This window comes from Brassica napus, chromosome A10 (assembly GCF_020379485.1).
Source record: "Brassica napus cultivar Da-Ae chromosome A10, Da-Ae, whole genome shotgun sequence".
In the NCBI taxonomy this organism is placed as follows: Eukaryota; Viridiplantae; Streptophyta; class Magnoliopsida; order Brassicales; family Brassicaceae; genus Brassica; species Brassica napus.
In genome coordinates this window covers 14,572,089-14,814,873 of record NC_063443.1, presented here as the reverse complement: position 1 = coordinate 14,814,873, position 242,785 = coordinate 14,572,089, and the positions used below count along the sequence as shown (strand labels likewise).

Here is a 242,785-nt window from a genome sequence, read left to right as displayed (position 1 = left end):
TGAATCCGAAAGACTTCCAAAACTAGATCTTTCTCTTAATTTTTTTTTGTTGGAAAGATCTAGTTTCAATCATTTTCTCTATCTCTCAAATATTTGTTCTTAAAATAGTTTGTTTTAATAATTCTTTAAAAATCCGAAATTATTAATGATCAATAAGCTGTTAAAACACACACATAAATATATAGCAAGCATCCATGTAAGTCTAGATAAATGAACAAGGTCAAATTGTGGTTCAACTAATCTTTTGTCATGTTCAACTTTTTAATTCTATTTTTATATAAATTTTTTTAACAAATATCTAATTTTAATAGGGACCCAACGCTAAGATATGTTATCATCACATGATAATTTCATTTATATTCAAACTTTAGGGGCCATGTGAGTGAAAATTATATATGTACATCTACACCTTAGTCAACAACTAAACAACATATCAGTCGATTAACATAACTAATTCAATTCAAAGTTTGTGTACCACCCTTTTCCTTTTGTTTTATTTCTAGTAGTCCTATGCATCTGATTATCCTGGCACATTATAGAATCATCATCAAATATCACAATGCATATAGCCAGGTAAACCATCGAGTCATTTATAAAACTAAAACTAGTGGCAGGTTGGAGAGATAATGTTCTCTTTTGCCCAACTTTTTTATATACTCTTTTGGTTTTGGAATTTTTATCTTTCCACGTTGTTATTTCCTAGGTTGGCAGCAAACTCAAAAGCATCGAGTGCTCTCTACAAATCGTAATCACATTTCATTTATGGTTCTTATATATATATATATACCTTAAGCCAAACCAAGAAACATTTTACCCACTAAACAAAAGTGGATAAGTATTAACGTGACCAATCTTAATCACACTTAACTCCAAAAGAAAAGGAAAGAAGAAGAAAATGAGTGGTTTATTGAAGATTCTCCATCAGTATTAGAAGATCGTTTTCAAACAAGTGGATTTTAGTATCCGACTACCAAATGAAACAAACTTTATACATGACAATGTAAAACAAAGAAAAAGCTTGATAATACCAAACCAAGAAAGAATGATTATGACATTCTAGCCTCTTATAAGGCTCACAATAAGTATGTAACATTTTCAGAGACTTAATTATTTATTGTTGTTGCATAATGATAATGTATGGTCTCTGAATTGGATTATATCTTTTTCAGGAAACAAATCACTTCCATTTCTTGAAGAATTTTCCCTTGTGCTTCCCAAACATGCCATGCTTCCAGCGTTTCCCGAATTTTCCGTGCTTGAACTTACCGTGTTTGTAATACCCGTACCCATAGCCGTGACCGTGATGGTGACCATAGTGTCCATGGTGGTGAGAACCAACTGCTGCAGCTGCCACACCCGCTATCATCCCTCCTATACCTCCGTGGTGGTGGTGTCCTGTAACATTTAGTTGGTTTTCCTCATCAACATCATGCCTAAAGGTCTCTATAATTCCAAACGTATCTGCGTTTGCGTTTACAATAAAAAACTACTAATATTTTCCAAATATAAAGATGTTCACTATTCTGCGTTATGATCTTTGGCAGAAACAATACATACTGTAAACAAAAAAGCAAACACAAAATAACTTGAAAACCTAGCTAAATGTGGTGACATTTGTAAGAGGAAGAATGTAAATGAGATTGAAAATACTAGAGTGAGACTGACCGGGATAACCGTGAGGTGGATAACCGGGTGGAGGATAACCGGGTGGAGGATAACCACCATGTGGAGGATAAGCAACAGGTGGATAACCATACGGAGGAGGAGGAGCAGGATATGCATAAGGAACTCCATAGCCATGATGACCGTGATTATTATAACCATGATGACCGTGAGGTCGGTAGCGTCCACTTGCATATCCTGCTAAGTGGTGGAAGAATCCTTTGTCGCTGTGATTACGCTGATCCTCCCCCATTTTCTTCTTCAAACTTAGACCTCAGACTAGTCGACCACTGTAAACAAAATATGAACACACCTTGACGTTAGATAGTGAAGACAAATCGATAGACATGCATGCATGTTCATAAGATAAAGAAAATGATAAGAGAATAAGAGCAATAAACATGGACATAAGAAACTTTAAAACAGCTTAAGGATTCCCATATTCACAAGACTGAAAAGATACTTAACACACAAACCCTGTAGTATAGTAAGAAACCAGAAACAAAAGACAAAGATTGAAGATTGAAGATTTGCGTACCAAAGAAGCAGAGGAAACGCTTGAGATGCTGCTGATCAAGAACGAGCCGTAGTTTCCACGCAACGCGTTTCCTTTTACTTATTTTTTCACAAAATTCTTCAAGATAATGTATATTAATTACACTGACCTAAGTATATGCCATTTTGTTGTTGTTTTGTCTGAAGACTGAACCAATTATGAATATTTAAAATCTTACTCATGAAGAAAGAAATAAAAATCCAAGAATTATATATTATGAAAGGATCTGATTCTAGACTGTCTAGTCAAACTTCACTCGCATAATCCACTACATATTTCTTATATTGTACTTAAATTGTGATAAAACTGAATATTTATGGGTCTTTCTGCAAATAAATCATTAACTAATCTAGAACATGGAAAAATTTAAGCTCCAGCTTTCTCAATTACACGTTGACTGTTTATTGAAGACTATCAATCAATATCTTCTTCTGGTATAGTCTTCTGTAGATCCTTGCACCTTCGAGTTCAGCGTGAATCTCTCGTTCAGTTCGTATACCCATTGGGTTTTCTCTTAACCAACCTTCCTCTGTATCAACTGTGTCCACATGTTCAAGAACCTTTGCTTCCTCGTCTAACTGATCTCTCATGTCCTGAGCTACGTCGAGCACATCTGACTGCACAAAGATCTGTTGCAATGTTTCATTAATTAGTAGTCTAACTCTAACCTATGAAACAAACCGGCAGCCATTGGAAGGTAAAAGAAGCTTTTGAAAATCCGGAAACTTCTTTAGGACTAAGCAAAGACTTTTACCTTTCCGCCAGGTTTCAGGTTTTGTAGAATGGAATCTACCAAAGGCTTTTGCACAACACGTCTCTTGTGATGGCGTTTCTTGAAATGTGGATCCGGACACTGCGTTTAATTAAAACATCAAAACAAGAACTTGGATCAGCATATATATAGGATTTTAGATGCTCACAGCTTTACACACTTACCAAGATTGAGACAAACTCCAACGGTCCAGGATAGCTTGATATAAGCTGATCAAATGAAACCATGGCATTTGCAAAAATGAAGTGTCTGAAACACATCCACAAGAGATATATATCAAAGAAGTTAAATCAACACAGTATTCAAAATGCTAAAGATGTTTACTAAGGTTGTGTGGAATGCAAGAGATTACGCGTTAGAAAGTCCCAGCTCGTTAACCCAAAAGTTAGCACGCTTGACCAGCTGCAAAGAAACCGAAAATACATTAAGCTAAAAAAAAAAGCAGATGAATGGTCAAGTGAATTGGAAACAGTCAAAAGGAGGTCAAAGAATCATACTTTCTGGCGTATCTCCAACCCCAAGTAGTTGCCTGACTCAGCATTCTTCTTGGCTAGCCACAGGAGGAATCTGCCACTACCTGTAATACAAATCATTAAACCATTTCACAAGGCAGAGGGAAGAACGGAAAGTTTTGGTTTTTACACATTTCAAGTATGAAAGAGGCGTTACGACCCATAAACAATATAGATGAGATATATTTGAATCTCAAAAGCCATGGAAACATATGAAAGATTCCAACTTTGCTACCAAAAGTCTCCCAGTGTGAAACAAAGTTAAAGAACATAATCTATCAAAAGTCCCACAAGTCTAAAGTAAGCTCACAGTTTACCACTTCCAATATCAACCATAAGAGGTAGCGATGGATCCTTATACACTTCCTCCCAAGCCGGAACTGGAGCTGGAGTCTATATCAGATATACAAACACTGTAACTCAGTCATACCGTTCCACACATCAAGACAGAAAAAATGCTGTCATAAAACTTACGGAGAAAGAGGAACTGAGAGGGTTAACATGCTGTCTGATTCTTACATGACCCACTTCCTGCAAAACAAAAATGTAAGCAGAAGAAAAGAACAAAGAGACAATGAAGATAAAGAGAGATGAAAGGAGGATACTTCAGATATCTTGTACTTGAGGTTAAGCTCTGCATACTCCAAGTCCACCAAATCAGTGCTTCTCACTTCCTTTGAATCGACACAAACTGACGCCAACGGTGAGGTGGATGCTCTGAAGAAGCTGCTGCTATAGTGGCGAGTGATTTTGGTGTGCCCGCTCGTGAAGAAAAACGGCGATGAAGAAGCCAATGAAAACACACTCTTCGCCAGAGAAGAAGAAGAAGAGCACGCTTGAGTTAAAGAACCCATCTTTTTATTTTGTTTCAATTGGATTTTGACGATAACATAAAAATGTTTTCTTTCTCACTGTTCTTAAACCCCCTGAGAAAGCTGCCTTCTCAATCTAGAAACCTTTCAATAGTTTTGTACTTAAATTGATAAATATCAAAATTATCGGGACGTTTCTGTAAATATATCAAAATGCTTAAGCCTTTGGACTTTGTAGGTTGTGTATGCCACTATCTCCCTGCTCCAAAGTCTGGTTGAACCCGGTCCGACCACTGGCTTGGCCAGGTTTAAAGAAAATGGTTCTGTATCTCTCTGCTCCAGTCTGGTTTTGTTGTGGTGTTGCATCCAGAAACATGTCTTAATGATTCACAATCCTGATTTGGAGTTATTGGCTTGTAAGTTACACCAGAGTGAAAGTTGTTGTAACTTTGTATATATATAGATTGATCCATATATTTTTGATAGCATCAAAGCAGTCATGAACTTTGATCCTTGAACAAGGAAAGCTTTAACATAATAAATCTCCACCAAATTAAAAAGCAAATACAATCTGAAACCTCCCAGGGAATACAACTTTGCCACTACATCAACTCTACACTAGGCAAAACTTAAAATCTTTCTCTCTCTACCTACAAGTCCTGTATACAAACAAATTCTTATCTTTCCGGATTGTACTTGAGATGCTGCTCGTAGAATTCAATCAGCTGTCGTCAAAAAAAAAAAAACACAAAACAACAAAGCTTTTAGAATCTTCCTAATGAGTAAAAAAATGCACAAGAAAAGCTATGAAAGTAAATTATCTTACCAGAAGAGGATTGTGAGCCTTGAGAAACCTGTTGTCTACCATCACTTCCTCCCCATCAGACCTAATGAGTAGTAGCAGCCAAGTAAGTAAAATTCAAATGTGAAGATTGACCTTAAGAGTGAAGAGACAAACCTCAGAGCCAAGAATGTCACCAACACGTCTTGTACATTGTTTGTCACAGATGAAGAGAACTTCACTGGCTTGAGGATCTTCGCAATGTCCAGCTCCTCCACCTTGCTTTTCTGAGAGAGATTGTTATTCTCCAACACACCAGGATACTCGTTCCCTATCCTCGCGACTCCACCAAAAGAGTCTAACGTAGCCAACTCTTGTGTCACATTCTGATCAGTAGCTGCTGTTGTGTGGTTGTTGCTGTTGTTGTTGTTACTTGTGGATGCGTCTTGTTTGAATCTTTTCACAGAACCAGACTTCCTCCTCTTAGCACCTATGACCCCACAACTGTTCTTAGGATAAACCTTGAGAAGCCCATTTGGTCTTACATTATCAATGCCTCCTCCTCCTCCTTGGGAACACCCTGCTGCACCGTTACTGTTAACGACTGGTCCCCTCAGCTCGCTAAGCGTCGGATCATAATCTTTCTCCTCTCCAACCATCCCAACACTCCTCCTGCTGCTGTTGGCTTCAACTTGGTTGGCTGCTGCATAAGCAGCTTCCCCATCTCCTGAACCGCAGAGGTCGTCGTTGAGTGGACCACGAATGTTAGGAAGGCTAGAGTTGTTAAGAGATGTGAAAGAGTCTGATCTCTCAGAGGCATCATGTGATGTAGTAGATGTTAAACGTTGCTGCTTCTTCTTCAACTGAGTATTAGAATTAGAACCTCCATGATGTTTACGCTTTCTTCCTGGCTTCCTTCCAGGCTTCCCTGGCTTCAAACTTTGAAAACAAAGAAAGCAATTTTCATATAACTTTGAAACAAACTAATCGAAAAAGATAGATAACATTAAGATGCAATTTACCTTCCTTCGAATGCATCTATAACATCAGCAATAGACTGGAGATTCTCTTTAGGCTCCCATGTGTTGGCAGTTTCTGGCCATCCACGCCTTACACAGCAACCAGAGTTTATAAAAACTTATGTCAATGGAAAAAAAAAGCATACGTTTTGATCAAGAAACTGAGTGTAGGTTTGAAAGAACTCACCATTTAATTAGATACTGAACCTTTCCCTACAATCAAACCCAAAAACAGATAAGAACATATTAAACATTAAAGCAAGCATTGAATCAGATTCTGCTTAATTATAAAGGAGATTTCTTTCTCTAATAGAATTCAATGTTCTGCTAAGTTAGTTAGGTTTCTTACAAATGAATAAAGCAGACAACTTTTCAGACCAACGTGTAAGAAAACGAACAATGTAAAGGAGCTTACTTTACGAACTCTCTTGCGACGAATAGCTTCGATTTCGAAAAACCCTTCGTCAAGCTTTGGCCTTTCCTCTTTCCCTCCTCCTCCTTCTCCTCCTCCGTCTTCTTCATCCTCTTCGTCTTCGTCGTCTTCTTCTTCTTCCTCGTCCTCCGTACGTCTATCATCACCCATCTCGCGGAGAATCGAATCTCCTCCTCCGCCGTCGTCACTGCCAAACCCACCGTCTCCACTTCTTTTCCCGCTTCCTCCGGCTGTTTCCACCGCCGTCTCCGCCTCACCAGCGTCGTTCACCACCTGGGTTTTCTTCTTCACACCTGCCCCTTTCATTATCTGAGTATTCGAGCTCAATCTGTTAATCGTGTTCTCCTCCTCTTCTTCTGCGAGATCAAAGAAGGAGAAGGAAAGATTGAAACTTTCCCAAATTTTTGAGGTTTTATTTTGGAAGAGGAGGAAGAAGACCAGACCTGTGTGACCTGAACGAAGACCAGCTTTCTCCCTTTTTATTGTCCTTTTTTTTTTGGTTATATCTCAATGGGAAAGCAACAAACTTATACAAAAATAATAAATACTGTTCAGTTGAAATTTTGTTTTATTAATGACATAGATGATGTTAATCCAGACAGTATTTGAAAGAGAAAAGGCTTAATTAGAAGATATAAACAAAAACATACAAGGGATTAAATGATCTTCTCACAGATACAAATGTAATTTCTTTAAGAAATATATAGAAACTTAGACCAGTAAAATAAATACATTTGAATAGAAAATAAAAAGAAATCTAGTAAAGATGGAAACAAATATAAGTTGTGGAATTATCCATCTTTCATCTATTTTGCTAAGATATACTTACACTGTATAATTATTATGGGCATTCTATCCAGACCCAAAAACCCAAACTGTCACGAAAATATTATAGCTGAAACCAACCTAAAAATTTACAAGTATCTATTGGTCTAAAAAAAATTTATCCGAAAGAACCGAAAAAAGTGATCCGAATAGATTTGGATTCGAAAAAAAAACGATTTGAATAGATCCAACCCGATAAAAATCAATTTATATCGACTTAAAAACATGAATATCCAAAACTATGATTTTTGTGTTATATTTTCTATATTTTATTTTTTTAATTTACTTTAAATATTTTTTAACAATTTTTGTTATTATTTTTGTAGCATTTTCAAGTAATATGAAGCTTTAAAATGTATAATTAAATATATATTTTAGAGTTTAAAAATGTTTTATTTAACAGTTAACATTTTATTTTAAGTTATTTTATAAGATTTTAGATATATATTATATATTTTGACTAAATATGATGGGGTTCGGATATTTTGTGTCTTTTCAGATCCTAAATACTGGGCCCGAACCCAAAAATCATAGATATTTTTAAAATATAGTTTAATTATAAAATCGAACCGATCCAGACTCGAGAAAATTAATGCAATTCGCGTTTACAAGTACCTATTATATCTAAATGTCAAAGATCCAAAAGACTCGGACCTGAGAGTAACCGGCCCGACATTCTCATTCTCAAGATTCAAGGCCATTCCTTTCACACCGTTGGCAAAAAGAACCAAAACCTAGTTAAGAATGTCGAAATGAATCAAAATTTATAAACTAATCCAGCTAGTACGAGTGATGTTTTCTTCTTTCTTTTTTTTTTGTAACTGGTACGAGTGATGTTTTCTAAAATAAATTTAACGATCGAACCTGATTTAACTTGTGAATTATATTAGTTTATGAATTTGATCTTTTTAGAGTTACATTTATATAATAGAGTCTGTAGATATACGTATACGCTAGTTTTTTTTTTGAACCAAATAATTTTTGTAGAGTAAGGATTAACGGACGCTAATACCAATGACATAGCGTAAAGCATCCTTCCCAACGGAAATCGAACTAGGAGTGCAATAGAACTATTCCAAGCACTAAACCATTAGCTCCAACTTACCGTTGGTATGCTAGGTTTTTCCAATGTTGGTTTTATATTTTTGTATAAGCATGTGTAGCGTCTACTCACGAGATCACATGGTTCATTCATTACGATGCTATGTTTTTCTTATCTTCCTAGTTGTTTCATTACTATATTTCTGTTCACTGATTACCACCATTTTGCACATAAACATCTTTGTTAAACTGCGCGAACACGAGAGAGTATGTTCTTCAGTACCATAATGCGAGAAAGATTATGGATTTGCTTGATAAAGGGGAAAAGGTAATTAAAAAAGGAATGGAACAATATTTTTTTTTACCATATAAAGATATATTTGTAATTCTCATGCATATGTTTTTGAAAACATTGAAGTTGATTGGTAACATCTATTACTACAACACTTTCCTCACGCCTGCAACCATCTTCAAGCTCGACAGGGACATCCGCAAGACCGCAACATCATCACCTCCTGTCGACATAAACAAAGCTTCCACAACTTAATGACGGTATGGAATTATGGATTAGATGATCCCAATCTTCTTCTTCCACCTATCTACATACTGCTTCTCTTCTTTTTTTCTTAGTTCTACCTCTTTGCTTTTGGAAAATTAAACTTTTCATTTTTTAAATGATATTTACATTTAGCAGCCAAAAAAATTATTACTGCATCGATAAGAAAATTTATAATGAAACGTTGAGGTCATATTAGTCTGAGAGCTGTGTAGCCATCATGTTTCAGAGTTGGACTAATCATTGTAAATCTTGAGATTTTCGACGCTTAGAAACTAAGGTGGATACATTGTCTTATAAATTTTGATATAGAACAAATAATTATGAAACTTTGTTTTAATATTGTATATTACACGGGAAAAGACAACAAATAAAACATACTGCAATTAAAATCTGTGGGTGGTATTGGAGGATGCTGCATGCCATTGATTTCATTATCTTTATTTTCATGATTTATAGCTTTGTATCTCTCTTATACAAAGAAAATTAATAACCACATGTGATAAGGATTGGATTCTTGTCAGTGTATTCGACGATCAAGATAGCTAGCGATTTGCTGTTTCTCATTGAGACTGATCAGTTCAGTTGACATTTGTGTCCGAACGATGGAGATTCTTGATGATTAGCTCGAGATTTTCCCTCAACATAATTAATTTGAGCTAATAATCATATGTTTTGTCTTTGTGATTTGCAAAAGCATACGAATGTCTTGAAAGTGCTTCCTCGTGATTTTGGATATACAATTTCATTAGGTTAATTGTTATTATAGGATTCACACTCGTGTTTTAATTTAACAATGGCGCTTCTTTTAAAGTTGTTTGTACAATTTCAAATGGGGATGAAAGAAGAAAACATGTAAGCTTACTAAAAATTTAGTTTTGATTTGACATAAACAAATGAGTTTCTTATCAAATGGTACTGAACATTTTGTAAACTTTGAAGAGTTCTTTTCAAAACCCATGATTACAAGTACTCAAACAATTCAAATTTTCCACAATCAAAATACATATATATCCAATCAAAACTCAAAGTATATTAAAAGAAAACAACTAAAAAGATAGCTTTTGCTCAAGAAATAAGAAAAAGATAGCTAAAAAATCTGAACAACAACCTTTTTTGAAAAATCAAGAAAAAAGAAGGAAGATAAACCTTATTAACCTCTTTTTCAAAGTTATGAGAGTTGCACTAACCTAATAATGCAATCTCAACAAAGGTATTTTGTTTTCTTAAGCGAATGCAAGAAATTAAAGAACACCGTAAATATTATATTTCAAACGATAAAAATAATATTGTAAAACTTCTTAAATGATTTAAATATATATGTATAATCACTTTCTCTCTTCATCTCTCGTCGTGATAGTACTCGGTTCTACAGAAGGTGACTTTAGAGTCCAGGTTTTCATACGCTCGTTCGTCTTCTTAACCTGTAATTAGGTCAAATTCAACTTTTAATACTGAGTTTGTGCTCAATCGAATTAATTAAGGAGTAAAAGACAAAGTAAATTACCTCCATTTCCCAATCAGTTTTGTAAATAACATAAGACAATATCAACGTTTGCATACCAACTCCAACCAACATTCCTAGTCCCTGCAATTAAACGAATACAATATTGGTTAATTAGAATATAAATAGTTTTATAATGATTATAAACTAATAATAATTGACATATAAATTCATTTAAAAATTAGTTTCCCTTTCCAACTACACTTTGATACAAAAAAAAAATTCATCGTAAAAAAATCTTTTAGTTGAATAAATTTAACATTCATTAAAAAAAACTAATAACTAGTGAACCATGTAATTAAAAGTTTAGAGTTACGGACCTTAACACCAAAACGGAAAATGTTGATAAGGATGAACCCAAAGGGAATACCAACTCCATAATAAGTTCCTAAGTTCACAAATGCTACCACACTCTGCATCCCTGCTCCAATAGCTACTCCTGTTTATATTCAAAAGTATTTTTTGTTGTTAGAATAAAACTTTAAGTTATACTTATACCTTATATTAATATATATATATATATATAGTTTTCATTTACAAAAAAAATTATAATAAAAGGGTTTTGAGTATTTACTAACCAGAGAGAATGGGTTGGACGATGTTTAAGAGTATGGATAGGCTGAGGACGATGGAGAGATCAGCGACAGCGTCTGAAACTTGGTGGCTATCGGAGAACAAATACGAAATCTGGCCGCCAAACGCTAAGCAAAGAACAGAACATAACACACCAATCACCGCTGATACCACAAGCACCACTTTTATGGAGAATCTCACTGCGTCAGCATCTCCTTTTCCTAATTCGTTTGCTACTCGTACGCTACATTGATTATTAGATTGCAACATATAGAATAGTGTTAACAAAGAAATCTAATACAAACTATCTTAAAACTAGTGTAGAGATAGTTTACATACCATGCTGCACCCAACAAGCCTAAGCTTATGTTCATCTCCCAAGTGTATATATATTGGCTGTAAAATGGATTGAGTATGTAGTTTTTAAATGGTATAATAACATTAGATATTTATTTGCGTGAGGATTGTAAGTAATACCATATGGAAAATGCAGAAATTGCAATATTGGCATCCTCTGTATATCCAGACATTAAGACAATGATGCTCATATACCAATACTCTAAGCTGTCCAAAGCAAAAAAATAAAAATAAATAAATATAACACAAGAAGAGTCATTACTCATCATGTTTTACCCTGAAAAAAGAACTTACCAAAGCATGAATCCAGAGGAAATGGATAACTTGAGCATTGGGAAAAGATCAACAAAAGCAGCAGTGCTGAAGCCTGTCCAAGTATGCGGGCACCACCCTCCAAACACGTACACAAACTCGGCTATTACCACTGTCCACGAGCTTATATTAAGTCCTAGAAGCGCACCATGGATTCCCATCCCCATCACGCTCACGCACCACCACGTGGCCACAATGTCCACAACCAAGGCTACGGTCGAGAGAACGCCTATGATGGCGTTCTTCATCTGTGCTTGGAGATACATTTGCATTGTCATGGTAAAAACGATGCTGTATAGATAAGGAATGACCCAAGGGTAGATCTCGTCTACGGTCTTGGTGATCTCAAGGTTTTGGCCAAGTAACCGAAGAATAGGACCCGCGAAGATGATGAAAGGGACAAAGAGAGTGGCTGTAAAGGTGTCTACTATCCAAGAACGTTGTAGATATATCCCCATCATGTGGTATTGTTGTGCTCCGTATGCTTGTCCACATAGCGTCTCCGTCGCACTTGACATACCGGCCTTTACCAAAAAAAAACCATTATATATACACACATGAGGTTCAATCATACAATATTGTTTCCATCATAACGATACTCATTCGTTGTTTATTTTTTTTATTTTTGGTTTTGCAATAAACGATGTGAAATAGATGTTTAATCTTTTTCCCGTTTACTATATATTAGGACATTAATTCCTACCTTCAAATCAACCACCACGTTTTAGTTTAGTGTTTTCACAAAAGTATTTTTTTTTCTTACTTTTCTTTGTGTTTTGCATGTTTCCGTTTACAATTATTTTTTTTTATGAGAAATGTTTGAACTATTCTAACATATGATGATATATATATACTAGAGATGTCGATATGTCGTCACCCGGATTTAAACCGATCATGGACTGTAAGGTGCTTACCATAACACCATAGATGAAACGAATGAAAGTGCTCTGAATGAGAGCATAAGCAGCAAGACCCGTTTCACTGGAGTGGCCAATGAAGGCTTGAGCTACCACTATGCAACCAAACGACATCACTCTGAACAAAGTTGATGGTAAAGCTATTCTCCACATCTTTCTTACTTCACTCCAAATCTTCTTTCTCAAGTAGAGACTCTCTCTCCTCTGTTCTGTCTCTGACGCATTTAGCAGTCTCTCTTCCATTTCTCCGCCACCTCTACTCATTTTCCCCCTCTTTAATTTCTAGAACAAAAATTAAACGTTATACTAATTACTTATAGACATGTCACAAAGATAAATTAACCTCCAATCAAAACTTCATATTGGTTTTAGAAAAAATTGTTTAACACAGCTATGCAAATGCGACAGCGATTTGAGAACTAAGAGCATGCACAATGGGAGAGTAGTTCCATAAGTTTCTTAGAAACAATATAATAAAAAAAAAAGAAGATAAATTGACGAAAAAGAAAAGAGAAGAATATGATCGATTTTTCTATGAGAGACTTTCAGCAAACATGTCATTTTCTTGATGGTCAATATTTTTTAGTGCTAAACTATATTTTGAGAAACTCCATTAAAAACTAATCGACTATGCCGGCCTAAATATATCTAATTCTCAAAAACTTCTTTTTTTCATTTCTTGATATAGGGTTTTCTTCCCCATATTCATCATTAGATATCTATATATATATGTAAATGTGTATGTATATACATCTTTGTAGTATACTCTACAAGATTTTAAAAGGTATGGAGTGATTTACTTACCTGTCGAACTTGGTTCAACTGGAAAGAGTCGGAGAAACCAAGAATAACAACAGCAACACAATTATTTTCTGAGAACGGAGAGCGAAATTATGTATTACCGAGAAAAAATCAAAGAAGAAGAAGAAGAGAGGCAAGAGGAAATTAAGTGTGATCTTCTTCTCTCCCTCTCCCTCTCTCTCTCTCACTCTGGAAAACTGTTGTGAGACTATACTAAAATGCTTAGCTATATATAGTGAGAGACCGAGAAAAGAGAGAGTAGATTTATACGACGTGTATATACAGACACTAGGAATGCATATGTCTTCTGATGTGAAAACGTTAAGGAAAGGCTGTCGTCTTGTGCCAGGACAATAATAATGTGAAGTTTTAGAAACCAAGTCTTGATTCTAATTCATGTTGATTTTTTTTTCTGTGGTCTGTTACTGTTAAACCACTAAATTGTTTTTTTTTTGTTTATTACGAATGGATCAAATCTCATATTATACTTACATTTCATTTATGACAATATAACATACATTGTTATCTCAACTACAAAGATTCAAAATAAATGGTTAGATTGCGCTATGTTTCTGATGAACAAATTTACTCTTAACATACATACAAACTAAAAACTCTGCTGCATATAGATTTTCATTAATCTACAATAATTCATGTTCTTTGACATTGGAAAATCTATTAATATAAAGAATAGTTATGTGAATGGATTTTTGTTTTGCTGTTGATTTCCAAATAACAAACGTCGTTAAAAAATAACACACACATATATATATATATATATATATATATATATAACCTTTTAAAAGATCAAAAGTATATGACATAGACTCCAGGAGAGCCAATCAAGCTTGTAGGTGTTATCCACGTGCTGAAAATAAACATCAAATCCATGCATCCCCAATATCAAAAGTTTGGACTTTTGGAGTAAAATGAGCATATATCTCTCTCGTCAAAAAACAATGGCCAATAGTGAAACAAATAGATGCTTTTGCTTTAGGTTAGGTTAATCATGTCATACATAAACGACAATAGTTGGCCTGGCTTTCTGTAAAGGTTCCTTTAAATGCTTAAACAATTAAAAATATTGTTAATTTCTTAAACAATTTCCTTGATTGTTCTTTTGGTAATTACTCTTAAACCCTTAATTTGTCCTCAAAACTTAAAAAACTTCGTCAACAAAAAAAAAGAAGAAGCTGAAACCCAAAGAGATACGTCCCGTTTCATAGAAGCGCAGCTAGTATTCCGAAAATAGTTAAACAAACTACGCACCGTTTAGCACACAGTACGCGATGTTTTAGAGACACCTTCGATGACTCGAGAGTAAACGGGGGACCCGTGTTAGCTACACGTTATGAATATAAGTTTGTGACAATTCATTCCTAGCAATGTGTCCACGTTTCAATTGGATACGTTCCATCTGTTTTGTTTTTATTCTTGTCCTACTAATCCTTGCATTAACTTCTTAAGAACAATAAAGACGACTTTTAATTATGATATGTATTTTTCAGCTATTTAGTACGATTAATTTCTCTTTATTTTACGTGCATTCTTATACTTATGACTCATCCATCCAACTTCTGGCCAGAAGTCTATAACTTGAATATCTTGGTTGTCAAGTATTACATTGTAGATGCAGCGACATGTGGGTAGTTTTTGTTGTTGAAAATGTTATTTTCTAGTTCTAGCAAACTTTATTAATTGCTATTCCAATGTATTGTTTTTCATGTTTCAGATGCACCAAACATCTATGAATATGAGTGTTTTTCAGTCAAAATTAAATCAAATTGATGATGACGATAAAACAGAGATGATAAAAAAAAAAAAAAAAAAAAAAAAAAAAGAGATGATGTTTTTCTAATAGAGAACCTGGGTTAAAGTCCTATAGAGAAACCTCAGTATGTGTGTCCTCGATGTGAATTTAAGGAGCAATCGTTGATAGGAAGTAGTCCTTTTATCGATTCGCGACATCACGCTCTTATACGAATTTCCTATCCTGGATATCCTCGTAGTACTTCTGTTGAGGTGTTGTTGTTCTTTCACCTTCTTATAAAACAATCTCCTGCTCCAGATCTCATAAGCCCAAAAAACAGCGACTTTGAGAGCAAGTATGAATGTGGGCCATCCCAATACCGTGGATTTCACCGTGGACGCTGAGTATGCAATGATGAGCCGACCGACTTTATAGACTAATATCCGACAGAGATTTGTATACGACTTGTTTCATATCTATCGTGTTGTTATTTCTTTTTTTTCTTATATATGTTGCATATTTTGTTTTTAATTCTTTACTACATTTTCAAAGTAGTTACCTCTAGCGGCGATCATTGTTAGCATTGCTTCATGTACGCACAAACAAATTACTAAAATTCATTAACAAAATAATGTTCTAGATTGTATCATTTTGGATTCGCGACCTGTTATATAACATGATGCTGTAACACATTGCTCTACCAAAATTATAATCTCCAAGCGTTTAGAAGTTTCCTAGTTCGGAACTTGCGTCTGAGAATATGTTTTAACTGCTTGTGACTTGTTATTATGATGTTACAAATCAACATACTTGTTTGGTTTGAATGTCTAACCAACACAGCGATAATCTTATTAGAATGTACATTCTAATTAGTCATTGGCAACATTATCTATTTTTTCAAATTTTTTAATATCGAAAATTTGGTAACTCACAGGACTTTACACTAAATATTTGGCATATTTGAATAGGTTTTTTGAAGAGAAGCAGTAATCATTTTGAGCCAGTACACTTTTTAAAGATTGCTAAAATTGCATTACTGAAAAATTATGTTCGGGATAGTGTTTCTTTTATAGGGTGGTATATTTCTCCCAACCCGGAAGAGCAGCTATGACTGTGTATTGCTATATAGTAGATATAATAAGGGACCTATTTATATGTTTTATATCTTAAGATAATGATTCCTCGGTATTGACAGGGGTAAGTCATATTGAAAGACCACCACTTAAGCAAAAAATCAACAGATGCCATAATATAACCAGAAATTCCATATGGATTCTGTTTTTTTCCTGGATATTTAGTTAATCATTGTAAAACATATGAAAAAAGGTTTTTTTTATCAGCATAACTCTTTTGATCCAACAATTAAAGTATTTCCAATCTTTATTTTTTATTATATTACTCTTACGTTTTTTATTACTTGTCGATTTTCACTATATAGAAATATTTTTTATATGTTACATTTTGTAAGCAAACCTGATTAATAGAACTATGACCCAAGTATAAGATATATGGTTTAGATGTAAAGCAAGTAGAGTATTTTTGTATAAACATTACAGTGAAGGCAATGTAACATACATTACATTGTTGATACACTTACGAAGTTCTGACTTATTTTTCACTAACAATTGGACAAGATAATTCTGGATAAACAGTCAGTTCGAATAATAAAGTAATATGATTGGACCTTGTTTCATGATCAACCATTTCTTAAGTATAATTGTGACCAAAAGTGACGTTCTGGAAACATTTATATTATCGGATGTGTATTTTGTACATTTAGAGCACAACTATTTAGTTTTGTGGTTTTGTTTGATCACGAGATGATTAACTTAATCTCAAAAAAACGATAGAGTGATGTTGTCTTTGAATATAAATTAGATTGAGTGGGAGGTTTGCTTGGTTCCTATTCGCTTCATTTTACTTTATGTGCACCTGACTTATTCATGAACATCGTTATGTTTGATTCTTTCCCTTCGTTCTCGGCTTTAATCGAAAAAGTATTCTTTTGATTAGGTGGTATACGGGGAGACGTAGATGTTTTTTCATTTTTGCATAGTATACTAGCCAACATCCCATGACAAAACAATTTACTGTTTCTTGTATTTTTATTAATTCAGTGTTGTGTAATTTATAACTTGATTACTAATTAATGTAGGGTATCTGACCATCCGTTCTTTGAATATATATTTTTCGTGGTGTGATTATTTTTAATGTAGATGTTTTCAAGTCACTAAGTAAAATAGGCTGTTTGAGGTAGATTGTTATGTCCTCCTTTAAGACAGATTGTTATCTTCCGACTTTTTTCAATTTATGTTTCCATTTATTCAATGTCCACGGTTATTTTTAGCAGATAGTTTTGAAATAACTGTTCTTATACAATTTTGACCCGCAATTTTAATAACAGCGAAGGATCAAGTATTTAGGAACAGCATATTAACAAAAACCCATTTCTACCTTAGTCCATACCCATATTGTCGCTCCATAAATAAACTTATTTGGAATACAATAATTGGTTAATGATTCTTGATTCAAGGATTCACATGTTTAAATTGATAACTAGATCATGTAAGAATTTTGTTATTCATTTCTAATGGTTTAAGAAGTAAATTTAAACGCTCAGGAGCAGTTTAAGTCGAAGATCAAATACACACATATTTTCTGAGAAAAAGACCTAATGAAGCGAGTATATTTTCAAAAATTTTTACTCCAAATAGAGAGATAGAACAGAAGGTTGACTGAGAGAGAGAGAAAGAGATAGGAGAGAGAGAGAGAGAGAGAGAGAGATGAGAGAGAGGAGAGAGAAGAGAGAGAGAGAGAGAGAGAGAGAGAGAGAGAGAGATCAATTTGTCATTGGTGTGGACGGTGGAAGATGGAAGAGCGTCGAGACCGGTATGGATGGTGTCTACTGCCTGGTATTATTGGTATTTATTAGTTTCATTTATTGTTATTTATAATGATAATGGTATATTTCTGCTCGTGTCAATAAAAATGGCCGGACCGAGTAGGTGGTTCCATTGAAGAAATGAAGAAGAAATTGGAGACCATATTAGCTACGTAGACAACCTCTTGAGCACATCTTCATATATCCGTGTCACCTCGTTTTTGTTTGGTATTTGCCAATAAATATTTGCATCTTTAAATTTGATTGCGATCAAAATCTTATTTTTGTCTTTGTATAATATGATATTAAATTAACAATTGGGTTTCTTATTTTTTCAGCGTATATAGTGATCAAATTTAACCTAAATAAACAAAAACTCAAAATTAAATCACCCAACACTGTAACCAGATATGTGATAACCGATTTGTCACAATCAAGACAATAATCGTCAACCCGAAACGTTAAGTTTACAATCTATGGTTGATCACTAATTCAGTACAAAATTAATATATCAAATGAATAATCACTTTAGATTTTTCCAATTCCCTATATATTAATCCAGAAACATTACAACTTCCTTTTGTAATCACGTGTCATCAATAGAATGATATTTAAAATCATTAATATGTTGGTACATTTAATTATATAATAATTTTTTTATTAAACTCGCCATAAATTTATTATTAATGTGTTTTATTATTTTTTTAAATAAAAGTTACGAAACTGCCTAATGTGGCTAAACTATATATGACAATAAATGATTTTGAATAATAAAGATTTAATAAAAATTAGTGTATTTTTATCATATTTGTTTAATTTTAAATTATTAAAATAAATTAAACAACCACATTAACCATATAATAAAATTTAAATTTTTCTATATATGTTATACTTTACCAAAACTGTTAAAAGACTCACATTAAAATTTTGTGATTCAAGGTATAAAATTTATGTTATGAAAAAATATAAATGATTATAAAATCATATAAATAAAAGTCTAATTTAATTAATTAAGATTAATATATATATATATATATATATATTATTTTTAATTAAACTATATACCATATAAAATACATAAATATTTTAATTTTAAAATTTACTTTGAACATTTTTTTAATAAAAGATTTGAACAAACATTGACAACTTAATTTTTAAAAATTATAAATTACTAAAAAAATTAATCCCACAATATCAATTTTGTTATTAGTAATTTAAAGTTTTTGCTATAAATGATACAAATGAGAAAAAAACCATATGAGTAAAAAACATCATTTAATAGACATTAAAATTAAAAATATATTATGTCTGTTAATATTATTTAAATTTAATTATATATCCTATCAAAAAGAAAAATAACATTGTTTGGATTAATAAAATTGATTTATATGTTTGCACCAATTTAATTATATACTGAGTTTGATTTGCGCGTCCGTGCGGATACTGGTTCTTACGTTTCTATACATTAATAAAAAAATTCATAATCAGTGTTATATATTTTAGATGTGCTGCCATATAGATAATTGTATTCAAACGACCCAGAACAAATCAGGTAATATGATTATTTTTGATACAAATATCCGAACTCGTTTCAGATACATTGGTTATTTGGATATTATTAGGTTTTTATACATGAGAACCGAATTCATGCAGGCCCAAAAGGAACTAAATCACTGCAATAACTAAATAAACTCATTTTGTTTTCAATATATCTTGAAATATAGAATTGAAGGTACTTTCGAGTAATTAAATTGTTAAGATTTGATTTTACAAACTTTTGTAAATTCAACAATATGGTATATTTTATTAGAGTAGAAAATCTATAAATTAATATTAGATAAATTAATAAACACTATAAATTAATAAATTGCTTATCCCGTGTTGAACCGGTTCAAAATATGACACAAAATCGATAAAATAATAATATAATAAATTTCTAGAAAGTTGATCTATTTTAAATATATGGTCTCATTAAAATCATAAATTAATACTCTATATTTTTTTTTTTTATAAAATCAATCTACACATTATATTGTTGGTTTTATATTCATAATGAAATTATCTCTATTTTTCTTAAAATTTCAATATATTTTGATAATATTTAGTACAATTATATCTAAAATCACATTTTGCATTTTGTGAAGCATAAAAAATATACACCAAAAATATAATAAAACAATATGAAAGTCTATTTTTTAAAATTTAATTAATGTATATATGGTAAAATCAACTATTTTTTATTTTATCAATAAAAATATAAAAGTTCTAAGAATTTTTTTTGTAAATTAATAACTCTCTAAATTAATAAAATATCAAAGTTGCAATATTATTAATTTATAGAGTTTTTACTGTATTACGTAACTATTTTATTTATATAATGGAATTTACATTATAAAAAGTTTTTCGTAGTCTGAAAATAGAAAGATGGAAGTCAGGAAAGTAATATAATAGAAAGATCTAGTCCGCTATTATCATTGAAACCAAAATAATAAAAATGATTTGATTGATGGTATTCTAACTTCCAGGAAAAAGTGCATTATTGAAAGTTTCCTTTAGTTTTATACTGGAAAGTATATTAGCCACACAACTCACAAGCAATATGTTGGTCATGAACATTATCATAGAGAAAGCCTTGTTACAAAAAAAAAGCATCATCAAAGATTTTTTTTCTCTGAAAATTAATATGTTTCTTTTTCTCCTTAACTGTTGTGGTGCAATTGGGTATTTATGAATGAATATGAAACTTAGGTTCAGGACCATTTTGCGTAGCGACTAATTAACAACAGTCCTTCATGCATATGTTAATGCTTAAGTTGGGTGTATATAAGACATATATAATTAATCATATAGAGTATAGGTGTAGTAGGACCAATAAGCAGTAAAAAGATAATATGCATGAATCATGATATGAAAGCAATGTATTTTGCATGAATCATGATTAATAAATTAAATGGTATTAATATAAATAATTAGCATAACTAGGGTAAGTATCATACCAAATTTTTTTTACCAAAATAAAAAATGACGTTAAAAATCAAAAGCTACTTAACTGTACGTCTGTTTTCGTTTCTATTTCTCTTATCAGGCGTAGTTTGGATTTGTTTTTTTTGTTTGGATTTGTTTCGTTATTGTTATCTAGTCTTTTTGCCTTCGATGTGTTTAGAGTTGCCTTTCTATATTTAAAAAAAAAAATGTTTATCTGCAATTGCAAGTTCATGCATCCCATAAGTTTAAACCACTAAAACCCTAAACCTTTTCTCATATGACGAGAGAGGGTTGGTTAATTATTGATAAAAAGTACAGACAAATTTATCTCTGTAAATCATTTAACTGATCCAAAGTATATTGGGAGCTAGTCTGTTTTCGTGTTGAATTAACTTTTTACATGAAACATGTTTACCACTTCTGTGAACCATATGCCAGTTGCCACGCCAAATATAAAAATCCATCAAATTCATATTTTTAACTGAAAAACAAAACTGTAATCAATTTAATACAAACTACTGTCAATTATCAACGAACTATTTATCCCTTGCATTATTAAAGTTTCTTTCCATGTTATTCTATTTTAGCTCTCCACTACTCATTCAGCAAGACATAAAAAGCACGATAGATAAAGTATACAAAGCTGCGAAAGATTTAAGCCCAAACAAAATGAACGTGATCCAAATTTTGATTATCAGAGGGAGATATCACGAATTCAAATATGCACCTTAAAACTCTGTTTCTTGCCGTTGATAAGATCCAAAACCAGTTTTTGTAATTAGTAAATGTAAGTAACTAGCGTTTTTCCTCTACGGGTAACCGCGTGGCATATGGCGGTTTGCTTATTTTGATGCAGCATTTAGGTTTAAGCATCTTTTCTTGGTTCATCACAAATAATTCCCACCGTCAAAGTCATAACTCTACTCCTTTTTTCACAATGGATGATTTAAATGTAATACAAGGAAGCAGATTTAAAACCATTACAGGATATAGAATAAAACAGAAAACTCAGGTGAGGAAAAGACTTTGGATGATGCTAGAACCAATTAATCCTAGATTCTATCAAACCATATTGAGAGATAAGTTGTTGATGCCATTCGATTGGTAACACTTGAAGAACCGGTTTCTATTAAACCATAACTCTACTCCTTGACAAACCAATACTTTATATAACACCTTTTAACAAATAACCGGACACCAATATTTTTCGCTTCCTTTCTGGTTAACACGTTTCTAAAAATGGAAACGATAGCCTAACCGAGACAGAACTGAAAATCATTTTGGTTAATTGTACATGTATACAGTCAATACAATGCATGCATGGTCCTAAAATACAAAAGATGGTCTCCACACGTCATCCAGATTTTAAATGTTTTTTTAACTAATCTGGGGTATCCAGTCATGAAGGAATTTAAACTAATTTCAATATGAGATGCAGTTTACGGACATACTTTTTCTCCGAGTATCACAATGGACCATAAGCAGATACTCATATCCATAGATGTCCAGAAACATGTAATTTAGTTTCGCCGCAGCAGATGTATCATATCTGAAACGTATTGGCGTACTAAACACGTCTCTTTACCACTCAACTACAAGAACCATGATAATTTAAATGTTTTGGTGGAATAATCTTACAGATTGTATATTATAAAAATTTAGGCTTTTATATATTAACTAAATTTGGTTTTCTAGTCTTCTAGGTTTTCAAAATTGATGTTAAGACATTTAAATATTAATATATTTTCATTATAAAAAGATGTACAGTTCAAAAAAAGATGTGATTATTTTTGACAAAATAATAAAAAAAATATTATATCCGCTACCCTTTCAAAAAACTTTGTGGGATCACACCTAGAGGTGGGCGTTCGGGTACCCGTTCGGGTTCGGGTCGAATATTTCGGATTTTCGGGTATTTCGGTATAGAGGTGTAGAACCCGTTCGGGTATTTCTGTACTTCGGGTCGGGTTCGGGTATTTTTAGTTCGGTTTCGGTTATTTCGGATCGGGTTCGGATATTTAGATTTAAAAAAAAATTAAAATTTTCATTTTTCAAATTTCTTGTATTTAAATATATAACTTTCACTTAACTATTTTTTTGTATTTTTAATAGATTGAATGGTTAATAGATTTGGACATAACATTTTCAAACTAAAAAGACATTAATTTGGTTATTGTTTTTAAATTTTGGATGTAACTTTTTGTTAATTATTGAAATAAAAAGTTTGACATGTATTTTAAGTGCATATCAAATCATCTTCTACGTAATTGTATGTATATCATATGAATTTAAATTATGTGTAATATCAATATAAATATTTTATATAAAATGAAAGATGTAAATTAAAAATATAAGGTTAATTATACATATGTTCGGTTATCTTCGGATATCCATTAGGGTTCGGATATTACCCGTTCGGGTTCGGATATCCAATCTCTCCTAATTTAATACCCGTTCGGATATTTTGCTACTTCGGTTCGGATTTCGGTTCGGGTTTTTCGGATCGGGTTCGGGTGCCACTTCGGATTTCGGGTAAAGTGCCCACCCCTAATCACACCCGTCAATCTCCGATGAATCATACAGAAATAACATGGGTGTTTTGTATTGTATGGATCAACCCTCCCCCCCCCCCCCACATATGAGTCAATGTGCACGTTGTAGTGTATGAGCAAGTGATCGAGTAAAAATCTAACTACAAAAATTATGATTTATAACTATGAAATCATTTAAACTCTTTTGGTAAATCATAATTGATTGGATGTATAACTACCATATTCAATATTTTGAGATATATCATTAATCTTTATTATTTTAATAAATAATGAAAATTTATTAAAATAGCTTTAAATTCTAATAGCTTTCCTTATATTAATAATAAACACATGAATAAAACATTAGTTTTAAAAATAACTAGAGCTTGACCCGCATGCTCATGATGGTATTGATTTTTACGTTTTTATACATTGATATTCGTTTTTCATGATTAGTATTATATATTGTAGATGTGTTGTCGTATAACTAATTGTATTCAAAAGATCCAGGCTGAATTGGATAATAAAATTATTTTTGGTACAAATATCCAAACTCGTTTCAGATATATATGGTTATTTAGATATTTTTATGTTTCTACACATTAGAATCAAAATCATTGAGACCCATGAATAAACTCGAACCCCATGCAAAAATTATAATATCCAAGCGGGACCTAATTTCAAAACCTCCCAAAAAATTGATCCCGAAAGAAATAATTTATACCTGAATGAGTACCCGAATGTTCATACCTAACTGATTCTGTAAATAAATTAAACAAAAAAAACTTTTTTTATATGTTTGACTAAAAGAAGGGAAATAGAAATAAATTTTTATTTACTAAAATACTTATATGGAGTGAAACATTAAGTGACAATAAAATGTAATACATTTTAATTATTTCTATTTAAGTTATTATTTTGTTCACATGATAAACTATGCCTTTGAATTATGTATTTGACTACGTAATTTTTCACCAATTGGAACTAAAATAAAAGAAAGTTTTAGTAAAACAGATTAACCGAACTATTAACCATATGCAAAACCTGACTATTTTACATTTTTGATTTTTATAATTTACACAAAGTTAATATTGATTAACAAATAAATAAAACTTTGCACTATTACTTTTATGGTAATATACTTAGCCGGCCATGATTTCATGTCCCCACCTAAAACCGAATTGTAAACTCATATATCGCATATTACTGGGTACTGTTCTCACAGATTGTGGTAGATAGATGGATTCACTGGACTTGTTGACCAAATCGGTTTTAAATCGGGAAGATTGTCCAGTTTTTGCTTTAAAATTGTGTCACGGTAAGTTTTTTTCTAGAGTTCGAGATTGCCCAACATCCTAAGAAGAATCAATAAATGAAAAAGTGTATTCGTGACTCAACATCTATTTAAACACGTTCCCAAATAACCCTGACAACCAGAACAACAAACGTTACCCATAGTACGTATAATACAGTAACCGGCCCCATAGTACTTTCTAAGCATAACTACTTTTAGTAATGAGCCTGTGATACACACTGTTCCGTACCTGACCACTATACCCACTGATTGATATTAAACACTTTCTCTGCTTGCACCTAATTTTCATGCTGAATATAGATAAACAAAATCCATTATCTTCCAGTATTAAATTAAAAAAAAAAATCAATCTCAATAGAAAATCTCGTTCTATTTTTCTAAACTCTGTAGAAATGATATTAATGTAACAACAACAACAATGCCAATAATTAATCTTAACAAGACGCTTCTCTCTCTCTCTCTCTCTCTCTCTCTCTCTTACGCACACCACAAAACTGCTTAGTCTTTGATTGTCTTTAATTCAAGATAAAGACCTGCTTTGTCTTGTTTTGTCTTTCATTCAAGATGAAGTCGCTTCTGCTCCTTCTGCGCTTCCTTGCGCAATGGCTTCTTCTCCTTCACCTTCACCGGCCTTTTCTGGTCCAGGTCCAGCAGATACCTTCACCATTGAAGGACGTAATAGCCTTTCCCCTAGCAAGAAACCTTTCCTGTATTCTTCAAGTACTATACCTTCTTCGTATTCCGCAGAATCCTCCCTCATTATTGCCTCATGAAGCTTTTTCACACATCAAAGAGAAAAAAAAAAGCAAAAGTATAAAAAAGATGTCAGTTGTTAGGATTCTAGAAAGATCAACAAACAAAAGGCTTTTTGTAAAGTTCAACTACCAGCTCACTGAAACCCATCACCACTCAATAAAGTTCTGAAACTTTCCCAAGATGTATCTTAGTACTAAACACATGAGCGCTTTAACTTTCTAATAACTAAAAAGGCATCTCAATAGGATTAAGTCATTATTAGCTAAGAGCAACTTACCATTGGATCAAACTGCTTGCCGACTGTCTCCACAGTGACAACACCAAGCGAACCTAGAATCTCAACAAACTGTTTGTATATGCTCTGGTAGCTGTTAGTGACTCTCTCTTCTCCCTCAGTCTCCACCTTGATCTGGGACTTAGCCCTCTCGAAATTATCCAAAACCGCCAAAAGATTCTCCACAACCTCTCCTTGAGCATTTGAAACAAGGTTTAGCCTCTCCCTCTCGTTCCTCTTCCTGAAGTTGTCGAAATCTGCGCTGATCCTTATCAGCCGATCCCTCTCCACAGATAACTCGTTAGATAAAGTGGCGACTTTCTCCTCGAGCTGAAATTTTTGATCTTCAATGGACTTTAACGATGCTTCTATCTCAGCAATCTTCTCCTCGTTGTTCTCTGCTAGAGCTTCTTTATACGAACTCAGCAATGCTATGGTCACAGCCGCTTCTTCTTCCTCAGCGCCAGCGTTTTCACCCTCAGCACCATCAGTCTCCTGCTCCATGGTTTCAGAAGAAAGAAAGCAATCAACTTTACACAGACATTTCAGTTTCTGATAAGCAGAGACAAAACAGAGTCTCGACACACCATCAGAATCTATTCACATGAAGAATCACATTAATAGGCTGAATACGAATCCTTCAGGGAGTAATGTAATCAACAAAGATTAAAACTTTAAGCAAAGAAGCTGAGACAAAACAGAGTATCAACACACAAAGCTTAAAACTTTAAGCAAAGAGCTGAGACAAGACAGAGTTTCAAACACACAGACAATACCAACATAATCAATTGACTGTGAACAATCACATATTCACATTAATAGAGTGAATACGAATCCTTCAGGGAGTAATATAATCAACAAAGCTTAGACCTTTAAGCAAAGAAGCTGAGACAAAACAGAGTTTCAACACACATACAATACCAACACAATCAATTCGAATCCTTCAGAGGCTAATGTAATCAACAAAGCTTAAGACTTTAAACAAGTAGACGAGAATCCCAATTTCGAAACCCTAAACCCTAATCACCCAATTAACATTTCTAAAAGCTACCTAAGACAGAGATGAGGCTTAATCGAAAAAACCTGGACTTCGGGTTCGCTCGATTCCAGCTCCGTCTCGGTCGTCTCTGCTTCTCCAGAAGCAAAGGGTACGAAGTTAAGTAACCGGAGAGAATTTCCACCGGAGACGGAGCGGAGAGAAGCTCGGCGAGAGAGTGAGACGCTGGTGTTCCTTCCTCCGGCGAAGGAGACGCAGAAGGGCTTGAAGGGCACAGAGGGTGCATGAAGTAGAGACGGTGTGAGGTGTAACGACGGCGTTTTGAGTAGACCGGCCATTGGTGAGAGTGGCGGAGAGGGATAAGGGAGATAGAGAGAGAGGGCCAACAGTTCGTTCAATCTTCCCCGTCGAGTGTAGTTTATCTATTTGTATCGTTTGGTTTTTTTCAGCCGTTGGATGTAGTCTTTATATATTGATCGGACGGTCAATGTTTAACTGAAGTACTAGATTTTCTAGGAGACAGAAAATTCTAGAAGTTTGTAAGAAACAATTTTATGCTCTAATGAAAAAAAAAAAAAAATAACCATTTTTACAAGTTAGACAACCTTTCTTGCCAACATTTTCATAATATAGCCAAGGTGGTGTGGTTCAATAGTGTTGTTTCCGAATGGTAACAGCAGATTGAGCGGTGCGGGACAAACGGTTTAACTGCGGTGCAGTTTTAACAGTTATAAAAATGTATAGATATATGGTATATGCAGAGATTTTTGTTACTGTTAATTGCGGTACGGTGCGGGATGGATGTTACCATTCAGAGCCCAGGTCAGCAGTCTCAGCAAGGTCTTTGCTTTCCAAGGCATTGCCAATTTTTAGAAGCAATCTTGTGTTACTATTAACTAGTTTTACAATTTGGACTTGTGCTATATGTTCAAAACGGCCTTCGTGGAAGCAAAGCCCAAAGAAACGTACTAAGACAGTTTGTTTCGTCGAAGCAAAGCCTAAAGTCTGTGAGTGTATGGTATTTTTAGATCGATGGTGTGATGAGGGCTGTGAGTGTATAGTATTTTTAGCCATAATAACGTGGAGTACAAAAATTACATGCTGAGTTATTTTACTTTCATCCACTAAAAAAAAGAAGAAGAAGAAGATTTAGTCCATTTAAGCCCTTTTTCAAACAAACAAAAAAGATTTAGTCCATTTAAATATATATATATAGTCCATTTATTCCAAAATAGAGTAATACTACCTACTTTAATCAAGTAAAATTTCACTTTCAATCCCATTTTTCTCTTTTCTCCTTTTTCAACTTTGTTTTTCTAACATTTTACTCTATTAAGTTTTTTTTACTCTATTAATTACCAATCAAACCCAAGAAGAATATAAAATACAATCAAGCATAATTTGATGGGTGATGTATATATACAGTGTTAGGAAAATAGTATCATATATATCACATATGATTGCTCTCAAATCTCAGATATCACTTTCTATATTAGTTCCATAATTCTTTGTAATTCATTTTGATTATGCTCTTTGATTTGTTTAGTTAATATATATGTATATTCTCTTAATCAATAATACACACCCCAATCCATAAAACGTTAATTATGTCAATATACGGTGAGCGTGACCAAATTGTAACGAAAGCCACTTTAATATTAAATATTCAACAAAAATGTGTTGTTTTACACAAAATACATAGTATAAAATTAAAAATGTTTTAATACTATAATGTCTGTTGAAGTTAATAGATAAACAATAACGTCTAGTTTTAGCATTTTTCATGCCGTTGACCACAAATCATGTTATTTTCTTATTAGTTATGAATCATTAATTCATGGTCTTAAAAAATTACGTGTTTTATATTATTGTAAAATTTTACACGTTTTCTTATTCAAATTTTCGAGAAAGCTTCTTTCTAATAATGTAGGATATAGAAGAATTTCTAAACCCTAAAACATGATGAACTCTTTAAAAGAAAACATTTTATACACTTATTCATTTTCTGTACTTGTTTCTTATTCAAATTTTCGAGAAAGCTTCTTTCTAACAATGTAGGATATAGAAAAATTCTAAACCATAAAACATGATGAACTCTTTAAAAGAAAACATGATTAGTTTTATACACTTATTCATTCTATAAATAGTTTCAACTTTCTATTGTATAGTCGCAGTTAACAACAACACTATTTCTTGCAACGTCAGTTACTAATTACAAAATTTTGAATAGACACTAAAAAGTTACATATATAGTCTTTTTTAATTTCATTAAAATTGAAAATATACAAACAAGAACAACATCAAACCAGAGAGAACAACCACAAACTACAACAATTACGTGAAAGCACAAATGAATGTGTAGGCCAAGACCAATGCAGGAAGCCAGATCTCAAACCCAAGAGGATAGTTAGGAGCACAAGAACACATCCAAGACCAGCAGCAATAGGCAGACTCCCCAGGGCAACGCAAGAGCAGACATGGAGGCTAGACATTGGTGAATCCAGCACTCAAGACCAGCAGCAATAGTCTTCTTTTCAATATATAAATAGTATATAAAAAAAGAGTTATAAAAATAGGCAATACTTCACGTCGCCAAATATTCAACACTTTCTGATAATTTTACTTCAAAATTCTATAATGAGCAACGATAACTTTGTTGAAGTAATTTAATTTATTGAAATTGGACATATTACTATTCTAATTATTTTAAATACAACCATGATATATAGTTTTTATCAATAATGGGAAAACTATACTTCTATTGAGACGACTTAGACTTTTTTCTTTGAAATTTGATAAAATACACATCGCATTAGTTTTTTAGCACCATGAGAATTCCACCTCACCAACAAGGGATCGAGATCTAAGATAATTCAAAGGATTTTAGATTAATCAAATAATCCAGTCTCCATGTGATCCACTCATACACTATTTTTTTGTCACCTGAGTAGACTTATAACAAAATGTCTAAGTTGGGTCTTAACTTTGTCATTTGTGACCACAAAATTTAATTTTGTTAAATTTAATCATTCACTAAAAAAGTCTAGTTTTACTTCCATAACTTTATACTTTTGTCATAACATGAATAACCAAATACTAGAAAACCATTGTACAAAATTTGTTAATTAGGTACAACAAAATTTCAGGCATCAATTAAAAATAAACATTGATCAAGGTTTTTTTTGCTTGTAGTACATTTCGAGTTATATACTAAGAAAAAACTTGATCAAAGTTTATCTATATTGTTATTGCCTGAAATTTTATTTTCCACCTAATTAACCATTAGTTTTTTTTATTCTTTTAAACAGAAGGGCATATTAATAGAAATATAGAATTATACTTTTTGAGTGTATGATCATTAATTAAAATTAAATATTGATCAAGTTTTTCTTAGTAAATATAAGCTAACTAAAATGCTTATTGTAGAAAAAACATGAAAAGAAGTAAAATGGTACAGGCTCTTCTCTTGTTGCTTACTTGCATGAGTTTATGACGACTATAGTATAAACCCGATCTTTGGAGGAGCAACATTTTTTTGGACTAATTTGGAGGAGGAACTTACGTGAAATAAAATTTAAAAAAATTCTCAAATACACTCAACCAACTAATAATAACATACCTCCAAAAAAAATTTATCAAACAAAATTTTTACTCACTAATTGAAGTCTATAAAAAGCTGTGTTAAGAGATGTTTTTCATCACAACTCACCAGTCTCTCTTTTCCTCTTTCTCGATCTAAAAGGTCGCTACGATGATGGCTTCGACTTTTCAAGAAAACTGTATTTCAGTAATCAACGGAGCTCCAAGTTGGGCTGTTTTCTTTCTTTTTGATCTTCTCGACAATTTTCTCTGCATCGTTTTCAGATTCCTCGACCAAGTTATGGAAGAAAAACTAGAGTCATGCCAGTGTAATAATCCTCAAGAGACATCCGGATACGAGTTTCTTTCAGACCATCAACACTTGTCCGAGACTCTTTACCGTAGGAGAAACATTTTCCGACAAGCCGGTTTTCTCCGGTTTGCTAGAAAACTCCCAGAGATCACCAAGAAAATCGGTATAGCTACTTTCTTGAGAAATTTCCTTTTTCCCGATAAAATGAAGAAAGTCCCTCGTGAGGTTGCAAACAGATGGTCTGATTGTGGTTGCAAGAATTGTGTTTCTTGGACTAGCACCGATCAACTTAACGTGATCGTCAAGCAACCTTCAGTATCTTCAGGTAATTGGTAATTAAACTTGGTCATATAGGCTAAAGCTTTATTATTAACATTTCATAATAATTTTCATTTTATCAGATTTATCAATGAGCAACAAACTGGTAGAGAACGTTATTTTCATACACGGATTCTTAGCATCTTCATCGTATTGGACCAACACGGTGTTCAAATATCTACCAGATACCACGGAGAAAACTAACTACAGATTCTTCGCGGTCGATCTTCTAGGGTTTGGAGACAGTCCAAAACCTAGAGACTGTCGATATTCGTTGCAAGAACATGTTGAAATGATCGAGAAATCGGTTATTTTACCAAACAATCTGACTTCATTCCATGTTGTAGCACACTCCATGGGATGCATCGTTGCAGTAGCCTTAGCTGCCAAATTCTCCGGTAGTGTCAAGTCCGTCGCTTTAGTAGCTCCGGTGAGTTTTTCAGTTGAAAATCCGTTTCAACTTTAAAACACTTTACAAGACAATGTTTTGTTATTTTTGGATTTAGCCGTACTTTGGTGATAAAGAAGGAGCAAGTTGTGATGCTCTTGATGTGATAGCCGAGAAGAAACTTTGGCCTCCAACTTCGTTTTTCTCAGCGATGATGGCTTGGTACGAACACATTGCACGTGGGGTTTGCTTTGTTGTGTGTAGGCACCACCGTACATGGGAGAAGATCATCAAAATTATAACTTGGAGAAGGTATAAATAATAACCAAAGACTATTGATTGATTCTTACGTATACAGGTTTTGAAACGTTATGTTTTTTTTTTTGCGATGTTTAGTAAACTACCAATGGCGATAACCGAACTGACCAAGCACACGCATCAGTCGTCATGGCATAGCATGCACAATGTGTTATGCGGAGGAGCAAAATTCACGGATAAACACCTTGAAAGTTTGATAAATTCCGGTGTTAAAATCAGTGTGGTGCAAGGGAATAAAGATGCTGTGGTTCCTATTGATTGTCTATGGAACATGAAAGCTAAGTTCCCGGCGATTCAAGTTGAAGTTATTGCCGGAACCGATCATAGTTCGGTGATAATGAGTAGAATAGAGGTCTTTGTTACAAACCTTGTTAAGTTGTGGGCTTCTTCCGGAAAGAAACAAAACTAGTGGAAAATGCCTATAAGATTTAAACTTTATAATAAAGTCTTCAAACGTCAAAATTTAAACTTTATAATATATTTTCGTTTTTTATCTTCTAATTAATTAGGTATATTGTTCTTTTTGTTACAAAAACAAACATTTTCCTTGAATAAATCCAATTGTCATTGTTGAAGGAGAAAGTGAAAGTGATACATATAATACGTTTTGTAAAAAACAGAACATAATAATCTCAAACTTTATATTTTCTAAAGTTTTGATTTAAGAGAGTAGTAAATTAAATAGGATATCTCAAGCAGTCACATGATCTTCCGTTTTAATGATCACACGCAAGCGAATCACACTTTATTAGAAAACCAACTGTTGTATAAATTCTTTGTGGGGTAGTCTCTGTCTCTCCACACCTTACTTATCATTCAAAAATTCTTTTCATATAACTAAATTAATAATGTGCACTGTATAACACTCTTGGTAATGTGTACCTCCAAAGACTATATCAGCAATTTCTATGGAGAAAAATAAAGTTCCAGATTTCTTAGTGGGTCTATAACGATTCACAACCCTATATATATAGAAAATATATAAGAAACTTTTAAAAACACTTAATTTATATCATCAGAGATTTCCAAACTTTCTTGTTAACTCTTACAATAGCAAGGCTCTTCGGTCTATTTATGTCTTCCTCATAATCTTTCTTATTTGAGCTAATACTGGATCACATAAGTTTCTAACACACTGTCTTTAGGTCCAAAACAGAACAAGTTTCTTAATCCTTTTACCATTCTTCCTCGGAGAACCCTCAGCATCACGCTTTAATGCCATCTCATCCATCTCCAATCTGCCCTCCTTCTTCATAATCACCTGACTCGATTCATCAGCTTTAAACCTCATCTTCTCTAAAACACTCACCAAACCCTCAAGCGCCATGTCAGCATCCTCACTTTTCATCAGCTCCTCTGCCACTTGTGCCGGCGTGATTACATCCCCTTCCATCAGTCGCTCTATCTCCGGGTAAAGACGGTGTGGCATAGTGGTGTCGTTCAAGCACAAATAGTTAGAGGCTAGAGTCTTGAATCCTTGGAAAGTGCAATGTCCCATGTATATGTGCATATCCATACGACCCGGACGTAGTAATGCCGGGTCTAGCCTATCTTTATGGTTAGTCGTGAATATTATAATCCGCTCGTCTCCACAGCTTGACCATAACCCGTCTATGAAATTTAGCAGCCCTGATAACGTCAAAGGTCCCTAAACACAAGAAAAATGCAAATTAAATACACTAATAAAAAGTATAGTAATAATTAGTATTGATTTAACCGTAACAGATCCATAGAAGACAGAACCAAACGGACCTGAGACTCGCCGCGGTTCTTGCCTTCACCAGGCTGTTGTTGCTCCACTCTATTGGGCAAATCCACCGCACAGTCGATATCTTCAATGACAAGAATCGAACGGTTACGTGTCGCTAGCAAGAGCCTCCTTAGGTCAGAGTCACGCATCACACTCGCGAGCTGAAGATCATAGACATCAAACTTGAGGTAATTCGCCATGGCCGCAACCAAACTAGACTTCCCGGTTCCGGGTGGCCCGTACAGCAAGTAACCCCTCTTCCAAGCTTTCCCAACCCTCTTGTAAAAATCTTTCCTCCTAATGAACCGATCAAGATCGGCTATGACGTCACGCTTGAGCTCGTCTTCCATGGCCATCGTCTCGAAGGTGGAAGGATGCTCGAGGATAACCGATTCCCACCGGAGAGAGTTGAGAGAATGCAGCATCAGGATCCTCCTCTCGTCTCTGATCTCTTTAGCTTTGGTCTCGACGTAAGGGATGTAAGAGTTTAGGATCAAGTCTTTATGCTTCTTGTCGAAACTCAGCTCGAAGTACTCGCTTTTACCGTCGTCGTCGACAGGGCTTCTCCTCCCTCCGCCGCCGCCTCTTCCTCCGCCTCTTCCGCCACCTCCTCCTCCGCCGCTTTTCTTGTCTCCTCCGCCGTCAGTGACGAATATCCACTTCAGCTCCACGTCTTGGTACACGTCGTTGACGATTTCTCCGTCGCTGAGGTACAAGTTGACGTGTTTGTCTTTATGGCCTTTGCTGATTCTGAGCCTGATGGCGTCTGGACTGATCTTGGTGGAGAGGTAAGTCTGAGCGGCTCGGTAGATCTCGTTGCTCATGCCCATGTTGTCGTCGTCGATGGTTAGAGTCAGAGTCGTGGAGGAAGAGCGGTGGAACAGAGAGCGGAGAGAAGAGTAGATGAAGTCTTGGATTGGTGCTGGGATGAGCTCGTGAGCCATTGATCGTATCATCATCATGTAACCAGCCATTGATGCGTACGCTGTGAAGAACGATGTAGGTGAGGGAAGATCCTTTGAGAAAAACATCGTGTCTCTCTGTTTCTACTGTTGTGTTTGTTGAAGATGGAGAGAGTGAAAGAGAGAGGTTAAAAGAGATATATAAAGAAGGAGATACGCTTAAGGAAGAAGGTTTCACTTTGGGTTAAAAGACATTATTAGTCCCCTTAACACTTAAGATCTCATTGTCTTAATTCAATGGATGTGTATATGATAATGACCCTTAAAATGGAAAAAGTAAAATAAATAAAAAGTAGAAAGAGGACAAAATAAACTCTTGGAAATTTTCCACGTCTCTTTCCACGAAGAGTATGTCCATTTATTTTCCAATTTTAACTCATATGAAAGGTCTTTTTTTTTTAATATTTATTGCGTGACCAATGAAGATTGAAGACTCTAATGTATATGAATGTAATTGGGTGGCAAGCTTGTGGTTTGGTTCTCAGATTTGATACCTTAACTATTTTTCGTGTAACGGTTCAAAACCTTTTCAATTGATTAGTTTGGATTTGTTTCGTCATTATTTACTGATAATGTGATATAACTTCTTTCGTAATATGTCACAAAACTACGTTTACTGTCAACAACAAAGCTATATACACATACGCAAGTGAATAATCTAATCGGCATGCATCATAATACATGCATGGTGTATAAATATTCCCATTTAAATATTTAATAAATGTTTTCACATAGATTCAAGTTCTAATAATCACGAAAAAAGAAAGTTTTCTTTTCTTTTTCTTTTTCTTGTTTTGTGAGAGTGATATATAGATAACCTTGTTTAGTTATGTTGGAAACGTCATGTGGCTTCACAGAAAACTTTTATAAGTTGTAATTATGATAACCAACTTACGGTAATTAATATTATATGGTTATACATGTTGGATTTTGCTTAGTTTGTTCAGGTGGTGATGACTGATAACTTGATTTTCTGTAACTCGATTACCAATACAACCAAAAACTTTTTATTATCTTTTAAAAGTCATTCCTACCAATAGCAAAACCTATTACGCTGGTACTTTTGGCCTTGGATATAACAGTTTTGGAGATTTTTGTATGTTAATAAGTTTGGATATTACAGTAACTATTTATGGTCGGAATTTAACTTTTTAACATTGGTATTTATGACATTTGATGATTGACCCATAAAAGACCAAAAAGCAAAAAGATGCACTATATTGTCGCGATGTAGCATGTGGGACTTCTTATTGCGTGTTGTAATTCCATCAGTAAAGAAATGTAAGAGGAAGAGGTACGTGTCAGAGTAACAATGGATAATGTGATTCATAGCCAAGAAGAGAAAAGTAAGTGTACTACTGAGTCATGAGTTCATCTTTCTTTGGACCGTGGCGTACCTACTTTAATATATCAAAATATGCTTTTTAACAATATCGAGACCACGCAAAATTCTCTATCGCTAGCCTATACTTCAAAAGTAAATTTATATTAAAATATTTTTTTTCTCTCAATAACCAAGCATTATTCATCGTTCACCAACATTTCATTTAATAATGTCACTAGTAGTATGACTATGATGTCAAGAGAAAAGTTTGGTAAGATGATAGTTGATGAGAGAAGGAAATACTTTATTAAACTTATTGTAACACACTTTCACTTCACTTCGATTTTTTAGAAGGATATTTACATTTCACTAGTAGTATGACTATGATGTCAAGAGAAAAGTTTGGTTAGATGATAGTTGATGAGAGAATAGAATACTTTAGTTAACTTATTGGAACACACTTTCACTTCACTTCAATTTTTTAGAAGGATATTTACATTCTTAACAAAGAGATGATATTTTTTCATGGTTTTGCAATTTATTAGCTACTTAGTGAAACATCTTTCACTTCATTTTTTGAATGATATTTACATTTTTAACCAAAAAACAGACTAGTAACTTCATAAAAGTATTCTGCAATTCAAAAAAGTTATTGAAAAGAACAAAATAAAGGTTTTCTATAATAATAATCTTTTCACCAAAAATCAATTTCAGTCATCCTTTTTATAGCAAATGCTATTAAAGTGACTCATGATTCATGCCTAGTAGGGCCAGTCGCCCAAATTGATTGCAACAGACCAAAACAAACATATAGGGCAGGTCATGTTGATGTCGATGTCCATGTCACTATCAAGTCTTTATATGAATACCAAACCAAACCAAACCGGTACAACTAAACCAAATGCCTAACCAAATCTTTAACCAATAAATCAGAACTTCCAACGAGATAACAAACGGTCAAACAAAACAATGGTTTATAAAACTTGGAACAGAAACACAACTCTCACTCAATTAAGACAGCAACTCTCAGTTGGGAAGGTAACTAAAATTATTGATCAGAGATAATAAGTTTTTTTCTTAAATAGCTCATTTGTGGAGAAGCAATCAAAAGCAGAGATTTTAGATCAGAACTGGAATTGCATCTCTGGAGAGTAACCAAGAGCTTCAAGGTTTGCAGCCATGGCCTTGTTCATAGGCGGTGGTCCACATCTTAGGATCTGCAATTCAAACATATACACCAATCTTATGTTCATCACTCAAATTACTTCTTGTCAAGTGTTTCATTCACTTGCAGTGTTCTTGGTTTTGTTTCACATAAAGATTTAGAGTTGGAAACAGTGATGACTGTGGTATGTTCAAGATCAAGTAACAAAGTAAAGGTATTCTACCTGAATATCGGATGCTGGTGCAGGACAATGGGACTGAATCATTTCCTTAGATACAAATCCAACACCACCATCCCATGTCTCCGGAGGCTAATCATATTTGCCACACAAGATTGAACCAAAAAAGCATCAAGAAAGAGTTACTCTATAGGAACGCCAAAACATTTGGATTTAGTGACTAACCTGGTTCAGAACATAGTAGATTTTGAATTGATCTGGGTAATTGGCTGTAAGACTCTCCAACTCTTCCTGAAAGAAGTATTGAGTCACATAATATTTGGAGTTTGAAAACAATCTATTTGTTCTCGACTAGTACAAGGTGATAGACTCTTTTTTTTACCTTTAAGAGAATGTCTTCGGATGTAACATTGGCGTAAATGAGGTGCACCTTTGTCTTGTCTGTTGGGTTTTCTAGAATCGTTCGTGCCACCTTCAAAAGAGAGAAACAAAACACGGTTTACGCATATAAATTGGCTGCAAAACATGATATTGACACACAAAAATGTATGAGACATACTTGGAACATGGGAGTGATGCCTGAACCTCCAGCAAGCATTCCAAATGCCCTAAACTGACCTGGCTGATACTTGAACCTTCCCTGGCAAGCACAAAGTAACAAAACAACAAAAAGTTTGAGATTTTGAACAATTTTGAGATAACATCTGAGTTAATAAAGTAGTGAGTACCTTTGGTCCCTTAACAGCAAGATGGTCTCCAACACGCATCTCCCTGAAATGATGAGACATTCTTCCTTGCGGATACATCTATAGTTCGCAACGGGAAACTTAATAACAAGTTTCAGTTGAACTAGTGTAAAAACCGAGTCAAGCTGAGTGAGAGAGTAAAAGCATATATATACATACCTTAATAACAAGTTCAAAACGTCCAAGGTCAGAATCTAAGGTTGTAGGAGTGTAAGGCTTGATAACATCCTCTCCTTGAGCATCCTTTCCCCTTTGTATAAAATAAATCCATTATATATCATCACAACACCAATTAAAGCCTCTCCAAACACAGAACCTAAACTAAGGTTTACATATGAATATGTTCATAGCAAAACACCTGCAGCTGATGTGTTGACCAATGGGAAGACCCAAGACGGAGGTAGAAGATGGAAGCTCAAATACAAATTTAGCCACATTGTGACTAAGTTGTTCCTTTGTAACAAGCTTGAACTCCTTGAAGTTCTCTGGATCCAAACACCCTATATACAATCCAACAAAAGCCATAAGATTTTTAGCTGAAACAAGTAGACAATTACAAAAAGACCACAAAAGGCTCGATTTTTAACATTGATGTAGGTTAATTCAACCTTCCAAACACGGACGAACTCTATACAAATCTTTGCCTAAACTTATACAAAAAAAGTTTCATGCTTTTTTCAGGGGAATAAGATAGGCATTGTGAAAACTGAAAAGGTTTTGAATTTGGGGATAGAACCAACCTCTGCGTTTTTTGGAGGAAGAGAGATAGTAAGCAGCACCGGCACCAACTGCGACGAAAGCGACGAAGACGCCCAATAGAATCTGCCGATCTAGAGTTCGGAGGAACTCTGTATCCATGGCGAGAAATGAAAGGAAGAAAGAGAGAGAGTGGGGGCAAGATCAGTTCTTTTGGGAGGAGTCTCTTTAGCTTGTTATCTCCGCCATTAAAACGAAGGGATGGGAGCTGGTAGACCAAACCCCATGACGTTATTGTTACCGTGTTTGCAATATTATTTCTAATTACATTTTATTTTGACCGGAGTTAAAAAAAAATAATGGAAAAATATATTCTTTGCTTTCACTGAAACTATATGAGATCACTGTTTGAATCCAGTGCTCGAGTGCAAGATCTTGAGAGTTGTTTAGGTCTTCCAAATTCATTGTACATAATTATGGTTTAGGTCCGGTTAGAGTTCATTTCTATTAGGGTATAATTAACCCCGGTCTCTTAGCCGGGGTTTTTAAGTTATGATTTGATATTTTTTTTGTTTTTTTTTCTTTTTATATTTTTTGGTAAGATACGATTCTTATCAATACCATTAAAAGAGGATCATTCACTTAATGAAAATTACAATTTTTCAAAAATACCCTTATTTTTACAAAGAATGAATAAAATTCATTAATGACATTTAAGTCTTTTGGTTTTGGGCCTACATGTACACCTAAATAGATCTATAAATAATGGGCCTATATATATTTAAAAGATATACTAACTTTAAATATAATATATGTATAAATATATTACGAACTATAAATAAATTAGCAAACATGAAAATATCATTTTCTTAAATATACATATCAATATTCAAAACAGATCATTTGAATATTATACATTTTTTCAATATAAACCAAAATCCTATATCCTACACCATATATCATATACATATTTGAATATCATTTTTCCATTTATAATGTCATTTTATACATAATATTGATATGGCAATTACGAGTGTTCAAGAAAATTTTAAAAACTATATTAAAATTAATTTTTAAATCTAAAATAAAAGCACAAACTTATAATAGGTTATTAATGACGAAAATAAACTAATATTGTCATATCAATAAGTTTTTTGTATTATCATTTTTTATTTGGATAACATAATAAAATTTTATCAAATTCTAAGGAATCACTAATTTATGTAATATTAATAAATATATGAGTAATTTAATCAATTTAAAAAAAATTACTATTAGATATTTTGTAATCGGATCAATGGTATCAGATTGCAGGTTAATAGTGAGTTTTTGGATTTTTACCTGGTTATATCAGATTTTTAATTAACGAATTTTTCATTAAATCCGAACCGGATTATATACAATGTATCGGGTCTATAGGTCCAACCATAAATCTAGGTCAGATATAAAAACAAATCTTAAAACTCAAATATTATCATAGAACAACTACCATATTTCAAAAAAAATACCATATTTTGAAGAGAAAAAAAATGATAAAACCTTAAAAACTCAATTGTTATGGTTCGAAACAAAAATAATGGTAATTTACAAATTAGTTTTCGATTAATAAATGAAAAACAAACAAACCCGTGCTTTCTAAGCGCGGGTCAAAATCTAGTATCTCTTATTTAAGAGACGGTTTTTAGCTGGCGAATTAAGAGACTCGAGTTAATGATGATCTTAACGAGTTTGCAGCTAATCAATGGAAAGATCGCGTGTCATTGAATGGACATACAACAAAGAAGATTGGACATTTACGTGATTAAGCACAAGACTATTGGAGCATGTTAATGACGGTTTCTATACCTAAATTCCCTGGATTACAAGACAATGTATCCTGTGGCTCAGCCAATTAACTTCGTCCACTAAAAGGGGCTTATTGTGTGTACTTGTGATGAAATTGGGAAAGCTTGCATCTACATTGTGAGGGGAGATACGTTCAAGAAGACTCCGGTTGATACTTTGCTTGCTCTGTGCCCTTATCACCTTGCTCATGTTCCCAGTTTGGTATCCATCCTTCAGATCAAAGAGAAGAACAAGAATCAGCTATTAGAATTTTGGTTTCTTGTATTGTTTTGTGGCAAACTGACTTGATTCAGAGTTTTTAGTAACTAGAACCTTATCTACATGAACCCCAAATGCTCTCCAGTTTCTCAACAAACTCTTCTCTTCTTCCGCCTATAACACTCTCATGATCAGCACCAACAACAATCTCAACTTCCACCGCCTGAAAATTCCTCTTCATGTCACCAGAGAAATGCAAAGGAACGATTTCATCACGGTCGCCTTGCATCAAGTGAATCTTAACACTGGAGTTTACAAGGGTTTCAAGATGTTTATCCGCGAATTTGGACCCACCGCAAATCACATTGTGCATACTATGCCATGCAGAGTGATGTGTGTGTCTTGTTATGTCCTTTATCTTCCAAGGAATCTCCCTAACAAAGACCAAATCTTTACTAAACAATAAACATGCTGATCATTAAACCGAACCAAAATAACAAAACCGGTTGAAATGTTTTTACCTTTTACCAGTACATAGCTTGATGAGCGATTCCCATATCTTATGATGCTTGCAGACTATGAAACAAACGCATCGACCAACATGTTCGTACCACGACATGACCGCAGTACCAAACGCTAGTGGTGGCCAGAGCCGCTTTCCAGCGATGCGGGTCAAAACCGATCCTTCAAGTGATGAAGGAAGATAAGGCTGAAATGTCAAAACACATTAGCTCACGAATTAAACTGAAACATAAGATAATAAGACAACAAACTAATTTCTCACCGGCGCGACAAGAGTAACAGATTTAACGATAGTTGAGTGCTTAGCAGCCAAAGAAAGAGCAATCAAGCACCCCATTGAATGTGCAACCACATGAAACGAATCTACTTGATAAGGCTTGATGACTGATCTCTCTATCGCTTCTACATGATCTCTCAACCTATAGAGACTGTCTCTTGGCTTAGGACTCTCCCCGAACCCCAAAAGATCGACCGCAAAGAGCCTGTAACGTTCTTCATTAACGTGTTCGAACACAGTCTCTGTCCAGAAATACGATGAACCCATGAAACCGTGTATGAATATTACATTCTCCAACGGTTCTTGAGCAGAGTCCTCTGTTTTTTCTAATCCAACATGAAATAAAAAAACATTAAAATTCAATCGTAAGCAAAAACATACAAAAAGTAAAAACGTATTATTTTATAATAATATTTGACACCTTGAGGAGTTGAATCTTTGACTACAACGTGAAGATTCCCATCTTCGTTCTTCGTCCACGAGTTGCAAGATTGACATCCACAATCTGACCATCTATGAGTCTTCTCAGACTTCACCATTCTCCCGGAAAGCTTGAACTTTCTGACGAACCCGAGAAAACCCATTTCCCGGAAAACGTTTCTCCTCTTGAACAAAGTCTCTGAAACCTCATTTTCACCGGTGGTATGAGGAGACGCGTTGCAGTAGCAGCTTTGGGAGTTTCCCTCCAGAAGCTCGTCGAGGAGCTCGTACACGACGCAGAGTGCCGCGTCGGCGAGGTCGAGGAAGAAGAAGATGATTAAAGATAGGGCGGCGTGAATGGCTGTCCCGGATTTTCTCGTCCATTTCTTCGTGGAGATTGCGAGGAGAGACATGGAAGCGGGGGGAGAGAGAGAAGCTAGAGCGCCAGAGAAGTTTGAGATAAATGGTTAAGCCACGTCGAAAGAGAGAAGCTTTGACTTTTATTTTATCAGATCAAAACGACGTCATCTTGGTTAAATGCTTGTAAACAAATGCAAATGAAAATGCTATTGGCTTCAAGAGTTGGTTAGGATGCTCTTTGCATTATACCTTAATTGTTTATTACATGAAGGTATTGGTTGATGAAGTTAGTTATATGGAAGAAAGATGCTTTCTTCTAGTCTCAGGCTTACTCTTTTTTCTTTTTTTTTTGTAAATGTCCAAATAATTTTGTTTATTACTTTATAGATGTAATAAATCTCATAATTTGTAATAAATAATAAAATAGTGGTACAAAAATTGTTATGTTACAAGTTCATGCATCTCTGTTACTGGCTGGATCAGAATCGGTGAATGGAGGAGGATCTCTCTGCTGGCGTTGAGAAGCTAAACGCCGTTCTAGTGGAGTTTTTCTTTTGCTGACGACAAACCTATTCACTCCTTTCCTCATTGGCATAATCGACGGGAAATCTTCGTCAGGGATCTGACTTAGCTCTGATATGTTCTTAATCTCAGCCACTCGCTTAAACCATCTCTCTGCTTTAGCTTCCTCCGACATGTCCAACAAGTCAGGCTCCTTCACTAACGAACCCTCCAAGCTCTTTCCATTTCTGATATTCCCTGCCATTGGTTCTGGAATGCTACTTGAAGGTTCTTTTTGTACTACCTGAGAAGGGTTTTTAGTAACGGGAGCTGAAATAGTATCTGTTGTTGTTGTTGTTGTTTCCTCCGGCTGTTTGTGTTCGGCGAAATAGTCAGGTGGGAAAGGGACAAAAGGGACAAAGTCTGAGTCTTTTGTCTCAATGGACATTCGTCTCTTGTTTGCTGGAGAAGTCAGTGAACGGTCTTTCTTCCTGCTAACCACATACTGATTCTCTCCTTTACGCATTGGTATTTTCTCAGGAGAATTCTCTTCCGCTATTAAGCTTTCAGGATCAGAAACCTTGTGCAGTTCTGTGATCTTCTTCAACCAATCTGATCCTTTCTCATCTTTTTCAGGTTGATCTGTTTCTTTGCCACTTGACTTGTCCTCTTTATAGAGGATTCCATTGTCGTCTGAGACATCGTCCATTTGACCTTTCTGTGTGCCCTCCTTGTCAGGCTTCTTGGCAAACATATCGGAAGGTAGTGGCACGAAGGGGACAAAATCAGAGTTAACTACCTGAGAAGATTCAAACCTCCTGGAAGAAGCCAAAGAGGATGTAGAGCCAAGAATCTCATTCAGGCTCCTATTCGTTTGAGTTCCCAACGCCTTATCATCACTCCCTTTCGAGTTTCCATCTGTCTCAGCATTGGCCAGCCTTCTCTCAAGAGGTGTTTTTCTCGTGTTAACAACATATCTATTCACTCCTTTCCTCAAAGGCATAATCTCCGGGAAATCTTCATCTGTATCAACACTGTTTGCATCAGAACCACCGTGCTCTAGTTTACTAAACCACCTCTGTGCTTTCTCTTCATTTTCCACCAGTCTTCTCTCAAGTTCAGGATCTTTCGAATAAGCAGAGTTGGCTGAATTGAGTGAGAAGTCTCTCGGTCGCTTGCAGTCGCATCTTAAGCAGGCTATGTTCCTACCGTAATTGTAGAAATCGCATCTGATGGGTGAAACCAAACAAGAAAAAGTTGAAGTCACCATTTGTCGAAGCATTAACCATAAAGAACCAGAGAAAAAAAAATTGCTTACTGGGGACACTCCCATTCGCTACCAGTTAGCTGTCTCTTTGGTCTTGCTTCATGACACTGGAAGCATTTGACATTTCTCGCAAAGTTCATGCCACTGCACCTGTTTCAACAAGTTCCCACACCATATGAAAGACAGTGTATAGTCAGTGATATACCATTTCAACACGTACTCTGAGATTTACATCAAAAGGCTACTCTAAGAATCCAACTAACTCATTCATACCTCGAGCAAATCCAATCACCTCGTTTCATCTCAACGTTCTTCTGAAATGAACCTCCATTTCTCTCCGAGAACTTATTTTGCATTGCGTTCGACTCAGGAGTACGTAAGCTCATCTTTGCTATCTCGCTCAAAAGGTTTCGAACCGCCGACTCCATGATCTCTCGGTCATGGTGTTTGCTTCCTTCAGAATAAGCAAAATCCACAACATAACTCAAAAGAAGCCTCATCAAATCCACTGAACTCGCCTTATCCATATCCACTACCTAATCCAAACCACAAAGGATCAAAACATCAGGACACAATCTCAAAACTGAAACGAGATTGTCTGTAAGCTACCAACTCTAAAAGAGTAAGTTTTTTTTTACCTTACCAATGCCCTGACGACCACTTGTTAGGTAAAGCCTCATCCTTTTGAGAGAATCAGGACCTGTCCTAAACAAGAACGGCTTCACATTCTCCACCACCACTTGAACATCTCTCCTCGAAACCATTCTAATCACATCAACAAAACAAACTCAACCGATATCCGACGAAATGAGAGTTTAAACTAGATGGAAACGTCAGCTAACTTACTCAAGCAACTCGGGTCGATCACGAGCTAAAGCCAAGCAAGCAATACCCGGACGGAGAAGCTCTTCTGGTAAACCGGGAAAGAACTCGTTTTCAAAACCGGAATCTGTAAAGTAACCAGCTTTGGAGAGAGACTTGATCAGCTCCGCCCATTCAGGCAGCTGGTGGTGATGAGAAGGAACAGAATCGGAGGCGGAGGTACGAGCTCGGTGAGTATGGAACCGCCCGGGAGGTATCGTGGGGATAAGCGGCGGAAAAGACAGCGGAGAACGTCGATGGGATGAGTTAACGAAGGAAGGAGCAGAGGCGAGACGGTGGAGACGGCGGAGATTGGTTAAGCGGCTGATGAAGAGGCCACGTAAGATAGGAGGAGGAGGAGAGAAGAGAGAGAGGATTCTGGTGGAGTTGTTCATCGTCTCTCCTCTTCGACGGCGACACCGTTCGGCGGAGGATTAGATTTTTTCAGTGAACCGTGAAATAATTATTTCTACTCTTTTTTTCTATAAAGTATGGGCCTGATGGGCTTACATGGGCTCCATTGTGAAGCAAGTCCATGGCTGTTTGTACCATATGGGCTTAACATCATGGATGTACTTAACGGTTGCGTTGTCAACATTTTATTAAGCCATTTGATTTGTGACTTATCAAAAACATTTTTGTGGTTTTACGAGATTTTTTTTTTGTCGTCAACGTAAAGCTCTATAGTCTATATTGAGAGCATACCTATTTTTCTAACTGTTCGTTTATTCAAGAAGCTTGGAGCTTCATACAGCTGACAAAAGCAATTCTCCTAGCTGCTTCCATTAATTTCGCTGACGGCTTGGTCAAATCTCGCCAGATGATATGTCTACCACCACCTGTGGGAGTTTCCTGTTACATCTTTCCGTCGATGTGCTGGAGTTTTGTGGACCTCCCATAACAAATTACTCTTCAAGAACTCCAGCTCTACACTTACAGAGATCGCTCATAAAAGAATCACCTTATACTCGTGAATGATAAAATCCACACATCAAGCAACAACACAATTTACAAAATTGCTGTTGAAAATACAATGTAAATAATCTAAAATCGTTTCGAATAAGTTGTTAGTTAGAAAACGTGTACCATAAAAACTTAAAATTAATAATAGCAATAAAAATACATTAGACTTAAAATAGCAGTTAAGGTAAAAGAATAAAAGATATAAAACATCAATGATTCAAAGGTAGTAAAGCGGAGATAATAATTGTTGTGTTATTTTCGACTTGGAAATCATTGCGAGTTAAGAATTGGGTGTGGTTAGTTGCCGATCACTGCCGTCAACTTTTGACTAATGCTTATTTTGATTAATACTTTTGCTTACATCAAACTATTTTCATTGGATTAACTAAACTTGTTATTTGGATCCATGTGGACTAACATATTAGTGGGTGCGTGGACAATTAACTGCCTCGATAATGACTTCCAATTTAGTCCGTAAGGTATAAAACCACAATAATTCCCTCAAAATGTATTAAATCAAATAAATTACAGTGTACACTGATGTGATATGTTCGTTATATACATGATACAAATGCAATGAACCCGCTAACAACTTTTACATGATGTATAATTAAATTCTATACATATAAAGAGACTTTATGTCATTACATCATGCATGAGATAAAGCCCTAAATTCCTCAAATTAGTTAAAGTGTCCACTTGTAAACTAATCAAGAAACTTTCTTTAAGTGACTGAAAGTAGTGTGGCTTATCTCATGATTACCGAAATTTTATTATTTTAGTATTTGGAGTAACGATTTTTCCTCCTCTCTCCACCTTTTGTTTTGTGATTCCATAATTGCTAAAGATCTTATCCAAAAAAGGACAAGAAAAATATAAGTCCCTTGACCAAACTGCACATGTGAGAATGATAGAAAAACAATATGATCATACATATTTCTGACCGACAATAATATCGACGATGAACAAAGCTGAATCTGAGAATAACCGTATGAAATATTTGTTTTGGTTCCCAAAAATTTTAGAGGGCTTATACATAGGTACAGGAATTCAAAATTATAGAAAAATTAATAAATTTCTTAAGAAATGCTTATAGCCTTAAAAATCTCAAATTTGATCCAAACGATCAAAACCACTGACCATTTTGAACTTTTTGGTTGATGTGCAAGATCACATACATAAAGTTTAAACTTAGTATGCAAAGAGAACACTGATTAATTGCAAACAAATATATCGACCACTTTATCAAATAACAAACTTAGTCCGAGATTCTGACGGATCCACAAACTAACTAGAGAACCAATCAATCATATTCCACGTCCAGAAAAATAAGCTATACTCCTAAATCTAACCCCTAAAAGAAAGTTGATAACATCTGATAAAACAAAATCCCATACTAAACATGTTTTTCATATTATCTATAAATATCCAAGATTAAGCAAGAATCGATTACGCCCCTTTTTGTAAACTGTTCATAAAAAAATTTACATTTCAACAAGTAAAAAGAGATAAAACAAGAATTACAGTTCCATACATTTCATGGTCGTTGGAAAAAGTTATCCCATGGTCGAAAGGTTCAGTTTGTAAAATGTCAATAAAGAACTATTATGCAAGATATTTCCAGAAAAAAAAAGAATTATTATGCAAGACAACAAATAAAAAAATAAGAGGAAATGGTCCATAACGGTTCGAGCATATTTTCTTTAAAACCCGGAAACGGAAATACGAGATGACGGGACATGTGTTAGGTAGCAAAACGATCCGCTCGTGTTCATCATATCGTCATTCCACGCCGGTACACGACTTTTTTTCTTTGTCGTCAGCAGAAGATTTCAAAATTATAATGAAACCGTTTCATAAACAAAACTCACATAAAACAAGACACTATTAAATAATCTTTTGGGTATTTTTCTTTGTTTTCTAACGTTTCTTTTCGTTGTATTATATTTTACGTTGTCTGCGTTTTCTGTTGAAATTAATTCCAAGTTCGACTTCAGTTACATTTTGTTAACCCCTCCATTTTGTAAAAGACAAAAGCACTTTTGCATTCTAATGTGTGACCATTCAATTAATCTAATACATAAGGATATCATGTTTTACTTCTTCTTTTTTTGTGCACACATGTTTTACTTCAATTAAACTTCAATATTTAAGAAGAACAACATAGTCCATATCATTGAACAATAACAGTCTTAAACAGAGTTGGTATTTCTTTTAGGTTTTCCAGTAATTGTCGCACAACATAGTTTGAGCTCACTGGATAAGTAGAGAAGTGTGTTTGAGTGCAATGAATTATGAATATATAAGGAAAATGTATCCATCTAAAACGGCTTCGCGCCCTTTGTTCAATAGATTCTCGAAGTACTTAAAACTAGTTGGTGAGCTACTCACGAAGTTGATAAAAAAAAGCTATTCACGATTAATTTATACCCTCCTCGTTTCATAATACTTAATGTTTTGTCTTAGTGCACAAAAATTAAGAAAATTAGATTTAAGAAAAAACACTTTTAAAAATATACTTTTAAAATTATTTAACCAATTATAAAAAAGACCGTAAAATCTAATTGATTGAACAGTTTCAAATAAAGTTAAAGTTAACCTTAAAAGTTTAAAATTTCATGTAAATTGAAACAAAATACTTCTTTTAAAACATCATCTATATTGAAACGAAGAAAGTAGTAAACACTTATATGCTCGTAAATATATGTCTATACACACACACATTCGCATACGTTAAACTGAGAAAAGCAATTACTTTATCTCCCTTTAAGATCTTTTCTTGCTTTGTGTCCGAAACAGACAAAAGTTGATTCTGTTGTTTTTATCCCATAATTAACTCCCACCCACACGTTCGTACGTGCACACGTGCAATATATCAATGTGTGTATAGTAGTGCCATACGAGCGTTTCAAAACTGTTTTTTGGAGTTTCCAAGACTGTCGAGTCTGTGGGGGCTACAGGCATCGAACCCTCCAAACGCACGAGCGGGTCTCATTTTGCATGCAACATCACCACACGTACCCACCGACTTTCCAAACCCTTGCTTTTGCACGTGTGGAGAGAGAGAATGAACTCAAACCAAAAGTATCATATTATTCGAAATTTTCTCCAAGTAGAAAATGCAACCTGAAGAAGAACGTTAGCATAAATCTTCTAATACATGTAAAGAAGAAGAAAAAAAAAATTCGAGCAGCTCGTATAAAACAGTGATGAGAAATTATCATACTCTTAAACAAACAAAAAAAAAATTATCATACTTTGATCCTTTCTACAACCGATTTTTTTTCTTTTTTTTCTACAACCGATTTTTCAAGACCATTAACGACTAAAAGTATTAGTTCAAATGATAAAGCATACATAACAATATAAAACGATTGGAATGAAATTATAAACATCAGTTCTTCAAAAAAAAAATTATAAACATCTGTAAATAAAAAGATGATAGTTAAAAATATATTTGATACTGATATGTGATAGAAAAAAAATCCATACAACTTTTTGATATGTAAATATACCAGCTAACAATAAAAAAATTCAAGTAAATTGAATAACAAGTCATCGTCAGATTCTTATAATATTATATATATGAATATATGGTGTGAAACTAATCCTATATATATAGTAGCTTGCGAATACATGTCAGTCAAATTCATACATAAATCCATAAAAAAATTAGAGAATCTCATTTTCCTCTTCCACCATATAAACAGTGGAAAGCCATTAATTCAAGTGCTCTCCCCTCTCTTTTCCTGGTTTCTTTCTCTAATCTCTAGCCTCAGAAAGAAAGAACAAAATGAATCCAAATCTCCTTAAGAACAATCTTACAGGTAATTATACCATCAATTACTCTAGAAGATTCGAAGTAAGAAACAACTTCAGATCTCCACCACACTCGCACCCCAACTTCTCTCTCGCAAGAAAACATCCTCACGACAAATCAGTCTCAGTCTTGGAGTCAGGAGATGAACATGAGAAAGAGAGGGGTGGAAATGGTTTGAAAAGAAGGGGCAAAAATGGAATATATTCCAAACTATGCTCAAGAGGACACTGGAGACCAACAGAAGATGCTAAACTCAAGGAGCTTGTTGCCCAGTTTGGCCCCCAAAACTGGAACGTGATTGCTCACCACCTTCTTGGTAGATCAGGTACTTTTATTTATCTTTTTATTAAAATTTCGTTTATGTTTTATCCTTTTAACTAAGAGAAAATAATTAAGTTTTTAAAAATCCGATTTTCATTTTTTTCAGAAATAAGTATTTTCTCCATTTGACCAAAAAGAGGAGATTTTCTCCAAAATTAATGCCTACTAGTAAAACGTATACATCTTTATATATATAGTGGAAAAGATATGTATTCAATCATACACATCAGTGACATATTTGACAGTAACTAATTAATATTTTTAAATGGTAATTAATGTTGCGTCTTTGATTTTAGGAAAGAGTTGTAGATTGAGATGGTTTAACCAACTTGATCCAAGAATTAACAAGAGAGCATTCACCGAGGAAGAAGAGTCTAGGCTTTTAGCTGTTCACCAAGCCTATGGCAACAAGTGGGCTTTGATCTCACGTCTCTTCCCGGGTCGGACAGATAACGCCGTCAAGAACCATTGGCACGTCATCATGTCTCGACGGACTAGAGAGAGTCAACGACAACGTCAAATGCAGACTCCTCAGGCACCGTCAGGAAACGCTGAAATAGTCTCTTCCTCGTCCCGCTATAATCACGGTGAGTTATTCGGTACGGTCGCGAATGGTACTGTCTTCAACGAGAAAGATGATGACGGAGACGATGAAGATGCTTCAGCTGTCTCTACTTGTACGACGGAGCTATCTCTCACTCCACCCTCTTCAACTCACCAGGCTCGCTTCTTGAATTACGATAGTACCCTTGTCCCAGGTAAGAATTTATGCATTTGTTTGCTTGTTTTATTATTTTTATTATTTTATTATGTAGTACTTTGTCTCTTTTTAGAAAGAAATGATATTCGTGACATTCTTAAGATATGATTAGTATAGAAACTTGAAATGTTTTTCCCTTTCTTCCCTGGTTTTCCTTGAAAAGCGTTTTCGTGAATCTAGTTAATTATAGTGATTTAGGTCAGTGCTTGGTCGAGATCATATTTAAAATTTACTGGAGTTTACCGTTGATCATGATCGGCATATACATAATACATTACTTGTTGAAACCACCTACGTACTTATTTTCGCTAGAATTATGTTAGAATCAAGCCTTGCTAAGATGTTTTTAAAATGTTCAAAGCACATTAAACGATGATTTTGGCATACATGTTATATAACCGACGAGGAGTGACCACTTCTGATAATGTCATCCCTTTTCATATATATGGCAATAATTACAAATTTGAATGACAAGAGAGAAAGAAACAGTGTTTTACATCGTAATAGTACATACAGGTATTATTTATATAAGGAGTTGTAGTACAATGTCACGTTGCTATTTCAATACAACAAAATTTCACGTGGGGCTAAAATAATTATATTGATAATCTTTGCAGGTAAAGATGGTCAGTGTGTGCAGAGAGCAGAAGTAAATGGCAAATATAGTAAAAAGATGGACCATCAAAATCACCACACAATCACAGTCAGTGAAGAAAGGAAAGTGGAGATGCAGAGTGGCTTTTACTTCTTTGATTTTCTTGGAGTTGGAGCTTCTTGATTAATTAATTATATTGAGAGTTATTCAATGTCCATAAGAAACTTTCTAGAGTTCCCCAACAAAAATATTTATCATTTAATATAATTTAGTTATGTGATTAAAATTTAGTTTTATAGTAAGAATTGAACTAATAAGAAGAGATGAGTGTTAGTAGAGCACCTGCAGTGGTGAGTTTCTCATCCAATTTTCTCAGCATTTAAAAAAAAAATATAAATAGAGAAAAGAGAAAAGCGAGAAACGAATCGTCTCATTATCTAGAGACGTTGCAAAAACTACGAAGGATGTTTCTGGTGTGTTGCCATGCAGTGACTGGTTGAGCTATCTTTTTATTTAAAGTTTATTTGTTTTATCAACTGATATTTTGTTATTATAGTATGAGAGATTATGAGGAAGAGCTTCTCTGATGCTCTTTTAAAATCTCAAAAATTTAGTTTCAATAAGAAGAGATGAGTGTTTTAAAAAATCTCAGTTACTCGGCTTGGGTCGGGTCGGGCCCATAGTGTCCGTTCAACTACTTATATGAGCCATATACTTTAGTTGGGACCAAAGAATTCAAAAGAGACCAATATACAGTCGTAAAACAAAGGTTACAGTCGTAAAACAAAGGGCCTAATAAAGCCCACACTGAAGTGGCCTTGATAAAAAATTTCCCCCAAATAGAAAAACTACCTAGCGGTCAATGACGCTTAATTAGGGGACGACTGGTTTTCCCGCTACCACCTGCAAACGCAGTTTTTGCGGTTGGTAGCGGTTATCGGCGGTTTGCAACAATCACTCAAATCGCTTTAAATCGCTTCAAACCGCTTCAAACCGCTCTGAATCTCATAAATTCAAAAGTTGGCTCCAGCTAGCGTTTGCGGTTGCGGGCGGTTGCGGGAGGGTAAATTTTTTTTCTTTTTTTTAAACAATATATATACAAAAGTAAAAATATTTAATAAAAAATTTAAAATTGAAATTATAAAAATATTAAAATACATCTATAATATTTTAATAAATATTATAAAATTTTATACTAAAACAATTTCAATAAATTTTTAAAAATTAAAATTATAAATTTCTAAATATAAATTTTATATTTATTATAATTTTATGATTTTTGATATTTTTATAATTATATTAAATGTAAATATTGTTAATTTATTATTTGACTCCTACTGCATTAAGTAGTTAACCAGTCATAAGTCACCCGCAAACGCACCAATTTTTAACCGCAGTACCAGTCGTACAAATCTCTTAAAACCGCTAGAAACTGCAACCACCCGCATCCACAAACTCCCGCAACTGCAACTGCAACCGCTGCGTTTGAACCAGTCAAAACCTTAGTGTATTTTGGTATTACTAAGAGCTTGACTCGATTCTCCGCTACCATCCGCAAACGCAGCTTTTGCGCTTGGTAGCGGTTGACAGCGTTTCGAAACAATCATACAAACCACTACAAATCGCTTCAAACCGCTCCGAACCTTTTAAAATCAAAAGCTGGTTCCAGCTACCGTTTGCGGTTGCGGGAGGATAATTTTTTTTCTTTTTTTAAAAAAAAACCATATAAATACAAAAATAAAAATATTTAATTAATTTTTTAAAATGAAATTATAAAAATACTAAAATATATCTATTATATTTTAATTAATATTAAAAAATTTTAAAATAAAAATATTTTCTATAATTTTAAAATTTTAAAACTATAACTTTGAAAATATAATTTACATATTTATTATAATATTATGATTTTTGATATTTTTATAATTATATAAAATATAAATATTGTTAATTTATTATTTAATCGCAGCTGTATTTGGTAGTTAATCAGTCATAAGTATCCCGCAAACACACCAATTTCTAACCGCAGAACCAGTCGTACAAATTTTTAAAAACCGCAATCACCCGCAATCGCAAACGTCCGCAGCCGCAACCGCAACCGCTGCGTTTGAACCAGTCAGACCCTAAGTGTTATTCATCTATACCTTGACACTCTTTTTTCTTATAATACCTTGACACTCTTATTCGTAGAGATTTATTTAAAGAGAAATTCTCTATGATAGTTATTTTTAGTTTATTTTCACAAAAATAGCTTTCAAAATAAATTTTATTAAAAAGTAAACAGTGTATTTTTATCATTGGATTAACTAATCTATACTTATGATTTAGAATTAAAAGTTAAAATTTTAAAGATAAGATTTCAAATTAAAAAAAAATATTAAAATTTTTAAAAGAAAAATGAACTATTTTGATTTTTTTAGATTTTTTTTATGACAGAAACTTAAAAATAGTTATTTGAGAAAATTGTCCTTATTTAAATGTTCACTTGGATATATTATTTTTGACATATCTTACCAAACCAAAGAGATTTTATTTTGTATACACTTAGGAAACGTTTTAAAATTCATCCTCCTGATGAGTATAAGAAAATAAGCATTGATCCAGAAAGATATATCCAAGTTCGAAATTCCTAAACACCCTTCACCCAATGGTTAAATAAGTTAATACCAGCTTGTATATACTAAGATTCATTTTATAGATTTGACGTTAGTTAAAAGCTAATTAATCTTTAGTTTAACTTGGACATTTTACAAAGTAGATCTCCAATTAAGATTTTTTGCTTGTTTTGTTAGTCAAGGTTTGCGTTCGGGCGAGCAAGAATCGACAAGAAAACAAAATATCTGACGAGTCCAACATATATATTAATCTACATTTATACACGGTGGACGCAAAATCAATACAAGTAAAAACAAAATAATCGACTGTATATGTTGCAACTTGCAAGTTGCACACAAGCTTAGCCAGTTCATGTCTGTCTTGGTACCTGTCGATGATAAAACGAAATCAAATAAACAAATATTTAAAATTAATTTTTGTTAAATAAAATATCTATAATTATAATTGTGTTAGTTAAATTAATTGATGACAAATATCGAAAAACCCTAACAAGGAATGATTAAAACATTTTGTATTTCTAGAAAGTGTTCACATCGTCTATTTATTTGACCAAGAGAGAATATAATTTCCCGAGGTCTCTTTTGGCAATGAACTCACTAAAACAATTAAATCTTCTACCAAAATACTCACAAGCTATGTTACACAGAAACGGAAGCGGGTACATGAAAGCGGAAACATAAAAAAGCGCAGAAGTGAATTTTTTTAAAATATTAGGAAGCGGGTACGTGTTGGAAGCGTATATCTATATATAAATAAATAAATATATATATATATATATATATATTAATTTTTTAAAAAAAATTAGGACTAAAAATTATATGATTTAAATTTGAAATAACGCATTTATTCATTTATAATAATTTTGAAATGATTTTATATTAAAACTGTAAAAATACACATAAATGAAGTTTACAAAAAATATTATATTAATTATTTTTAATACTTCATAAATAATTGACACAATATATTTCAATATGTGCTATATCTTTAATAAAAAATCTCAATGCATAAAGATAATTTATAGTATTATTTTTAATATTTGTATATTTATAACTCAATATTCATTACTATTATTTTTTTTATTTTATATAGATTAAAACTATGGTTTTATATTTCATTGATATACATTGCATTTTTTTAAAAAACGGAAGCGTGATTCCAAAACGGAATCGTAAGCTTCCAACAAGTTTTTAAAGAGAATATTTTAAAAACGTTTTGGAAGCGAGATTCCGCAAGCTTCCACAAGGTTCTGATTCTGATTCCAGTTCCGAAGCGGGAAGCGGACGTCCGATGAAGCTTCCGTGCAACGTAGCTCACAAGTCACATTCAGTGGTCTTTAGCTATATTTTTTTTTCGAACAACAGGCTATATTCTTTATCTATAAAAAATAAATACATACTTGTTTTGAAACCATGTACTTTTACAATTTTATAATATATATATATTATTTTCTATGTTAACCTACGATTGTATATATACTTATATAAGTGTGTACATGAGCTGACATCAATCTTAACTTAGTTAAATAAAAGAACTTCAGTTACAGATATTAATTTCTACAACAATATGATATTCAGTTAACCGACAATCATCAAATTGAGATATATTTAACTATATTTTATGCAGAAACTTTTATGCTCCAGCCAGTTACAGAGTGAAATGGTTTCTTGAGATTAATTTAGCAGACATTTAATTAGGACTTGACCAAAATTAGGTTTCAGCGAATCTTCTACATATTGTGTATTACTCTATCTGTTTCATAATACGTGATGTTTTATCTTAGTATATAAAAATTAAAAATATTAAATTTAAGAAAAAAAACATTTTCAAAAATATAGTTTAAAAAAAACTATAAAATATAATTGGTTGAATATTTTGTTATAAAGTTAAAATTAACCTTGAAACCTCAAAATTTTATGTAAACTGAAACAAAATATTTCTTCTAAAACATCATCTATATTGAAACATTGAAACAGAGGGAACGGTAGTTTATAGAAAAAATCAGATTATCTCGTAACTAACACAAAATGGTCTGAAAATCATTAATCAATATATTTATATTATTAATACTTTTGTTAATAGTTTATGTATAAAATATATAGATAAGAACAAACTAAATTTAGTTACCAGGAAATAAGATTGGCCATGTTGTAAAGAAATCAAGAAGCCAAACTCATCAGTAGGAAGAGGAAGACCGGAGGAATGAAGTAACACCAAATCTTCACCGAACATTGCTTTCATGTCTATTGCTCCATTTGTTACTTCCGTAGGAACTCCGTTTATGAACACCGTCATTAACCCTTTTATTCATTTTTAACAAAATTAAAACAGATAAGAACAACAAAAAAGAGCCATGCAAATGAATAATTCACCTTGTTGGTAGTGGATGTTGGAGTTCTGATCAGATGGGCTTGAAATTGATGCATCATTTGAGCTGTGCTGGGGATGATGAAAATGATGATGATCAGATTCATGGCCATACATTGTGAAGAGATCACCCATGCCATTGTTGCTTTCACATCCACCATTTGTTGAGGAAGAAGAGAGGCCGAGTAGAAATGAAGAGACTTGAGATGAAGACTCGTTAAAAAGGTAATTAGCTGACGAGTTGCTACAACTTCCAAATCCCAAATCAATCTCGTTGTTGCGATAAGGATGATGCATGCTCATGGTAGTCATGTGCTGGGGGTCTTCAACTCCTCTGGTGGCGATGGCTGCAGCATTGGCGGCTTGAAGTTGCCGCTGTCTCCGGCGAGATCGTGACCGCCGGTTTTGAAACCAGTAGAAGACGTTTGCGTCTCCCACTGCACCAAATTTTTCTAGCATCTTTCTTATCCTTACCGTTTCATCTTTTGGTGGGTTAACAATACCACTGTTGAAGATGGATTCGAGTATCAAGATTTGCTCCGGTTTAGGTGACCAACGCGTCCGGACCGGTTCCGTAGAGTTCGATGTGGCGGAGGGAGAACGACCTTGCCTACTTTGTGGTGATCCTTCTTGATCCATATTTACTTCAAACTTTTTTTTCTTTCTCGTGTTTCTTTGGATTATGGTATTAAGAAAAAAAGGAGATTCTGTGGTGACTTGTGGGAGTTCTTTGTAATGAATTTATAGGAGAAACATTCTGGTTTCTCAATAAACTTTTTTTTTTGTTTTAACTTAGATATTAAGTTACACTACTGTAGTGTTCAGTGTTCTCAATTAAATATAATAATTTTGTATATAAGTACGGTCGATTTGTTAACACGTGTTCCAAGAGGCAGTCTAATTTATATAAACTGGGCTTGCATATATTTGATGATATACCAAGCAATAGCTAGGAATGATATCACCGTTGCATTATTGAACCAACTCACAATCAAAACTGCGTTTTCCGGAATTTTGAATTTCTAAAGATTATTTTACTTGTGTTCTTGATTCACAATAATCACCAAAGCAAATGATATGCAACCCAGTTTATAAAATTCTTTTACTTGTGTTCTTGATTATATTCTACGTCATAATTTTTACCAAAACTACGTCATGTTTTTTTTACCAAAATTACGTCATGGATGTTATAATCTACTAACTGGTTTGCCCATCGTTGATGTGAAATCTAATGAGAAAATTATATCAATCGTGATTAGAATCTAATACATAACCTTTTTAAAAAAAGGGAACGCCGGTGTTACTGTAACGGTTCCGAGAGAAAGTGTACACTATTTGTAACGTAACAAAAAGGTATTGTGAAAGTGAAACACTCGTAGGCCCAAACCGGGAAATAGTTAAGTGGAAAAATACAGGTTATGATTGTCCTGCTTTCTGCTGTAAATATGATAAAAGGTGATAAGTATTTTATCGGCTATTCATAAATTTATTAAATAGCAAATATGTTATCGAAACATCGGCGAACCTGGTTGCTTTTAGATAATTGTAAGTTTATCATGACGTCATGCAATAGAGGCCAAACATATTTTGTTTGTCCGAGTCGAGAGTAGAATTCGTCTTTGATTTGAGATTTCGAATGATGAGACAAAACACATCAAACAGTATATAATGTATTCAACTATAAAATCTAAAATTCAAAATGACGAGTAAACAAAAAAAAACATACGTAAGTTTGTGTAAACACAAACCAACTGTAGTATGATAATCAAAATCATCCATTTAGTTATCAATTAGACATTTAGACCCCATCAAAAATATCATTTTTAAAGAAAGTTATATATCATAAATTTTGGTAGATTTTTTTTTTGTGAACACCTAAATTTTGGTAGATTATGTTAAGGGAATACTTCCTTTTGATCGTTAAAAAGTTGTTCGTGTATCGTATGCAGTGTGTGTATGTATTGGTAAGTGTGCATACATTTTTTTTTTTTGGGCAAACTGGATACTTTCATTTAAAATAAACAAGAGTTTATCATAAACTATATACATATCGTATGCAGTGTATGTATTGGTAAGTGTGCATACATATGAATATAATATACGTTAAAAGCTAGAGTGTTTAAAGATACAATAGGCGACAATCTGTTTCTTTCAGATGCATTCGGGTTTTTGACGATCGATGTTACGTTCTTAGCTGTTTCATTATATCTTTTTGTATTGTTACCATCTCAAAATACTATTTAAAATCCCAGTTTTCTCTGTACTTCGTCTTGCTTTTCACATGGCCACCCGTTGAAGTTATTACCGACTTATATTGTTTTTCTTTGCCTTATTCCTAGTCCTAAATTTGTAGTTATTTGACCAAGAAAACAAATTTAACTGACACTTGATTTTAGGGAATTTGTATATATGATAAATGTGAATAGCGATGAAATATGATAGATGTTTGCTTACATATGCTTTATAGGATTATGATAACACCAGCATACATATGCCTATAGTGTGAAAATGGATTACTGATAAAATTAGGAAGAGATTCACCTTTATCCCTATTATTTACAGTATTACTGATGAAATTAGGAAGAGATTCACCTTTATCCCTATTATCTACAGTTTTAGATGGATTTTTCTTCGTATTTATTTGTTTTATTTATTGTATTTCCTTTCAGAATTCATGGACGTCAGTCTTTACCAAAAGAAAAATTCATGCACGTCAGGAAACACAGAGAAACTACTACTAGGAGTTGTGAAAGAATCCTCCCGTGACTTGTTAAGTAAAAGGAATCCTAACAGGCTAACACCTAGTTTGCGTCCACTGTATAGCTTTATTTCTTTATTTTTCTTACATCATATTTTTGTATTTGTAAGAGGTAACGATTGTCAGTGTTCCAAAAAAAAAAAAAAAAAAGGTAACGATTGTCCAAATGAATTTATCTATTTTATTATATTTTTTTTGAATGAATATCTATTTTATTATAACCGACTGTGACTGAGTTGATACAACTGGGTATTACTTGTCTCTTATAACTTGCCCAGCTGTTTGCCCCTTTTCCGTGAAAAATAAATAAATTGATATAAAAATAAATACATAAAAGATATTTTATACAATTACTCTGAGATATTCTACACTTATAGATTACACTTTTACCAATGTAACTAGTATACGCGTTCACGAGTTATCCATTCTACAAACATATACTGTCATAGATTTTATTACTTGGTTGGTGAGATGTTCTCATGACAGCCGAACAGCTGTACAATGTTGGCCAAACTATCCATTAAAGTACCACAAGCCTACGCAGATACAGATCCGAAATCTATCTTACAGAAGTATCTAATATAAACAGGAGATTACAAAATATCTAATATAAACAAGCCTAAAGTTTTTTCAAAAAAAAAAAGCCTAAAGTTGGGACGTTATATATACCTTAATGATACATGCACCTTTTTTGTTTAGGATGTATTTCAAAACCTAAAAAAAAAAGTATTTCAAAACCTAATTATTAAATAATTAGTCATTAGATGTCTTATTGTAAGATATAGAGCTCCACGTATATATAGTTAATATATCCGAGCAATACGTCATGAAACTTTAGCGAACAAATAAAACATTGACATTGGTAAAAAGAAGTCTTATAGTAGGCATAAAATATACCTCTAGGGATCCGGCAGAGGCGGTACGAGGATTCACAAAAAGTGATTATCAAGCCACTCTCTCTGTGGTCCTGAAGACCAAAATTTTGTAAGAGATTGAGACTTCTTTCTCTGTTATCTTCTTTTATGTGGTCCTCCTGCTCTGTAACAACGTACGGCTTCTCTCTTTAGTCTTTTATATAAGCACACAGATTGACCTACATGATATTAATATAATACCTGCATATATACGCAACGTTTATATCAACTTGGCAATTGTGTAAAATGTAATTATTTTATTAAAATGATTCTTACTATGCATTTTAAATTCGTTATTTAGTACATTATTTAACTGGCATTTATCCTCTCTCTTCGTATGGCGGTATAGATAATACAGTTCTTTCAGAATATTTTTTTTTTTTTTGCCATCTAGTGATATTTAAAGGGACTAAAGCCCAAAATACAAGAACATAAAACCCAAACATGGGATCCAAAAAACATACATTCAACCATAGACTAAACCCTAAAGGCCCAACAATGGCCTATAAAACAGGCAGACCCAAGACTGACCCAGGACAAAACCCTTCCGGATAAAAAAACGCAGCACTAAAACACGTGATGAACACGCGTCGATTCTGAAATGAGTACAGAACACGTGTTGAAACCTCACCAAGCGAGTTACACGCGTCGCACATTCACCGGTCTTCACCGCTAAGAGTCACCACCGGAGACCGCCGAACGGCGCTTCACCGGGACACCGAAACACACGCCGGTCAACAACCGACGTCTCACCGGAAACACCAAATCCACCACCACCACCTACGGCCGAGCTCCTTTCACGGAGAGCTTCCATCGAACTACATCGAGATCTCATCCTGAGCCTCCAAGCCGCTAATCACGGGATTAAAGAAATCCCACATCTCCTCTTGTTTGTCGTCAACACCATCGAAGAGAATCACTCGATCTATTCGAGATCTCTTCAGAGGGGACCAAACCAGAACACATGAATCATGAGTCACACCCTTGAGGAAAGGGGTGACAATCAAACCCGACGGCGCAAGGCGCAGAGCCTCCACACCTCAGAGTCGTAAGCCGGCGAGAAACGGAGCCAGAGAAGCCTGCTTTTCCCGAAAACAGAGTCGGCGAAGCCTGCATAAGGAGCATCGGCTTCCCAGATTCGAAATCCAAGAAACGGGAACCGTCGATAGAGCACCGCGAAAGCTTCATCTCGTCTTACAGAAGAGAGAGAAGTCTCGGTCTCCGTCCTACGCAATACACTCCTCTCTCTGTACAGTTCTTTCAGAATATATCTTCGCATTCTGAGATTTGTTATTTGCTATAAAATTATATCTAGGAGTCCCTCGTTGTGTTTTTTTTTTTGTTTCGATTGAATATGATAATTGATAAACATGTATGAATTAAATTTCTATGAATATATGAAACATTTTTTTATCTCAAATTAATCTTAATCAAATGTAAAACTTTTTGGGTAATATACACCGGGTCATATATGCATTATTTATTATTTTAATATTTAAATGCAGTATTATTTTTGTACAAAGGAACTAGACCAGTATGTTAAGAAAAAGATTTGTATGAGCATCTGTTAAGTTAATTATTAGATAATAATATATCTGACGCATATATGAAGTAGTAAGTTTTGACCAAAAAAAAAATATGAAGTAGTAATTGAGCTTTGTTGATTTGGCCGGTGAATCTGAAGATCACCCATAGGGACCATAAATACAACTAGAAAGAAGACAACAGTGACTATAGGGGAAAAGAGAGAACACATATTTTTTAGTGATATGCATGCATCCTGACAAAACGGATAGTGATATTATTTTTGTCTATTTAAAATAGGGATAAATATAAATATTTTACGCGTCATGTACAATTTAGTCAAACAAACAATTTTTCTACGCCTCAGTCCATTTGTTTTCACCGCATCCATAATCCATTTTATTTGTATGAACGATTTGGAGAGATGTGTATGAAATAATACTACGTGTTAAGCAAAAAAAAAAAAATACTACGTTCGGTTTTCAAAGAAAAACTAAAAATAATACTACGTTCTTTCTTCATTGAAGGCTGTTTTCTTTATTTTTTACTTTGTTTATATTGTACTCACTTGAATTATTGAAATTCGAGTTAAGCACGAGACTATTGTTCCTATGTAATATTATTACAGATTTACAGGTTTCAGGTATCTGCACCAAAATGAAGACGATTATTCTACAACTACACCAACGAACAAATGTTTATTTCAGCGGTAAAATGTTTCAAATCCGAATGTCATCTTTGCGTATCTTAGTTAGAAAACGTCAACATACTTTTCTTTAACAATAGATTGAGACTATTGCTTCTATGTAATATTACAGGTTTTAGATATCTGCACCAAAATGAAGACGATTAATCTATAACTAACCAACGAACAAATGTTTATTTCAGCGGTTAAAAGTTTCAAATCCGACTGTCATAGTGTCATCTTTGCATATTAGTTAAGAAAACGTCAACATACTTTCTTTAACAATAGATTGTAACTCTTGCTTTGGTCCAAACACACACCAAACAAACGGCGCAGGTGTTTTTAAATTATTTTTTAAACTGGTGTAAGTGCATCTGATGTGTCGCGCACTTGAATGATTAGCAATCACAAGAAGTGCCAAAAGGATACATTCTTATGAACTTTTTCATTTATTTGTATTATAAAAAACCCTATAAAGTCTACACGATCAATTAATAGACAGATTCATGCATTTACATATATATTATCTTTATAAAAATGTACTATTAAATTTAATATTCATTTTCGACTCTTTGAAATTTCCTCTAAGCCCGCTGACTGTAATTAATTCATTTCATATTTGACGAAAAAGGTTTCATCTAAAAGGTGTTCAACAGTATAGAGGCCCATTAAAAACTTTGCTACTTAATTAGTGAATCACGTTACCCCATTCGAAAGCCCATATTTACTACCCACCGAAAATAAATAAACACTGATATCCTTTGATTGCATATGAACACCTTTTTTTTTTGTGTTAAACCAGGAGGTGATCCAGGCCACTGGCACTAACTCTTCTAAAGCCGGAGACAAAGACCGGTTGCTTAATTCTTTTCTCTGGATATCAAATTTCTTCGAACCAGAGATCTCTTTCCCAAATACATCAGATCCTTTCCAGCTAAGCCAACTCGTTCCGGGTAGTATGAACACATTTTTATGAAGTAATCGTATGAAACATATTTATTTACACTTTTATAAACTTAATGAACACATATTTTATGAAGTAATCTTATGAGACTCAAGTTTGAGAAGTTCAATTTATAAAAGAGTAAATAAATGTCAGCTTTGGCCAAATGCAACTGGAACATCGTTATGGCTTCTTTTAGAGTTAAACAATATAATTCTCTTTGAATCTTATGCTATTGGCTATAGAGTTCCTATTTCAATGAAGTATGGAAACAGTTTTTCTCTAACAGAAATTCCTTACATATTAGTTGAAAAATATTACAACATTTTTTGGTAGATACGTGTTATCACTAAAATGATTCTTAGAATCTTAAAAAAAATATGTTGGTATATCTAAACATATGTTATACTCTTATTAAACTAACTATAAAATTTATTATTAGTGTACAAAATAATATTTTTCATTAACCATATAATAAAAATTTAGATTTTTTCTTATATGTTATATTTTGAATTTTTTTAAACGACTATAAATTACTAAAAATGTTACAAATCCCACATTTAAAATTTTGTGATCAATGGTTTAACCTTTTTTTTGTTATAACAAGATGCATAAATCGTATGAATAAGAAGTCTCATTTAATAGATATTCATATTATATATATATATATATATAATATCTTTTAAATTAAACTATATACCATATAAAAATACAGAAATATGTTAATTTTGAAATTTGCATTGAAAAATTATTGAGACCTTTATTTTAATTTTGAAATTGCATTGAAAAAATCTCACATTAAAAATTTTGTGATTAATGATTTAATTTTTATTACAAAAATATACAAATGTTAACAAGATCATATTAGTAAGAAGTCTCGATAATAAATATTTATATTAAAATATACTATATATCTATGTTAATATCATTAAAATTTAATTATATACCATATAAAATAAATCAAAATAATTGTTTTGATATATTTACCAAAAAAATTATTGTAAATAAACAAGAGATTTTGTTTTGATTTACGTGCCTACTCTAATTTAACTATATACATAATACTTAAATTGAACACAAAATAAATAATAATTTAACTATTATCGAGATGTTGCTCAAAAAAAAATTTGAACACAAAATAAATAATAATATATAAAAATCATTTGGACACATAATCTCATCCCTAGTCATTATTAAATTGGAATTGAATATACTTTTTACTTTATGGTAATTTATTAATACATTTACCTAGAATGTAAAACAAATGATCTACTAGTCAACTAAACTTAAAAGCGTAAAAACTAGACTACTAATATAAAAAGAAACATGTTTTCACGCCGCGAAACACACAAGTGATGAAATGTGGCGGATCAGATCTCGGTCACGATTGACTCTCTCCGAGATTAGGAGTACTTGGGTGGGTAGGCGGTCGCGGTTAAGAAGGTGTGGAGTCGAAGAGCTCCGGTGTGGTTCGGTGAACCGGTGGGTGGTTCTCCGGTGATAGTCGAGGCAGATGTGATGCGGCGGTTCGCGAAGGAATTCGGCCGACATCAATTGCACTCTTGGGCCTAGGGCCGTTCTTGGGCTTGCGCTTTGTTAGTGGTTTTTTAGTGGGCCGTAATAGAGTTGGGCCTTGTTGGGCTTTGGGCCTTTATTAAATAAACTTTGACGGGAAAAAAAAAAAGTGATGAAAAGTGAAGTGGGCTATAAACTTGCTTTCCAAGGAAGACAATACGACGAAAAAAACTCAAAGAAACTTTGAGAGAGACAGAGTTAATCAGCTCTAACTCGAAGTTAGAGAGACGTTGACTTCTCATAATAACAAACAACTGCCTTGCGACTCACGTGAGGGCTTCAAGAACAAAAGATCAAGATCTCACTCTCTCTATATAAATCTCCATCTCTCTTTCTGTGATTCTTTAGCTGTCATCACTTCTCGCTTCACCTCTCTCGTCTCTTTGACCCCTTCGTCACCGTTCCCGCCGCAAGAAAAGCGAGACACACACCGTCGTCTTTCTCAATGGTTTATTACTTTCTTTCACATTCTTTAACCACAAGTCACCCTCTCTCTCTCTCTCTCTCTCCAAGTACTACTGATTCTTCTCCCTCTTATCTTTTCGCATTTTTGCAGGAAATCGAACAAACCGTTACAACTCCCGCCGCCACCCAACAACCACAACAAGACGTCGTAACATCTCCCGCCGCCGCACAACAACAACCACAAACCCTAACCGGAAGATTCTTCAGATGCCTCTTCACGTCTATTTTCTACTCGCAACTCATCCTAATCTCAGCCCTAGTCATCTTCCTCACCCTCAGAGGCCTACTCTTCACAAAATCACCTAACTTCCACCCCAAGAAATGGTACACCCCTCTCCTTTCCTCCGTCGCTCTCTCCGGACTCCTCTCTTTATCCTGGCAATGCCTCTTCCTCTGCAACATAGCAGCAACATCCAAAGCCACGATCATTCTCGCACCTCTACTCACATTCTCCGTCGGGATCTTCCTTGTACTCTACGGCAAAACGTTTGTTCCAGGGATCGGCGGGCTACTCATCCTCTTCAGCTTCGCTCAGGCAATACATTCCTGGCTCTTCGTCACTCGTAGGAGGCGCGAGTTCACCTTCACGATAACGGCACTCTCCACATCCGTTCTACCTCCAAGAACCAGACTAATAGCTGTCGTGTCATCGATCTTAAGCGTCCTTTACTCTGCCTTCTTGGCGGCGGGAGTCGGTGGAGCTACCGCTACAAGAAGAGGTCTAATAGACATTCTTTTCATCTCTTTGATCGTGAAAAGCCTTGCCTGGACCATGCAGGTTCTCAAGAACGTGCAAGTAGTCGCCGTTTCGAAAGCTGCGTACGTACACTTTGCTAATTATGACGTCGTAAACGCATGTGATGCTCTTTGTGGTACTCTGAGAAGCCAGCTCGGGAGCGTTTGTATTGGCTCTACGCTCGTTCCGGTTTTTGTAGTCATCAGGGGAATGATCCGAACTGTTAATAGGGGAGGCAACGGCAGTGACAGGACCATGTACGCAGGTCATGGGGACTGCGCTTGGGTTGCTAATCATATGGTCTTAGTCGGAAACAGATACGGGTTTGTTCATGTGGGAGTTCACAACAAAGGCTTTGTGCAAGCGTCGAGAGATGCGTGGCAAGAGTTTAGGAGAACGGTTGGGTTGGAGGAGCTCGTGGATGCTGACCTCACTAGCTCCATCTGCTTCCTCAGCGCCTTTGGAATAGGAGCGATATCTGCGTTGACTGCTGGTATATGGGAGCTTAATATCCATGAGGACTACTTCTTTCAGATGACTCTCTATGCATTCATCATCGGATACTTTGTGGTAAGCTTTCATTATCAAAACAAAAAGGAATTGAAACGGCTTAGCTCATGTAACTTTGTGTTATGGTGTGTGTTTCAGGGGAGAGTTTCGTCTGCTTGGTTGCAAGCATGTGTTATGGCTTACTTTGTAGCTTATGCTGCCAATCCAGAAGGAGCTAACTTTGACAACACGATTCCAGAACGTATTGCGCGGCAAAATGTAGAAGAGAATAAAAGTTTAGCTGATAATGAAGTGAGACAGACGGAGGAGGAACAGGAGATAACATACATGTAGAGATGCGGAAGAATATATCCACTTAGTATAGAAACATACCACTTTTGTTTACTTTTCGATTTCTTGAAGCTCTTTCAACCTTATAGACTTTGTAGATTGGATATTGTTTAGCCTCACACAGCTAGAGAAGGAATGTACATACAAAAAGTAAGACAAAAATTGATTCAGTTCTCATCATTTTCCTATTAATTTTTTTTTTTCGGTTTCCATTGTCTTTATAATGTTGTGTCTGTATCTAAATGCGTAACCTATGTATAAATGTTGCCTGAAAAATCACACGCTCAAAAAAAACTTGAGTTATGCATCATCATCATCATCATCATCACGACAAAAAAATCTGTGAACAAATACATTTTACCATTTCAAAAACGCTTACGTTCTGATATGCAGTTCCATGATTTTGTAGGTGTGAAAGTAAATCATATAAATGCTAATGGTACTACTCGAAATCATCATCAAAAGTGTCCTGAGAATCTGAGAATTCAAAGTGCTTGGCCCGCTTCCATTCAAGGCCAGGTGTATCAACTTTACACTCTTCATTTTGTAATTCCTTCTTGAATTCAGTAACTAATAAGCCCAATATCTTTTCTCTTCTGGCCCATAGCTTGTGAGGTCCGGCTCTGCATTCTAAGTTGATCTTCTCTCCATGTAAGATTTCATTATCTGCAATATCTAACTTTATTTACAAAAATTAAGAAAATAGTATATGGGTCTTTCCATCGAATGGGACGTACGTGTTGGTTCTTGTGTTAATGCAATCGCATTTACTCACTTAGACAACTTATAGCTCTCAAGCAATGAATAAATCACACAATTAAAGAATCAATGTAAAGCAAAAATAAGAGACGCGTTTGAAGACCGCGTTGCTCTCAAGACTTGAATACTTTCACCGGTCACGGTTCACACTGACAAGTCCCATCGACTTGCTAGTTGATATGTATATATTTATCTTCGATTTTAATTGGAAACAAACATTATCTTATTTAAAGTAGAAAAAAAAATCTTTTACTAAATTGGAAATCCTCATCTCTCCACCCCGGCTTGCGTTCTCATTTTGTAAAGTAAAAGTCAACTTCATGACACAATTATCTTCATTTGACTATTAATTCATTTGTTTACTTTATCTCAGTAATAAGATTGTATTAATTCCTTTTTAACTTTATTCTCAAGTTTTCTGTTTGGGCTTATTTGTCAAATAACCACAAAAAAGAGTAATTAGATTTTTAGTAAGAAGTTAGAGAGAGAGATATAAAGAAAAATAAAGAGAGAAGGTGTTTTTGGTTAGATAGTGGATTTGTGTTTTTTTTTATGGTTATACGGTACAAATTCCTTTTTTGTTTTCTGCGTTCATTCTGTTTTTTTTTTTGCATGCTTTGCCTTTTTATTTTATTTTAAGTTACTGGTTTATGATTTCAAAAGAGTTGATAATATTTTTATTTAAACAGTTTAATATTAAATTTTAAAATATTTTCTATTTTAAAATATGTTTTGTCAAAACGATTTATAGATTATTATAGATTATCTAATAAGATAATTGTAACTTTTTGTAGCATTTAACTTTAAATATTGCATAATATTAAGTTCTTGTGTTTATTATTTTCCATTTTCATTTTGTAATTCCAGCAAATTCAACGAGCAATTCCGGTTTAAATTTTAAACCGGTTTGATTTAGATCGGTTATTGATAACAACAAACAAAACCAGAATGTCTTCATAGTCAAAAAGCACAAAAAGATATGCTGGTCGGCTTCTTAAAATACTAGTTTAACTGTGGAAAAGCTAATAAAGCCTCGTCTTCCTATCCCTTTCCTTGAAAACGTAATGGAATGGGACAGTGACGCAAGGTCGATCGTGAAGGCGACACATATGCTCATTTCCATATACACCGATGCCCCCAAAAGGGTAATGACAATTTTTATATTTAAAAAAAGCTAAAAATACAATTCGGATTCTCTGTTTCCTGACGTTTGTCTTCAACAGGTCCTCTTCAAGTGTGTGTGTGTTTGTGGGTGTGCGTGTCTTCTTCCCCGCGAGAACTCTTCCGTAGTCCAGTAGATTCCTTCCTTCTTTGCTTTATCCAAATCTTATTAAAGGTCAGTGCTTTATCCTCCTCTCTCCCTCTCTCTCCGCGTTAAGTTCGTTTCATGATCTGTTGAGACAAACCCATTAAATATATTTTAATTTCCTTCGTAAAAATCTCACCTTTGCTGTTTGCTCTGTTTTTAATCCGGTTTGCTCTGTTTTTTTCTCGAGTTTCAGGTTTCACTTGATTGATGGGATATCCATTTTCTCCAACCCGTTCTGGTTACTCATTCCTCATCCTCCTCCTCTCCTGTCTCCTCTTCACAAGCCCCGTTGATTCAAGCGCCCTGAGACCTAAATCAGACAACAATTGCAGTGCTCTGAATCACTTCCATGACTACAAATCAAAGTGTGCTTACCTCAAGTCCATCGACCCTTGCGCGAGCCAAGGCTTCATCGACTACCTCTCCTTCCTCTACTGCAACTTCGATGGCTTCCCATTACTGGGTCAGTCCCTCCTCTTCCTCTGGCTTCTCGTCCTCTTCTACGTCTTGGGTCACACAGCTTCAGAGTACTTCTGTTCGTCTCTCGAGTCTCTCTCAAAGCTCTTAACTTTGTCTCCAACTGTTGCGGGTGTGACTCTCCTCTCGCTCGGTAACGGCGCTCCTGATCTGTTCGCGAGTTTGGTCTCTTTCATGGGGGAGTCAAAGGGGACTTACGATGTTGGTCTCAACACTGTTGTTGGAGGTTCCTCTTTTGTTACCTGCGTAGTGGTTGGGATCATAAGCGTTTCGTTGCATAGGAGAAGGGTTAGGGTCGAGAGGTCTGCTTTTATAAGAGACGTTTGCTTCTTCTGCGCTGCGGTTGGCTCCTTGGCTTTGATCTTGGTCTATGGGAAGATCAATCTCTGGGGCGCTCTTGGGTTCTGTTCGTTGTACGCTGTTTATGTCGTCTTTGTGTATTTATCTTGGAGGTTTGGTGGAGAGAGCTGTGAGTTTGATGTTGAGTCGGTTCATAAAAGGGGTGGTAGTCTTGGTGAACCGATATTGGAGCAGAGAGATGATCTTGATGAAGATGTTGTTGTTGTTGTTGTTGATGATGGGAGATGTTACTGGAAGTTAATGGTTTGGGTTATCACTTTGCCTCTCTACTTGCCGAGGAGATTGACTATACCGGTAGTGAGTGAAGAGAGATGGTCTAAACCGATAGCTGTTGCTTCGGTTACGTCTGCTCCGGTTCTGTTGTCGTTTCTATGGAACTGGAAGCGGAATCCGACAAGTTTCGAGGCAGGGGTTGTGTATATAACCGGGTGTTCGGTCGGTATAGTTCTCGGTGTTGTAGCAGGAGCCACGACGAAGAAGTCACACCCACCGAAGAAGTGGCTACTACCTTGGTTAGTAGGAGGGTTTGTAATGAGCATGACGTGGAGTTACATATCAGCACAAGAGCTAGTCGCGCTTTTGACTTCACTAGGTTACATCTTCGGTGTAAGCCCTTCGATCTTGGGCCTTACGGTTCTCGCGTGGGGGAACTCTATAGGAGATCTTATAACCAACGTGACGATGGCGCTGCACGATGGGGACGAAGGAGCTCAAGTGGCTGTGTCGGGATGTTACGCGGGTCCTATCTTTAATACGTTGTTCGCTCTAGGGGTGTCGCTTGTGGGATGCGCGTGGGAGATTTATCCGTCGAGCATTGTGATTAAGACGGATCCTCGTGTGTTGGAGAGTCTTGGGTTTTTAGTTATAGGACTGGTTTGGTCGTTCTTGGTTCTGTTTAGTAATAGAATGAGGCTTGGTGCCGTGATGGGTATAGGGCTTTTGGTTATTTACTTGGCTTCCTTGTCTATAAGAATTGTACAGACAGTTGGAGATTCTCACTAACCTTTTTATTTCAACTCACAGTTTCATTATGTAACTTGTGTTTGTACTTTTTATGATCTTCTTCTACACTGTGAAGGGAATCAATTTTGTATACACGTATGGGTGACCAATGTTAATTTATAACATAGGAGTTTTCGTCATAAATGGATACAGTCTAAAATTGATACAATGTTATAGTTTTAACTTTCATCAATGATTTGTTACACTTGACTACTTGAGTTATGGATGGCTTTTAATTCATTAAAAGATAAAAGGCTCTGTAGTATAGAGATATGAATAGTACAGTTTTTCATTTATATCTCTATGGGATACATAAATATGTAATGAATTTTATAGTTATGGAATTCAAATTGAGTAGCTAGAATTTGAATAGGTGTCAGATACTCGACGAGACAACAATCTTCTAATCATGCATGAAGTGAACAGTAAACATACCCACAATCTTATATATCCTGTTTATAGTGTATTTTGTTTTTCCTTCGTGGAAATATATTTGATCTATTTGACAGGGAATTATTATAGTCCATTTCCCAGAAGTGTGGGAGTTAGTTGAATGGACAATACTTGTCCCTTTTAGCTAATTTGCATTATTAAAAAAAAACTTAAGATAAGATGTGTTTTTTTCTATTATATTAAAATTCCTTATCTCATGAGTCCTGTACATAATAATTTGGCACATTTTTCTTGTTTGTCTGCAAATTGTTTCTTTTGAGTTAGGATAAATCCAAATTTTGGCCTTTTCTAATAATTCAAAATTCAATGTGACACTTATCAATGTCCCTATTATCATATAAGTTGATTAGGGGCTTTACATTTAATTAGGTAAAATCTGCTTTATTCCGGTTGATTTTACCTACCTGAAACTTTTTAGTTTAAATCAAAGGTCTATCTTCTTATTCTTTTAATTAATACGTTGAGCCAAAACCACAATCAGCCAAACAGTTATACGTTATTTACAAGATAGAATTTATATGGCCAGTAAATTTATACTGTTTAGTTCACATAGCATGAGGTTCATATATATAGTACTTAGTATGCTAGACCTTTTCAAATGTTTGATACTCTTGGTAAATAAAATCATCAGGTCAACAGTGCTTTGATCTTAGTAAGTAGTAGAAATATATACTTACAATTCATGAACAATGAACCTGGAACAACATGCCAATACTTTCTTAATTCTAGTGAGGTACTAAGTTTGACAGATAATGAATGTTCACCAACAAACAAAGTTAGCCATCCCTCTCAATAGTATTCACAATAAATAAAATTTATGGACTAATAAGACCCACAACTTTAATCTATTTGCAAATTTCTTCTTTAACAATCAACTATTACAAAATTCACAAAGACTTTAAACTTCACCGGTCGATATCAAGCACTCCGAAAACCCTAGCCAATCTCAAGAACAAGAAACATAGGTAAATAGCTAGTAACCCTCCACCGACAAGCCGATCAAGCCTCATCTTCTTCTTTGGCATTATCACAAGTGCCCAAAGCAAGCCTACCATTAAGAACCCTAGTGTCTCAAGCAACGAATTGTCACTTGGGATGATATAGACCCCGGGATATTCAGCCAAAGAAGTTATGACAAGTGGCACGCCTAGTCCAATCACCGTGTTGAATAGCGGACCCGCATAGCACCCGGAAAGTGCTATCTGCGCACCGTCCTTGCCTCCATGAACCGCCACGGTCACGTTGGCTATTAAATCGCCTAGAGAATTGCCCCAAGCGAGGACGGTTAGTCCTAACACGGAAGGACTAATACCAAAGATATTCCCTAAAGATATTAACAATGAGACTAGCTCTTGTGCTATGATGTATGTCCATGTCACACTCATTGTGAAGCCGCCTAGAAGCCAAACCAATGAGAATTTTTTTGGTGGCCGAGACTTTTCCGTCGTCAAGTAGGCTATGATACAAAAGAATAATCCGATTATACCAGAGATTATGTACAGTGTTGGGCTTCTTTTGGATCCGCTGTAATGAGAACAATAAAGTTCGGTTAGTAGAACAGGTGCGATGGCTGTGGAAACAACCGCGCAAGGCCTTGACCATTTTTCTTCACTGACAACGGGGATGGTGAGCCGACGGGGGAGATATAGAGGTAGTCCTACGATGCTCACTAGCACCGAGAAGCAAGACGGCTGCTTTGGTGGCAAATCAAGAATCACAATCTTGAATTCTTGTTCTTGAGTTCTTGATTCTTGAACAACTTTTAGAGGCGGTAAGGGCTTCTCCTCATCGATATAGCCAAGGAATGGGACGCCCATCTCGGCTAAATCCTCTTTGGTACGAAGAATCTGATCAGATAAAGGTTTCTTGCGATCCAAGAAATGCGAAGCGGATAAGAACCCTACATAGAGGAGATAGATGGAGATGTAACAAAGCGCGACCCAAATGGTTACTCTGCCGACGAAAACGATCAGACCGAGACAACAAAGAGCGACCAGAAGAAACACTACATCGCGGATAAAGCTGTACTTGTCGATAGAGACATCTCTAGACCCAATCAACAAACAAATCGTCCCGACAACGAAGCTAGAGACGAAGAACGCACCGCCTAAAATAGAGTTGAGCCCAAAGTCACCATTATTCGACCTCGTGAAAGAGACAACGCTCGAGAACAAATCCGGCGCACCGTTTCCGAGAGAGAGAAGCGTAACTCCAGCCATGGTGGGAGACAGCTTCAAGACCTTAGACAAGCTGTCCAAAGAAGGACAGAAGTAACTCGCGGCCGTGTCTCCGAGCAAGTAGAACAGAACAAATAACCAGATGGATAAAACTAGATGGCCCAAAACAGGGGATTCTCCGAACACGCAGAAGAATATCTTGAGATAGTCTATGTAACCCTGTTGGCCACATTTTTCTTGAGAGCTAATGTAAGAACACTTTGAACGGTGGTCGTCAAGGGCGGCGAGTCCTTCGCTGCAGCTGTCACCGCCGGCGAGAGAGTTCAGGTGTTTGATGGATCCAGAGTGAGGAGGATTTGGTGAAGAGAAATGGAGATAGATGAGGAAGATGAAGAAGAGGTTGATGAGAAGAGAGAGAGAACGTGAGGTGAGAGGTGAAGAGAAAAGACTTGCCATTCAAGGAAGCAAATTGGTTTGCAGTGGGAACAATAATGAAAGTGGGTTAGGTTTTTTGATATAATAATGAAAGAATGATGTCGTTGTTATGTTGTTTTATTTTTCTATGTAGATTTTTATGGTGATAATACTTCGGAAAGTATAAGATTCTCTTTTTTTTTCCATTCGGGTGTGGGCAGGCAAAACTATTGTCTTTTTATGTGGAAAACTAAGTGGGGGAGGTTATATTCAATTATTTAAACGAGGAAGAAAAATCGAAGTTGATAAAGTGTCTTCATAAACATTTTTAATCCATTATTGATTACGAGATATTCTCGTATAATGATTTTATTATTTAAATGGTCCAACTCACAAACTAAATTTGTAGTGTATAATTAATCGTGAACGTAATAATTTCCCATAATTTTTTTATTTCAAAATAATTTTTACACTGATCAAAGTTGATTTAAATATATATAACCAAAAACTAGTCACGAGGCATCTAAACCATATGTGTTGAGATATTTGTGTCACTAGTCAAATACTGTATTTAATGATTAATGAAGTAGAAAATGTTGCAGTTAGCTATTTAATCAACTTTAACTTTTCAAGTGATTGAAAAAGACTGTGCTCAATGGTCGAAATGATCACCAACTTAGATCATTCTTTTTTTTTTTTTGGTAAAATATTAAATATTATACCAATTTTCAATTTTTGACAGCTATTACAAGAGACTACTAGTAGCGGAAATAAAATAAAAACAACACAACACAAGAATCAACTACAAACAACAAGCAAGAATCGGGCTGAACAACAACACAGCGAAAGCGGTAAAATAGAGTGATAACAAGATAAGGTTAAACCTTACAACTTAGATCATTCTTGCTCTCTACCAAAAAAACAACTAACTGAAAAACATCAAGGGTTTTAAGAACATGAACAGCGGTGGTATCTTTCCACAATTCTCTAATAATTAAATTATTTAAAAGTTAGAAAAAATAGAAAGAAAAAGTGTATAGTAAAAAATCGTACCTTTTTTAGAAAATGCAGTGAAAATAGACTTAGATGATTTCTAATGTAAAACTCTATTTTTTCTTCCAAAATAGAGTAAAAGTGAAAATGAAGTAAAATTGTTTCAACCTTATTTCATTTTCCACTTCATAATAGAGTGATGAACAAAAAAAATAGATTACTCCATTTATAGAATAAACTTCATTATGGAGTGAGATATAAAGTTGGGTTGAAATATTTTTTATTTCATATTCATTTTTATTCCATTTTTAAAGGAAAAAATGGAGTGGATGATAAAAATGCCCTTAATCCTTCCGATGGCATGGCAGATAATATACGGTTGTTTTTTTCTCTTTAATTTTAATTACACAGAAAAACAATGTGAATATTAAATTAACTAAATAGTTTGTGGAGATACTACACCACTAACGGTGCTTTTAGGTATAGTTTTGTTTTTCTTTTTGGACGGCCATCAAAATATGTACATTGCCTAACGTTTTGGACCTAAATAACTAATCTTACATTATTATTGTGAACATGTGACTGATATATAGTTAAAAACTAGGGTTTGGAAGGATTAGGAAAGCGGAGAAAACTCCAAACCTAAAGGTCGATCTTTAAGTTTAAGCGAGGCATCTTTGTAACGTAATCCCAACCGATCACGACTTTTCTAACGTAATCATGTCCACATTCTTATGATTTGATTTTCTTGTATAATGGTATGATATCAATTAGATATCGTACACGTGTAATTATACAGAAAACATATGGATTCGATTAATAATACAAACAAAAAAGATCATGGGAAGTATTTTCGGACCGCCGGCTTCTTTTTGTCGGAAACCGACGGCGTCCTTGTATCCAAAGATTGAGATGACTGAATATAAGTTACTAGTCTATTTTCATATTCGTGAGAGGTTTTCATATTCATGACAAAATTAATGGGGGCAATTAAATATTCTTTTTGTACTTTTAGCAGTATGTTATTTGGCAAATTTGCACTATATAGATTGACATAATTAAGTATAATTGTCGTCACATGTGTTATAAATGCAATATGTTATTTTTTTGTCTATTATACTAATATCTTACTTTACAAATAATCTTAATATTAGATAAATGGTTTTTAGTTATATAAAGAAGAAATTGTAGTTAGATGACAAAAGAAAAAGAAAACCGTAGCTGTACATGAGTTCATAAAATATAGTTTTAGACCCGATAAAGATTGGATACACCAATGAGCTGTTGGGCTAGTGGCAAAATGAGAGTTTACTAAAAATTCTGCCACTCAGATTCTTGATAATTAAAGAGGTGAGATCACTTTTATACACCAATTTTTTTTGGATTAATCAACTTTCAAAACATTTTATTTAAAATTCGAATCGGTAACAACAAAACTTGATAAGAAAAAAAAACATATGAATATGAATTCTAGTACGAGGCGCTGAACAATCTATAGCACATGACATATGTATCATAAGAATCTGCTAACCTTTATTAAAAAAACTTGCACATACAATCTAGCAAAGAAGTCACGTATTTCATGGTTCATGTAATATTATAATCCAACAAGGATCAGTATCTTTAGTCAAAAAACACAAGGATCAGTATCTCTTTTATTTAGGTCGGAAAATGGATAGGAATTGTTTTTTTTTTCAAGGATCGAAAGATTCCTGGTATATTCATCTAGCTGGCGTGACAGTGCAGTACAAAATATGAACTCTTATTATTCCAAGAAAATAGTTTATAAAATAGTTGCAATAATGCAGGGAATACGAGAACAGTCGATTCATATGGTCCTCTTGTCGATGTGCCAAAATTTGCCTCAACAAAGAAATCACATGGCTCAAATTAGGCCTTCATACAAGACACTTACCCGTAAACAGACAGATACATGCATACGCAAACCATAAATTAAATCACATCGTAAAACACATATATATATATATATATATCATATTATATTTTATATATTTGGCGCATTTATTTTAACTACCGTTTTTAGAAAAGAATACATATATGCATGCATAACGATAGTAAATACAATTTTGAACGTATGCAATTTAGTGTGTTAAGTTCGTTTTTATAAAACGAAAGTTCGTTTAGTTTATATATCGAGTTATCAACAGTTATCATTATTATTCCTATTATTCTTTGAACTTTATCCCCGGTTCTTAAATCAAGGATAGTAAGATAAGGATAAGGTTTGCAAAACGTAATGCAAATATGCAATGGCCAATGGGTACCATAGGTTTGTGACACCAAATTTGGTCTAACCGACAGAATCTCCTCGTACGAAAAATCAAATGGCTGAGCTGTTGATATGTAGGTATATAGTACTAATTGTAAATAAAGAATAAGATAAGTATTTGTAGACAAGAAAAATAAGGGGTGGTAATCTGATGCACGTGGATTTGTGAATGCCTCGGATAATGCAAGTCGCGTATATGAAACTAAAGTAATCTCATTGTTGGCCATAATTTTAGCAAATGTTTTTGAGTCATACGTAAATAAGAGTACTTTTCATCGCAGTCAATATTTGCCGTTATTTGATTAGTTATTTTTAGGAACTATAGACAAGATGTGAGAGTGGAATATATTATATATGAAGTTGGTTATGTTATGTATGTTGGTGATAGTAGTTACTCTAAAGCCTAATTTAGGCATGTTAATTATATTGAATTAATACATAACCCTGATTAGATAGGAGGATCTGGACAAACAAAAGCACTGGAAACCTTAATAGCCACTAAAAGTCTAAAACCAAATGAATGTACTAGAATGTCAGTTAATGTCGAGCAAGTTGGCTTTCTTGTACGTTTTCTTTTAGAAATAACAATATAACCAATGTCTAAGATTAGTATGGATTTTAAGTTGCAACTTGCCAAGAACCTTTTAAGAACTCATCAGAAAATTAGTGTCTCATTATGATGGATCGACAAATGATTGAAAATATCTATAAAGAGAACGGATAAAGTATTGAAATTTTTGAAAGAGATTTAAACTACATCAGTTTCTAAATCTTTTCTGTCATTCAAAATTTTGATTTCAATTTTTTTATTGCAAACATTTTTATGATTTTATTATAATTTTAGAACAAATGGTCAACATGTAATTCTATCTGTTAAAATAAGATGCATGCTGCATATTTTTAAAGTTGTAACTATTAATATGCATGAATTACAGTTTTTAAGAATCAAACCTCAAATTTTGGGGTAAAACATTAATTAACATTTTTAGTCAATCTCTGCACTAGAGGGTTTATGAAAACACACTTAAAATATTATTTTTCAACACTCGATTTACGCAGTCCCTTTTCTGCGATTTTCCATACCGTTTTGCGAAATGAACATGCAAGTTGCAAGCAGGCGTGCAGCACTGCGTAACGAATTAAATAGCTACTTGCAACAGGCGTGCACCATAATGAGTTGAATATGGCAGTTATTAAACTTGTGACCATGGGTTATTATATGAGAATTCGGTCCAAAAAAACCTCAACTTTGCACGAATTACCAAAAGAAACATGAACTTTTTGACTGACCAAAAAAACACCAAACTTTCATTGACTTTAAAATTAATTAACAATGTTTTCGCTGACTTGCCAATTTAGCACACCGTCAATAAATTTAACAGAAATATTTGACGTCGTTTATTGTTGGCGTTAAGTGAAACGACGTCGTTTTCAAATGAGATGAAACGACGTCGTTTTACATAATTTGAAATTAAAAATATGTAAACCCCTGGATTCGAACCCAGGTTGGTTGGTCAAATGGCAAGGTATTTTACCACTGGGCTACTGACACTTTCAATATACTTACTAAAATGTTTATTTTTATTTGGTACATATTAAATATAAAAAATTCTCTAAAAACTTAATAAGATCTTTAAAATCCCAAAAAAGGAAAAAAATAAAGAAGATTTTTATAAAATTAATTTAGAAATTAAAAATAATATTTTTGTTTTTCTTTATAAAAAATAAAAACTCTTCCAAAATTTTCTAAAAATTAAAAAGATCTTTAAAATTCCAAAAAATTGAAAAAATAAATAATTTTTTTATAAAATTAATTTTGAAATTAAAATAGAAAATAAAATTTTATTTTTTCTTTTCAAAAAATAAAAAATCTTCCAAAATTTTCAATTTTTTTAATACATTTGCTAAAAGTTGAAATTAATTATACACACATAAAAAGTTGATAATTGTAACTTTAATTTTTTGCATTTTGTTATAATTTTTAGAAATTTTGGATTTTCTTTTTAAAAAAATGAAAATTTTGGAATTTTTTTGATTTTTTTAAGAAAAAAAAGTATTTTAATTTTAATTCAAAATTAATTTTATGAAAATTTTGGAAGATTTTTTTATTTTTTTTAAGAAAAGTAAAAATTTATTTTTTAAAAGAAAAATAAAATTTTATTTTCAATTTTAATTTCAAAATTAATTTTATAAAAAAATTCTTTATTTTTTCAATTTTTTGGAATTTAAAATCGTTTTAATTTTTTAGAAAATTTTGGAAGAGTTTTTATTTTTTAAAAAGAAAAATAAAATTTATTTTCAATTTTAATTTCAAAATTAATTTTATAAAAAGTTTCTTATTTTTCAAATTTTTTGGAATTTTAAAGATCTTTTTAAGTTTTTAGAGAATAATTTTATATTTAATCAGTACCAAATAAAAGTAAACATGTTAGTATGTACATTGAAAGTTTCATTAGCCCAGTGGTAAAAGACCTTGTCATTTGAACCAATCAACCTGAGTTCGAATCGAGGGGTTTACATGATTATTTTTTCAAATCATGTAAAACGACGTCGTTTTCAAATGAGATGAAACGACGTCGTTTCACGTAACACCAACATTTAACGTCTAGTTAACTGTGAGTTCACGGCGTGCTAAATTGGCAAGTCAATCTTAAGTTTATTAATAAACTAAACAGTCAACAAAAGTAAATGATTTTTTTGGCCAGGCTCGAGTACAGGTTTTTTTTGGCAATTCGTGAAAAGTTCGTGTTTTTTTTGGCCGAATTCTCGTTATTATATCCTCCACTAAATAGTAAATACACACATTTATGTATAAAAGGGCCCAATAAACATTTAAAAAGCCCATCAAGATAAAACGAAAACTTGGACAAGATATGATGTCTCTAATCCGAAGCTAGAGGCTCCACACTCACTTCACTTCCACTGCAAGCAGAAAAGATAAGACGAAACAACAATGTCTGTGTCTGCTATCTTTGGCACCGGAATCGCCACCGTCGCTGCTTCTTCGGCTCTCCGCCAGTTTCAAGTTCCGAAACTGGGAAACGGAGGAGGACTGGGAATGGTGATAGAGTGTTCGTCGAGGCCGCAGAAGAAGTCGACTGCCCATCACAGGAAGACGAGGCCGAAGAAGACTCAGCCTTGGGACATTAAGAGAAAGCCTACTGTGTATGCTCCTCTTCCTCCTCTCCCTCCGGATTGGACTCCGCTCGCTATTTCTTCCGACGACGGTGGTGTCACCGCCGTCACTTCTCCAGCCGGAGATGTGGCCTCAGGCGCCGCCGCATAGTTATGAGAGCTTTTTTGGTGTCTATTTCTGTTAACGTGTTTTCAGTTCTCTGCTGGTCTGTTTCTTCTTCTTGTGTGTTTGTGTTTGAACTTTGAACGGTCAAATGAATGGACCAAACTGCTAAAGCTATCCTCTGTTTTTGGTTTTAAATGTCTCGCATTTATGCATGAGAGAAGAACATCAACATTTTCAAGGGAGCCTGTCTTCTCAGCTGCCTTCAACAACCAATTAGCATATCGAAATCCGTTTGTTTTACCATTTGGACTCTAGTAGTGTCCTGTCTTTCGTTTTTTTGAGCAACAATGTCTTGTTTTTCATCAGTAAACACTGAACAAAGTAAAAACATTTTCAGACGGTACGAAAACAGTTTAGGATCGAGTTGTTAAATTTAAGGCCTAATATAAACCAATTCTAATAAGGCCCATTAAAAAGCCCAGTAGAGTTTCTAATGAGTTTTCGCATGGTCCTTTGTGTTCTGTCCCGAGGCTCCGGTTTCAATACCTCCACCGTCTTCGTCTCCTCTCCGCCTCCGTCTCGCCACGGTTTACTAGGGCTTCCTTCGCATTGTCGAATTTGATATTCGCTCACTCTCTGAACGTAAAACGTTTCTCCAAAAGCGTAAGCTCATTTACTTCTTGTCAATTTCTTCTGGATACTTTAGTTTCCTTGTTCTCTCATCATCGAGTTTTTCGTAGCTTGGATTCTCCCGTTTCTGATTCGTTTCTAGTCGTTTGATTGTTGTTATTGTGTATCTCCGTATATCAAAGCTTGACCTGTTGAAATTGGACAAATTACTCAGATTTGATAGAAGATTGATTCCTCTTTTGCCTTTTGTATCTTGTGAAAATCTACAATCGTCTCTTTGGTGATCTTATGGTGGAATGGTGTTTATGTGCTTACGCTAGAATCAGAATGTGTTTGAGATATGCTGATATTACACAGACATACTTAGTCGAATATGTGTTGGTCTCATTGGTATTATTGATTTGGAAGTAGGCCATTTCTTTTTCTGGTGAATACTAGAGACGTGTCAAGTTTGAATCTAATCCATGTATATATTTTGTTTTCTTTCATGGTGTAGAGAACAAATAGTCGATATAATTTTAGTTTGACTACTCGCAGTTTCAGAGATGTCTGTCACAGCGGGAGTGAGTGAAGCTGCACTAGCTACAAGAGCTAAACTCCGAGGTGGGATTGGTCAGACTAAAGTGAAAAGATACTGGCCTGGTAAAGCTCCCGAGTGGGCCGATGAGGCCGAGGATGATGAGGACGTTAGGATGCACAAGGCTGATGTTTCTGATAGAAAGCATGATGATTTGGGGGTTGCTAGGAAAGATGACCCGAGGCTGCGTCGTTTAGCTCAGACCAGAGCTGAAAACCGTGAAGAAGTTAGAGCCGATCACCGTCGTGTTAGGCAGGCTGAGATTATATCCACAGAAGAAGAAGAGTTGAGGAACCAAGACGAGGAAGAAGATGAAGATGCTTTGGAAGAAAGAAGGAGGAGAATCAGAGAAAAGAATCTCAAAAGAGCTCAGGAGGAGGCTGATCTGCTACCTGTGGAGGAAGAGGACGAGGTAGAGGAGGAAGACGAGGAGGAAGAGGAGTCAGAGTACGAGACTGATTCTGAAGATGATATGCCCGGAATCACCATGATCAAGCCTGTTTTTGTCCCCAAAGCTGAGAGAGATACTGTTGCAGAGCGTGAAAGGCTCGAAGCTGAGGAGATAGCTCTCGAGGAGTTAGCGAAGAGGAAGCTCGAGATGAGGAAGATAGAGACGAAGCAGATAGTGGTTGAGGAAGTCAGGAAAGACGAGGAGATACGCAAGAACATGCTGTTGCAAGAAGCGAACATCGGTGACGTGGAGACTGATGATGAAATCAACGAGGCTGAGGAGTACGAGGTTTGGAAGACGAGAGAGATCGCTAGGATCAAGAGAGAGCGTGATGCCAAGGAAGCTATGCTCAGAGAGAGGGAAGAGATTGAGAAGCTGAGGAACATGACGGAGCAGGAGAGGAGAGAGTGGGAGAGGAAGAATTCGAAAGCTTCGTCGGTTCAACCGAAGAAGAAGTGGAACTTCATGCAGAAGTACTACCACAAGGGAGCCTTCTTCCAGGCGGATCCTGATGATGAGGCGGGATCCGTGGGGACTGATGGTATATTTCAGCGTGACTTCTCTGCTCCAACGGGAGAAGATAGGTTGGATAAATCGATTCTGCCGAAAGTCATGCAAGTCAAGCACTTTGGTCGCAGTGGAAGAACTAAATGGACTCACCTTGTCAATGAGGATACAACAGATTGGAGTAACCCGTAAGCTTTCTGCGTTCAGCTTTTGTTTTTGTTACATTTTGGTTAGTCATAGGCTATTGATTTTGAAGACTGACTTGTTTAGAATTTGAGTAGAAACATTAGCCTGAGAACTGAACTCAATCGTTGGAAGCAAATGTGAATAGTGTTATGTTAGGGAGAGTGTTGTGTCTGTTGATTGGTTTATGGAGCTTCAGATTTTGAATTATTATTTTTTTTTGCATGATGGATGTTGGTGCAGGTGGACTTCTAATGATCCTCTACGCGAAAAATACAACAAGAAAATGGCGGGCATGAATGGTCCTATTGAGAAACCAAAGGGGAGCAAGAAGATGAAAGATTGGGAGACGTAAAGCCGCTTCAAGATCTGATCGAGTTTAAGCCAAAAACTGAAACAAGGTGGTATGTTCTAGTGAAAGAAAAACATCTTACGTTGTTATCTCTGAGAATAACTAAATCGCAGCAATTAATACTATTTGCTTTGTTATTACCGTGAGATCGTGGACAAGAGACATCTGGTCGGAGCGTCTTTTGTATCGAACCAGACACAGTTATGGGATTAATCAAGATACAGTTTATGTTTCTGCATGCATCACTAAAGCATTTTTATTTTCATATTTTTCCAATGTAAGTTTGATGGTAATTTCAAGGTAGAAATATGCTATAAATTTACAACACATCAAATTGCTTTCTGAACATTGCTTTCTCATTTGCACCATATGTCACGCTAAATTAGCAGCAGAATCACCAAGTTGATTCAATGAAATGAGCAACTGACTTGTGTCGCCAGATGAAGAGAAATGACATGACTTTATCTGCAAAGAAATGACATGGGTTTATCTGAAAGGAAATGGGATGGAACTTTGGTTAATTGAAACTGGCCAACGATATTTCCAGTCTTTTCACTGCTTTTGACAGGCATCCCTCTTCAGAATGGTTTTGAGGATGATCTTGTCTATCGATGCAAACAAGTAGTTCTTGACCTTGTGGTCCTTCACGGTCTGCTCAGCCAACTCCGTTCTCTGTACTCCGGTAAGGATCACATTCCTTCCAGGTTGTGAGATCCCTGTCTCGACCAGTTCCCACCACTCCTTTGATCTGAGAAGATTCTTTGTGACCATCACCCAGTGCTCGTACTCTCTGTTGAACTTAGGTATGATTAACGTATCTTTCTTATTCATCTTGATCTCTTTTCTCTTGTACCAGGCTCGTTGCAAGCTGTGATTCATGGCAACCTGGTAACATTTATGCTTGAGTTTTGATTTGGTTTATTTTGCCACAATGTTGAAAGCAGATGTTTCTAATACAAAATAGGTAAGTTGTGTTTATAATTTGTAATAAATGTTGTCGAATTAATTAGAAAGATAATAAAAGAAGTGGTTAGAGTTAGTCAAAAATGGAATGAAAATCTGTAACAAACTACTTAAAAATATGCAAGTATTATTTTGTATTTTAGTTTTAAAAGAATACATACTATAAATTTATTTTTAGATTTTAGTGGGGGCAGCTGTCCCTTCCCCAAAAACATATACTTCCTTCGTTTCATATTGTAGGTAGTTTTAGAAAAAAAATTTTATTTCAAAATGTAACTAGTTTTCAAATTTTAGGAACTTTTACATTTATTAAATATAGTATAAGTGGATGACCAATCATATTAATAGACCTATTTTTGATGGGTTATTTTATATTTAACCTATTTATTATGCAATACTTTTTAAAACATAATAATTTTTTTAATTTTTTGTGCTTTTAGCCAAAACTATTTATATTATAAAACAGAGGGAATATGTTATTGTTTTTAATCTTCCGAGTTTTTTAATAAGTAGATTTTATATTCAGCAAAATAAATCTATACTATACTAAAAGTTGCATATCCTCAATAGCTAAGCTATCCACGTGGGCAGAAAAAATCAACCAATCAGATGCAAAACTAATGCCATGTCAGCAATCGATATTTTTGCTTTACGATTGTGGTTTTCCTTTCCTCTTCCCGTCTTTTGCGTTCCTAAACTCCTCATCCTGACTTTCTCTCTCGCTTATCCTCTTATCAAATCTAGATCCTTCAGAGGAGGCGAGATGAGATTTTTGTTGTAATATAGTTTTCGATCTTTAGATCGATCTTTTGTTTTCGCTTGGCGATTCGCGATGGCGATTATTTTGTTGTGTTTCTTTCAATCAAATCCGGACAGATCTTAAAGCTTCAATCTTCTTCTCGGGTTTGATATGAACAATAAAGTCTGATGTTTTAAGCTCTCCTCTTTTGCAAAATTTTTCTAGATCCCGCTTAACTTCTGTCGTTTCTTTTTCTTCTCTGGGCAAGCACTAAATCTTTTCTTAATAGGAGTCAAGCTTTGCTCTGCTTTAAGCAGTATTGATTGATTTGTCTTCGAGTGAAGTATCCTAGATGGGAAAGATGCGGTGGTGTTTGATTATGTCTTGGCTGATCTAAGGGAGATCCAGAAGAGTTGGTATCCAATAGATGGTCCGGCGAAGAATCTCTTCAAATCATCCGAGCTTTTCTCTGTATTAACAACCAGTGATGAAGAATGATTCGATCTCAAGTGGCGGTTTTGGTAAGAGGCAGAATCTAAGGAGTACAAAAGTTTGGGGCTTTGCGGTGGAAAGATGAAGACCGACTACGGTGGTTCGTCATCGGAGAACTCCTGACTAAGTTGCTTTCTCATCTATCAATGATTATTTGACAAGAGAGCATCCCCAATTCTTCATATATCAATTATCACGGCACTCAAATACATCCACATTGGTATTTCATTTTCTTTTGGTCTCTGACTTTACCTTTTTCATCATTCAATCTCTTTACGTGTATATAATATCTGTCTAGAGATCACTGACTTCTACAGATTATAGCGTATGTCAGATTGTCTTTTAAACCTTAACTTTTACTCAGCTACTTAGGCCACTGTATTGGCTTCATGCCTTTCCTAATATCTCACTTAGTTTTGGCCTTTTGAGTTTTGGTCCCATCGAGATTTCTGGAGATTTTAGTCTGTATAATAATTTATGTACCTCAGTTGTTGCACTTGCAGCTAAAGTCTATCACAGAGATCTGAAGCCAAAGAACAAACTGGCAAATGAAAACTGTAAAATCAAGATTTGTGATTTTGGATTAGGAAGGGGTTTCATTCAGTGATAGCCCCACAGCAATCTTTTGAACGGTATGGTGCACAAGATGTCTCTCTAAGAGTCTTTCTCTTCTCCTAAAGTAAGTTTGTATATTCTCAAACCTTATTCTCTATTAAATTTACTGAACTATATTGCTATAAGATAGTATACAGCTCCACTACTTTGTGGATGTTTCCGGTCCAAGTTGCTTCTCTATATAAGCCTTTCTTTCAATTTTTGTATTACTGCCAGCTAATTTTGGTGGATTTGGATTTGTAGTATACACCCACCATTGATATATGGAGTATAGGCTGCATCTTTTCCAGAGTATTAGTGAGAAATCCACTTTCCCTGGAAAGAATGTGGTTCACCAGATGGATCTTATGACTGATCTGCTGGGGAAACCTTCCATGGACACCATCTCCCGGGTACTGATCTTCTTAGACATAAGGTTTTGAGGTTCTGCAAAATCTTAAAAGCATGGACCACTGATGAGTATCCTGATTTTACAATATTATACATGTAAGGAATGAGAAGGCAAGGTACTTTTTCTGTGCTCACTTTCATAGATACGGCTATTCTCAAGTTGGTCTACTCTTTTTTTTTTTTTTTTGACAAAGTACTTTCAAATTAAAAAATTTAAATGTTTACATGATAAGGATTCGTTGCCTTAATAGATAGAAAAAGTTTGCATGAATAAACTTCATGACAGAACATTTCTAACCTACGAAATGAAGAAACGAGGTGAACCAAAAATGGACTGTGAGATAGAACTAACAAGTTTAATTTCTCAAATAATACATGACAAGACACATATTACGATTGTAGCATAGAGGGAAACACATCAACTTGGCAATTGAGCAATTTAAAGCACTGTAAGAATGACATGTTCCTACATCTTATAGTCAATTTCAGTATGTTTTTCAGTGTCCGGACTTATAGTATTATAGGGAGTTTAGCATGTGCTCACTTACAAATGAAAAACATTCATGTTTGGGTTGTTTTCTTTGGGTCTTAATGATGTCTCTCATCACTGTTTTTGATATTAAGATGATCCCTTTTTATTTGTTTGTCCCTGAGACATTTACATATTTGGAATGAGTGTTGGGGGCAGTAATAGCGATAGCAACAACATGGAGGGGTTACTCGAGCAGAGATCTAGGTCTTAAGGATTTTGAGTGGGTCATACCCATCCTTTCTGGTATCATAGAGTGGATCAAAATGACTCGACAAGTGATTGCTGAAGCCAAAAATCCGGTTACCAGTATGGTGCTTCAGAGATGCAAGATGACATTCCAGGGTCTAATGCTTACATTACTGGACTAATTATTATTGGTGGAGTGACTATGTTTCCTTCTACTCTCTAGGTCACAAATAAATATTGGATCTTCAAGAAGTTTATGTTGGGCATGTTTTGACGTCTTTTTGGTGCTTTTTTGTTGGGAAGGTTAACAAGACCTTGATAAGGACGATGGTGATTGCATTGAAGGATCTGTACAGAGTTTGTTTTGAATGATTCAAATAGATCAATTAGCTGTTGTCAGTTTCTTTAATAGGAGCTTTCAAGTGCTTCTGCTATGGCCGCTGCTTTGTATTGGGAGAAGAATCATGTAGATTAGTTGAGAGAGATATATACAGGCTAAATTGTTATGGCTTTAAATTTTGTTTTGTTTTTTGGAATGTAATCTATAGTGTGCAGAGTGAGATGTGGTGTCTATGTTGTACTGTATGGTTTTCAATTCTTTGAGGAAACCCTGTAAAAGTGTTTTGTGTTTAATTGTTTTCAAAAACGAAAACATATTCTAAAATGTAGAAAGCTGTATTAAATTATAATAAATCATGTTTCAGTATAAGTCACGTTCCGAGTCAGAGAATGTGGCTAGCGATGTAATCAATGTATCTGTGTAGTCAAGGATTATGCAACAACTGCTTTCACGTTGCTACTTCCGAGATGTAACAACATAAGACATAAGAAGAGAGACAGAAACAAGAGCATAAGACAATGAGAAGAGAGACAGAAACATGGATGCATTCTATTAAAGACGGGTTAAGTTCAGTTAACCTATATATATTATACATAATCTTTTTGTACTACCAAGACTCCATATCAATTTTTTGAATAGTTATTATTTTCCATCTATTTTTAGTACTTTATATATGTAATACCAAAAAAGTTCACAAACATCATATCAATAATATTGTTTACTAAGTTACTTAACATAATTATGGACTCCAAATAACATGAATAAAAAACATTTGTTTTCAGTACTACACAGAAAATAAATTTACTTTAATAAATATTAGATGTATAAATTATTGTTTAGGAATAGAAAATTATTTCAGTTAATTAATATTTTGAAAATAAGTTCCCAAAAAGTTGTACCATGATGTAGTTTTCGAATTAAAAATATTTGGAGTGTATATTCTAAACAAGGACAAATAATTAATAAAATTATTAATTTTAAATGTTTAATTACTATCTTGAATGAAAATATTTTTCACTGATTCTCGGAAAAATTGCAAAATTTGCTAAGAGATTCACAAAAGAATTGATATTAATATGGGAAAATTACCATAAATAGCACATTCATAGTATCACTTTTCATGTTTACACTAACCACTTTTACCCTCAATTTTAATGAAGGGTAAAAGACAATTATACTCTTAAAGTTAATTAATCTAGACTTAGAGTTTAGAGTTGAGGGATGAGGTAGGATATTTGGAATGTAAAAATTTAGGATTCTAATAAATATATAAATAAATTCTTAAAAAATATATAAAAATAGTTTCAAACATAATTTTCGTTTTTCAAAAATAAATTTGAAAAAAAAATTCAAAAAAATAAATTCAAAAAAATAAATTCAAAAAAAAATTCTATAAAAAAGTTCGAATTTGAAAAAGTATAATTTGAAAACATAAAACAAAATTAATTTTTTATTATTTTTATTATTTTTTATTATTTTTTATTATTTTTTTATTATTTTATTATTTTTTTTTTTTTTTTTTTTTTTTTTATCTATTTTTTATTTTTTTATTTAAATAATGATTTATTATATATATAAATAACAAGGGCATAAGAGTCTTTTACCACTTAATAAAGAATGTATTTTTGAAAATGTCTCTTCAGTTGTGGTAAAAGTGAAAAATATTAACATAAAAGTGGTAAACATGTATTTTCCTCATTAATATGTACTATTACCAAGATGAAAATATATTATTTCCAATTTCACTTAACTGAGTGCACAATTTAAAAAGGAAAAAATATTTTTAAAGTTATAAGAAATTTATCAAACCAAATTCAATCAACAATACAATGTTCACGTTTTTAATTTGGTCAAAAAAATATTTATCTAATAACTAATAAGAGAATGGGAGAATAAAGAGAAATTTCTTTAAATACATTAAGTTGGATATCAGTTTTAAAAATACATTCACTTAAAAATACTATAATATTTAGATTTATGCCTTAGTGATCATTGTTAAAGATTTAATATCTAAGGAGTGGGATTAGGCTTATGTTGGATTATGTTACTCAATAAATAGATTAAAGAATATGTAAAGTTAAATATCATACTTAAAAATAGAGAGTTAAATTATGTAAATATTAGTGTTTTATTCGAATTTTACTATAGATACATGTATACTTTAAAAAAAAATTGATTCTATAAATTAGCTGGTTCATATACATTTGTACGTTTATAAACCCTAAACTCTTTCTGATTATATATTTATTAGATTATATAATTTATAATATAAAACAAAATATTTAATAAATATAGTTTTACTATAATTATTCTTAAAATTTAATGAAAATAAACCCACGCGTAGCGTGGGTCAATTCTCTAGTCTATCATAAAATAACAATATGTGTAACCAACACAATATGAAAACATATTAAAAGAATAACCGATCCTAAGTTTATCTATAAAAAATACTTTCACGGACGTGTAGATCAAAATATTTCCATATTAAACATTGTGGCATTTTGAGTTATTAAGTAAACATAGCAATATTAAGTAATTTCTGCAGCACTTTGAGTTATATTAATAATATTTAATAATAGTACTATAGATGGATGTGTGTAGTTTAGGTTAATGCTGTTTTATGTTTCCAAAAAAAGGTTAATGTTGTTTATACATATCTACGTAAAGAAATATTTAGTAATTTTGAAATAAATCGTATTTTTGGTCAAGTAAAAAGAAGAAGAAACCTGCTTGAAAAAAAAACAATAATAATAATTGTGCCGAAAGTAGTAGCCACCGCCACCACCGTAATATCAGGGAGATACAAATAGAGGCCAACGAAGAATTACATTTGTTTTGCTGTAAAGAAAGCCAAACAACAAACAATCATATTAGCCCACTCGTCCTATTCTTTCTTCTTCTTCATCTTCACTGTATCGTTTAGTCAAACTATTTTCTCCACGATCTGTTTGCTCGTACCTGGTGAGACTGGTGAGTGAGTTCATCAGAATACTCGATCTAATTCTCCATCTGATTGAAATGATTTACCTTTTTCTGTACTCGTGTGCGTTAGATCCGATTATTATTATTTATGGTTGAAAGTTGCATATCTAATAAATGTTGATCTCAGATCATAAAAGTACGATCGATCAACGCTGCTCCTCTTTATTTTATTTGAACTGTGTAAAGGCTCTGTCAAGTTCGTTTCAGATTTATTCTAGTATCTTAACTTGCACCATCTGATTCTTGATTTTTGCTCTTTACTTCTTTATACAGAAAACAACCTGTAGAAGAAGAAGGAAACAGTATGATCAGTGATCGGTCTGAGTTCAGAGTTCATATACGGAGAGTATTCGTCATCATGATCAGAACTTCCTATAGATGGATCTGCAGTCATCCCTATCTCCTTGGCTTTGTTGGGGTTGTGTATCTTCTGTATAGAGCTTGTCCTCTTTTGTTTTCTCCTTTGGTAGCTGCATCTCCTGTTTTGGTTTGCACTTTCGTTTTGCTTGGAACGATTCTTAGTTTCGGAGAGTCAAATATTATACCTGAGATCGAAACAGAACCGGAGGCTACTGTTCACGAGGCTGCTCTTTTCACAGCAGAGGCTTCGAGGGATCCTAGTGTTGTTGAGAGAAGGGATGAGAGTTTCACGGTTGAGAGGTTCGTGAGCACAGAGAAAGATGGAAATGATCAGCTGAGTGAGGTTGAGGATGATGCTCGACCATTTGATTATAGTCCTTTGGTTGATGAGATCAAACGGGATGCTCAAGTAAGGTTTGAGGATAGAGCATTTGATTTGGATTTGGAGAAGAGGGGAGATGGAGAAGAGGAGAAGTTGATTGGAAATGATGATGGGAAGCGAGTTTCACATGGTGGATCTTTAGATGATATGATGGAGGATGATTCAAAGGAAGATCAGGTGGATGTATCTCCAGTTTCACCTTGGAGACCAATGAGGCATGAGGAGGGCGATGATGACTCACTGGATTCTAGTTCTGATGGTGCGGAAAGTTCTTCACCTGACCCCTCTATGACAGACATCATCCCCATGCTTGATGAGCTTCACCCGCTTTTACACTCAGAGAATCAAGGTCTTGGTATTGCAGATCTTGATGGATCAGATGCAACTTCAGAGGAGCCAGATATGAGTAGTAGTGATAGCGATGAAGGAATGGAGTCTGATGTTAACAGCGAAAGTCATGGTGAAGAGGACGACAACAAGAAGGAAGAAGAGGAAGAGGAGAAGAAGGAAGATGAAATTAAATCACCTATCAAATGGACAGAGGCTGACCAAAAAAACGTCATGGATCTAGGAAGTCTCGAGCTCGAAAGAAACCAACGGTTGGAGAGTCTAATCGCCAGGAGAAGGGCTCGCAACAATATGAGAATGGTGGCAGAGAGAAATCTCATTGATTTCGACTGTGCTGATGTTCCATTTAATATGCCGCCAATCTCAACCGCAAGGCAGAATCCATTTGATCTTTCGTATGATGATATGGGACTACCACCTATCCCTGGCTCTGCTCCGTCCATTATGTTCGCGAGGAGAAGAAACCCGTTTGATCTTCCGTACGAGCCAAATGAAGAGAAGCCAGACCTCAAGGGTGATGGTTTCGAGGAAGAGTTCTCTTCTCCACAACCTAAGGAGCCAGTGTTCAGAAGACATGAGAGTTTCAGTGTAGGTCCATCGATGCTCGGAGGTCCCAGACATGATAGGCTACGACCTTTCTTCGTGCTGGAAAGATTAGCACACGAGAGAGCAAGCTATTATCCGTTTGAAAGGCAGCTCAGTGAAGTTAGTGAATCAAAAGTCAGTTCTGTGCCTGATACTGAATCTGTCTGCACAATCATGGAGGATGACGAAAAGAAGGTGGATGAACATGATGCTGATCAAGAAACGGATATGGCTTCTGACCATGATGAAGAAAAAAGCCATTCAGCTTCTGGCCATGATGAAGAAAAAGGTCATTCGTCAGAAGATTCCGATATTGATGAACAAGCTGATAGCAAAATTCTTCATCATGATGTGCCTGAGATAATACTGGGAAGTGCAGAAACACACCATGAGCAATCAAACATGATGGACGGAGAAACTTCTGATAAGACAAATCATGATCAAGAGGATTCCAGTGATAGTGATTCATCTTTATCAGAGATAGAAGAGGAGATAGCGCATATTAGTGAGAATGAAGCAATGTTGGTTTCTGAGCGGGAAGTTGATCTTCATGAGACATCAGGTACTTCTTTTGGAGGATCAGATATTCACGTTGCAAGAGAGATGGAGAATGATTATCACCGTGATGAATCGCCTGCTTTCATTGCTCCACTCCCCTCCCTGGAGGAGCCAGCAATTCATGATCTTTGTGGGTTGGTGGGTGACCACCACGAAACACCTGTTTACGATTCGAGTCCTCCCTCAGCCAGTAGATTCCCATCATTTTCTTCCGTATCATCTGATCACAAACCTGATCTACCTGGAAAGAGTGACGAAGAAGTACAAGAAAATACAGATAATGAACGGGAAGTTTATTCTGAAAGCATAGGTCCTGATGAGATTGAAACAAGTACAAGGGAAGTGGGAGAGAGTATCACGCATGTTACAGTAGAGGCAAGCTTTCTCATTTCGGAGGTTGGAATTGACGGTCAAAAGAACTCAATTTCCGTGTCTGAATTTGAGGAAGCCTTACTTGATTCCTCTCTACCTTTGGATAAGAACGAGAATATTGATCACCAGGAGGATGACCGTTTGTCTGTTTCTAGTCAAGAAGACCTGGAAGAGATTCATGAAGAAGTGAAAGAGGCTGTAGATACCAGAGCGCTAGAAATTAGTGAATCTTTGGTTGACTTGGTTTCTTCTACAGAAGAGGAAGCAGTATCTACAGGGATAGTTGAACAACATCTCCCAGTTGAGCCTACAAGTTCACCTTTGGGATATGGTGACACGACGGAGCATGTGACAACACTGGAAGAATCACCTGATGTGGTACATGACATAGCTGAAACTTCAGTAGCTGAAGTCATAATGCAGGAGGAAGAGGATAAACAAAAAGATGAAGCCACTCCTCAAACATCCAATGCAGACATCCCAATAGACAGCTACGCCACTTTGTCTTCTGGAGCAGTTGAGTATGTTGAGACGCATTCATTTAATGACGAAGATGCTCCGAAGGCGGAACAAGATCCAGTTCAGTCATCAGTTTCTGATGCCAAGGAAGAAACACACTCCAACCAAACTATGGTTATTGAAGTAGACTCTGTGAATACCAGTGCTCAAAATGTGGGATCCGAAGAAACGACTCCATCTGAATCAGGTAGAGAACCGACCTGGTCAGATAAATCTGTGGTAGAACAATCATCCCTTGAACCTGGTGAAGATCAAGTAAGTCATGAAACTTATGTTCTCCCGTAGATGGTCATCATTACAACATTTATCTGATACGTTTAGTAATACGATCTTCTACTGCTCTCCTCTTAGCTTAAGATAGTCTATGTGATATACTTAACATCATAACCTACAAAATAAATAAAGGGATTATAAGATATTAATTACTTGATGGTGCGTTGATACATGTGAGAAAAACATATGCTCGGCGCAGTCTCATACTTAACGTATTTATTATTCCCATGTCGTATTTGACAATGGTATTCTTACCTGGAATTGGATATAACATCAGGATAATACCTCTAAAATGTTTGAATTTCTTTCTTCTTTCTGCAATTTGTTAAGCAGGAGTCTAACCGCTGTGCTACGTTGTTGCAGGAACCAGCTCGTGCAGCTCCTCTGAGTGTGGTCTTTTCCCGTAAAATCACTTTCCACGAGTATCACGAAGCTCCTGAGGATACAACCGAGCTATCTTGTTTGACATCTGACACGTCCTCATCTCCAGCGGAGTCTCCTGAGTACGAAACACCTATGGTTGGTGAAGGCTCAAAGGCGGAGTTCTTCCAAGAGTCTGTTAATGAGGGGCTTGACCATGTGGTCGAGCAATCAGATCAGCTTACGGATTTACATGAAATATCTCAAAGTCCTCCTGAAGTTATCACTGAAGAGGCAGACGAGATAAAAGAGATTGATGAAGGATTGTTGTCTGAACTTGACACTATTGGAGACTTCGGTGTTAAGGAAGTTGTGACAGATTCTGAACCTGGGCCATCTTCAGTAGGGTCAGACACTGCCAAAGAACTTACGGAAGCTCTACCCGTTCTGGAAGTGAGATCTGTTGAAGACATAGAATCTGCTTGCCAGCAGATTCATGAAGGACCCGAGGTTGAAGATGTTATTCTTCCAAGCACCGTTCAGGACCAGTTGGCTCAAGAAAATTCTGAAAACTCATCAGAGACCAAGTCGGATTTAACAGTGGTGGAAGCTACGTCGAAAGATGATCTAGATACTGCTATGAATGAGGCTGTTGTAGAGAGCATGGGCAAGCAACCAATGTCACCAGAATCAAATGGTGGGTCTGGAGAAACCAAGTGCGGAGTTGAAATGGAACCATCAGGGTCTTTAATTGAAGAAAGATCTCTTGATGAGACAAATGTTCATCTGAACAACATACCTGAGAAAGAAGAAGATGAAACTAAACCGAAAGAGATAGCAACATCTGATGTATCGTCTAAGGAAACTCAATCACTGGAGGAAATTCCAAAACCTTCAGAACCAAAAGAGGAGATGTCAACGGAAGTAATCTCTGAAAGAGTGGTGATTCCTACAGAAAGCATAGAGTCTAGAAATGTAACACTAAGCGATGAAGTAGTGACTAAGGAAGCAAAAGCTGAGACCTCAAGCAACATTGATGGGATTGTACGGAGTCCTGAGTCCAAAGAAACTCCGGGAGATTCGGAGGAAAGCATTTCAGAAGTAAAGACAGAGGAGAAGGAGAAGGAGAAGGAGAAGGAGAAGGGTAAGTCCGATTCTTCAAGCTCGAGCTCAAGCTCTAGTTCGAGTGACTCAGATTGAAAAACAAAATCGAAGGGTAATGCATCTCAACTCCTAGTATATATGTTTGTTACACTGTAATTGTTAGGCACTTCTGGGTTTGCTCTGTTTTAAAAGGGGCAGGAAGAAGCCGCTATTCATTTTTTTGTACTGAGTTTTCTCCTTTTCCCGGTTTGTGTGTGTATCAGTGTATGTGTGTTTCCTTTTCTTGTGTTTCAGCTTCCATATTTATTGATTTGTATTTCTTGATACTATTCTGAGGTTTTTTCAGGGTTTTTGGTTTGTGACTTTAAATATTTTCTCGTTTTCATTCTATAATGTTTTGTATTGAAACTGAGAAATTATAAATGTATTGATGTTTGGATTCTTCTTTGAACATTGTCTAAAAGGTAGAGTTGCTCTACATCGTTGTTCTTTTCATCCTTTTGGGATGTTATAGGGATGTGGTTGAGATTTTATCGGGTTTGGTGTTGATTCAGTTCACAACTCTAGCTATAGGGTTAGCATTGTGTAATCTATAAGAATGGACTCTACCTAAAAAGTGGTTGGCTTTCATTTTCATGTTTTACTCACTTTTAACATGGAGCCTTGTGATTGAGATTAGATGAATAATTTCTTAGTCTTTGTGTTCTTTAAATTAGCATGCATACATTACAAAAGATTTATAAATTATTTAAATTATCATATTTCAATTCAAATCATAATGCATATGTAATCATGTAATATGTCACATGCCTAAAAGCATTCCTTTATCATAGTTTAATCACAAAGTTTAATAAGCCAGCAATAAGGATGTTTTTGGATCTTGTGATTCGTTTACTAAACGATCTACCAAACTCAAGATGGCAAAAAAAAAAGGGATGCGTACACCATATATCATAAGTCGTATAATTTTCACAATTCGCATACGAATTAGTTCAATAATTTCATAAAGTATATTACAGATCTTCTTCTTCTTTTTTTTCGTTTGAGCTTGATTATGGTATTACTTGTTTAGGTTGCAGAACAATAAAATGAAAATGAAAAAAGAAAAGGAGAATTTTCATTAAATGCTCGTACAACTTTTGCTGTTATTATGATGGTAGATCTAAATCCACCGACAAAACAACTTTAAGGATGCATATGCAAATCTTCTTGTAAAGTCACATGTAACTGCTGTTAAACTTATGCCGTGCGATTGACAATTGCTAGTAATAAAACTAATACAAACTATATAGTTAGCCTATAATTTAGTATCCATATTGTGTCAAACAGTCTTTAATAAGCATTTTGTTGGCGTCCGTAAGGAAAAGCAGCACTTTGTTGACTGTTTTCTGAGTTTGCAACAACGTCATCTCTTAAAATAGACCTACACAGTTCCAAACTAGTTGTTGAACTTAGAATAATCTTACAAGTCACGCAAAAGAGCTTTATAATTAATAATCAACTAGTGTATGTGCTATTCTATAGGTTAGACTTTGAGTTGCGTAATAAAACTGAGGATTAACGACTGGTATAAGATATAACATACTTATCTCACTGTGCATAAATATTATATTCGTAATCTATTAGCAGTATGTGATATGGACTGTTGAGTCTTGTGAATATCACTAATATTCAAAATACACCCAAAAATTCAGTAAAATAAGACGAGAAGGATAATTACCATGTAATCAAGGGAAGCGATGACGTTAATAGAATCAATGTTTGGTGGCCGAATTATCAAAGCAAACAACAAGATGAAGACCACTCATCACTTCTTTTTTTTTTTTTTTTTTTTTTTTTTTGGTAAAAGAGCACTCATCACTTTGTTTATGAATCTTAAAACAATAACATATACATCATGGATCCATAATCTCCCTTTCATTACCTACTACTATATTCATCCACCAAAATATTTTGATCCAGTTTATCTCAGTTGCCTAAGCTTTTATTGGTGGGTGATAGATGAATACTACTAGTTTGATCCAAAAAAAAAAGATGAATACTACTAGTATTTACTGACCACTGTATAAAGAGGAAAATGAACCATCATCGAAATAGTTACATGTTAACTAGCGAAAATTTAACTTGTATGAATCTAATAATAACATTCCAAAAAGTATTGAAGCAAAAAATCAAATTCATCAAAAATAATCAGGTTCAATAACCACTCCAACTTGGTTTTCAAAACACTGCGGAACAGGCCTCGATGTCGATACTCTTCGGGCCGACACTAAACGCAGCCGTATTTAACAGAAACTTCACTGTGAAATGTGAATCTCCACCAACCTCCGTAGGACCCACTACTACTAATCCCTCATATACGTAGACACCAACTCCCCTTCACGTTTTAATCCTCTATTTAATCGCTTTAATATACTTTTATAAATACGTTTTAATTAAATGATTGGACTTTACTGCTGTAAAAATGATTTAGCTTTACTAATGAAAATATTTAATACCATTACCGGTATTTTACAAATTTGTAATTACGATATTCCTGTCAATTCGTTAAGATATCATCTAAAAATTCGTTCTTAAAAAATAATCCAAGTATCCATGTATAAACTGTTAACATTTTAAATGCTTAAGGCTAAAAAATAAAAATACATACCTAGCTAAAAATACATTGAAGAACAAATAAAATTGCTCATAGTTCCGTCCATACATGTTCCTTTTTTGGTCTAGTTTTACTTTTACAATCTAAAAGTAATTAATTTTCTTAATTATGGTAAGAAAATTAGAAAATGATCTCAGAAAATCAGAACACATAAATAGCCGTAAAAGAAAGAAAGAAAATGAGAGAAAAAATAAAATGTTGAAATATATGATTATTGCTTAAAATATCCACCACCAGATCTACACATCACACAGAGCCCAACGATTGTATCTATAAATAAACTCACAGAGCCACTCTCCTTCCTCGCTCTCTCTTCATCGTAGCCAAACCTCTTTCTCCGATTCTTCCTCCGTGAGGTACGTCTCCGAGATTTTATGGCTTCCCCACGTCTCCCTTATTTAGCTCCCTTCCCCTTCTCATTTCGTTTTCGTCTCCACGTTTATTGTTTATTACTTATCGAGTGTGATTTTTTAAATTCAAATATATTAGCTCATTCCTCCCCGATCCGTTTGTTCGTATCGCGTGTTTATCACTGAGATCTAAACGGTGAGAGAGCTCATCATTTGCAGATCTGAGTTTTTTTTTTTGGTGTCGGTCGATCTGTAGATCTGGATCTCATTTGCGATCTATATTCATCGTTCGAAAATGGTCATTGTTCTAAGCTCGTTTGAGTTAGATCCGCTTTGAATCATCAAATGTCGCATGTGATTTTGATCTAAAAGTTTTCGATTCTACTTTGAAGTGGACTCATTCAATCATTAATACGACAAAAGCTGCTATAGCTCTACTTTTCGATTTTATTTTATTTTAATTTGTTAACACGTGAACTGTAGTTGCAGCTTTCTTGGAGTATGAAACTTATTATTATTATTATATTAACAAAGTTATGAAAGAGAGAATGTATTTTACTATTTGATACTGATCTTGATTTGGTTTGTGTTTGATGCAGTTAAAAGAAATCAAAATGGCGTCACACATTGTTGGATACCCACGTATGGGCCCTAAGAGAGAGCTCAAGTTCGCATTGGAATCATTCTGGGATGGAAAGAGCACTGCTGAGGATCTTCAGAAGGTGTCCGCTGATCTCAGGGCTAACATCTGGAAGCAGATGTCTGAGGCTGGGACCAAGTACATCCCCAGCAACACCTTTGCTCACTACGACCAGGTTCTCGACACCACCGCCATGCTCGGTGCTGTTCCTCCCAGATACGGTTACACCAGTGGTGAGATCGGTTTGGATGTTTACTTCTCCATGGCTAGAGGTAACGCCTCTGTTCCCGCCATGGAGATGACCAAGTGGTTTGACACCAACTAGTGAGTCTCCAACTCTGATCTTGCAGTCTTGCAGTGACGTTGTTTGTTTTTCTTAGTTGTGGAAAAATGTAATGATGTTTAATTGGTGCAGCCATTACATTGTTCCTGAGTTGGGCCCTGACGTTAAGTTCTCTTACGCATCTCACAAGGCTGTGAATGAGTACAAGGAGGCCAAGGCAGTAAGTATCTTTCTTTATTATTATCATCCATTTACTAATAAATAACTATTTATTGGAGATCATAGACTTGGGTTCGTGGATTCAGTGTTTGAATTTAGATATATTGAATGGTTTTCACAGAAGATGTTGATACGTTAAGAATATACTCGCTTGCTTACTCACAAAATACAACCGGTTGTTAAAAATTAGTTGGAGTCTCGTTGTCTTTTGTACACCAAAAGTAGTTTCTATCTAAAGTTCTGATCCGAAAGCTTGATGTTTATGCAGCTTGGTGTTGACACCGTCCCTGTACTTGTTGGCCCAGTCTCTTACTTGTTGCTTTCTAAGGCTGCCAAGGGTGTGGAGAAGTCATTTGACCTTCTCTCTCTTCTCCCCAAAATTCTCCCTGTCTACAAGTATGCAACCACTTGTTTACTTTGCAATCCATGTCCTTGATGTTATTGGTGATCCAACACTGACATTATTACTTTGATTTGTCTACAGGGAAGTGATCACCGAGCTTAAGGCTGCTGGTGCCACCTGGATTCAGCTCGACGAGCCTGTTCTCGTTATGGATCTTGAGGGCCACAAACTCCAGGCCTTCACTGGAGCCTATGCTGAACTTGAATCAACTCTTTCTGGTTTGAATGTTCTTGTTGAGACTTACTTCGCTGATATCCCTGCTGAAGCATACAAGACCCTGACTTCGTTGAAGGGTGTGACTGCCTTTGGATTTGACTTGGTTCGTGGCACCAAGACCCTTGATTTGGTCAAGGCTGGTTTCCCCGAGGGAAAGTACCTCTTCGCTGGTGTTGTTGATGGAAGGAACATCTGGGCCAACGACTTTGCTGCGTCCCTCAGCACCTTGGAGGCACTTGAGGGTGTTGTTGGAAAAGGTATATAATATAAGTGCTTCCATAATCATCTTCCTTTTACCGAGTCACCGACAATATACTAAGGGATTACTGAGAAACAAAAATTTCAACCGTTGACCTGTTATATCTTTCTGCATTGATTCAGACAAGCTTGTAGTCTCAACCTCCTGCTCTCTTCTCCACACCGCCGTCGATCTTGTAAACGAGACCAAGCTTGACGACGAAATCAAGTCATGGTTGGCGTTTGCTGCCCAGAAGATCGTTGAAGTGAACGCACTGGCCAAGGCTTTGGCTGGTCAGAAGGATGAGGTAGAAATTTTATCCACCTACTTTATTAAATCCTTGAATAGTTTTGCAATGTAAATGATTTAGTAAACACTAGAATGCTAATATTGTATTCCCTTTCAGGCCCTTTTCTCCGCCAACGCTGCTGCTTTGGCTTCAAGGAGGTCTTCCCCAAGAGTCACCAACGAGGGTGTCCAGAAGGCTGTAAGTTTGGCGCAAACCTCAGCCATCTCCACAGTCACTGATTTCTCCTTAGCATTTATTGATCGAGATGGTTTCTGATTTGTTATCTCAGGCTGCTGCTTTGAAGGGCTCAGACCACCGTCGTGCAACTAATGTTAGCGCTAGGTTAGATGCTCAGCAGAAGAAGCTTAACCTCCCAATCCTGCCAACCACCACCATTGGATCCTTCCCCCAGACTGTAGAGCTCAGGAGAGTTCGCAGAGAATACAAGGCTAAGAAGTTAGTCTCCTAAATTTTATTCCTGGTATCTCCTTAAACGGTATGATACTAACGGTGAATCTCTTTGATAGGGTTTCCGAGGAGGACTATGTTAAGGCCATGAAGGAAGAGATCAAGAAAGTTGTTGACCTCCAAGAGGAACTTGACATTGATGTTCTCGTTCACGGAGAGCCAGAGGTGAGTGTTTTCTTTTTAATGTTATATGTTATTGCTTGAACCCTCGAAGTAGAGTACTGACAATTCAAAGTTATTGATGGTAGTCCGTTTTAATGTTTCTGACGAGACACGTTTCAACAATTTTGTAGAGAAACGACATGGTTGAGTACTTCGGGGAGCAGTTGTCTGGTTTTGCCTTCACCGCAAATGGATGGGTCCAATCTTATGGATCTCGTTGTGTGAAGCCACCAGTTATCTACGGTGATGTGAGCCGTCCCAAGGCAATGACCGTCTTCTGGTCCGCAATGGCTCAGAGCATGACCTCTCGCCCAATGAAGGGAATGCTTACCGGCCCTGTCACCATTCTTAACTGGTCCTTTGTCAGAAATGACCAGCCCAGGTACACAAAATAAAAACTCTCAAGTCTGAAACAAACACAGCTTACAACAAAATGACTAAAACGTATATATCTGAAAAACTTTGTAGGCACGAGACCTGTTACCAGATCGCTCTGGCCATCAAGGACGAAGTCGAGGATCTTGAGAAAGGTGGTATTAATGTCATTCAGATCGATGAGGCTGCACTCAGAGAAGGATTACCACTCAGGAAATCCGAGCATGCTTTCTACTTGGACTGGGCTGTTCACTCCTTCAGAATCACCAACTGTGGAGTCCAAGACACCACCCAGGTTTGCTTCCTTTAAACACACAATGCTCTCTAAGCTACTAGAGTGAAGGTGTTTTTTTTTCCCTTTTCTTATGGTGGTGTTATTATGCAGATCCACACTCACATGTGCTACTCTCACTTCAATGACATCATACACTCCATCATCGACATGGATGCTGATGTCATCACCATCGAGAACTCCCGATCTGATGAGAAGCTTCTCTCTGTGTTCCGTGAGGGAGTGAAGTACGGTGCTGGAATTGGTCCAGGTGTCTACGACATCCACTCCCCAAGAATACCATCCTCTGAGGAAATCGCAGACAGAGTGAACAAGATGCTTGCTGTCCTAGAGCAGAACATCCTATGGGTGAACCCTGACTGTGGTCTCAAGACCCGTAAGTACACAGAGGTCAAGCCTGCGTTGAAGAACATGGTTGATGCGGCTAAGCTCATCCGCTCCCAGCTCGCCAGTGCCAAGTGAAGAAAAGCTTGAAATTAAATGATTTGAAGAGGAAAACGAGTTCGTTTCTCTGGTTGTGTTTTGTTTGTTTTTTTTTAATATAAAAATATTTAGTCGGAAGTTAGAATTGATGCATATTGTATCCCTCTTGCTGAGAGAGATGAGATGATATGGCATCTTTTGAATTTGCTGCAATGTTTGTGTCTTTTGAAAGGAAATAAGATTGATTCTTCTTTATGCTAATGTTTGTGTCTTTTAAGGGAAATAAACATGCTTATTCCATTGCGTTTCAATCCTTTCCAAAGGTGATGACGATGAAGAAGAGGGCAGCTGCGATGGGTGGCCATCTGTAATTGACTTTCCAAAGACTGAGTTTAGAAATCCTTTGAAGATGTTTCATTCTTGTAATTTTGATGACCAATAATATTTTTCGAAAGAAGACTTTCAGAAATTGGTTTTGCCGTATGCAAATTGGTTCTACGTAATAATAATTGATAATAAGCGCACTTACGTTACTTGATCTTCGACGTGCTTACACGTTCACAAAACTTCAGCTCATGTATGTTTATACAAAGAAATTCACATGAAATTGCACGTTCAAGAGGTATTCTCACGTCATAAATAAAGCATTCATTTGGAGAAAGGAAAAGAACTCAAAAGAATTTAGTCAAGCTTTCATTTCTTCAAATTCCTGTGTTTAGCCCTCTCAGTCTTTCATCTGAAGCAGTACTTGATCTCTGCTGCTTGGTTTTGTGATGTGAATAGTTTAATTCGAAGTTTCTTAAACTAAAGGAAACATTCATACAAAGGAACAAAACAGAGCATTTAAGAGTCCAAGCCAGATAGTAAGACCACCTTCATTGGTGTCTGTTAAGGTAGGTTCTAAAGAAAAAAAATAAATAAATGAAAAAGGATAAAGGAGCAAGAACCGGCATCTATTTTAGGATTTTTAAAAGCGTTAAGAACTCTTACGTGTCACGTTCTTATTCGACCTCCCATTTATGTTTCTCTTTCCTCGATCACCCCATTTTCTCCTACGATTCTGATGTCATTTTTATTTAATTTTTTTATGTATGTTTTTTATATGTTATTAAATCCAAACTTTCAAAAAAAAAATCCAATCATTCAACTTTACAAATTTTTTTTTAAGAACTTCAAAGATGTTCTCCTATTGGATCAAAACAAAATTAATTACTCTAACAAAGATTCTAAATTCCTTAAATCACAAAATGAACTACTCCTTCCGTTTTTTAATATAAGTCGTTTTACAGATATGTACGTAGATTAAGAAAACCATTAATTTTTTATATTTTCTAAACAAAAACATCATTAATTATTTACCTAACCACAATTCAACCAATAGAAAAATAGAAGATTTATTACCATTGGTCATAGAACATTAATTATTAATAAATTTTACATAGGAAATCGAAAACGACATATAATTTAAAACAAAAAAATTTCTCTAAAACGACTTATATTAAAAAACGGAGGGAGTATTAAAATTATTCATTAGAATCCATAATAGGTTCTAACCATTGGACTTGCTCTAAATGTTCTACTATGGCGCGTACAGTCAACATTCTGGTCTCAGAATCCCCTGTCACTGAAAAGAGCAGAGATTTTTCATCCATGTTAATATTCTTCTTCCTCGAGCCATTACAGTTCTTTTTGGTGTTTCTTTTCCTGCATTTCTCAAAGACTCTGCATTCAAAAGACTCTTTGCTTCATTTGTTCTCCTACATGTATGATTTGAGGGAAAAAAAATGAAAATTTAAATATTCATTCCGAATGCAACAATCTAATAAAGAAAACATCAGCAAAAGCTCTGTACCTGGAAGAAAGCACGGGGCGAAGTTCAGAGCAGCCAGATAAATCGACATCTTCAAGATGTTTCATCTTATAGATGCTTGGTGGTACACATTTCAGCTTCTTACAATTAGCCATGCACATTATAAGAAGCTGAGATGCGTTCTCGACCCACCAAGGAATCTCTTCTATTCCTGTACTGCTCAAATCCAATACCTCTACACTTGCTGGGAGCTTTGGGAATGTCTTTAGTTTCTTACATCCTGACATTTCCAACGAAATAAGCTGAGGCCAGAGACTAATAGACAAAGGCACTTCCTCTATGGCTGTTTCCCCAACAGACATGAACTTTACTTGACTTGAGATCTCTGGAAAGATCCTCAACTTCGAGCATCCCTTCATGTTAAGGACACTGAGAGATTCCAAGTTCATGTTTGTCGGAAGAGCGTTTAGTCTTACGCAAGAAGACATGTCCAATACTTTGAGTTTATTAAGGTTTTGGAGAGAAGACGGAACACTGGCCAAACCTTTGCAGAATCTAAGATACAAATTCTCAAGATTTGTTGCTTTTGAGAGATTTGGAATATCTTTAATCTTCGTAGACGCACTCAAATCCATTTGTTTGAGACTTGCTAACGGCTGAAAAAACATACACAGCAAAAAAAATGTTAATAAAGACATTATTCAAGAAACACAAAAACTTTTAAGTCTTACCTGGATACCTTCCCAAAGCTTCTCTAGCTTGCTGTCTCTCATGCTAAGTTCCACGAGAAACTCAGGACGAAACCTTGAAGGCATACATTTTATCGGATACGAGTCCCAATGTAGTAACCTTAGTTTATGAGGTAGACGGTCTAAGCCGTGAGGTAAACACAACTTGAATGATTCATCTTGAAAGTTCGTGTACAGCCTCAAGAATTGAAGATTATGCATTCTATCAAATGCTTTTTCACTTATACACACATCATCATTGATTTTAGACATATCTAGTGATATGCCTAATACAGTTTCTGTACCCTGAAAAATACACACAAAATACAAAAGAACACAGCTAGTTAATATATTGAAATATGTTATAGTCCCTCCGTTTCAGTTTAGTTGTCGTTGTATAGTAAAATTTTTCGTTTTAAAATAAGTATCGTTTTAGAATTTCAATGCAAAATTTATAAATAGTATTATGTAGTTTGCTAGAAAAATGGTTACGTATATAAGTAATGATGTTTTTTTTATTTTAGAAAAAAACAAAATTAAATGTCTTTTTAATCTATGTGCGTAAACCTAAAACAACAAATAAAATGAAACAAAATGAGTATCTTTGATGAGTAATTCATGAGTACTTACAGTTGCATCTACAAGAACATCTGAGATGTCCTTAGCATCGACTAGGAACTTACGTTTTCCAGGCTCATCTATACATTGTCCTCTAGTGATTTCTTTGCCCATTTGTTGTAGCAAACAATGCATCACTATATTCCCATCATCACAGATATGTAGAAAAGATCTGTCAACAAGGACTTTAAGTCCAAACTCTACTTCCAGTTCACTCTTAGCAAGAAACTGGATCACACGTTCTACCTTCTCGCCGTTGAACAAGCATGCAATATGAAGAAAGATGAGCCTATCTTTCTCATCTAAACTATCATAACAGACTCCAAATACTTTCTCAATTTTCCCATTTAGACTTGTTCTAAACCTCGGTAGCGCTTTAGTCCACTCCTCCTTGCTCATCCCTCGCAAAGATGCACCTAAAACACTGAGACTTAGAGGAAGGTTTCCAGAAAGTTGAGAAACTTCAACAGCTAGATCATAGAATCCTTCTGGTGCTGAGTTTTGCCCAAAAGCATATCTACACAATATCTTGAAGGCTTCATCCTTAGATGGAAAACCCACTTCATAGACATGACTAATTCCATGAGCTTTCAAAAGCTGTTTATCTTCTGTAGTCACAATAATCCTGGTTCCATTACCAAACCATTGAACTTGATCTGCCAATGCATGTAGTTGTTGTAATTCATCTACATCATCAAGAACAATAAGAGCTTTTTGATTCTTAAGCCTTTCTTGTGCAACACCTAAATGGCTTATCTTTATATCTCTCTTGTTGAAAATTTCAGAGAGAAATCTTTCTTGTAAATGCAACTTCAAGCTATAACCATCAAGCTCGTTTCTCCTGCAACTTCCTTTAACATTCTCCATGAGAATATTTAACTGAAAGTTATCATCAGCAGCAGCAGAAAGTTGGCTGTACAAAGCTCTGGCGATGGTGGTCTTACCGATTCCAATAGGGCCCCAAATCCCTATCATCCTCACTTCATCAGACTCTAAACATAACATAGAACACAACTTCGCCACATGAGCTTCTAATCCAACTAAATCGTCGAAATCCTTTGAAGGTGTGCAACGATTCAGCTCTTCAGAAACATCAGCAACATTCTTTTCTATCATTTCCGCATCATTGTCCCTATAATAATTTAAAACCAAAACGACATGACTTAATTTAACTCAAAACATATAATAAACACCATAATTTTTTCCAGTCCAAAGTTGCTTCGGTCCAAAATATAATACAAATCGATAAAATAATAAGATAATAACTTTAAAAAAAAATTCTATGTAAATATTTGGTCCCGATTAAAGTATAAATTAATGATTTATATGTACATACATTTTATATATGTACAAACTGATCATTATATTGTTTTTTATATTCAAAATGAATTTTGTATGTATATTTTTAGCACTTAATATATTTTGATGAGATTTAGTAAAATTATATCTAAAACAACATTTAAATTCTAGAAAACATATTTTATATACACCAAAATTAATAGAACCAATATAAATTTCAAATTTCAAAAAATATATTTAATGCATATATACTAAAATAAAATATTTTTTATTTTAGAAAAATATATCTTGAAAAAGAAAAATCTAAAAAATGAATCTTGTATAAATTTGTAACTCGATTACTTAATAAAATGTCATAGTCCCAATAACTTGATTACTTAATAAAATGTCATAGTCCCAATGTTATTAATTTATAGAGTTTTTTAACTGTAATTTCTCTTTTAATTATCAAAGCAACTAACCAATTTGATGAACACTCGCCGGCTATACTACCAACATTGGTTAAAGCTTGTGTCCATCTCTGCGTCTCTTCCACTGTTCTTCCCGCACAAGTCTTCTCAAAGGCTTTCCCAAACTCTCCTTTCTGTTTTCTTACATCTGATGGATCCACTTCATAGAAAATCGGCATCAGTGTTTGTCCCGAAACTTCCCTGCACTCCATGATCTCTACCAGCTCGTTTAAGCACCAGCTAGAACCAGCGTAGTTCATGGAGAGAACGACTATGGAAATTCTTGACTCCCATATAGCTTGTTTGAGCTCAGGCCATATTGACGTACTTCTCTTGATTCCATCATCTTTAAATGTATCATTTCCTTTAAGTTTTAGCTCCTTGTGAAAGTGACTAAGAAAGTTTTTACGTACGTCTTCCCCTCGGAAGCTGGAGAACACATGGTATCTCCAACGGTGTAATGGTAAAGAAGATGTAGAAGAGGAAGAGGAAGAAGAAGAAGAAGCCATGAAAGTGTTTTATTTTGTCCTTTTTCTTCTAAAAGGATGACATTTATAGAGTACTTACTCTCTTCAAGTTACGTTACGCCATATCTTTTTCTATTGGTCGAGTTTTTTAAGATCATTTCTACTAAACGTCATTGACCGAAATAAAAAAACTACCGAGTCCATCAAGATTACCCTGGTTAAGGTATTGCGACTTTTTCAAAGATGTCCATTCTCGAGTATTTTTTAGTATTTGTGTTCACAATTTCAGCGTCCACAAGGCCTCGTGCCGCGTGGGGGAAGTGATGCTTCGACTCTTTCTCCTCAGCATTGTTGCCATTTTCAACTCTCTTGCGGAAGAGATCAAACTCCTTTAAAATTTTGTAGGGATTTTTTATTAGTAAAAAAAATAAAAGAATGAATATTTTGGACAGACTAAATTTTAAGAGAAAAACACATATTTGGTAGTATTTAAAAAATAATAATTGTAGCTTGCTTCAAGTAAACTGTTGTTCGAGAGCTTTGCTCAAACGCAGAGTATGGGAAGATCTGTTTTTTTTCTTTTGCTATCAAGTATTTAAATTAAAAGGGCGTTTTACAAGCAATGACCTTTGATTCAAACAAGTAGAGTAGAGTAGAGCACAGCTTAGATGGTACATACATTTGGGAAACATATGAGAGAAAAGAGAGAGAATGTATGGACATGGTTTGAACTTTGAAGCTAGCCATATGTGAGGGACTAGCTTGGCTTCCATGTCCTCCACGACCATAATAAACTTTCTATTTCCGCGTCTCTCTTGAAAATGAGTCCATTGCATCTTTTGAGACGGTTTTGATTCGTAAGTTTTGGGAGGTAGAGATAACCTCTAGTGGATGTAGCTTCTGATCATGCATCAGCCTAGACTAAGTGATAAATTTAAAAAAATAACTTTTTTGATGGATGGAAGTGTGTAACCTCTGTTTTTCTCTCTCTAATGCTCTGTTTTATGGTTGGTTAGATATCAACTTCTCTTCTGCCTCTCACCTTTTGATTTCCAAGGACTCTTGCTTGATACTGAGATAAAATGTCATTAAATCCTTGGTGATCAAAGTTCATAGACCGTATCAGGAGTACGTCTAAGTGGGACAATTCTATAGAAATCTTCCATCTCTCACGCGATCTTTCTGATGTTTAGGTTCATTCACAGGGAAATTATACAAATACTTCGATCTATGTTGCTTTCAGCTTCATCCAAAGAGAGTAATCCAGATTCTATCATAATTGGATGATGAGTTATCACTTCTTTATGCCGAAATATCCTTGGCGAAAAACAGAATCAGAACTCTATCTTCTATCCTTGCAAGATTTTGAATGTTCCGTATCATATATTGTTCTATAAACATCAGCGATACTATGAAAGCGTGTAAAAACACGTAGAAGATTAACTAACTATAGGTGTACTGCTTTCATCACCCAATACCCATTTGTATATGCAAAGACCAAGTAAGTCTAAAAGTCTTAGATGATCTTATTGGTCGTCAAATTCACATTATTCAAAAAGATAATGTCACCAAGAGATAAATTAAGAGAAGTCGATTTCGGGAGACCAAGAAGATATAAATGTAGATCTATAATTTCTCCCTTTCTTAAACCAACTACTGAGCCAAAATTCATTTTATCTATAGCCTTAAAGATGGTGAACATTGGAATGTGGGAATGGGATGAGGTTGAGGAGAAATTTAAGCTCAAGGTCGGTGAGATTCGAGAAAAAAGGGGAGACAATGAGACCAGTCACTTTTTGAAGAGAGAACAAAAGCAATTGCCTAAAATCTGACATGTCCTTGGTGTCATCCACCATTTTTTCAATCTCCTTCTGTGAACAATGAGAGAGAATCTTCATTTTAGTCAAAAGCAACTTAGAAAAATAAAAGCCGAAAGTAAGGAATTACGTAATCTACGACCAAAAGAGAAAAGATGTGAATGTGTTTCCAATTAACAAATTGGAAAGGAAAAAGTAAAAGTAAAAGTGAAACACAACAACAAAAGACATAGAAAACAAAGTATTGAATTGTCTAGAGTTGCTTCTATATCAAGTTAAGTATCACACTACTTTTTATTTTGAATGTAATGAAAATATGAGACTTTGGGACTTAATTCAGAATCTGTACACTGAAGAATACAAGCAAGATCGAAATTTACAAATACTCACACTGATTCGATTGGACAGTTTTAAATGTTGCATGCAGCCATGCACCAACTTGGACATTTGTCATGTTTTTATTACATTCATAACGTATCGGTTAGTGAATGTCTCAATAAAATCTTTATTCGATTCATATATATATATTACACAAACACAGGCTCTTCTTTCCTATCAGATACACCTAAAATATACTAATTTCTCCTACTTTTTGATTCATCTATTTTGATTCTTTTCCCACTCTTTTCTTAACATAAGCCACTAATCCTGCAAATCAAAACTCCTCTGTTCCCCACTATCTTTCTCTTTATTTCTCTCCCTTCACAAAGCCTAAATCTTCAGACCAGTTCAGCTCAATCCTATGCATGCATGAAACAACAGTTTCAATAAGACAAAACAATGGCAACAACTCGCAAACTGGTAGTAGAAATAGTAGACGCCAAAGACCTCACACCCAAAGACGGCCAGGGAACGTCAAGTCCTTACGTTGTCGTCGACTACTATGGCCAGAGACGACGCACACGGACCATAGTCCGTGACTTAAACCCTGTCTGGAACGAGTCTCTCGAGTTCAGTCTCGCGAAAAAACCTTCTCATCCGGTCTTTAACGATGTTCTTGAGATCGACATGTTCCACGACAAGAACTTTGGACCCACCCGGAGGAACAACTTCCTCGGTAGGATCCGACTCGGGTCGGATCAGTTCGTTGCGAAAGGTGAAGAGGCGTTGATATACTTTCCTTTGGAGAAGAAGAGTTTGTTTACTCTTGTGCAAGGTGAGATTGGGATTCGCATTTATTACGCTGATGAGGCGGCTCCTCCTGCTTCTAAACCGGCTGTAGCTCCTCTTGAACCGGTGGTGGAGGAGAAGGAAGAGGAGGTTAAGCCGGAAGGTCCAGACGAGTCTAAGCCACCACTAGAGACAAGTGCTGTCCCTGCTGAAGTGAAAGAAACCGCCGAACCGCCACCACCGCCGGAGAACTCGCCAGCTGAGGCTCCCAAGCCTAACGAGGAGGCCTCACCGGCGTTACAGGAAAATGCTACTGCTGGCGGAGAAGCTCCACCGGCGCCTGAACCAAATCCGCCACCTGAACCAGTGGCAGACCCAAAATTACCGGCGGAAGAGCCACCACAGAATCAACCGGAAACTGAAGACATTTTGCTCGAAACAAGCGACGCGGAGAGCTGGGTTTCAGCGCCGCGATCACCGTTACCAGGAGTTACAATTTCAAGATCCGTCTCCGGTTCAATACCCAAAACTAAAACCGGAGGCCCACAACCACTTCCGAGAAGCTTATCAGAAACCGCGAGTTACACCTCAGAAATCTCTGACGTGTCAACCGTCGAACGGTCCACGTTTGATCTAGTGGAGAAAATGCATTACGTCTTCGTCCGCGTCGTGAAAGCTCGGTCGCTACCAACCTCCGGGAGTCCAATCACAAAGATCTCACTCTCCGGCACAACGATCGAATCAAAACCGGCGAGAAAAACCTCAACGTTCGAGTGGGATCAAACCTTCGCCTTCCTCCGCGACTCGCCGGATACATCTTCCTCTCCGATTCTGGAGATCTCCGTGTGGGAGGGGAGTGACGGTACACACTTCCTCGGCGGAATCTGCTTCGACGTGTCGGAGATTCCGCTCCGAGACCCGCCGGATAGTCCGTTAGCGCCGCAGTGGTACCGTCTCGAAGGAGGTGGAGCTCACCACGGAGATCTAATGCTCGCCACGTGGACAGGAACGCAAGCGGACGAATCATTCCCCGACGCGTGGAAGACTGATACCGCGGGTAACGTGACGGCACGTGCGAAAGTTTACATGTCGCCGAAGCTGTGGTATCTTCGCGCCACTGTGATGGACGCTCAAGATCTGTTACCGCCTCAGTTAACGGTGTTTAAAGAAGCGTCGTTTCAACTGAAAGCTCAGTTAGGCTTCCAAGTGCAGAAAACCAAACCCGCCGTCACTCGTAACGGAGCGCCGTCATGGAACGAAGATCTACTCTTTGTGGCCGCCGAGCCTTTCGCCGATCAGCTGGTTTTCACATTGGAGTATCGGACATCGAAAGGACCTGTCACCGTCGGGATGGCACGCGTGCCGCTCACCGCAATCGAGAGGCGCGTCGACGAGCGTTTGGTTGCGTCAAGATGGTTTGGTTTCGACGATCCGAACGACGAGAAGAGAGGAAACAGGTCTAGAGTACACCTGAGGCTCTGCTTCGACGGCGGATATCACGTGATGGACGAGGCGGCTCATCTGTGTAGCGATTACCGACCAACGGCGAGGCAGTTATGGAAACCGGCGGTTGGAATCGTCGAGCTCGGTGTGATCGGTTGTAAGAATCTGCTGCCGATGAAAACGGTGAACGGAAAAGGATCGACGGATGCGTACACGGTGGCGAAATACGGTTCCAAATGGGTCCGTACCCGAACCGTATCGGATTCACTAGATCCGAAATGGAACGAGCAGTACACGTGGAAAGTATACGATCCGTGTACGGTTCTAACAATAGGAGTCTTCGATAGCTGGGGCGTATACGAGATCGACGGTGGGAAAGAAGCCACGCGTCAGGATCTTCGAATAGGGAAAGTTCGGATACGTATATCTACCTTGGAGACGGGTAAAGCGTATAGAAATACGTATCCCTTGCTGATGTTAGTTAACGGAGGCGTTAAGAAACTAGGAGAGATAGAACTGGCCGTTAGATTCGTGAGATCAGCTCCACCGTTGGATTTCTTACACGTGTACACCCAACCATTGTTGCCTTTGATGCACCACATCAAACCGTTAACTCTGTTTCAGGAAGACATGCTAAGAAACACCGCCGTGAAGATACTGGCCGTACACTTGTCACGATCTGAGCCACCTCTAAGGCCTGAGATTGTACGGTACATGCTCGACGCCGATTCACATACTTTCAGTATGCGTAAAGTCCGAGCGAATTGGCTCCGCATTGTCAACGTCGTCGCCGGAATGATCGACGTGGTGCGGTGGGTGGACGACACGCGTTTCTGGAGGAATCCGACAGCGACTCTCCTTGTTCACGCGCTCGTCGTGATGCTGATTTGGTTCCCGGATCTTATCGTTCCGACAATAGCTTTTTACTTGTTCGTAATCGGTGCGTGGAACTACAGGTTCAGGTCACGCGCTGCTCTCCCTCACTTCGATCCAAGGCTCTCCCTAGCTGATGCAGCCGATAGAGAAGAGCTGGATGAAGAGTTTGACGTTGTCCCGAGTAACCGGCCGCCGGAGATGGTCCGGGCGAGGTACGATAAGCTGCGAGCAGTCGGAGCTAGAGTTCAGACGATTCTTGGTGAGGTGGCGGCGCAGGGGGAGAAGATGCAGGCTCTGGTGACGTGGAGGGATCCAAGAGCGACGGGTATATTCGTGGGGATGTGTTTAGTGGTGGCGTTGGTGCTGTATCTTGTGCCGACGAAGATGGTGGCGATGGCGTCAGGGTTTTATTACTTCCGGCATCCGATATTCCGTGATAGGAAACCTTCTCCGATGATAAACTTCTTCCGGCGACTACCTTCGTTATCTGATCGGCTCATGTGATGGGATAAAGGCGCGAGTTCTTCAGTAAAATATGTTTTTGAATCATTTTAGTAATAGTGTGGGTATTTTTGTGGCGCAGATTGTATATAGTTTGGGTTGTTTAAGCGTATTGGGCCTTCTTGTGGCATTAAAGGCCCACTAGTTGAATTATATTAGTTCCTATAGTTGCTTATAATCAATCAAACATGCGTTTACAAAAGACAAAAGTGTATGGATTTTATCGGTAAATTACAAACCTACTTTTAGAGGTGTGTGATAAACGTGAGGAAATAAAACAAAACTGTGATTAAGGAAAACGTTGTTGGTGGACATCTCAACAACACGAGCTCACCAACTGCATTTTTGTCATCTAACTTTCAGTAGTCAGCATATACCAACTCTTAGTTTTTGAAGAAAGTTAATTTATTAAGAACTTACTAATAATTTTGTTAAGCTCTCGAAACCGATTGGTTAGAAACTTAGAACCTTTTACATCCAAATGCACAGACTAAAGAAGCTGGTCGAGAAAATCTAACTAATATTTTATATTTTGTTCAAAAAAAATTTGGTAACGAATAATCTGAATATTCCTTTTGTGGCACAGGCAAAGTTTTTTTTATATAGTCTTGTAATAGAAGTTGAATAATCTTATCAGGTGGGTTCGTAAGGCGCTAGCTTTTAGCCATTAGAGGAAACACGCGTCACAGCTCTCAAGCAATCATCGATCGGTACTCATGGCTTCGGCGACCTCCATTGTTTCCGGCATCAATCCTTCAAGGATCCTGACTTCCTTCAACTCCGCTGATGACTGCGGAAGAATCAACCTGACCGCTGTTAAAATTTACCCGGCGTTGACTCGGAGAGGATACTCGTCGATCGGAGCTGTGTCCTCAATTGGCGGGAATGCGAAATATTCCTTTCCGTCTTCCAGTCGCATGTAAGTCTCGATTTGGGGTTTTAAGTGTCAGCTTAGAGTTAATCTGATTTTGATCTTGTTTGTGGTCATTGATTGATTTGATTTCGAATGTGAATTGCTACAGTTACCCTCGGAATCTCGTTTTGAGCGGTGCACCTGAAGCTCTGCCAAGTGCTTGTGAAAATGCCACCCCTTCTTCCGTCAAATCTTTCAACCAGGTGACTTTTCATTTCTCGATTATTCATAAAAAAAATTAGGGTCTTGATAAATCTACTAGCTAACTATCTGAATTTGCTTCATGCTCTGACTAAACTTTATTGGTGCCTAATTGTTCTTCAAATTTCATTTCATTTGTATAAAAGAAGTTGATGTCTTTTATGGAGTTTGAGTGAAAGTGTGTTAATTTGTTAGTTTAAAAGAATTATAGTTTTGTTGAGCTTGCAATGACTTTTGAAGACAGAGATTTAGATCGTGAGATTACTTTCTTCTCATCACATGTTGTGTTAATTTTCTTTTCGCAGTTGATTGAGTCTTTGATTGATCGGGTTGATCTAACTGAATCCGAGACTCAATCATCTCTCGAGTTTCTGCTCAACGAGGCTAATGAGGCACTGATTAGCGCCTTTCTGGTTCTCCTGAGAGCTAAAGGAGAGACATACGAAGAAGTAAGTCAATCTAGACGTATGAAAACGTATACATAATCCTATATCAACAAGACTTCAGTGAGTTGAGATTGATTGACCTTTTAAAATAATCCTGTGTTGGTTAGATTGTGGGGTTGGCAAGGGCAATGATGAAGCATGCGAGAAAAGTAGAAGGATTAGTTGATGCCGTTGACATAGTAGGAACAGGTGGTGATGGAGCTAACACTGTCAACATATCAACTGGATCTTCAATTCTTGCTGCAGCTTGCGGTGCAAAAGTAGCAAAGGTATATAAATGACTGGGAACATCCTTTAGAAAAACGCCAACATGTGCTTAGATGGTAAATGAACTCATGTGTTTTTTATGCAGCAAGGGAACCGTTCGAGCTCTTCTGCTTGTGGAAGTGCTGATGTATTAGAGGCTTTAGGAGTGGTGATTGACTTGGGACCAGAAGGGATTAAGAGATGTGTTGAAGAATCAGGGATCGCTTTCATGATGTCACCAATGTACCATCCAGCTATGAAGATCGTTGGTCCTGTCCGTAAAAAGCTTAAAATCAAAACTGTTTTTAACGTACTGGGACCTATGCTTAATCCTGCTAGCGTCTCTTATGCCGTCGTTGGTGTATACCACAAAAACCTTGTACACATTCTCACCTCTGAGTCAGCTGTTGTTCATCAACACTAACAAAAAGACTTATACTAATCAGATTCTATTGTGGTTTATAGGTTCTTAAGATGGCTAAGGCACTGCAACGGTTTGGTATGAAAAGAGCATTGGTTGTTCATTCATATGGCCTAGATGAAATGAGTCCGTTAGGTAAATTAAGACTCTCTCTTCCTACAACCGATGACTTGCATTGTCCAATGATTACTAATTATCATGGCTTTTAATGGAAACAGGAGGAGGGCTGGTTTATGATGTAACCCCTGAAAAGATTGAAGAATTCTCATTCGACCCATGTAAAGTTCCTCTTTCAATTCTAGTTTTGTTACCCCATTTCTGTAATGAATATTGCAGTTGCAACTTGGTGAATGAATGATGGAGAGTTGGTTTAAATTTAAAGGTTATTTCTTTTTGACAGTGGACTTTGGTATTCCTCGGTGTACAATTGAGGATTTGCGTGGTGGAGGTCCAGACTACAATGCGGATGTGTTAAGACGTGTGCTTTCAGGGGAAACTGGATCAATAGCTGATTCGTTGGTATGTTTTGTTTCACCGGATTCACCATTCGCTTCTGCAATTAGTTAATCTCTTTTAAAAAAAAAAAATCCAAAATCTTGTTTGTAGATCCTAAATGCAGCAGCGGCTCTATTGGTTAGCAACCGAGTTAAAACGCTAGGTGAAGGAGTAGCTTTGGCCCGTGAAGTACAGTCGTCAGGGAAAGCTATCAAGACGCTTGATTCATGGATTCACTCATCTAAGCTAGCGCAGAAATCTCAGTGATTATTTACATATATATTTGGATATTGTACGCAGTGAACGACTCAAGAAAGGTTTGTAACTCTAGTTTTATTTGTCAAGCAAGAAAGTGAATCTGTTTTATATTATGATCAACGGAGGATATTTTTTTCCATACTTTTATCGAATCAAGGAATTGATCATTTGGGATTCACACAGTTTTTACATAATTAAACGTCAAGTACTTCATCTCTCTTAGTTTGAAAGGCTTCTATAAAGCTGGGTTTTGTACTCTACTGAACCGGCGATAAGGAAACAAGGCCGGTTCTCTGTGTGTAGGCACAAATAGTTTACTTACTTTCTATATTTTTGAAAACTTTCCAAAAAAGCTTCCGGATAATGTTCGGGAGTTTGAACCCGACGTTTATCGAACACGCAACCTTCTGATCTGGAGTCAGACGCGCTACCATTGCGCCACGGATCCGGATGCTAGTTAGGCTCAAGTATACTTAGTTGACAATATGTAATAAACTTGAATATGGTTTCTCACTTGTTGTCTGGCCTTTCTTTAACAATCAATCAAAAACTTATTTGACATGATATCGTGCCTGTCTCATAACTCATAAGAAATGGTATTCATTCTCTCAAGTCTCAACAATTCTTTCAAAACGGAGGAAGATGAGAAAAAAAAAGTCCTATAATATACAATGATTTACAATGAATAAGTCCATTGCTAACTCAATGGAGACAAATTGCTAACTCAAGAAGAAGAAAAGATTTGGACAGTCATCATTGGAGCCTTGACGTTACGTTGATGAAGATATCTTCGGGACAAGGGATCGTTAAGCCACCCATCGGATGATCAAACCCAAACTCTTCCTCAGATTTACTTAGAAGTGCTTGAAATGAAGGCTGGCTCAAGTATGAGATTGGCACCACATATCTCTTCTTCTGGCTCTCTCCTACGTATACCGCAAGAAACCCTTTAGGTGCTGCCGAGGCTGCTCTTTTGCTCGTGGAAGCTGCTGTGACGGATCGGCCAAGAATCTTCTTTGCACCCAATAGACTTCTCACCAAAGCCATTTCTATTTTGTGTTTTCTGAAAGTTTGAATTCTTTTGAAGAGATGTATGGCAAGATTAAAGCTATTGGATTGCTTTGTTGCTGGTTGATGGTAGAAAGAATGAATCAGGTGTATATATAGAAAGACCAGTGAATATAATGTCATGAAAAGTCTTTGAAACTTGTGGTCTTTGAAGCGTTGGGACAGACTAGAACAGAGAGTATCACATGGTTCTGTCTTTAGCATCTGGAAATAAATCATTGATGCAATCAGCCCACTTGGATAGTACTCTCCGTATGCAATTCACATGGGATTGTCTTCTCAGTGTTTCTGAGATAAGACTTGCCCCCATGACTTAACTTGCACCGTTTCTGTGAATCTTTGATGATTAAGTGGTTGGCTCTCTGGCCTATTCTCTAAGCTTAATGGTTGAAATGAATTTAATAAGAACAAAAAGTGGGACATGTTGTTCCTTAACAACAGAACATAAGAACAAAGTATCTATCACTGGTTAAGTAAATTCTTTAACTTATGCATATGACAACTCTAAGTAAAATATATTTCGGCCTTTGAGCTTTGCTAGATAAATGCGAAAACAAAACACAGAAGATACATTTGATCAAATGACTAATATTGTTACTTGAGTTGTAAGACTGATAAATAGTAAAACATAAAATAATGAAAGCTAAGAATGCATTCACTTACTTGGAGATGAGTGACTGATTCTAACTTTAGCTTTAGAGTTTTAATGAGAAGACTATTGGAGAAGCTGTGATAAAGTGCCGGTTTTGTCAAATCTTTGTTTGCGCCAATTTAACGGTATAAAAGAGAAACAGAGAAATACACAAGAAACAGAAGAAGAAGAAAGACTTTCTAGCAGATTGTGGGCTACATACGTAAGATGTGAGAGCTAAGAGATTTCCGAAAATATTAATTTCTCCATGATTCTTGTACTACTATTTTCTAGCAGATTGAACTTTCCTGTTAAATAGGATGCTTAATAAATTAACAATCTCTTCATTTGCTATCCAAGAGCAACTAAAGTATAAATTGAAATAGTACTTCATTGGTGTTGTCATTTACTTTCCACTAATCGATCCATAATGTATTAGTTTAACATGAATCATGAATGTGTCTATAACTGAAAAAATGGTATTTACTTTCGAACTTTTAAAACAACTCTTTCAAGAAGAAAGAGAAATAAAAAATCTCCATTTACAAGGAACAAGTATATCTCTAACTCGAAGAACAATATGTTGGATAATAATTATTGGAGCCGAGATGTCACATCGATGAATGCATATTCAGGACAAGGGATCGTTAAGCCACCCATTGGATGATCGAACCCAAACTCTTCTTCTGATTTACTGAGAAGAGCTTGAAACGAAGGCTGGCTCAAGTATGAGACTGGCACCACATATCTCTTCTTCTGACTCTCTCCTACGTACACAGCAAGAAACCCTTTTGGTGCCGCCGAGGTTGCACTTTTACTTGCTGCGGAGCGGCCAAGAATCTTCTTTGCACCCAATAGACTTCTCACGAAAGCCATTTCTATGATTTTGACTGAGAGTTTGAATTCTTTTGAAGAGGTGTATGACAAGATACAATTTATTGGATTGCTTGTTTGTTGGTTGATGATTGTAAGAATGGGTTATGTGATGTGTATATATAGAAAGATCAACGAATGAGTTGAAGCTTCTCTCAAAAATCATTAAAGCTTGTGGTCTTCAAGTGTGGGACAGACTAGAACAGAGTTTCACATGGTTCTGTCTTTACCATATTGAAAAGTATAGTTCACGCAATATAACCTGATGAGACTATTAATTGAGTGTGGGACAATTAAACTAAAGACAAGATCCATATGCAAATCACAAGGACTGTTTTTCTCAATTGTTTTGTTTTTCTTCAGATAATGACATGCTTTCAAGTTCTTCATGTTCTGTGGTGATCATATTTCCTCATCTATGTGGTCTAAATAAATTGAAGTAGTTAGAACTTAAAGTGGGGACCTGAAGTTTCTCACCAACAGAGCAACATGTCTCTGTCTCTGGTTAAGTTGTTATTTTCTGGCTCAGAGATCTCACCTAATATGTACTGACACATGTTTTGTCTAGTCTTTCCCAACATTTTGATCTCATAAGGCCCCATCTGATGATCAATCTGATGGTGGTGGTTCGATGAGGTTATTTGCAGAGAGATCCCACATAGATGTGATAGCTTGACAGGTTAGTCACCGTTTAAAGTCGATCAAATTTAAGTTTCACCCCATGAGATCATGTCCTTTGAAAATGAATGTGTCACTCTTGTTCTCTTGGTAGGCAACAAACGTCCCACCACATCATTAAGAAAACTCAATCTGCTAATATTTTATCATAGATAAGAAAAGATTGCAATGTTTCATTTTTTCTCTTTTTTTGTTTTTTTATTATTATAAAGACATTGAGGAAACAACCTCTTGTGATTTGTGAAATGCATATAATGTTGATTAGCCTTCATTGCTTGTCACATCTGTAAAACAAAACCATGTGAAACTCTGTTCTGGCATGTCCCACTATTGTAGTTTCATTGGATGCAGAGTGGTTTTAACTCCTTCATTGATCTATTTATACATCCTGAGACACAACCAATTCTTCACAACACCAAGTAGTAAAGCAATCCAAATCTTGACTCTCAGCATTTAACTTAGTATCCTCAACCCATCTTCAATTTAGATTTTCGAAGACTATAAATGGCTTTGGTAAGAGGTCTCTTGGGTGCAAAAAAGATCATGAGCCGCTCTGTAACAGTTACAACACCAAAAGGTTTTCTTGCGGTGTATGTTGGCGAGGACCGGGTCCATAAGAAGAGATATATGGTTCCTGTCTCATATTTGAACCAGCCTTCCTTTCAAGCACTTCTCAGTAAATCTGAAGAAGAGTTTGGGTTTGATCATCCTATGGGTGGCTTAACGATCCCTTGTCCTGAAGTGAAGGTTGTAGACAAGATAGAGATACTCTACATGACTCGGAAGGTTTTAAGTTGATTGGTTAGATAGGATTATAGTTGATCCGGTTAAGTCTTGTAAGTCCAATTGAACCGGTCTCTCTCTTAGTAAACCGTATGTGTGTGATGAGTGAGTTAGATCGTAGTATAAGAGCTAACGAGCTTTGAGTTTGTTAGAAGTGTGAGCTGATTAGGATTGTATCAGTCGCAGCGGTTAAAGTGAGAGAGATCGCGATAGAGTCTGTGTAACGGAGCTCGCTTGTGAGCGGTTAGTATTTGCTGGTTCGATCCCAGCTCCGGTGAGCTATAGCGGCCACACCTAGTTAACGGTGTGGTGCGGTGAACACCGGGTCAACATATCACGTGTTGGTTCGAGGTTACGTCGGAGAAGAAGATCAAAGAATCGTAGATCTTCACAAATTGGTATCAGAGCTTAGGTTCCGAGATACGGCGAAGGAGGAGTCTCAATCAAGATCTGCAATCAATCGATTTCAAGATGACGACTCACAAGATCAAAGTCAAGATGTCGATGTTCGACGGTACCGGAGACTTTGGAATCTGGAAGAAAAGGATGCTCGCAAATCTCAGCGTGCAAGGCTTAAAGGATGTTCTCACTCCACAAGTCAAAGAAGATTCGCTGAAAGTGAAAGAAGATAAGGATGTTGAAGACGACGAAGACTCTAAGGATAAGAAGATTCAAGATGAGATCGCAAGGAAGGAACGCGACGAGAAGGCAATGAATCTGATCTTTATGAGCGTAGGAGATCACGTCTTGCGGAAACTAGATAAGTGCACTACCGCGGCAGAGACGTGGGAGCTCTTGGATAAACTCTACATGGCCAAGACCCTGCCTAACAGAGTTCATGCTCAGCTTAAGGTTTATTCCTTTAGGATGCAAGAGACAAGAACAATCGATCAGAACGTTGACGATTTCTTGAAACTCATAGCAGATCTCAACAATCTCAACATCGAGATTCCAGAAGAGGTACAGGCTATTTTGCTACTCAATGCTTTGCCCAACAGGTATGACTCACTGAAAGAGACTCTCAAGTACAGTAGAGAAGCTATTAAGGTGGATGAGATAGCAAGTGCAGCTAAGTCTAAAGAGATGAAGTATAAAGATTCTCCCAGTTCAAGGACAGCAGGTGAAGGAAATTTTGTTCGAGGCAGAGCAGAGGCTAGAAGTTCAAACTCATATGTGAGTAAAGGAAAGAACAGGTCAAGATCCAAGTCAAGAGATGACAAGCGTGTTTGCTGGATCTGTGGTAAAGAAGGGCATTTCAAGAAGCAATGTTACAAATGGCTTGACAAGAACAAGAATCAGCGACAAGGCTCAGACAGAGGAGAGTCTTCACTGGCCAAGGATGACGCAAAGGATCTTGTTGGGCTGTTGGTTTCTGAAGCAAATTCAGCTGAGTCAGACAAAGAAGAGTGGATTCTTGATACTGGTTGCACATTTCATATGACACCAAGAGATGATCTGTTCATAGAGATGAAGCCTGCATCTGGGGGAAAAGTTCGCATGGCTAATAATACAATCACAGAAGTGAAAGGCATAGGCTCAATCAGGTTTGAGTACCCTGACAAGACTACATTTGTATTACACGATGTTAGATATATGCCTGGTATTGCGAGGAATCTAATCTCCATGGGAAGTCTTGAAGAGAAAGGTTGTGAGTTCAAGGCTGCTAACGGGATCCTCAAAGTAATCAAAGGGTGCACAGTGTTTATGAAAGGAGCTAGGAGGCAGTCTCTGTACATCCTACAAGCTAACGCCAGGGAAACAGGTTTCAGCATTGGAGATTCTGGTAATGCTTCAGAACAGAAGGACGGTCAGGTCTCAGATATTCAACTGTGGCACAGTCGCATGGGTCATCTTGGGCAAAGGGGTATAGAAGTGTTGATCAAGAAGGGTTGTTTTGGAGATCTAAAGAAGACAGAGATGAGCTTCTGCGAAGACTGCGTTATTGGAAAGACTCATAAAGTGAGTTTCAGTTCTGCACTTCATACTACAAAAGAAAAACTTGATTACATTCATTCAGATCTTTGGGGCTCACCAAATGCTCCACCAAGTCTAAGCGAGTCACACTACTTCCTCACCTTTACTGATGACTACACGAGGAAGGTATGGATCTATTTCCTTAGACGCAAAGATGAAGTTTTTGCGTGTTTTGTTGCTTGGAAGAAAATGGTGGAAACACAGAGCGAAAGGAAGATCAAGAAGTTGAGGACCGATAATGGTCTCGAATTCTGTAACATTCAGTTTAACACGTTCTGTAAAGAGGAAGGTATAGTGAGACACAGAACATGCACATACACACCTCAACAGAACGGAGTGGCAGAGAGGCTCAACAGAACGATCATGAACAAAGTTCGTAGCATGCTCAGTGAGAGTGGTTTTGAAGTGAAGTTTTGGGCAGAGGCTGCTGCAACAGCTGTTTATCTCATTAATCGGTCACCATCATCCGCCATTAATTTTGAGATACCAGAAGAAAGATGGACTACAGTTACTCCAAGTTTCAACGGTTTGAGAAGATTTGGCTGTCTAGTATTTGTTCACACTAGTGATGGCAAGTTAAATCCAAGAGCAAAGAGGGGCTATTTTACAGGTTACCCCGAAGGAGTTAAAGGTTTCAAGGTATGGATTCCTGAAGAGATGAAAGTTATTATATCAAGAGATGTAGTCTTCAGGGAGGAGATAGTATACAAAGTAGACAAACGTGAGTCTACATCTCAAAATAACTCGAGGAGTGAAGCTCCAAACTTGGTAAGCTTGGAACTGGAAGACTCAACAGAAGAAGCAGTGAAAGAACCTGAAGGTGGAGCCATCGAGACACCAGTTGAACCTGGAGAAGACACAGAAGAAGGTGGAGAAAATCTCGAGGAGTATCAGCTAGCAAAGGACAGAACTAGGAGACAAGCACGGCCTCCTAAGAGACTTGAAGATTATGAGTGTGACGCAGCTGATGGTGAGGACATTTATGCGTGTTATATATGTGATCTGCCTGAGGATGGGATGACAGAACCATCTTCTTGGAGAGAAGCAATGGAGGATCCTGATAGTGATCTTTGGAAGGAAGCCGCAGGTGATGAGATGTCCTCATTGAAGAAGAACGGAACATGGGTCCTAGTTGACAAACCTGAAGGTCAGAAAACTATTGGTTGTAAATGGGTGTTTAAGAGGAAACCAGGCATTATAGGAGTTGAGCCACCAAGGCACAAAGGACGTCTAGTTGCGAAAGGTTACTCGCAGCGAGAAGGCGTGGATTTTCAAGAGATCTTCGCGCCAGTTGTCAAGCATGTGTCAATAAGATACATCTTGTCTGCAGTGGTACATTTCAACATGGAACTTCAGCAGATGGATGTCAAGACGGCTTTCCCCCACGGGTTACTTGATGAAACAATATACATGGATCAACCGGAGGGCTTTGTAGACAAGAAGAATCCTCAGAAAGTGTGTCTCTTGAAGAGGTCTTTATACGGCTTGAAACAGTCACCTCGGCAGTGGAATAGGAGATTTGATGATTTTGTCAGGGCTCAAGGTTATACAAGAAGTGAATATGATCAGTGTGTATACTTCGAGAAGAACAGTTTGGGAGTTTATGTGTATATGCTTCTCTACGTGGACGACATTTTGATTGCTTCATCTGATAAGGTTCAAGTGGATCGACTGAAGAAAGTTTTGAGTTCTGAATTTGAGATGAAGGACCTAGGAGATGCGAAGAAAATACTAGGGATGGAGATACACAGAAACAGAGAGACAGATGAGTTGTGGGTCTCTCAAGAAAGTTACTTATGGAAGGTACTGTCAAATTTTGATATGGATCAGGCAAAACAAGTCACGACACCTATTGGAGCTCATTTCAAGCTTAAGTCTGGAACAGAGAAGGAACTAAAGGATCAGGCTGAGTACATGAGCAAGATTCCATATCAAAGCGCAGTGGGTAGTGTTATGTACGCTATGGTGGGAACGAGGTTGGACCTTGCATACGCAGTTGGTCTAATCAGTAGATTCATGTCGAAGCCATTGAAGGATCACTGGCAAGCAGTCAAATGGGTTCTTCGATATATCAAAGGAACAGTTGATACTAGACTGAGTTACAAGAAGAAAGGAGAGTTCGTTATCAAAGGTTACACAGACTCAGATTATAATGGCGATCTAGATCAACGAAGGTCAACGTCTGGGATGGTCTTTACAGCAGGTGGCAATCCCATAAGCTGGAGGTCATCACTTCAGAAGGTAGTGGCTCTATCAACTACGGAAGCAGAGTACATTGCTCTGTCTGATGCCGTGAAAGAAGGTGTGTGGCTGAAGCGTTTTGCAGAAGAACTTGGCTTCCCGCAAGATTCTGTAGAGGTCTTCTGTGATTTGCAGAGTGCCATAGCATTGTCAAAGAATGCTGTATATCACGAGAAGACGAAGCACGTTGCGACAAAGTATCATTTCATTCGTGATCTCATAGCTGCGGGTGAAGTACAAGTCTTGAAGATAGCGACAGAGTACAATCCTGCAGATATCTTCACGAAGGTGTTACCAGTTTTCAAGTTCCGCGAAGCACTGAGGCTGCTTCGAGTCTCCAAGAACTAAGTTCAGAAGAAGGAGTGCTTGTGACCGGTAAAGGTTACAAGGATCGTCTGGTAAAGGACGTATAAGAAGAATGTCTCGATAAAGAGGAATGTGGTGACTTCATCAAAGATTTTCATCAGGTATGTATGAAGGTATCTTGTCTAAGGTGGAGATTTGAAGGTTGTAGACAAGATAGAGATACTCTACATGACTCGGAAGGTTTTAAGTTGATTGGTTAGATAGGATTATAGTTGATCCGGTTAAGTCTTGTAAGTCCAATTGAACCGGTCTCTCTCTTAGTAAACCGTATGTGTGTGATGAGTGAGTTAGCTCGTAGTATAAGAGCTAACGAGCTTTGAGTTTGTTAGAAGTGTGAGCTGATTAGGATTGTATCAGTCGCAGCGGTTAAAGTGAGAGAGATCGCGATAGAGTCTGTGTAACGGAGCTCGCTTGTGAGCGGTTAGTATTTGCTGGTTCGATCCCAGCTCCGGTGAGCTATAGCGGCCACACCTAGTTAACGGTGTGGTGCGGTGAACACCGGGTCAACATATCACGTGTTGGTTCGAGGTTACGTCGGAGAAGAAGATCAAAGAATCGTAGATCTTCACATGAAGATACTTTCATCATTGCGACTTCTAGCCTAAAGCGAAGATGATCCGAAGAAGAGAGATCTAACATTAGTAGCTCGAGTTAGAGATAGAATCATTCAATGTAAATAGGTTAACCTTTTCTTCGTTCATTGTGAGAAAAGAGTTGTTAAAGAGGTCACAAGGCTTAATGCGAACGTCATTTTTGTTGTGTAAGCATTAAAAGATCTCTCTATTCGAATTACATTTTTCTGAAAATATAAGTTCATCTTAAAATCTTGGATTGCTTGAGTGTTAATGATATTACGAGTTTGTTCTGTTTCAAATATACAGAGGAATCAATGATATGAGTTGAAATTTATGGTCTGCAGCGTCGTTTCACAAGTTTCAACTTGTTTCCCATTAATATTGAAAGCTTGAGGGTTCTTAAATATAACTAATCACGTGTCTGGATTGCTCGAGTGTTAATGATATGAAGAGCTTGTTCTGTTTCAGTAGATACAAAGGAATTAATGAAATGACTTGAAACTTGTGGTCTTTCCAAACAGCGTTCCACATGACTCTACTCAGATACTAATCAAGAAAGGATGATTTATTGACTGTAGTCTGTATGACGAGTTACATCGTTCTCAAGTAATTATTCACTGATTGTCCTGTCTTAATGAGGTATCCTCCGCAGTCTTTGGGGTAATTTGATTGTGTTGTGAGATGACTGGGATCGTAAACAAAAGCATATATGGGTCTCACAACGTTCTCATACTACCAATATGGATACGTAGACAATTATGCATGCAAGAAAGATGAAAATATTCTCAGAAAACTTGCTGGTGTTGTATAATTGAAACCATTGTTTTTACACGGAACTATGACATACACATTTGCATTTTGTAGCCTCTTGAATAACTCTATTTCACAAAGAGTGATGAAAAACGTTAACATAGATACATTGACTAATTTTCTCTCTAACTCAGGCTAAACTAATGTCAGTTTTTTTCTTCTTCATCATCACTGAAGCTGGGAAGTCGCATTGATGAAGGTATCTTCAGGACAAGGAATCGTTAAGCCACCCATTGGATGATCAAATCCAAACTCTTCCTCCGATTTACCAAGAAGAGCTTGAAAAGAAGGATGGTTTAAATATGAGATAGGCACCAAATATCTCTTCTTCTGCACCTGGTCTTCACCAACGTACACCGCAAGAAACCCCTTTGGCACTGAAACTGTCCTTTTGCTTGTAGCCGCTACAGAAAAGTTAATAATCTTCTTTGCACCCAAGAGACCTCTGAGCAAAGCCATTTCTTGTGTCTGGAAAAATTGAAATCTGAAGCTTCTTAGAACAGTTTAGATGCTCAGATTCAAGGTTTGTATTGCTTTTGCTACTTGGTGATTTGAAGAGTTGGCTCTCTCTCTGGATGTATAAATAGATTCATGAAAGACTGAAAACAAACTTGGAACCATTGGAAGCATGGGACACACACAAACAAGAGTTTCACATGGTTCTGTCTTGTAGATATGACAGATGACAGGAAACGAAAATTGTCATGTGTGATCCTAGTAGTGGATATAATCAAAGTACAACTTAACCTGTGACAGAGACTGGTTGTTCTGTTGTTGAGAAACTTCAGGTCCCCACTTTACTTTCTTATTAATTTTAATCCATTTAGAAAACGGAGATGAGAGAATATGATCACCACAGAACATGAAGAACAGAAACTTGCTGGTCTTTATCATAGACAATAGCATATGTCTAGAAAAAACAGTCCCTTGTGATGTGAATATAGAGTTTTGTTTTTTAGTTTATTGTCACACACTCAATTAATAATCTCATCAAGAAAAAAATTGCATTTAGCTATAACTTTTCCAGTTGGTAAAGACAGAACCATGTGAAACTCTATTCTAGTATGACCCACAACAAGACCACAAGTTTTAAAGACTTTTCAGAGATGCTTCAACTCATTCATTGATCTTTCTATATATACATATCACATTACCTATTCTTTTCATCATCAACCAACAAACAAGAAATATATCCAATAACTTTCATCTTTTCATACATCTCCAGAAGCTTCATAAGAATTCAAACTTTCACTCCAAAAAAAATACAAAATGGCTTTCGTGAGAAATCTATTGGGTGCAAAGAAGATTCTTGGCCGCTCCCTCTCAGTAGCAACAAGCAAAAGTGCAACCTCGGCGGCACCAAAGGGGTTTCTTGCTGTGTACGTAGGAGAGGGTCAGAAGAAGAGATATGTGGTGCCAGTCTCATACTTGAGCCAGCCTTCATTTCAAGCTCTTCTCAGCAAATCCGAAGAAGAGTTTGGGTTTGATCATCCAATGGGTGGCTTAACGATCCCCTGTCCTGAAGATATCTTCATCAATGTGACTTCCCGGCTTCAACGATGATTATCCAACATATTGTTCTTCGAGATAGAGATAGACATGTTCTTTGTAAATAGAGGAGAAACGTTTTTCTCTTTCATCTTGAAAGAGTTGTTCTAAAAGTTTTGAAAGTAAATACCATTTTTCAGTTATAGGCACAATCATGATTCGTGTTAAATTAATACACTTTGGATTTGATTATTGAAATAAAAATGACAACAGCAAGTAAAGAACTATATAAATTTTGTACTTTGGTTGCCATTAACAAATTAAATGAGCATTTTCATATGGATCCGTGGCTCAACATAACCAAATTATCTGCTAGAAAGTCCTTTTTCCCCTATTTCAAGATTTGCTCAGTTTCTCTCTTTTACCGTTAAACTGGTGCCAACAAATACGAAAGTTTACAAAACCGGCAGTTTCTTGTAACAACAGCTTCTCCATTTTTTTTCTTATCAAAATTATAAAAGCTAAAGTTAGAACCAGTCATACATCTCCAAGGGAGTGAATTCATTCTCAGCTTTCAATATTTATATGTCTTACTATTTACCAGTCTTACAACTCACGTAACAATATCAGTCATTTGATCAAATGTATCTTCTGTCATTTGATCAAATGTATCTAACAAATCTAACAGGTCGAAATAGTTTTACTTAGAATTGTCATGTGTAAATTACCGAATTAACTTATAACCAGTGACAAAAACATGTGTTTTCTGTTCTGTTGTTGAAGGACAACAGGTCCCCACTTTAAGTTCTTATTAAAGTTATTTTGACCATATAGTTTAGAGGATAGGCCAGAGAGCAAACCACTAAATCATCACAGATTCACAGAAACGGTGCAAGTGGAGACGTCTTATCTCAGAAACATTGAGAAGACATTCCCTTGTGAACTGCATAGGGACTAGGGAGAGTACTATCCAAGTGGGCAAATTGCAATGATGCTTCTTTTCAAGATGCTAAAGACAGAACCATGTGATACTCTCTGTTCTACTCTGTCCCACGCTTCAAAGACCACAAGTTTCAAAGACTTTTCAACACATTGTATTCACTGGTCTTTCTATATATACACCTGATTCATTCTTTCTATCATCAACCAACAACTAGCAATCCAATAGCTTTAATCTTTTCATACATCTCTTCAAAAGAATTCAAACTTTCAGAAAACAAAAAAAAAATAGAAATGGCTTTGGTGAGAAGTCTATTGGGTGCAAAGAAGATTCTTGGACGCTCCATAACAGCAGCTTCCACGAGCAAAAGAGCATCATCATCAGCACCAAAAGGGTTTCTTGCGGTGTACGTAGGAGAGAGCCAGAAGAAGAGATATGTGGTGCCAATCTCATACTTGAGCCAGCCTTCTTTTCAAGCGCTACTCAGTAAATCCGAGGAAGAGTTTGGGTTTGATCATCCGATGGGTGGCTTAACCATCCCTTGTCCTGAAGACATATTCATAAACGTAACGTCTAGGCTCCAATGATGATGATTATCCAGATCTTTTCTTCTTCATGAGTTAGCAATAGACTTATTCTTTGTAAATTATAGGAGCTTTTCTCCTTTACTTTCTTCTAAAGTTTTGAAAGTAAATACCATTTATGTTAAACTAATGCACTTTTGATCAATCATTGAAAAACAAAGGACAACGCCATTATTCTATTTAAATTATATCTTACTAGTTGAATAAAATAAGTGAAGTGTTCATCATCCATTGAAGTCTTTTTATGTAACAAAGAAAGAGATGACAAAGTTAAACAGAATGAAAAGAGATGAAAAGTAACCGGATAGCTGTATTAGAACTGTTACATGAACTGATGTACCGGCACTTTTATCTCTTATTCATAGTCCTACCAGAGCCTATGGATGGATACTCAACTTTTTCCTTTACTTAGAACTGACTTCAGCAGCGAAGACAAGACTGCTGTTCACAGTCAATCAATCAATCAATCAATCAATCAATCATCCACTTCTTGATTAATATTTGAAAGAGAGATTCATGTGAAACGCTGATTGTGTAGACAACACAGTCAATCAATCAATCAATCATCCACTTCTTGAATCAATGATATGAGTTGAAACTTGTGGACTTCCCAAACAACGTTCCACATGACTCTATTTCAGATACTAATCAAGAAATGATGATTGGTTGATTGACTGTAAGACGAGTTACATCGTTCTCATGTAATTATTCTCTGCTTTGATGACATTTCTTGTGTCTGGAAAATTGAATTTTGAAGCTTCTCAAGAAAGGCTAGATACTCAGATTCAAGGTTTGTATTGCTTTTTGCTACTTAATAATTTGAAGATTTGGTTCTGTCTCTGGATGTATAAATATGACGAAGGACTGAAAACAACCCTGCAACCATTGGAAGCATGGGACATACACAAACAGAGCTTCACATGGTTCTGTCTTCTAGGAAAGCTGTCATGTGTGATCCTAGTTGTGGATATAATCAAAGAACAACTTCACCTGTGACAGAGACTTGCTGTTCTGTTGTTGAGAAACCTCAGGTCCCCACTTTACGTTCTCATTAAATTAAATCCACTAAGACCACAGAGATGAGAGAATATGATCACCACAGAACATGAAGAACAGAAACTTGTTGGTCTTTATTATAGACAATAGCAAATGTCTTATCTCAAAAAACATTGAGAGAAAAAGTCCCTTGTGATGTGCATATGGAGTTTGATTTTAGTTTATTGCCACACACTCAATTAGCTATAACTTTGGTAAAGACAGAAGCATGTGAAACTCTATTCTAGTATGACCCACACTTGAAGACGACAAGTTTCAAAGGCTTCTCAGAGATGCTTCAACTCGTTCATTGATCTTTCTATATATACACATAACATTTACCTATTATTTCCATCAGCAACCAACAAACAACCAATAAATTGAATATTTTCATACATTTTCAGAAGTTTCATAAGAATTCAAATTTTCAGTCCTTAAAAAAAACAGAAATGGCTTTCGTGAGAAATCTATTGGGTGCAAAGAAGATTCTTGGAGCCGCAACAAGCAAAAGGGCAGCCTCGGCAAACCAAAGGGGTTTCTTGCGGTGTACGTAGGAGAGAGTCAGAAGCAGAGATATATGGTGCCAGTCTCATACTTGAGCCAACCTTCATTTCAAGCTCTTCTCAGTAAATCAGAAGAAGAGTTTGGGTTCGATCATCCAATGGGTGGCTTAACGATCCCTTGTCCTGAAGATACATTCATCTCTGTGACATCTCGGCTCCAATGATGATTATCCAACATATTGTTCTTGAAGTTAGAGATAGACTTTGTTCTTTGTAAATAGAGGAGATTTTTGTTTCTCTTTCTTCTTCATAGAGTTGTTCAAAAAGTTTTGGAAGTAAATACCATTTTTCAGTTATAGACACAATCATGATTCATGTTATGTTAATACATTTGGATTGATCATTGAAAAAGAAAAGATAACACCAAGTTTACATAAATTTATACTTTAGTTGCCATTAATAAAGTTAAAAGAGGATTTATCATATGGATCCGTGGCTCAACTAAAACAAATTGTCTGCTAGAAAGTTTTTCTTCTTGTGTTTATTGAGATTTGCTCTGTTTCTCTCATTTACCGTTAAATTGGCGCAAACAATACAAAGAGTTAACAAAACCGGCACTTTCCTTGTAACAACAGCTTTTTCATTAGCCTTCTCATTAAAACTCTAAAGGCTACAGTTAGAAACAGTCTACATTTCCAAGGGAGTGAATGCATTCTCTTTTTTTTTTTTGAACACGACTTACTTTCATTAAACTTCAATGTTTTTGGGTACAACAGTACAACTAGAGGGAATCAAACATCCTCTTTGATTATAAGCATAAACTACATAAGCAAACGAAGCTAAAATAGATAGGTCTTCGTGAGAAGATGACAGCGAATTCAAAGCAAAGCTTGAATGCGTCGATAAGAGTTTCACGACAAAGTCGGACAGCTGAAAGTTAGTCACAAGTGACGTTGAGACCCAGTTTTCACCAACGAGATAAACCGAAGTAGTCTCGCTTGCATTCTCAGCTTTCAATATTTAGTCCTTAAAAAATATGTCTTACTATATATCAGTCTTGTACTTAATTAGAATGTCATGCGTAACTTACAGAATTAACTTATAACCAGTGACAAAAACATGTGTTTATGTTCTGTTGTTGAAGAACAACAGGTCCCCACTTTAAGTTCTTATTTAAATTCATTTAAACCATTAGAGCTTAGAGGATAGGCCAGAGAGCCAACCACTTGATCATCACAGATTCACATAAATGGTGCAAGTTAAGTCATGGGGGCACGTCTTATCATAGAAACATTTAGAAGACAAGCCCTTGTGAATTGCATACGGAGTGTACTATCCATGCGGAGAAATTGCATTAATGATTCTTTTCCAGATGCTAAAGACAGAACCATGTGATATTCTCTTTTCTACTCTGTCCAAACGCTTCAAAGACCACAAGTTTCAAAAGACTTTTCAACACATTAGATCACTGGTCTTTCACTCTTTCTATATATACACATGAACCATTCTTTCTATCATCAACCAACAGCTAGCAACCCAATAACTTTAATCATTTCATACATCTCTTCAAAAATTTCAAGCTTTCAAAGAGAAGACATAGAAATGGCTTTGGTGAGAAATCTACTGGGTTCAAAGAAGATTCTTGGCCGGTCCGTCTCAGCAGCTTCCACGAGCAAGAGAGCATCCTCATCAGCACCTAAAGGGTTTCTTGCGGTGTACGTAGGAGAGAGCCAAAAGAAGAGATATGTGGTGCCAATCTCATACTTGAGCCAGCCTTCTTTTCAAGCGCTACTCAGTAAATCCGAGGAAGAGTTTGGGTTTGATCATCCTATGGGTGGCTTAACCATCCCTTGTCCTGAAGATATATTCATAAACATAACGTCTAGGCTCCAATGATGATGATTATCCAGATTTTTTCTTCTTCCTGAGTTAGAAATTAGACTTATTCATTGTAAAGTATATATAGGAAATTTTTCTCATTTCTTTCTTCTAAAGTTGTGAAAGTAAATACCATTTTCATGTTAAACTAATACACTTCTGATGGATCATTGAAAAACAAAGGACAACACCATTCTTCTATTTTAAATTATACTTGTTAAATTACATAAGCTAAGAGTTTTCACCATCCATTGAAGTCTTGTATGATACAAGTAACCGGATAGCAGTATCAGTACTTTAGTCTCTGTTTAATAGTCCTACAAAAGCTTCTCCACTATTGTTTTCTCATTGAAACTCCACCCACCCTCTTAAAATATCATTAGAACTTTTAAAAATCTAAGTTAGAATCATACTCCAGTTCACATTTCCAAGGGAAGGAATGGATCCTCAACTTTATTCTTTACTTAGAACTGACTTCAGCAGTGAAGATATGTTCAAAGTCAATCAATCATCCATTTCTTGATTAATATTTGTTTTGAGAGAAAAATGTGAAACGCTGTTCGTGTTGACAACAAGCTTCAACTCATTCGTTGACTCCTCTGTACACACTGAAACAGAACAAACTCTTCACATATCATCAACACTCGAACAATCCAAAAATTTGAATAGTTATCATTAAGAACACCAAACTTTCAAGATGAATTTATATTTTCAGAATTGGAATAGAGATACATTTGATGCTTACACAACAAAAATGACATTCACATTGAGCTTTGTGACCTTTTGAACAACTCTTTTCTCACAAAGAACGAGGAAAAAGGTTGACCTATTTACATTGAATAATTCTATGTCTAACTTGGGCTACACAAGATTAGATCTCTCTTCTCCTTTGATTATCTTCCCTTTAGGCCAGAGGTCACAGTGATGAAAGTATCTTCAGGACAAGGGATCGTTAGGCCACCCATAGGATGATCGAACCCAAACTCTTCTTCAGATTTACTGAGCAGAGCTTGAAACGACGGCTGCCTCAAATATGAGACAGGAACTATATATCTCTTCTTCTGGACCTTTTCCTCTCCAACATACACCGCAAGGAATCCTTTTGGTGCTGTAGACGTTACAGAGCGGCTCAGGATCTTCTTTGCACCCAAGAGACCTCTTACCAAAGCCATTTATAGTCTTTGAAAATCTAAACTGAAGATGGTTTGAGGAATAACAAGTTAAATGCTGAGATTCAAGCTTTAGATTGCTTTATTACTTGGTGTTGTGAAGAAGTAGTTCTGTTTCTGGATGTATAAAAAGATAAAAGCAGGACATACAAGAACAGAGTTTCACATGGTTTTGTTTTCCAGATACCAAATATGACTATTGACTAGCAATGAAAGCTAATCAACATTATTATATACACTTCACAAGGGTTTGTCTCCTCAGTGTCTAAATACTCAATAAAGAGAAAAAAAAATGAGATAAATACCTATCTTGTCTATAACAAAACATTAGCAGATTTAGTTTCTTATTGATGTGGTGGAACCTTAGGTTGTCTACCAAGAGAACAAGAATGACACATTCATTTTCAGAGGACATGATCATGGGGTGAAACTTAAATTTGATAGAAGTGCAAACAGCCAAACAGCGACTAACCTTTCATGCTGTCACATCCATGTGGATATCTCTACAAAAACTTCATCAAATTGGGGCCTTATTGGATCAAAATGTTGCTCAAGAGTCAAGACTTAAAAAAAAATCATGTGTCAAGAAAGGCAGAGGAAGAATATGGGTTTGATCACAACAATCCCCTGAAGTGAAGAGACCAAAACACACATCTCACTCTATTGATTTTTTTGTTGCTTGTCACCATTTTCTAAAGCTCTTCCTCTTTAACATATATAAGTCAAAATAAAAATGCTTCCTTTACGTTCTCTTCCAAAGAAAGCATCTTCATTTCTCCACTCTCTCTCTCTCACTAAGCGCAATGGACGAGACCCAGATCGCTTCCATCCTCAAATCCTCCGAGCTCTACCCCATCCCTCAAAGCGTCAAACTTTCGTACGGAACTGCCGGCTTCCGAGCCGACGCGTCCCTCCTCGAATCCACCGTCTACAGAGTCGGCATCCTCTCATCTCTCCGCTCCCTCAAGCTCAACTCATCAACCGTCGGGCTCATGATCACCGCCTCCCACAACAAAGTCTCCGACAACGGCGTCAAAGTCTCCGACCCCTCCGGCGGCATGCTCTCTCAAGAATGGGAGCCTTTCGCTGATCAGATCGCAAACGCGTCTTCTCCTCGAGAGCTCGTCTCGTTGATCAAAGACTTCGTGGAGAAGGAAGAGATCGCAATCGAGAAAGGTGGAGAGGTGTGGTTGGGGAGAGATACTAGACCTAGCGGCGAACGGCTTCTCCGAGCTGCGGAGATTGGAGTTCGCTCTGTTTTGGGATCTGTTGCGGTTGACGTTGGGGTTTTGACTACTCCTCAGTTGCATTGGATGGTTAGAGCTAAGAACAAAGGTCTCAACGCTACTGAAAGTGATTACTTTGAGAATCTTATTACCTCGTTTAAGTGTTTGATTGGTCTGATCCCTGTTAAGTTAGAGAGTAGCAAGTTGGTTTTAGATGGTGCTAATGGTGTAGGTGGGCTGAAGATGGAGGTTTTGATAAGGTCATTGAGTGATATAGATGTTGAGATACGTAACACAGGGAGAGATGGAGGTGTGCTTAACGAAGGTGTAGGTGCTGACTTTGTGCAGAAGGAAAAGGTTGTGCCTTTAGGATTTGGGGTAAAGGATGCTGGGATGAGGTGTGCTAGCTTTGACGGTGATGCGGATCGGTTGGTTTATTTTTACATTCCGTCAGAGTCTTGTGGTGGTGACAAGGTTGAGTTACTTGATGGTGACAAGATTCTATCTTTGTTTGCTTTGTTTATCAAAGAGCAGCTGAACATTATTGGTGATGAAGGGAAGAAGTGTCGTCTTGGTGTTGTGCAGACGGCTTACGCCAATGGTGCGTCAACGGATTACGTTAAGGAGATGGGTTTAGAGGTTGTTTTTGCGAAAACCGGGGTGAAGCATTTGCATGAGAAAGCAGAAGAGTTTGATGTTGGGATCTACTTTGAAGCTAATGGCCACGGGACTATTCTATTCGCGGAATGTTTCCTGTCTTGGTTAGTTGGTAAGCAAAAGGATTATAGTGAAGGCTCTGATAAGCACAATGCGGTTTCTAGGCTAGTGGCATTGAGTAATCTGATTAACCAAGCGGTTGGTGATGCTCTAAGTGGGTTGCTCTTGGTTGAAGTGATTCTGCAGCATATGGGATGGTCAGTGCAGAAGTGGAATGAGCTATACAAGGATCTTCCTAGCAGACAGGTTAAGGTGGAAGTTCTGGATAGAACAGCGGTTGTGACCACAAGCGAAGAGACCGAGGCTCTGAAGCCCTTGGGGATTCAGGATGCCATTAATGCTGAGATCAAGAAGTATGGGCGTGGAAGAGCTTTCATAAGGCCATCAGGTACAGAGGATGTGGTGAGAGTATATGCAGAAGCATCTACGCAAGAAGCTGCTGATTCTTTGGCTAGTTCTGTGGCTCAGCTCGTCAAAAGCTTCCTTGGTTCAAGCTAAAGATCCATCTAAAGCTCTGCATGAGTATGCTAAACATAGATTTTTCTTGTTCATCTCTTACCTTTCACATCTTTTGTATAACTTGAATGACATGTTTCTCTTGTCTTTTGTTCTGTTTCTTGAGAGCTGCTTTGTTTCTATTCTAGTTCTTCTTCTCTCTCTCCCCCAATGTAAACTGAAACATACTTGGCTTGCCTGAATAGAACCTGCAGCTCATTTTCTCGTGAAATAGTTTAAAGTGAGAGATCGTTGTTAAGGAATCAGTATCAGGTACTTATAATAAGATCGTGTACTTGAAAAACCTTATGCCTTAATCTCTTGCTTAAGAAGGGAACATGGCGCATGCCTTTGTCTCCGACAGTTACTTCACTACAAACCCAACAATGACCCCTCTCAGCAAAACTATCACAATCTTATTTTTTTTTTTGAAACACAACTTCATTAAATAACGTTTAGGTGGAGGGCATTAAAGCCTCGGCTACAAAGAGGATCTGCTTTGCAAGTCTATCAGCCTCTGCGTTCTCGTTCCTAGGAATCCATCTAAAGGAAATAAAGCCAAATGATCTAACAATACACAAGATATCAGCAACAACTCCATACAATTCGGGTACAGAGTTTTTGTCGAGGATGCTGTTGATGAGGGTTTTGGAGTCTGATTCAACATTCAGGTTCTCAATACCCATCTCTAAACACTTCTGAAGGGCGGATCTGAGAGCGATTCCCTCAGCCAACAAAGGAGAGGCTACATGCGATTCCAGCGCTGTGAATGTAGAAGATACTCTGTTCTGATTGACGATCCAGCCCAATCCCGCAACCGCTGTCGTGGCGTTCCAGGCAGCATCAGTCTGGAGGATGTTCCCTGTGGGGGGGATCGCTATAGGCCTGTTAACCACTGCAAGGTTAGGGACTTTCTTCTGACCGTTTTGCCACTCCCGGGCCATAGAAATTGCTCTTGACAGAGACTCCTCTGCTTTTAATTTGATATTTGAGAACACCAATTTGTTTCTTGCAGTCCAGATTTCCCACATAATCCAGGTTGCGAGATGACTCGTCGACACTCCTGTTGGGGGCAGGCAATCCTTTGTCTTACACAGGTTCCAAACTTCTCTCAAATCTATATTTCCTCTATAGTCAATGGCTTCAGTGAAAGGAGCTGCTTCCCATATAGTTTTCGCATACTCGCATTGATAGAATAGATGAAAGGTAGATTCAGGATCCCCGCAACGCTTGCATCGAGCGTCAATAGGAATATGTCGTTCCTGTAGGTTAACTCCCACCGGTAAAGTCCCTCGAAGAGCTTTCCAGATTAGCATTTTAACTTTTGGTGCTGTTTGTAAGTTCCAGACTTCCTGGTTCCAGCTCCCTGTTGCTTCCAGTGCCGGAGAATTTGCTTCCGCGAAAGCCGCGTGATAGCCTGATTTTGTAGTATATTCCCCATTCTTAGTTCCCATCCAACACAACTTATCTGGAGCACCTGTTCTGCTAGCTTTTATCTTCAGAATCTTTTCCTCTGAGAAGGGGCATATAGCTCCACATCCCACTCTCTAGAGTTCGACTTGAGCAGGTCGTCAACCGTTAGGTTCAAATATGCTTCTGGTGGGGGCCCCATCATAATTTCGTGGCTTGAGACACTGAGCCAGGGGTCTTGCCAAACTTTGATGTGAGCTCCATCTCCCACTAACCATCCAGCGTTTCTCTTAATCAGCGCACCGCCTATCAGTATGCCTCTCCAGCCATGTGACTCTGACGTTCTGCTTGGACAGTCTAGCAGGTTCCCATCTGTGCAGTATTTCCCGAGAAGCACCTTACCTAATAGGCCTTGTGGATTATTCAGAATTCTCCAACTAAGCTTGCCAAGAAAGGCGTCATTGAAGCTCTCGAAATCTCGTAATCCTAACCCGCCCTTTGCTTTTGGTTGCGCCATTTTATCCCATGAAATCCAGGCCATTTTCCTCTTCCCGGTGCTATCATCCCACATAAATCTCGTGACGGCAGACTGAATCCGTTTTATCAACGATGCGGGTAGCTTAAAGCAAGTCATGGAGTAAGAGGGGATTGGTGAGAGCACACTCTTTAGCATTACCAGCTTCCCAGCTGACGATAAGTGTCGATTAGACCATCCACTCGCCTTCTGTTTAATCCGCGTAACAATCGAATCAAACATGTCTCTTTTACGTCTTCCAAAATGCTCCGGCAAACCCAAGTATTTCCCGGTTCCTCCTTCTTTTTGTATCTGTAGGTCGTTTTTTACCGCCTCTTTGAGTGATGCCGGGGTCTTTCTGGAAAAAGTAATGGATGATTTTTCGGTGTTGATCATCTGACCAGATGCTGCCTCGTAGCGTTGCAGTATAGCTCTCAAAGTTTGTCTACTTCTTTTGTCAGCTTTGATGAAAAACATGGTGTCGTCTGCAAATAAAAGATGGTTGATGTACGGACTGCCAGTTGCCACCCGTACGCCCGTTAACGAACCATCTTCTTGTGCTCTGTTACAGAGTCCCGAGAGCACCTCACTACACAAAATGAATAGATAAGGTGAGAGTGGGTCTCCTTGTCGGATTCCCCTGCTCGGTCGAACTCTTCCTCTAGGCGAGCCGTTGATGAGGAAAGAGTATGTAACTGAAGAGACACAATCTTATTTAAAGTACAACTTTCATGTGTGATCCTAGTTGTGGATATAATCAAAGAACAACTTAACCTGTGACAGAGACTTGTTGTTCTGTTGTTGAGAAACTTCATGTCCCCACTTTACCTTCTTATTAATTAAAATCCATTTAGACCACAGAGATGAGGCAATATGATCATCATAGAACATGATGAAGAACAGAAACTGGCTGGTCTTTATTATTGACAATAGTGTATATCTCTAATATTAAAAACATTGAGAAAACAAGCCCTTGTGTATGGGCATATATGGAGTTTGTTTTTAGCTTATTGTCCTACACTCAATTAATTATCTCACCAAGAAAAATTGTATTTAAGTATGACTTTTCAGTTGGTAAAGACAGAAGCATGTGAAACTCTATTCTAGTATGACCCACACTTGAAGACCACAAGTTTCAAGACTTTTCAGAGAGGTTTGAATTCATTCATTGATCTTCTATATATACACATAACGTTACCTATTATTTCCACCATCAACCAACAAACAAGCTAACTTGAATCTTTTAACACATTCAGAAGCTTCAAAAGGATTAAAACTTTCAGACAAAAGAAATTAGAAATGGCTTTCGTGAGAAATATATTGGGTGCAAAGAAGCTTCTTGGCCGCTCCATCTCAGCAGCTTCCACGAGCAAAAGAGTAGCCTCGGCGGCACCAAAAGGCTTTCTTGCGGTGTACGTAGGAGAGGGTCAGAAGAAGAGATATGTGGTGCCAGTCTCATACCTGAGCCAACCTTCATTTCAAGCTCTTCTCAACAAATCAGAAGAAGAGTTTGGGTTCAATCATCCAATGGGTGGCTTAACGATCCCTTGTCCTGAAGATATCTTCATCACTCTGACGTCTCGGCTCCAATGATGACAATTCAACATATTGTTCTTTGAGTTACAGATAGACTTCTTCCTTGTAAATAGAGGATTTTTTTTTTTGTTTCTCTTTCTTCTTGATAGAGTTGTTCTAAACGTTTTGAAAGTAAACACAACCTTTCTGTTATAGACACAATCATGATTCATGTTACATTATAGCCCTGTTCGTTAAACGAACGCTGCGGCAGCGGCTAGAGTTCAAAATTCAGAATGAAAAAAGGAGTATCCAAAGGGAAAGAGAGAAGAACAGGGGAAGAAATCTTTTGTTTTCAGTCGCACAGAGGAGCGAGAAATGAGGAATAATGGTCGCTACTTTTTTTGGCGTTAGCGGCAACACCGGAAAGCTTCTTTTATTCTGACGCCGCGTCTCTCTTCAGCGGCAACACCGGAAAACTTATGAACAAATCTATGACGCCGCGTCTCTGTTCCGCGTTCGTTAAACGAACAGAGCTTATATACATTTTGGATCGATCACTGAAAAATAAATGGCAAAATCAATTGAAGTATTTATCATATGGCTCAACTTAACCAAACTATCATCCATTGAAGTCTTTCATCTAACAAAGAAAACAAATCAGTGCAGAGAGATGTTTAGTTTAAGAGTCCGTTAAGTATCCTGTTTTACAGTAAAGTTCAATCTGCTTGAAAGTCTTTCTTGTTCTGTTTTTTGATGATCTGTTTATCTCTTTTGCCGTTTGCTCTTCATCTCTCTTGAGCATTTATATTCATATTATAAAACCCGAAGATTGAGCATAGTCAAAACATTATTTTGTTAATAATGTTACCGTTAAATTGGCGCCAGCGAATACAAGAGTTGAATGGATATTTACAAGGGAGTGAATGGATCCTCAGCTTTCAATGTTTAATGCTCAAAACATTTAAGCATTGAGGGAAACGGAAGCAGTGATATGATCAAATGTATCTTTTTTACTCTGTTTTTCTTTTATTTCTAGCTAAACTCAAAGACCCAAGTAGTTCTTGCTCAATTTAACCAATTTTTTTTTTTAATTACTTAGAATGTGTCATGTGATAAAAGAATCACTTAGCTGGTGACAGAGACTTGTGTTTTCTGTTCTGTTGTTGAAGAACAGCAGGTCCCCACTTTAAGTTCTTACTAAATTCATTTCGACCATAGAGATTAGAGAAAGGTCAAAGAACCAACTACTTGATCATCACAGATTCACAGAAACGGTGCAAGTTAAGTCATGTGGGCACGTCTTATCTCAGAAACATTCAGAAGACAAGCCCTTGTGAATTGCATATGGAGAGTACTATCCAAATGTACAAATTGCATTGATGCTTCATTTCCAGATGCTAAGAAGACAGAACCATGTGATACTCTCTGTTCTACTCTGTCCTAACGCTTCAAAGACCACAAGTTTGTTTCAAAGACTTTTCAACACATTACATTCACTGGTATTTCTATATATACACATGAGCCGTTCTCATTTATATCATCAACCAACAACTAGCAATCCAATAACTTTAATCTTTTAATACATCTCTTCAAAAAATTCAAACTTTCAGAAGACAAAATAAATCGAAATGGCTTTGGTTAGAAGTTTATTGGGTGCAAAGAAGATTCTTGGCCGCTCCCTGACAGCAGCAGCTTCTTCCACGAGCAAAACAACAGCCTCGGCGGCACCTAAAGGGTTTCTTGCGGTGTACGTAGGAGAGAGTCAGAAAAAGAGATATGTGGTGCCAATCTCATACTTAAGCCAGCCTTCATTTCAAGCTCTCCTCAGTAAATCTGAAGAAGAGTTTGGGTTCGATCATCCGATGGGTGGCTTAACGATTCCTTGTCCCGAAGATATCTTCATCAATTTAACGTCTAGGCTCCAGTGAATGATGATTATCCTAATCTTTTCTTCTTCTTGAGTTAGCAATAGACTTATTCATTGTAAATTATAGGACATTTTTCTCATCTTCCTCCTTTTTGGATGAATTGTTGAGAGAATGAATATCACATCTTACGACGCAGACACGATCATGTCAGAAAAGTTTTGGATCGATTGTTAAAGAAAGGCCACAACAATTGAGAAACTATATTCTTCAAGTTTATTAAATATGATCAATTAAGTATACTTGAGCCGGATTAGCATCCGGATCCGTGGTGCAATGGTAGCGCGTCTGACTCCAGATCAGAAGGTTGCGTGTTCGATTCACGTCGGGTTCAAAATCCCGAATATTATCCGGAATTTTTTTATAAAAAACTTGAATTTGTCCTGCACTTTTGCTGCCTTTGGTTCCCACTCTTTGGTTCGATAACCTAATGAATCTTACCCCAAAGTCTTAGTTCCGGTTTCATATCGGTTCAATCTTTATCCCTGAGACACCCAAACATGAACGCCACTCACAAAAAACTCACGTAATTTCCTTATCACCGGTTCATTCTTTCGCGTGTTTTATACTTCTATTGAATACAAATTAACCAATTTAATCATAATTTTTCTTTGACTGAACATATTTTCATTTACTAATAATAATTTAAGATTTAATTGTCATTTACTTAATCATAATCAATATTTAAGATTAATCTTGCCATTTATCAAATTTTGCTAGAAGAAAATGTACTAGAAGTTGGAATTTCAATAATAACTTTTTTTTTTAACTTTTTGGTTATGTTCAAAATGTGATTCGTCATTCATGTCACTCTAATCAAGTAAAACATGGAGTACATATTATAAATTTTTAATCTATGATATATGATTCTTGATTTGTCATGTAAGCTTTTGAATACCCATAAGTAAATATAACAGAGGCGTATGTGAAAATACGACACTATAGTACAAATATTTTGTACCGTTTGTAACTTTGATTAATATTAAAAACAAGAATTAGCTAGCTATTAGGTAAAGAAGTATTAATTGAAATAAATAATTGGCTGTCAAATATAGTAGTAATAAAAATAAATATGGTTTTAGCTTATGGTGTAAATTTTGTAACAAGTCGCTGTCCTTTTAGTGGAATTGAGTTTACTCAAACTAGCAAACTGCACTCCCTTTCACGTGACTCCAAACTCACAAAACACAGATCCTATTTTAAGCATTATGAAGAAAAAATACAAGTTATAATGATGCATGGGCATCTTTCTCAATTATTTCAAAAGTTGATGGAGAAAAATTAAGTACGTTGAATGCTAGGAGCTGCATCGTCTGTCTTTAGAATAAATGGCCTTCATATCACTCTCTCTCTCTCTCTAAATTTTTCCCATTAACACACAGAGAGAGAAACACGAGGTTGAAGAAAGGAGAAAGAGATGGCGACTAACAGCTGCATTGGTATGCTTATGGACGAAAGTGACAACCCAGGATTTTTCAAAGTTCTTAGAAAGGAAGATCTATCATCTCAAACCATGGTATGGTGTGATCTTTCTGATGGATCTGAGATGCTAATCGGATGTTACAGAATGCAAATCTTTTTTTTTTTTGTAAACTTGCAGAATGCAAATCTTTCTTTCTTTGTTTTGTTATTTTCCCATCATTTATTGACAGATCTTGTTCTTGTTATATGTCCAAAAGAGAGAGATCCCTCAAGACTTCTTGAAAAGCATCTCAGCCAAGGAGTTCTCGTTTAAGATGGTCTTAAAGCTGCCATGGGGAAGCTCATGGAGAATCAACCTCTCAAAATACCAAAGCTTCTTCTACTACATGGAGAAAGACGGATGGGACCAGTTTTTGAGCGACAATGGTTTAGGTGATGACGAGCTTCTCACGTTCACGCACAAGGGTAACATGTGTTTTAACGTAAGCATTTACCAAATAAATTGCTTGGAGATGCTTAGACCCAACAGATCTGCAACCATTGCTTCTTCTTCAAGTAAGTTCTCATGTTTTTCTTTAAGGCTTATGGATGGAGAAGAAGAAGACAGACTTTGGTTGTTTTGTTTTGATGAATCAGGTCGAAACAAGAGAGAAGAAGTGAGCAATGGGAAGGAGGAAGAGAGAGAGTCATTGTCTGCATCAAACTATCCTGTCTCAGAAACAGCTGAGTCTACCGTAGGAGGAAGATTGAAACAGAAACGTCAGCTTATTAACTTGGGGAAGAAGCAAGTTAAGAAGGCTGAAAAAGCAAACAAGTGTAAGAAGAGGAAGATGGATACTGACTCTGACGACTCTGAAGATGGCACTTCGTCTCTTGCTCCAGAGTTCACACTCACCATAAAGAAATCATACGTCCTGTTCTTGGTAAGAGAAGCATAACAAGACCAAGAGTAAAGATTGTGAAACTATGAATTAATAACCAAACGTTTTGATATGTGATCCAGGGAGTTCCAAAGAGGTTTGCGGAGATGCATATGCCAAAGGAGGAAACGGTGTTCAAGATTCATGATCGGAAAGGGAAGAAGTCATGGGAGGTTACGTATGTGGTCTCTAAGATACAGTCAAGATTCTCTCGTGGATGGCCTCGTTTGGTTAAAGATTTTGGTTTAGAGGTCGGTGATGTATGCACCTTCGAGCTCATGAAACCGACCGAAATGATTCTCACCGTCTCCAAATAAGAGACTCCATTTTAGGGAAATGAAGTTTGAACAGAAAGCTCTCTTGAGCACAACAATGGAGGAAGATGCTTGAGAGAGAAAAGACAAAATAAGGAAACTTTCTGTTAGCTTCTCATTAACGTAGTCAAATGACTATATACAATTGTTGTAACAACCTAACCGGAACAAACCGGGTATCAATGTACAAAGACTAAACCGAATATACATAACCGACATTCAATATATCAATATTCCCCCTCAAGATGGCGCATATATGTTAGTAATGCCCATCTTGCCTAAGAGATGTCGGAAAGGATTAGGATAGAGTGGCTTAGTGAGCAAATCTGCAAGCTGATTTGCAGACCTTACATGAAGAGTCTTGATCTGCCCCATCTTCACGCGTTCTCTAACAATGTGGCAAGCACGTTCCATGTGTTTTGTACGTTCATGGAACACAGAGTTGTTTGCGATATGAAGAGCCGCTGTGTTATCACAGTAGAGAGGAGCAGCCTCAGAAATATCAAGCCAAAAGTCTTCAAGAAGATTCCGAAACCAGAGCATCTCTCGGACTGCATCAGACATGGCGCGGTACTCAGATTCTGCAGAAGAGTTGGAGACCACATCTTGTTTGTTTGATTTCCAAGAGATCAAAGCTGGTCTAACAAACATACAAAATCCAGAAACGCTACGTCGAGTATCAGGACAAGTACTCCAATCTGCATCAGCAAACGCAGAAAGCTTCAGGTCTGACTGAGCTGGGTAAAACAATCCTTGACCAATGGTGCCTTTGAGATAGCGTAGGACTTTGTACGCAGCTTGTAGATGAGGAGCTCGTGGAGCTGAAGTGAACTGACATAGCTTATGCACTGCAAAAGTGATATCAGGTCGAGTAAAGGTGAGGTACAACAGCTTCCCTATAAGGCGTCGGTAAGATTCCTCATCAGATAAGAGTTCACCATCCTCAAGCGAGAGTTTGATGCTAGGATCCATTGGGATAGAGGAAGGTTTCGAACCAATGAGACCAGTTTCTGTCAAGAGATCAAGAACATACTTTCGCTGACAGATGTTGATACCAGTAGAAGACCGAGCAATCTCCAAACCGAGGAAATAACGAAGAGTGCCCAAATCTCGAAGCTTGAAGGATGTTTTCAAAGCTGTTTTGAGCAAATCAGCAGCTTTATCACAACTGCTGGCAATAATTATGTCATCAACATAGACAAGAACTGCCATGTAAACATCTCCAGAATTCTTCAAGAATAAAGTGTGATCACCAGAAGAAGTATGAAATCCCAACTCAAGTAAAGTTGTAGAGAACTTCAAAAACCATTGGCGAGAAGCCTGTTTTAAACCATATAATGATTTCTTGAGCTTGCAAACTGCGTTGGGAGGAAGAGATTCCCCCTGTCTTGCTGCATATCCAGGTGGTAAAGTCATGTAAATCTCTTCCTCGAGATCGCCATTGAGGAAAGCATTGGAGATATCGAGTTGAGAAAGAGACCAGCCTTTTGCAGCTGCAACAGCAAGAAGGAGCTTGACAGTGGCGAGTTTGGCAACAGGAGAGAATGTCTCGACATAGTCCAAACCTTCCTGTTGGGTATAACCCTTGGCTACAAGGCGAGATTTATATCTTTCCAATGTTCCATCAGCGTTTAGTTTCACTTTGTAGACCCACTTGCAGCCCACGGCTTTCTTGTCCTCAGGTAAAGAACAAATCAACCAAGTTCCATTATCCTCAAGAGCAGTAATCTCAGTGTCCATTGATGCACACCATTCCTTAAACTTGAGCGCTTGAGCATAGGTAGAGGGCTCGGGGATACTATTAACAGCGTTAATAAATATCATATAAGGATCGGACAGAGCATCATAAGAGAGAACGTTGGAGACAGGATGTTCAGTAGAAGAGTTCACTGCATAGCAATGATAATCCTTGAGGTGGCTTGGTGGTTTGGAGACTCTGCGAGTACCAGCTGAAGCAGAATCAACGGGATGATCAGATAAAGGTTCATCACCGGATGTAGAGGCTTGATGATCATGAGTAGCCATACCAACAGGTGGGAAAAATATTTCAGCATCATTGGTAATGGCAGGTTTATGAAAAGGAAAGATATCCTCATAAAAGACCACGTTACGGGAGATGAAGATCCTATTACTTTGAAGATCCAAAAGCTTGTACCCCTTGTATCCAGAAGGATAACCAAGGAAGACGCAAGCTTTAGCGCGATCTTGAAACTTATGACGATGCGCCGGTGAGGTGTTTGCATAGCATAAACATCCAAAGGTCTTCAAATGAATATATTCAGGTTCCTTTTGATGGAGAATCTCGAATGGAGTCTTATCGTTAAGGAGAGATGAAGGCGTCCTGTTGATAAGGAAAACTGCCGTGAGTACACACTCACCCCATAGAGACAAAGGAACATGAGACTGAAAGAGAAGAGCCCTTGCAACGTTAAGGATGTGTTGATGTTTGCGCTCTACCACGGAGTTTTGTTCAGGTGTCTCAGGGCAGGAATGATAAGAGATAATCCCTTTGCGCTTATAAAGATCATCAAAACGTAACTCCGGTGCATTGTCTGAGCGCACAGACTTGACCTTTGTGTTGAACTGCGTTTCAACCATTGAGATGAATGAAGGGAACACTTGCAGCACATCACTCTTATGCTTTAGAAGATAAATCCATGTAACACGAGAGTGGTCATCGACAATGGTGAGAAAGTAACGATGACCATCTTGAGTTTCTTCAGAGAATGGACCCCAAACATCGATGTGAAGACGTTCAAAAATGGTTGAACACATATTTTGTCGTAAAGGGAAAGGCAACTTCTTTTGTTTAGCTCGTTGACAAATATCGCAATGTACTAATCCTTTATTCTTAAGTTTTGAAATCCCAAGTACATTTGCAAGATTGTCTAAACGCGTAAAAGAGGTGTGACCGAGTCTGCGGTGCCAAACAGAAGCATCAATAACAGAATTTGCAACAAAAGAAGGTGAAGTAGCTTCTTCATAAGCTGAATCCTCTCCATCCAAGATGTACAGGTTCGCTATTCTTCTACCTCTTCCAATCATCAATCCCTTGGAAAGATCCTGAATTAGACAACATTCAGGATCAAAAATAATCCGAGAACCAAGGTCTGTGGTTAAGGAACTGATACTGATAAGGTTCAAACGGAATGCAGGTATGTATAAAACATTCTGCAAAGTGACAGCTTTGTTGATAACAACAGAGCCAACTCCTCCAATAGCAACTGTTTGACCAGTGGGGAGATTCACATGATGCTTAACGGATGTATCAAGCGTAACAAATAGAGATTTGTCATGTGATACGTGGTGTGTCGCACCAGAGTCAATAATCCAAGTTTTCACAGTAGTCACACATTCAGAGACAGTAAGAATACCAATGAAACTGAATGTGGAGGGTGAAAAGAAAATACCAGAAGGACTAGCAACAGACTGACTAGACTGACTGATGGAGACCTCAGAGTTACCAGAACTGTAGTTCACAGAAGAAGCAGGCTGAAGCTGAGACGAGAAGTAGGCAATAAAGTTCTGAATCTGATCCTTACTCATATTACCAACCAGAGAATCAAGACCACCAGTGAATGACTTGTCGGAAGTAGTGACATTAGCAGCTACAGCAGGGGAAGAGGACGGCTTGCCATGAATGGGTTTACCTTTCTTCCATCCAATGGGATATCCATGGAGCTTGTAACAGCGATCAATCACGTGTCCCTCAATGCCACAATGAGAACAGGTAGGTCGATTTGTCTTCTTTTGAAAAGCGTTCAGAGATCCTGGTGAAACCGCAGACAAACTGTCTTGAGAGACAGTCTGAGGCTCAGGAGAAGCTTGAGAAGAACTGATTTGGTAAGCAGCATGAACCAAAGGAGAGTTGAAACTTCGCTGACTGTCATCTTGTTAGCTTCTCATTAACGTAGTCAAATGACTATATACAATTGTTGTAACAACCTAACCGGAACAAACCGGGTATCAATGTACAAAGACTAAACCGAATATACATAACCGACATTCAATATATCAATACTCCATGTAGTTGAGATGGTCTTAGTTAATGTGTTACAAACCAAACCTTTATGTTGTCTTGTCTGACAGTGGTGATGTAGTTGAGATGATCTTTGTTACTTCATGTTTTGTTATCCGGTTTGCAATCACAATTAATCTTAACCGAGAAGTTTAATTTCGGTTTGGTCTGGTTCATGATTTATTCTCTTCTAGGCCACACTTAAACCAGTATACATTTCAATTTAATCCGATTAACAACATTCACATCCCAACACAGAGAACCGATTGGAGCTCCTAAACTGAGAGTGGTGGCTCTTATCGCCGGCGATAAAAACGTCCTGAGGATGTCTTCAATTCATAAAAAAAACATCATTAGAAGTCAACCTGCACCATCATTCATCATGCACAAAACTACTAATAATTCAGATTATGCAGCTCTATTAACAAATAAAAAGACACAACAAGATTCTCCTTAACATAGCCATGTAATTCACATTGCTTCCAATGATCCAGTTCAGTTCTCTGCCTAATGTTTCTACTCAAATTCTAAATAAGCCAGTCTTCCGAAGCCTAGATGAGAGCTATATTTTTTTTGTTCATATCAAAATCCTATGGCTAATCATATGTGACAAGAGAAACGCTGAAAGCAGAAAAGAAGCTTACTCGTTACTCCAGTCTGTTGTATCCTCATTGACAAGGTGAGTCCATTTAGTTCTTCCACTGCGACCAAAGTGGTTGACTTGCATGACTTTTGGCAGAATCAATTGGTCCAACCTGTTCTTCTCCAGTTGGTGCAGAGAAGTCTCGCTGAAATATTCCATCAGTTCCCACGGATCCTACCTGGAAGAAGGCAACCTTGTACTAGAACAAACGTGCTTGTACACATACAACAAAGCATATGAAAAGACAATTACATGTACTTGCAAATGCCAAAGTGATTCCGTTGTTGTTCCTATGGGCAGTTTCACCTTTGCAACATCTAATAAGGAGGTAAGTGTTTGGAAGCCTAAAGAAATAGCACACATGAGCGCTGCAACTCTCAAACTAACTCAAATATTATATATAAAAAAAAGAATATTAAATTACAAAGAAAAATGGTTTAATTTGAGAACAAACTAGGGAAATAACAAACAGGATATTCAGGGGATTTAGGACAGGAGTCAAAAACATAGGATTTGGTATGGAGATCATGTATCACCAGTGGTGGACCACGCCTATAACCAAGCAATAATATGGTCTCCTTTACAATAGCTATTGGCAACAGTGCTGGTCGGGGGAAATAAGGAGGGTCATGAAAAGTGGTTTTGGTGAGATCTATCGAACACATTTGCTTCCATGTCATCATCATGTTGCAGCCGCCAAGTGACCATATCACTTGGGTTTTGGTGGGATAGATTTTGAGGGATACGCACAAGCGGTTATCGAGGACGCACAAGACGACAAAGCGAGGGTCAGGTACATGGGAAAAGGGGCGTTACAGATGACTTTAAAAGTTTCCGTGTGAAGATCAAAAGACAACAACTTGGTTTCTTTACACTCGGTTAACCAATAAAGTGACCCGTCAAAATATACAGGCTTCTGACTATCAAGCAGGGAGGACGTACCTCCAAGCATTAGTGGTAAAGTCGAAAACCTCACAAGTGGTGGCATTGTCTAGGTCAAACTCAGATGAGTTAAAGAGCCAAACCGGCTTGTATGTGCCCCTGACTTTGTCTTTGCCGAATCCTAGCTGAGGTTCTTGGGTGTAGCAGAATAGGTTGCTACGTGCTTTAAAGTGAGAGATGATGAGCGGTTGAACCCTCGGAAGAGGAAAGCTTCGACGCCATCTAGTGGCGGGATTAAAAACGACACTCGGGTGGCGGTTGCTGAAAAGGCATACAAGTCCGTCACAAGTACCATAGCAAACCTTGTCGCTCCTTGTAGGGAACTTGAGGCTACGAATTACACAAGACCCCACCACCATATTAGCTTCTTCTTCTTTTATTTCGTCTTCTTCATTACCAAACCCGGTCACGTATAGGACATCTGGACCCCGTGATTTCCTACTGGTGATCATCAGTTGTCTCTGTTTGAAACTTGGGGACTCGATTGTCGATTTCCACGTCTTTGATACAGACATGAATCTCAGCAGAGACACCACAGGAAGTCTCTCGAGGATGAGCTCAACGACATCGTCTGGTAGCAATTCGCCATCTCTTTTCAACATCGTCTTGTTGTCTGTCTCTAAAGAGACGATCCATCGATGCTTGCCTATATATATAGGCACAACAGACACACGAGTCTAATTATTTAGTTTGTTTTAAGTAAAAAAAAAAAGAATACTTCCTTTCCATAAAGATAAAAAAAAGGAAAATAAAAAAAAGGAAATCTAATAATCGAATCATATCAAAATAACGATAAACACTGATTACCTCATCGCCCAAATGATCAACTCAAATCCTTCTTCCAATCCCTCACGAATCGATTTTTCCTTCTTTTTTTTTTGTAATTCTGTACGAGATGAGAGAGACAGAGATCTCATTCCGACACATCTTCGCAACCCTTCTTTTATGTAAGAGACGTCCAACTGGGTTTGGGCCCCACATAAGTTTTTTTTTTTTTTTTTTTTGAATAAATGTTAAATTTCATTCAAAAAAACTGTTTTACATCTGCTGTAACAATTAAGTTGAAGAGTAAAGAATGAAACTTCTATTTACAAATCATCTTGTAGCAAACCACATTTGAAGCTCCTCCTCCATTTTGTGATCACCTTGTCGCCGTATGGTTGATAGCCGGTTCCTCACTGTCTTATCAATTGTTTTTATCAATAGACTATAAGGGTACTGCTCCTCTCCATGTCTTCTCCTATTTCTTTCCCACCATATAGTATGGGTAGCAGTTTGAAAAGTGTATCTCAGCAGGAACAACCTTACTCTCTCTTCTCTACTATCCAGCAAAAGGCTTACTATAGCTTCCCATTCTTCAGTATATCTCAAATGTAGTAATCCCTTGACCAGTTTCTGCCAGATCTTGCTAGAGTATGAGCATGAGAAGAATAAGTGGTTGCGAGTCTCCACACATCGCTGACATAGAACACATATAGGGTTTATGTTCTGGTTCCACTTAAGTATCCGAACACATGTGGAAAGTCTATCTCTCATTGCTGTCCACACATGAAAAGCATATTTAGGAGTAGCATGCTTAAACCAGACTCCTTTACTCCATTCTTGAGTGGCATAATTATTCCTGATTAACTAAGTTTGATCACTTTTGTCTTCTTCCTTTTTCTTGTGTACCAAACGAAAGGGTTATTGGTTTCTCTTTCTTTATCTTGCGTTTGTCTGTATTCATTTGTTTCTGACTTACTTCTCTCCGGTTCGGAATTACAATTAATCTAAACCGGGAATTTTATTTCCGGTTTAATTCGGTTTTAGGCTCTTCTCTTCTCGACCACACTTAAACCAGTACACCTTTCAATTTAATCCGATCAACATTCACATCAATTTCCAAACACACAGAACCGATGGGAGGTCCTAATCTGAGAGCGGTGGCTCTTATCGCCGGCGATAAAAACATCCGAGGATGTCTTCAGTTCACACAAGACACTTCCGGTGATCTGTCTTTTCTTCTTCTATTGGCCGTCGGATATGTTTTATTTCATTATCTTGTATTGATTTTGTTTTTGTGTGGCAGGGACAACTCATGTAACTGGAAAGATCTCAGGACTGTCTCCTGGCTTCCATGGATTTCATATTCACTCTTTTGGTGATACTACAAATGGCTGCAACTCTACTGGTTGGTTTTTGTTCCCTCTTTGTCTATGTAACTGTACACTTGGAGCTCAAGATTAAGTCCTTGACCGTTGTTTCTCTTTAAGAATCTAATGGTTCTGTATCTGAAACACACACATACATGTGAAAAGAGTTATTTTGCTTGACCTTGAAGTTAACTGGATTGGTTTGGATCAGATTTAGTTTAGATGGATGGACTATTAGTGTTGCCAGTAGAATTCAAGGAACCATTTAGATTAAGCTACTTTTAGAAGCTGAAACATATTAAATTTAATTTAATAGAAGATGTTTTTGAGTGGTGTTTCTCCTCTTTGTGATTCTGTTGTTGAGTTCTGTACTTAGTGTTGTTTTGTTTTCTTGTGGAAACGTTGACTTCAGGACCTCACTTCAATCCATTAAATCGAGTTCATGGGCCACCGGATGAGGAAGAGCGTCATGCTGGAGATTTGGGTAACATTTTCGCTGGATCAGACGGTATACGCTTTTTTCCTCAATCTATATATTTATTTTGTGCTTTTTTGAAGAATGATGTAGTGTTTTTTTGGGGTGAGCCTTGCTTGTTTCAGGTGTTGCTGAAATCTCAATCAAAGACAAACAGGTAAACAAATCTTCCTTTTTTCACTTCTTCAACCATTTAATGTAACAGTACATATTATCACATTGTGCTTATATGTCTCTCCCATTTATCTCGGCTTCTCTATGATTTCACCAGATACCACTTAGTGGGCAGTATTCCATACTTGGGAGGGCGGTTGTTGTACATGGTGATCCTGATGACCTTGGCAGAGGTAGTAACACTTCTTTATAGCCTTTCCAAAGATACATAAATGGTCCAATGTCACCTACTATATAAAAAGAAGCAGTAGAAGTTTCAGGGTCAAATCTCAGTAGTAATCATTGTGTAGTTTCATTTAGTTGTCAACTTATTATCATCAAGTATCTGCCACAGTTTTTAGGTTCATGTTGTGCTCTGTTGATTATGTTAAATTAAAGAATTATGATTTCTTTGCGGTTTGTTACCGTGCAGGAGGACACAAGCTTAGCAAATCAACAGGAAACGCAGGCGCACGAGTTGGATGCGGTATTGCTTTCTAACCTTTTGGAAAAACAGAGCAACACCATTATTCTCTTTTTTTCCAGTGTGTCAAGTAACTCACTCTAGATTTTGATATTGAACCAGGTATTATCGGACTTCAAGCAGCTGTGGATCCTAAACTATAGTTTTGGATATCAATGAACTATCGGCAGCAGAGCCACACTCAGTTTTTCAAATGTGTACATCAGAGGCCATGGTTTGTATATTGACATTCTGTATGAGACGTAAGGCATAATAATGTATATTGACATACTGTTTGAGACGCAAGTCATAATAATGTAATACGTGAATTCAAGTTATCTTTAAATCATTACAGTTTCAAGCAAGAATGTAAACCATTGAAGGTAACAACGGTATCTTGAAACAACAAAATGACTGAATACACATAATTAGCCAGGATTTTCGTTGCTGAGTTCGTAAACCATCTGACAGTTTGCTATCGAGAACATGGTTCAGTCCATATATCTTCCCAGGTAGGTAGCAGGAGAGCTTCTCGAATATGTCCCCACATCACGTGATACAATGGTCTACTTTGAACCCCTATCCTCTCAGCCAAGTGTTTCTGTAGGAAGAGTTGTCACGAAGAGAAGCATCGTGGGGCTTGTATTCCATGACATATGCATGAGACAGCTTCAAGTGCCGTTTGATTGTTCACCGGAAAATATTTAACTGTGTTAGTACAAAACAAAAGAAGGGAGCGAGCTAGCTAGCTAGAGATCATGTGAATAGTATTCTCACCTGATGATCAGAAGCATTGCGATTCCACACACTAATGATGTCCTCACTGAAGCGGACACTCAGTACTGCGCCACAGGTGTTATCAGCATCATCAAGCTGGTCGCCTACCAACGCAAGAAGCTGAACGAAAAACAAATAAATGGAAGGACTCGACTTTTAAGTATGAAAGATGGACAGCTTAAAGAACATTTGCAAAAAGGTTCTTTCGAATGAAAGAGAGAAACAAACTAACCAGATCCTCCCAGAAACGAGAAGATACAACTTTGGAGAGAAACGTATGATCCACTTTCCACCATTGCAGTTGGCACCATCCTGATTGAAATGAATAAAGCTACTTTAGTTGTATTAAAAGTGTTTCGATGATCCACATACGAACACACACAAAGACAACGAGTAAGAAGCAAAATATGGAATACATACCTCCCACAAGGGGCGAATCCCATTCTTAAAGAAATGAAGATCTGCTGGACTAGGCAAGAGAGAAGAAGGAGCAAGGTGACAGTAGCATGCCCAAAACCCTTCAACCTAGGAAACCAAAGCCATATCTCATAAATAAACAAAATATAAGATTACAAACAGCTTTCAAGAATGGGACTTATTTGAGCTTACCGTGCTGAATTCAACAATCTTCTTAATGATATCCTCGTAAGATGTCTGGTTCCTGACCCCTGGTGTCCGACGGGTGTACCAAATCGCAAACTTGTACTGCAACTTTCCAAAATTCAGAGAAAAAAAAAACATGGAGTCACTGAGCCAGTGTATAATCTAATGTTCTACTGGTAGCAATGATGGCATGTTCTCTCAAGATTACTCTTTGAACTTTTCTCACACTTACATGAGCTTAAGATTATTTAAATCCCACAATCAATTAGTTCCACGAATACTAATGTCTCACTATAGCACGATTCTATAAAAATTGAGCTCATAGACATTAAACAAAGTCGCAAAGAACCTAAATTTAAGAAGAACACTTGCAGAAGTTGTAGATTTTAGAATCCGAATCTTCGCCAACCTTAGGCTCTAAACATAAAGTTCACAATCTTTCGGCTAAGATCAGATGTTGACATTGATGTAAAGAATGAGATGGACAAACCCGTAGAGGATGCAGACCAGCTTTGAGCTCGCGGGAGTGGCGTTCATCGGAAACATACTGCGACTTAATGTTGTCCATGATCTCATCGTGCCTCCTCTCCGTAATCTCTATTTTTTTTTTTTTTGCTTCTCGATTTCAGCTTCAGGCGTTCGGGTTCAAAGGCGAGAGAAGAAGAGCTCTCTCCTGTCAAATATATAAAGGGAGGTCAAAACCTCCAGAAAACTTATGGGCCCTGTTGAATCAAACTAATGGGCCTTCATTGGGTCAGATCGTTAAGTCTTTATACTATAATTAACCAAACAAATCATTTTCTCTCTAACCTTTTTTTCTTTCTTTCTTATCTACCAGTTTAATAACCTTCCAAAATACTCCATCCCTTCCTTAAAAATGCATATTATAAAAAAAAAATTGTTTTTTAAAAATTCATTTTTTTACATTTTCAATACATATTTTAGTAACTAATTGCAAACTTCAAAATATCTTAATTACACTAATTGAATTTTTATTGGGCTAAAATTGTGGAAAAAAAAAGATAAACACAAAAAATTATGCAAATTTATTGTGTTTTATTAAAATATAGGAAAAAAACTAAAATATAGATTTTTTTAGGAATAGAGAGGGAGTACAATTTTTTGTAAAATTATTGAACAAAAGGATTGGGTATATTTTTAAAATAATTTTTATAAAAGAAATCCACCAAGGGGGGGGAGAAGAAGTGGTGGAGAGAGAATAAAGGGAAAAGGGGGAAATGTCAACGTAGGCAATTGGCGGTGGTCTGTCTCTCTGTCATTTCTGCAAAAACAAGTGACAAAACTTTATTGACATTTCACACGGATCTAATAGTAAGATTACATTTTATTTTATTTTTGTGTCTTCTCTTTTTCTAAGTTTTCTGTTCTTGATTTCAGCCGTTGTGCTTTTGCCATCGAAATCTGAAGCGATTACGCCCTCAATCGTTGATCCTAAGATAGTTAGTTTCCAGCGAATTTTGATCTCTCTCTTTTTGAGATATTCCTCTCATCGTATTCTAATGAGTTACCGGGTCCCCATCCTCCTCCTCCTCTGTGCGATAGCTGGGTCATGCTTACCTTCCGCCTTCGCTTCCTCCGCTGACGTTTGCGATCATCATGATGAATTCGAGGTCTTCCGATGCGGAATCGAGAATAAATGTCATCACTCTCTACTACCCAGACCTCCTTTAGAGGTACCCAATAATTAGCTTTATCTTCTATGCATATGCCTTTTATTTGTGGCCACAACCAACAGAATCTCATTTCCACAATATTTGGTTCAATGTCTAATGTTTAAACGCCGCAAATGTGATAAATACCCAAATTAATTATATTCTGTGGGTGTGTTTTGTATCTCGACAAGTATCTAAATTTGTGTTTTTTGTTGGCTAATTCAGGTGGATGGAGACTTGCTAGACAGCCTCATGGATTCAAACCTTGGAAATGCTTTTACTTCCATACTGTTTTATACCTCACGGTGCCAGTTTTCGCGTGCTGTTCGCCCCAAGTTTGATGTTCTGAGCTCAATGTTCCCCCTCATAAGGCACCTGGTTGTTGAGCAATCACAGGCTTTACCGTCGTAAGAACTACCTTCTACTATTAGAATGTGTATATAAGTCCTGTTGCATCTCTGTTCACTAGAATGAATTTTTGAGCATCTTCTTTTTTGGTCCACGTTTGATTGATTGACCTTTACGATTTTCACAATTTGCAGTGTCTTTTCTAGGTATGGCATCCATAGCTTGCCTTCAATCCTGATGGTGAATCAAACATTCAGGATCCGATACCATGGACAGAAGGATCTTGCATCCCTTATTCAGTTTTACCAACATACAACAGGTGAGAGTTCCCTTGAAGAAACATGAATGCCTGGAAAAACAATCAGTTTAACTTCTGTTATAATAAGCTACACTCGGTGTATCTCTGTGGCTTTGCTTTCCAGGTCTTAAACCTGTCCAGTATGTGGATGAAGGTGAACCAACAAGCTTGGACATCGATGGTAACCTCATCACATGGCTACACAACGGGTCATCTATCAAGGAAATAGCTGAAAGAGATCCATATTTGGTACTTTCACTGGTGTTTCTGTCTTTGAAACTGGCAATTTTGATATCCCCTATCATGGGAGCGCGCTTGAAAGCGTTGTGGGCATCTTATGCTCCGCATCTGAGCTTGGGAATACTCGGTGAGACTAGCCAACTGTTTGGCCGTGCCATGCACATGATCGATGTGAGGAGGCTTTGGATTAAACTGAGACTAGCGAAAACCAGGAACTTCCAAGAGAGAGCAAAGAACGCACTTGCATCGGTCTCGCTAGGAAAATCTACTTCACAATCAGGGTGATTCCGAGATCCTTCATCATCGCTGAGCTTAGTTAGGTTACTTTACTTTTGGTCGACATGTGTTAACTTTGGAGTTCCTGTCTCTGTATGTAAATCATATTTTTGCTTATTTGTGAATATTTTCGTTCGTTTCTTGAATATTCTTGTCTCTGTCCTTTTTTGTTTTGCTTGTATTGATTGATCAACGGTTTGGTTTAATTGGTGCTAGAGGTGGACACCTGGGTCGTATATGTGAAAGAAACGTGTCCTCTTTGTGGATCACTCTGGTTCACACATTAGAAGTTTCGCTTTCCTGTCATTTTTGCGTATGTTTATGATAGTTGAAAGTTGAATCTCTCCGTTTAGATCTTTCCACTTAGGAATCTTAAGCTGCGATACTTATACCAATGTGATTTTTATCCTCATAGTCGACAGTTAAATTTGAATCTATTTTTTTGTTATGATGGTTTAAGATAGGGCTGGACAATCGGAGTCCTAACCAAGTTCCGGTTCGATCAAGTTTATTCGGTTTCGGATTTTCGGATTGATGAAACTTGATTGTCAGATGTAAAGTGACATAGTTAAAGCCTAAATCAAGGGAGCAATTTCATGATTGTCACATGTTTATAAGTAGGCAACAAAAAGTAGACAAAGAGGTGAAGCAAAAAGTAAAACAAAGCAGAAACTGAAGTTGGCAAAAGCTAAACGTTAGGAATAATGTTTTGTAGATTTATTGTCTGATTTTTTATCTTACCATTTTTGTTATGAGTTTACAGATATTACAAAATTTTCAAAAAAAATTGAAGTAAATTTATCTTTTCCAATAATGAAGTTTATATTTCACACTTGTTGATTCATTTTCTGGTTTTCAAGAAAAACTTTGCTCACGTTTTTATACCATCTCTTATTTATTCACTAGGATAAGACCTGCGCCTCGCGCAGGGTGAAATATTTATTAAAAAAATTATTTTTTATATTGTAAAATTTGATAATTACTGAATACATGTGTTCTTGTGGTCAAAATATATTTGGTATTTATGTTTTTCTCAATATAGAATAATTAATTAACTATAAATATTTGACACACACAAAAAAAAGAGTTGTGAAAAAATTTGATGGTATTTCTAAAGGAAAACTCAATCGTATATATAAAGTAGGCATATGAAGTTTTTGGATTGTTTGAAAAATTAAAATAATTACATTAATTATCTAGAAACCGTATTTTAGCATGATATATAAAATCAATATTCAATAACTACCACAAACATATTTTGCAAGTTATTTTTAATGGTCGAAATTATAAACTTGGTGACAAAATATATTATTGTCTTAAATTAACCTTACCATATAGAACTTCTTCAAAATTTTGTACCAAACTTAAAAATTCGGCGGAAACATTAACTTGGTGAAAAAGTTTATTTATTTATTTAAATAGCTTGGTATAAAAACAATTTATTTAAAATTATCAAAAGAGCTTGATTCTAAAATTGTGTATCACAAAAATTTGATTCAAATTTTAAGATTTTTATTGCCTTCTAACAATAATAATATCGGCAGTATCCATTTATGTAAATCTTCTTACGCGTTCTTACTTAATATATTGTAAAATAGGGTAACTCTCATTTATGAATTAATCACTATCATCGACATTAACTACTTCTTAAACCGATTGGAATCTACGGTCAATTCGTTCGGTTAAATTAAAACCCAGGAACTTATCATCAAACCAAACGGAACACAATAAACAAACCGGCCACTTTCATCTACATTCTTCTGTATATCGATAACAAAATTGGGTTACATGTTCTTAGATGGCTGGCGATGGTTACGTTGCAACTTATGTTGATACTGAATTGTTAACATACGAACTAAAGATACATATTGCGACAATGGTCTTTTTATAAAAGCAAAACTCATATTAACGGTGAACATATAATTTTCATCACAAGACTGCAACATCCCCTATTAACGATCATCCCAAGTTCTGTTTTTTTATGGTTAAATCGATAACGTATAGTTTTTAGGTTTCGGGTTTTGTTAATGCTTCGTTTTTTTATCATCGTTCATAGCTTGCGTATTTCTTTCTTACACCATGAAAGAGAATCATAGGCTCCTATCCCCTAAAGTATAATACCTTGCTTTACTACTGCAACATCCCCTATTAACAATCATCTCAAGTTCTGACTGCTTATGGTTAAATCGACAACGTATAGTTTTTAGGTTTCGGGTTTTGTTAATGCTTTGTTTTTCTATCATCGTTCATAGCTTGCGTATTTCTTTCTTACAACATGAAATAGAATCGTACGCTCCTATCATTTCCCTATAATATAATACATGGCTTTACTTAATATCCTATAGTTTGTACTGAATGTATCTAGCGACAAATGAAAATCTAATGTGGACCAACCAGTTTTTCAATTGAATGTAATGATGCCACCTAGGATTAATTAAGGTTCTAATTGATTGACACCTAAGCATAGACTTTTTTTTAATTATTACAAAATTAAGGTTATATCTTTTTAAATGTTTCTCAATTAATATATAGGGGATTTGTACAAGTTCATTTAAGAATGGTGTGAAAATTATACTAAGAAAACCAAATTATAGTAATCATCTTAGATGGCTTCCACTTTCGCTTTCTTGTCTTAAATGGAAACTTCGTTGCTTATTTCTTGAACAACACTTGTAATTGCAAGCAAGCAACCTCCACTAGTATCCATTTTCTTTTTCTCCCTCGAAAAGGACTTAAAACTTGCAACGTGTATGACCCATAGTCTCTCCTAATTTTTTTCTTTTCGAAATGTTTGTTAACTTCAATTTTTTATGTTAATCTACATCAATTAGGAGCAGCTTCAAAATATGGAAAACGTTCATATTGTGGTACCAAGTTTATGCTTGAAGTTTCGTCTTCTGTAGCTCTCTGGTCCAAAGAAAGATCAACAACAATAGTTTTTATATAAGAAAATTAAATACCCTCTAGAAATATGTGTTCATCCATAAACTAAAAAGCTCAGAACTACCATCCAGCTTTCATTAGTAAAACTTAGTACGAAAGATCACGAGTATCATCTACTAAAACATGGTTTAAATATTCTTATAACCAATGGTTATGAGAAATAAAGTATCAAAGAGAGAAAGGATCTTGGCAAAGAAGACAATCAATACTTCTTATTGTAGGTCCAAAATAGTAACATCTTCTTTTGTCACTTCATGTTGTAGATAAGCTCCAGAAGATTTATCACACCTCCCAGACCTAAAATATACATCTAATATAGTTTTCTTCATAAGTACATCTATAGTTTCACCAATGTATTTTAATATAGAATTTTTTCTTGTCTTTGCAAGTTAAGTCTAAACTAGTACGTGTGGTTGTGGATGTTTACCGTTAATATAAGCAACACATATTGTCTTTATAACTACAGATTATATCAAATATTAATTGTTAGTCTTCTTCAAAAAATTAATAATGTTAAAAACAATGTTCTGTTCCAACAACACTAGCAAAATAATGTTTAGAGAATAAGATTTTATTATGTAAATAAGCGACTGATCATGCAAATAATTTATTAGAACAAATATGTTTTTATTTGTTAGAAATGTTGCAAATCTGAAGTTTTACTTTGCAACTTTCTTTGGTGGCTTACACTAAATGCGTCAATCTCGCTTGTATGTTGTATAACTCCAAATCGTAAATCATCAAAACCATTTTGGTGTCTGAATATTCTTTTGGTGTCTTCTTCTTCTTTGCTCTCTATTAAAGGATCTAGAAACCCCTTCACAACAATGAGATAGAGAGAGAGAGAGAGAGAGAGAGAGAGAGAGAGAGAGAGAGAGAGAGAGAGAGAGAGAGAGAGAGATTCAAGTATCTCCTCAAGATCACTATTACCACAAAATAAAAATATTCAAGAAGACTGCATGGATCTAGAAGATTGGGAGTTACTCCCCAAGAATCTCTACAAGGGTCTCGATCTCGATCACGACGAGGATCATGAAGCAGCGATGAGGATCATCAGAAACACTGAGAAAAGCTTCGACATGGATTACTTTATCTGCCCGACACAAGATCCTGTCGGAAAAATAGAGTTCCATAGAAGACCAAGCGTGGTCCCCACACAGCTCCTCCAAGTTCCCGTTAATTGGGAACCTGTGTACACCGTGGATGACACAGATCACAAGAAGAACCAGGATCAGGATCCGGAACTTGTGACGGAATCTGTTCCGTCGCCGAGAATAACTTTCAAAACAGCGAAGGAAAACGAATTTGTCGACATGAAAATAGACTTGCCAGCGAGGTTCACAAGTCCTCTCCCTCAGAAAGATGACAAACACTCTGTCTCAGGAAGAGTGTTAGCAAGAGAGTACCATGGTGAGATGGGAACAGAGGTTGAGGAAGGTAGTGACGTGAAGTGCAAGAAAGAAGTTGATTGGGAGGAGGAGAAGAACAAACGTGGTGAAAAAATGAATCTGTGGAAGATGGGTCTTCATGGAATTGGAGCTATATGTTCATTTGGTGTTGCTACTGCTGCTGCCACTTTATATGTCTTCTTCCTTGGACGCAACAATAGCATACGAGGTTGTCGGAACAAGAACCAGATCCTCAGGTTCCAGATCTACTCTGATGATAACAAGGTAAGGTAATTTTTTCAGTTATGATTCTTGTTCCTAATCAAATTGTTAAGGAACCAAGTGAATATTAGGTTAGTGTTGCTTTAAGGACATTCCAAAGGTTGTGTTTCCTGAAACTCTTAGTTCGATTCCCCCATGACCAGTGCCATATTTGTTTCAAATCACATTGAATTTTATCCCATTCATCCAAAGTACTGAAAAGTTGTTTGGGATTTTGATAAATCAAAGACTATTTACCAATGATTATTAAGTTTTGATATGCTTCTTTTACTTGCTAATTGTTTTTACTTAATATGGTTGGTTAGTGGCTGATTGTTATTAAAATTAAATATCAGCTTATACAAATTTACTTATTTGGTTAATTGGAAGCTATTATCAGAAAAAATAGGTTTGTGCATGTATGATTCGACCAAAGTGATAATGATGTGTTTGGCGATGTGGCAAGTTACGTGTCTAAGTGAACAATCAATAGTTGTAAAGAAGATACTACTTGTTTCGTCTATATACATTTGTGTTTATCTTTTCTTGCGTCAAAGTAAACTTACGTTTTGGAAAACGTCATTGTTTCTTACATTAATATAAGCTTAGAGCCTAGAGAAGAGAGAAGATAATTTATTTGAGAATTGAGATCGAGTCAGATATTCTTGGTAGATATTAATGGGATATCTTTTAAGGCATGCAAGAACAATAATCAAACATGTTTTTACCAAATTAATCTTCTAAATTAATCATGGGGCAGGCTTTTTCTTTTAAACGTCCAAAATCGTTGTAATTGTTTGACATATTTTAATTGTGTTTCGTTACACGCATTGCAGCGAATGAAGGAAGTAGTGAAGCATGCAACAAAACTAAATGAAGCAATCTCTGTGCTGAAAGGTCTTCCGGTGGCAAGAGCTCAGATATCTTTTGGAGGACACTATGATGGACTTTGAAATCATGGGCATCCCACCCGTTTATAGATACATCAGAGCCAAATGTCTACTGTTTTATTACCATGGGCACTATAGCTTATATACATTATGAATTTAGGAAATTCAATATTGTATCATGTTTGTAAAATTAACATTATTCGTCCGAATGCTTCTAGTTAGTTATCTAAACTATTAAAACTGAAGTACATTTTGTACTTAACCCTGACTTTTCCTCAATAATTACTATCCCATGCCACTAGATTTAAAAAAAAGAAGAAATTAAAATTCTAACTCTTATCTAACCAGAACGAGATTTATATCTTATACATTAATCATTTTAATTGTGGTTCAACATCTACATCAATTTACTCGACCATTTGGTTTAATATAAATTATATAATTCATACATTTCAAATCTTGATTCTACTGATCATATAATTCAGTTTAATATCTAGATTGTGTGTCTGACTGTTTAATATACTAAATCAATTATGGTTCAATATCTACATTAATTAAACGTGAGATATTACACTAAATAATTTCAGAGTATATAGCTGCAGAAGATTGGCTCTAAACCGGTTACTATGGTTTACACGTACGAGATGGACTTCATAAATATTAATTTTATACAATGTAAATAAACATAACCAATTAGAAATTAATAATGGTAATCTTAATCATTCAAAATAAGCCATGTGGCTATTGAACATTACTAATAATTGACTTTTTAAATGTAAAGTGAAGATATGATCCGCGATCTCCCGATATATATCAAACAAACTTTTTGGAAATTTCAAAAAAAAAAAAACGTTTTGGAAATTTGTTATAACTATATGTAAATAACTAATCAACCGTGATTCTCTTAAAATTTAACATTCCAATTTTTATTTTTATTTTAATATATCAATCAATACTATTAAAACAGAAGGCCTTTTTTTGAGGTGCCCTCCTGTTTCAACAATATTTACAAGATACTGCCACTGGAATATTTTTAAGCTATGATTTTAATTAAATTATGTATTTTTTTAATTCCTTTTTATTTTAACAGCAAAAATCCTTTTATTTAAAAAACAACACCTACGTTTAATTAATTATGTCTTCATATCAAAACATAATGTATCATCCTATCAAAACATAGTGTATTCATTACGATCAACAACTATGTTTAAAACAAACTTCAATTGCTACGTCAAAAAAAAAAAAAAACAAACTTCAATTGCTACAAGCCTACAACACACTTATTTTTATTTCTTAAACAGTCTATGTACCAAATCTATCGACACCGAAGTAAATTCTGCAAGCTGCCAAATAAAAACAATACATTCTGTTAATATCAGCGTATCATCGACCATTTATCACGTCCAATCAATATTTTGGTTACAAACAATTGCACAAAAAACATAAATGTTGCATTATTCAAAATCTATAAAAAATGGTCGTATTATATATTTTTAAGCTAGCATTTTTATATGTATAGTATGAGATACAAACAAACCCATAAACCCCAAATACTTTTTTATATTTTAATTTATTAAAATAAGCAATGTCATGATACCAATCTTTTTTCAAATCAATCACCATAATATCTATACCATTAAATAAAAACGTAAATTTAAGCAAATAAACTAATCAAAACAATAAAATCTTATATAATAAATACACATAATTAGAATCCTAAACCGTAAACCAATCTGCAATATAGTCGACCATACTATTGGATTTATAAAGCTTTTTCAAATCAATAACCAAAAATACAAACCACTAAATCAAAGCTAAAAATTTAGCAAATAAACTAGATTTTCGAAAGTTCCATACATAACCATATCCACTATACTAGATCATAAATACCAATCTTTTTTCAAATCAATAACCATAAATATCTATACCATTAAATAAAAAAGCTAAAATTTAAGCAAATAAACTAAATTTTCGGAAGTTGCTTCATGTTTTCTTACTTGCAAAAAAAAAAAACGTTATCTAATTATACGCGATTCTTACTTGCAAAAAAAAAACTCACACGCAAAATATTCCAATTTCAAACTTAAAATATAAAACCACCAATCTGAAATATAGTTAAACTCTAATAAAATATATTCTGTTTCAAAAATATTTTGTTAATCAATAACGAAGTATATGCCAAGTAATATTCTTTATTCATCAAATACCAATTATTAACAAACCCTTAAACCTCCTACCGAAATATCCGCCATCCTAACAAATTTACTGTCAAATAACGATATTTACTTAGCTTATTAACATAATATACCTTATTATCATTCAACTGAAATAGCATCCCTAAAAATAATCCGAATATTCTTTCAAAACCTATCTATTGTAGGCTATATATAACTACCGTTGTCAAACAATCATCGCCACACACAAATTTTCTTTTTTCTTTTCGAAACCGCAAAGAAACGCAAAGAACAAAGAAAATTCCGTTCCTTTCAAAACTGAAACCTAACAGAACTGATTGGTACATCCAATTGAAAGTAATCCACACCTGGGAGCAAATAAACTAGAAATTTGGTGAAACGTTTTCGTTGACAAGAAGGTAAACTGAAAAATGCATAGTCTACTCAATTATATTGTTTCAGTTACATCTTGATTTTTTTTTCTGTGTATAGGTATGGATTTGGTTGGACTTAGCCTCATAACTTTCATCATCAATCATACAACGTGTAGACTTTGACTGTAAAATTACGAAAAAACATTAGTTAAATTTGGATTTTACAAATATTAAATATATTATAGTTATTGTTTTTTTTTGAAACACTATTATAGTTATTGTAAGCGTTGAAATTTTTATGCCATTGTGTGAAAACTTATCTTTTCTCAGGTTTGTTGTTTTGTGATATTGGTTAGAGTCACATGAATAAAGCTTTGCCTATACAAATGTCACTGCACAGCCTGCACATGAGTAAATATATTAAATTTTCAAACCAAAATGAGTAAGATCAAACAAAGATCATATACCACCATTTCAATATGAACGGAAATATATTATAACAATTTGTTTGGAAAGATGTGAGAAAAGTGCATGAAACAAATTCCAAAAATAGTTAAAAAAAACTTTAGATATTTATTTTTTTGTGTTTAACTACACTCGATTAACCAACTATATAACGAATAAGAGAAATATTTGAAAGTCTATTGACCTGAAGTGATTGATGTTTCTTGATCCTTTAACTCCGGTTCTTCGTTTTTCTTGAGGGATACTTTTTCAGATCTACTTCAGACATATACGAGACAAACAGAATTAACCGACTAATCAGATCATTCATTGGATTCGACATGCAAACCTTATCTGGAAAAAAATGATTTTTAGATCATAAGTAATGGTTTCGATGAGCCTATGATACATTAATCAAAGAAAAATAAGTTATTGGAGATATACCTTCAACCATCTGTGTTGATGGATCATGTTTCATCATGTTATCAAAGCATTTTGAGAGAGAGACGAACTCATTTTTCTGAGGAAGCTTATTCTGGAAAGGCAAAAAGACAGGTTGTTGTTCTGTCGGTTGGTAGTGATGAACCATGGGCCTGAGTGATATTGAAAAATATCAACATAAGTTATAAACCCAACTTACACTAACATTTTATTATCCTCATTTTGAGTTTCAGTTTGTAAAACCCAGTTGTATTCGATTAATTTTTAAACATAAAAATGGAACTTCTTTGTTTTGTATTAATCAGGCCCAAGGAGTTTTTAAACAATTTTAAAATAATTATCAGAATGGTCAATATATCTAGAATGTTTTTCCCTTATAATAAATTTAATTAAGAGCATTTTCAAATTGCAAAAGTATTGTTTTAAAATAAATACAATCATCTTTTGTTTATTAAAATTATACGTAATAAAGTGTAAGTTTTGTATAATTATCAACAATTATTTTAAATTGCATTTCATTTTCTTCCAACAGAAAAATACAAGTAGCAAAATTTTAACTTAGTTAGATTTTATTATAGACAAATTAATATTTCATTTATACATTTATCCTTAACAATTATTAAAAATCAGTTATTTATCAAATGCAAGACATATTTTAGAAACAAATTTAAACCTCGACATATAAATAGAGAACTTAGGGGTACTCTTTTTTTCCCCATATAGATCCGATCCAGCCGGACAGAGCATCTCTTTGAAACGACTCAGACCCGCCTACCACTTGATCTTAGAAGATGGATGTCGCCAAAAAAAAAATAGAGAACTGAATCGGTATACAAATATCCAAAACTAACCAAACCGAATTCAAGCCCAAATTCATAAATAATCAAAAAAAAATTATCAGTCGAACCGAACAACTATAAACCGAAATCAAACTGAAAACTCAAAAAATAAAAATGGAAGCGAACCTAAAATTAATACACCAAGTATAAATATATAACTCAAAACAAACAAGCGGGTAAATAAATGGAAAAGCAAAAAATAATTTACGAAAATAATCCCGCGCTTTGAAAGCGCGGGTCAAAATCTAGTATGAACATTGATATGATTGTACACTTATTGAGTTGTTATAAAACCGACCATGCATTAGCATGTTCTTAATATGATAAAAGTGCGTTTATATCAACTTTTCCACAGCCATTTTCCGAGTGGATAGAAATTTTAAAAAAGTATAAAATAATAGGGAGTATAGTTTTGAAAAAGGGAGGGAGTGGACCATACAAAATTCTTACCTATAGAGTTAAATTTCTTAGAATTGGATCAAGCCCAATATCTTAAGGCCCATGATCCAAATCAACGAGAGCCGTCAGTTAACTTTTTTTTAACGGCTCTCCTCCCGACACAACCAGCTTCTGTTTCCACACTACTTAACATAAGTGGTCCGTAGGGAGACTTGCGACTGAGAAGATAGAATGCAGACTCACCTCCTGGTGGGTCCCACCCCAATCAAAAGCTGCCGTCGATTCTCATCCGCCATCTCTGGCGATCTCCTCCCTCCGTCGTTCAATTCGTGTGGTCGTGAGTCTCGTGACCTTTACCACCACCGTCGAAGATACCGCGACGGCAGATCTCGGTACCAGCGCAGTCGTCGGAAGACGACTGTTATATCCGCGGCGTACTCTTCTTCTTCTTGGTCTTCCGCCGGCGAGCAGAACCACTACGTCGTTTTGGGAATCGCTCGCAACGCCACGCAAGCTGACGTCAAGAGAGCTTATCGCTTGCTCGCTCGAAAGGTTAGGCCTTTCGTTTGGGACTCTTCTCGTTTCTAGTTTGGCATCATTAGCTGGTTAGATTGATTGCTTTGGTGTATTAGATGTTAGTGAGATAAGAGTAGCTGAGAACGCAACCACTTTCTTCTAGTCACGCAAGCTCTGTGATTAGGACATTGTTGAAATTGTAACGCAGAATGAGGTGAAATTCAGTAATAAAATTAAAAAAGTTGGAATCTTTGTGGGTTGAATAAGTAATTTCTGTGAGTTATGATTCAGCATCTCAGCTGCCTTTGTTCATTATCTAAGCAAGTTAGCAACATTTGTCTGAAGCTTGGTGGAACATTCAAGCTCTAGTACACTTGGATCCTTCTTATCGCTAGTGAACACGATAAATCTAGTATGCTCTTTGTTTGTTGACAGTATCCTTGTGTTGCTATTGTAGTTTCATCCTGATGTTAACAAGGATTCTAAAGCAGGAGAGCTATTCAAGAGCATTCGTTGTTCCTACGAGGTGTGTATTTCTATCAATGACTCATATCTGAGTAGTGCCTTAACCACAAACTTTGAGTTTTCTTTTCTTATTCACTTTACTTGTGTTTTTGTTTTGGAAAGGTTCTATCTAATGAAGCTACAAGGATTCAGTACGACCGATCACTTAAAGTTCAAGAAAATTCAAGGTTCTCTAGAGTGAAAAGGCACTACAGCACTCCTGACACCGAGCTTGAAGATGCCATGAAGTATTGTTACAACTGGTCCCAGAAAAGACGAGGATCCAGATACGAGAGAGCCTATGGACACTACTCTACATACCCAAACTCACATTTCTACAGTGACCCACCCGAACAAGAAGAAGAAGAAGAAGAAGAAGAAGAGACGGCACAAGAACAGAGAGACTCTTTCGCCAAAGTTCTCAAAACTGCTTTCCTCTCCATGTTTCTTCTCTATACCCTCGGTTACCTCGCATCTCTCACGTTTAGCACGTTCACAGCTTTGCTCGACAAGGAGCTAGACATGGGTTACAAATCCGGGTTCATGATAGCTTGGATACTCGGGGGAAAAGGCGGTATCCTTCTCACTCTCTGCCTTACGTTTGCAAGCTGGCTCTGCGGGAAAGCAAGCAGCAGCGTGGTGGTTGTTATGGTGGTGGCGATGTGGGTTGGGTCCAATTTAGCAAGACATGCTCCTCTTCCACAAGGAGCTCTCCTCACACTCCTCTACATGTCAATCAAGCTTCAAGTCGACTCAAGGTGAATCTTTAATCTCAAAAGTTAGGTTGTAAATAATATTAGATTAAACATTCTCTTTCAAGTTGTATAAACTTCTCTATTGCAATATCTCGTATGATGGAGAAAGTGTCTATTGCTTGAAAGTTACAAACTCCAGATTACAAACAAAATTAATCAAAATTACAAAACTCAAAAGAGATGAATTAGAACAACTCGTCTAAGTATATTATATCATTCTGCTGCACAATACCAAAAAGAAAAAAAAAAGATGAAATTTTTGTAATAAAGCTTTCTTCTTCATTGAGACTTGTCTCTCATCTCCTTGAGATTCCGCCAAAGGTACTTTCCGCTGGCCATGTCGACGAACACCCAGAACCCATTCTCCATCCTCTGTTCATTGAAAGGAGACAACTTTAGAAACAGAACTCAACAAATTAACGAAAAGCAATGAGATTTACCTTTCTGAAACAGAGTCCTTGTTTATCATTCAATTCGACGGGTGAGTCGTCGTCGTCTCCGATGAGTTCCGGCGAAGAAGAACTCACCGTCTTCCACGCGAAGTATCCGGCGAGAACCGCAGAGAAGAACACCAATAGGAATCTCAAAGGACACATATTGAAACAGGGAAAGAAGAAGAGATTGGGTTTTGATGATGAATGTGTCGAGGAAGAAAGAAATGGAGAATCTAGGGTTCGTGAAAGGGAGAAAGAGAGAGAGATTTAAAGGGTGAGAGATTACGACGACATGTCTCCCTCTCTCTCTCTCTGCGATCAAAAGGAAACGCGTTTCTGAATTTTTCAGCAATGAGAGGATACGAATTGGTATTTTTTGAAATTATTACGTCAATGAATTATATACGCTTTTTATTTCCTCTGTTTTATATAACCGCCCCAATATCTTTTAGTTTTTCTATATTTACCAAATTATACCTTCTTATTTTCACCAATTTCAAAAAAAAAAAAAATACTATACTAATTTATTTTACATTACAAAGATTATTGACCGCACTAAAATACTGGCTTAACTAAAAAAATAGATTAAACTGAAAAACTGAGGGTGTGCCAACTAATTGGGCAACAGTAGGGGCTCTTTGCTAAATTATCACATTTTATGGGGTGTAAAAGAAAGAATCCAAATAAAAAAATAGATGGGAAGTCTAGAAGGGGATGACCTCAACCACCACTCATATGGTTGTCTTATTGTATCATGTTCATGTATCTATGAATGCATGATGCATGTTTGTCAACGCAGACGCAATTATAGAACTGAATATATATGGCTATTCAACAAACGTCTAACTCGTTTTTGGTACAAAGTTGAGGGACAATCTAGGAATTGATAACATCATCTGCAAAGTAATCTCACATATCGGATTTTCGGATTATTGTGTGTTTAATGAAAATCCTTGCTAGATTTCTAAGAATTGATTTTCTTATAGTTACAGTATTTGTTGCTAAATGTAGACGTATTTGGTATTGGTATTATGATTATCACGGGAACCGAATCCTCGGTCTGATGTTATCTATGTAGTTTTCTTATGTTTGATGAAACTGTCGAGGCTTTTTGGAGATGTTGTGTCATGTATGAGTTTTATACAAAGTCTACTTATATACTCATTGGGCTTGCTCCACGCTCCCCACAAATGGATATGTGAACACTTTCCTTACTTCTTACGAAACATGGAAGTTGAAGGGTGTTAATGATGCTGGAGTTTATTTATATGTACACACCAGCATGTACGTGTCAATCCGCGAGAGATAAGTTTATGTCCATACAGAAAAGAGTTTGTTTGAATTGCTCTCTGTCATGTACTTTGATCCGAAGAGAAGTTCAGTTTAGAGGATGTGATGATCTTTAGGCGACTCGATGAAGTGTTAATACAAAATAACTTGAGAGTCTTAGGCCTTCCTTGTAAGAGCTTTCATCAGTTTTCTCTTCTTAGAATAACATTTTACTAATTCAATTTTCTTAACATCATAATTTCTTGTAATGCACATGATTGATTGAACCCCATCGGGTGCTTTTGTCATGATTTGATCATTCCTTATTTCCTTAATCTCAACATGCGGATGCTATGGACTGCTGCATTACGATCCTATAAACTCAGAATAGTATTTTTTAACACAAAAAAAAACTATAGAAGATACCTGTAAAGACAGGCTGTAACATGTGTTTAAAATTGCACCTTACGTTCCTTTTGTTATGTTTCTAGCATTTGTCATGTAACTCTTCTTTCTTTCAGAAATCGAAATAGCCTTCTTGCCAGTTAAAGAAGTACAGTCTGTAAAAGTGGCAAGAATAACACCTTTAACCTTTTTTCCTTGAAATCTTAATCTGTTGCCATGGAAGGGCGTTACGTTGACATAATTTGATCGTTACATACTTGCATAGTTTGAATAGATTCCAACGACATGTGTTACACTATTAAACAATGTGGGTGCTGCTTTTGCAGACGACTGCATGTATATGTATGGTAACACCACTAAATCTCTTAGAAGCCAGAAACAATGTCATTTAATTTCTAGTTGACCATATATGGATATAGCATTCATAACAAAACTGAAGATTCCTTCGATATACGTGTATCAGAGATGAAACCGAAGCTACTATTAGGCTGCATCGCCTGGTCAACGCTCACGCCGTTGTATTTTTTCTCTTCTCTTTAAACAACTTTGTCTCCTATATAGTGACTTCGACACCATCACTGACAGTTACAAACCAATATTGATATTACTTAAATAAATAAAATTGGCAATCGTGAAATGTATTATTATATTGTAAATTTTTGAATCAGGACATGTGTTTTGGACATATCAATTGGGACGCAACGAAAGAAATAGAGTGGATAAGATTGTCTACAAGTCAACATACACCAACTTAAAATAATCAAAGAAATCATGATTTGATGCGAACATGACGATGAATCCATATATCTTTCCTAATCAAAATATTACGTTGATAGATTATGTCACATTCTCCACTTATTTTCCTATAGGAATATTTAGCATAACATTGCATTTACATGTAATGCGCATAGAATGTTCTTATTCGGGTGGCTTAGATTATGTTCTGATAAATACATAACACAGTAATTAGTTTCAAGTACTAATATTCGTTTTGTTATTAGAATTATTTCTAGCCCATATCTGTCTACATATCCAACAGTATATATAAACTAAAAGATAAAAGATAAATGATGAGTGTCCAAAGAATCTTTATTAGTCTACTTAACCCCGAATTTTAGGTAAGTTACAAATAAAACATCGGTATAGCCTATGTTCGTATTCTTGGGACTAACTAAACAGATGGGCAGTTAGTAGGTAGAGTTGTTATCAGGGATGGACAAAGAGCAAATACTATAGAAATTTCAATATTTATGATTTGCTTCAATATTTACGGATTTATAAGAGTATTTACGGATATTTCATATGTGTACTTAATACAAATAATTTAGAAAAATCGATACAAATTTTTTTTAAAAAAAATTCACATGATATAATAAATAAATAAAAATTAGTAAAACTATATGTTTCATGAATTTTAAAATAATTAAAAACAAAATTTAACAAAGAGTTATATAGCTCTCATAAAGATTTTTTTCTTCTCTTGATTTAATACTTTTATAAATAATAATGTGAATAAAATCTATTAAATCATATGTTAGAATAATAATTAAATAAATTTATACATTTAAACCTCTACGTTTAATTTAGATATAACGTACTTATACATTTGTCGGAAAAGAACAAATATCCGTTATAGTTTTTTTTAGTATTTATGATTTGATTCGTTTTAACGGATATTAAATTATACTATTTGTTTTGTTTCGAAACTTTACGAACATCCGAATTTATCGGATCGAATCGAAACAAATAATGTTCTCTCCTAGTTGTTATAAAAGGGACAATGACTCTTGAGTTATCTTAAAACACGTTCGTCTTAATTACTTGTCTCTTTCATGTTTTAATAATGTTTATTTTTCAAATATAAAAAGCAGAAAATACCCTTATTATCTCATAATTAGTACTAATACTGTGAATAGTATCTTGGCCTTTGTAAACTCCTTTACTTAATCAGCTCGACCTCCACTGAATCTTAATCATATTAATCAGCTCCACCCTCCACTGAATCTTACCTAAGCATAGATCACGTGCAGTGTATACAGTGTACACACTCTCTACTATATATCTGTGTGCATAGTGATCTGTACACATCCATCGTTCTAATACAGCGTTCTGATCAAAGTCCCCAAAGAAAGAAAAAAAGACCAAACAGAAAAAAAGAGATGAATGCTTTAGCAGCAACAAACAGAAACTTCAGGCTTGCTTCTAGGCTTCTGGGTTTGGATTCTAAACTTGAGAAGAGTCTTCTCATCCCTTTCAGAGAAATCAAGGTTCGGTTTTCATCAGTTTCACTTCTCTTTATGTCCAAAGTTCGATTCTTTTTTTTGTTGGGTCTGAAAACTAGCTTAAAGTTCTTGTCGGAAAACTAAGTCCCTTCGCCGGAGATGATTCTTCGCGGTAGATCTCCTCCATGGAGGAGAAAGTAAAATGATTTGATATTAAATCATATAACCGGAACGAACCAGATAATAAACCGGTTATCGAACTTTTTGCAGGTGGAGTGTACCATACCGAAAGACGATGGGACAATAGCGTCGTTTGTTGGGTTCAGAGTCCAGCACGACAATGCAAGAGGTCCTATGAAAGGTGGAATCAGATATCATCCTGAGGTTTGGTCTTTACCTTTATAAATTTCTCTTCCAAACCGGTCAATTCAGTAAGATATGATTTGATACCGGTTATCGGTTAATTTTCTGCAGGTTGAACCGGATGAAGTGAACGCATTGGCTCAGCTCATGACATGGAAAACAGCAGTGGCTAACATTCCGTACGGAGGAGCCAAAGGAGGCATTGGCTGTGATCCGAGCAAGCTCAGCATCTCTGAGCTGGAGCGGTTGACTCGTGTTTTCACTCAGAAGATTCATGATCTCATTGGGATTCACACTGATGTTCCAGCTCCAGATATGGGCACTGGTCCTCAGGTTCTTTAAAACTCTTTCTCTCTCTCTCAAACCTTTTTGTTATTTTTTTAGTCATCTTTTAACGTTTTTTTTTGCTTGGTGAATTTTGTAGACAATGGCTTGGATTCTTGATGAGTACTCTAAGTTCCATGGATACTCGCCTGCAGTTGTCACTGGAAAACCCATTGTAAGTAGCTGTAATCACGGTGTTGTTTTGCTATTTCACGGTATTTATATGAGTGGTAATGATGTTTTGGGTAGGATCTTGGTGGATCACTCGGGAGAGACGCTGCCACTGGAAGAGGAGTGATGTTTGGAACTGAAGCTTTGCTTAACGAGCACGGCAAGAGCATCTCAGGGCAACGTTTTGTCATCCAGGTGAAGTTTCTTTCTTTATTACAGTTCCTTGCGAGTTAGAGAAGGTTCTTGATCGGGTGTACATGTTGGTTCTTCAGGGGTTTGGGAATGTGGGCTCTTGGGCGGCGAAGCTGATAAGTGAACAAGGTGGGAAGATAGTTGCGGTGAGTGACATTACTGGAGCTATCAAGAACAAGGACGGTATCGATATCGAGAGCTTGCTCAACTATACCAAAGAACACAGAGGTGTTAAAGGGTTTGATGGTGCGCATCCGATCGATGCTAACTCGATACTGGTTGAGGATTGTGATATTCTCATCCCTGCAGCACTTGGTGGTGTCATCAACAGGTTTTAAGCTTTGTTTCGCTACACAAACTTACTATTGTTTTTTTATTTTGGAAAGTTTGTTCTGTAACGGTTGATTTTGTTGTGGTTGAAGGGAGAATGCGAATGAGATTAAAGCAAAGTTCATCATTGAAGCTGCTAACCATCCAACTGATCCTGATGCTGATGAGGTTTCATTCTCATTCTTTTTTTACTTAAGAGATTCTCATTGCAAAAAAATGTAATGGAACCTTTTCTTTATCACAGATCTTGAGTAAGAAAGGTGTGGTTATTCTCCCGGACATATATGCAAACTCTGGAGGAGTCACTGTCAGCTACTTCGAATGGGTTCAGGTATGAGTCTAAAGGAACCTTGGACAAACCACAAATCAAACCGTTACTGATGAGTTATTTTCTGGTAATGTGGCAGAACATACAAGGGTTTATGTGGGAGGAAGAGAAGGTGAACGATGAGCTGAAGACATACATGAATCGTGGATTCAAAGACATGAAAGAGATGTGCAAAACTCATTCATGTGATCTTAGGATGGGAGCTTTCACGCTCGGTGTTAACCGTGTGGCTCGGGCTACCGTTCTCAGAGGTTGGGGAGCTTAAGATTCTGTGTTAAAAACTCCTTTTAATAAAACGAGCACATCTCTAATCCTTTGTCTTTGTTTTTATCATCTACTTTTGGCTTAGAGATCCTCTCCTGAGTTTAACATATCTGAGTTTATAACCAGATGATGCTTGTGTATGTAATAAAACCATGGACCTATAATAATTGATCAGTATTTTACTCAATTGATAATACCAAAGTATCAAAAACTAATTCTAGAATACATTTTATCATCATCATGATTCTTAGACGCATTTTTCATTATCCAAGTTAAAAAAAAAAAAAAACAGAATCACAAGCTAAGGCTATATAGATTAGTATCCTCTCCCTCGGCCTCTGGAGAATCCTCCACGCCCCCTCGGACCACCTCTGGAGCTGGAGAATCCTCCACGGCCCCTAGGAGCACCTCTGGAGGAGGAGAATACTCCACGGCCTCCCGTAGATTGTCCCCTGCAAGAAAAAAAACATAACAAGACTCTTGTTAAAGACTTGTACTTACATTGTCAACAAGTGGGTTCTACTGCTTAAGAAGTGTGGCTTACTTTGGTTGAGGAAGGAATCTTGCGAGAGGAAAAAGCTTAAGAGCCAAGAGGCTCGATGTAGAATTTATCCCCTTCAGCCTATGAGGTGGCTACAATACCTTCCATCATCTTGACTGAAAAGAGCTGAAAAAGGAATCAATGCTTTTAGTATTGTTAACAATATTTTAAAAATGTGAGCGACTTCTTAGTGTTTTCATCAATCATATACCGGTTATAACAAAACCGGTAATTTAAAGTGCCTTCGAAGCAGACAGGTTAACCAAAACCGGGAATATGATATCTGGTAAGACATAGATTCTTTTCATTTGTTGTAAATAACCAAAGAAAACAGTTAAGACGTAGCCAAACAGAAGCTGAGACTCAGTTACCAGCTCGGTTTGATTAAAGACGGCTTTGGATAGATAATACGCTTATGTTAATGAAGTTTTGTTTGCGTTTCTCACATATATTTCACTTAGTTATCAGACATCAAAAAACAAGCAAGTGGATGGATGATAACAATAAATAAGCACACACTTTGAAGGCTTCAAAAGCCCTCAAAAACTTATCTCTATTACTAACTCCATCTTCTCTTTTGTAACTTGTTACATACATTAACCAAGACACATCTATTTCCATTACAATTCAACCAGCCAAACAGGCTGCGTCTCGTTTTTACCTCTTTTGATTGGGGGTATTATGACGATCCATAAGCAGCTCTAATTGTCTTTGGCTTTCTAACTGAACATATGATGTTAAGTGTCGTATCAGCAGTTCAGCACACTGTCCTGCCATAGCATACTGATGCAATGTACAGATTTTTCGCCCATTTCTCCTGTAAAATATCAAAACCAACATCGCACAGGTTTTAGTTTCAGTATATGGAAACAGAACAACAGCAAAAAGATCCAAACTTTGTTCAAAAATACAGAAACCCACCTTGACATGAGTACTTGGAAAGGCAGTGGTCCGAAGTGTCTCCTGAGTTTCATCCATCATTTTACGTTTTGGTATGCTTAATATGAAGGCTGCTTGATCTGCAGTTGCTGCCATTGATGTGATTCTGTACCCACTCTCCCACCTCCTATGTATTCCATCGCTTGGGTACAAAAAGTCCAGCTCCACCACCTGATCAGAGAAGCCAGAGTTCCTCGACATTACCACGCCCCAACGATTACCAGCAGTTGTCATGGAGGTTACATGAAAATCTTCTTTCCATTTCTTATTTATCCACTTGAATGGAAACGAGTCACTCACTTTGTATGACTGCTGAGTATAAGTAGTTCCTACCAATTTACAACAAGTAGAAATAAGTAATGAAGACTTTGTGTTTTTTGTTTATTATTCACTAACACTAACCTTTTGACATAACAACTAACGAGCTCCCGTTATCTGCACCAGCTATGGAACTTATATAGTAGTTCTTTTCCCACTGTTCCATAATCCAATCCTGCAGAAAGAAATAGTTAGTTACTAAGTTATTACAGAACAGACTGTTTCCTAATTACTTCAACTCATTATTAGTTACTACCTTGTGCAGGAAGACCTTTGACAACTCATAAACTTGAGAGGTAAATCCAGTTCCAGCATCCATAATAAGGGCCCAGAGATTCGCTGCTGATGCTACACAGCTAATCAAAAGACCATCTTCATTACCCTTCTGTACATGCTGGCTCAGTCTTGTCTCTGCAACATTGTAGTGATATCTACAAAGGAAATAACAGTTAGTGAGGGATTTTCTTAATGAAGGTTTTCGAAAACTTTCAAGTAGTGTATATGCAAAACTAGTTTACCTCTGTTTCATGGGACGACGAGCGTTATAAACTGAAATCCATTGAGTGGCAGGAGTGCCTACTCTGATCTTCTTCTTCGGCTGTTCATCCTCTTCCAAATTAAGAACCAGTCTTCCACGCTTTTGTCCAACCTTGAGAGCCCCATCGATTCTAACTGGTCTAGATAGAGCGCACGGCTCAATTAAAGTATCGAAAATCGAAATAAGCTTTGCGTAGTTTGGCTCCTCGTCAAACTTCAGATTAGTAACTGCCTCAAGGAATAGCTTAAACGGTGGTGGACAGAAACAGCACATCAACTCAGGAGAAGTTGACATCTTTTTCTTGCAAACAAGAAAACTCTTGTTATCACCCTGCCAAAAACATCAATGGATGCATATAAGTCACTAACTACATTGAAGAAGATAAATAGCTGTAAGTTCATGAAAGGAAGTAAAAAAACAGACCTGGTAACCTTGCCATGGCAATCTTCCCTTCAAGAGAAAAATTAGAGTATAAGCCAATGACTCAAGATCATCTCTTCGACTTCCAGTACGTCCTAGATGTGCATGAACACTTGCATACCTTACAGTCCCCCTGTATTGCCAAACATTATAAACATGTAAGGAATAATATTATATTTTTATATGAAAACGGTAAAATACACGAATGAAAAATACCTGAACACATCAGGTCTTTGATCATATTCAACATGCAGGCCTGAGTGAGTATCTTTCCATTTTGATGCTGAAACAAAAGAAAAGATTATGTGAAAACTAATGTAAACATCAAGTGAGACATTGTAGCAACAGAAGAGAAGGTACTAGTACATAAAACTCACCTAGACCAAGATCGATAAGGTAGAGTTTCTTCTCATCTGCTGTTCCGGGTTGACCGAGTAAAAAGTTTTCAGGCTTCACATCTCCATGGACAAACCTATTGTGGTAAAAAAAAATCGAATTATTTCCTTGAAAAGAATGAAACTATTAGAAAAGAAGTAAGCAAGAGAATATTTTTCGCTAACCCTTTCATGTGAAGTTTCTCAAGAATAGATATGGACTCAACTGCAATGCACGCTACCATGTTTGGTGACATCCTGCCACATGTCATGAACATGGATCACATTAAAAATCTTGCAAAGAGAAGAAAATGTGGTGAAAAGAAAAGAGAATCTTACGATTGCCCTGAAGAGTTCCAAACATCCCAGAGACTCGGACCAAGCATGTCCATGACCTGAAATATTTATCGAAACGTTTCTTAATACAAATAACAATGGCCAATCTCGAAGTGTATTTGATAAAGTTCATACTAAAATACATACAAGGATGTAAAAGTCTCCTTGACGACCCTTATAATGTACAGCAGGAACTCCATAGCAACCGTTGAGATTACTGTACACTTGCCACTCGTAAGGTGGACCAAAATTGCATCCTTTGCTATTTTTGTGCTCAAATTTCAAAGCCACCTGATAAAGAAAACAATAGTCTATCTCAATATTTGACTTCTTTTAAATCTTAAGTATTCTTCTTGACAACATACCTCAACTGCATCAGGGCCAATCCTATCGCTGCCACCACTCACCCTTCTACCGACAAAAACTTGACCAAAGCCTCCTTTACCGAGTTTCCTCTCAGTCTTATAAACAGGAGAGCTTCCAACTTGTACCTATTACACAAAGAAGAAATCAAAAATTAAGCATCTCTCTCAAAAGAAAAAATCTTTTTGATGGAATGTCATAAGATTAGGCATTAAAACTTTACCCTTTCAGGGACTGGAGCTGTGCTTGGATCTTCTTCCACACCAACTACCTTCTCTGGACTACCACCTTCCATGGCGATACCCTTATCAGCTACCCCTTGGACTTGATTAAAAGCAGGCTCGCCTACAGGCTCTGCCTCTAAATCTATTAACCTGATGCCTCGACCCCTACCGGTAGCACCAGTCGGTCTTGGAGGTGCAGCGGCTTTGGCTAAAGCTGCAGCGGTTCCTCTTCCTCGACCACCACCACCACCACCTCTTCTCCTTGTTGTAGTCTGACGAGGAAGCTCAATATTTTCCGCCTGTTCAATCGCCTGAGGGTTAGGTTGTCTCAATCTACGTGCTCCACTTCTTAACTCTGGCATTCTTACTCCATAGAAAAGACTAAGAAAATCTTTTACGTAACCTGCAGCATAAAGAGAGGGAGCAGAGGGTAACAATTTAGTTGACCATTTTTGGCATTACCTACACAATATACAAGAGAGGACACTAATCTATTGTGATAGCAAGTCTTTAGAGAACCTAATAGAATAAGAGAAACAGTGGCTTGCACTTCGAGCAACCTTTTTTTTTTCCATCAACTCACTTTATTGTAGCCATTTCTAATCAAACACATAAGCAAACAAAATCACAAGCAAATGTAAACCAAGTTCAGACCATAAAGTCATCAGCTTTGGCCCAAAAGTAATCAAAACCATCGTTAATCTCTAAGAAACACCATCAACAAGAGCCTAATACTCAAAACATATTTTGACCAAACACCATGAATACAAACTTTCTGCTGATTCTCATCTTCACAGAAGCAGCATAAAAAGTAATATTTTAAAAAAGAATCAACAGGTTGAAAACATCCAAAAACAAGATCTTTTATAAAAAAACACAAGTAAAAGACTTCAAAGAAAGAAAGAAAAAAAAAACATTAAAACAAGATGTCAAAAACATTTCTACCTGAAACGATTAGAAATAAGCCTTCGGAACGATGATCGGACTATGATGATGATGGAATCGATCCACAAAAACAAGCCTTTCAGATCTCCAACAACGGCGATTTAAATGTTGGAACTTTGTAGCTGGATGTGAAGCAACACTTGGAGAGACGTATATATAAATAGAGAGACAAAACTGTAGATAGATTTTGGGTGTTAAATAACGAAGACGAAGATGGAAATACAGATGTGAGGAGGTGCAGATTTGGGGAAGTATTGATCTTTCAGAAAATTTTCTGGCATATATTTGGTGGAGATTTTTATTTTATTTATTTTTCCTCGAGAAAAAAAAAACTATATAAATTTTGAAATTAGAAAATTCTAGTCATGTGTGTACTTACCCGGGCCGTACCATTACCTGTAATGTTAATGGTCTGATTATTGCTGTTTATCTTTGGGGTTGGTCGTATAGTTTAATCTTTTAAACCTTGTTTATATAATATTTTAACACGTTCGTACGCATGTAATGGGACTTGTCTTCAATACCACGTTCACGTGTACCCACATACTCTTTACGCAAAATACAAAAAAAAAAGAGAAATGAAGACCAGTGTAAAATGTAGTTTCTTTTGTTTTTTTGACAAACGTGAATAATGATAATTAGTTTCTGATCTGATCAAACTTACGAGAATTATCTGTAGAATATACTGTGCAGAACATCTATATATATATTATTAAAACTGAAATACATTTGAGAGTTGTTTGGAAACTTGGATAATAGTATAAATGAGAATTATTTGGAAACATGGATAGTAGTATAAATGAGAATTGTTTGGAAACATGGATAGCAGTAGAAAATAATACTTGCTTATCTTAATTGATTTTTTAAAAGATTTTAATTATATTGTTAATCAATTCTAACCCTTCATCTATTATATTTACTAAATAAGTTAATATCATTTATTACAGAAGTACAAAACAAAATTTATTTGTTTTCAATTTTTATTTTATCTTTTACATTCATTTTTCTCAATTTTAATTATTTCTATACAAAATTCAAATCAAAATAATAATTTAAAATTAATTTATATAAATAATTGATTCAAATATATATATATATATATATATATATATATATATATATATATATATATATATATATATATATATTTTAAGAAAATTTACTAAAATATTTTCCAATAACCATTTAAAAAATATTTTCACTATATATAAGAAAAATACAATACATAACTTAATTAAAAACACCAACTTAAATTATGGTTTTTATATTTCATATTAAGTTTATAAATATAATATATGTGATTATTTATATGATGGTATGTATAAAATAATATTAATTATATGATTACTTATATTATGGTACATATAAAATATGATTAATTATATGATGACATATATATGATATATAATAGTGACATGAAAAACAAAACTTATTTGTTTTCAATTTTTTTATTTTATCTTTTACATTCATTTTCTCACTTTTTAACTATCTCATTAATTATATTTACTATAATATTTTGCCAGGATTATTTACATATTAACTATAATAATTCGACATATTTGAATGAAACCACTCTATTTGTGATAAGAATTCAAAATGGTTGACAATTTTTTTTATTTACTTATGTATCGGTTAGACATGGACATTCGGATAACTATTTAGCTACGAGTTATTTCTGTGGGTTATCATGCTTTTTGAGTTTTGAAACTAGACTTCATTTCGGTATTATAAATTTTCATGTGTGTTTCGAATCGGGTCCAGATGAATTCAGTCTTGAAATATACAAACCTACAAATATCCAAAAACTAATGTATTTGACGCTGGTACGGATATTTGTATGAAAAGTAAGAATATTAACCGATTCAATTCGGGTATGTTGAATTCAAATTAAACTAAAAATAACCAAATAACCAAAAGTAATCATATTACTCTATTTGATTCAGGTTCGATCATGATGTATAGAAATCTAAAAGTACTTATGCAATTAATTATATTATGACACATATAAAATATATAATACTAATCATAAAAATAAAATATCAATTTATAAGAAAGTAAAAATTAACACCCGCACGGGCGTGCGGGTCAATCTCTAGTTCTTTTTAATTTCAAAGTACATTAGTGTTCCTCTCAGGGTCTAGGGACCCTAGGGCAAAAAAAAATTTTTTACTCTCTAAATTTATATAGAAATAATGTTTAAAATATTTTTAAAATTTAATCAATAATATTTTGTAATGAAAATAAAACTATATACATATCAAATAATTTTGGGCCCTTTTCAATTTTATTTATTGTATTTATATTTTTTTTTATATATAAAAATATAGATTTATAAAAAATTGGACTCCTTATTTATCATTACTCGGGGGGACACGGATTTGGATCCGGGACGGTCGTACCGCTTCTCCCCCCCTTATAAGCCGGCCCTGGTTCCTCTACCAAATAATTTCCTCACCGCGTGTAATAAAACAAGTTAAAGCCATGTCGCTTTCTGTGAGAAGAAGGCATATTAACTGATTTTATAAAGTTCGGTTCGGTAAACCGATCGGTTAGATAAAATTATTCTAAACCGATCGGTTAGATAAAATCCTTTTAAATGAAATCGCAGGAGTGTCGTAGCTAGTGAGAGAAGGATGGCGTCACCGACTGATCACGGCGGCGACTCGGTTGAGACTCGGTCTCCGGAGCTCAGAAAGGATCCGGTGACTAACCGCTGGGTCATATTCTCTCCCGCCCGAGCTAAGAGACCGACTGATTTCAAATCGAAATCTCCAGAGAACCCTAATCCCAAACCTTCCTCTTGCCCCTTCTGCATCGGCCGCGAGCACGAGTGCGCTCCGGAGATATTCCGCGTCCCGCCGGATAACGACCCGAATTGGAAAATCCGGGTCATCGAGAATCTCTACCCGGCTCTAAGCAGGAATCTCGAGACCCAATCGAAGCATACGGGTACGAATCGGACTATCGTCGGGTTCGGATTCCACGACGTGGTGATCGAAGCTCCTCTTCACTCGATTCAGCTCTCCGATATCGATCCGGTGGGTATCGGCGATGTTATGATCGCCTATAGGAAGAGGATCGAGCAAATCGCGAAACACGATTCCATCAATTACATTCAGGTAAGGAGTAGCTTCCGTAAAAGAAGCTAACTTTGACACGTGGCTTAATCTGTAAGCTTGATGTGTTCTTTAGCTTTCAATGCTTGTGTTAATGTGTGGATCTTTGTGTTTGCTTACGTGGCTGCAACGATCAAACTTGGACTTGTTTTTGTATTGTGAAAGGTGTTCAAGAACCATGGCGCGTCGGCTGGAGCATCGATGAGTCACTCACACAGTCAGATAATGGCTCTCCCTGTTGTTCCTCCTACAGTTTCTTCACGACTTGATGGTACGAAAAGTTACTTCGAGGAGACTGGGAAGTGTTGTCTTTGTGAAGCTAAATCAAAACACTTTGTGATCGATGAGTCGTCTCATTTTGTTTCTGTGGCTCCTTATGCTGCTACGTATCCCTTTGAGGTTTGGATTGTTCCTAAGGATCACTCTTCCCACTTCCATCATCTTGATGACGTCAAGGTAGCTTTTTTTATTGCTGCTAAGTTACATTTTTTGGATTGTCACCTCACTTTAGTTTTGGTCACTTACAGGATGTTGATCTTGGAGGACTTTTGAAACTCATGCTTCAGAAGATTGCAAAGCAACTAAACGACCCTCCGTATAATTACATGATCCATACTTCTCCCCTCAAGGTGGCAGAGTCACAGTTACCTTACACGCACTGGTTCTTACAGATCGTTCCTCAGCTTTCCGGGGTTGGTGGGTTTGAGATGGGCTCAGGGTGTTACATAAACCCAGTTTTCCCGGAGGATGTAGCAAAGGTTTTGCGGGAAGTTAGCCTTGCTTGAATCCGGTTTTGGTTCTACTAACCTGATGTTCTGAGGGAAGTCATTGGTGTGGAGTTTTGCTTCTTTGAGAAAAAATTGCTCATCGTCTTTGTTTCATCTGTTGAAGAAGATGTTTGAGCTTTGATTTAAATAACATTGATGTTAACAATACATGTTAGTTCTTTTGTAATAAGCTGAGTTACCTTTAAACTACGTGTTAGATTCACACATTGACTTTTTCATCCCTTCAAACATTCTGAGACAACTAATCCTTGAACCAACCCGAATTCTCCAGTGTCCCAGCTCCACTAGACGATGCTTGAACGTCAAACATTGGCGTTTATAGAGTCCCAAAACCTTGTCATGTCGCTAGATAACTATGCAAAAACAGAGGAAGATACATGTTCCTACGTGGTCAAAGAACAGAGAATCTTCCATTTTGGTGCACAAAACAAACCAAACCTTCATGGATCATAGTTGTGCCACTGCATGCAATATTTGTCAATCGTTAATAGATAATGTAGTCTTCTTGACCATTTTAGTTGGTCTCAACAGCAGATAGAAAAAGACTGACCCTGATGCTTACACTGAATAGATACATTCTCTGGGATATATGGTTAGCTATGGTGTTTGTATATGGCAAATTATAATGGCTAAACCAGCGGTGGACGGTGGGCCAAGGAGAGATGCGGCTGCAGCCGCTGACACAAGCGCATGCTTGTCCTTTGCTCTGCATGTGCTTGTTCCCTAGCAGCATGACAAAGTTTATTCTAATAGAAGAGATGAAGAAAGAAAACTCTAGTTGGTTGTTGATCAAAAAAGAAAAAGAAACTCTAGTTGGTTCTACACAAATATATGATCAAACATTCAGACAAGAGAAAAACAACATGAGATATACAAAGTCTAAAAGAAGCCACGTGGCAGACATTCTCGACCCAAAACAGAACACAGTCAAAACCAAAAACACTGAGTCAGTTGTCGTCCAACTGATTTTAATTGGCCCTCATGGCTGCAGCTTCTTCTCCGCCGTACTCCCTCGCCGGCCGAGTCGCGATAGTCACCGGTTCATCTCGTGGCATCGGCCGAGCCATAGCCATACACCTCGCCGAGCTCGGCGCAAAGGTAGTCATCAACTACACCACCAGATCCACTGACGCCGACCAAGGCGCCGCGGAAATCAACTCATCCGCCGGTGCTGGTCTGGAACCGGTAGCCGTCGTGTTCCGCGCCGATATCTCGAACTCAAACCAGGTAGAGTCCCTCTTCGACGCGGCGGAGAAAGCCTTCAACTCGCCGGTTCACATCCTGGTTAACTCGGCTGGGATCGTCGACCCCAACTACCCCACCATCGCCAACACTCCCATTGATGATTTCAATCGCATTTTCAGGTCAAACTTTGTTTCTTTTACATTGTCTGAATATCAATGACTATCTTGAACTGTTGTTTTGTTCAGGGTGAACACGAGAGGATCATTCTTGTGCTGCAAAGAAGCTGCGAAGAGGCTAAAACGTGGAGGCGGTGGTCGGATCATACTCCTGACTTCTTCCTTAACCGAGGCGTTAATCCCAGGACAAGGAGCTTACACAGCATCCAAAGCAGCCGTTGAAACAATGGTCAAGATTCTCGCCAAGGAACTCAAAGGCACAGGGATCACTGCGAACTGTGTTTCTCCAGGTCCTGTCGCCACTGAGATGTTCTTCAGTGGGAAGAGCGAGGAAACAGTGAAGAGCATCATCGAAAGGAGCCCTTTTGGTAGGCTTGGTGAGACCAGAGACATTGCTCCTGTCGTTGGTTTCTTGGCTAGTGATGGTGGTGAGTGGATCAATGGCCAAGTCATTGTTGCTAACGGTGCATTCCTCAAATGATTAGTGTCTTAAAAGATTCAAATTGCTATATTGATGCAGCCGAAGCTACGAAAATGCAAAGATATTTGTTTAGTCTAAGAATTCTCGAATAAACTAAAGCATTCTTGAACTCGTTGACATCTCTATAGATCAATCAAAACAAGAAACAAAGATAAGACTCTTAATTTTATTTACCAAATTATAAAACTAAATAAAACAATAAGTCTAAAATCTATATATATAACAAAATCATAAAAACCCTTAAACAATTGATCTGTATCATATATGCCTATATGGTATTACAATCTCCTGAAGAAGTTTGATATGTATATATAATGGTCACTCAAGAATCAGCAGTATAGTAGTACAAAACAGGAGCTCATAGTGCCATAAAGAGCAGTAACATACTAACCAGACCGAACCGGACACTAGAACCACCATACATACAATGCCCTGACGTTGGATCACCAATCTGTATAGGGAAATTACACTGATCTCTCGAAATATTCTTAGTAGTAATCATCGCAAGCCCTTCAAAGTCACACGCCTCTGCCTTCTGATTCTGCACCTGAAAATACATATTAAACGCATACGACGCGTTCCCAACCTCATCAAGATTCCCACAAGACGAACCATACCCCAAAGCAGTACAGTCAGAGAAAGTACACGCGTAGTTCACGTTATCTCCAAGCTGGTTAGTACTGTTACTAAAACTGATCGCGTTAGGATTCAACATACACCACTGGCTCTGCAAGTACTGAACGTTCTGAGCTCCTGTCAAGGCCTTCTTCTCACCTTCCCCTGATAATTCAGCTGGAAACTTCGGCTGGCCATCGTACTTGAATATCCCCCAGTGACGCTCGAAGTTCCCAGGAGCTATACTCTTCGCGTCCTCGTCGATGAATCCGAAGAGGTACACTTCGATGTAGCCGGGACGCATGGGTGTGCCTCTGTTGGCAGCTAGCTTCGGAAGAAGGCCTGCGTAGAAGCGTTCCGCGTTTGGGATGTTAGCGTTCTTGTCGCCGTCCGTTGGCCAACCAACTTCTCCGACTATAACAGTCATGTCTCCGTGTCCTAACTCTTTAAGCGAAGCCAAGAGCGTGTCGAAGTTGGCGTCGAAGACGTTAGTGTAGACGACGCCGTTGCCGTTATCGTTGACGGTGTTTTGGCCGTTGAAGAAGGCGTAGTCGAAAGGGAAGTCGCTGCTTAGGTAGAGGCTAAGGAAAGGGTAGATGTTGACCGTGAAGGGAGCTTTGTTGTGAGCTAAGAAGTTCACTATGAGTCTCATCTCTTCGTAGATGTCTTGTCGGAATCTCCCCGCGGATGGGACGGGATTCTCCGGGGGAGAGCTGTAGACGTCGGCGTTTGAAGGTACGGTGGCTTTGATGAAGTCTCCGACTCCGGCTTCGTTTAGTGCTTTTTGGATGTTGAAGAGTGCTGGGTACGTTAGGTTTATGAATGATCCGTTGTAAGATGTTAAGAAGGGTTCGTTCCCTACAGCGACGTACCTGCCAAGTAATTAAATATAGTTAAAGTTTCGTTCCAGCTGGGGTTCGAACCGGAGACCTCTGACACAGTGGGCAAGAGCTAACGATCTCTATGTTAGAATAAAAACTTTGTTGTTACTTACTTGATTTTGATGTCGTCGTTGAAACGAGTGATGTTTCTTCGGACCCAATCTTTAGCTCTGTTGTAGCTTCCCATGGCTTTGAGCTGGTCGTTAGGGATTGCGACCATAACTTCGATGCCGGAGCCGGCAAGAGCTACCATGGTGTTTGTGTCTGCGTCGAAAAGCTTTACCTTTTGCACGTTGTTGTCTTTTAACATCTGTACTACTGTCTTTGGAGGGAGCTGGTGGGTCGCCATTGTTCCCCAGTTTACTCCCAAGGCGGAGACGTGGCTGGAGAAGAAAGATAAGGAGGAGATGGTGATGCAGAGGAAGATGACGGTGGTGGTGCTCTGCTTCCTATGATTACTCATTTTGGGGTTCGTTTACTCTGTTTTTGGCAGCCTTGGGAAGAGAAGGAAAAGTATGAAAAAATGAGTAGAATCGAAGAGAAACTTTTAATGACAGTTGGAGGGTTTAAATGTTTAATAATCTTCAGAGTGAAGGCATTGTTTTAGTATCTTTATTGTTTGTTTTCGTTTCTGTAGTAACTAGAATAAAACACAGGAGAGGACGTTCAATATAACACGTTACATTCTTAAAGATGTCGATGTTTCTAACCACTAACGATGACTGTGTGGATCCAAGTTAAATGTGATTTAGATGATTGTATGACTTAAACGTAATAAATGCAGATCTGTTGAGGTTCTTTTTATATTATTTTTTCGTATTTGGTCGGTCTTTGAGATGAGTTTATATTAAGAAAAACGCAAAGAGAAGTTGCTTGGGGTCTAAGTGATTGGCACGAAAAACGCGAAACCGCTCGTAAGGTCAATCTCCAAAGCGCGACACTCTCCACATGCTCTTGTGATTACGAAATTTCCACAGATCCACTAAACAAGCCCATACTAATATTTTAAGTCACAGCTGAGTTCTCTGTATTTCGTTTTTTTCCAATTTATTAAACCCACACTGCATAATCTTCGGTACATGCACATTCTTGTATAGATTTCAAGGAACATACTGTAGTTATTATTTTAGCCTGGACCAAAAATAAATATTATTTGGATTGCATAGAACCAAGAAAATATTACTATCCCAAACTTTGAAACGGAAAAGTAATTTGTTTATTGAAATAAAAAAAACATTACTGAAGAGTATATACATTACGAAACATATATATCTCTCTTTATCTTTTCTATACGGCGAGTTCATCTTCAAGATAACTGTATTCAAACGTGAACTCGTTTTTGATCCTTTGAATCCTACACAGACAGAAAAAAGGAAAAAAACATTAGGATTATCATCTCCAGTGACAAAGAGGAAAAGAAGACGAAAAATCGATAAATCATACCATCCTCCGTCTTGGCTCTCGTCTTTGGGGGTTTGGAAATCAAAGTAAACATAGGCTCCTTGTTCATACTCATCAGTTGCAATCTTTGGCTCCTTATGTCTCTGAAACCATGTGTTGAACTTTCTGTGGTATCTCCATGACTGTTTCTTCAGCTCTTTTGCCGCTAGATACTGCTGATATGAGTTCTGAAGAAAAAGAATAAAGAATCAAAGAACAGCACATGACCCATAAGGCTGAGGCAAATAAAAACAACGATAAGTAAAATGTGGAGCGTTGAGATTTTTTTGTACCTGCTGATAATAAAATGCAAAGAACAATGTATCGGTTCCATAAGCATCGCTGCCTAAACGTTCCCAGAACAAAGGGTTGTTTACGATTGGCGCTTGTGTTTGGGGAAATGTTTGAGGTGTAATTGCTGGATTCCTCTGTTTTAAACTCATAGACATGAATATCAAATTTAAGGGAATATTATTAAGTGGAGAGGCCAAAAAGGAGAAATTCAGAAGAATGGTGTTACCGGAGTATAGGGTCTAGGACGTTCTGAATCTTTGGGTTGAGGAAGTCTATAGTAAGCAGCTTCAAGCATCTGGAGATTGTGCATCTGATCATGCATTGGCCCTAAAGCCGAAGGGTCACCAATGGCTCCTAATTCAGAGTTACTTCTGCGTCCAATGACACCGAGGCTACTTGATGGTTGGCCGGGTTGAATGGGTTGCCCAGGAGAGAAATCAGGACCGTCCCTAGTTACCGGTACTTGATCCAACATGTAGCTGGGCATTCCCGACTGTGGATAAAACAAAAAGACACGAAGCAGGTATGGTAAGGGGCTAGCCTTAGATAGTTGTTTCGGTAAACAGAATAAATCAATTGTTATTCTGTATATCCATTATAGACTACATTCACTAGTGAATTGCATATGTGAAGTTTAAGCAGAGGAATGACAAATCAAAACATTCACAAACACCAACAAGGACATTTAATTGTTATTCAGTTAAAACTTTTCGGTAAAATCCATCTCATGGAAAGCATATATTAAAGAGATACTAAGGGCTAATAACTGTTAGCACAGCTCATGCTTACCGGAGTATCAAATAGACCTTTAGAATCATCCTCATTCGGAATGGTTTTTGAAGCTGCTAAGGAAGATGAATCATAAGGTAAGTTTTGTAGAAGCTGATCATCATTTCTGCCATGATCTACATCTGCACAAACATTAAACACCGGTCTCTTACTTTTTCGTCTGCACTTTCAAAACTTGAAACCAAAAACTGAGGTCCAATCCTACAGCTCTAGGATTTTAAGTAACAGCCACAACGTGTTGAACTTCTTCACATTGTGGTTGAACTTCACAAAGAATGGTTATAACTGAATAATATGACCCCTAGATTGTATTTTACCATAGGTGCACAGAAATAGTGTCTATTGACAACTATACCATAAACCACTGAGATATCCTAAACAGTAAATCTACCTGCAACAGAAGGCTGCTGACCCATTTGTTGAGTCATGGCATTTGACGGCTGTTGTAATGAGGCAGAACTCATGACACTAAAACCTGGTGCCTGAAATCCCATGCTACCATGAGGAGACATGGCAGAACTCTGATAAAAAAAAAATAGAAAAAAATAATATCTTATTATGATGGTATTGTTTTGAGTATCATTAATCATGTAAATAAAATGCACGCTACCTGCTGTAAAAGAGGATTTTGCTGTTGTGAAGAAAACTGCATCTCGTTTCCTCCAGATAGAGAAGGCATGCCTAAGAGGTTCCCATGGTTTACTTGCTGGTACCGCTCTAAGAATTTCTCTCTTTGATCTGGTGCTATTTCAGTTCTTCCACGGACCTAAAAGCAAAAAAAAATAGCAGGCATCAGAGAAAACAAGACCTCAGAACCTAACAAACCACAAACCACGGGATGTATTAGGAATATATCTCAGAGAGCCTAGTCGTATAATGTTAAGAGTGTCAACCCAATTCTACACAAAGTTACACATTAAAAAACCGGGATTTTTTTTCTGAAGTATGTTCTAAAATAGGAGAAAACCTAACAAGCAAAGCCACGATATTGGTCAGAATACCAACTTAATATAGTTCAAAAGTCCTGGAGATCCTTTGGATTATATTCTAATTCAAAACACGCACCGTTTCACTCTGACTCTGAAAGGGACTCCCAGGCCTCCACTGCGAACCAGATACAATAGACGGTGAATATGCTCTACTGATACTTGCTGCAACATCACCGGGGTTGCTATCAGAGGCAGTTCCATCATTAACCTTCGCGGCTGGTGACAATACCATTTTGCTCGGAGAACTCAGAGGTTGGACGTTGCTCTCAACTCCCATTATATTCCTCTTTGCAACTTCAGCTGCTGAAGTAGCACTAATGCGAGCTCCATTAGCAGGACTAGGAGACAGAGGCTGACTTGGTTGGGACTGGTTGGGGCTACTAACCCTACCAATGCCCCTCAATGGAGCATCAGGAACAGATGAGGGTGGTTTACGGGAAGACAAGGTTGTTGCGTCTTCTTCCTTTGCGGCCACTGGAGACAAACTTCCCATGCTTTCCGTGGAAGTTTGAACAGGAATAGAAGTTGATACGACAACTGGTGCATTTGGAACATTAATGACGGGAACATTCAAACTTGAACGTCCCCCAACGGGTGTTGATGGTGCTGAGTTAAGGCTTGCGCCATTCTTTGCGGGAGGGGTTTTTGGAAGTGTCTCCGAATTGCTATCCGGTACAGTTGTGTCATCTGGCAAACTTATGCTCTGAAACAAAACCAAATTATTGAGACATAAACAAGAAATTCTTCAAACAAAGGGATATAGAAAAATACTTACCCGAACTTGAGGTGCTGGTACTGGTGCTGCCAAAGAACTCTTCATGCTCAGAGGAGTACCCTGAAAATTTTAAGTCATGTTACTACTTACTACTAATCTAACGCTACTTTCAAAAAAGATTCCTGAAATTTTGTGACGGACACAGCACTTCCTGTTTCCAAAGAGAGATAAAGAAGTAAGCAAACAGAGAAATTGCAAGAAAAATTCACCTTGACAAGGGGGCCAGCAGTAACTAAATCTTCAAGACCCTCCACCTCATCAAGCGGCAGCGTGCTATACAGCTCGTCAACATCACTGAATTCGTCAAAATCATCCTACATAGGGAAAAGTTAAACATAATCCAGGAGAATATCAGCCTACTTATAATGTTGGAAACCCGGAGTAACTTGTATTAAAAACATATAAGTAAGATATTCCTTGTTATAGATGATGCAGACCTGATTTCGTTCAACATAATCATCCAGAAAATCTTTGACATCATTTACTTGTTCTGGACTTAGTTCATCATTGTCCAGAAGCCTCAAAATCAATTCCAACTTTATTATATGATCTTTGTGCCTTGAAATAGATGTTTCAAGATGTGTCTGAAAGGGAAACAAAACAAACAACATAACTCATCAAAAGCAAGGAAGTAAGGCATTTGCATACAGATGCGTATTTTTCTAAGCTTACCAGTCTGGGTGGCCTTGTCTTTCCTTTTTTGACAGATAGTCCTTCCAATTCAGCTTCAAAGCTATCAATCTGTGACTCGAGTTCACTCACCTATCAAAAGCAAGAAAATGAGTGGTTAATCAGCTAGGGCAATTATTTAAGATAAACCATAAGGACCTCACTACTTAGGATTCCTGGCACATCAACCCACAATTAGCCTAGAGTTTCACAAACACTATTAATCTAAATCCGCTTTGACGTTTCTGTAGGGGTTACAGAATAAACAATTAAGCAACTTACCACATTGTTCAACCAATCTCGTGTCTCGGACTTTGCTTTCTCTTTTGGGTCCTATTAAACATGAAGCAGAGACACAGTCAAAAAGAGGTTTAAGTAATATGAAAATCCACCCAGGGTGGTTCCAACGGATTTCACAAAACCAGAAATGTTTTGATAACTCAATGCGTTGTTAGAAGAAAAAGTGTTCATATCTACAATGGACCGGTAGAAAAACACTCATTGATCAAACATCTCCTTAAACATGTGAAAAAGACAGCTTGCACTATACTACTTCGCAAATAGTTGCTGCAATAATCTACAAAATTAACATTTCGGCATCGCCAGGGACAGAGGACCGATACGTGACTAGTCTGGATCACTTATGTGGGGCCAGGATACCTCTGTATAATTCAAAAAAAAATAATCTACAAAATTGAACCCTAAGTATTTTGCTATATAAATGAAAATCTGAACACTGCGTGATATATATTTCAGATGAACAACAGAAGCACCAACTAACCATCTTCCTGAAATTATTGGCAGTCCAAACACTAAAACATCACATTCGTTTTGAATTAAATTCAAAGGAAACTTGGAGAAATGCTTACAGTTTTAGGTTGCTGACCCAGTCCTTCCTTAGAGAAGGCTTTAGTCTTGGTCTCTTTCTCACAGATCTTAAACCTCTCCATTTCTCGCTCAATGAGCTTCCGAGCGTCAACCAGGGACTGCTCATAAGATGCACTGACCTAAATCAAATAACAGACAATCTTGCTCATTTGAGTCTTGAGCATACAATATCAGGAAAGGTCTAGAATAAAGAAAACCACTGACTTTTTTATCTTTGATCTCACTAGACTGAATCCAAGTCTTGATCTGGTCCCTATACCGCTGCAACTTCTTGATCTCCTTCTTCAAGTCCGCCTCAAACTTCTCCTTTTGGTTTACATTATCTGAATCATATACCTGCAACACCAAAAAAGTCCACGTTTGTCTTTTGTCCAGTTTAAAAAAACTTAAAAACAAACATTCTGCTCACATTCCACTGCATAAACAACAAACGGAGCTCGATACTGAGTTCCACTGGATAAAATTTTCACTCACAAAACAAACAAAAACACAAAGTTATAACTTATAACGAACAAATGGATAAAGATTAAATCATCTCATCTCACACACTACTGCTTCAGTTAACTCGATTCAATAAATTGACGTTGATGAAATGGTACACAGACTATTAGATCTTCATGCATTCTTCATATCATCTCTAACACAGAATCATATGATTGGAATCATAACGGGTACCTTGTTCCAGATGCTGTCGAAAACATCAACGCCTTCTTGAACCTTCTTCAGCACCCGATCTATCTCGCCTTGTAATTTCCGACTCGCACCCATTACAGCTGACAGTAATTAGGGGTTTCAGTTTCAGACGAGAAGATGTTGAATTGATTGGGATCGTTGGGGATGATCCCGACAATTATCAGAACGAGTTAAAGGATACGAGTTCGACCATCGACGGCCCATAATTAAAGAATATAGCGGGCTTTATTTTCCGATTTTGCCCTCTTCTTTTTATTATTTCTGGATGAAACCCCTAACTTTTAATTAGTTACTAGATAACCAACTTTTCATTTTTTTACTAGACCACAAAAGTCTAACATCAACCTAACATTTATGACAGTTTTGGATAAGTTTGTTTTCATATGAATTTACAAAATTATAATGGAGGAATTCTCTAAGATATTCAGTTTATTTTCACAAAATAGCTTTAAAAAAATGACCAAAATAAATTTTGTCAAAGGGTAAATATATATTTATCTTAAGATTAATTAATAAAAAAATTTATAGGATAATCATTTTTAAGTTTTTGTCATAAAAATAATCTTTAAAGAAGAAAATAAGCAAAACAAATTTTATTAAAGAGTCAAAATGTATTTATACCTTAGGGTTAAATAATATAGAATTAGGATTTAGAGTTAAGCGGTGGGGTTTTGAAGATAGGGTTTCAAATTAAAAAAAAAAATGAATATTAAATTTTCAAAATAAAAAGAGACCATTTTAGTCATTTTTTTAGAGATATTTTGTGACAAAAACTTAAAAACAATTATTTGAGAGACTTAGTGTTTAAAATTTAATAGTGGAGTTCAAATTTTTAAAAATAAAAAATAAATATTAAATTTCAAAAAAAAAATTGTTTTGGTCATTTTTTAACACTATTTTTTAGTGACAAGAACTTAAAAAAAAAGTTGTTTAAGAGAATTGCCAATTGCAAGATCTTAAATAATCTTAATTAAGTAAGTGGGACAAATAATTTATTGTGGGGAAAATCAAGCCTCTACAAATATTTCAGGGACTACATGACAGTTTTTATCTCTTTTGAAACGTTGTCGTAACATACTCGTACACTTAACTTATTCATGAATGTTCATGTAACGTTCTTCATTCAAAAACATGCAGTTAGTAATATGAATGTAACATACATGCATGAGGATCATAACATGTCTCTTTTGTTTCGAATGATAACTCGCTTTCAGACGAGTTCTTCAGGATGACAAAGGAAAATCAAATGGTTGGTACAGTTTTTAGGCTTTAGACTTTCTTCTCAACTCCAGCTGAAACCGTTCAAATCAAACTGTTTCGGACGTGTTGTACCGTAGGTTTCGTCATGTGTGTTAAGATCCAGAGCTGTACTGGTGCGTGTTTCAACCTTGCAATCTTCTCCACTCTCCCTGTATCTTTCCTCTGTGTACCCACCTCGATGTTCTTGTAATCCCACTCCTATTGACAATCTTCCAGGGCTTCTTCTTGAAGACGAGTTTCTCGGTTCCATTGCTGAAAGATACGGCCTGTTATTCTCTCTGATACCTTCTTCTTCTTCTTCTGCCCATGTGAGCTCCATTCTGTGGAAAAATGGTTCTTCCATTATCTCTTTCTGCTCCGAACTTGAATCTCCAAGATATGTCCTTAGTCCCAGTCTGTTCTCAAGCATCTTTGGAGCTTTCTGGTTTCCTTCACTTGAGGTTAGGCAACTCTCCAGGGAGGAGTTTTGTGGTGGATAGGCTGTTTGCATCTGTTGGTGGTGTAGATTCTGTAGTTCAAGGAAGCTAGCGTCTGGATATTCAGATGACACTTTAGATACTAGCTCTGAGAGTTGAGCTTTGGTTGCTTCAATCCCAGCTGGACCTAGGTTCTGTCTTCCAAGGGTCTCTTGTGCTTTCTCAAGAATCGCTTGCAGGTACTTTCCTTGAGCTTCTATCCTGAGCTGCAAATGTCGCTGTACCTGACTCAGTTTAATAAAATTATAATGAAACCGTATCTAAATGCTTTGTTTTTTTCTGTTTCTAGATAGAGTTTGAGTCCTCTGTTGATGTTCTCTACTTATGTCTTTATGTGTTTCTACACGTTTGAGTATAATAACAGCACATTTTATGATAGTTTTTAATTTAACTTTTATGAGAGTTAGTGAACCAGGCTCTTCTGGATTGGTGTTACCAACACTGTTGTTAATGCTGCTTTAAATAGAATGAGTCCACAGTTTCTAATATGTGATACCTCAAGTTGCTCGTGTAGTCTTCTCTGAACCTCTATTTGCATTTGAAGAGCATCACTTATGGGCAAGTTCCTGTGTACACATATATATGTCATTATTTTGAAAAATTTAATACTATGTAAGCAAGTACCATATTCTTACATGCTCGGCTGTGGTCCAATGCTTAAACTCTCGCTGTGACTTTCGTCTGCTTCAGGGGTGTTTTCTTCTACCATGGTCATCACACCTACACAAAGTAACTTTTAGTTCCTTAGATAAAAGTGAACCTTTAGATGAAAAGATTCGTTATGATGAATAACTAAGCTTACTTGTCTTGTTTAAACTGCTGTTAGCTTGTCCATTAAGATTCTTGCTCAGCCTGTATTTCTGGTAGCCAAATCATGAAATTAATAACCCTTGTAAAGCTGGAAGATTTTTAGGTAAATGTCTCTATGAAGTGTTGATAGATTTTACCTGAAGATGACTCTTGAGATGATATAAGGTAAGGCCTGGAATACCCATAACTTTCATGATTGTCTTAGGAGTAGCCTCTGCAGAGACAAAAGTATATACACATTAGTACATTATGTCTAGATGCCTGATTGTCAGAGATGGTTTATTTGCTAATGGTCTTACTTTCTCCTCCTCCAAGCTGGTTGACTGCTTCGACGAATCTCTCATGAAGATCAGGAGTCCATTTTAGTCGTGGCTTTGCATCGGTTGAGAGGATGAGTCCAGAATCTCCTGGGCCATTTCCTCGGAGGAATGGGTGCCTTTCAGAAGGAATAGGCATTCTAGATGAAGAGAGGAGGCTCTTTCCTTGGTGCTGGTTGTGGTAATACATAAGTCTGTCTTTAAAATAAATAAAAAAGTTATATAGAAATACTGCATTAATAATGAGTTGTAATGACCAAATGTTTTTCTTTTACCTGACACAATCTTAGTTTTAAAATGCAGCCTGCTTCTCTCAGCTCAGAGATAGTACACTATGGTCTGCAATTCCACCAATTTGGGAAGATGTCTTTCCCCCCCTTTCCTTATTTATGCTCAGGCTTGGTCTGAAGAGTAAAAGGTCTTTGCAACATTTCTTTATATAGAGGACGATAACTAAGGTATGGAATATGAATAACTGGTCTAATCATAGCTTTGTTGTTTGTGTTCTTATCGTTTCAGTTGTAGGTTGTTTACTTAGATTATATTTTTAATTTCTTGTATTGATTCTTTTGGATTACTGCTTTTCAATGCAATTCAAGCCTTGCATTAGATACCAGAATTGATTCACAACTAATGCATCGTATGCACATTCTTTTCACCATTCTGGCATACGAAAGTATCTTATTCTCCAAAAAAAATTGAAAACTTTTCTACTTGGGCAGGGGAATTCATTCCCTTTCCTTATTCCTCAATTTTTTTCAAAGTCCACAGCTCTAACCTTTCTCTCTCTTGAGGAATAATCTCAATGCTTTCCACTTGTCTGTATTGTTTTTGCTCCTACTTGATAGTCATTATTCAGTCTCTAGATACATCTTCAGCCTTAGCATTTTCTATTGAAACTTTAAGATAGAGTTTACCTATATCAACCAAAATGGCTCATGTTTCATGAGTGTGTACTGATAATATCTGAATGGTTTTTATGATAGCCGCACCCCGCAAGTGGGATGAAACTTAGGTTTCAACATTGTTTTGCCATTTTTTCAAAAAAAAAAAAAAAAAAACATTGTTTGCCATGAAAGATAATTAAGACGTGAGAAAGCGAATGAAGAATACTTCATGCTGTCTCCTTTAACAAGTTTAGTACCTATTCTCTCTAAACAGCATAAAAACTAGTGGTGGACCTATATCTTACATTCTTTGATTGGCACAACATATTTGGCACATCCATGCTTGTGCTATGTATGCATGCATGCATGTATGTATGTCTGTCGTCTTTCCTGTCTATTCTTAAGGCAACATAACATGTCTTACGTCCATATTTGTATGTATTGTTTGTGTATTTATGTGCGCATATGTACATAATAGATATATGTACAAGCTCGTGATAACTATGCATCTAAAGTCTGGCTGCTTTCTTACATTATACTTCCATGAATCTACTTTCTCCATGGCTATGACTCTAACGTCCATCATCAAACATATTGTAGTTTGTATTAAGTATAGATATTGGTATATATATAGAATAAGTTCGTAGATAAAGATATGTAAAAAGAAGTCGTGATTGCCAAATGCCGAAATGATAGCTTCTGTATGTGAAATTGAGAATATATATCCACTATCAAAGTATAGAGTCTCACATATCTTATTGAGTTTGATAGATGCCTTATAGAGGAAAAAAATAGAGACTTGGCTAGAAATATGGTCTGTTGTTTCAAAGGAAATTGTCAAACACCAAATCTTATGTTCCTTGAATGATATCTTTGCATATATTTTTTCAACCTTTCATGGTTCTGATTTCTCATTAACACTTTATTCTGTTTGGTAAAGAAACTTTTTCATAACCTTCAGTTAAAAGTATTTAGGCATATTGCCGAAATAGTTGATTGGCATGTGAGTGGGAATATGCTTCCACAAAGAGAGGCTTCTATCATTGTGTGCTGCAAGTTTTAAAAGTATATTGAATACCATCAAAAAGTAAACCTAACCAAGCAAATTATGTGTTTGAATTCACTTTTAACCACATATTGCTAGAAAATCACTGATTTATATCAAATGTAGCTGCTGATACCATCAAGATTTGAGTATGCTTTCTTGCAGCATGGTCTGTTTGAGTATGCTTTCTTGCAGCATGGTCTGTTCCTAACTCGGTAACAAAATTAGAGAAGAAAAGGTTTTACTGTAACACATGTTTCTCCAGGGCTTCTGGCTGCTGATATCAGTTAATATAAAATGCTGCGTGTTATTGCGGAAGTAGTGCCTAACTAGTAATTTTACATGTTAGAGCCTTATTTTAATTGTGCTTAGTCTTTCTCCATGTAACTTTCCTTTTACTCTGCTAATGGAAATGTCACTCTTTAAGTAAAAGAGAAGGAAGAGTGATACAGAATAAATGTTCTTCCTTGTACGTTCATTTCCCCTTACAGATTCTTGTTCTTGTTTACTAACTCTTTTTTTTTATATTTGATCTTCCTCCATAGGTATAATAATTGAACACGTGGGCGGCATCGTTAGGATTGTGACTGTTTAATGGAACGAGAGAGTATTGGATACATTAAGAATCAAGAGGAAGCGGGAAATGACCGCGGAATTACATTCGTTTTGAGAGAAAATGGAGACGAAAAGTTGGTTCATGAGATTTCAGAATGGAATATGAGAATCCAAAACTAAAGAAAGTTTTGGTGAGTCGCATTCTCAACTCAAGAAGAATCTTTTTCTATTCATGTAACGCCAACACACACAAGAAAAGAAGATAGTATTCGGGTCTATTTCTTTCTGCTTTTGCTTAGTTTGGTTTTTAAGTGATTTTTGTAGTGACCTTATGATTCTTATATGCATAACACATAGTTTTGTGTTCACCACAAGACAGTCTTGTCTGCGTCCAACAGAGAACATATTGTGATTTGTTTGTTTGAATAGTATAGAAGATAGTGTGCACGGTGCGAGAGGTTGCAAACGCAAATTCTGGCTAGTTTTGACAAATCGGATCGCTTTTTTTAGCTGTCCATTTAAACTAGATCAAGTGTCGGTCAGACGAACCGATTCTCCAAAAAGCACTTTCGTCTGTCTATGTCTGATCTATATAAAAAAAATAGCATCTGGATCTTGCTTTTTTCGTTGACGCATCCGCCCGACCATTCCTATTTCGAGAAATATGAATAAAGCTCATATCCTCGAAGTCCTTTTGTAGTTTCCGAAAGAACTCAATCTTCGTCGTGAATGTTGGTCAGTCTGTCAGATTTGTTGTCATGTATACTAGGTCCAAGCAGTCTGTCTTGAACTGTATCAAGGATATTCTCCTATCTCGCATACATGAGGCTGTCTAAAGTAAGCATTTTATTTCAGCATGTAAGGGTGAGAGGCTCCTACCGCATGCCCGTAATCCAAAAGATTATGAAGGCATTTGATCCTTAAGACTACACTCTAAGTCATTAACACTGCCATTATCGATCTATGACACATCGATTTGACATGTAGAGATACTGTCGTAACCTTTATAGTAATTACACTACAAGAAAACAAGTAGATCCCGACCGCAGAATCGGTAGGGAAACAGTCGCAAATAACGTATTACGACTGAATAGCGACTAAACTTTATGGTCGTCAATCGTCGTGTCGGTAATTACAGCGGTCGGGAATCGGTCGCTAAATGACGACTGCTGTACGACTAAATTACAACTAATTAAATCCGTCGGTAAAGAGTCGGGCAGCAGTCATACTATATTACGACGACACTCCGACTATTTCACGTCTAATCTACAACTACTTTCTTGGCAAGTATTTCGTTTAAATGCAATAGTTAATCAGTCGGATATTCGAAGTCGTTAATCAATCGGGTTCATGTAGTCGTTAATCAGTCAGTTGTGTGCAGTCGTAAGTCAGTCGGTACTCGCAGTCGTAAATTAGTCAGTATATTTGTGACTGATTAGCGACTACAGTTATTTTATGAGTCGCTATTTAGTCGTAAAATAATTCTATTTTGATCACTATTTTACGACTGTATTCAGACTTCTTTTTTGTTTTTTTAATTGGTAATTTTATTATTTGTGCTTTCTTGTTTGTGATGCTATTATATAATAAAACAATATTTATTAAACAAATTGTGAAATAGAAAATACTAATTAATTTTAACCTGAAAATGTTAACCACCGAGAGTTTACAAAAAATGTAAACCACCGAGTTTACAAAAAATGTTACCAACCACCGAGAGTTTACAGAAAATATTGACAAACAACTAAACAAAAGTCAAGTTTCATGTCCAAGAGATATAAACAAGAAAGCATGATCAGGTGGTGGAATTAGTAGATACGAACTGATCAAATCTATGATCAGTTGCAGACAGAAACTTCTTCACTACACCAAACTCATTGATCTGCTTTGCTTGCTCTGCAATAGTAACACCCTGCTCTGCAATAGTAGCACCCTGCTCAGCAATAGTAGTAGCCTGGGCTGCATTAGAAGCCGCCTGCTCTTCTATTTTGCGGTGAGCTTCTTCAAGCTGCTTATTCATGTCAAGGAATGCAGAAGAAGAGACCTCACTGTACTTCCGTTTACCATTGACGAGAGTTTGCTGGAGGCTTCCAATGCCATAGTAATGTCCTCTTTCATCTGTGAAAGTAGACTACAACAAAAAAATAAATTTGTTACTATAAACCAGAAGAAAAGAGTATGAAGTATAAAGATAATTTTTTTTTTGAAAGAAACAGCTTACCAAAAGGAATATCTCGGTATCCTCCTCTATGGAGAGCTGTCGATCATTGGAAGCACCATCTGAACTCTGTGAGTTTTCAGCCTCAAGGGCAGTCAACTTGGCTTCTTTGTTCTTCTTATATATCTCTGCAACCTGCTCGGCTTTCAAATCAACATAGGTCCCATCCTTTTTTGTATGTGTCTTGATGTAAACTTCACCAAGAGAAACTGGTCTGCCCAATTCCTCAACCTGAAATGGTTTTAAAAAAAAAAGCAAAGGTTAATGATACAGATTGTTTAACTTTTATGAAAGGAGCAAAAACAGCTTACCATTTCATATTCGATTTGTTGGAAAGACTTCTGGCCAGTGTTGTGCTTGTGTGGACCAAGTCCGTTCCGTTCAGACAAACGAGCCACTGATGCAGTTTCACTTTTTTTTTCCGCTGCAGGAGTGTCCCAATACGCTGTCATTTCTTCCCACAGAGTATCATGGATCCAGTTTGGTTGCTTTCGACTCCTCCTACAAATGCTAACCATGTCTTTCATACGTAGCTGACATATGCTCTCAAATTTTTCCTGGACAAGACCAGTGTGTATTTGACTCCAAGTGTGAGTTTTCTACAAAAAAAAAAACACAGAGAAAGTTGATGTTAAAAGTCAAATTAAACAAAAGTTGAGAGTTAATATAGAAGATAAAAGACTTAACTGCAAATTCTATAAATATTGTCTCTTGTTTGTCCCGAGGCACAACAGTCCAACTGTAATAAGCAGCATCAAACTTTTTTCTGAAAGTCTTTGAGATCCTCCGGGTCAGTTTCCCTTTGTCACGACCAAACCTCAAAACACAGAAACAAAATAATGAATATATTAGATCGGAACAGAAGTAATAAACCATGTACTAAGCCAACCAAAGCAAGCCAAATTTAAAGACAAAGTGAGCTTACATCAGACACTCCAAACATTCAAGTGAACTGAAAAAGGTGTGAGCTAAACAAGCCTCGTATAGAATTCAACCAGCGAGCTAAAAAAACTGTGAGCTAAGAAAGAAGTTAACCCTCAAATAAAAAACCTCAGTGAGCTATAAAACATTCACAAGTTAAATATTCTCCTGTTTGCAAAGCCTCAAGTAAATTAAGTAGCATAAAAAACAATCAAATATATTATTCAACCAACAATTTCACTAGTGAGAATGTCAAGTCAATTTTTTTTTAAAAATATATAATGCTCAAAAGTCAGAATCATACCATGTTGTTCCAGGCTCAAAGTTTGGGGAAAGGATGGGTATGTCGCGGCCCCGATTTGGCTGGGAAATCAGTTCGTTGATTTGACGCAAGAACCCATCCGAGAGAGTTGGGTTCACAGCTTCTGGACGTTCTGTACTCGCAGAGTCTTGAGCCTCAGAACTGCTCGGACCATTTCGCGCCGCTGACGTTTCAGACCGTCGAGGTTGTGGAGGTGGAGGTGGAGATGGTTGAGGAAGATGCGCAGAAGCAGCTTCAGTTCGGGCATGTGAGTCTTGGAAGAGTTGCCTCGGAGGTGGGTAGTCACTCACGCCTGGTGGAGATCGGCGGTTGGGGACAGGAGGAGCTGTCGTCCTAGGGAAGAACTGGTACTGCGAGGGAAGGGGAGATTGTTGGGATTGTTTCTGCTTCTTTCTCGATCCCATCGTTTCAGAAAGGGATGAGAGATTAGGGTTCTTTCGGGTTAAAAGATAGATGAGGGTTTCTGGATTTCGCTTTTGATTTCGACAGAATGAGAGATTTGGATAGAAGGTTATAGATTTTCGAGAGAGAGTGAGAGATTTAGGACTAGGGTTCTTTGTGTTCTGTCGGCATCGAGAGAGAACGAGAGAATGATGTATATTAGTGTTTTTTTTTGTTTAAAAATGACGTATATTAGTGTTATTAGGTGTTTGTCTTTATTTTGGTTTTGGGTATAATTGGGCTTAGCGGGATGGTAAATTTGGTTAGGCGGAATTGGGTTAGGCGGGATTTAGAAAATTAGTTTGTTTTGGGTTTACTTCTTTTTTTGGTTTCACTTTTGTTTTGGTTTTGCTTTTTTTTAATCACTTAACAATATCAAAACACGTTATTAAAAAGCACCTAACATAACATTATTATCACATTATGGGAAAAAAATAACATAAGTTTAGGGATATGACTTACAATTTATTGTAAAATATTTTAGTATGATGTTTTTCCATCTTCACCATCATCATCATCATCAGAAGAAGATTTATTACATTGGAATTCATCTTCGGGTTCTTCATCTTCGACATCAATATCGAGATTTATCGGTTCTCTTCGAACATGCGACAAATGGTCGACTGCTAGATCTTCAATTGTAGTCATCAATACAGCATCATCATTGTCTTGTTGTAACAGTGTCGGTTCTTTGTCTTCGTATTCTCCTGAAATAATTCCCCTCGGATTCACTTTTAAGACATTGTACCACAACTGTTTTGGTTTTTTTACATACGGATACGGGATGTAACAAACTTGATGTGCTTGAGATGCTGTTATCAAATAATAAAAAGTTAATAATATATTTATGGACATTAATTAATATGTATAAATAATACATACCTAGAATAAATGGTTCGTATTTATAGTATTTCCTCGATGAAAGAATGTCTACGATGCCACCGTTGCTCCGCCGAGTGCCTCTGCCAATTTTAGGGTCATACCATTTACACTTGAAAAGTGTGATTTTCAAATCCACCGCCCCCTCATACTCAATTTGAATGATATCAGTTAAGATTCCGTAGTAATCAGCTTCATCTGATGCATTTGTATAACTCTCTCCTTTAACACATATCCCATAGTTACAAGTCTTTCGTCCCTCACCATGTTTCTGCGTATGAAATAAGAAACCTCTGCTGAAGTAGATGGGCCAGCTTTTGGCCTTATTCACAGGTCCACTCGCGACATCTTTGACCCACACAGGAAACTTATGTGTATTACTCCAGTAACTAACCTGCATATATATAAAATATCAATATATATAACTATAGACACAATAATTCTACTAATATTATTGCTGAAACATACATAATTTTTCACCCATGTATGATATTCGTCAGCTCTCTTTGTGGAGAGTTCTTTCTCGGAGAGGTCTAGATATTTTGTAGATAGATAATCTTCAAACATCCTATATGAGTTCACCACCACAAATTAGTATAGTTAATTATTGTGATATATTGTAATATAAGAGGATAATTACCAAATAATACCTCTCAAATGGCTGAAAATAATCACAATTTCGCAATACATATGAATGTGCGCAATTATAGTCTTTCTCGGAAAGCCATATTTCTTGCATTTCCCCACTTGGACGACCAGCATGCGTAAATATATCAGGTACTCCGGAGACATGATACACAGGAACTTCACCTTCATCGAATCTTGTTAACCTGCACAAATTAACGATCCACATTACATAAGAATATGAGTAGACAATAAAAAAAAAGTGAATCGATCTCTAGAATAATGAAATTGTTTACCTTGATTTTGTTTGTATATGATCAGCAAAGTAGTGCTCAGTAAAGTAAGCTATCTCCTCATTGATATATGATTCAACAATCGATCCAGCAGCAAATCTTTTGTTCTTTGCTTTTGCTTTCAACTTTTTGAAATTCCTTTCAAAGACATACATCCACCTATAATTGACAGGTCCTCCTAGTTCAGCTTCGTATGGGAGGTGTACAGGGAGATGCTGCATTACATCAAAAAATGATGGTGGAAAGATCTTCTCTAAATTGCAGATGATCAAAACAATGTTTTGCTTTAGAATTTGGAGACGATCTTTCTGCAAAGTTCTCGAGCAAAGGTCACGGAAAAATAATCCAACACCTACAAAATTTAAAATATTATTGATAGTTATAGATTAAGTTGTATCATTTAATATAAAATCAAAACAAAAAAATTAGAACCTGATAACGCACGATGGACGTTTTTGTCAAGGAGCTCTGAAAAGATAAATGGAAGTAGCCGCTCCATAAAAACATGGCAGTCATGACTCTTCATGCCAGAGAACTTGTTGTTTTCTATATCAACACAATTAGCTAAGTCTGAAGCATAACCGTCGGGAAATTTAACTTCACGTTTCACACATTCCAATAAACTTTTTTTCCCGGCTTCGTCTAATGTGTAGGGAGGAAATGGAGCTTGACCATCATCATCAACATGTAAGTGTGGACGATCACAAAACTTTGATATATCCAATCGTGACTGGATTGTGTCTTTCGATTTACCCTTCACATTCATAAGAGTATTCATGATGTTGTCAAAGAAATTCTTCTCAATATGCATCACATCAAGATTATGTCGAAGAATTAGATCCTTCCAGTATGGCAACTCCCAAAATATGCTTTCCTTGTGCCAATTATGGGTCTTTCCATATCCAAGCTTCTTCTTTTCATGACCGTTTCCACCGCAAGAAGACGTTTTTGGTGGTTCAACACCTTTTAGTTCAGAATAAACTTGCTCACCAGTTAAAGAATCAGGTGGAACTTCATTTAAGGCGTGTTTTCCCTTCAAGAAATCCTTTTTATTCTTCCTTAGTGGATGATTACAAGGAAGAAATCTTCTGTGACAATCAAACCAACACGTCTTCCTTCCATTAGGCAGATAAAAAGCCTTTGTATCTTCCATGCAAATTGGACATGCCAATTTACCATGGGTCGTCCATCCGGAAAGCATGCCGTACGCCGGAAAGTCGCTTATCGTCCACAGAAGCACGGCTTTTAGGTTAAAATTTTGATTCAAGGACACATCGTATGCTTCAACTCCAGTTGACCACAATTCTTTTAGCTCCGCAATTAAAGGTTTGAGGAAGATATCAAGACTAGCTCGCGGATGCTTTGGCCCAGAATTTAGAATTGTAAGAAACAAGTACTCCGTTTTCATGCACATACCCGGGGGCAGATTGTACGGAGTCAAGATCACAGGCCACAGCGAATGATTATGAGACATCCCAAATGGATTGAATCCATCTGTACATAATCCAAGATAAACGTTACGCGGTTCTTCGGCAAACTGGGGATGTATTCCTTGGAAGTTTTTCCACTCGGCCGCATCAGATGGATGACACATTTTTCCGTCTTTTGCTTGGTGTTCAGCATGCCACCTCATTGCCGCTGCAGTCTTCTTGCTCTGATACATTCTCTTCAACCTATCAGCTATAGGTAGATACCACATACGGCTATATGGTACTTTCGTTCTACGTCGTTTGTCCCTCGGCTTCCATCTTTCTGCACCACAAAACTGGCATGTATCCCACCTTTCATCTTCTTCCCAAAATATCATACAATTGTTGATACAAACATCAATTGTATAATATGGGAGCCCTAAATTGCGCATCAACTTTTCTGTCTCATAGTTTGAGTCGGTTGCCATGTTTCCATCTGGTAAATAGTCATTCAGCATTTGGCACACCGAATCCACACATTTTTCACTCATATTATAATCTGCCTTAGTTTGCAAAACTCGAGCAGCTAAGGATAACTGCGAGTGACCTTCATGACAACCATCATACAAAGGATTTTTTGCTCCTTCTAGCAAATCATAAAACTTTTTTGAATGGTTGCATGCATCGTCTACTACATTCTGGTAACTACCATCCGGGTAACTACTACCCTGGTGATAATTGTCAGAACTCACATTATCACGAAAAGCATCATTTACCATATCAACATATATATCTTCAGTACCAACTTCTTCATTACCACTAAAATGTGTCGGATCAACATGACTTGTTCCTAATGCCATATCAATTTCTTCTCCATGATTATACCAAACATAATAATCTTGCATGAATCCTCTACTATATATATGTTTCCAAATTTTTGACCCCGGAAGAAATTTATCGTTCTTGCAAACACTACATGGACAGAAAAATTTACCCCCATTGCTTTGTGCGAGAGGTTGACTATTGGCGAATGTCATGAATTGATCCACCCCTGCTACGAACTCTTCCGAGAAATTTCCCGTCCGTTCATCGATCCTCTTGTACATCCAATCTCGAAAATTAACATTGTTGTTATTTCCCGACATTGTAACACTTCAAACAATCTTTTTTTTCTTTTGTCTTTCACGATTTTTTTTTTTTAAAATTTGTTTCTACGGTTTCTGAGCAGAAATGTGGGGAGACATCGTCTATATTATATTGCGAATTGTCTGACTTATTAGCGACTAAAGACTGACTGCCAGTAAAATATTAGGTACAACAACCAAAAATGTAAAAAACGTGATGTGTACCAGTTTTAGCCGACTGATTAGCGACTAACTGATGACCACATACAGCAGTCGTTAATCAGTCGCTATTTACCGACTATAATGCGACTGAATGTTTCCGACACGGTATTAGTCGCTAACCAGTCGTTATTTAGCGACTAAACTACGATTATTTGTTGTAGTCGTTAATTTGAGGCTGATGGGCGACCGTTTTTCTGCGTCGCCAATTAGTCGCGTAACAGTCGCCAAAGAGTCGTTATATTTTGCGACTACATCTGCGGTCGCAAACCGTGGTCGGAAATCACATGTTTTCTTGTAGTGTAAGAGGGTCGTCATGTCCCTCGTTTGCTTCTTCTTTTTAATTAGTTTTCTTCCAAAATTATGTTTCAAGTGACGTATGTTGGAGAGTATCCATCCGTAAAACGACTTTTCCATTAAAAAGTTGTCGTTCCTCGCCTTCTAAATGTACCAATAGATCCATGGGAAAATATCAAATTGTGGTCTCAGTGGAGTCGTTTTTTTCCTTTTTCGGAACAGAAAATTCATATTTTGGTAATTTTTTTTGGTCTGGTTATTATGCTATTACAAATTATGAAAAACATTATCTAGACAATATTACAGCCGATAATTCTATTTGTCTGCCGATAATTCATATCTGACTGCACACCCTGAGCCGTCTTGTTAGATCCATTTCTGACGGTACTCCTTACGCCATGCTGAAGATCTCTTGTAAATATTTTCTCCAATTTTTCTGCATAATTCGGAAATTGAAATCAAGACTTCTTAGTGTAGAAATATAATTTGAATCTCAAACTCAGATGTAAAAGTCTTTAAACCTTGACCACTAGGCAACAGTGTTTCCAAACCTGCAAGGCTGGGGAACAAATCGGATCGTTTATAAAGATTGATTGTTTAGTTGCAAGTAGATAATAGTATCCATTCTTGTTTTTCTTATTTTCAGTTTATTTATTTACATTCTTTGTTCGTCTACTTTCTCTTTATATTCGTTAATACATGTATTTCAAAAAGTTGTCTTTAACCCTTTGGAACATGGAGAAGTGAGATTCTAAAGATAACTTGGATAAGCAAAAAAAACATCTTACCAACAACAAATGTATCACCTCCTAAAAAGTAAAAAAGAAGAAGATGGAGCTGAGTAAACCGGTCCTGACCGGTCCAAAGATTCTAATTAATAGTTCACGGTTGGACCGACTCGGTTTGTTTAAGCTGGCGTGTAGAGAATACGCAGGCGGTGGACTCTTTCTCGCCGAACAACAACAGAGGAAGAAAGCAAAACAGAGTCTAAACCCTATCGTTGTGGGTTTCTCGTGCTCTTCTTCTTCTTCTTCCTACTGAGAAAAATGGCTGATTCAGCGCATGAGACAGAGATCAGATGCCATCATTGCGCAGGCCCTCTCACGAAAAACTTGGTATTTTCAATTTGTAATATACAGATCTCTGTTCCAGATGATCATCAGAGAAGAAGATTCGTTCTTTTAGGATATATTCTTAATTAGGAATTGATTGATTTCAGGAAACCAGTGAATGGACTGTGTCTCCCTTCATCAGGGATAGCTTTTCTATGGTAAGTTTCGTTATAAGAATTTGATTTCTTTTGGTTTGGATTTGGCAAAGTTCGACTCTTTTAGTGTAACTGAAGCCTGCTTCACTTGTAAAAAGATTGTTTTTTGACTTTGAGGATGCAAAAGACTATCCCTTTTGTTGTTGTTGTTTCAAATGGATTAAAAGGGTGTTAGTGATCTATGTTTTCAAGCTTTGTTTTGTTATATGATCTTTAGATTGGATCAGCTGTTGGTGGTACTGCAAGTGCATTCATTGGATTTAACCATGGTATGTAGACCTTCTTTCGAACACTTATATCTCACATCGAATCTTGTCTGAGCTAGTATCTTCTTATGTCTTTCAACTTGTTCTTTACTCGTTGATTGTGTCTAAAAGTCTTTAATCGAGTTGCACCTACTTCTTTATTGCTCACTTTAGGAGTCTTCTCTGATTTGGAGAAGGAATTAGAAGCAGAGATTTAGTATCTGTATTAGTTATCTAGTTATGTGTTGGTGATAGACTACACTGGTAGCAGTTAGATTTAAAGCTTTGTTTAAAAGAGTCTGAGTCTGTTTGGCTTGTTTTAAATGCTCTTTTTTTTTATTGACGCAGTTATGCCAATTGTACGCAAGTGGATAAAAGGACCCATGTGGTTACACTTTCTTGTTGGGGTAAGTTATTTACAAAAGATGCAGAATTCTCTTCTTCTTTTCATCATGCTTTGTTTTATTTTGTCCCATTCATAATTTTTCTGGGGGAAATAGACCAGTGAATTGCTTAACCGTTTTCCATACTGATGAAGCAATTGAATTTTCATTTATGTGTCAATGCAGGCACCGCCTGTTATAGTTGTTTCATCGGCCTGTGCTGGACTAGCAGGTTTGAGATCTTCTTCCCCCCTCCTCATCCTCCACTACTTTCTTACTATTGTGGAACATAATTTCCTTTTTGATCTCTTGGTCACTTAAGAATGAACCTGGTCTTTAATGTTTGCAGGTGGCACGGTACCAGCACTGGCACAGCTTGCGTCCTCTTCATACCGAGCAGCAGTTCATTCGTCTCAGCCACCAAAGGCACAAGAGAAGAACAAAATGCAAAAGTCTACAACATCTCCTCTGTAAAACACACAGCATAGCTTTCCCTTTTGTTCATTTTCTTTTCTCTCCATCTTTTTTTCTGTCAGCCTTTCTCCATCTTGTATGTCAAGAAGTGAGGTTCTTGGTGTAAATACTTCTACTTAAAACTCACTAGTTCTAAAGAAAGCTTAAGTCGTGCCAAGGGCTTTATTGTTTTGGTGTTTCAGACTCTATTCCATGTCCATGGATCATTCTCATCACTCAATATAAAGAAAGCTCAACTTAGGATCATTTGTGCTCTTTCAGGAGATAAGGGGTTTCTTAAGAATATTAGAATATAAGTTTGGATCTGTTATGTTAATATATCTCTTTTACACATGAGGGTAGTCTTGGAGTTTCACAATTGGAGGCGGAAAAATTTAGGAGACTAGGGTTAGGGCTTTGACCAAAGACTAGTATAAATATGGAGCAAGTAACCAACTCCAAGCTTCAAAACTACTTGATCTTATCAGAGCTGAGAAAAAGGGTTTAGGGATTAGGTTTTTTGACCTTCTCCGATCATCACAAGCAACCCCATGTCCATTCTTTTGGAAGCTATGGCCGGCGGCTCTGGTGACGGGAAAGGCTTCAATACCTTATCTTTTATATAATCCCTTTGTTTTCAGCGATGAAGACTGCTTGCTGCCTGAGCGTACGATTTACTCGGCGCAGGGATGGCTTTTGCGAGCTTTAACTCCCCCAACAAATATATTTAAGTTTTAAATTTTTTGATTTTTATTCTTTTTTAGGTTTTTGTTTTTGATTCCAATTTTTTTTACAAGTGTTTTGTTTTAAAAGTCTTTTTCTTACAAACTGTCTTGAATAGAGTTTATTTTGGTCTACAAGTAAAAATTCATCCTTATTTGTTGTTACAATGGCATAGTAAATCAATGTAGGTAGTAAACATATGGTTACACTTATGAGCTAGATCCAGGTATGAGTTATAGAGGAACCTAAATAGAATAAGGTCACGTTGGATTTTAGGAAGAAGATAGGAAGCTTATATTCAAACAGCAGCTTAGTTTTTCCCATTTATGTCTTCTTCTAAGCTGTCTTGTTTGATTGTCGGTACTAAGCAGCTCTGAACCCAGAGCTGTGTGGCTTCTTCTTAGAGATCTTAGAGCCTGTTGCAGCGTCTCAGGCGCTATCAGTTCATGCTCTATTGCTCCGATGGTATTTGAGCAGGCAGGACAAGACGGATCTCGGGTTTGAGAAGTTGGGGTCACTTTGTCTAAACATTCGACATGGTAGACGTGGTGGCAGGGGAAAACACCAGCAGCTGGCATGTCTCCACTTCTCAGTATCTTGTGAGAACACCATGGAGATTTCTGAGATAGGAGCTTTTTGCAAACCCCGCATCTATGTTGTGTGGCTTTTGTCAGTGAACCTGGTTCAAGTCTCTGGTTTGCTGCTTGTGTTTCGTTGGATCTTTCCACATCTAGCAGCGTGCTGTTACTAGAGTTTGATGATGCTTCCTCTACTTGTGAGCCTTGGTTGTTTATTGTGGACGTCATGAAACTGGAAACAGGATCTGTGAATGCGTCTTCTTGGGGATGATGAAGTTCAGGATTCTCACAATCTGAAACCGGGTTGCAGAAGACTCGAGGATAAGAACAGTGAGCATGGCTTAAAGGTTGCTTGCTTGGAGTCACCCGTGAGGCAGTTGTTGGTTGTGATAGTTTCAGCAACGAGCTGAAACTCGCTGTACTTTCTCTATCAATATTTTTCTCCTGTAATACAAGTACATCAGCGAGGTACATGGTTCATCTATCATGAAAAGCTCATCTTGAAGATTGTAAGAAGATCAACTTACCTCATCCAAGCATTGCGGCTTTGAGTTATTTGTTATTGGTACAGTGTCCTGTTCAATCCCACCAGAAGCAGACGAGGTCGAAGCCCATCTTGGCGATTGCTGAAAGCAGGATTCCAAAGTTTCACTTCGTCTACTTGTGCTCGAGTACAGTCCAAACCTGTGACTCTCATCATCGCTCGTATCCTGATCCAAACCATCTCTGGTATATACAGCAGGTGAGAAGCTGATATTAGTCCGCCATTGCAGTGCTTCTTCATCTTGACGCGATGGAAGAACATGTCTTCCGCTGCGGGGTGGCAATTTGGTTGTTACCAGTGGCCTTGAGGCCACAATACAACAGAGTGCTCCCGTTTTGAACTCTGCTTTACTCTCACCGCCTTCAGCTCCAAACGATGCTGACAAGTGTAATCTTCTCAATGCAGTGAGACCTCTACATCAGGAATTAAAACCAAAGGCCTTCTTTAGTAACTTGTAAACACTGTAATCTTACTTTATATTATAAATGAAATTATTTGCTTATACATAGGTAAATCCCCACAAGCTTTTTTTTTTTTTTTTTTTTGTGACAAAAAAAAAAAGATTGTGTTTAAAATAAATAACACTGAATGAAAACTAATCTCTTCTCGAAACTATACCGTTTGGTTTAAAGGATAAGAACCGAAATTAAGACAGGTACACTGAATGAAAACTAATCTCTTCTCGTAACAGCTGTTTCTGAGCACATACGATGACTGGAGAGCCAGCAGGAATTTAAACTAACAGAAGCTAAAAACATTGTTTAAGCATCACAAGTCAAACGAGATCAAGCATAGTAAAGTTAAATTCATTCAAGTGTTAGAGAAAAAGCAAGATCAGGTGTCGGTGAAAGCCAAGATTAGACTTGTGCAGAGATTTATAGTTCCATATACCTTCAAACTGGAAACTGATGATCACTGTATCTTGGTGACTTCGACGACAAAGAGGAGAGAGAGAGAGAGAGAATCTTTTTTTTTGCAGGATCAATGGAGGAGAAGCGGCGAGAAGAGAGAAAGCAAGAGCGCTCCTTCTCTTTTGAAATAGAGAGAGAAACGACTACTATGAGTTATTGAATGAGAGAGAGAAGATTGGGTAATTATTAATTAATCACTCCCTTAGTCGTTTTGTTAATTATAATCTCATTCATCTTCTTTTTGTTATTTAATTAGTATTTGTTCAACCCCCACTCATTGATTTTTCTTGTTTTTTTCTTAGGAATAATCATTATTGGTTTATCAAATATGGTTATGGCATGTATGACTATATTGACATGATATATTTATCAAAAGTTATTTCGATTTGTATAACTATCATTTTCCATTTTCATGCTATTTTCCTTATTTTCTGTCACCATCCTTGTTTATGATGGGTTAACCTGCAACCTGTTAATCATAGTCTCAGCTAATCCTTATACCAAGACCAACTAGTGGTTGTCGAATAAAGGTGTTTCACTCAAATATCGACCTATCATAATCAACTTTCTATCTTTTATTTTAGACAAATCAACTTTCTATCTTAATTAACGGAATAATTAATTGTATTCTGTAATGTTGTTATCGTATTGTCAAACTCAGTCCTTAGTCTTCAAAATATTTCATTTGATTTTGTTTTAAAGTCCAGTCGATAAGGCGTTAAGGAACATAACTAGCAATTTATGTCCAGGCCATGAGATTTCGGTCCTAATTAACACACGATACGCATCCCCAACAAATTGAAAATATGAATGAACTAAGCCCATGATCTTTACATTAGCCCAATATTTAGTGCTATGTTTCCTTTTGTCAAACCCATGGCTCATGGTATAATCTACTGTCTAATCTGATCCGCTCTTTTGTAACAAGTATTGTAATATGTAATTGGATCTTCTTATTGATAACATATCAGCTGTAAAAAGAAACAATTTTTGTGAGAAACTTCAACCGGTTAAGCAAAAACATTTCGAAATGGTACTATGTTTTGGGTTACGCAAGACAGGCGAAGGTGTACGGTGCGGAGTCATTGGCTAACGCATGTGACCGTCAAATTTCTTTCTCCAGTAAACCCTAATAGGGTTTCGGTTAATTCATATTTCAATATCTCAAATATAGATTTATACATAAGCGCAACTATTAAACATATTTTAACTAGTAAAATAATTTTTAATTTATACAAAATTCAACATAATTGGACTGTTTTCTTTTAAGAAGAAGAAGACTGGTTCTAACAATGTTAGTTGGATCATCCCACTACACTTCAATGTGTCCATGCAAATATGGTTCATTGTTTACGTTCCATCTGAATATCCAAAAAAGAGTTTATCTGCGAAATGCAGTTCCGTTTAAAAATTAGTTTAGACCATTTCATAGATTCGTGATATCCCTAAATTAAAAATAAAAACGTTATCAGTTGGAACGTCAACTTTTACATCGTACGTATATATAAAACTACTTTATGTACTATAACTCTAACCTAAAAAGTGTTTTAATTAAATTGTATAATGTGCCACATAGTTTCTCATCAATGTGAAAGTTTTGAAAACTATGTAACAAAAAACTTTACATTTGTTATAAATTCACACTTGTTTTCTACAGTATCATTTCAAATTTAGGTGATGACAGAAAATTCAATACAAAATAATAAAGTATAATCATTGATCAAATTTAAGTTGTCCATGACAAAATATAATCATTCAATGTATATGTGTTTAAAAAAATATCATTCAATGTATATGTCTTCTGGGCGATAAATGATTAATATCTATAGAAATGGTTTGGTGTATCCGTGTATATAACATGATGAACTGAAAGAAAAGGATAGAAGAAAGAGACAGTACAAAAGAGGCAATAGAGATCATCATCTAGAAACCGAAAAAACGGGAAAGAACGGTTAGCTTTGCTGCAAGTATCGATCTAAAAGCTTCGCTTTAAATGGAAAGTCCTGTTATTATGCGCATTAAAATAATGCTCATATTCCTGCATTTTCTTTTTACAATTTTTTTTAATTAGTAAAATCGCTTTCTACAACTGTTGTAAGCCAAAAAAAATTTATCGTTATATTCATGTCCAAGATTCAACATATAATTAATGAGATTTATGTCCTTAATTTGAGGTGGAAGAGACTCACACGCTTATTTCTAAACAAGCAGAGTACATTGAACCCGATACATCATTTATTTATGTACGGTTAAGAGTTTTTGTTTTTTTCCAGTTGAACGTTTGCATCATTTTAGAAAATGATGGTAATATAAGAGCATAGAGAAAATATTAAGGATAAGAATTAAGACGAATCTATAAGTCAAGGGAATTTGAAGAAGAAAAATGTATTAGCTGCATGGCATTATGTTTATACAGTAGATATATGTTCTGCTTTTTAATTTTAAAATTAAAATGAATTCTGTGTCGTTATATATAAATATAATATAAAGAATTCAATTCTAAGAATATCACAGCACATACAATCAAAAACAGATCTGCTACTAAATCTTAAACACAGATCTGCAGCCATATCTTATTCCATGTAAAGCCAAAGCTTTGATCGGGACCCAAGAAAATTCCTTGAGATAGTAGTATATCTATATTGAAAAAAACGAAATATAACAAAAAAAAAAGTATTTACGGTACTAACAGATGTAATCACAAAGTGCTGAAAATTGAATGATATGAAACATTCAAAAACTCGCAGCTATTAAAAAATTAGTAGGAAAACGTAATGTGATTGATGTAATAACCAAGTTCCTTAAGACATAAGACTTAGGGATCTGGAATTGTATTTCACAAGAAACCCATCATTAATCACTGTTCTTAGTTGAAATGTATTTCTATATATATTGTCATATATTAGTGTGTCAATGTGTCATAATCTAATAATCTAAATTGTTTGGCATATGAAAAGGCTAATATGCTGCCCAGATTCAGGGAACATTCACATGCTTCATGAGCTGTGTTTTATTCAGATTCGATCGAAAATGCTAAAAAAAAAAAATTTAAAAAAATTCTCAAACAAAAAGAGAGTCTATTTTAGCATATTGTTTTTCAAAAACAAATACATAATGCTAAATTAGGTTGACAAAAAACATTTCTCAAAAAATTAGGTTGATTATGATTATAAGCGATGCAAATAGTAAACCTAAAACCATATATATCTACACTACTGATAACAACTGTAAACAAAAATACATAACATTCACATAGCTATTATCATTTTCATTTGTATCTCTACTTGGGTATCAAAATTAACTAAGAACATAGAATATACTCCATTTGTTTCGATATGATGCATGTTTTAGATTTTTCACACATTTTAATAAAATACAAAATAAATTTATAGTGTTTTGTTATTATTTTTTTCCTATAAATCTAAAAAATAATAATCCAATAAATGCAATTAATCATTGTTAGTTACAAAATATGCATTGAAAATACAAAAAAATGTATCTTTTTAAAATAATTTTTTTTTTCTAAAATATACTATAACATTATGAAATGGATGAAGTAGTTTGTAAATCTTGGTAATTGATACTCTATAAGAAGTATGAATATAGGAAAAATACTTATATGTATATTACAGTGTACATTGAGAATATATTACCTAAGCACTAAAAATCCCAAATGATCCCAATCTTTTTTTTTCTTTTTTTTCTCCACACTATAAACTAATTACACAACCAACTAAACAAGATCAATGAAGCGAAAATAATATATAGGATTAACCCCCTAGCAAATCCTATATATGTAATGTATTAACTACATAAATTAATTTAAAACCCAACGAATACACTCTTTAATCACAATTAAATCATTAATTAGCTATAATTCTCCCCGACTAAATCTAATCAGTAGTCCCATAAGATCCCTCTTAAGTCACATAGATCATCATAAGACTTGCTACCATTCATCACTCCCATCATACTCATCTCTTGCTTCATTGCCGGAACCGAAGATACCTCCGTGGTCGTGGCTGCATTCACATCTGAGCTCAGGCAGGTTTCTTGAGATACACTAACAAGCGAGTGCTCCATCTTGATCATCTCCTTGTTGTTGTTATATGAAGAACCGGAACCAGAAGCAGAACCAAAACCCTGGTGGTCAAAGATTGATTGGTAACTAGAGTTGAAGTGATGAGGTTGGATTGGTGATGAGATGTCGTAGGTTGGAGGGTTGATGGGTTTGAAGTCGTGTTGTTCGGGTTGGCCCGTGAAACTCGGATCCATGAGGGGAGGAAGAGATGAGAAGTCTAGGAGATGGTCAATGTTATCTAGAGAATTCATTCTTGTGAGATCTTCACAGGGTATTCTCGTCATTTGTTGGGTTGTCGTAGCAGGATTGTTCTTGTGAAAAACCCTACACACGACCCACTCGTCCTGTAATCAAGATCACAAACAAACAAAAAATGTTAGATACGATATTCAATCTTTTAATTTAGCTTGTTACTCAATCTTGGATTGGATATAAACTCAAACTTATTGAAAAGGACAAAATTTCCACCAAATTTAAACACTTTTGGTTTAAGAAAATGAATATTAATAATTAAACTTGACCTTTCTCATCTATAGATTTCAAAAACATTTGAGAATGTGTAGATTAGTTATATATATGAACTTACCCTCGCGGATTTGGGGAGATTGTGATAAGAATATTTGCCTTCAAGACGATACTCATGCATGACCCAATTAGTCTTTTCACCTCGTGGAGCTCTTCCTCTATAAAACACAAGTGTTTTCTTCATCCCAACGAGACAACCTTTGCCTTTGAAGATCGCCTTGTCCTTCCCGGTCGCTTTCCAATACCCGGACTCGGTGGCACGGTTCGTCCTTAGCCCGGTCGGGTACTTCCTGTCCCTTTGACAGAAGAAGTATAATTCTTTCTCCCCCATCTTTGCCCTCTCTATGCCCACACAAAAAAAAAAACAAGAATTAACAATCAGAATCTTGGTCAAGAAGTCAAAGAAGATTGAAATTTGTTTGGTTATAAAGTGAAAGTTCAAGAAAAAACAAAGTTAGCCTCGTGTGAAAATTTTGATTCAAGAATTGATAATCTTAACCAAGAAGCTAGCCTTGTGTGTTTATGTGTGAATACTCTTTTGCAAATGGTCAAAGACGAATTGAATTTTTTTGGAAAATTTTGTTTGAATGCAAAACTTACTTTGCAAATCCCAGGGCTCGCACTTGTTGAGATCGGCCTCTCCCATAGCCACAGCCGTGAAACGGCTGTCTAAGACCTTCTTTTTGAGATAGCACGTTATGAGCTCTTCATCTGTTGGATGAAACCTGAATCCAGGTGGCATATCAACAAGCTCTTCACCTCCATGATTCAACACCATGCCTTCTTCCACCACAATCGCCATATGACTATGTAACAGTGTATCTATTATATGTATTTGTATACTTTTATAGTTTAACGATTCAAGAACAAAAAATAAGAAGAAAAAAAAAGAGCCCAGAAAATTTTCTGGATATATAGATAGAAGCAAGAAGGAGATGAAGAAAGAAAACGATTTGAGAAAGCTAGCTGGAGAATCTTTTGGGCAGTTAAAGGTAGAGAAATTAAAAGTATTGAAAGAGTGGAAATGGCTTATATAGAGGATTGGAGGAGCTTTGCAAATAAAATAATAATAAAACCATTATAGCTTTTTCTTCATTTTTTCCTTCTTTTTGGTGATTTAGAGAGATACGTAGGCTCCAAGCGACCTCTTGAATTGTTGAACAAGCTTCACATAGACAATATTTAGATTATTATTTTCTTAAATATGTAATTTTAAATGTATTAATATCGATCATAATATTATACCTCAAAATCCGAAAACTTTGAAAAAGATAGAGATTAAAAATATTTATACCTTACTTTAAATTAAATTAAAATGTATTCCATATATAATTAATTATTTCTTTATTGTTGTCAATGGCTTAGAAAAACAAAAACCGTAGGAAAGAACGCCATAAAAATAAATTGATATCAAACAAAAAAAACCTGTGGAAAATTCAGTAAAACTTGTTATAATTTGTAACTTTTATATGAGGACCCATGATTGAAGATCGCATTAATTTAATTTGATTAACGTCCTACATAAAAAATAAAAGTACGCAATCTCCTCTTTTTGTATTTAGCTATCTACTGAGTTTCATATTGATTGTGAAGTTTTATATAAGCATCCTTTAATTTATCGTTTTAATGTCGAGAAATACGCTTATATATGTTTCGTGTATATTAGAGAACTTTATTATAGTTTAATGGGATAGTATTTACTTGCTTCTACTTCAAAAGGCTGTGACCTTTTTTTGTGGTGTTTGTTTTAGCCTTTCTAGTGAAGCCGAAGAAAGCAAAATATATTGTTTGGTATAAGTAATTAATTAATCAATTAGTAGTAGTGTGATTTTATGATTTTCAATTCATTTTAATGCGTGTAAATAAAAAAGAAGCATAGTACACAGCCCAAAGAATAATGTTCATTGTTCAATTATAACCAAACAATAAAACGTTAGATTATATGGCTTTTATAAATTGGGATTAACCTAATAATTTCTTACGTCGGTGAAAAATATCGACTTGTCAAGACACCTAGTTTGGTGACTGAAGATCGTATGAGGAATGTCTAACCACGAAGTTGAGATTTGAATATATTTTGCAAATCCGTTAGAATATAACATTTAATTTGAAACTAATCAATAATAATATAAAGACTACTATACTCTTGTAATACTAATTAGTAATTACATATGTCATATGTATCGATGTCATCAAGAACATAATATAAATTAGGTCATATATATTTATCATCAAACTGAAAAAATGCAAAGTTGTGTATTCTATGTATTTAAATATTTCGTCTGACATTTTGTAATGTTGCGTGAACTGCTCCCAACCAATTCAACTGTACAATCAGTATAGTTGATTTAATTTACGAGCTCAATATTATAAACTCATACATTTGATTTATTAATGTTACAAATATATTCTTATGTTCTCTGTTTGGATGAATCTGGCCCATGGAACGCTGACTCAGTAAATATGGCTACGTCACAGTCTGTTGTTTCTTTTGATAAAAGAAAACAAAATAATTTTTGTATGATAATGAAGAAATCTCTCACACGTCGTTCTCTTGGAGAAAACTCGTACTTCGACCAATTTTCCTATATAATTTTGAAACATATGACACAAAATCTCCAACCAGATTAACTGTACATTTTTGTCTTTAATCGATATGATACAATTACTTATATAACCAAATACAATTTACTGTGAATTTATGAACTCCGAAGTCAGTCACGACTACAAAAGGAATAATAATTGTTTTTCTTAAGAATAATAATTGAATATTGCTCTATAATTTTTTGTACGCGTTTAATGATAATTAAAATCCATAGATTTTTTTCCAGCCTGTCATCTTCTGGGAATTATTAAGACAAGACCAATTAGTTTCATTATGAATTTTGTAATAATCTACGCATTGCCGACTCAGATTTAATTGGAAAGTCGTTTTAGTCAGTTACGCTTTAACATACCACCGACTTGATTTCAGCATTTCAAAAAGAATATATACACAAATTTATTGAATCGCCGTAGGTCCTATTATGAAGTAGTAGTATAGTTAGTCTTAGTTTAATTTCAGTGATCTGTTCATTTTATTGACCAACGAACTTAAACATATACCACTGTATTTAGAATCTCCTGTATTTATTAGTATTGACATTTATTGATTGAATGTAGTGTACATATTTAATGTGGCATATCACAAGCTGTTGTAAATTGTGCTTTTATACAGTTGTCATATTAAAAAAATAGTTTATGATTCTTTTGCTTTCTTCCTGAAGATAGATTTCTAATCCAGATTTACAAAAGTGATTTGTGCCAAAATGTTCGTAAATTCCAACATAATTTTTACGGTATACCGTATATACTCTGAATCGATATTTGTCTTAACCTTAACTTGTTTTTGTCTTAATTCCTTTTCCCGTAATTATCTCACTTAGACGCGTTTATCATACGTGGAGCATGCTATATTAAGGAAATTGGATAAGAATAACAATTCAGATTAAAATGGTCTAAAATAACACTATGTGGACCGAAAGATATGGAGTAAAATCGTTCACAAAAAAAAAGGAATAAAATCAGGGACTAAACATTATAGCAATATTTATACTGTTTCCTGGTAAATCTAGTTTTTTTTTTTTGTCGAAATGGTAAATTTAGTTTTGATCATGTTGTTTTATTTTAAAATTTTCAGCCGTGTGGACCACCTTGTAGACTGTGGAGGAATAATTTTAAAATGTTTGCGGATGTAGAAGGAGTTGAATTTTTCTCCAGAAGAAGAGACTGCAAAGCGAAGAAGGAGCCACATCATTGGATGAGGGCTCTTTGACGTCATCACTCTCGCTTTCCACGGATTTTAATGGGCCACGTGGACCCACCATAAGCCGTTGAGATGTGCGGCCAGGGATTATGTCATACAACGCTCTCGCCTTCTTGTGTAAGCGTCAATTTTCTTTTGTACTTTACCATTTATTTATTTTCCTTCGCTAGGATTATGATTTATTTATACAAATATCCTAAAATATATTATGAATGTATCGTTGTTCGGTTTAGAAAGTCTCACATGTATTGGTCCTGGGGATTGGAGAACGTAAATAAAGTAGTTAATGGAATCGATATTACGATTTTTAACATATTTACCTTATCAAAATGAGAACTCCGACAAAACAATACAAATATTAATTGATATTTTTTTTGTCAACCCTAAAACTAATTGATCTAGCTTTAACAAAAAATAATGATCTAGTTTAGTTAATGGTTTTTTAATTTTTTAATTTAAAAAGTATGCTACTGTATGCACATCTCACCGGTGAAAATAGTGGTATCATTTTTGGAACACATAAGCCATGTTCTTTTCATTAACGCGCGACCAGCGGCTGCGACATCAATTCTAAAGAGAAAGAAGGAAGAAAATTGAACAGAATCAGATTTTAAACGCAGATGAGAGAGAATGAATGTTAATGGTTGCTGTTATTTTTAGCGTCAACGGAATTTACCGAATCCGTGTAGTTTTTGATCACTGCATCTCTCTTTCTCTCTCCGAACAACCATTAAAATAAAAACAATGAAAAAATTTCAGCTGCTGGTCGCAACCGCAAGGGCTATATTAATATTGTGAATATGCTCCTATATATATAGTTGGTTTAATGTGAATATTCGCACATGTAAGTGTGTAACATAACAATGAAATGATGATGGATATGATGTCATTCAACATGCTCAAAGTCGTGGCCACCACCACTAATTCTTCTGTGTGTATATAGATATATAATTTATGGGTAAATTGGAAAGCTTAGAAGCTAAGAGCATTATTATATGGACTTTTGGATCAAACTGATGACCTTATAAATATTAGCTCGATAGTTGAAATAAAATATAAACCTAAATTGTTTGTTTCGTAGTTTGAGACAGACCACAAATGTATGTTGCAGGTACAAGAAGTTAGGATTGATGTTATTGTTATTGTTGGTAGGAATCTAATTTATTGATATGTGTATAATATAGACACTCCTTTTATAAATGGAACAAATATATGTTTGATATATAATATACGTTTATTTTGGATTTGGCAGATCATTATATATATATATTATATATATATGTTATTTGCTTGTTTATTATTTACGTGATATTGTTATAATGTAACTAAAGTAGTTGATTTATTTCGATCGACTGTATACTGAATTTTGTATTAAATTATTTGCAGACTTGTATATTAACCGTTTGATAGGATAAAAAGAGAAATGAACCAAAAACAACTAGCAAGTCAGATGTATATATAGAGAGAGTAATAAGATACTTACCATGTAATTAATCGTTACATATTTGTTTTGTATTGTACGGGGGTATATAATATTCAGTGAAGAATGAAAGCAGAAAAGAAAAAGTAAGTATATATATAATATTGTAGTTCTTGTCCAAAAAAATAATAATAATATTGTAGTTCCATATTTTGTTTTATTAATTTTCGTATTGACAATGAATCAGAGACGAAACCAAGAAACGCTCAGAGCTCAAACAACGGAGAAGAATGAAAGCAGAAAAGAAGTATACGAAGAAGATAGTAATGCCAATAGAAATAGAAAATGAGAGAGCCAAAGTAATGAGAAAATGACTTGTTACTGTGAGAAGCTATAAGGTATCATACAGTGAAGATTACAAGATAACAAAAAATAAAGTGACCAGGATGCAAGGGAAAAACATTTGTTTCACATTAGCGATCAGCTCATCAATGAAACATTGAAGCAATAATCGAATCAAAAAACTCATGATGAATCAAGATAAAAAAATCACCATGTGTGACGCTCTGTTACCATATTAAACTGAATAGAATAAATATATTAATTATGTAAAGTTTGTTACAACGTTATTTAAATACACGCAAAAGGAAACTTTAACTAGTTAGTTATCTCTTAATCATAATAAACCGAGATTTAGATATACACTAATTTTTTTTTTGACAACATCAAACAAAAATTAACTAGAAACTCCTACCACAAGCCTAACCGGTAGGATTGAATCAACATAAAACAAAGTAGAAGGAAAACTCCTCGCACCGCGTGCAAACTATCAAATATTAAAGAAATTTAATCACTTTAATTGAACATCAATCTGTGCTCGGAATATATATCTCTATATAATATTATTTAAAAAGTTAGTTTCATACGTGTCACGTTCACATTAACTTTCAGGATGGTTGATTACTATGATATCTTTAATGAATCAAATATATCTAATTATCATTATTAAATATTTATTTTATTTTAATTTTCCTTTTTTATTTTGGTTTCATTTTTTCAAATAACCTATATAATAAATAAATTTTAGAAATTTCAAAAACGAAAATATCTTTTATATATAGTGTAATTCATAATAAAGAAAGGTTACAAAATAGTCTTGATTTTAAAGTAAAGAAATAATCTTCTTTAAAATAAAATAATCTTAAACAACATAATATATATTCTGAAAGTATTAAGCATTTTATTTAAATCAATTTATTTCTCAAATTATTAAAAAAAAAATTAAATAACATAAATTAAGATATCTTTAATGAATAAAATTTAATATAATCTTTCTTTTTTATGTTCTCTTTTATATTTTTCAAATACAATATATGATAAAGAAAATATTTATAAAACTTAAAACAGAAATATTTTTTATATTTAATGTGATTTCATAAAAATGGAAGTTTAGAAAAGTAATATTGATATTAAAGTAAAAAAATTAATCTTCATTTCTAGAATGTACCAGTTATGTTTTTATGCAATTTTGTACCTATCATCATTTTATTTTTATAATTTTATTTTTGAAAATTAACATATAGAAAACTAATAAATCCTATAAAATTAACATAGTCGTTACAAATTACAAATATTCAATTTAATACACATCTAAATTTGAATACAATAAATATGATTTGGTTAAATTAGATAGAAATAGTTATACAAAATTTGACGGAATATATATAACGCGATATACCCACAAATGAGTAACTAGACCAATCCAATTTTTTTATACAAGTCAAACATTAAATAAAAAATAATATATTTTTATTTATAGTAATATTCTTATACATATAAATTATAGACGACTCAAAATATTACTAAATTAATACGAAATTCTCAAATAATATTATAAATATATTAACCAACTATTACAATTAAGTATCATTGTTATATTTATTTATGGACAATCAACACTTTAGTTTATTTTTACTGTTTGATTCTCAAAACAACATATATTAAATTATACAAATCTAAGAAAAAATTTAAACTACATGAAAACAAAAAAAAAAGTAATCAAAAATTTAATATATATAGTAAAAATATCTTAGTTGAATCAAAAAAGTAAATATTATCTAATATATCCAAATAATAACCAGTCGAGATATTATATATCCAAAATTATATCCGTAATTAGTGAATTTTCTTTCATATAAAGAAAATTAAATTGTATCCGTAAATAGGGGTGAGCACAGATCGATTATCCATGTATTTGGAGGGATTAATGTCGATTCGATCCGTATCCACCCGGATATTTGGTGTCTCAAATATCCAGAAAATTTTAGAATTTTCACGGATTTCCGATTTGCTCCGTAAATAAAATAATTTTTTAAAAAATAATCTAATATACATTCCTAAGAGTATTCGTATTTTTGATTTACTTCGTCTTTTACATATATTGCATTTTAGTATTTGATTTGCTTCGTAGTATTACGGATATCCGAATTTTTTGGTTCGAATCAAAACGGATAACGAATCGAATAAAACATTTACGAATATTTTTCCCAGCCTATCCGTAAATAATAAAAGTAATATATGTATAACTAGACTTTTAATTCATTATCCGAAAAATCTGGATAGTGTGAGTAGGTCAGACAGTCTGCAATACATGATATATGCACATATATATTTAACTAGATATGGATGCAGATGCAGTATGATATATACAATCAAATCTAAATAGGTTGGTTGACAGATGTATTTTGAGCATTAGGGTATGTTTTACTAAATCTCATCTGTATATTTACTAAAACATTAATTATGATGGGCAGTAGTCTTACGTAATTTGGAAAAGAAGGAGATAATGTTCTTAAGCGATTATTTAGCATACAATTTAGATTATCTTATCAAATTGGTTTATAAATTTGATTTGTAAGATTTGAAAGTCAATTTGCCAACTTTGTCCGTATAGGGCTTTGCTACTTTGCTAGCGGATTAAATAGAGTAGACCATTCTGTCATCCATGTTCCATTGCACAACCTCTCCGCATTCTTACGTATCTACGTATACATGCACATTCAGACATGTAGCTATACGGATAGAAAATCAATTCTTAATGCTTATAATTTTGTTTAGTGGATTCGCTTATAATAATCTAACAGGATAAACTATGTAGTTACTTTGTTTATTCACCCACATCATATAAATATGTTATATACATATATATCAATTACTTCAGTCTTTCTGATACCATCATATATTTTTAGAATTCAGAAAGAAAAGTATAGGCGAAACAAATTCAAGTTGGCATGCTTAATTTAGCCTTAGTGCACACATCAGACTCAAAACTCTTTCATTTCACAAATTTGAAATACTTAACTGGTTCGCGTTGTGCATACATGGTCAGGCCAGCTCTAAAATCTTAATACCTTTATCTAGTAAATTATTTTAAAATTTGTGAACCATATTTTAATGTTTTATTGACTATGCCCAAGGCCATCCATCCATGTATGTATATTGTGTTTCTTGTGTGAATTGAGGTACAACTCAATTACAAGTCGAAAATATTATCCAAAATGATTGCATACGCATCGTTTCTATAAGTGGTGGATAAAAATGATTAGTAACATGTTTTCGAGAAGTATACATTTACGTGTGTACATTGTATCATAAACACGTACATACATAATTGATTAAATTATGCGTTTATACGTGCAAACAATAGCATAAGATTAGGATTTTGGAAATCTTCATACCTAAAAGTTAAGGGTTTAAAACTCTCACAATCTCTATTTTTTTTTTTTTGCCACTTAATTAGCACCTAAGAAAATAATTAGCATGGCTATCTTAAAGACCAACTATCATCGTATTTGAATTAAGTTAGCTATTTATATTTTAATTAATCTAAAGAAAATATTACCCAAACAACACACTAAAACAATTTATGTAGAAAAATTCACGTAATATCTGATATATATGTTTAAGCATATTCTTATATATATACGTATGATAGGATTTTCTAATACTAATGCAAACGCATTACAAAATTGTAACATAAATAAAATAGTTTACACAGTAAATTTGTTCCACTTTGTCGATTTTATCACGTTCTTCATTAATTAATCCAAGTCTACGACTCAATTAATTTCAAAATCAACGTAGGTTAGAAAACGACTTATTCCATCTTCAATGTAATTGCTCCCCCATTACAAGACAAGTAGACAACTATAGATGTACAATTTTATAAACGTCCCACACATATACGTGGATAAATCAGAAAAACGTATACAATCTAAAATCATTAAGCATTGCTGCATCGGAAATCAACTCTTGTCACAACAAATGATACATATGGTAAACAAAATAAATAAACAAAGGATTATATTTCGACAGTTCAATTTTTTTAAGCTAATGCATGGTCATAAGTAAACTGTCACATCCAGAAAATTATTTAGCTCACCAATCACTGCATGTCACTTATTCATGCGTGTTCTCCGAATTTCCTTTTATTTTTCTTATGTTCAAACTCATTTTGTTTTCGAACAAAACTCCAGTAATCAACTTATGTATTGATTTAAAGAATGATGTCAAAAACATTGATTAAAGAAATTAGTTTTCATTTGTTGCATCTAGATGTGTCTTAAATATCTGTGAACCAGTAAAAATCCAATATTTGTTGAGCGCTACCAAGATTGACCTCTGGGATGCATAGGCCACAGATCCCGCAGTACGGTATGCTTTTTCGGTTTAGGAAATTTACTTTTTCTACACAAGTACGTATTCCTATAGAAAAATAAAATCGGAGTTTAAGGCTGTTATAAATACGGATCTAAAAGTTTGTAAGACTATACATTTACATAATAATAAGAAACCCTAAAAATGTATTTGCCTCAATTCGTTTTGATATGCTTTCTTCCAAATTTATTTGCGTTTGTTCACGACGTCATTACAAAAAGCTTCTCCTTAGTCGGACTCTGAATCTTATAAGTTATAACAGACAATCCAAGTTCAGTGTGTTCATATATAGTGAGAGAGATGCCCGAGTTTAAGGTCATGATCACTGCAATTCACATATTGCATCGCATATTATTAAACTAAAGATCAATTTTCCAGTTACTTTATAATTATAAAACAAAATTCTTCAATATAACATTATTCCGAAAGGTTTTTACTCTCCGATCGAATTATTGGAAAAAGTGGAGACTGGTGATCGATCCATGTAGGAGTAGTCTTATCAATTTCTGAAAGTAAACCCACACGATTCTCCTTTGAAAACAAATGTGTCACATGTCTTCATTTTTATGGACAAATTATTATTATTGGGTTTGCTTTATTCTCTACTTGTTAAAATTCAAATGATTCCCCAATAATTCATTGAAAAATGAAACTTACCTTCACCATGAAGCTTGAAGATATGCCCTTTTTGCGGGATATTGATCACACATGTATTTTTCAATGTAAAAATAAAATAAAAATCTATATCAAATGATTTAACCAATCATTATTATTTGAACATCATATCATAGTAAATAGTTCATTTTAGATATGATGAAAAATGCCAAAATGATGCCAAAAGGCAAAGAGGGAAAAAGAACAAAACAAGTTGTGAATTTTATATTTATCGTTCTCTAAATCAGTCAAAACAATAAATCTTAATGAAGAAAACTTTGAACTTCGGCCATTGGAATACTAGATGATTTTTTTTAACACTGAACTTCGGTGATGAAGCAAATATGCCTCTGTTGGATCATAAATTCATATTGTGGTAGCCTTATTCTTTTTTTTTTGAACAAACCTTTCATTAATACTAGAACCAAACATAGTTTTCAACCTACAATAGGCTGGCTTACAAAGTCAAGAAGGCTCCTCTTTGCCAGAGAGTCAGCCTCGACATTTAGGAAACGCGAAACAAAATGAAAAGAGATAGATTCGAAGGATGCAGATAGAGTAGATATGTCATTGAGGACTCTCTGAACCTCTAGGCATCGACTCCGAGAATTGATACAATCCATCAGAACTTTTGAGTCAGAGCACAAGCTCATACTCTTGAAGTTCCTTAACGCCGCATCACCAATAGCAGCTTTGACCGCAAGAGCTTCAGACATAAGAGCCGAAGCGACATGAGAGCGGTTTGTAGTGTTGGAGACAGACCAGCCAGACTCTGTATCCTTAAAGATCCATCCAATTCCTTCGAAGTATCTACAAAACAGACCGGACCAAGAGTCGAGCGTCGTGGATGAGAGCCTTACCGGATAACTTATGCTTTGATCCTTGAGACTTTAGGCTCCGGGCAGATTGCCATTTCCAGGCTTCCGAGATTGCAATAGAGACAACCTCCTCTTCCTTCATATGATAGTCTTCAAACAGCATCCTGTTCCTTACTTTCCATAGAAACCATAATACCCAAGGTTGGAGTGGGCAGAGTAGTCCCGAAGGTGGCAAATTCACCAGGTGTTTTCCTTGGATCAGGAGGGAGGAGATATCCGGGGCAGCAAGCATTGGTGTCACATTCAAAGCTGGTAGCAGCTCCCAAGTGCGTTGCGCAAAAGGGCACTGTAAGAACAAATGTCGTAGCCTTATTCTTTAGTGTTCATACTGTTCTTTTACAGTCTGGTTCCATATGTGGCCTTGGCCCAGACATATAGTCAATAGGTCATTTATAAATCTTAGTTTTATATTTATATAAATTTCCGAAAAATGTTAAAAATCTTTTTCTATACACAATTTCAATATCCAAGAAGAAAAACATCTTCTACTAAATTTTGGTAATATTTAAAAGGGGGCCAAATAAAATGATGATTCACCATTTGTTGTGTGCAAGTAATTGCCTATCTTACCAAGGACACCAGCTAGTCAGCTACAGACAACAATTTGACTTCAATCTCCACGTGGATTAACGAAGCACCACAATGGAAAATTAAACACATCAATTCCTTTATTTTATATGTACGATTGGTAGTTCATTAAATTACTAAATTTGGTCAGACTGATACAATATCTATAGTTGTTACTTAAATACTAGATTTTAAATATATCTGAGCCAAATCTACAACAGATTGTCATATACCATTGTAGAATTTTTTTTTAATATGCTTTACCAAACAATAATCATCTTTATATCACTAATAATAGTAAGTTTTTAGCATTACAACAAAAATAAACTTTAAAAAAAAATTGGAAACAATAAATATTTGCTAGTGAAATCAAAAGAATGATGTGAGTACTTCCCAAGATGCCCTGTCACGGTGAGGAGACGGCCTCAATGGCGCTACCCAATGGCCAGGCAGCTTCCACTGCTTGTTCTCCGTATTTCACCTTCTTCACTAATGTTATTGTCTGTGTTGGCTTCAACCCTATTTTTATTTTATGCCCAAAACACAAAGTAGAAAATGAATTAGACACACACTATGATATCATATCATGGTAGCAATGGTAATGATGCATCATACAATCTTAATGTCTTAACACTTCTCCACTCTTACATATGTGTTTTTAGTCATTTAGTCCTAGTCAGTATAACTGTATAACCTAAACCTCTACAAATAAGTTGTGACCGATAAAAAAGAAAAAAAAAAGTGAGATGCTTACCGAATCCATCAACGAGCAGAGTATATTGGTAAACGAGATCCATGCACAAGTAAGGCAAATTATCTTCCTCCACACGTGAAAACTTTGATTTTCCCTCCTCCATTTTCATACTACAAGCTTTCTTTGCTGCTTTCTCAAAGTCTATTGGACGAACTGTAGCCACAGGTTGCTTCGGGTCCACGAATCCAGCCTGTGCGCATAACCAAGCCCATTGTCCCGAGTTTAACAAAGAAACACACAGGTTGTTGTGTAAACATGGTTTACAGAAAACAAAAGGTGTCTTTTAGTTGGCTTACCTCAGCAGCACGATCGAAGAAAAAAGAAGCAACGAACATATTCTTTTGGCCGCCACCTCGACCACCATTCCATACTCCACCAAATGTGCATTTCATGTGTGTACAAAGTGTATCATTCACTTTGAGTGCGTTGATCGTTAGCCTCCGGCACTCATCAAGACTCGCGCCAGATTGCAACGCAGCCGCTTTAAGCTCTTCTCCTCCATACTTGTAAGTACCTACAGCGAATAAAACATGTCAGAGGAAGGATGTCGAAGATTATGGCAATAATCAAAACATGTGTCATACGGTGAGGATAAACGCAAAGAAGTCTAGTTGGAAAGAATATTCTCTCACCATCATAGCCTGTCACAATGCAGGGGTTGTTTGAATCTTCAGAAACTTTCAAAATCTCTGCTCGGGCAGCCAGTAATCCGTAATGTAGGTAACTACAAACAAGAAGAGGCAAATAGTATCTCACAATGAACATTTTTGAATATAACAAGTTGTGTGTTTGGCACGAAAGGAAGAAAAAAAATTGAAGAAACATGTAATATAGGAAATTATAACAGCTGACCAACCTGTGAACATAGAGGAAATACTTCCGTCCCTTGAGATACATTTCTCTGACATAAGCATCCTCTCCTTCCAATGGTTTTGGTGCACTTGCAGCATCTTCCTCGGATATAGAATATGCCATTTGAACAGAACCCCCTCCAAGATCAACCACTCCAACCGTATCTGAGTATGGTTTTCCCAAGTTCCTCAACAAGTAGTTGATCGTTACCTGCAGAGTCGGAGCCAATTAAGACAAAAAAATTTAACATTTACAAACTAGACTTCAAACTATTATTGTTGCCATAGTGAAAATTGAACACTTCTTGACTAATTTAGAAACTAGAAAGGATAACAGTTTTTGGAATTGGGGAAGATAAGACTAAATGCATAGACGCACACACATAAGATCTACATCAACATGACTTCAAGTAGGAACACAAACAAATGTGGGACAGCTTACCCACTGATAAGAACCTTCCTGGGTTCCATCCAGCACAGTAACAGCATTCGCCTCAGTTTTCAGCATGCTTCTATCTCTCAAGAGTTCTTTAACCTTACAAACAAAACTATAATAACTTAGAGCTAAGTCCGCATACGAATGTGCATCAAAAATATCTAGAAATAAAATTACCGCTTGCAAAATGTTCTCAGACGCTTCATGACCCAGCGTCCTCAAACCTGCAGTTGCCTAACAGAATATAACGAATAAAAACATTTCAGATAATTCACAAAGTAAACAACGACAAATATGATAACTACTCGTTTCCATACCCCAACTCTGACAGGTGTCTTAGGACGCAACTCGCGGGGAACAGAAGACTCCGCCTTGTCAAGAAGAGACACCAAAGAGTTTGCTGCTTGTCGGGGATCAGTAGGATACGCACTCAAGCCTGGTTTTAGCTGAAACAAATCAGTCAATAGTTTAGCGCCAAAGTTCCAACAAGCACCACTAAAGTGAAGCATAAACAATACGTTCAAGCCACTGAAAATAATCAAATATAATGAGACAAAGGAATGTGATGCTAGTTATGCGTGTTCAAGCATCCTATTAGGATTCCAGAAACACACAGTTCATGCCATTATATATACACTGAGAGCAAAGTTATACCCTTGCCGCCCTGAAATTTACAGGGCCATAAACTTTATTAATATAAATATTTATAGAAATTTATTTTACATTTGGAGGACATAGAAATCGTTCGTTGTTTTATATGAGATTATTGATTAGGCGGACGGTTAGACCATAATTAACCCCAATCTATTAACTCGGGTTCTTAACTTAATTAAGAAAAACTAAGAACCGGACTATTAACATTTTTTAGATTTTAATTAAAAAAAGCTAAGAGACCGGGGTTAATCATGATTTTAGATCCATTTTTGCTCCTATAAAAATCATCAGATTTGCTGGAGGCCTAGGCCGTTATTTTAGAGCACTGTATAGAACAATGTATATTCAACCGTTAAGCATCGCCTATAGATGAAGATAGGAACTGAACCTGTAGGAAGAGCTCGAGTTCATTCCCGAGAGGAACAAGATCCAAATTCTTATCAAAACAGTAAACATGTACACGGCTCCCAGAGCTTCCAGCGTCAAAAACCACGGCGTAGTTCTTCGGAGGCCTCGAGTTGGGGCCTCCCTTGCGGTTAAGCACCGTGTACTCTTCAACGACCGCGTCGGTTGCCGATCTCCCAGGCATCAGCAGAAGAACGAGAGCGATCAGCACAACGGGAACCGATATCACTAGCAGGATACTTCGGTGGCGTTGGATCTTGTCGGCGAGAGACTCGTGCCGCCCAATCCCGCGCTTAGCCGTCATTTTCTCTCCGTCGACGGAGAGGAGTCCCTGATGATATTCTGAGGTGGGAGGAGAACCGGTGGCGGTGGAGACGGACTCTAGTAGCTCAGTGTAGGAAGGCGAACGGTAGCGTATCTTACCGTTGCCGGAGGTCTGCGGCGGATCCTGTGATGGCTCCAGATCGAACGATGGGGATTCAAAACTAGTATCGCCGAACTGATTGGAGGTTCGATTTCAAGTTGTTGCTTTTCTAGATCTGTATTTGTATTTGAGCGACAGAAACAGACAAAAGACGTTATGGCTTTTTACGATTGCGGGAGAGCGTAAAAGTAACTCCCACGATCAGTACGGTGCAAAATCGTTAAAACTCTGGTATTTTTACTGGGTGAGGTAAAAAAACAAAAACAAAATGTAACACAATGTTCTTGTGATTTACACAACTTCAATTTTGGTTTTGACTTTACTAAACACGTTTTTTAATTTCTTGCAGACAAGTTCTGATGGTTAAACATCTAAATTTCGAATCTCTGAAAAAAATGATTTATGAATGATTATATAGACTAGTGTTGAAAATGTTCTTGAAGATGTAAATAGAATCCGTTAAACCTGAATATTCATAAGGCATATAGAGTTGTAGGTTATAGAATTTCTGATAAAGTGGAGTAAAATTCAGTGTTCAGTAAAAACTATGATTCTTGGTTTGACCGGTTAAGTTTTGGTTATGTGGCAAGAAAACCGGACGAGAGTGAATCCATTGAGAACAAAATAGAGGACATGAGTTTACAAAGTACAAATGACAGACTACAACTCAAAACACACACAAGTAGTATATATAATTCATGAAATTTTGAGTTGTGTTCTTCCTATTTACTCAAGCTTTCTTCTGTTTTTTCTGGACCGGAAGTGGCGGCTGAAATAGACTCCGAAAGAGAATCGCAGATAAAATAGCTCCGGTGAAGGAGCTGAACCAATACACATAGAAATGGTTCCATGTGTTGTGTGACTTGTGTATATATGCCCACCCAAATGCCTGCATCCACGAGACAAGACTATCAAGATTCATAGTATGAAAAAATAAGTTCAACAATTATTGAGTAGGATCACTAGTATAATGAACTTACAATGGCAGGATTCATGAATGGTCTAGTGAATGTAGATCCTGCGATGAACACTGAGACGGTGGCTATAGCGAGTAAGAATGTTTTAGCTAGCAGTTTACGAGGACCTCTTAGGATAATCAGCAAAACCAAAAATGTAACACTAAAACTTAGAATCACTTCTGAAATAGCTCCACTGTGTGCATCAACTCTGAATGAAGGACGCCCTCCAATCATAGTCTTATATTTTTCTGGTATCATCTCCATTATTGTTATCGCACCTGCTGCTGCACCAAGTGCCTGAAATCACAAATTATTTTTTTCCCCTTAAGATGATTTTGAAGACTGAGAAGTAAAGTTTGTAGAGCAGAAGGGTGTAAGGAATTAGAATCAAGAACGACTTGACATGATCTTTTCATATGTGGTTTTTGAGTTGTAATAGGTTAAATAGTGGTCAGTAACGAAGTGGTGCAGATGACATCAAAAAAAAAAAAGACATCAACGGAAGACATAGGAGAAGAATAGTGTTTATAAATGGAAGAAATCGGAAAAAGTGTTATTAAATATATATATATAGAAAAGCGCCAAAAAATATATTATAAAATAAATTTACATTCAAAATCATATATATATATGTTGGAAAAAAACAAAATACGCCAGCAAGTTCCAGTCGAGAAAGAAAAGTCTGTAGTTAATAACGTTTCTATCGTTGACAGAAAAAGAAAATAACGTTTGTATCGTTGATATCTGTGTTATTCCAACCACTTTTACAAATCACACGTGGAACACACACGTTAGAAACTTCACATAAACCAACCAACGAAAGAAGATCCGTTTTCTGTTCATGCACTCAAATCTCAATATAGTGTTAATCAACACACTGATTGAACAATAAACAAATGTAATAAAAATAAATAAAAATGTGCAAGGATCATACTTTAACAGATGCTTATTCGAATACTCAGGAACAGATGTCACAACTATCAATTAAACATTTTTTTTTGATTCGGTGTCAAAAGCTAGTAAGAACATAAGTGTATACCTGAGCCGGGGATCTAATAGCCAAGGAGAAGAGAGAATCCGTAGAAACGCCGGCGGTATAAAACGCGGCGTTTCCACAAGGGTTGAAGCTAGCGCCACCGAGAAAGTTTCCAATAACCGTGAAAACCGAGATAGAGAAGAAAACAACCACCGTCGTAATCAGCGGAGGTGCCCAAGTGATGCCATGAAATCCGGCTGCGGAAATAATCGCCGCCGTCTGTAACCCAAACGTCGCCGAGAGAATAACCCAGAAGAAGGTTATCACCATATCACCTAACGCAGACCTCACAGCATTCATCTTTCTACTTTGAGACGAACTCACAATTTATTCGGTTTACGTAGCGTTTTTGGTTTCTTGAAACGTATTTGCGTTTTCTTGTATATATAAATAAACGTTTGGGTTTTGAGAAGATTGTTATATTGTCTTCTTTTACCTTCTTGAAAAGGATATATACTACTAGTCCAATCAAAAATGATATTCTTTTTATATAAAAGGAAGATATGTTTGAGTGACTCACCTAACGCACGTAGCAGATAAGAGCTGGGCGTATTAGTGTTGGAATAATGGTTACCTGAATTTGCATAGATAGAGAGACATATATCTCCCAAACTGGTAGGACAGCTATTTGTGAGTTTTGTAAGAAAAGGAATATGTAAAGTTTAGTAACAGAATATTTTGCTTATATTACCAAAGAGGGTTTTATCATATTCCAAAATGAGTTTGTATATAGAATTCATTACCTTGTATTATTTATTCGAATTAGTATTTACTTTTTTAACTCAGATTTTTTACTTAAAAATCCAAATTAATTAGCTGCAATACACAGATCTGATAATCTAAAGGTTTAACCACTAAACCAATTCATTGTTGGTGACTTTTCAAGTTTGAACCAGGTGCGTTCACTTGAACAAGTCACTTGAACTCTAGTTTCTCACTAAATAGCAAATAGTGTAGATAATTTGTGTAAATTGATTACATAATAGTTTTTTGGTGGGCTAAAATGTTGGTTGCATTAAATTAAAAAAGAGCAAGAGTTACCATTGTCATTATTCTATGGGGACATAGAGAACCCAAAATGATGATGCCAGCCCATAAGATAGTAACCCAGTAACAGCCCAATTGGCGTGGAACATGAATAGTTGCTCAAACGTTTAAAGGAAAACAATCCAGTCCAGCACTACAAGTCTACAAGTAGGGGTGGGGCGTTGCATCGGGTATTCGGTATTCAGATTTTAGGGTATTTCGATACATAGGTATAGAAGTATAGAATCCGTTCGGGTATTTCTATATTTTGGGTCGGGTTCAGCTATTTTAAATCCGGGTTTAAATATTTAGATTTTGAAAAAAAAAAAAAATTCTACATTGTTTAAGCTCTTTGTATTTAAAATATATACTTTTAACTTAAATGGTTTTCTAATTTTTAATAGACTAAAGTATTAATAGGTTTGAAGATAAAATTTTTAAAATAGAAAGATATTTAAAAAAATTTGGATGAAACTTTTCTTAATATAAGAAACAAGAACTTGATATATATTTTAAGCGAGTAACAAATGATTTTGTCCATAATTATATGTATATTATCTGATTTTGAGCCGTGTGCAACATTAATATAAATATTTTGAAAAAATTAGAAAAGTAAACTAGAAATATAGAGTCAAGTATTCATTTGTTCGGTTATCTTCGGATATCCATTCGGATTCGGATATTACCTGTTCGGGTTTGGATATCTAATCTCTCATAATTCAATATCCGTTCGGGTATTTTATTACTTCGGTTCAGATTTCGGTTCGGGTTTTTTGGGTAAAATGCTCACCCCTATCTACAAGAACCAAGTGTTGAAGAATCGAGCGATCGATTCATTTGTTGATCGTCACTATTCGTAACTTGCCAAAGATTACGATTGAGTATGACCAGCCAGGTAAATATACGTCTTTTGATCCATACTATCTTATGTCACACAGTGGGTCTATTCTCCGTTACTTGATTATAGATAGCGCTTGATCTGAAAGCGTGCTTCTCAACTCCATCATTTATCCAGCAGCATTGCCACCAGTAACTGTAACAGATAACATTATTACCGCTTGATCGTTAACGTAACTTTCATTCAATTCTCCTTCCTTTTCTAAGTTTTCTTTTACGGTTTTGGACTTAATAGAGTTAAGGAGTAACACATGAGACAATTTTTAGAGTATGCATTGGAAGAATACTGGTATGTATATATTGCATAACTCCTTTCATAGTGGCCTCATCAGACACGCTCTTGGAACCCAAAGAAAGAAAGAAAAAAATGGTAAATAAAAGAGAAGGACGAAGAGCGAGCATATTTCTGCTTACTCACATAAAGACTAATTTTCTTGAACCCAAAGATTGGTTTTAGTTTGTGAACCAGAGTCACGTCTCCGGTAAAGACACTGAGAAACAGACGAAGAATGGTTGACATATGGAGAATAGTAACTGAAAGTATCATTTATCGGGTAAATCATTTAACAAAAAGTCGAAAACATAAAAACCAAATGTACCAAAATTTATTCTTTTGATAGATTATAAAAACGCTTGCGGATTTCATTATATTATTTTTGTATAACATTTTAGTATTATAGAATTATATTTTCTTAATAAATTAGTCAAGTAGTAGCTTCACTTTTGTTATGAATGTATAGAGAGAAAGAAAACCATATTGAACCGACAGATAAATGCACACAACTGACAAAATTATTTGGTTGGAGTATGGCAGCCAAAATAAAGGTTTTGACTTTTATAATGTGAACTTTGACTGCTGCAAATATCCAAAAGACGCCCAAAACATCTCCACCGTCATCGTCAAGCTTAAGCCAACCAACCACATATTTTATTATTTTTTGACACATCAGCTACCATCTTTTTTATCGTCAAAAAGCTACATCTTTTTTTTTCTACCATCTTTCTAAAACAAACTTAACAAAAAAAAAAAACTACTTTTTTCAAGTGTAACGCCATATTCAGATTTGGATTTGGTAACTGAAACAATCTCCATGAGTTTGTTCAATTAACGAAGCTTTAATTAGTAGTTTAGACCCCTTTTTTTCTGTAAAGCTTGCGTTTTATTTGACTGCAAAACATAAATGTTACTACAGTATAAATATACTCGTTCAATAGCTAGTTAAAGTTTTGGAAGAAAACAATAGCTACGATTAACTAAATAATTGGTTGTCTAGTGGTGAAAAGTCTATCTAAGAGACTAGTCTTCGACCCCTTTTGTTTCGCAATGGTTGCTCGTTATAATTGTTTATACTGTACATAACATGAGTAACATGGCACCTATACCTTGTTTTCTAAATCCTGAAAATAACTATACGTACGGGTTTATTTTGTTCTCCACAATAGCTCTTATTTTTTGATAAATTTGATCAGCGAATTCGGTCAATGATTATGGCTTGTAGGTTGTTTTTAGTGAGATTATAAGGCAAATAGACAAGATAATTAAATCGGTTTATATTTTCTAATTTTCACATTGGGAAAGTAGCAATTTAGTCAACGACAATCTAAAGTCAAGCCTTGTTTATTTCTGACCGCATAACACTCCACGAGGCCATGCTGCAACTCAACGTCTGGTTTCAGTTTGGAGTCTTTGGACCAATATATAATGTTTCCAATTTTGAAATTTACATATCTGTAAAATTAAATGGGGAATTACAAGGAATATACCAATTTCAATGTTTTATTTAGGGATGAATATTTATCTGTCACACTCGAATGGAAAACGTAACTGTTTTCATTCATTAATAGGCTCATTGATTGAACATAATGAAAAGCTACAAACTGATGATAATAAATAGGGAATCATCAAACTGCTACGTATTCATATCAGCTGGAAATAATTAAACATTATATCCATCATACAAATTCAGGAATTCCATGTGAATAGAGGGCCGACAATATCATAGTCAATCATCATCACAATAGTAAGAAACATAATGGCAATAGTTAGATACGTATTCATATGACATTAGAGTATGAAATGCTAATTGATTTTTTACATTTAATGAAAGTGGACATCTTTGTCAACAAAGGAGGTTAGGTTTTTGAAATGGACTGTAACGTAAAATAAATGTGTCACTGACGAAAACTTAACTAAAAGCTGTAGACCCTCTCCATTTTTTCCTACCTTCCTCTACACTCACTATATATCTATTTATCCTAATATGTTTATTTATATTTTAACAACTTTTTCAAAAAAAATATGTAAAAAGTCTTTGTGTAGATTGAATTTGTATAGTACAGTGATCTTAAAGATTGAACTGAAAGTAGTAAAACTATAATAACATCCATATTTTGGAAACGTAAACACTTTAATTTAAGATCTATCCAATTGATTTTTCCAATCAAACAAACTTAGAAGGGACTCTACCCTTCACTAATATTTTATTCAAAAAAAATCTTAATAAAGATGCTAATGTAAACTTTGTCTCTCACGCTCTCTTTCATAGTTGACTGTTGATTAATAAGAAAAGGACAATTTATTTTCTTTGCCTAGATACCCCACTCTTGCTATAAAAAGACAGTAACCTTTCTGGAGATGAGCCTTTCTTATTTTGTGTGTTAGTGCTTGGAGAGAGAGAGATAGAAACAGAAAGAAATCGTCATGGCTCATGTAAGTGATCCTTCTTTAATCCTCCATCCTTGTGTTCTTTCTGTCGTCGTTTCTTAACATCCTTAAAGTTTGTTCTCTTTTTCTGTTTGCAAATGGTGTATATTTTCGTCAAGATTCATCTTTATACCTGCCTAATACTGTTTCTTCCTCACATAAAACATTGTCTCTCTCTCTCTAACTTATAGTGTCCACAGATATACGCTAAGTGCCAAACCTGGTCACGTGTTTGGTTCTTGAATCATTATTTCTTGTGGGTTCTTGATTCTTGAATCTTAAATCGATCTCTTGATTCTTGAGTCCTGAATGTATGATTAACAAGGGGTTCTTGAGTACCCTTGATTATTATTTATATACTAATTAGAACATTATATATATATTTATGTACTAATAAATAATTAACTGGGTGAAACAAATGGGGACACAGGGGAGATATGATAATAATTATAGGAAGAAGAGCGGCCAGATTCCTAGATTTGGAGATTGGGAGGACGCAAATGAGATGCCAATAACACAATACTTCGAGAATGCAAGACAAGCTGGTCTGCTTCGTCACCACCATAACTTCACTACTTCTTCTTCTTCCACAGCTACTTCATCATCTTCTTCTTCTTCTGCAGAAGCCTTAAAGCTTGCTTCTCACCATCCCCGTCCACGTCACCTCCATCATTCAAGACAGGTTCATTAAACTAATCACTGTTTTAATTTAATTATTCTTAATTATCTCGATAAATGTAATCATCTAAAAAGTATAACGCGTTGTTTTGTGTTAATGACTTGCCGTAGACGGCGGGAACGAAGGAAAAGAGGGGACCACAAAGGCGCGTGCGTGACGTCAGTTCACAGACAGACAAGTATTATGTGGACGTCACCGGAGTGAAACACGACGTGGCTCCGGCTTCGAGACCACCTAAGCCCGTTGATGAGGATCTCTACAAGATTCCTCCTGAGCTTATCTATTCTTCAAGAAGGGTACGGCTTGTAAAATCTTCATCTCTCACACATAACTTTTTTTTAATAATAAATGATATAGAATGGTATTTAAACTCTTTAATGATGTATTCTACATCATTTTAAAATATTTTCTTTATTTAATAAGCTTTTTCATTATTGTTATTATTTAAAATATAAATTTGGTATTGCAGAAGAGAAGGTCTGGCTTTTTAGCATGTTTGGTTCCATGCGCATCTTGAACTAAAAAAGGAAGAATGAAGAAAAGGAGAAGTAAAAGTAGGATCATGAATTAAAATAATGTAATTTGTATTTTCTTATTTAATTTGATTTAATATACATATATGATATGTTATATATATATATGTGGCTTGGCAGAAAAAGAGAGAGCATACTCATGGTTTATAGAAAAAGAGGAACAAAGTAATAGCGTAGTTGTCCTTTTGCTCTTGATAAGTGATTATTGATCGGTTTCGTAGTGTGCTCTTGTTACATCGATCTCTACTTTATAAAGTTTTCTCTAGTCGTCACGTCGGTTCTCAACATTCTTTTTGTGTGTGTTTTCCTTTTAAGAGATTTACTGAAAAGTTATATTTTGCATGTTGAATAGCGTTCTCTTTGAGTTTACTTCTATTGTTTGGTTAAGTCTCGTTTATATTTGAAACAAGATTTGGTCACTGACAAAAAAAGGGAGAAATGCAGGAACAATGACCAAACAATGAAGTGAATATATAATATTAACAGAAGGAAGAAAGCTGAGATAATCTTAAGTGATATTGGTAATATGTAAATACTAGTATATGGTCTCAAGCTAATTCGGTTTTGAGTATTACAACATGGAAATAGTGCCGAGAATTTAGAAATTCATGTTTTCAATGCTGCATCCACTAAAAATGGATCCCATATTCAGTGTGAATACGATGATAGAATTTGACTTAAAAATAAAATACATAACTAGGTGTAAATTCTTGGGCTTAAGTTAGGTAAAAAACGTCCAAAAACAGACTAGTAACATGACACATCAACCCATTATAATGAAAGTAAACAAAAGTCATTGGTGGATGGCCTAACCAACGCCATTATAAACGTTGTCCATGGAGTCAAATATCACTCATGCCACTTTTGAATTTTGATTCTCCCGTGACCCATTTATATATGAGCATATCCTGTTACTTAATTTGTATATCCAACAGAGCCTGCTTATTCGTACTAAAAATGAATTTAAACTGTATAGATATTCATGCTATGATCATGCAATGTATATTAGGACAAAAAAAAGGAAAAAAGGTCATAAAAAGATAATTGACCATTTTATATCTCTTTTTTGTTTTTTGTCAACGGACCATTTTTTTATACCTCATTTATCAGAAAAAGTCGTAATGTTGGCGCATTTAAATTTAGACTAACAAATCATAGTTGGCCTCCCATCGTACATCGTTTTCTGGATGGATATCTGATTACACACGGAATAATATACGGTGGATAAGACTCATAGTCATAGTCATAGTCATTCTAGAGCGTGGTTTTGCTAAAAAGTCTACACATTGTTTTCGG

The 242,785-nt window shown here is 36.0% G+C and overlaps 54 protein-coding genes, 1 long non-coding RNA gene, 2 other non-coding genes and 1 pseudogene across 85 annotated transcripts; 29 read left to right on the top strand and 29 right to left on the bottom strand.

Annotated features, from left to right (window-relative positions):
- Positions 1 to 968: 968 nt before the first annotated feature.
- Positions 969 to 4,416, bottom strand: LOC106385300 (tRNA (guanine-N(7)-)-methyltransferase). Of its 4 annotated transcripts, XM_013825228.3 has the most exons (10): positions 4,108 to 4,416; positions 3,977 to 4,033; positions 3,820 to 3,895; positions 3,488 to 3,567; positions 3,343 to 3,392; positions 3,155 to 3,239; positions 2,973 to 3,071; positions 2,201 to 2,847; positions 1,666 to 1,952; positions 969 to 1,395 (listed from the first exon to the last, which is right to left on the bottom strand). In XM_013825228.3, the coding sequence occupies exons 1-8, from the start codon at positions 4,354 to 4,356 to the stop codon at positions 2,620 to 2,622; spliced, it is 924 nt and encodes a 307-aa protein (XP_013680682.2). In that variant the 5' UTR covers positions 4,357 to 4,416; the 3' UTR covers positions 969 to 1,395; positions 1,666 to 1,952; positions 2,201 to 2,619. The 4 variants fall into 4 exon arrangements, with proteins under 4 accessions (XP_013680682.2, XP_013680678.2, XP_013680680.2 ...); XM_013825224.3 differs by lacking the exons at positions 2,973 to 3,071; positions 3,155 to 3,239; positions 3,343 to 3,392; ... (2 more) ...; positions 3,977 to 4,033; positions 4,108 to 4,416 and having other exon boundaries at positions 2,201 to 2,402; XM_013825226.3 differs by lacking the exons at positions 2,973 to 3,071; positions 3,155 to 3,239; positions 3,343 to 3,392; ... (2 more) ...; positions 3,977 to 4,033; positions 4,108 to 4,416 and having other exon boundaries at positions 2,139 to 2,206.
- Positions 4,417 to 4,808: 392 nt separating this feature from the next.
- Positions 4,809 to 7,052, bottom strand: LOC106387742 (chromo domain-containing protein LHP1). The gene is made up of 7 exons (XM_013827653.3): positions 6,991 to 7,052; positions 6,530 to 6,903; positions 6,302 to 6,327; positions 6,118 to 6,204; positions 5,273 to 6,034; positions 5,141 to 5,201; positions 4,809 to 5,039 (listed from the first exon to the last, which is right to left on the bottom strand). The coding sequence occupies exons 2-7, from the start codon at positions 6,851 to 6,853 to the stop codon at positions 4,992 to 4,994; spliced, it is 1,308 nt and encodes a 435-aa protein (XP_013683107.2). The 5' UTR covers positions 6,854 to 6,903; positions 6,991 to 7,052; the 3' UTR covers positions 4,809 to 4,991.
- Positions 7,053 to 9,932: 2,880 nt separating this feature from the next.
- On the bottom strand, positions 9,933 to 13,713 carry LOC106387743 (protein DETOXIFICATION 25-like). Its single transcript, XM_048742227.1, has 9 exons — positions 13,437 to 13,713; positions 12,630 to 12,914; positions 11,698 to 12,239; positions 11,524 to 11,610; positions 11,386 to 11,442; positions 11,052 to 11,290; positions 10,794 to 10,912; positions 10,477 to 10,557; positions 9,933 to 10,393 (listed from the first exon to the last, which is right to left on the bottom strand). The coding sequence occupies exons 2-9, from the start codon at positions 12,894 to 12,896 to the stop codon at positions 10,298 to 10,300; spliced, it is 1,488 nt and encodes a 495-aa protein (XP_048598184.1). The 5' UTR covers positions 12,897 to 12,914; positions 13,437 to 13,713; the 3' UTR covers positions 9,933 to 10,297.
- An 11,479-nt stretch (positions 13,714 to 25,192) lies between these two features.
- LOC106387744 (protein GrpE) lies at positions 25,193 to 27,331 on the bottom strand. The gene is made up of 3 exons (XM_013827654.3): positions 27,009 to 27,331; positions 25,929 to 26,420; positions 25,193 to 25,670 (listed from the first exon to the last, which is right to left on the bottom strand). The coding sequence occupies exons 1-3, from the start codon at positions 27,258 to 27,260 to the stop codon at positions 25,455 to 25,457; spliced, it is 960 nt and encodes a 319-aa protein (XP_013683108.2). The 5' UTR covers positions 27,261 to 27,331; the 3' UTR covers positions 25,193 to 25,454.
- A 1,509-nt stretch (positions 27,332 to 28,840) lies between these two features.
- BNAA10G17030D (probable lysophospholipase BODYGUARD 5) lies at positions 28,841 to 32,300 on the top strand. Its single transcript, XM_013823850.3, has 4 exons — positions 28,841 to 31,139; positions 31,216 to 31,562; positions 31,639 to 31,832; positions 31,917 to 32,300. Exons 1-4 carry the CDS (start codon positions 30,674 to 30,676, stop codon positions 32,245 to 32,247), a joined length of 1,338 nt encoding a protein of 445 aa, XP_013679304.3. The 5' UTR covers positions 28,841 to 30,673; the 3' UTR covers positions 32,248 to 32,300.
- Positions 32,301 to 32,828: 528 nt separating this feature from the next.
- On the bottom strand, positions 32,829 to 34,666 carry LOC106387745 (AAA-ATPase At5g17760). Its single transcript, XM_013827656.3, has 2 exons — positions 33,591 to 34,666; positions 32,829 to 33,486 (listed from the first exon to the last, which is right to left on the bottom strand). Exons 1-2 carry the CDS (start codon positions 34,617 to 34,619, stop codon positions 32,980 to 32,982), a joined length of 1,536 nt encoding a protein of 511 aa, XP_013683110.2. The 5' UTR covers positions 34,620 to 34,666; the 3' UTR covers positions 32,829 to 32,979.
- A 2,110-nt stretch (positions 34,667 to 36,776) lies between these two features.
- Positions 36,777 to 38,963, bottom strand: LOC106387746 (NADH--cytochrome b5 reductase 1). Its single transcript, XM_013827657.3, has 9 exons — positions 38,704 to 38,963; positions 38,322 to 38,463; positions 38,123 to 38,213; positions 37,946 to 38,023; positions 37,777 to 37,857; positions 37,600 to 37,689; positions 37,443 to 37,508; positions 37,263 to 37,349; positions 36,777 to 37,091 (listed from the first exon to the last, which is right to left on the bottom strand). The coding sequence occupies exons 1-9, from the start codon at positions 38,819 to 38,821 to the stop codon at positions 36,999 to 37,001; spliced, it is 846 nt and encodes a 281-aa protein (XP_013683111.2). The 5' UTR covers positions 38,822 to 38,963; the 3' UTR covers positions 36,777 to 36,998.
- Positions 38,964 to 40,397: 1,434 nt separating this feature from the next.
- LOC106387747 (probable lysophospholipase BODYGUARD 4) lies at positions 40,398 to 42,416 on the bottom strand. Of its 2 annotated transcripts, none has more exons than XM_048742225.1 (5): positions 41,923 to 42,416; positions 41,487 to 41,827; positions 41,224 to 41,411; positions 40,817 to 41,136; positions 40,398 to 40,714 (listed from the first exon to the last, which is right to left on the bottom strand). In XM_048742225.1, the coding sequence occupies exons 1-4, from the start codon at positions 42,332 to 42,334 to the stop codon at positions 40,818 to 40,820; spliced, it is 1,260 nt and encodes a 419-aa protein (XP_048598182.1). In that variant the 5' UTR covers positions 42,335 to 42,416; the 3' UTR covers positions 40,398 to 40,714; position 40,817. The 2 variants fall into 2 exon arrangements, with proteins under 2 accessions (XP_048598182.1, XP_022544820.2); XM_022689099.2 differs by having other exon boundaries at positions 41,487 to 41,818.
- A 221-nt stretch (positions 42,417 to 42,637) lies between these two features.
- Positions 42,638 to 45,386, bottom strand: LOC106387749 (zinc finger protein VAR3, chloroplastic-like). The gene is made up of 5 exons (XM_013827659.3): positions 44,896 to 45,386; positions 44,688 to 44,814; positions 44,323 to 44,585; positions 44,101 to 44,199; positions 42,638 to 44,011 (listed from the first exon to the last, which is right to left on the bottom strand). The coding sequence occupies exons 1-5, from the start codon at positions 45,303 to 45,305 to the stop codon at positions 42,736 to 42,738; spliced, it is 2,175 nt and encodes a 724-aa protein (XP_013683113.2). The 5' UTR covers positions 45,306 to 45,386; the 3' UTR covers positions 42,638 to 42,735.
- Positions 45,387 to 49,553: 4,167 nt separating this feature from the next.
- On the top strand, positions 49,554 to 51,655 carry LOC106385519 (transcription factor MYB56-like). Its single transcript, XM_013825434.3, has 3 exons — positions 49,554 to 50,018; positions 50,311 to 50,772; positions 51,392 to 51,655. Exons 1-3 carry the CDS (start codon positions 49,667 to 49,669, stop codon positions 51,550 to 51,552), a joined length of 975 nt encoding a protein of 324 aa, XP_013680888.2. The 5' UTR covers positions 49,554 to 49,666; the 3' UTR covers positions 51,553 to 51,655.
- Positions 51,656 to 54,206: 2,551 nt separating this feature from the next.
- On the bottom strand, positions 54,207 to 57,119 carry LOC106385827 (WUSCHEL-related homeobox 12-like). Of its 2 annotated transcripts, XM_013825726.3 has the most exons (3): positions 56,358 to 57,118; positions 56,113 to 56,285; positions 54,207 to 54,352 (listed from the first exon to the last, which is right to left on the bottom strand). In XM_013825726.3, exons 1-3 carry the CDS (start codon positions 56,989 to 56,991, stop codon positions 54,335 to 54,337), a joined length of 825 nt encoding a protein of 274 aa, XP_013681180.2. In that variant the 5' UTR covers positions 56,992 to 57,118; the 3' UTR covers positions 54,207 to 54,334. The 2 variants fall into 2 exon arrangements, with proteins under 2 accessions (XP_013681180.2, XP_048598176.1); XM_048742219.1 differs by lacking the exon at positions 54,207 to 54,352 and having other exon boundaries at positions 55,957 to 56,285; positions 56,358 to 57,119.
- A 7,791-nt stretch (positions 57,120 to 64,910) lies between these two features.
- LOC106383796 (protein PNS1) lies at positions 64,911 to 66,962 on the top strand. The gene is made up of 3 exons (XM_022693025.2): positions 64,911 to 65,199; positions 65,308 to 66,522; positions 66,601 to 66,962. Exons 1-3 carry the CDS (start codon positions 65,197 to 65,199, stop codon positions 66,793 to 66,795), a joined length of 1,413 nt encoding a protein of 470 aa, XP_022548746.2. The 5' UTR covers positions 64,911 to 65,196; the 3' UTR covers positions 66,796 to 66,962.
- Positions 66,963 to 68,565: 1,603 nt separating this feature from the next.
- Positions 68,566 to 70,728, top strand: LOC106387750 (cation/calcium exchanger 2). Of its 2 annotated transcripts, XM_013827660.3 has the most exons (3): positions 68,566 to 68,696; positions 68,775 to 68,887; positions 69,054 to 70,728. In XM_013827660.3, exon 3 carries the CDS (start codon positions 69,068 to 69,070, stop codon positions 70,697 to 70,699), a length of 1,632 nt encoding a protein of 543 aa, XP_013683114.2. In that variant the 5' UTR covers positions 68,566 to 68,696; positions 68,775 to 68,887; positions 69,054 to 69,067; the 3' UTR covers positions 70,700 to 70,728. The 2 variants fall into 2 exon arrangements, with proteins under 2 accessions (XP_013683114.2, XP_048598183.1); XM_048742226.1 differs by lacking the exon at positions 68,566 to 68,696 and having other exon boundaries at positions 68,706 to 68,887.
- Positions 70,729 to 71,998: 1,270 nt separating this feature from the next.
- Positions 71,999 to 73,961, bottom strand: LOC106426098 (cation/calcium exchanger 1). Its single transcript, XM_013866813.3, has one exon. The coding sequence runs from the start codon at positions 73,783 to 73,785 to the stop codon at positions 72,058 to 72,060; it is 1,728 nt and encodes a 575-aa protein (XP_013722267.2). The 5' UTR covers positions 73,786 to 73,961; the 3' UTR covers positions 71,999 to 72,057.
- A 5,878-nt stretch (positions 73,962 to 79,839) lies between these two features.
- On the top strand, positions 79,840 to 80,478 carry LOC106385303 (50S ribosomal protein 6, chloroplastic). Its single transcript, XM_013825230.3, has one exon. It carries the CDS (start codon positions 79,980 to 79,982, stop codon positions 80,310 to 80,312), a length of 333 nt encoding a protein of 110 aa, XP_013680684.2. The 5' UTR covers positions 79,840 to 79,979; the 3' UTR covers positions 80,313 to 80,478.
- A 279-nt stretch (positions 80,479 to 80,757) lies between these two features.
- On the top strand, positions 80,758 to 83,199 carry LOC106387753 (microfibrillar-associated protein 1A-like). Of its 3 annotated transcripts, none has more exons than XM_013827662.3 (3): positions 80,758 to 80,930; positions 81,394 to 82,620; positions 82,859 to 83,199. In XM_013827662.3, the coding sequence occupies exons 2-3, from the start codon at positions 81,443 to 81,445 to the stop codon at positions 82,968 to 82,970; spliced, it is 1,290 nt and encodes a 429-aa protein (XP_013683116.2). In that variant the 5' UTR covers positions 80,758 to 80,930; positions 81,394 to 81,442; the 3' UTR covers positions 82,971 to 83,199. The 3 variants fall into 3 exon arrangements, with proteins under 3 accessions (XP_013683116.2, XP_022549165.2, XP_048599162.1); XM_022693444.2 differs by having other exon boundaries at positions 80,787 to 80,909; XM_048743205.1 differs by having other exon boundaries at positions 80,788 to 80,930; positions 81,435 to 82,620.
- Positions 83,200 to 84,603: 1,404 nt separating this feature from the next.
- On the top strand, positions 84,604 to 86,298 carry LOC125579250. The gene is made up of 3 exons (XR_007317243.1): positions 84,604 to 85,381; positions 85,665 to 85,840; positions 86,020 to 86,298. It is a non-coding gene; the product is annotated as an uncharacterized LOC125579250 (long non-coding RNA).
- Positions 86,299 to 89,958: 3,660 nt separating this feature from the next.
- On the top strand, positions 89,959 to 95,508 carry LOC106387756 (titin). Its single transcript, XM_048743204.1, has 3 exons — positions 89,959 to 90,194; positions 90,480 to 93,585; positions 93,967 to 95,508. The coding sequence occupies exons 2-3, from the start codon at positions 90,511 to 90,513 to the stop codon at positions 95,161 to 95,163; spliced, it is 4,272 nt and encodes a 1,423-aa protein (XP_048599161.1). The 5' UTR covers positions 89,959 to 90,194; positions 90,480 to 90,510; the 3' UTR covers positions 95,164 to 95,508.
- Positions 95,509 to 97,876: 2,368 nt separating this feature from the next.
- Positions 97,877 to 102,342, top strand: LOC106380770 (5-methyltetrahydropteroyltriglutamate--homocysteine methyltransferase 1). The gene is made up of 12 exons (XM_013820600.3): positions 97,877 to 98,079; positions 98,673 to 99,037; positions 99,129 to 99,216; positions 99,484 to 99,611; positions 99,700 to 100,091; positions 100,216 to 100,379; positions 100,479 to 100,559; positions 100,651 to 100,817; positions 100,889 to 100,994; positions 101,123 to 101,373; positions 101,460 to 101,661; positions 101,752 to 102,342. The coding sequence occupies exons 2-12, from the start codon at positions 98,688 to 98,690 to the stop codon at positions 102,118 to 102,120; spliced, it is 2,298 nt and encodes a 765-aa protein (XP_013676054.2). The 5' UTR covers positions 97,877 to 98,079; positions 98,673 to 98,687; the 3' UTR covers positions 102,121 to 102,342.
- A 1,005-nt stretch (positions 102,343 to 103,347) lies between these two features.
- Positions 103,348 to 107,707, bottom strand: LOC106386702 (disease resistance-like protein DSC2). Its single transcript, XM_013826513.3, has 5 exons — positions 106,998 to 107,707; positions 105,250 to 106,369; positions 104,623 to 104,925; positions 103,934 to 104,547; positions 103,348 to 103,803 (listed from the first exon to the last, which is right to left on the bottom strand). Exons 1-5 carry the CDS (start codon positions 107,492 to 107,494, stop codon positions 103,605 to 103,607), a joined length of 2,733 nt encoding a protein of 910 aa, XP_013681967.3. The 5' UTR covers positions 107,495 to 107,707; the 3' UTR covers positions 103,348 to 103,604.
- Positions 107,708 to 109,601: 1,894 nt separating this feature from the next.
- LOC106387760 (FT-interacting protein 7-like) lies at positions 109,602 to 113,401 on the top strand. Its single transcript, XM_013827670.3, has one exon. It carries the CDS (start codon positions 110,050 to 110,052, stop codon positions 113,200 to 113,202), a length of 3,153 nt encoding a protein of 1,050 aa, XP_013683124.2. The 5' UTR covers positions 109,602 to 110,049; the 3' UTR covers positions 113,203 to 113,401.
- Positions 113,402 to 113,556: 155 nt separating this feature from the next.
- LOC106387761 (anthranilate phosphoribosyltransferase, chloroplastic) lies at positions 113,557 to 116,355 on the top strand. 2 transcript variants are annotated; one of them, XM_048743203.1, is made up of 10 exons: positions 113,557 to 113,749; positions 113,837 to 114,118; positions 114,222 to 114,315; positions 114,619 to 114,762; positions 114,867 to 115,028; positions 115,112 to 115,384; positions 115,471 to 115,561; positions 115,645 to 115,704; positions 115,827 to 115,945; positions 116,033 to 116,355. In XM_048743203.1, the coding sequence occupies exons 2-10, from the start codon at positions 113,916 to 113,918 to the stop codon at positions 116,186 to 116,188; spliced, it is 1,302 nt and encodes a 433-aa protein (XP_048599160.1). In that variant the 5' UTR covers positions 113,557 to 113,749; positions 113,837 to 113,915; the 3' UTR covers positions 116,189 to 116,355. The 2 variants fall into 2 exon arrangements, with proteins under 2 accessions (XP_048599160.1, XP_013683125.2); XM_013827671.3 differs by lacking the exon at positions 113,557 to 113,749 and having other exon boundaries at positions 113,777 to 114,118.
- A 200-nt stretch (positions 116,356 to 116,555) lies between these two features.
- TRNAW-CCA lies at positions 116,556 to 116,627 on the bottom strand. Its single transcript has one exon. It is a non-coding gene; the product is annotated as a tRNA-Trp (tRNA).
- Positions 116,628 to 116,748: 121 nt separating this feature from the next.
- Positions 116,749 to 117,385, bottom strand: LOC106387762 (auxin-responsive protein SAUR21). Its single transcript, XM_013827672.3, has one exon. It carries the CDS (start codon positions 117,368 to 117,370, stop codon positions 116,933 to 116,935), a length of 438 nt encoding a protein of 145 aa, XP_013683126.3. The 5' UTR covers positions 117,371 to 117,385; the 3' UTR covers positions 116,749 to 116,932.
- Positions 117,386 to 118,255: 870 nt separating this feature from the next.
- On the bottom strand, positions 118,256 to 118,904 carry LOC106426148 (auxin-responsive protein SAUR21). The gene has a single exon (XM_013866853.3). It carries the CDS (start codon positions 118,752 to 118,754, stop codon positions 118,473 to 118,475), a length of 282 nt encoding a protein of 93 aa, XP_013722307.2. The 5' UTR covers positions 118,755 to 118,904; the 3' UTR covers positions 118,256 to 118,472.
- A 7,272-nt stretch (positions 118,905 to 126,176) lies between these two features.
- On the bottom strand, positions 126,177 to 126,881 carry LOC125579249 (auxin-responsive protein SAUR21-like). Its single transcript, XM_048743202.1, has one exon. The coding sequence runs from the start codon at positions 126,635 to 126,637 to the stop codon at positions 126,347 to 126,349; it is 291 nt and encodes a 96-aa protein (XP_048599159.1). The 5' UTR covers positions 126,638 to 126,881; the 3' UTR covers positions 126,177 to 126,346.
- Positions 126,882 to 127,318: 437 nt separating this feature from the next.
- On the top strand, positions 127,319 to 127,869 carry LOC125579248 (auxin-responsive protein SAUR21-like). Its single transcript, XM_048743201.1, has one exon. It carries the CDS (start codon positions 127,448 to 127,450, stop codon positions 127,739 to 127,741), a length of 294 nt encoding a protein of 97 aa, XP_048599158.1. The 5' UTR covers positions 127,319 to 127,447; the 3' UTR covers positions 127,742 to 127,869.
- An 849-nt stretch (positions 127,870 to 128,718) lies between these two features.
- LOC125579247 (auxin-responsive protein SAUR21-like) lies at positions 128,719 to 141,718 on the top strand. The gene is made up of 2 exons (XM_048743200.1): positions 128,719 to 129,264; positions 141,655 to 141,718. Exon 1 carries the CDS (start codon positions 128,900 to 128,902, stop codon positions 129,191 to 129,193), a length of 294 nt encoding a protein of 97 aa, XP_048599157.1. The 5' UTR covers positions 128,719 to 128,899; the 3' UTR covers positions 129,194 to 129,264; positions 141,655 to 141,718.
- Positions 130,598 to 131,093, top strand: LOC106385308 (auxin-responsive protein SAUR21). Its single transcript, XM_013825236.3, is given in 2 exon segments — positions 130,598 to 130,749; positions 130,752 to 131,093. Coding segments are annotated over 2 exon segments (276 nt in total). The 5' UTR covers positions 130,598 to 130,674; the 3' UTR covers positions 130,953 to 131,093.
- Positions 131,865 to 132,776, top strand: LOC125579246 (auxin-responsive protein SAUR21-like). Its single transcript, XM_048743198.1, has one exon. The coding sequence runs from the start codon at positions 132,226 to 132,228 to the stop codon at positions 132,622 to 132,624; it is 399 nt and encodes a 132-aa protein (XP_048599155.1). The 5' UTR covers positions 131,865 to 132,225; the 3' UTR covers positions 132,625 to 132,776.
- Positions 133,328 to 133,882, bottom strand: LOC106387766 (auxin-responsive protein SAUR21). The gene has a single exon (XM_013827675.3). The coding sequence runs from the start codon at positions 133,776 to 133,778 to the stop codon at positions 133,500 to 133,502; it is 279 nt and encodes a 92-aa protein (XP_013683129.2). The 5' UTR covers positions 133,779 to 133,882; the 3' UTR covers positions 133,328 to 133,499.
- Positions 134,321 to 139,865, top strand: LOC106385310 (phosphoacetylglucosamine mutase). Of its 6 annotated transcripts, none has more exons than XM_048743197.1 (4): positions 134,321 to 137,115; positions 137,234 to 137,310; positions 139,209 to 139,290; positions 139,394 to 139,865. In XM_048743197.1, the coding sequence occupies exon 1, from the start codon at positions 134,579 to 134,581 to the stop codon at positions 136,214 to 136,216; it is 1,638 nt and encodes a 545-aa protein (XP_048599154.1). In that variant the 5' UTR covers positions 134,321 to 134,578; the 3' UTR covers positions 136,217 to 137,115; positions 137,234 to 137,310; positions 139,209 to 139,290; positions 139,394 to 139,865. The 6 variants fall into 6 exon arrangements, with proteins under 6 accessions (XP_048599154.1, XP_048599151.1, XP_048599153.1 ...); XM_048743194.1 differs by having other exon boundaries at positions 139,196 to 139,290; XM_048743196.1 differs by having other exon boundaries at positions 137,229 to 137,310.
- Positions 139,437 to 139,865, top strand: LOC125575083 (auxin-responsive protein SAUR21-like). Its single transcript, XM_048743199.1, has one exon. The coding sequence runs from the start codon at positions 139,437 to 139,439 to the stop codon at positions 139,728 to 139,730; it is 294 nt and encodes a 97-aa protein (XP_048599156.1). The 3' UTR covers positions 139,731 to 139,865.
- LOC106385311 (auxin-responsive protein SAUR21) lies at positions 141,177 to 141,718 on the top strand. The gene has a single exon (XM_013825239.3). It carries the CDS (start codon positions 141,284 to 141,286, stop codon positions 141,581 to 141,583), a length of 300 nt encoding a protein of 99 aa, XP_013680693.1. The 5' UTR covers positions 141,177 to 141,283; the 3' UTR covers positions 141,584 to 141,718.
- Positions 141,719 to 141,842: 124 nt separating this feature from the next.
- TRNAW-CCA lies at positions 141,843 to 141,914 on the top strand. The gene has a single exon. It is a non-coding gene; the product is annotated as a tRNA-Trp (tRNA).
- Positions 141,915 to 142,780: 866 nt separating this feature from the next.
- On the top strand, positions 142,781 to 148,679 carry LOC106385608 (B3 domain-containing protein At5g18090-like). Its single transcript, XM_022693436.2, has 5 exons — positions 142,781 to 143,096; positions 143,233 to 143,557; positions 143,639 to 143,925; positions 144,006 to 144,249; positions 148,263 to 148,679. Exons 1-4 carry the CDS (start codon positions 142,998 to 143,000, stop codon positions 144,237 to 144,239), a joined length of 945 nt encoding a protein of 314 aa, XP_022549157.2. The 5' UTR covers positions 142,781 to 142,997; the 3' UTR covers positions 144,240 to 144,249; positions 148,263 to 148,679.
- A 640-nt stretch (positions 148,680 to 149,319) lies between these two features.
- LOC106387754 (F-box protein At1g11270) lies at positions 149,320 to 150,769 on the bottom strand. The gene is given in 4 exon segments (XM_048743187.1): positions 149,320 to 149,699; positions 149,702 to 149,823; positions 149,825 to 150,485; positions 150,647 to 150,769. Coding segments are annotated over 3 exon segments (1,104 nt in total). The 5' UTR covers positions 150,442 to 150,485; positions 150,647 to 150,769; the 3' UTR covers positions 149,320 to 149,334.
- An 896-nt stretch (positions 150,770 to 151,665) lies between these two features.
- On the top strand, positions 151,666 to 153,400 carry LOC106387767 (superoxide dismutase [Cu-Zn] 3-like). Of its 4 annotated transcripts, none has more exons than XM_048743190.1 (7): positions 151,666 to 151,825; positions 151,908 to 152,009; positions 152,384 to 152,479; positions 152,572 to 152,603; positions 152,718 to 152,793; positions 153,033 to 153,086; positions 153,168 to 153,400. In XM_048743190.1, exons 1-7 carry the CDS (start codon positions 151,738 to 151,740, stop codon positions 153,224 to 153,226), a joined length of 507 nt encoding a protein of 168 aa, XP_048599147.1. In that variant the 5' UTR covers positions 151,666 to 151,737; the 3' UTR covers positions 153,227 to 153,400. The 4 variants fall into 4 exon arrangements, with proteins under 4 accessions (XP_048599147.1, XP_048599146.1, XP_048599145.1 ...); XM_048743191.1 differs by having other exon boundaries at positions 151,667 to 151,825; positions 153,186 to 153,400; XM_048743189.1 differs by having other exon boundaries at positions 152,384 to 152,603; positions 153,186 to 153,400.
- On the bottom strand, positions 153,370 to 155,093 carry LOC106383802 (annotated as a pseudogene).
- A 547-nt stretch (positions 155,094 to 155,640) lies between these two features.
- LOC106387768 (5'-adenylylsulfate reductase-like 7) lies at positions 155,641 to 157,483 on the top strand. Of its 3 annotated transcripts, XM_013827678.3 has the most exons (5): positions 155,641 to 155,774; positions 155,841 to 156,136; positions 156,341 to 156,522; positions 156,658 to 156,782; positions 156,886 to 157,483. In XM_013827678.3, exons 2-5 carry the CDS (start codon positions 155,963 to 155,965, stop codon positions 157,284 to 157,286), a joined length of 882 nt encoding a protein of 293 aa, XP_013683132.2. In that variant the 5' UTR covers positions 155,641 to 155,774; positions 155,841 to 155,962; the 3' UTR covers positions 157,287 to 157,483. The 3 variants fall into 3 exon arrangements, with proteins under 3 accessions (XP_013683132.2, XP_048599143.1, XP_048599142.1); XM_048743186.1 differs by having other exon boundaries at positions 155,688 to 156,136; positions 156,670 to 156,782; XM_048743185.1 differs by having other exon boundaries at positions 155,690 to 156,136.
- A 3,226-nt stretch (positions 157,484 to 160,709) lies between these two features.
- Positions 160,710 to 167,352, top strand: LOC106387769. 2 transcript variants are annotated; one of them, XM_013827680.3, is made up of 3 exons: positions 160,735 to 161,893; positions 162,706 to 162,985; positions 167,282 to 167,352. In XM_013827680.3, the coding sequence occupies exons 1-2, from the start codon at positions 161,180 to 161,182 to the stop codon at positions 162,820 to 162,822; spliced, it is 831 nt and encodes a 276-aa protein (XP_013683134.2). In that variant the 5' UTR covers positions 160,735 to 161,179; the 3' UTR covers positions 162,823 to 162,985; positions 167,282 to 167,352. The 2 variants fall into 2 exon arrangements, with proteins under 2 accessions (XP_013683135.2, XP_013683134.2); XM_013827681.3 differs by lacking the exon at positions 167,282 to 167,352 and having other exon boundaries at positions 160,710 to 161,898; positions 162,706 to 162,984.
- A 238-nt stretch (positions 167,353 to 167,590) lies between these two features.
- LOC106387770 (dnaJ homolog subfamily C member 18-like) lies at positions 167,591 to 169,330 on the top strand. The gene is made up of 3 exons (XM_013827682.3): positions 167,591 to 167,982; positions 168,404 to 168,472; positions 168,574 to 169,330. Exons 1-3 carry the CDS (start codon positions 167,662 to 167,664, stop codon positions 169,210 to 169,212), a joined length of 1,029 nt encoding a protein of 342 aa, XP_013683136.2. The 5' UTR covers positions 167,591 to 167,661; the 3' UTR covers positions 169,213 to 169,330.
- Positions 169,303 to 170,038, bottom strand: LOC106387771. The gene is made up of 2 exons (XM_013827683.3): positions 169,646 to 170,038; positions 169,303 to 169,577 (listed from the first exon to the last, which is right to left on the bottom strand). Exons 1-2 carry the CDS (start codon positions 169,799 to 169,801, stop codon positions 169,485 to 169,487), a joined length of 249 nt encoding a protein of 82 aa, XP_013683137.2. The 5' UTR covers positions 169,802 to 170,038; the 3' UTR covers positions 169,303 to 169,484.
- Positions 170,039 to 173,209: 3,171 nt separating this feature from the next.
- LOC106387772 (glutamate dehydrogenase 1) lies at positions 173,210 to 175,694 on the top strand. The gene is made up of 9 exons (XM_013827685.3): positions 173,210 to 173,580; positions 173,806 to 173,919; positions 174,010 to 174,231; positions 174,323 to 174,397; positions 174,472 to 174,588; positions 174,666 to 174,916; positions 175,008 to 175,083; positions 175,160 to 175,246; positions 175,323 to 175,694. The coding sequence occupies exons 1-9, from the start codon at positions 173,473 to 173,475 to the stop codon at positions 175,506 to 175,508; spliced, it is 1,236 nt and encodes a 411-aa protein (XP_013683139.1). The 5' UTR covers positions 173,210 to 173,472; the 3' UTR covers positions 175,509 to 175,694.
- An 849-nt stretch (positions 175,695 to 176,543) lies between these two features.
- LOC106387773 (casein kinase 1-like protein HD16) lies at positions 176,544 to 180,926 on the bottom strand. Its single transcript, XM_013827686.3, has 14 exons — positions 180,506 to 180,926; positions 179,560 to 179,963; positions 179,339 to 179,464; positions 179,121 to 179,264; positions 178,977 to 179,032; positions 178,824 to 178,895; positions 178,641 to 178,735; positions 178,480 to 178,546; positions 178,267 to 178,396; positions 177,824 to 178,173; positions 177,562 to 177,736; positions 177,390 to 177,480; positions 176,970 to 177,316; positions 176,544 to 176,865 (listed from the first exon to the last, which is right to left on the bottom strand). The coding sequence occupies exons 2-14, from the start codon at positions 179,920 to 179,922 to the stop codon at positions 176,806 to 176,808; spliced, it is 2,076 nt and encodes a 691-aa protein (XP_013683140.2). The 5' UTR covers positions 179,923 to 179,963; positions 180,506 to 180,926; the 3' UTR covers positions 176,544 to 176,805.
- A 2,014-nt stretch (positions 180,927 to 182,940) lies between these two features.
- LOC106387774 (ADP-glucose phosphorylase) lies at positions 182,941 to 184,611 on the top strand. Its single transcript, XM_013827688.3, has 3 exons — positions 182,941 to 183,624; positions 183,787 to 184,077; positions 184,149 to 184,611. The coding sequence occupies exons 1-3, from the start codon at positions 183,139 to 183,141 to the stop codon at positions 184,404 to 184,406; spliced, it is 1,035 nt and encodes a 344-aa protein (XP_013683142.2). The 5' UTR covers positions 182,941 to 183,138; the 3' UTR covers positions 184,407 to 184,611.
- A 689-nt stretch (positions 184,612 to 185,300) lies between these two features.
- On the top strand, positions 185,301 to 186,362 carry LOC106394670 (NADPH-dependent aldehyde reductase-like protein, chloroplastic). The gene is made up of 2 exons (XM_013835236.3): positions 185,301 to 185,773; positions 185,840 to 186,362. Exons 1-2 carry the CDS (start codon positions 185,391 to 185,393, stop codon positions 186,249 to 186,251), a joined length of 795 nt encoding a protein of 264 aa, XP_013690690.2. The 5' UTR covers positions 185,301 to 185,390; the 3' UTR covers positions 186,252 to 186,362.
- LOC106386660 (glucan endo-1,3-beta-glucosidase 8-like) lies at positions 185,408 to 188,670 on the bottom strand. Its single transcript, XM_013826481.3, has 2 exons — positions 187,861 to 188,670; positions 185,408 to 187,738 (listed from the first exon to the last, which is right to left on the bottom strand). The coding sequence occupies exons 1-2, from the start codon at positions 188,208 to 188,210 to the stop codon at positions 186,610 to 186,612; spliced, it is 1,479 nt and encodes a 492-aa protein (XP_013681935.2). The 5' UTR covers positions 188,211 to 188,670; the 3' UTR covers positions 185,408 to 186,609.
- A 218-nt stretch (positions 188,671 to 188,888) lies between these two features.
- LOC106387776 (CCR4-NOT transcription complex subunit 3) lies at positions 188,889 to 194,498 on the bottom strand. 2 transcript variants are annotated; one of them, XM_013827689.3, is made up of 17 exons: positions 194,267 to 194,486; positions 194,001 to 194,006; positions 193,796 to 193,927; positions 193,573 to 193,710; positions 192,986 to 193,036; positions 192,707 to 192,796; positions 192,472 to 192,618; positions 192,244 to 192,348; positions 192,035 to 192,094; positions 191,336 to 191,962; positions 190,881 to 191,036; positions 190,662 to 190,791; positions 190,271 to 190,392; positions 189,708 to 189,974; positions 189,481 to 189,615; positions 189,191 to 189,375; positions 188,889 to 189,101 (listed from the first exon to the last, which is right to left on the bottom strand). In XM_013827689.3, the coding sequence occupies exons 1-17, from the start codon at positions 194,357 to 194,359 to the stop codon at positions 189,035 to 189,037; spliced, it is 2,511 nt and encodes an 836-aa protein (XP_013683143.2). In that variant the 5' UTR covers positions 194,360 to 194,486; the 3' UTR covers positions 188,889 to 189,034. The 2 variants fall into 2 exon arrangements, with proteins under 2 accessions (XP_013683143.2, XP_013683144.2); XM_013827690.3 differs by lacking the exon at positions 194,001 to 194,006 and having other exon boundaries at positions 194,267 to 194,498.
- Positions 194,499 to 195,378: 880 nt separating this feature from the next.
- Positions 195,379 to 197,696, bottom strand: LOC106387778 (myb-related protein 1). 6 transcript variants are annotated; one of them, XM_013827694.3, is made up of 7 exons: positions 197,423 to 197,696; positions 197,130 to 197,345; positions 196,968 to 197,044; positions 196,823 to 196,880; positions 196,656 to 196,740; positions 196,517 to 196,586; positions 195,379 to 196,226 (listed from the first exon to the last, which is right to left on the bottom strand). In XM_013827694.3, the coding sequence occupies exons 2-7, from the start codon at positions 197,335 to 197,337 to the stop codon at positions 195,567 to 195,569; spliced, it is 1,158 nt and encodes a 385-aa protein (XP_013683148.2). In that variant the 5' UTR covers positions 197,338 to 197,345; positions 197,423 to 197,696; the 3' UTR covers positions 195,379 to 195,566. The 6 variants fall into 6 exon arrangements, with proteins under 6 accessions (XP_013683148.2, XP_048599140.1, XP_013683146.2 ...); XM_048743183.1 differs by having other exon boundaries at positions 195,379 to 196,238; positions 197,130 to 197,341; positions 197,423 to 197,632; XM_013827692.3 differs by having other exon boundaries at positions 195,379 to 196,244; positions 197,130 to 197,341; positions 197,423 to 197,631.
- Positions 197,697 to 201,252: 3,556 nt separating this feature from the next.
- Positions 201,253 to 203,719, bottom strand: LOC125579245. Its single transcript, XM_048743182.1, has 5 exons — positions 203,078 to 203,719; positions 202,540 to 202,669; positions 202,164 to 202,451; positions 201,856 to 202,083; positions 201,253 to 201,765 (listed from the first exon to the last, which is right to left on the bottom strand). The coding sequence occupies exons 1-5, from the start codon at positions 203,497 to 203,499 to the stop codon at positions 201,430 to 201,432; spliced, it is 1,404 nt and encodes a 467-aa protein (XP_048599139.1). The 5' UTR covers positions 203,500 to 203,719; the 3' UTR covers positions 201,253 to 201,429.
- Positions 203,720 to 203,924: 205 nt separating this feature from the next.
- Positions 203,925 to 207,601, bottom strand: LOC125579008. The gene is made up of 7 exons (XM_048742188.1): positions 205,765 to 207,601; positions 205,336 to 205,684; positions 205,066 to 205,245; positions 204,884 to 204,983; positions 204,419 to 204,809; positions 204,043 to 204,243; positions 203,925 to 203,935 (listed from the first exon to the last, which is right to left on the bottom strand). Exons 1-7 carry the CDS (start codon positions 207,599 to 207,601, stop codon positions 203,925 to 203,927), a joined length of 3,069 nt encoding a protein of 1,022 aa, XP_048598145.1.
- A 1,663-nt stretch (positions 207,602 to 209,264) lies between these two features.
- Positions 209,265 to 210,931, top strand: LOC111213334. 2 transcript variants are annotated; one of them, XM_048743181.1, is made up of 7 exons: positions 209,265 to 209,496; positions 209,601 to 209,651; positions 209,866 to 209,917; positions 210,242 to 210,300; positions 210,463 to 210,508; positions 210,626 to 210,791; positions 210,843 to 210,931. In XM_048743181.1, the coding sequence occupies exons 1-6, from the start codon at positions 209,428 to 209,430 to the stop codon at positions 210,748 to 210,750; spliced, it is 402 nt and encodes a 133-aa protein (XP_048599138.1). In that variant the 5' UTR covers positions 209,265 to 209,427; the 3' UTR covers positions 210,751 to 210,791; positions 210,843 to 210,931. The 2 variants fall into 2 exon arrangements, with proteins under 2 accessions (XP_048599138.1, XP_022570791.2); XM_022715070.2 differs by having other exon boundaries at positions 210,626 to 210,931.
- A 619-nt stretch (positions 210,932 to 211,550) lies between these two features.
- Positions 211,551 to 212,992, bottom strand: LOC111213333 (the record flags this gene model as incomplete). Its single annotated transcript, XM_022715069.2, has 2 exons — positions 211,551 to 212,474; positions 212,558 to 212,992. Coding segments are annotated over 2 exons (1,185 nt in total), but the record flags the coding sequence as incomplete, so codon positions are not given.
- A 4,073-nt stretch (positions 212,993 to 217,065) lies between these two features.
- LOC106387779 (NAC domain-containing protein 87-like) lies at positions 217,066 to 219,130 on the bottom strand. The gene is made up of 3 exons (XM_013827696.3): positions 218,692 to 219,130; positions 218,153 to 218,433; positions 217,066 to 217,910 (listed from the first exon to the last, which is right to left on the bottom strand). The coding sequence occupies exons 1-3, from the start codon at positions 218,891 to 218,893 to the stop codon at positions 217,383 to 217,385; spliced, it is 1,011 nt and encodes a 336-aa protein (XP_013683150.2). The 5' UTR covers positions 218,894 to 219,130; the 3' UTR covers positions 217,066 to 217,382.
- Positions 219,131 to 230,305: 11,175 nt separating this feature from the next.
- On the bottom strand, positions 230,306 to 233,754 carry LOC106387780 (apyrase 2). The gene is made up of 9 exons (XM_013827697.3): positions 233,215 to 233,754; positions 232,490 to 232,618; positions 232,350 to 232,406; positions 232,179 to 232,271; positions 231,742 to 231,947; positions 231,518 to 231,609; positions 231,182 to 231,399; positions 230,886 to 231,075; positions 230,306 to 230,650 (listed from the first exon to the last, which is right to left on the bottom strand). Exons 1-9 carry the CDS (start codon positions 233,533 to 233,535, stop codon positions 230,538 to 230,540), a joined length of 1,419 nt encoding a protein of 472 aa, XP_013683151.2. The 5' UTR covers positions 233,536 to 233,754; the 3' UTR covers positions 230,306 to 230,537.
- Positions 233,755 to 234,238: 484 nt separating this feature from the next.
- Positions 234,239 to 236,120, bottom strand: LOC106387781 (probable aquaporin SIP1-2). Its single transcript, XM_013827698.3, has 3 exons — positions 235,654 to 236,120; positions 234,636 to 234,911; positions 234,239 to 234,544 (listed from the first exon to the last, which is right to left on the bottom strand). The coding sequence occupies exons 1-3, from the start codon at positions 235,948 to 235,950 to the stop codon at positions 234,386 to 234,388; spliced, it is 732 nt and encodes a 243-aa protein (XP_013683152.2). The 5' UTR covers positions 235,951 to 236,120; the 3' UTR covers positions 234,239 to 234,385.
- Positions 236,121 to 240,129: 4,009 nt separating this feature from the next.
- On the top strand, positions 240,130 to 241,838 carry LOC106387782. Of its 2 annotated transcripts, XM_013827700.3 has the most exons (5): positions 240,130 to 240,283; positions 240,708 to 240,822; positions 240,901 to 240,959; positions 241,067 to 241,252; positions 241,426 to 241,838. In XM_013827700.3, exons 1-5 carry the CDS (start codon positions 240,275 to 240,277, stop codon positions 241,471 to 241,473), a joined length of 417 nt encoding a protein of 138 aa, XP_013683154.1. In that variant the 5' UTR covers positions 240,130 to 240,274; the 3' UTR covers positions 241,474 to 241,838. The 2 variants fall into 2 exon arrangements, with proteins under 2 accessions (XP_013683154.1, XP_013683153.1); XM_013827699.3 differs by having other exon boundaries at positions 240,131 to 240,283; positions 240,708 to 240,959.
- Positions 241,839 to 242,785: the final 947 nt, after the last annotated feature.

Coding starts and splice junctions, on each gene's coding strand:
- LOC106385300 (XM_013825228.3), bottom strand. CDS start 4,356: ATGGGTTCTTTAACTCAAGCGTGCTCTTCTTCTTCTTCTCTGGCGAAG. Junction 3,240..3,342: donor GAGCTGGGACTTTCTAACGC/GTAATCTCTTGC, acceptor GATGTGTTTCAG/ACACTTCATTTTTGCAAATG. Junction 3,072..3,154: donor TGGAGTTTGTCTCAATCTTG/GTAAGTGTGTAA, acceptor AATTAAACGCAG/TGTCCGGATCCACATTTCAA.
- LOC106387742 (XM_013827653.3), bottom strand. CDS start 6,853: ATGAAAGGGGCAGGTGTGAAGAAGAAAACCCAGGTGGTGAACGACGCT. Junction 6,205..6,301: donor GTTCAGTATCTAATTAAATG/GTGAGTTCTTTC, acceptor TTGCTGTGTAAG/GCGTGGATGGCCAGAAACTG. Junction 5,040..5,140: donor AGGCTCACAATCCTCTTCTG/GTAAGATAATTT, acceptor TTTTGACGACAG/CTGATTGAATTCTACGAGCA.
- LOC106387743 (XM_048742227.1), bottom strand. CDS start 12,896: ATGAGTAGAGGTGGCGGAGAAATGGAAGAGAGACTGCTAAATGCGTCA. Junction 11,611..11,697: donor TCCTCTGGATTCATGCTTTG/GTAAGTTCTTTT, acceptor TGCTTTGGACAG/CTTAGAGTATTGGTATATGA. Junction 11,291..11,385: donor GGCTTGTTGGGTGCAGCATG/GTATGTAAACTA, acceptor TAATCAATGTAG/CGTACGAGTAGCAAACGAAT.
- LOC106387744 (XM_013827654.3), bottom strand. CDS start 27,260: ATGGCCGGTCTACTCAAAACGCCGTCGTTACACCTCACACCGTCTCTA. Junction 26,421..27,008: donor CGAGCGAACCCGAAGTCCAG/GTTTTTTCGATT, acceptor ACCATGGAGCAG/GAGACTGATGGTGCTGAGGG. Junction 25,671..25,928: donor GCAAGCAGTTTGATCCAATG/GTAAGTTGCTCT, acceptor TGTGTGAAAAAG/CTTCATGAGGCAATAATGAG.
- BNAA10G17030D (XM_013823850.3), top strand. CDS start 30,674: ATGATGGCTTCGACTTTTCAAGAAAACTGTATTTCAGTAATCAACGGA. Junction 31,140..31,215: donor GCAACCTTCAGTATCTTCAG/GTAATTGGTAAT, acceptor TCATTTTATCAG/ATTTATCAATGAGCAACAAA. Junction 31,833..31,916: donor AAAATTATAACTTGGAGAAG/GTATAAATAATA, acceptor TGCGATGTTTAG/TAAACTACCAATGGCGATAA.
- LOC106387745 (XM_013827656.3), bottom strand. CDS start 34,619: ATGTTTTTCTCAAAGGATCTTCCCTCACCTACATCGTTCTTCACAGCG. Junction 33,487..33,590: donor AGAACCGCGGCGAGTCTCAG/GTCCGTTTGGTT, acceptor TCTTGTGTTTAG/GGACCTTTGACGTTATCAGG.
- LOC106387746 (XM_013827657.3), bottom strand. CDS start 38,821: ATGGATACAGAGTTCCTCCGAACTCTAGATCGGCAGATTCTATTGGGC. Junction 37,690..37,776: donor GCATCACTCCCATGTTCCAA/GTATGTCTCATA, acceptor TCTCTTTTGAAG/GTGGCACGAACGATTCTAGA. Junction 37,350..37,442: donor TCTACTATGTTCTGAACCAG/GTTAGTCACTAA, acceptor AAATATGATTAG/CCTCCGGAGACATGGGATGG.
- LOC106387747 (XM_048742225.1), bottom strand. CDS start 42,334: ATGTCTCTCCTCGCAATCTCCACGAAGAAATGGACGAGAAAATCCGGG. Junction 41,828..41,922: donor CAAAGATTCAACTCCTCAAG/GTGTCAAATATT, acceptor ATGTTGGATTAG/AAAAAACAGAGGACTCTGCT. Junction 41,412..41,486: donor CTGTTACTCTTGTCGCGCCG/GTGAGAAATTAG, acceptor TTGACATTTCAG/CCTTATCTTCCTTCATCACT.
- LOC106387749 (XM_013827659.3), bottom strand. CDS start 45,305: ATGAACAACTCCACCAGAATCCTCTCTCTCTTCTCTCCTCCTCCTCCT. Junction 44,815..44,895: donor GATCGACCCGAGTTGCTTGA/GTAAGTTAGCTG, acceptor TGATGTGATTAG/AATGGTTTCGAGGAGAGATG. Junction 44,586..44,687: donor GTCGTCAGGGCATTGGTAAG/GTAAAAAAAAAC, acceptor GGTTTGGATTAG/GTAGTGGATATGGATAAGGC.
- LOC106385519 (XM_013825434.3), top strand. CDS start 49,667: ATGAATCCAAATCTCCTTAAGAACAATCTTACAGGTAATTATACCATC. Junction 50,019..50,310: donor CCACCTTCTTGGTAGATCAG/GTACTTTTATTT, acceptor CTTTGATTTTAG/GAAAGAGTTGTAGATTGAGA. Junction 50,773..51,391: donor CGATAGTACCCTTGTCCCAG/GTAAGAATTTAT, acceptor TAATCTTTGCAG/GTAAAGATGGTCAGTGTGTG.
- LOC106385827 (XM_048742219.1), bottom strand. CDS start 56,991: ATGGATCAAGAAGGATCACCACAAAGTAGGCAAGGTCGTTCTCCCTCC. Junction 56,286..56,357: donor CAACATCCACTACCAACAAG/GTGAATTATTCA, acceptor AATGAATAAAAG/GGTTAATGACGGTGTTCATA.
- LOC106383796 (XM_022693025.2), top strand. Junction 66,523..66,600: donor TCATCATCGGATACTTTGTG/GTAAGCTTTCAT, acceptor TGTGTGTTTCAG/GGGAGAGTTTCGTCTGCTTG.
- LOC106387750 (XM_013827660.3), top strand. CDS start 69,068: ATGGGATATCCATTTTCTCCAACCCGTTCTGGTTACTCATTCCTCATC.
- LOC106426098 (XM_013866813.3), bottom strand. CDS start 73,785: ATGGCAAGTCTTTTCTCTTCACCTCTCACCTCACGTTCTCTCTCTCTT.
- LOC106385303 (XM_013825230.3), top strand. CDS start 79,980: ATGTCTGTGTCTGCTATCTTTGGCACCGGAATCGCCACCGTCGCTGCT.
- LOC106387753 (XM_013827662.3), top strand. CDS start 81,443: ATGTCTGTCACAGCGGGAGTGAGTGAAGCTGCACTAGCTACAAGAGCT. Junction 82,621..82,858: donor ACAACAGATTGGAGTAACCC/GTAAGCTTTCTG, acceptor ATGTTGGTGCAG/GTGGACTTCTAATGATCCTC.
- LOC106387756 (XM_048743204.1), top strand. CDS start 90,511: ATGATCAGTGATCGGTCTGAGTTCAGAGTTCATATACGGAGAGTATTC. Junction 93,586..93,966: donor TTGAACCTGGTGAAGATCAA/GTAAGTCATGAA, acceptor ACGTTGTTGCAG/GAACCAGCTCGTGCAGCTCC.
- LOC106380770 (XM_013820600.3), top strand. CDS start 98,688: ATGGCGTCACACATTGTTGGATACCCACGTATGGGCCCTAAGAGAGAG. Junction 99,217..99,483: donor AGTACAAGGAGGCCAAGGCA/GTAAGTATCTTT, acceptor ATGTTTATGCAG/CTTGGTGTTGACACCGTCCC. Junction 100,560..100,650: donor ACGAGGGTGTCCAGAAGGCT/GTAAGTTTGGCG, acceptor TTGTTATCTCAG/GCTGCTGCTTTGAAGGGCTC.
- LOC106386702 (XM_013826513.3), bottom strand. CDS start 107,494: ATGGCTTCTTCTTCTTCTTCCTCTTCCTCTTCTACATCTTCTTTACCA. Junction 104,926..105,249: donor ATGTTCTTGTAGATGCAACT/GTAAGTACTCAT, acceptor TGTATTTTTCAG/GGTACAGAAACTGTATTAGG. Junction 103,804..103,933: donor CGCCCCGTGCTTTCTTCCAG/GTACAGAGCTTT, acceptor TTTTGAATGCAG/AGTCTTTGAGAAATGCAGGA.
- LOC106387760 (XM_013827670.3), top strand. CDS start 110,050: ATGGCAACAACTCGCAAACTGGTAGTAGAAATAGTAGACGCCAAAGAC.
- LOC106387761 (XM_048743203.1), top strand. CDS start 113,916: ATGGCTTCGGCGACCTCCATTGTTTCCGGCATCAATCCTTCAAGGATC. Junction 114,119..114,221: donor TTTCCGTCTTCCAGTCGCAT/GTAAGTCTCGAT, acceptor GAATTGCTACAG/TTACCCTCGGAATCTCGTTT. Junction 115,705..115,826: donor AGAATTCTCATTCGACCCAT/GTAAAGTTCCTC, acceptor TCTTTTTGACAG/TGGACTTTGGTATTCCTCGG.
- LOC106387762 (XM_013827672.3), bottom strand. CDS start 117,370: ATGACATTATATTCACTGGTCTTTCTATATATACACCTGATTCATTCT.
- LOC106426148 (XM_013866853.3), bottom strand. CDS start 118,754: ATGGCTTTCGTGAGAAGTCTATTGGGTGCAAAGAAGATTCTTGGCCGC.
- LOC125579249 (XM_048743202.1), bottom strand. CDS start 126,637: ATGGCTTTGCTCAGAGGTCTCTTGGGTGCAAAGAAGATTATTAACTTT.
- LOC125579248 (XM_048743201.1), top strand. CDS start 127,448: ATGGCTTTCGTGAGAAATCTATTGGGTGCAAAGAAGATTCTTGGCCGC.
- LOC125579247 (XM_048743200.1), top strand. CDS start 128,900: ATGGCTTTGGTGAGAAGTCTATTGGGTGCAAAGAAGATTCTTGGACGC.
- LOC125579246 (XM_048743198.1), top strand. CDS start 132,226: ATGAACCATTCTTTCTATCATCAACCAACAGCTAGCAACCCAATAACT.
- LOC106387766 (XM_013827675.3), bottom strand. CDS start 133,778: ATGGCTTTGGTAAGAGGTCTCTTGGGTGCAAAGAAGATCCTGAGCCGC.
- LOC106385310 (XM_048743197.1), top strand. CDS start 134,579: ATGGACGAGACCCAGATCGCTTCCATCCTCAAATCCTCCGAGCTCTAC.
- LOC125575083 (XM_048743199.1), top strand. CDS start 139,437: ATGGCTTTCGTGAGAAATATATTGGGTGCAAAGAAGCTTCTTGGCCGC.
- LOC106385311 (XM_013825239.3), top strand. CDS start 141,284: ATGGCTTTGGTTAGAAGTTTATTGGGTGCAAAGAAGATTCTTGGCCGC.
- LOC106385608 (XM_022693436.2), top strand. CDS start 142,998: ATGGCGACTAACAGCTGCATTGGTATGCTTATGGACGAAAGTGACAAC. Junction 143,558..143,638: donor AACCATTGCTTCTTCTTCAA/GTAAGTTCTCAT, acceptor TTGATGAATCAG/GTCGAAACAAGAGAGAAGAA. Junction 143,926..144,005: donor AATCATACGTCCTGTTCTTG/GTAAGAGAAGCA, acceptor TATGTGATCCAG/GGAGTTCCAAAGAGGTTTGC.
- LOC106387767 (XM_048743188.1), top strand. CDS start 151,738: ATGGGAGGTCCTAATCTGAGAGCGGTGGCTCTTATCGCCGGCGATAAA. Junction 151,826..151,907: donor GTTCACACAAGACACTTCCG/GTGATCTGTCTT, acceptor TTTGTGTGGCAG/GGACAACTCATGTAACTGGA. Junction 152,010..152,383: donor AAATGGCTGCAACTCTACTG/GTTGGTTTTTGT, acceptor CGTTGACTTCAG/GACCTCACTTCAATCCATTA.
- LOC106387768 (XM_013827678.3), top strand. CDS start 155,963: ATGAGTTACCGGGTCCCCATCCTCCTCCTCCTCTGTGCGATAGCTGGG. Junction 156,137..156,340: donor TACCCAGACCTCCTTTAGAG/GTACCCAATAAT, acceptor TGGCTAATTCAG/GTGGATGGAGACTTGCTAGA. Junction 156,783..156,885: donor GTTTTACCAACATACAACAG/GTGAGAGTTCCC, acceptor TTTGCTTTCCAG/GTCTTAAACCTGTCCAGTAT.
- LOC106387769 (XM_013827680.3), top strand. CDS start 161,180: ATGGATCTAGAAGATTGGGAGTTACTCCCCAAGAATCTCTACAAGGGT. Junction 161,894..162,705: donor TCTACTCTGATGATAACAAG/GTAAGGTAATTT, acceptor CACGCATTGCAG/CGAATGAAGGAAGTAGTGAA.
- LOC106387770 (XM_013827682.3), top strand. CDS start 167,662: ATGCAGACTCACCTCCTGGTGGGTCCCACCCCAATCAAAAGCTGCCGT. Junction 167,983..168,403: donor ATCGCTTGCTCGCTCGAAAG/GTTAGGCCTTTC, acceptor TTGCTATTGTAG/TTTCATCCTGATGTTAACAA. Junction 168,473..168,573: donor GCATTCGTTGTTCCTACGAG/GTGTGTATTTCT, acceptor TGTTTTGGAAAG/GTTCTATCTAATGAAGCTAC.
- LOC106387771 (XM_013827683.3), bottom strand. CDS start 169,801: ATGTGTCCTTTGAGATTCCTATTGGTGTTCTTCTCTGCGGTTCTCGCC. Junction 169,578..169,645: donor AAGGACTCTGTTTCAGAAAG/GTAAATCTCATT, acceptor TTCAATGAACAG/AGGATGGAGAATGGGTTCTG.
- LOC106387772 (XM_013827685.3), top strand. CDS start 173,473: ATGAATGCTTTAGCAGCAACAAACAGAAACTTCAGGCTTGCTTCTAGG. Junction 174,398..174,471: donor TTGTCACTGGAAAACCCATT/GTAAGTAGCTGT, acceptor TGTTTTGGGTAG/GATCTTGGTGGATCACTCGG. Junction 175,247..175,322: donor GCTACTTCGAATGGGTTCAG/GTATGAGTCTAA, acceptor GTAATGTGGCAG/AACATACAAGGGTTTATGTG.
- LOC106387773 (XM_013827686.3), bottom strand. CDS start 179,922: ATGCCAGAGTTAAGAAGTGGAGCACGTAGATTGAGACAACCTAACCCT. Junction 178,736..178,823: donor GAGAAACTTCACATGAAAGG/GTTAGCGAAAAA, acceptor TTACCACAATAG/GTTTGTCCATGGAGATGTGA. Junction 177,481..177,561: donor CAAAGGTCTTCCTGCACAAG/GTAGTAACTAAT, acceptor TTCTTTCTGCAG/GATTGGATTATGGAACAGTG.
- LOC106387774 (XM_013827688.3), top strand. CDS start 183,139: ATGGCGTCACCGACTGATCACGGCGGCGACTCGGTTGAGACTCGGTCT. Junction 183,625..183,786: donor ATTCCATCAATTACATTCAG/GTAAGGAGTAGC, acceptor GTATTGTGAAAG/GTGTTCAAGAACCATGGCGC. Junction 184,078..184,148: donor ATCATCTTGATGACGTCAAG/GTAGCTTTTTTT, acceptor GGTCACTTACAG/GATGTTGATCTTGGAGGACT.
- LOC106394670 (XM_013835236.3), top strand. CDS start 185,391: ATGGCTGCAGCTTCTTCTCCGCCGTACTCCCTCGCCGGCCGAGTCGCG. Junction 185,774..185,839: donor GATTTCAATCGCATTTTCAG/GTCAAACTTTGT, acceptor TGTTTTGTTCAG/GGTGAACACGAGAGGATCAT.
- LOC106386660 (XM_013826481.3), bottom strand. CDS start 188,210: ATGAGTAATCATAGGAAGCAGAGCACCACCACCGTCATCTTCCTCTGC. Junction 187,739..187,860: donor AACGACGACATCAAAATCAA/GTAAGTAACAAC, acceptor ATTACTTGGCAG/GTACGTCGCTGTAGGGAACG.
- LOC106387776 (XM_013827689.3), bottom strand. CDS start 194,359: ATGGGTGCGAGTCGGAAATTACAAGGCGAGATAGATCGGGTGCTGAAG. Junction 193,711..193,795: donor GTGAGATCAAAGATAAAAAA/GTCAGTGGTTTT, acceptor TATTTGATTTAG/GTCAGTGCATCTTATGAGCA. Junction 191,963..192,034: donor TACCAGCACCTCAAGTTCGG/GTAAGTATTTTT, acceptor GTTTTGTTTCAG/AGCATAAGTTTGCCAGATGA.
- LOC106387778 (XM_013827692.3), bottom strand. CDS start 197,337: ATGTATTACCACAACCAGCACCAAGGAAAGAGCCTCCTCTCTTCATCT. Junction 197,045..197,129: donor CCAGCTTGGAGGAGGAGAAA/GTAAGACCATTA, acceptor TTGTCTCTGCAG/AGGCTACTCCTAAGACAATC. Junction 196,587..196,655: donor ATTGGACCACAGCCGAGCAT/GTAAGAATATGG, acceptor ATGTGTACACAG/GAACTTGCCCATAAGTGATG.
- LOC125579245 (XM_048743182.1), bottom strand. CDS start 203,499: ATGGGATCGAGAAAGAAGCAGAAACAATCCCAACAATCTCCCCTTCCC. Junction 202,452..202,539: donor CAATATTTATAGAATTTGCA/GTTAAGTCTTTT, acceptor TTTTTTTTGTAG/AAAACTCACACTTGGAGTCA. Junction 201,766..201,855: donor ATACCGAGATATTCCTTTTG/GTAAGCTGTTTC, acceptor TTTTTGTTGTAG/TCTACTTTCACAGATGAAAG.
- LOC125579008 (XM_048742188.1), bottom strand. CDS start 207,601: ATGGCATTAGGAACAAGTCATGTTGATCCGACACATTTTAGTGGTAAT. Junction 205,685..205,764: donor CGTCCATCGTGCGTTATCAG/GTTCTAATTTTT, acceptor TAAATTTTGTAG/GTGTTGGATTATTTTTCCGT. Junction 204,810..204,883: donor ATACATGGGTGAAAAATTAT/GTATGTTTCAGC, acceptor ATATATATGCAG/GTTAGTTACTGGAGTAATAC.
- LOC111213334 (XM_048743181.1), top strand. CDS start 209,428: ATGGCTGATTCAGCGCATGAGACAGAGATCAGATGCCATCATTGCGCA. Junction 209,918..210,241: donor ATTCATTGGATTTAACCATG/GTATGTAGACCT, acceptor TTATTGACGCAG/TTATGCCAATTGTACGCAAG. Junction 210,301..210,462: donor GGTTACACTTTCTTGTTGGG/GTAAGTTATTTA, acceptor GTGTCAATGCAG/GCACCGCCTGTTATAGTTGT.
- LOC106387779 (XM_013827696.3), bottom strand. CDS start 218,893: ATGGCGATTGTGGTGGAAGAAGGCATGGTGTTGAATCATGGAGGTGAA. Junction 218,434..218,691: donor CGAGCCCTGGGATTTGCAAA/GTAAGTTTTGCA, acceptor GTGTGGGCATAG/AGAGGGCAAAGATGGGGGAG. Junction 217,911..218,152: donor ATCTCCCCAAATCCGCGAGG/GTAAGTTCATAT, acceptor TCTTGATTACAG/GACGAGTGGGTCGTGTGTAG.
- LOC106387780 (XM_013827697.3), bottom strand. CDS start 233,535: ATGACGGCTAAGCGCGGGATTGGGCGGCACGAGTCTCTCGCCGACAAG. Junction 232,619..233,214: donor AACTCGAGCTCTTCCTACAG/GTTCAGTTCCTA, acceptor GATTTGTTTCAG/CTAAAACCAGGCTTGAGTGC. Junction 231,610..231,741: donor TATTTCCTCTATGTTCACAG/GTTGGTCAGCTG, acceptor TCTTGTTTGTAG/TTACCTACATTACGGATTAC.
- LOC106387781 (XM_013827698.3), bottom strand. CDS start 235,950: ATGAATGCTGTGAGGTCTGCGTTAGGTGATATGGTGATAACCTTCTTC. Junction 234,912..235,653: donor CTATTAGATCCCCGGCTCAG/GTATACACTTAT, acceptor TTGTGATTTCAG/GCACTTGGTGCAGCAGCAGG. Junction 234,545..234,635: donor CATTCATGAATCCTGCCATT/GTAAGTTCATTA, acceptor TCGTGGATGCAG/GCATTTGGGTGGGCATATAT.
- LOC106387782 (XM_013827699.3), top strand. Junction 240,960..241,066: donor ACCTCCATCATTCAAGACAG/GTTCATTAAACT, acceptor GACTTGCCGTAG/ACGGCGGGAACGAAGGAAAA. Junction 241,253..241,425: donor TTATCTATTCTTCAAGAAGG/GTACGGCTTGTA, acceptor TTGGTATTGCAG/AAGAGAAGGTCTGGCTTTTT.